This window comes from Eulemur rufifrons, chromosome 3 (genome assembly GCF_041146395.1).
Source record: "Eulemur rufifrons isolate Redbay chromosome 3, OSU_ERuf_1, whole genome shotgun sequence".
Classification (NCBI taxonomy): Eukaryota; Metazoa; Chordata; class Mammalia; order Primates; family Lemuridae; genus Eulemur; species Eulemur rufifrons.
In genome coordinates, this window is record NC_090985.1 from 31,829,981 (window position 1) to 32,118,338 (window position 288,358).

At 45.2% G+C, this 288,358-nt stretch overlaps 1 protein-coding gene across 2 annotated transcripts; it reads left to right on the plus strand.

The window, feature by feature from the left end:
• The first annotated feature begins 31,488 nt into the window (after nucleotides 1-31,488).
• ZFAT (zinc finger and AT-hook domain containing) lies at nucleotides 31,489-219,137 on the plus strand. 2 transcript variants are annotated; one of them, XM_069465392.1, is made up of 16 exons: nucleotides 31,489-31,706; nucleotides 63,286-63,462; nucleotides 73,400-73,651; nucleotides 97,531-97,719; nucleotides 99,360-99,510; nucleotides 104,841-106,294; nucleotides 107,115-107,347; nucleotides 119,831-119,918; nucleotides 121,543-121,692; nucleotides 124,224-124,397; nucleotides 141,519-141,607; nucleotides 169,285-169,423; nucleotides 179,932-180,050; nucleotides 187,587-187,713; nucleotides 190,458-190,588; nucleotides 218,267-219,137. In XM_069465392.1, exons 1-16 carry the CDS (start codon nucleotides 31,688-31,690, stop codon nucleotides 218,504-218,506), a joined length of 3,732 nt encoding a protein of 1,243 aa, XP_069321493.1. In that variant the 5' UTR covers nucleotides 31,489-31,687; the 3' UTR covers nucleotides 218,507-219,137. The 2 variants fall into 2 exon arrangements, with proteins under 2 accessions (XP_069321493.1, XP_069321492.1); XM_069465391.1 differs by lacking the exon at nucleotides 97,531-97,719.
• Nucleotides 219,138-288,358: the final 69,221 nt, after the last annotated feature.

The following is a 288,358-nucleotide window of genomic DNA, read 5'->3' on the forward strand; positions in this document are numbered from 1 at the left end:
ATCGCTTGAGCCCAGGAGTTTGAGGCTGTGGTGAGCTATGATCATGCCACTGTACTCTAGCCCTGACAACAGAGCGAGAACCTGTCTTAGGAAAAAAAAAAGTTCTCCCCCCAAACTGATCTATAGATTCAGCACAGCCCCAATCAAAATCCTAATAGATTTTATTTTGTGAAATTTGACAAGCTACTTTTTGAAGAAAAAAGAAAAATGTAGGAGGATTTGTTTTATTGGGTATCAAGATATATTATGGTATTTTAGTTATCAAGATAATGTGGTATTTATGCAAAGAGTTAAAAAAAATAGACCAATGAAACAGAATAGAGAGATTAGAAAGAGACCTCGCATACGTGGACTTGAGTTATGACGGAAGTGGTGGTAGGTAAAGGACAATGTTTTCAATAAATGATATTTTCCTATCAGAAAAATTGAGATATATCCTTTCCTCACACTATATGTAAAATCAGTTCCAGGTGGATTAAGCACAGCTGTGGTCTGAATGTTGGTGTCTCCCCAAATTCAGATTGGAATCGGATACCCAATGTGACGGGATTGAGAGGTGGGGCCATTGGGAGGGCCCCACCCTCATGGGTGGGATTAATGTCCTTGTGGTATAAAAGAGGCTCGAGCTCCTTAAGTAATGCTGAAGGTGCTGGCCACGAGGAATAAGCCCTCACCAGACACCAAATCTGCTGGCATGTGGATCTTGGCTTCCCCAGTGTTCAGAACTGTGAACAATAAATTTCAGTTGTTTATAAATTACTCAGGCTAAGGTATTTTGTTATAGCAGCTGAATGAACCAGGACAAAGACCTAGTGTGTAAGGATAAATACTAAGCTTTTAGAAGACTCTATAAGAGAATACCTTGATGACTTTGGAGTAAATACCTTAAATAGAATAGAAAAAACACTAAACATAAAGGAAAAGTAATAAATTGGGGTATATTAAAAATTTAAATTTCCATTCAGGAAAAGGTGCTATAAAAGGAATTAAATAAAGTCCAAGCCACAGAGTGGGAGAACGTATTTCTAACATATATAATTTTTTAAAAGGGATAGCATCCAGAATATATAGGAATATTAAAAATAAATGAGAAAAGTCAGAAAACCTAATAGGAAAAAAAAGGACAAAGACTTGAACATGTACCTCACAGGAAGAGATATTCAAATGGCCCATGGACATGAAAAGTGCTCAATCTCATTGTTAATCAAAGGAATACAAATTAAAATCATAATGAGATACAACTACACACTCACGTGATTGGTAAAAATTAAAATTACTAGTAATAACATATGTTGGCTAGGAGGCAGAGATTTAGAAAATCATAATCCTGATGGTAAGTGTTGCATTATCTAGTGAAGTTGAATGTCCCATGTTCTTTAGAGACATGCATATTCATGTGCACTAAGATAAATGTAAAAGAATATCCAAAGCAACATTTAGATTATGATACAGCGGGAAAATGGATATTTCGGTTCTATGCAGCAATGTGATGAATCTTATAATGTTGAGCAAAAAAGAAAAAGCAAGTCACAAAGAATAATACAATATAATTCCATTTTAAATAGTTTAGAAACATTAAAACTACTATATGGTTTAGGGATGCATCCACAGACAACTACAATGAAAAGCAAGGAAATTATTATTAATACTATAAAAAGGAAAGTGGGTTACTTCTGGAGGGCACAGGGGGTTGTTACTGGTAAGGAGTACAGAGGGGACTTCTGTAGTGTTCTCAATGTTCCGTTTCTTGGCCTGGGGTGGGGGCTGATTGCATGGGTGTTCACTTGACAACCATACGTTAAACTATATATATACATCTTATGCACTTGTCTGCATTAAATTAAAAAAATACTTTTAAAACTACCAAAACTTCCCATATTTCTTAGACCCAATGAATATTTGATATTATGATGAAATGGGCAAATCTATCTGAACAAACTATGCACATTTATTATCAGAAATAAGCTTTGATTCTTGTTACCCACATTTCATTAATTCTGGACTTCATCAGGACCAAAGCCCAGGTGGCTATCAACCAGCACCAGAGACCAGGGATGCTTCAGATTAATCTACATCTCCTTTGGTCTCCTCAGACCTTAATATGATGATGATGTCTTCATTATAATAAAAAAGGAATTAGAAACACAAAATTATGGGGCCTCAGAAAAAGTGAGAAAAGATTATCTAAAAATAAGAACAAAGAAAAACAAGTGGCCTAGATTCCGTCACAGCTGACCTGAAGGTCGTGATATACCTAAATTTGTTCTTCACAGTTACAAGTTCCATAAATGTGTTTCACAAGCTTGGTATATATGTATTTTGGAAGTATGTGAGTTATATATAATACTAGTTAGAAACATCGTTAGGACCTTGCCAATTTGGTGTTTTGAATTAAAAGAATAGTGTTAAATTTTTAAAACAATCTATTAGAAAAAATATTCTTATAAGCCAGTTATTAATATATATAATATATCATAGATGATGCTTAAACAAGGTCTCCAAGTGTTCTAAAGATCTTTAGAAAGAAGATATATTCCAGGAACAAATTATAATAGCATCAATTCCTGACAAAACATTAGGCTATGACTTTTAGCAGGTAGTTTATGATCGTTAGTAATGACTAAGAATCAGCATGGCTTTTCTAGGGAAAGGTTATTTATCATTAATCTCCTTTCCATTTTAAGAGAATTGCTAGGTTTATGAATAAAGGGAATGTCAGAGATATATCTCAATTTTCACAAAGCATGGATACTACTTCATTTTAAGGGATTAATAATTGTTTTTAAGATGTCAGGTTACTGAACCTGTCATATCAACCTCAAAGAACTCTATTCTTCGGCTTGTCCATAATAACATTTGACTGATATCTGTATGAAGAGCTAGAAAACTTACTTATCAACTGTACAGGTGACCCTGGACTGGAAGAAGAGCTAATACATTGTATTGCACACTCACACTTACAAGAATTTGAACGTGTTCCAAAAGAGGGCTGAAACAAGATGAAAAAGAGTAGGTTAAAAAAAGTTCAGCCGCACAAGTTCAGGATTGAGAGGCTCTGACTCGACATTGGGTAAGTTGAGAAAGATCCAAAGTTTTAGCCAAGTGCAGTGTGAGTCAGCAATGTGATATGGCCATTTAAAAAGCTAACGTGATTTTAGGGTGCACTCATACAAGCATGGCGTCCATATCAAGTGGATGATGGTCTCACAGTGTTCTATACCAGGTAGGGCAGAAACACTCTTCAATTTGGGGTAGCTCATTTTGAGCATAGATGATAAATCAAAGATTGACCAGAGGGCAAGCAGGATTACAAATGGTCTGGAAATCACGTAATGTGAGGAATGGTATGAAGACCTGGGAAAATCTAGTCTTAGAGGGAACATGAGAAAGCTGTCTTTAAATATGTGAACGGCTACCAGAATAAGGAAGCTCTTTTCGTTCATTGATTGGTTGCTTATTTTCCAATGTGCTGCAAACAACAGAATTAGGTTGCAATGCATAGAACGGTAGATTTCAAATTGAGAAAGAATTGTTTACAATCAAGACCAATGAAACCTGGAAGGGGCTGCCTTGTAAAGTACTAGGCAGGGTCCCAAAGAGAAGGAAGAGCACACGCACAGAGGCTGAGGTGAGAAAGTAAGCAAAGCCCCATGCATGGTAACCACCAGATGCGTCGGAGCCAGACCGACTGCAACTGATCCTTCCTTTTATACGAAATGGCTCTGTGACGGAGCAAGTCCCTCAAACTCCCGGAGCTTCAGTTTCCTTTATAAAACGGGAATAATAAGCGTAATATACTCACCTCACAGGACCTTTCTGGTAATTAAATAAAGGAATGCTATTATTGGTAATCCTTGAGGAAATCCCTTCAGTGGGACCTTAGATCCCAAACCTGCGAGGCAGCAAGGGACGGGAACCTTGGCTTTTTATCTCCTGATAAAAGCTCCTTTGCCTAGGAATCGTATTTGCCTATGTGGAATCCTACTGTGGAAATTGAGGAGTACATGGCACTTTTTGCCAACCAAAACAGGCTAAAGAAGGTGGCGATTTCATGTCATCACTCGCCCCCATTTCCCCCTTTTCTGCCATGGAGAATGTAATAAAGTCCTAATCCAGCTCTCAGCTTTGCCTTTCCCCTCTCCTTACTAGAATGTCACCCAGCTGTAGTCTCAGGGCAGAACCTTTCTACATTCATAGCCAAGCAAGCTAGAACAGCTTTAGGGTCTAGGACTACCCTAACGATTGCAGAATCCCACCCAGCAGACGGCAAGTGCAGTGCAAGCGATACCTACACGCGCTGCTTGGCATTGCACGTTGTAAGGAGTTAAAAGACAGAAATGGTGGTGGGCAGAATTCCCAGATTCTCAGCCCCTGGTGTGCGTGCCCTGTAAAATTCCCTTCCCTTGAGTGTGGGTAGGGCTATGAATACGGTGGGTTTCATTCCCACCTTTAGGTAAAAGGATGATGTGATTTTGCAGATAGAATTAAGGTGCCAAATCAGGTGACTCTGAGTTAATTGAGAGGGAGATGATCCTGGGTGCACCTGAACAAATCAGGTGAGCCCTTAAAAGGGATAGGCCCTTCCTGAAGGAAGAGATTTGAAGTGCAAAAGATTTTCCTACTGGCTTTGCAGAAGTAAACTGCTATGTTGGGAGGGGGGTCTGAAGGGAGTGGCAAGGGACACTCGGCCTCCAGGAGTTGGGAAAGGTTCCGGCCAACAGCCAGAAAAAGTGAGGACCTCAGTCGTATGATGGCAAGGAAGTGAATTCTGCCAAGCACCAGTGAGCGTGGAAGAAGACCTTGAGCCTTAGATGGAAATGAGCCCGTCTAACCCCATCTTAGCCTGATAGGACCATGACCAGAAAATCCAGTTAACTCAAGCCCAGACAGCTGCCCTGTGGGAAGTGTGAGATAATAGTTTGTGTTGCTTCCAGTCACTGAGTTTGTGGTGGTATGTTGTGTAGAAATAGAAAACAAATACAAGAGTGAGAAACCTGTTTTGCCTGTTCCCATGACTGTGTCATGATTGGCTGCATTTTCTATCCCATTGCAATAAGAAACCAACATGCCCCTTTGCCCAGAAAGGAAAGGCAGTTTTAACTCTGGCAGGCCTGCGTGCAGATACCCCTCCCCCAGGAGTTGGGCAAGTAGAAAGTGGCGGATAAAGTGGGTTCTACTCTCGTCATCTGCCCTGGACAGGCTGGCACAGACAGAGCGCTTCCATGGTGCCGTGGGACCAGGCACACCGAACACCGGCCCTCCCGAAAAGACCCTGTGAAGCTATGAAAAGCGTTATTTTAAAAACAGCCAACCAACGGGCTGATTACAAAGAATCCTTATCTGTTCTCCTAAGTGACTTTTCCAAGAAACACTTTGCTCTAATTACGTATGTCACTGATGACAATAAATTATATACTTTTAAAATGTATAATCACATTTTCACTCATTTAGATTGGCCTTTGCCACAATTAATCCAAACTAGTGAGACTTCACAGTGGATCACTAGGGACAGTGTCAGGTGACAAGAACTTCAGGGGCATAGAAATGGTGGTGTCAATGTGTGTGTGAGTCATGGTTCTGTCACTTACTGCCTGTAATCCCAGCACTTAGGGAGGCTGAAGCCAGGGGGTTGGGAGAGTCACTTGAGGCCAGGAGTTTGAGACCAGCCTGGGCAACATAGCAAGACCTCATCTATAAAAAAAATTTTTCAAAAAAATTAGCTGGGTGTGGTAGCATGTGCCTGACGTCCTAGCTACTTGGCAGGCTGAGGCCAGAGGATGGATTGAACCCAGGAGTTCAAGGTCACAGTGAGCTACGATCATGCCACTGCACTCTAGCGTGGGCAACAGAATGAGCCTTTGTCTCTATTAAAAAAAAAAAATATATCACTCTGCCCACCTGCCAAGTAGGGTGAAGCAATTGTGAGGGTCCAGTGGGACTTCCTGAAGGAGCAAGTCTAGAGTCTAGAGTGAGACAGAGGCACACTTGGTGGCGTGTGCACACAACCAGGACTGAGTGTGCCAGACTTCAGGGTGAGGCAGTGGCCAGAGGCTCCCGCTCTCAGAGCTTGCTGGAGGGGAGCTCAGCCCCTTACCTAGGCCTGGGATGTCCTAGGCAATGTCCATGGGGTGGGGGGGGATAAGTAGTAAGCACAGTGTACTATGAGATCCCCTAACCCAGCCCCAGAGGGTCCTGGACATTCATACAGGGATGCGGCATTTGAGCTGAGACCTGAAGGACTAGAGTGGGCATGAGCCAGACGGGCACAGGAGCATGACGTGTCCACAGGGCTGCAATGCCGGAGTGCTGAGCCCAGGAATGCAAATAATCTGGTGGCAGCCAGAAGCTGCAGAGCCAGGTCTAGAGGACGAGAGTCTGAAAAGAGTCAGAGCCCGGTCTTGGGAAGTATCGCCACCGTGCTCAGGAATCTGATCCGAGTGCCACAGGTGACTTGGGGCATTTCAAAAAGGAGAATGATGTAACCAGATTGAACCCCGAGAATCGCAGTTTTCAAACAGTTCCCGAGAGCCTGAATATTCCTCTGGGTCAGGGAGAGGCGGGGCAGGGGCTGCAGACCAGCTGGGCCTCCCAGAGCATCGCTGCTCTCACCTGCTTGACACAGGGGCCTCTGGGAAGGTTTAATCTGGCAAGACGGTTCTTCAAAAATAAAGTTTAAAGAACCCTCTTTAGAGAAACTACTCTGGTTGCAGAGAGGAGACTGGATTGCAAGTAGCAAGACTGGAGCGCGGAGCCCAGTTAGGAAGCTTTTCCAGTGGCCCAGGAGAAAACTGCCGGTGTCCTGGTCCTCAGAGCAGGGCTGGGAGAAGTCGGTGGGCAGAGAGGTGTGTAGGAGGAGAGCTCTAAAGGACTTACTGCTTGGATGAGAGAGGGCGGTGGTGAGGCAGAGAAAAAGCGAAGATGCTGCCCTTGCGTTTTGTTTTGTTTTTTTGGGGTAACTGGTGGAAAGGTGTTCCCAGTCTGCTGGCATCGGGGTCCAGCGTGAGAAGACTGGAGCAGATGCTGAGCTAGGTTTGGGTGTGTTCATTTCGGGTGTCTGTGGAGCAAGTGAGCAGGCAGGGAATACCGGTCTGGAGCTGAGAAGAGAGGTCTGGACTGGGTTGTGGCTTAGGAGGCCTCCGCGTCCAGGTGGTACATGTTTCCATCACCCAGGAAGGCTGCGTACCGTGAGAACAGAAACACAGGAGAAAATCCCAGGAAACACCTACATTTTAAAAACAGCCAGAAAAGAAGATCCTGGCAAAGCCAACAGGGGTGGAGCAGTTCAGGGGGCAGAGAGGAAGTGAGAACACTGTGATGTTAGGAGTGCCAGGGGACAGAGTAAAGAATAAAGGAGTGTTGGTAAGAGACCAGCCCTGAGGAGAAGGCAAGAACCATTTGGACTTTGAGAAGACTTACATGACTTAAGGACAAAAAGGTTGTTGGAGACCTTGGCCAGGACAGTTTCAGAAAAGTACTGGGGCAGAAGCCAGAGGAGGGGATTCGAGGGGTCACTTCGAGATGAAATAATGATTGAGAATCATTCTTTCCAGAATGTTGTGTGTGAAGGGGAGGGGAGGACAGGGAGTAGGAAGAGGAGGAGCGGGAGGTTGTGTTTTCTGAGGGGTGAGCACTTGGGCGTGTTTGAATTCTGATGGGAAGGAGTCAATGTAGGTGGAGAGGCTCTAGGTTCAAAACTAAACCACAATATAATGTTCATGTATTCATTTAAACACTTTTCTCACTGGGGTTTCTTCACATAATCCCACATTTCTTGAAGACTCTGCCATTTGATCCAGCAATCCCATTATTGGGCATATACCCAAAGGAAAAAAGGTCATTCTGTAACAAAGACACATGTACCCGAATGTTTATAGCAGCACAATTCACAATAGCAAAGATGTGGAAACAACCCAAATGGCCATCAATACACGATTGGATTAGTAAGCTGTGGTATATGTATACCATGGAATATTACTCAGCTATAAGAAATAATGAAGATACGACATCTCTATGGTTCTCCTGGAGAGAGTTGGAACCCATTATATTAAGTGAAGTATCCCAAGAATGGAAAAACAAGCATCACATGTACTCACCAGAAAATTGGTTTCCCTGATCATCACCTAAATACACATCTGGGAACGACACCAATAGGATATCAGACTGAGGTGGGGGGTGGGGGAGGGGATGGGTGTATGCCTACACAATGAGTGCATTGTGCACCGTTTGGGGAGTGGTAACGCTTGAAGGTGCTGACTCGGGAAGGGGGGGTGGGGAAGGGAGGGATATATACCTACATGATGGGTACAACGCGCACTATCTGGGGAACAGACACGCCTGGAGCTCTGACTTGGGGGGAAAGGCGGTACATGGGCAACGTATGTAACCTGCAATTCTGTATCCCCCATAACAATAAGATGAAATAAAAACACTTTTCTGAGCACTGACCACTTGGAGAAGGGAGGGAGAAAGGTTGCACATCAAGTTTAATGACTTTCCAGCCTATTCTTAGAAACATATTCAAGGCTGTGTTAACAAGTTGGATCTGGTAGATAAAATACCATAGCCCCTTCCCTCTGATGTTATGTTACTCAGTCTTCTAGACATTGTCTTTCTAATTGGCTTCCCAGAGCTTGCTGGTTGGCTGTCTCCGGTAATTAGCAGGCTGTGCCAACTGACTCCCCGCCCTCCTGAAGAGCAGGCACCTGGCCTCTGAGTCTTTGGAAAGCTGGAGGCCAGAGGTCCTTCCAAAGGCCAGAACATTCCACGGTTCTGAAGGCCTGAGGCTCAATTCTATGTGAGGGGCCATTGCGCTTTGTTTTTCCTCTAGGTTGACCTATCCTGGAAAAGGCTTGGAACAAAGCAGCGCTTATTTAGCCTGAGGACACAACAAACAGAGAAAACATGGTCAAGAAGGGAAAGAGGTGTTCTAAACTAGTGCTTCTCAAACTATCTGTAATAAAACATTATTTGTTTTGTTTAATTTCTAATCTGTCGTAGACTAATGTTTACTCGCACTTCGTGTCATTAAACCAGGAGGGGATTGTTCAGGGACCTGCACCAGTTCCAGGACCACGCTGTGAGTAGCAGGGGTTCATTCCCCTTTTAATGATAATGGTAATTCCAACTCCTCACGTGTCTAGCACTTAGGATGTCAGGTGTGTTCGCCTTCAGGCTACCAGTTCAGATGCATCGCTTCCCAGAGACTCTCTCACCCACTCTTCTTCTGAGGGAAGGGGTGCCTACTGGCTTATAGCGGATTTCTTCCAGACAAGGATTTGAGTACTATGAGTTTATTGGGAAATCATCCCAGAAAGGGTTGGCAAGGAAACGGAGAGGTGAATCGAGAAGGGAAGGAGTCAGGAGAGGGAGTGACTAAGCAAGTCGTCCCAGGGGCACTGGCGCTCCGTCCTGTGGGGGGAACTCTGAGAAATAGGGTTAGCCCACCCAAGGCATGGGGAAGCTGGGTATTGATGCCCCACGGTCATTCATAGCTTGACAGCTGCTCAGGAGGACATTCACTCCTCCTCTACCAGCCTGCAGGGCAAAGCGGTCTTCCGCGGCCAGAGAAAGGTGAGGAAATGCAGGTACCTTCTGCTGGAACAGCGAGGAGTCCTCAGCCTCTGCTACATACACTCTGCCTCCATCTGCAGTCCCCGCAGACCCTATGTTTTCTTTTTGTTCCATGCACATCACATTGCTTTGTAATTGTCTATTTCCCTCTGTGTCTCTTCCTAGAACCTAGACTGGGAGCTCCTTAAGGACAGAGGCTGTATCCTTTATCTCTGCATCTCATTGTGAAGTGTGGTATTTGGTACACAGGGATGAAAGAACGCATGAATCTGACTCCTCCCACCCCAACACCCCAGGGTGCAATTGCTCTTATCCTCATTTTACAAATCAGGAAACCAAGGCTCAGAGAAGGGTTACGACCTGCCCTCGGTTATGTAGCTAACAAGTAGCAGGCTCAGATCTCCTAATTCCAAATCCTGGTTCTTCTCATGTGAATACAGCTGCCTGCAATTTTCCTCTCCATTTCTTACCCCAACATCCTAGTTCAAGACCAGGCACAAGGACATGCACGTGCACATACACACACTAGGTACACACTAGGTACACACTAGGTACACACACCATTGACTGCTCATCTGTAGCCGCTTGATACTTTTTTTTGACTGATGGCAAGGTGAGATGATGAAAAGATGAGAGTGTTCTTCTAATAGATACTTTCCGGTCGCAAGCCCAGCCAGGATGTCTGGTGGTGATTCAGAACAGCCCCAGATGGACTCCACAGTAGAAATGAAAGGGAGTGGCTTCAGCTCTCTCCGCTCGAGGTCACTGTGAACTCGGCCACCCAGAGCCATCCACTGTCCTGTGTATCCTGAAGGTGTTGCTGGTCTGGGGGGACTCTCAGAGGCCGCAGCTGTGTTTTCCCCTTGGCAGTGTTTGTGGAGGGACTGTGGAAGCTTCTGAGCACAGGCCCTGTGCCTGGTCTTACCTCCCCACGATTCTCTGCTCTACAGCCACTTTGGAGCTCTGTTTTTCCTCAGCCAGGCCTGGCTCTCCCCAGGGCCTTGGCACATGCTGTTGCCTCTGCCTCAAATGCAGCCCTTCTGCCTCCTCATTCGTTAGCTCTGATGACCCTTTCCAACGGCACGCCCCTCTCTGCACCCCTCCCCTCCTCCGCCCCCCACCCCTACCCACTCACATGGAGCTGTTACCGCCCTCATGGTATTTACTCCAGTTTGAAAGTGGACACATTTATTGGAGTCAGGTTTTCTCAGGACAACCTCCTCTTTTAGATTCTAAATTCTCTGAGAGGGAGGAGCTGTGTCTGGTTTTGCTTAGCACTTCAGGACATAGTTGGTGCTCAAATATTTTGAATGCACAAATGGATTAATGATCAAATGTCATGCTAATCCTCACCAGCCCCTCCCAAGATAACCACGACTAATCTCAAAGATCTGGGCTGGCCCAAGGCCCGCCAGCTCCTGAGTGGGGCAGCTTCAGCCTTCTGCCCAGGGCGGCCTGGTTCCAACACCCCGGCTCAGGACAGGAGGCTCGGTGGAGTCATGTAGGGGACATTTGAGTTCTGTGATATTTGTTTTCTTTGCTGATTCTCGTAACATGATTTAGTTCTCTAAACATGTTGAGAAGAAACTGGGCTAAAAGTGACTGGAAGAACAGAGATAATGACAAGGTGAATTTCAGCCTTGGTACCCAGTCCTCAAAAGGTCATGGAAATGAGTGAAGTGGGAAACCCCGTATTTACAACAACAATTAAGAGGCCTTAATAGTAACATGATGCAGGGTGATCTCCTGGGACAAAAATGGGCTTTTTGTCCCTATCTTGAGGAAATCAAGTTTATTGCTTGAATAATTGATGGGATATAAATTAAGCAGGATTAAAAACCCACCCATCTCATAGGCAATTACTAGGATAGGAGTTGAGAGGTGGAGGTTCTAGTTGTAGCTGTATCCGACCCTTCCTTATGTAATAGCTACCACCATGATCCTAGGCTCATCAGCTGCCCGATTCCCGGACCCATTCTGACCGGAACCTCAAGGCAGAATTGATTAGTGTCCACTCCTCCCTATCCCACTCAAGTTATTCCTGACCACTCCCCTGAGCTGGCTGGGCTGTCCTGACTTGTACATGTAATAACACCCTGAAGACGTGTCCTCAAAATCGAATGTTAGAAAGAAAGGACGCTGTATAACTGAATTACTCTTCCTTTTGTAGACACGATCTCTGACCCTTCCAGCTTTCTGTATCCTTGGAACTTCATCCTCCCACCCTCATGACTGAACACACACGGCCCTGGCTTACTTCGGAAGAGCATCCCTGTAGGCCTTAAGAAGCTGCCACTGTGACCAGCGTCTTGCTATTCGTGCCAGCGTTTTCATTCTCCCACTCCATTTAATTTCAAAAAATAATAATTATGGAAAGTACAACAGAACTATGTTTGTAAACTTTAAATAAAAGTTGGTCTAACAGCAGAACCTTTTTTCCAAATGAAATCCTACACGGAATCTCAGTAAAAGGGCCAATAAGAGAAGAACAACTCAGGCTGAAGGGCTTTGGGGGACGTGGCCACACGAAATAGTGGCCATGAGGGACAGCCAATAACTCATGAAGAAACAGCCTGTCAGCAGTGGGGAGAATAAACAAGGAAGGCCACCTGCAGAAGGGTGCTGGGGGGTCATTTTGATTTCCTCTCCACCCCATCCCTTCTTCCCTCCCTACCTATGATGTCCCCCACCCCCATCACCCTGTTAATGGACTTCAGTCCTCACATTTGGGCCCACCCACCTCGGCGCCTGCTCCTCAGTCATCTTGCAGGGCAGCCTGAGATCCCAGTTCCTTCCAGGACAGGTGGCTGGGCCTTCGCCTCACCTGCTCGACTCTCTGGAGCTGATGTCCTACATCTTGTCATGATTATATGGCACGTGTATCATGGCTGGGCTTACAGGCAACATTCCATAATGTTAGATACTATTTTTTTTCTTATTTTTAATTTTTAAAAATCCCATATTGTGCTTTATTTCTCATAACCCTAGAATTAGTGAAAAGCATATTTTATTAATAACCTCTTGGGATCATGGGGTCAGCTTTACTTGGATGGAAATGACATGATAACATCACAGTGAAATATAAGCTCATCAAATGCAGTTAAACTCTTTTATTTTTTTTTCAGCATATTACGGGGGTACAAATGTTTAGGATACATATATTGTGTTGGCCCCCCCAAGTCAGAGCTTCAAGCGTGTCCATCCCCCAGACGGCGCACACTGCACCCATTAGATGTGAATATACCCAGTTAAACTCTATTAGAGGCCTCATGAGTGATTTATTGATTTCATTTTATAACAAACAAACAAATCCTATCCTTCAGGTTACACTAGTTCCTCAGTATTTCATTTCCAGATTCAGGCATCGGAGGAAACCCACTGGTAAATAACAAGGAAATACGATTTGAAAACACACACACAATACTTAGGAAGAAGCCACTTAGAACTGCTGTTATAATGGATGAACAAGATAGTCAAATACTGTCAAAGATGACCATTTTTGTTTCATTTTGAATTTTGGTAAATAAAGTGTTTATTTAAAAGTAAATCTTCATTTGACTGCACACAGGATCAGCTGTGCCCCACCCTCCAATTCCAGTGCCCCCGACGGGCTCTCGGGGAAAAGGCTTCAGGACTCATGGGAGGGTCTGCTTGGCTGTCACTGCAATGTAAAGGGTCACACGATCCTTCCAGGCTCTGGTGAAACCTTGAGAGCCTTTCGATAGGAAAAATGCCCGTATCAACAAAATTCTGTGTATCAGTTGTAGGATGTTCATATATCACCCAAAGCCATGGACCCAGATTAAAAAAAAAAAACAACCCTGTTGTAAAATCTTTCTGGCACTGACATGGGAAGATCATACAGGCTCAACTCGCAACAACGTCGGTCTGTGAAAGAGCACGAATCGGAAAGCCTACCTTCATAAATCATAGAGTAGCAACAGGTGACAAGCAGACACTTGTACCCATGTGACCTCACTTTTCCCAGCATACCCTGAGCACAGGACACATGGTGGGTGCGGTTCCAGCCCTGGGTGCTGAGCTGTTAAGGAAGGAGCAGGAGGAAGTGGAGGCAGGCCGGCTGCGCTGATCTGATAAGAGGATTAGGTTGCGGCGCCCTCCTGCCATCCCTCGTGCCCTCTGGCTGAGCAGCTGCACAAGCTCGCGCTTTCCCAGCTGGACTGTCTCTCTGTGCAGGCGATCGCTGTGTGCCAGCACCCCTGAGCCGCCAGCCTTTCCCGGAACACACGGTGTTCTTTCACACTTTCACCCATGCTGTGCCCTCGGTGGGGACTGCCCGCCTGGGCAAGTACCTACGTGCTCTGCACAACGTTCAGGTTTCAACTCCTCGGAGCTGCCGGCCTAATTCTGGGGGTGGGTTTAGCTGCTCCTCCTGTGCTCGCCTGGCACCACGCCCCACCCCCCTTACTGTGCTCACCGCACTGTCTCACAAGTGTTTGTTCACGAATCCTCCTCTCCACTAAGAGGACCAGGACTCACTCCCTGCACAGTGTCTGGCACACAGCGGTCACTTTGTGAATGTCCGTGAGATACTCACGACTGTGCGATGTACGGTCAACCCACTGAAAGACAGTGGCTGATATGATCCAGGACACAGACACTCTGGGGAGGCACCGAGATTCATGAGAGCTTCTTTCCTAAAACTTTAGACTGGTCACAGGGTGGTGGAGCAGCCTGAGGCGGTGGAGCAGCCTGCAGTGGCAGGAGCAGCCCAAAGCAGGGCACAGACAGTGCTCCGAGCAGGCCGGAATGCCCTGAGCATGGAGTTGAACGCGGAAAGCAACTTCATGGCAAAACCCCTGAATGGCAGTTTTAGGATTCCAAAAAATTTAGGGTAAAGTCCAGAGAGTTACCATATATTTCCTGTTTTCTGTACCAAAGTTTCCCCTATTATTAACATCTTACATTAGTGTGGTACATTTGTTATAATTGATGAGCCAATATTGATACCTTATTACTAATGTAACCGTAGTTCCCATTTGAGTTCACTCTGCTCTTTGGGTTGTGTATTCTATAGATTGTGACAAATGCATAATGATACGTATCTACCGTTACAGTATCCTACAGAATATATTCACTGCTTAAAAACCCTGTGCTCTGCCTGTTCATTCCTCTCCCCACCTCCCACCTCCCCCTCACCCCTGGCAACCACTGATCTTTTTATTGTTGCTATAGTTTTGCCTTTTCCAGAATGTATTAATGATATAGTTGGAACCATACAGTATGTAGCCTTTTTAGATCGGCTTCTTTTCCTTAGCAATAGGCATTCCTTCATGTAACTCTCCTAATTTTCAGCTACTGACAACTAATCAAAATTGTCACAAAACACTAAGAGGCAGAACTTCACCCTACACCAGTCTCTGAGGTACCCTTCTTTTTATGACCAGTATTGGGAGCAGGGGGTGGGGGCGAGGGAGAGAATCGCAGAAGTAGGGTCCAACGTGAGGGCCAAATCGCTCCAAAGGGGGCCTGGTTTCCGATTTCCCTTCTGGACTGGCCCCACATGATAAGCCCCTTGGCTGTCAGTGTGCTGCCTTCTGGCCTTCTGCTGGCTGTGGAACCTGCATCGCCCAGCATCTTGCCTGTCCTCACCCTGCCTCTCCCCTCAGCAGCCCCATGCGTGCTTCAGAGAGAAAAGCCTGCAGGGGGGGGCCTGTGTCCCATCTGGGCCTGCGGCCAGTGCTAGCCCAGAAGCAGCCGGCACAGCCGACGAAGCTTTAGCAGCCCTGACTGCCGGCAGCAGAAGCCAGTGCTAACTGGATAATATTTCTTAGCGTGAGGCTCACGGTTTATTTTTATACACATGCAATGCTCATATACGAAATGCCATGCTTGCATTTCAAGTCTGTGGAGGCAGCTTCAGAGCCTGGAGTCAGAATCAGACGGACCTGGGCTCAAACGATGCAGCTGCGGCGTGGCGGAGCAGCGTGTGAGCCTCGCTGAGTTTGTACCTCTCTGGGCCCCAATTTTCTCATCTACACAAATGAGCATAATAATTCCTTCTCTGTGAGTTACTATGAGGACTGACAGTTACAAGTGCCTTGCACACAGGAAATGCTCACTACGTATGAATTGCCTTTCCTTACTGGGAGCCGGAGGCCTGGGTTTCAGTTCCCGTTCTGCTGTCATCTAACTAGGTGATCTGAATCATAGATTCACAGGCCTATAGCTGCCCTGCCCCTATTTATTTACTTATTATTTTTTTAGAGATGGGGTCTCGCTCGGTCAGCCAGGCTGGAGTGCAGTGGCGAGATCATAGCTCACCATAGCTTCATACTCCTGGGTTCAAGCAATCCTCCTGCCTCAGCCTGCCATGTAGCTGGAACTATACCACCATGTGTGTAATTTTTCTTATTTTTTGTAGATATGGGGGTCTCACTGTGTTGTTCAGGCTGGTCTTGAACTTCTGGCCTCTAGTGGTCCTCCTGTCTTGGCCTCCCCAAATGTTGGCATTACAGGCCTCCAAGCCCTGCCTATTTTTAAACTTTCTATTGAAACCCTATTTTTTTGAAAAAAAAAATTGAAAACCTTTTTATAGACACATATCGTAGCTGTGCACCTTAACGAATTTTCAGAAACTGAACACACTGTGTACTCCATCTGTTTTTGTAAATTAAGTTGTTTTTGAAACACAGCCATGCCGTTTATTTCTGTGTATGTCTATGTCTATGGCTGCTTCCGCACTACAATGACAGAATCGAGTAGCTGAGATGGAGACCATATGGTCTGCAATGCTGAAAATACTATCTGGCCCTTTGCAAAAAAAAGTCTCCTGACTCCTGTATAGTATTCCATGGTGTGACTATACTGACATGTATTTATTTATTCATTCTATTATTGGCAAGCAGTTGGGTAGTTTCCAATGTGAGGCCATTATGAGTAACCTGCTAGGAAGATCTCGTATATGTCTTCGGTGAAACATGTATATGCATTTCTGTTGAGTCTATTCCTAGAAGTAGAATTGTTAGAACATAGGGAAGATGTAAGTTTAAACTGATTAAAAACTGCCAGTTTTCCAAAGTGGTGTACCATTACCTCTCCCACAAGCAGTGTCTGAGAGTTCCATTTGTTCCATATCCTTTCAACATTTGGTATTTTCTGTATTTATCATTTTAGTCATTTTCCCAGCCCCCATCTTGATGTTTCTAAGTTGTTTCTGTTTGTCTTGGACACCTCCAGTGACAGAGCACTCACTGCTTCAAGGGGCAACTGGTTCATCTTTGGACAATACTCATTTCTTAGGAAGCTCTTCTTCATATAGTAGCTTTTCAGATATATAAAAATCAATGCTCATATTCCACTGAATGCTATCATCCCCAGGAAAAGAAACCAAATTATTTCCAGCTTTTTTAAAAAGTTGTTCGAAAGACCTGAATTTGCAGGCCGTCCTCATCCTGGGTGCCTGAGGAACCTGTTCAGCTTCTCTGGGCTTCAGGTGCCTCATCAGTAAAATGAGGGGTTCAGTGACAAGATCTTTAAGTCATTTTAACTCTAATGCTCTGTGTTAAACATTATCATGGGGACTCTTGAAGAGATGTCCACATACATTTCTAAACAGGGGATCCCCCACCCCAAAATGTTCCTCTTAACCTCCACTTGCCACCTGCTGACAGTGGAGAATGGAGACATTTGTTTATTCATTTTCTCTTTCTTCTAGCAGACAGTTCCTGCGAACCAAGCAGGTTCCAGCTTCTGCTTTGCAGGTTCCAGCTTCTGCTTTCTGGAGTTCAGGATGATAAAATATAGGTCTCTCTTGTGACAAAGGCAGTTCCAGCGGGTGGCAGGGGGCAGTAGATTTTGTGCCTAGGGGACCCTGTAGCATCCATGGGAGGTTGTAACTGTGTCAGATGAGTCTTAAAAAGGCAAGAGTCACGGGAAATGTCGAGGCTGATGAAAGTCACTGGCGGCTGCAGGGTGACTGGCTAGCTGGGGGAAGGGAGGAGAGGGCTCTGCCTTTGTCTTGCTGCTGGGGGAGTTTGGCCTGGGACACTGTTTTCTCAGGAGACGGGGAGAGTGCAGGCTTCACCCTCAGCATTCTCAGGACTTACTTCCTTTGTAGTAAATAATTCGCAGGCCAGAGGGCTCTTCCTGCTTTCTCCCTGAAACAAGTGTGAGTAGCCTGTGAGAACCAAAGGACAGGTCATCATATCCAGATGATAGGCTCCTCTAATACTTATATTTTGCAGAGACCAGCCTAATTTAACTAACTGACCCAAACACTGCCAAATTCTAAGGCAAGGTGGTGAAAATGAAAATACTGATTAGATTTTCAAGATGTCATACTCCACAGAGTCTAATAGGAGCACAGCTTTGAATATTTTAAAAGAAAAATCCAGCTACTTGTATTAATTTATGGAAGGCTCACAACCAACCCGTGCAGTGGACATTATAATCCTTGTTTTGCAAATGGGGAAACCCAGACACAGAAAGTTTTAGAACATGCCCAGGGCATCAGCTCGTGAGGGTGGAGCCAGGGTTACAAATGCAGGCAGGTGGTGACCACAGTGCTTCTGCAGGTGTTGCAGGGAACTCCATGCTGGGAAGGAAACCTTCACTGGCAGGTCGGAGGCACAGCCTGGCGGCTTGGCCAACTCTGGCATTGGAATGATGAGCTGGATGAAATCCTGGGGAGCTACCTAATCTAACCCTCCCCTGATCCTACAGAGTGGCCTGAGAATGAGTGTCCCTGGGTCACAGAGCTTACTGAAGTCAGTAATAGTGATGTAAAAAATTATTCCACAAGGACAGAGAAGTTCCCTGAAAGCAGGATTCTGTCACCAGGAGAAGGAAGGGATGCCAGGGAGGCCAGAAGAATGGACATTCATCGTGGAGTGAGTATAACTTGCCCAAGTCACACAGCCAACAAATGGCAGAGTCAAATTTGAATTCACATTTGGAGGAGGAGATATGGTGATGGTTCATTGGCTATCTCCTCCTCATAGCAAACCCCCATGTGTCAACTGTAGAACATGATGAGATTCTTCAATTTGGAAAGGAGAGCTTCATTTCCCATAAAGGGTTGCAGCCTGTGGGGTGGCCCCTCTGGCAGGCTGCACAGCACAGCCTGGGATAGAGGCTGAGAGCATGGACTTCCAGGGAGGGACAACAGGAACAGAAATTTATGCTGATCGGGGTGGCCAAATATACCTATTTAACAAGCTATAGGAGGCATTGTGAATATTTATGAGAGGAGAACCTTGTGCCTGGGCATTCGAGCTTTATGCCTCTCTGTAGGTTGCATGTACAAAAAATGGTGGTGTAGCATGATCTGAGGGTGGGGCTTTTGGGCTTCTGACGTCAAAAGGTAAAGTAGGGGACATGAAAACCCTCACTGCATATCCTCTACAGTCCGGTTAGAACCTCTCCACGGTTGGTGGCTTCTTATCAGGAAAGAATGCTGGTCAGTTGTGCCGAAATTGCAAAAAGAGAGGCAGAGCATTAGGTGGTTGATTGAAATCAGCGGTACAGTGAGTCTTTCCAAAGGGCTGGTTCTGTTTAGCCCTAAGGGAAGAGAACCTAATGGTTAAGGAGGCGTGTCTGACCTCCGATCCTGCCATGGCTGGAAACTCAGTTTTAATGATTCTCTGGGGTCCCCTTGGCCAAGAGGGGGTCTGTTCGGTTGATGGGGAGCTTAGGATTTTATTTTTGTTCACGGGTGAGAGAGTCTTCCCTCCAGTCTATTCAGCCACACACGGAGTCGGGCAGCTGTTGAGAAAGTAAATGATGGCACATTTGGTAGATTGCATGAATGGTCCCAAGTCTGCATCCTACTCTGTAGATACACCTGTTGCCATGGAACTTTTTACCTTCTTCCACCAAAAAGCAGAGTATATTTTCCTGCCCTGGACTCTGAGTTTGGCCAAGTACCTTGCTTTGGCCAATAGGATGTTAGGAGAGGCTTGAAAAGGCACTGGGTATTTCTGCTCGTCCTCTTTTGCTTGTGCTGTCACCATGCAAAGGGCATGCCTACGCTAACTCGCTGTCCTGGGGGAAGATGGAAACCACGTGAAGCAGGGCTGCTCCAGCCAAGGTGCCCCCCAGCCCGCATGTGTGTGAGCACGCTTGGCTGTGCCCAACCCAGACCAGCCCATCCAGCTGGACCCCAGGCATGGGAGCTGTCATAATGAGTGGTTGTTGTTCTAAGACACTGAGTGTTGGGATGTTTGCATGTAGCAAAAGCTAACTAAAATTGTTCTTTTGCACTTTTTTTTCAAAGTTAAAAAATAAATATAGGTCAAGTTAAATAATGTTACCATCTTGACCATTTTGGTTGGTAAAAATAAGTTGTCCACCTACTACTTTGTGAGCTGATCCACACAAATCCTTCACCAACATTGTTAAATGTATACTGAATGTTTATGCAAAAAAGTTTTGAAAAATGGCAAAATTTTCCTTTATTTTTTCTAATTTTTCAAATGCTTTACATTTTGCTTAAGCCCATGTCCTGAATTTGCTGCGATAGAAAGATTATAGGAGGTCGGTTCATCTCCTGCATTTGTGTTTCGACATGTCTGTAAATTGCAGGCCATCATTCTTTACAAAAGTATTAGTTTGAGATGGAACTATTAACTGGAATAGATGGGTTTTCTTTTCTTATTGTACAATTCTCCTAAAAAGACTATTTAAGGATCGTTTTAAACTTTGGAATATGACAATTAGTGTATGGTGTACCACCACAAATTCAAAATTGAAAATAACAACTCATATATTTTATTTCACCTTAAAAAAAAAATCCAGAACAAGTAATGGAAAAAATGGAATTAATTCCTGAACACATCACAAATTCAATAAAAGAGAGGTGTGTTATATTAAGTATAATTTAATTTTTTGTTTGTTTGAAGCAGAAGGAATCAGCAGAAATTTTACTTTAAAACATTTTAGCATAAACCCTGTCTGGTATGTGTGTGTGCAGATCGATTTTAATATTAACTCTACAATTTTAACATTTAAAAGCCTTGCGCAGGATCACAAACTTCAGAGTGCTGCTCTGAGCTAGCAAACCCTTTTATTAGATCATTGGCTAAGTTTTCACTGGTAAAAGGAGTGGTTCAGGATGTGGGCTTCGATGCCTCCTGTGCAGGTGCACCTGCTCTGGCATGGAGGGGGCAGAGGACCCTGCTGAGCCCAGTATCTTCACATGCTCCGGAGTGGTGCCCTGGACTTGGGCAGGGAATTCTGCTGCCAGTCCAACTAGAAGATTAGCTAAACCCTGCTGCTAGATTATTGGTGCATCTGCTTCACATAAACCTTTTGTTATTTATTAGCTAGTCTAAGGGGCACAAAACAGGATGTTGCAGACTTTTAGGAGGAGTTTGCATGTCTGTACTGGGATCACAAACATTTATTTTTAATAGAATTACACCTCTAGTAGTATATATAGGTGAGGCACATTTCAGGTGCTACCCTGTTCATTATGAATTACTGTCGCTGGTACAGCCTGTCTACTCAGTACCAGGGGACAGGAGCACCCAAAAGTGCCCTGTTTGCTTGGCCCATAGTTAGTGCTAAAATAACAAAAAAATGTACTTTTGATAATGATTCTTGTCATTATGATAAGTAGTTTGGGGATTGGCAAACTATATCCTGGGGGCCAAATGCCACTTGCTGCCTAGTTTTGTAAATAAAGTTTTATTGGAACATAGCCACACCCATTCATTTACATATGGCTGCTTTCACAGGGGCAAAGTGGAGTAATTTCAGCAGACACCCCATGGCTTGTAAAACCGAAAATATTGATTATCTGGTCCTTTACAGGAAAAGATTGCCTACCCCTGGCACAGTGTCTAGTCATGTAGGTTCTCAAAAAAACGAAAAAAAAAAAACAAAAAAACAAAAAAAAAGCCATTCATTTGAAGTCATAAAAGTGGCTTGACTTGTGTTTTTATAACTTAGAAAATAAGCACTTTAACAAGCATTTTTATTTGCAGTGTTTTTTATTTGGTTTTATATCTTCAGAGTCTGTAGAGATCCCAAGAGAGAACACTTTAATGAGAGGAGGGGAGGAAGGGTGTTCCAATGATTGCAGAGAGAGACAGGCAGAGGGAGGAGACAGGGAACACAGTAGCAATGGGGCCCTTTCCTCTGCCTCAGAAAGAACCTGCCCCAGGGCTGTTCTGCTTCTCAAACATAGAAGCTTTCTTTTGACCTCAGGACCTTTGCACTAGCCATTTCCTCTGCCTGTGTCACGTTTCCCTCAGGTATCCACCAGACTGGCTCCTTCTCATCACTCCGATTTCAGCCCAATGTCACCTCCTTGGAGAGACCTTTCCTGACCACCCACTCCAAAGACTCATTCTCCTCCTCCCATACACCCTGTAGACCTATAGTGATGGGGACCTATAGGTCCCCAACCTATAGTGAGCTGTATAATTATTTCATTATATATTACAATGTAATAATAATAGAAATAAAGTACAGAATAAATGTAATGCACTTGAATCATCCCCAAACCATCCCCTCCTATCCCTGGTCCATGGAAAAATTGTCTTCCATGAAAATGGTCCCTGGTCCCCAAAAAGGTTCAAGACCACTGCTCTAGACAACATCGCCACTTGTTTTTTTTTTTTTCCCCTTTATGTCACTTGTGCTTGCTCAGTGTCAGTCATCCCAGACTCCATGAGAGAAGGACTCTTGTCTGTCTCATTCATCACTGTACCCCCAATGCCTAGCAGTGCCTGGCACACCAAGGGTCCCAAAGGAAAAGAATGGATTAATGGAATAAGTTCATGGAGTGAATTAAATCCACCAATATATTCACTCATTTTATCACTGGATTACCTAATGGAATGGATTAATGAACAATGAATGGCCACACGATAATTACCAAGTCCTGGGTGTCTCCCTACCCGGCCTGGCCTCTCCATGAACTGAAGGCAGCAGGGCTTTCCTGTTTGTACAGAGAACAGGGACAGTAACTTAGCTTATGGAAAAGGGCTCCAACTCATCCATACTAGTTTCTCTAACTCCTATCTAGTCTTTTATTTATTCAATATTTATGGAATGCCTGATCTTTGCCAGTATTTGAACTTGTGCCCTGAGGCAGCTTACAGTTCTGGGGGAGAAGGTCATTAAAAGAGCCATAACAATGTGTGGGATGGGGCAGTACTGCCTGCTCAGGAAACAGGCAGGAAGGACGCTAGCCTCAACCTGCCAGGTTGGGGAAGCCTTGTCTGAGTCGGGGACTTCCAACCAGAGGCCTGGACGGGAGCCTGCAGGGGCAGATGAGGCCTGCTTTCTCAAGGCCCGGAGCAGGGCAGTACTTTGAAGAACTTGCAGAGGTGCAGCTGGAGCAGAGCTTGAGGTGGAGGGCACTAAGTGGAGAGGTGAGCCGGGTCACAAAGGACCTCCATGGGCACGAGGACAGGCTTGGACTTCACTCAGTCAGCAAAGGGAGGAGGGTTTACCTGGCAGTGTGGGTGACCCCCTCAGAGGCTCTGGTGATTCTGACTCTGCAAGGAGAAGGAGGGTGGGCTCCTCCTGGTGAGGGCTTCCAGCCTGTGTGGAGAAACTGACCAGCAGTTACTCAGCAATAACACACTGAGGGCAGGGGGCAGAGACTAAGCAGGTTCTGGGGACATGGGACTTTCAGTGCTAAAACCAGGAAAGTTCCAGACCAGCATCTGAGACCTCTTAGTCACCCTACCAGCAGGGCTGCCATTCAACCCATACACATGGGTTTGGTCATAGTGGTTATTCCAATAATTTAATATTTGCATATTTAGTGGCTTAGTAAATAGCAGCTTCCCTGTGCCCCTGTGCCAACACAGCCCAGTGGCCCAAACCTGCCAGGGCCCCCTTTCTCTGATCCTGAAATTAAAGGAGTAACCCCTGGCACAGCAGGGGCATTCTTCCTTAGTGTCCTTGCTATACCTACTGACAAATGTCATCCTGGCTACCCTTGTTTCATCGTCCTTCCTTCTGCTATGCCTTGACTGGCTTGGAGCTCTCTGCATCTCTCTGCCTCTCAGGATGCCCATGCAAGAATTTGCAGGGCAGCTGCCATCACCCCCTGGCTGTAGGACAGGGGTGTGGTAGCCAAAGATGGTGAGCTAAAGCACGGTCCTGGAGTTTTGTCACATGTTCTCTCTCTGGAGCTCTCACACAGATGGTGCTGGAGCCTATCTGTGGAAACTGGCCTAAGATCCTGTACCAAGAGATGCCCACCAAATGCTACCCCCGCCCCCCCAACTCCTAAGAATGGAAATAAACAAAGTCAGGCTGTAAAAGCAGCCCCATAGGTTTTTACCCACTTGGATAGCTTGATGGAGTGTGATGAAAAAACCAACGTCACCTATTTTATGTAAGACTCTGTTCTTACACAATTGGCAATATTTGAGATTTCCATGGCCACTTGTTATTCAAGGTTACCAGTTTTCTCTCAGCTGTTACAGCATTTCTCTCTGAGCCAGTTACTGCAGAGATTTCATAATTGTGCTTCTGATGAGGGGTTTTGGTTGTCCACCCTCTGTTACATGTTTAAGTCTGCGTTTGTAGAGCTGATCCTTGCGCATGAGGTTAGGGAGGTGCCTGATCCCAGAGGCCCGGCCCCTATGGCCCATGGCCCTTCACAGTACAGCGAAAGGGCCATCAAGGGATGTCTTCATGTTGGGTTTAGCCAAGGAGAGACTGGCAGGAGACAGGAGGGCGAGAGCAGAGTAAGGTCTGGGTATTTATTCCTTAGTTTCCTTCTCTAGGTCATAGAGAGTTAGTGGTACATCCTGCTGAAGGTGGACTTTTCTAAATAGACGCTCTCCTGTTCTAGGTTCCAGTGTTCATTCCCTCCCTCATCTGTCCCTGCAGGCCTGGGATTGGGGGTGCGGGGTGCTGAAGTGCTGCATTATCTTTTTGACTTCCCTAAAACCTGTCCACACCTTTGTAAAGAGCCCCTTTATTTTTATTTTATTTTTTTATTTCAGAATTTTACAGGGGTACACATGTTTTGGTTACATAATTTTCTTTTGTACAGTTTGAGTCAAAGTTGCAAGTGAACCCTTCACCCAGTTAGTGTGCACTATACTCACTAGGTGTGAATTTACCCATCCCCTCATTCCCCTTCCCACCTACTTGATTTCCCTTGAGTTTTACTTCTGTATGTGCACATAAGTGTTGATCGATTAGTTCTAATTTAGTATTGAGTACATGTGGTGTTTGTTTTTCCATTCTTGCAATACTTCACTTAGAAGAATGGCCTCCAGTTCCATCCAGGTAGTTACAAAAGATACACCATTTTTTATGGCTGAGTAGTACTCCATGGTATACATATACCACATTTTACTAATCCACTCATGTATTGATGGGCATTTGGGTTGATTACACATCTTTGCAATTTTGAATTGTGCTGCTATAAACATTTTAATGTAAGTTTCTTTTTTATAAAATGTCTTTTTTTCCTTTGGGAAATACCTAGTAATGGGATTGGTGGATCAAATGGTAGGTCTACTTTTTGTACTTTATCTCCATATTAGTTTCCATAGAGGTTGTACCAGTTTGCAGTCCCACCAATAGTGTATAAGTGTACCTTTATCTCTGCATCCTCACCAGCATCTCTTATTTTGGGACTTCTTGATAAAAGCCATTCTCACTGGAGTTAGATGATATCACATTGTGGTTTTGATTTGCATTTCCTTGATGATTAGAGATGTTGATTCATGTGTTTTTTGGCCATTAGTCTATCTTCTTTTGGTAAGTTTCTCCTCATGTCTTTTGCCCAGTTTTTAATTAGGTCGTTTCATCTTTTTCTTGCTGATTTGCTTGAGTTCTTTGTAGATCCTGCTTATCAGCCCTTTATTGGATATATAGCATGCAAATATTTTCTCCCATTCTGTAGGTTGTCTATTTGCTCTATTGGTTGTGTCCTTGGCTGTGCAGAAGGTTTTATTTATTTTTGTTGTTGATGTGATTGCTTTTGGGGTCTTCTTCATACATTCTTTGCCTAGGCCAATATCTATAAGAGTTTTTCCAAAATTTTCTTCTAGAATTCTTATAGTTTCATGCTTTAGGTTTAAGTCTGTTATTCACCATGAATTAACTTTCGTGAGATGTAAGAGGTGCTGATCCTGTTTCAGCCTTATACATGTGGCTATATGATTTTCACAGCATTATTTATTGAATAGGGATTCTTTACCACAGTGTATGTTTTTGTCTGCTTTGTCAAAGATCAAATGGCAATATGAGGATGGATTCATATCTATGTTCTCTAGTTTGATCCATAAATCTATGTCTCTGTTCTTGTGGCAGTACCATGCTGTTTTAGTTACTATAGCCTTATAGTATAGCTTGAAGGCTGATAAAGTGATGCCTCCCAATTTGTTATTATTACATAAAATTGCATTAGCTATTCAGAGTCTTTTCAACCTTCCAGTGAAAAAGTCCTAGACCAGAGGGTTTCATACCCGAATTTTACCAAACCTACAAAGAACTGGTACCTATACTGCAAAAATTATTCCACAACATTAAGAAGGAATGAATCCTTCACAACTCATTTTCTGAAGCCAGTATCACTTTGATACCAAAGTCAGGAAAGGACACAACAAAAAAGGAAAACTACAGACCAATATACCTTTGAATATAGATGCAAAAATTCTCAATAAAATCTTAGCAAACACAATTCAACTGCACATTCACCATAACCAAGTGGGCTTCACCCCAGAGAGGCAAGGGTGGTTTAACATATGCAAATCTATAAATGTAATTCACTACATAAATAGCAAAAACAAAGACCATATGATCCTCTCAATAGATGCAGAAAAAGCATTTGACAATATTCAGTAATCTTTTATAATAAGAACTCTTAACAAAATAGGCATAGATGGGACATACCTCAAAACTGTTAAAGCCATACACAACAAACCCATCATACTGAATGGGAAAAATTGAAAGCATTCCTGCTTAGAACTGGAACCAGACAAGATTGCCCACTATCACCACTTCTATTTAACATAGTTCTGGAAGTCCTAGCCAGAGGAATCAGATAAAACAAGGAAATTAAGGGTGTCCAAATGGGGAAAGAAGAGGTCAAACTTAGCTGATGATATGATCTTATATCTAGAAAACCCCAGAAATTCAATGAAGAGACTCCTAGAATTGATAAATGAATTCCGCAAAGTCTGACGCTACACAATCAATGCACACAAATCAGTAGCTTTCATATACAGCAATAACAGTCAATCTAAGAATCAAATAAAAAATGTGATAACTTTCACAATAGCAACAAAGAAAATAAAATACTTGGAAATATATTTAACTAAGGAGGTGAAAGACTTCTATAGGGAGAACTATGAAACACTGAGGAAAGCAATTGCAGAAGTGATTTTCTCTATCATGAATTTCAAAACAGTGCTGTTTACATGACAGCTACAAATAAATGCTTATGTGTTGTTCCTCTTCCTCAATACCCCCCCAGCCCCCTGCCCACCTTTGACTCCCTTCATCCCTTCTCCTCCTTCAGCAACAACTGTTTGTCAGATCCCAGCTATGGACCTGACACTCTGCTAGGCTGTGGCAGCTCTCCTGTTTTGTTCTCCTTGTTGCTGGGATTTGAGGGACCCCGTCCCCTTTTTCATGGCCCAGGTACTCCAACTTGTAGTTGCTTTTAAGAAAATTTGTTACACTTGTTACAGTTACAGATCTAGTCACCTTTTTTTCTTAAATTATTTGAACACAACTGATACATCAAAACTTAAAACCTTAAAAAAAATTGCCTAGATATTTACATACTTAAATTATTCTGTTTCACTGAGTCTAATGCAGTTTCTAAATGCTTCAAAGACCTTAAAAACCCCAAAGTTTTTACTGCATCTATACCTAAGCCTACTTGTAAAAATCATTAAGTTGACCAATTTTTTGTTATCTTTACAAAACTTATTTTTGTACTTTTCCAGGATTGACCTTATCAGAAACAAAAGAGAAAGATTATCTCCTCTTCAGGTGCATTGAAGTGACAGCCTCTGGGCCACTGACTGATGGATTCTTGGTGGCAACAGGCATTTGCTGGTTGGGGTTCCCTCAGACCAGGCTCAACTGTTATGTCAGCAGGACCTATAAGCAAGTTCTCGTAATCTTCACTCCCATGTACACCAAGTCTTGGGTACATGTTGTTCTTCCACAGTCTACAATGTCCTTCATTATACTTTATTAGCATTTCATTATAATTAGCAGAGTCATATAGTGGTTTAATCTATCAGCTATTCTCCTAGGACATTTGGCTAATCCATTAACTTGCAACATAAATTATTGAACCTTCTTTCTATCTGGTTATTTATGAGACCACTGGTCCTGCCCTGCCCTGGCTGGTTTTGGCACAGTGTCTACTCTTTCTGGAAGTCTTTGACTTACTCATAGTAAACTTATCTGCCCCTTGCAACTTACATGAATATGCCACTTCATTAACAGACACAAAGAACATCAAGTAAGAAACAGAACCCCATATATACCAAACTTACCCACTTACTAAAATATCCTGTTTTACAGTTTCTTTGAATTATAACTAGCTTCATAATAACAGTTATACATAGACATATTAACTTTTTTTAATCATTGAGGACTCATAGCTTTTCATAGAGTCAACTTGTAGGTCAACAACTATAGATTTTCAGTTGTTCTTTGTGATATGCAAATGTGTCACAGCTGACTCCTTTGTCCTTTTAGCAGTAGCCCAGCACTTTTTGAAGCATCCTGGTTTTCTGGCAATAGCAAGATGTTCTGGGCCATTCTGATATTCCCTTAGTCCCACACACGGAATCAGCTTCTTTGCAGGGGCTCTGGCCACTGTTAATGAAAAATACTACTGAGATTAATATTTGTGTGCTGAGGACTAGTGATGAGATGGCACTCTACGGCCATTAAAAGACAGGTGGGAAAGATATTGCTTCCTCAGGTCATAATTATGTTCATAGTGAGATTGCTCATATAGTTCTAATATTACTATATCCTTTTATTCAATTTTTAAACAGATTTTTTTCTACAATGTGCCTATTTAGATTTTTAACCCTTAACTCAAACTGTGAATATCTCCACCTCTGATTTTATCATTGTATGCCTTAAGGCTTATTAATTTGAGGTCACCTGTATGTATCCTTTTTAAAACCTGCTTTCAAGAAAGCATCTTACAAAATTAGGTATCTATTGTTTTCATGTAAATGCAAATTTGTCATAAACCTGTTAGCTATAATTATAAAATTATTATTCAGTTATGCAAATTGTTGCAATTCTTATACACCTAAATGCCATTTCGTGGCAATAAATTTATTGACACAAATTCATTCACATGCTAGCCTTGAGAGCTGACTGCAACCAGTGGCCCAGCTGGGAGGCTGCACTCCTCTAGGAGCCATCATTGAAGCAGGATGCTATCATTTAACACATTTATGAGTGATTTACATTTAATTCCACAAATGCTTCTTCATTAATTGAAGGCATTTTGAAGTACTACTGGCAAATGGAAAGAATAAAGATGTTCGCTGATTGAAAATGGGCAAACCACAGAAAAGCCAGCTGTGGACTCCTCTCTTTAGTTACAAACCTGCATTCCCCACAGAAAAGGACTATCTCCTAAAGTCATTCCTATCTGCCTATGGCTAGGACACTTTTCAGTAACAGTAGGTGTTAAGGAACTCTTCTTTGAATGATAAATGGGTAGCAGGAAAAAAGTCATTGAGAATAATGGAGAAGATCATAGCTTTCCAAATAATTAACCCAGAATCATCAACCCTAGTCCACAATTTCTTCTTTTGACTGTAATATTCTGAGGTAATTGGGGTTTGAGACAAACTTTAAATTGCTTCATTTCCAAAATTCGTTTTGGTCACAATGTCCAGGAGCGATCCATCTGCTAATCAATAAATGACATTTAAATGCCGCTGCAAGAAAGGCAACCCAGCACAAAACCAATACTGTCAGCAACCCAGAACAACTTCAATTTCCTGACAGAAATCGATTCACAGCAAAATAGAGATTATTGTAAATATTTATAGTGCTAAAAGGAAAAGCTCATCAATGCAGCTTTTTGAACCGTTCGTGTCCAAATAAAAGATGGACCCCACCTAGCCATCTATCTCATGGGCAGGGGGCGGTGGCTGTGCAGCCACGACTCTATTGTCCTCTTGGAACTTGCTCTTTGAAGTGTAGTGGGTGGTCTGGGCACATCCCAGACAAGGAAGCCGTAAAGTGGGAAGAGCACCCCGCATGGGGAGCTGAGTTTCACACTTGGCTCTTCACTGGCTTGCTGTGTGATCTCAGAAAGCCGTTTAGTCTCTCTGAACATTTCTTTTTCCCATCTGGAAAAGAATAATCATCTTATCTGCCCAATTTAATCTCTCTCCCAGGTTGTGAGGATGAAATGAAGGGGGCAGGGGAGGAGATATTGCTATACATATATTTAGTTGACTGGGCAAACTTGGAGCCTTATAAACGGTTCCTTATTTCCCAAGCAAAGGATTAAGGAGCATGCAGAAGGGCTTCTGTGAAATCAGATTATTCATCCTAAAGCTCAATGCCCACGGGAGTTTTACTACTAAAAAATAAGTTACAACAGAAACATGTGTTTATTCAGTAATATGACTATGCAATAGGTGCTGGGAAAACAAAGATGAAAAAGACCTGTAAGGACTTTGTGCTCTAGAGGCTCATAGTCTAGTGGGGGACTGTACAGAGAAATGGGCATTGAGCAAGGCAAGTGACACCCATAAATAAAGCATGAGTTTCAGGATTACCCAAGGAGAATGTCATCATGTTGAGCAGCAATGAGTGTGGTTATTCCAGGAAAAGACTTATAACAGGCAAACACTAGCATTTCAGGGGAACCATAAAAATAAATCAGTGTTTCCCAAACTTTGGCCACTTAAGGTCTGCTTTTACATTTTTTTTTTTTTTTGACCATACCACTACCATTTTTTTTGACTAATTTTAAAAAATGCAAATAAGTTGTATTTAAAAAGAAAACTTCATATTACTTTCATAAATGAAAGTTATCACTTGTGGTAAATAGAAAGCAACCTTAAAACAAACAACACAAACTCTTTTATTCAATAAATAATCGTCAGGCTCAGTTCTAGTTTCTGGGGCTAAAGGAGTGACCACGACGGACAAAGGTAAGCGATCGAGATAAACTAACATCAGATAGTAAAATATAAACTAACTTAGGAGGGTTACTTTAGACGCGGTGGCGGTGGGGCTTGAAGATGTTATTTGAGCCCAGAGCTAAAGCTAGCACTGGCGATGACCACCTCAACATCAAACAAGGAAAACAAGGTCATTAAATTTCAACCAGATATGGTGGCCCGCTGGAGGCTGAGCCAGCAGCCGGAGAAGGAGCAAGTGTCAGAGAGACGTGCTCACACCCATCTGAGACTTTTATCGAGAGGAAAACAGAAGAAAGAGGCCAAAAGACAAGGAAGTCGCTTTCTCACGTGTGAGTCTAAGTTGTTCAATGCTCTGTACCAACTAAAATCCAGCCGGGTACCCCAGCGGAAAGCATCCCACGCTTGGGGAAATACTGCAACCTCCGAGTGGGATGCAGGTTGTAACCACTACGAATACCAAACTAGTAAACTGAGACCAAGGAAAGTTAATTCGGTGCCTCAAATAGGTTAGTACAAGGCAGAACAAGGAGACGAGCCCTGAACTCTCCGTGCAGCTCCAGCCCGGACGCCCCGTGTCCAGCGGGTCCAAGGGCGGCGTGCGGACGCGGGGCACAAGCGGGGAGGTCTCGAGGTCCGTATTCCCCAGCCTCGCGGGAGCCCCTCCCAGGGCGTGGCTCAAAACGCGGACCAGCAGAATCGGCGGAGCGGGATAAAAAGCACGGCCTCCGTGCGCAAGCATGCGCGTTAGGCCGGCCCCGCCGGGCCGCGCTCGGCGCTAGGGGAGGGTCACCCGAGGCGGGCGTGCGCTGCGCAGGCGTCTGCGCCCCGTGGGGAGGAGGGCGAAGACTCCATCCGCCATGTTGGATGCCGCAGATTCGCCATAACTTCGCCGGCTCTTTTCTTAAAAAAATAAAAATAAAAAGCGAAGCATCAGCGGGGCGCCCCGCCTTCTCGGTCGGCAAGGGAGGGGGCCCAGAAGAGCCCGAGGCTTTTTTTTCCTCCGCGGTGGGGGCGTTGCCATGGAGACGCGGGCGGCAGGTGAGCCGAGCTGGGGGTTGGGGTGAGGACGGGGTGGGGGTGGGGCGCGGCGCGCGGCGCGCGGGAAGCCGTTTCGAGCGTCGAGTAGGCAAAGCGGCGCGCAGGCCGGCGGCCGGCGGAGGGATCCGCGGCCTGGGGCGGAGAGCGAGCGTAGCAGCGTTCTGCGGCCACACGTTCAGTCGCTGGCAGTATCCCGCCGCCAAAAAAAAAGTAAGGAGAGAACTAGTAGGAAAGCAAGCGCGGGGCCGTTTCCAGGGCAACGGGTAGCGCCTGGGCGCGCTCCAGCGACGGAGCTCAGGCGGTCCAGTGGGCTCGAGGTTCGAATCTCGGTGCTGCCAACTCTTTGGTTCGGTTTACCTTGGCTGGGCCTCTTGCTTGCCTGGCCTCAGGATCCACCTCTGTGAAATGGGTACCTCCTCTGGGCCGCTGTCTCTGGCTTTACGCACCGAAGCAGCTTCTCAGCTGGCTGGACCATTTAATAGAGTGACAAGACTTTCCAGTTTACACCCAGTGCAAGTCATTTAACTTTGAGCTTGGGGTCCTTCACCTGTAATTAACTCTAGCTTCCACACTCGGGCACTGACTTAATACGTTTTGCTGCTCAGCATACCTGACAGCTCTAATTTGTAGGTTATTTATTTATGAGGAACAAAAGTTCAAAGAGGTCATTTTCATACGGTTTAAAAATGGCAGAGCTGGGACTTTAAATAACAGCTCCCTCCAACTTGGGATAAAATCCAAACTCCTGCGTGCATTCCTGGCTTGTACCTCCCTCCTCTAGAGTAGGGCTTGGCTTATGAGCGTTCAGTACATACTTAGTGAACGGAAGAATGAATGATCACGCCTGCCCCTGTCCATCTGGTTTCCGTGCTGGGGCCCAGGTGACCTTTGGGAGAAGCAAACATCATGTCACTCGGGCTTATGCTTCACAGCAGCCCCTCTCCAGCTTTATCTGTGAGCCTACAGCTCATCTGCTGAAGCATCTGTAGTAAGTGTCCCCATGGTGAAGGGTGAGAGGCAGGGTGCACTACTCCCAATTCCCAGGGGCACCTTTCCTGGCCTCTTTAGTTCAAACTAAGAGCTTTGCATGGAGCCCCCTGCACACTGTGCAGGAGTAAAGAGCAGTGTGAGCCTTGGCCCTGCCCTTACCTGCTGTTGTGCCAGATGGACCAGGTGTGGGAGTGTGTGGTGGAGTGATGAGTGGGCCCAGAGCCACAGTGGGGGGTCGGGAGACCTGAGCTGCACCAGGCATGCTTTCTTATATCACCCTAATAGGAGCACCAGAGACCGACTCTCCAAAGGAAATACAGGTTGAGCATCCCTAATCCGAAAATTCAAAATCTGAAATACCCCAAAATCTGAAACTTTGCTGATGTGACATCACAAGTGGAAAATTTCACACCTCACCTCATGAAGGGTCTCAGTCAAAAACGCAGGTGCAGGACAGTGACGATGGTGTTGTTAATACTGCAAAAATAAATGCAGCCTTAATGATTCATTGAAAACCTGTCCTTGTTTGTTGTTGTTATTTGACAGCTGACAGTTGTTTTGGTGAAGCCACTGTGCTGCGTAGTTACCCTGAACACATCGTTTTTTTACTGTGTTAATAGTATATCATATTTTTTACTATTAAGTACTTATGTGTGAATAAGTATACGAAAATGATTGCTTATTGGTAGCATTTAAGTTCAGACAGGATTGCTGGTGATGCCAAACAACCACAGATTGTTCATATGAGTGGCTGAAATAGTGACACCTTTGCTTTCTGATGGTTCAGTGTACACAAACTTTGTTTCATGTACAAAATTATTAGAAATACTTTATAAAATTAGCTTCAGGCTATGTCTAGAAGGTATATATGAAATATAAATGAATTTTGTGTTTAGACTTGGGTCCCCTACCCCAAGGTATCTCAATATGGATATGCAAGTATTCAGTGATCTGAAAAAAATCTGAAATTTGAAACAGTTCTGGTCCTAAGCATTTCAGATAAGAGATGCCTAACCTGAAATTTATTCGAGAATAGTAGGGGATTGCAGTCAGGGATACGTGTGCTATGGTGGATCATAGGCACATCCAAAGAGGTTGGGTCAAGGGGAGACTTTCAAAGACAAAAAGGAGAACTCCATGGAAGCTGTTTTGAAACAAAGACCATTGGCTTTAGGGGCTGATTGCAGAAGCTGGTATTAGTTCCTTGGTGGAGGTAGCCATGTCAGCAAGTGACCTTGTGCAAGAGGCTTATCTGGAATACTGTGGTTCTAAAGAATTCCTTGCCTAGTTCCTGTCTTAGGCATTACCTGTGCCTGAGGGCCCCTCCTTCACAGCCTCAGGCCCCACTTCGTTAAGGTTTGACTCCATTTTGATACACTTAAAATACTGACTTCTCTATTTAGTCCCTTCCTTCTCCCATATGGCTGCTTATACAGAGAATGAACTGCCCACCTCTTCTCTTTTGGAATTTACCTAACAGTTTCTAAAAAGAACCCTGGGCATATGTTGTAGTTTCCTTCAATTTTCCACTGTAACAAATGAGAAAAGATCATATTTTTAGAAATACCATGGCCAGATAATTTCTGAAAAGAGTTAAATTAGGAGAGACAGCACAGTGAATGATAAGGAGATGGAGTTGCTTATGGTCTGTAAGTCATGGCTTCCAGGTGGCAAACTAGCTGAGATGGCCATCGCTTTGAATTGGGGCTCTATTTTCACATTGGTCCTCTTTCAACCATGTGTCATTTGCCTCTGGTGTTTCTTTTCTCTCCTCACCTTAAAATTTACATGAAAACTTTTCAAAGGTAGCTGTCCCTAAGTAGAATTAAGTTGCTGCCTAGGGCAAGGGCAGTCAAGAATCAGATATATTAAAAAGATTCTCCTTAATTGCATTTCCTTTTATAGATAGTTTCATGCCTGCAGCCTCTGAAAACCTCTGCACTGAGATGGGCTGATTTAATTATATAGAAGGGAGTTAGCCTGGAGTTAAGTTTTCTCTCTCTTCTCAGCTGTTTACCCTGTTAAACTTTCACTGTCTTTGAACTTTCTCTAGGGCACGTGGCAACTGTAAGGGTTGGACCGGTTTAGGAGGGTAGAGAGAACACTTTGCTCTGGGTGCCGAGATCCACTTCTCACCAGATTCCAGACACAAGGGAAGTCATGTGGAACCCTAGTCCCTGAGAAAAGAGACACAATCCTGCCCCTGCCCTGTGGGTGCTGGTGGCACTCAGGAAATGGTATTTGTCCCTTCCCTGTGCAGAACCACCCTCTCCAGTGTGTATCATCCACTCAGTACATTGTCATCTACTTGCTTACGCATTTGTAGATGGAAGGGTGGGATAGAGTTTGAGTAACTTTTTAAAAGAGAAAAAGAAATAACCTGGGAGTGAAGCAAAATAGACATTTTAGGCACCTTTTACAGATTTGAAGTTGCCTCCTTTTTCTTCTTCAAGGAACATAAAATATACAGATAACTGAGATTGCTTTTGCTTGGCATATTAATATAAAAAAAGGGACTCAAATTTGGATAACAGAATTTTCTTTTTTCTGTTTTTAAATTTTTACTTTTTAAATTGTAACTTAAGAAATTATAGTTGTATCCATTTATGGGGTACAAAGTGATGTTATGATCCATGAATATAATGTAAAATAATTAAATCAAGTTAATTAACATCCATCAGCCCAAATATTTATCATTTTTTATGGTGAGAACATTTGAAATTTACTCTCAGCAATTTTGAAATGTACAATACATTATTATTTATTATATTCGCCATTCTATACAATATATCTCAAAGAAAAAAACTTACTCTTCCCATCTAATTGAAGCTTTAACTATTACCTCCCCGTTCCCCACCCCCCCCCGCCTCTGATAATTATTAATACCATTCTAATCTCCGCTTCTTTGAGTTCCATTGTTTCAGATTCCACATATAAGAGAGAACATGAAGTACTTGTACTTCTATGCCTGGCTTATTTCATTTAGAATCACATTCTCTAGTTCCATTCATGTTGTTGCAAATGACAGAATTTCATTTTTAAGGCTAGTGTTCTGTTGTGTATGTATACCACAGTTTTTTTTATCCATTGATCTGTTATGGACACTTAGGTTGATTCCATAACTTTACTATCGTGAATAGTGCTGCAGTGAGCATGGGCGTGCATACATCTCTTTGCTATACTGATTTCAAATCTTGTGGGTTCTTTTAAATCATGTAATAAATGAAGTTGCAAAGTGTTGAACTTTGGAATCTGGTACCTTTGTGTTCCAAGCAGAGTCTGGGCCGAGGCAGGAGGGGCGGAGTAGGCACCTGGCCTCAGAGGACGTTGGTGAGAGTTGCAGGCTGTCCAGATAGGAAGGGGGCAGCGTCCCACAGTGGGCAGTGAGGCATGAGAGGACCAGTGCAGATGCAGACCTGGAGCCAAGGAGCAGGGAGAGCTTGGGATATTTTAACATCTCTGGAGGGTGTTTGACCTCAGCCCCAAGGCTCCTTGTGGGGCCTTAACTGTCTTCCTTCTTAGTGTTGGATATTCTCCTTGTGTCTCTGCCAGCGGCCTCTTCTTCAGGAGCTGTCCCTAGGGGTATCAGTATTAGTATTTTTACTACCAAGTTTGCTCCTAGCTCACCCAAATGTTTGTGCCAAACTTTGTGTCGTTTGCTAGGGATGCACAGTCTAATATGACACATTCTTTCCTCTTGAGGATTTCATGTCACTAATAGGGAGTTAGTGTTTAATGGGGACAGAGTTGCAGTTTGGGAAGAGGAAAGAGTTCTGGAGCTGGATGTGTGATGGTTGCACAGCGATGTGAATGCACCTAATGCCACTGAACTGTGTATACCTAAAAATGGTTAAGATGGTAAGTTTTGTTACATGTATTTTATCACAGTGAAAAGGAAAGACTATGTGCTTTGTAATTGCATTTATAAGAATTTCTAGAAAAGGCAGAATTATAGGGACAGAGAACCACTGGCTGGCTGGGGCTGGCAAGGACAGAGGGGTTGACTACAGAGGTACTGGGAAATTTGTGGGGTGCTGGGAGTGTTCTGTGTCTTGACTTTGGTGATGGTGACATGACCCTGTCCCTGTGTTTAAACTCTTTCAGTTGTACAGGGTCCCTGGGCAGTGCTGGAAGTTTTCACGAGGTAAAGTGGCGAGGGGCATGGTCACTGCTGGTCACTGCTATCTGGGCTGGGCCAGGGGCTCAGGAAACCCTCGAGGGTGATGTTTGAGCAGAGTGACCAGGCCAGGAGAGCACACAGGAGGAAAGCTGGGGGTCGTGAAGGAGACCCACAGGGTGAGCAGCCTGTGCCTACCTACTGGGCTGGCCTGAGCTCCTCTGGGGTGAGGCAGTCACAGCCCAGAGTTAACAGTGAACCTCCAGGTCCTTGTGCTTTCTTTGTACAGGGGTCAGGCCTGAGCCGCTGAGCCCTGGGGTTGGGGGTGGGGTAAGTGTGCTCAGCCTGCCTCAGCCGTCCCTTCAGCGGCCAGTCCCCTGGCAGAGCTTGGAGCAGCTTCTGGCCTGCTAGGCCCTGCGTAAGGCCTGGGTCTCCACCTCCATCAGCAGGGCCCACTCTCTATCTACTAAGGCTGCCCTGGCTCATCTCCTTGGCCTTGCTTCTTGCTGGGTTGGGTATCTGTGGGGACCCCTAACCCCCGAAATGTAGGCTCTGGGAAATGGCACTGGCTTTGGAGTCCCAGAGACCTAGCTTTGCATTCTGGCCCCACCATGTGACAGTTCTCTTGACTTCTTTGAGCCATTTCCATTTCTGTAAAATTAGAGCTAAACATACCTTTGTCTCAGGATTTTATTCTCTGAAGAATTGAATCAGGTGAGGTGCACACTGAAGTGGCTGGTGCTCAAGGCAGTGTTTTTGAGGTGGCCTTGAGGGTTCTTGCTGAGCAAGCCTGTGTTTAACTCAAGTGCCCACGACTCTATGGGAGCAGCCTGTGGCTTTTCAAAGTCTGTCATGGAATATCACTGCCGGAGAATGCACAGCATGTGCCACTGTCCTCGGTCCCACTGTATCTGGCCGTGGAGTCCTGGAGTAGCCCCTGTGCCACTTAGCTCTCCATGGGTGCGTGCCAGCTTTCTGCCTGCGCCGAAGCTCCTGCCCTGGGCCGCCACAGCCCCTGCCCTGCCCTGCCCTGGTGGCACACCCTATTCATCCCAACAGCGTGAACCGCCCAGTGCTCACATTCTTAACCAGAAAGGTTATCTACAATTATAGCTTCCTTTGTGTCCCAGCTCTGTGTCAGGTGTTCTTGGCCATTGTTCTCTGCCAGTGTAACTACAGTTTTCTGACGTTATTAACTTTGATATTATCATATTCTATCTTTGATACTATTGGAATATTATCTTTGATTTGTAGACAAAGAAACTGAGGGTCAGAGAGATTCGGTCACATGCTGGTAGGTGGTTAAGCCAAGATTTGAGCTTTGTGCTGTTTGATCCCAAACCAAACTGTGCCTCTTTTCAGGCTACTGAGTGGGCCCCGCCACATTTCTTGAGTACCTGGAGTGTCAACACCTCCTACCTCATTTAATTCTCAGATGACCCAGGGAGGCAGGTGCTGTCATTGCCATTGTACAGATTAGGAACTGGGGCTCAGAGAGGCGGGGTCCTGGATCAGAGTCCTGCTGCTGTTAGTTGTGTGATTCTTTCCGTGTGTTCCTGACCAGCCCTGGTGGCTGACTTCTCTCAGCGTTTCCTGAACTGCTCTCTGTGTGCAGTCGGAGCAGGTAAGAGGGGTCAGAGGACATAAGGGCCTTGCTCAACACAGATGTGTTAAATATTACTGGACGAGTGTCCTGCCTGAGGCCATCTCAGAATCTCTAACGTGCCCAAGATAGACATATGACATTCAAGTTTTCCCAAACTCACAGGGTCATGGGGCCTTCTTGGGGCTTTCTGGGACCCAGGGCCGGCTTGGGGAGATCTTGGGGGGCCCTGATGGGCGGGGCTTGTCACCTCAGGCCACACCTCTTGGCTTGCTGGTTGGCCACAGGAGCGCGGCTGTGGGTTACATGCTCACCCTGGGCCAATCAGGGCCTCCTGCTGCTCTGGGACCACCCTGTCCTCCTTGGGCGGGGCTGGGGAGCAGTTTCCTGGGCAGGATGGGTGGGGCCTGCCCAGGGCTGTCTGGGTGGTGGGCGTCCTGAGGGAGCGAGGGGGCGTCTGGAGGAGTGAGGGGATCTCGGAAGGAAGATAGAGACAGGGAGGAGGTGGCCTTCGTTTGCAGGGTGGGAAAGGGGGTGCCCCGCCTATCCCTTTGACTGCCTTGATAGAGGAGCCCTAGTGGCTGGGTTAGCAGTCCTGCTAACTCTTTGTTTAAAATTTAAAAGTATAGTTTAGAAAATAATTTTCCCTTCGGACTTGAATTTTCACTTGGCCCTCTCTGGGGTCTGTTGGTTCCTGGGTTGCTGGGCAGGTGTCAGGGTCAGGGTCGCCCCTACTCTCCCCTGGCAGCGCTGCCCTCCTGACCTCCAGCCACAGCAGGGCGGTGGGCCCGTGAGAAGTGGTTCTGCTTGCTTGGCTAGCTCTGGGGCTGAGGAGCCTTAGAGGGACACTCGAAGAGGAGCTCTTGCTTTTCAGAGACAGACCTGAGAGGTTAAGGGACTTGCCCAAGACCATGCAGCCAGGGACCCAGCTGGGAACAGAAGTCCAGTCTCCTAAGTGCTGGGTGCGGGCACCCTGTGGGGAGGGACAGGGACATGATGCCTTCCCTGGACCTCACGTGGGTCGGTCATGGGATGATCTCCCAGTGCTGCCAGCTGGGGCTGCACTGGGAGGGAAGCCTGGGTCAGTCCAGCCTTCTCTGCCCCAGCACTTTCTCCCAGCCCAGGTTCCTCCCCTGAAACCAGGAAGCCTGTTAGTTTGTAGCGTGGTTATAATGCTGATACTGTTTCTTGTGGGGCGCTGTTGGCATGAAAATCCTCTCTTTTCCAGGTGACTTCATTCTCATGCTTTTTCAATGTGGACAAGTTTTTTGAGAACTTATTTTTCAACTTTCTTTCTTTTTTTAAACCTTAGATTTGTAATGGGGGGACATTTAGGGACTTTTAGTTATAGTAATAACTATAGTAACAGACTCCCCCCCCCCCCCCCCATTTAATACTCCAAATGTCTTCCAAGGACAGAGGCTTTGGTTACATGGAAACCTTTTATTCTTTGAGCAACTTGTTGTTTTGAGTATTCAAGTGGGTAGGAGATGCAGGAGCTCAGTAGAGCTGAAGTTTCTGTAAATAAAAGAGCATGGAGCTTCTGCAGCCTTTTGAGATGGAGGGGAGAACCAGTGATGGGAAGGAGAGGAGAATGAGCGAATGCAGCATGTTCTGTGTTGACCCCTTTGAGATGCTCAAATACTGAAACAAAGCATATTGGACCCACAGAATTTGTTCTCGTTTGACCCGTTATTTGGACATAATTTTTTACTTATAGAGAACTAGAAAGAGTACTACAAAAATTCCCATATGCCCTTCACTCCGAGTCTCTGGGTATTATAATAGTATTGACATTTTACTGCACATTGTGCTTGCTCTCCCAAGCCCACTCTCTCTCTGCCCCTTTCTCCCCTCCACCTTCTATCTTTTTTGAGCCACGTGAGATAAAGTTGCAGACATAATGCCCCTTTACCTCCTCCTGAGTATTTTCAGTATTTATTTCCTAAAACAAGGACATTTCCTATATAACCACATTTCAATTGTTAAAATGAGAAAACAGCGATGCAATGCTACTATTCAGGTTTCACGGATTGTCCCAGTGACGTCCTGTCCTTTATAACAAAAGGAAACCCTGGGCTATGCACTGCACTCAGTGGTCATGTCTCTTTGTTCCCTTAATCTGGAGCAGTTCCTCTTTGTGTTTCATGACATTGATATTTTTGAAGAGCACGGGCCATTTATTAATATTTTTTTGTAGACCCTCTCTCCCTTTGGCTTTTTGAAATATTTCCTTACGATGGGCTTCAGATTCTGTAGTTTTGGGCAGGAGTACCACAGAAATGATGCTGAATTCTCAGCACATCATGTCAGGAGGCATGTGATCTTCGTTTGTCCCCTTACTGGTGATGCTACACATTTAAGGAGGTCAGGTTTCTTCACTATGAAGTTACTATTTTTCCCCTTTGTAATTAAATGTCTTATGGTGAGATATTTTGAGACTTGTTTGTATTTATCCTGCTACTCCTCACTCCACCAGCTTTCTTCATTCAGTAGTTTTAGCATGCATTGATGAGTTTTGCTGGAATCAGTCATCATCATGACGGTTGCTAAATGATAGGTTTCTAATTCCATCAGTTCGTCTGCATTTACTATTAATAGTTATCTTTTTTCCCCCTCAGTTTTATTATGAGGTATAATTGGTGAATAAAAATTGTATATGTCCAAGGTATACAATGGTTTTGATATATGTATACATTGTGTACAAAGGTTTTGATGTATGTATACATTGTATACAGCAGTTTTGATATATATTGTGAAATAACTATCACAATCAAGCTAATTAACATATCTGTCACCTCACGTAGTTACCATTTTGTTTTACTAGTTGTCTTTCTGTGTAAGCAAGAACTAACTTTCTCTTTTCCTTTATCTATTTATATTACTGTGGATTCATGAATTTTTATTTTAGTCAGTGGTTTATAATCCTTTTTTATTTAATTTGATATTCAAATTGCCCTATATTTGGCCAGTTGAAGACCTTTAAATTGGGCTTCTGTGTCCCCTCTTTTGTGAGGACTTCCTTACTTTCTGGTACAATAAGATAGTCCAGGATCATTTTGTGCTTTCCCTGTTCCAGCTCTGGAATCTGCCATTTCTACAGGGAGACCTGGTTTCTTTTAGTGGAGAATGGTATTTAGAAACTGACATCTGGGAACCAGGTGAGCTCATTGGTACTGAGATGTCATTGCTTCTCAGCCCTCTTGGTAATACAGCTAGGAAATGGGTGGGTGGATACACATCCACAGTACATACGTGTGTTGGAATTCGTATGGGCATAGCAATCTATATCTATTTTAATCTTAAAGATCCTGAGTTCAGATAGGTTTTGCCAGTTGCAGTCCAACACCACTGTGTTTATTCTGTTCTTCACCTTTTCCACATTTATAACTCCCTTCTCTGACAGAGAAAACTGGCTCTTGGTATCCACAGCATAGTTACTTATTTGCTCAATCCTGGACGATACTAAAAATAGTTTCAGAATCACGAAAGTGTGTCTCTGAAAAAGAAGCCTACTAACTAGAGTAGTTCAGTATTTAATTAGAGTTCTTTCTCTCTTTAGCCTCAGGCATGTATTATAGTACAAACACCAACTTCCAGAGTTTCTCTGGTTTGTCCTCCTCTCTCCCGTTTCAATGTCGTTATCATGATCCATTTAAAATACTGGTTGGTTCATTTGTTTCTGTTTGTATTTTATTTTAGCGTTCCCCCCACGCTTTTTTATTTTATTTACTTTCTTTGAGTGTGTGAATTTTTGAGGTGAATGTTTCTTTTACTTTAGCGAGAAGACTGAATTTTGCTTCCTTTTTGTGTGGGGCACAAACACAGGGAATGGGACAGCTGAGGGTTTTCAGGAAGGAGGAGTCCTGGGGAGGCGTGGAATTGAAGAGTGACTTACCCCATTGAAGGGGGCTGTGGTCCCCTTGCTGACACCTGATTTGGCTACCCTCCGCTGAGCATCTTTCTTCCAGGCACTTTGCCTTGGTTCTGATTTTTCTTCCTTCAAACCACCATTCCAATGTAGCATTTATTTCTATTTTATAGATGAGGAGTCAGAGGGTCAGAGAAGTTAAATGCTTTTCCCTCTGCTGGGCTTTGGACTGGGGGCTTTCCAGCCCTGAGCACAATCTTTCTTCCCCAGCACACTGTCATCTCTGTTTCCTAGAAGTATGAGTTAGGAGTGACTTAGTTCCTTCCCAGTATCCTCAGGGATTCTTAGGTGAGCACTCTGGACATGTTCTAGTCTTCCTGACAAAGGAAATGCAGAATTTCTCTGTTTATAGGTAAATATCTTTTATATCCTTTAACATTGATATTTTTAAGCATTTAATTGTATTTTGAGTTAAACCGTATTGATGTTTTTCGTGCTTACAATCTACTGTAAGACAGGCGGAGAAAGGTTAAACAAACACACCATCACATACATGATTATAAATTGTGCCACTCTACAAGGCATATATGTGGGGAGAGGGAAGAGTACTGGAAACCTAAATTATATTGAAGGGGGTTTAAGAAAAGTCTCTTTGAGAAAGCAAGGTTTGAGCTGAGGCTTGAATAATGAGGTTCTTGAATTAATGAAAAAAGTTTGCTAAACATCGAGCAGGTGCTTGCCGGTTTTCGCCTTGCAAGAACTAGTTCTCGGGCAGCTGTTCTCCTTTGCCCTTTGTCGCCTCCTAGGGGACATACATGTGAATGGACCTGTTACGGGTTGCCTGGGAAACACTCCTCCGGGCCACCACCACAGTGTGACCTCACCGGAGCCCAGGACAAGTCAGGAATGACTGAAGGGCCAGCATGCCAAGCCTGCAGGAGAGAAGACCGGGGCCCCCGGATAGCTTGTTCAGATACTTATAGTGCTTGGCTGCGGGAGGGGCTGGACTTTCCAGGGACCTCCTGAGATTGCACCAGTTGGAGCCCGGTCGGGGAGACGGGGGTGGGTAGCCTGACTTTCTGAGGTTCCCAGTGGTATAGACACAGGTGGCAGCTGCCCAGCACGGTGGTATCTCTGCATGGGAGGGTCAGGCAGGGTTGTCTGATCCTGCTTAGATACTGGCCCAGAGCCTGGACTTGAACACTTCTCTGTCCCTTCCAGTGGCAAAAGTCTACCAAATTAGGCCACAAATAACACCACAGTCATGTAAAATTATTCTCATGAACAAAATGGAGTTACTTGTTTATGTTCCTGGAGGGATGATCTGTCTTCCTCATTCCTAATTGTGCCCAGCATAGTATGTGACACGTGTTAGGCATTCATTCAATGTTGAATTATGAGGCTATTGTGCATAAATTAAACATAATTGTACTTTTTCCCCTAATAAAAACTGAAGAACCCAGGTATTTTGAGTTACCAGGAAAAATGGGCCAGATCATTTTGGTAGGCTGGAGACAGGTGGGCGGTGGGGTTTGGAGAATTTGTCTTTTCCCAGTGGTTTTTCTTCTTTAAATTTAAAGCTTTATTCTGAAATTTGAAAAGACTTTATCCTAATATTAAAGGGTGGTTCTTTCTTCTAGAATTAATTTTCAAATTCAGAGCACTTTAAAACTGAGACCAATCTCAGGGTTTCATAATAAATAAAGTGAACGCGTGGAGTTGAATTTACATGTTTCCCACATCGCCCAGCCTGTTATTTTATTTTATCTCTTTTGATTATGAACTCAGGAACCCAGAGCACACAGCCAGCTTTTAAACTTGTGACAGTAATAAATGAAAATGTTCCTCTGTCATCTGCCTCTCCCAGAATAGTGCAGACAGGGACTCTGGTCTGTAAGTTTTAAGTTTGCTAATTCTTTGTCTTGATTTTCCTAACTCAGTAAGTCCCCAAGAGCCTGGGGTTGTGGAATCCCTCTCCCACCCCTCTGGAGGTCAGGGAGTGGAACCTGAAGACCACATTTCTCTGATCAGCAGTGAAAACGTTGCCTGGTATCCTGGAAATAATGTGAACACTGGATCTGTGCCTAGTCCAAACTCCGATGTGCTCTAAGTGGAAAAGAAAACACTGGATTTTGAAGACTTAGTTAAACAAAAAATGAGGCCGGGCGGAGTGAGTCACACCTGTAATTCCAGCACTTTGGGGGACCGAAGTGGGAGGATCACTTGAGGCCAGGAGTTTGAGACCAGGCTGGGCAACATAGTGAGACCCCATTTCTACAAAAAATAATAAAAAAATAGTCGGGTGTGGTGGCACATGCCAGTAGTCCTAGCTACTTGGGAGGCTGAAGCAGGAGGATCACTTGAGCTGGGGAGTTCATCTGGGCGACAGAGCAAGATCCTTTCTCTAAAAAAAAAATAAAAATGAAATTTTTCATTGATCTTTTAGAAATAGATTATAAGTTAAATGAGTTTATTTTGGATATACTAGGTTAAATAAACATTGTTAAAATTAATTTTACTTGTGTTTTTTTATTCTAATGTGGCTTCTAGAAAATTTCCACTGCCATCAGTGGCCATGTCATATTTCTGTTGGACTGCGCAGGCCTGGACAAAGAGTCACGCCTCTTGAGCTGCGGTTTGGAGTGCCCGGCTGTGGGGATGTCTTTCCTCCGGCTTTTGCAGAGCTATACATTGTCTGTGTTCTTCACTCTAGGAAGTGTCGTCAGGCAGGGGCCATCTCCAGGAACAGTGCCTGGCACATTTTAAGAACAGACTGTTTGTTGAATGAATCTACTTGGCCCTACATGTTGTTTTCAAGCTTGTTTTACCCAGTAAGTTGTCCACCTTGACAGTAGGAAATATTACTCATCTGTCCTCTCTCCTGCCTCCTCCTGCTCGATGCTACCCATAGTAAATGTGCTCATTCATTACACCTTTGTTGAATTAAAGCATCACTCAAGTAGGAGAAGCGGGTGAGTAGAGTCAGCATCTCTACGAACTTTAGTTGGCTGGAACCCTCACCTAAGTGGTGTGATGTTAGAAGAGTGAAGAGAAGGGGAGAGAGGCAGGCAGCATCTTCAGCTACTCGTGTGCCGGGCCCTGAGCTCGGTGCTTTACTGGGATAAGCTGCCTTGATCTTGAAAATAACCCGAGGAAGCAGAGTGAGGAAACGCTGTCTGGACAGGTCTAACTCACAAACCGCTCTAATCCAGAAAGGTTGGCTGCGGTCCCACCTCCTGCATCTCTAGGTTCCCTGAGGCTGCATCAAGCTTTTATTCAGTCTTTTCCTCCTCCTGATGGCTTGAGGGTGCAATGGGATAGAAAATGGGGGTAGAATTTGAGGCCCCTGATGGAGAGGGAAGAGATTAGAGGAGGACTGATGGGACCCTGAGCGAGTTGTCTTTCCAGAGCTGGGTCCCAACTCCTCCTCCCAGGGCTCCTGACAGCTCCCTGTGGCTGGTTTTCTTTCTTCCCTTTGTTTCCACACCTTCTTTCTCTGGTTGCTAGTGGCTCTTTCTTTTTCCAGTTCCTTGGAGTTCCGAGTCCTGATTTCTATTCGCTGTCACTATTTTCTTTTTCTTTCTTTCTTTCCTTTTTTTTTTTTTTTTTTGAGACAGAGTCTCACTCTGTTGCCCTGGGTAGAGTGAGTGCCATGGCATTAGCCTAACTCACAGCAACCTCAAACTCCTGGGCTCAAGCAATCCTCCTGCCTCAGCCTCCTGAGTAGCTGGGACTACAGGCATGCACCACCAAGCCCGGCTAATTTTTTTATATATATTTTTAGCTGTCCATATAATATCTTTCTATTTTTAGTAGAGACGGGGTCTCGCTCTTGCTCAGGCTGGTCTTTAACTCCTGACCTCGAGAGACCCTCCCGCTTCAGCCTCCCAGAGTGCTAGGATTACAGGCATGAGCCACTGTGCCTGGCCTTGCTGTCATTATTGATGCTGTGTTGTTTATATTGTCCTTCTAAAAGCTTCTGAATTGCCTACAGAAAGCGTGTTTATATACGTGTATGCATGTGTGTGTTGTGTGTGTATGTATGCACACATGCATGTTTTCTGTGTGTGCATGTGCATGCACACATGCATGTATGTTTTCTCTGTGTGCATGTGTTTGTATATATGTGTCTGTATCAGACAGTAGCAGAAGCAACTAAGGACATGGCAGCAGCTTTAGCTATCCAGCTGGACTTTTTTGGATTTAGAAAATTCCCTGTTCTCTTTAGCATTGGCACCCTATTTAGCAGTCTCCAAAGCCCTTTTCCTGGTGTTCACCCACACAAGCTGCCCTCCCAACTCAAGCCTCCCACCCCTTTGACCTTATGAGGTCAGCTGTGGTTATCTCTGTTTTTGGGCTTAGTCACTGCAGGTCCTGGAAGGGAAAGGTGGCTTCAGTCGTGCCAAAGTGGCGGATGACATGGGGTTTGAATCTAGGGTTTCTGACGTGAGCCCAGTGAGGAAGCTGGTTTTAAGGCAGCCTTTTAAGTTCAGATGTGCAATGAGAGGTGTGCCTGCCACACAAGGGAACCAAAATACACAAGAGCAACAAAATTGAACAACTGGAAACTTGGGGATATGGTGGGGGTGGGTATGGTAGCTACGGGCATTGCTGCTTCCCTCTCAAATACACTATAAAGTGGGAGGATTTTGCTCGCTTTACTTTTGACATGGAAACGATCACAGAGGCTTGGTTACTGTAGAGGCATCGATGAGAGTTATGGGCAGGAGCCTCTTCAGGGAGCCCTTGTCAGTTTGCAAATGGGTAGCTGTGATGTCGGAGGTCTGCACTGGGTCCCATGCGCTTCCTGCATGTTTGCTCTGGGGGTGAGGGGCTGTTCCCGTTTATATAAAATTATTTGTGGTGCTTCATAAGGGCCACATTTTCCAGCTATGATTATTGTGTTAAATATGAATATACTTCATTGCCCAGGGCTCTCATTTTGAGAGTGCTTAAAAATAACTTAAAAAAAATTTATGCCAAGTTTCAACATGGAAGAAATGTGTATGCATAAAATTATAATGCAACTGTTGGCCCAGCCTTAATTATAGCTGATACTGAGCATTTCTCATTTTATTTTGTTAATCCAGCTTCAGCAAAGAAACACCCATGGGATTTCTCCCCTTGCGTTTAATAAACACGTTAACTTTGTGAGCGATAGAAGTTGGCGTGTTCATCAGCATTTTATGAGATGCATTATAATAATTCCACAAGTTAGGGGTGTGCATTTATGGGAACTTCAACTCACAGAACATCAGAGCTGGGAAGGCACCTTGGAGATTATTTATGGGGGGAGGCAGGAGATGGGGAGTTGGGTCATGGCACCTCTCCAGGCTGTAGGGGAGGTGCGTGCTGGTGGGTCTGCCCCACACCCTTGCCTTGGTCCAGGTGCTGCTGTTTCTGTTACTACCCGTTAGCCTCTGGACAAGGCTTGAAGACCAGGTTCCACTTTGAAACATTACAAGGCCAGTTATAATTTGGGCTGTTCACCTTTCAGATGAGAAAAGGAGGCATAAAGAGATTCAAAGACTTAGGCAGAATCTATCCATTGGAGGTGTGAGAGCCACTTGGGGGCTGGGAGGCCCAGGCTTCTGATTCCGACAGGAACCTTCCTGCTGCGTCACAGAGGAGAGCACCTATTAGGGCTGGGTGCTGAGCTATACGCGTCGTCTTGGTGATGTCTGGAGTCCTCCCCACAGCCCCGTGCATCGAAACTCAGAGAGGCTTAGTACGTGGGCCCAGGGCCACACAGCTACTAGAGCCAAAGTTGGGTTCCGATCTGTGTTGTTTTAAATAAGAGGTTCAATTGTAAATCAGAATATCTTTTCCTTTAAAAATTGTTTACATTTTTTAGAGTGATGTATAACATACATGTGGAGAAGTGTGCATCAGACAGATGAACGGCTCAGTGAATCTTCACAAACTGAATTCACTGCAGAACCAGTACCAGATCAGGAAACACATTTCCTCTGCACCCCAGAAGACCCTGGCCCCAGCCCCGCCAGGGTGACTCATCGTGCCTCAGCACAGAGTAGTTAGTTGTGCCTTCCCTGTACTGTGTGCCAGTGGAAGCACGCCGCCTGGACTCGGTCAGGCTTCTCCCGCTCCCCGTCATTCGCGTTGCACAGAAATGTGGATGTAAATGGGCCCCGTGAGATTTAAAAATAGTTTTTATGCAGGTTGAGAATTGGCCAAGCAGTGGCTGATTGAGACTAGGAAAATCTGTGGTCTGAGTTGGATCTGATTCACCTGCGGGGTTGGCCAGGTGCACCTGGGCTGCCAGGACGACTCCACCCTCACGTGACCATCAGCATCATTAAGCGGTGCCTCCACCTAACGAGGGCGGCTGGGGCTTGGGCTTTAGAGTCGTATGTTTGGGTTTTGTTCCTGCCGTGCGCCTACCTGCTGTATAACCTTGTAATCCCCTCCCTGGCTCAGTTAATTCATCTTAAAATGCATACTGCAGCCCCTCCCTCACTGGGGTAACGTGAAGGTTAAATGGGGTAGTGGGCAAAGAGTTAGAAAATGTTACTCTTTTTTTGGCCTAATCAGGTGTAGTGCCCGATCGGCCACCAGAGGGTGCTGTTGGAACGTGTATGGCGCCTGCCCATCAATGCAGGTCGGTGCTTTCTGCCTGTTGGGAACTCCCACCGTTGTTTCACTGAAAAGGTCTGCCTCTCACATGGTGGCCCACTGTTCCTTGATTCTGGACTTGTTGCCAAGCTGTGCAGTGACTATGCTTATTAAGTGTGTGGTTTGGGTGAGCTGGTATTACCCACATCTGGCATGCTCTCCTTTCCAACATATTGCTCCCTGAGATGAATTGCTGTAGTAAATTATACCAAACACAGAGAGCAAAGTCCCAGTCTTAGCACAGCTACTCTTCTTTGTTGTAATTAGTCATTTGAAATGTCCCTCTAACCATGATGCTGGCTACAGGTCGGGGACCCCAAGACTTGCATTTGTCCAAGTGATGGCTCCCTATATTACAGGAAATAACAGATGATCTCCCAGCACAGGGCTGGGCACAAGGTGGGTGGGCACGAGGTGGGTGGGCACGAGGTGGGTGGGCAGATGTGCTGGTCGACTTGGAAGGTCTTGGTTAAGTTTTGGCTTTGTGATTTTTCTGGGTGGGGCTCTTTGGCAATTTACTGCTTTCTCTGAGCCCCAGGCTTCTCCTCTGTAAAATGGGGATGATGGTGGGCGTAGGGATGGCACCATCCACTTGGCCACTGTAGGGGACAGTGGGGAGGATCAGCGTGGTCATGCTTTGGGCCATGAAGTCTTGAGGCCTTTCCTTCCCGTGGCTGTCGTGTGCAGACTTTCCTGGGACACCAGCTCCAGGAGCTCTTGTGCCTTTCCCTGCCTGGCCTCCCCCAACCCTGAGTCTGCTGTTTGCTCACCTGGGACTGCCATTGCTCGCCTGGCCCACATATTTGCAGTTCTGGAATCTGGCACTTTGAGGATAGGCTGTCCGCACCCACCAGTTATCTCCTTGCAATGCATATTAACTTTTGTGCCAAGAATTCCTTTTCCCCATCAAATCTGATTTCCTCTTTTCTTTTTTTGGTTATTGTATCAATTTTATTATTAGGACAGAAAGGCCGGAAGAGGCATTAGTGATATCCTCAGCTGCTCCCACCCGGTGAAATTTCTCATCAACATCAAAGAGAAATACCAAGAACTCAGCCGCCGTGGGATGTGTTTTGCCTCATGTCCAGAGCTGGCACGTCCTGCAGTGTGGGCAGCTCTGGCCTTGATCTCTGCCTCAGTCAGTGTTGGGCCCAGAGCTGGTTGACTTGCCTGAGGCCAGAACTGTCCGGGGATCAGTAAGGCTTCCTCCCCCAAGAGGGAGATCTTACTATTTTGTCCCTTTATTTCTAACATCAACTTAAGTGGCTTTTAAATTTTTTCTTTGGCTACACATGTAATCCCCATTGTGAAAGATCGTAAAAACTCGGAGAAAGCCTTTAAGCTAGGAAATAATTCTATTCATGATTCATGTGCTCAGAGCCAATCACTGGCACTGGGTGCTGGGAGCTGGGTGGATGGGCAGAGGGTGCTGGGTCCTCTTTCCCTTTCTCTCTCGCTCCCTCCCCTGCCCCCCCTTTTCTCTGTTTTTTCAGACCAATTTCCTTGGCTTTTCCCCTGCCAGTGAACAGTTTTCCCCTAGTCACCCAGGTGGAAAACCTTTTATCAGAAATTGCAAATTGGCTGCCCTCAGGCCAGATCTAACCTTGCTTTGTTTGGTATACACAGTTTTTTTGTTTGTTTTTGCAGAAAAATCTCAGTTGCCAGTGCTTCAAAATCAAGAGACTCCACATACAAATTCAGCATTTGGGCCCCCATTGACTAGACCTGGCCGGCAGCCAGGGGACAAGGCAGGCTGCTGTGGGCCCTGCCCTCTGTCTCCAGACCTCCCGGGGTGGGCCCCCTGCCGTTCCTGGCCAAGTGTTGGACTGTAGGGCTCTTCCTTGGTCGCTGCCTGCTTGGAGGCACCCCGCTGTCTGGCCTGCCTTAAATCCCTCCTCCCCCTGGACATCCACGGCTCTTCCAGGAGGTAAGGCTCCCTGCCTAGGTCCCTCCTCCACTGGCTGGGCTGCTTCCTTTCCCTTCTTCCTTTCCTCCAGCTGTCTTGCCACCTCTTGGGCCAGTTCAACTCCCCCGCCCCCCCACAATCTTTCCCCAGGTGCCTCACCGCAGAGATTTCTGCCTTCTCCACAGGCTTTCCTATGGCATATGGTCAATATGGTTTTGTGTAGATGTGCACACATAGCCTGCTTTCCTACCTAATTTGTAAGCTCCTGGTGAGCTGATCAAGGTAGCTTTGGAATCATATAGGCCTGTATTTGATCCTCCTAGGCAAGTTATGACTTCCTCATCTGTAACGTAGGATAATATTATCTTTGTGTCTGACCTGTTAGGCAGGTCTACTGTGTACAGCTTTGCAGGTTGTACACTGAACAAGGGTGTCACTTCTGAGGGGGGCTCATCGCACATAATAGATTTGTATGTTTATTATGAAAGTTTTCCAGCAATGGCAGTAAAGTGTCTTGTTCCAACAAACTCAATGTGTTACGTCACTTTCTGACAGGGGGTGCTAGTGTCTTAAGGAAGAAGTGCATTTGCCCAGTTCTCACAGAGGTGCCTTACGGGCTGGCAGCAGAATTAAATGTGAAGGAGTGTGAAAGCACCCGGTACTGAGGATATGTTTATCTCCTCTCTCTTGAAAGCAGGGCTTGAGTCCAGAAGCAGTGCTGGCAGGCTGTGGGGGGGGGGGGGGGAGGGGGGGTGCAGAGTGGGGACGTGGGACCTTACAGGAGAGAGCTGGGGTTAGGAGTCAGGCTTTCCCAAGCTCACGTCCAGCTGCCTAGCACTTAGACTGTGCGGAACCTGCGTTGCCTCATCGCCTCCGTCAGATATGGAGATATTCAGGTATTACTGAATGTCATCGATTCAAACACTAATGCTTTGACATCTCTAAAATTGGGAGGTGTCTTACAATTGGTGTGATAAGAAACCATTGTGTCTTAGTTTATTTGGCAGTGTTTTTATCATTTTTTTTTAGTGGTATGTAAAATATTAGTGCTTCTCAAAATAGGCGTTTTCTTAGATTTGAGGAAATTCAATAATAAAACCTATTTCATAGGATTGCTGTGAAGATTAGATATGCCTGGCATGAGCCTCTGGTGGTGCCCTCATGGTGAAGGTTTAATTAATTTAAGCTTCCTTCTCCTCTATAGCCTCCTCTTTCAATCCCATTGTTTTGGTTACAGCAAGTTTTCACTAAGTGTGATGATGATAACGATGTTGATGACACGGCTGGTTGAAAGTTCTGCAAGATAACCTAAAGGGAAGGAAAATATTTTGTCCTAACCTGAGTCTGTTTTCCTAAACATAAAGGGAAAAGTTATTTTAAATTCTGCACAATATGAGAATTTATTCATTATACTGGCTGTGACATCAGTCCATCTTGATGTTGTTAAAAATATTTCCACTCCTATTGGAAGCTGCTGGCCCTTATGAATTTAATAACCTGTGGGTAAGTGAAAAACGAGAAAACAAAAATATAACTCAGAAAGAATTTTCCACCCTACTCCTCTTCTCATAAGTTAGATTATTTAATGGGATCTTAGCTTTGGCTGTTGAACTCTCTTTAAAGTTAATCAATCCAAGTAAATATAGTTACAAAGCAGAGAGGATGATTTATGCTAATCAAGGAGAAGAAATAAGAGATTTGTGAGCCATAGCTTTTAAATAGAGTAATTTAATAGTCTAGTCATGTAGCGTTTTGTCTTCTTGTGGTTATTGACAAATGTTTAATCATTTTGTAATCATCCGTTTGTCTAACACTTATTGAGTGGCTGCTGTGTTCCTGGCAGCATCGTTGCCAGAGGGATGGTGGCGCTAGGCTGGTGGGGCTCTCGCCACAGGTAATGAGTGCAGGTAGTATGGAAGGTACCGGGCAAGGGGGTGGGGACCACAGCCAGCCCTTCAGACCCCGAATCTCCCACCATCACCTGGAGACGTGTATACCAACTGGACTGTGTCCTGGCTGTGTCTCTGCGAGCCGTCTCACTCCACCTTTCTGAGCTTTACGTGCTGCACAGGGTGGCTGGGATTGAATGGGGTGATGGGTCAGCCACCTAGCAGCATACACAATCTTCTCAAATTTAGTGTCCTTTCCGGAGGATCCAGACTAGTTTTGTTTGCCATGGTATTTTTTTTAATTGTGTATTTTGACATAATTATAGATTCACAGGAAGCTGTAAAAGTAATACACAAGTCTCGTGTACCCTTTACCCAGTGTACCCAATGGTTACCTTTTTAAAATTTTGGTAAAGTATACATAACATAAAATTTATCATTTTAGCCATTTTTAGGTATAGAGTTCAGTGGCATTAGGTACATCCACATTGTTATGCAGCCATCACCTCCGTCCATGCCCAGAACTTTTTTATCTTCCCAACTCGATGGTTACATCTGATATCACTAACTGTTAACCAACATCAAAGTCAAGAAGTCCATGCTGGTACAATGTCTGTGTGTATAGTTTGAATCTGTTTTTATCATGTGTGTAGATTTGTGTAATTACTCCTGCAGTTAAGATGTAGCACTGTTTGTTGACATTTTACCAGTTTGAGCGAAGTGTAGAAACCTTCCCACCCTTTTCATCCCTCTACCGTCTCTCATTTGTAGTATGATTTTCATAAATGTTTCTTCTGTATACATTGGAACCACATCACACAGAGGTGTACTTTGTGCTTCAACCATCAAACATAATTTAGAGAACTCAAGAGTGCCACTTCTTGGCCTTTTGGCTAAGATCATGTGAAAACTCAGGAAAGTCTGTTTTATTAACCCGTATTTTTATGCTTTCTTTTGCTGTTCCAAGATTTCTTTTCTCATTTTCTTTCTGTTTAGAGAACTTCCTTTAGCCTTTCTTTTAGGTTAAGTTTGCTGACAACAAATTCTTAGTTTCCCTTCTTCTGAGAATGTTCTGATTTCCCCTTCGTTTCTGAAGGCTGTCATCACTGGATATGGGATTCTAGGTGGACGTTCTTTTCTTTTAGCGTTTGACAATGTCGTGCCACTTCCTCCTGGCTCCCATTGTGTCTGATGAGAAATCTGTTCTCAGTCACATAATTTTCCTGTAAAGCATATTGTTTTTTCTTCCTACTTGCAAATTTTTTCTTTATCTTTAGTTTCCAGAAGTTATGATGTGCCTTGGCATGGATATCTTCCGGTTTGTCCTGCTTGCGATTTGCTTAGCTTTTTCAATTTGTGGGTTTTTTATCTTTTGCCAAATTTTGGAAATTTTTAGCAGTTATTTTTTTGAGTGCTTTTCCAGTCCCACTCTCTTTCTCCTCTTCTGGGACTCTGATGACACACATGTTAGATCTCTTGTTATAGTCCCACAGGTCCCTGAGGCTCTGTTTATTTTTTTCTATATTCTGTTATTCAGATTATGTGCTTTCTATTCTTCTGTCTTCAAGATCACTGATTCTTTTGTCTTTCTCATTTTGCCTCGAGCCCATTTATTAAAGGTGTTTTTGTTGTTGTGTTTTTCTGTTCTAAAATTTCCATTTTGGTTTTCTTTATGTCTTCTGTTTCTTTGCTGAGACATTCTGTTTTTTTTTTTTTTTTCATTTGTTATAGGCAGGTTTATTCTTGTTCATTAGAGCACTTTCATGATGTCTACTTCAGTCCTTGCCAGATCATGCTGATGTCTGTGTTGATTGTCCTTTGTCATTACAGTTGAGATTTTCCTGGTTCTTGGAAAATCATGAGAAATGTTTTTTTATTGAACCCTGGGCATTTTAGGTATTATGTTATGATCGTGGATCTTATTTAAATCTTCTGTTTTAGCAGGCTCCATCTGATACTGCTCTGGCAGGAAAAGGTTGGTACCACCTTGTTACTGCTGGTGGGGGTAGAAATCCGGGTTCCCCACTCGGCTCTGTGGACACCTGGGGGAAGGTGGGGGAAGGTGTGCCTCATGACTGCTGGGTGGGGTGGGAACTCAGGCTCCCCACTGGGCTTCTGCTGCTGATACCAAACCTGGCTAGGAAGGGTGGGGTGGCTCATTACTACCTCCACATGGCCTTCAGTGACACTTCAGTGGGGAGGTCATAGCTTCACCATTTCGGGATGCTGGTGAGTGTTGGCTCTGCACTAGGCCTTCTCTGACACCAGCCCAGCTGGGGGTGGGAGGGCTGCTCTGTTAACTGCTGGGTGGGGTGCCAGTCCTGGCTTTTACTCACCTTTGCTGGTGGGATGGGGCTGCAGTGCTTTCTGAGGTGTTTGGCTGTTGCAGGGTGGATGTTGTCTAGAGATTTCTGTCTTGCTAGGCTGCCCCTTTCCTGGTCCTCTGGCGAGAGACAGGCTTTCCCTGGAGCCATTTTTGCCTGTGCCTGTTGGTGCTTCCAGATTGCTGATGTTTCAGCTCTCCATCTGGGTGCTAGGAGGCAAAAAGACAACCCAGGCACGTTGCCACTGTGTTGTTCTCTGGGTCCTGAGGTTGTCTGTCTTCTTCTCTCCAACTTTCAGTCTTCTTATGTTTGTGTTATCTATAACATCCAGATTTTCTTAAGCTGTATTTAGCAGGAGGAATAGAGAAAAGTTCATCCACTCCATCTTTCTGGAACTTGCTCCCTGCCTCCCCGCTGCCATCCTCTGTGGCCGTCTGGTTCTGCTCACAGCTGCCCACCAAAAGCTGTGGCGTTTATGAGCCGTGCCTTGGGCTGCGCTTCCTGCCCTGCCTTTTCTTACCTCCAGCCGGCCCTTAACTTTTGGTTTTCATTGTAGTCAGCTTTCCTTTGGATAAAAAATGTTTTAAGGTGTGGCTGGGAGTCTGTGCCTCTGAGTAGGTGCTGACAGCTGTGTCCCTCTGCATCCTGGTCTCGGGTGGCTGATCTGGTCTCCTGTAGACAGGTGGGCTCTAAGCTAGGAAAACGTCATCCTCTCAGTGCTTGGAAGGAGAGAGTTTGGGATGTAGAAATCAGGTCACGCTTGGCATTTCCCCGTCCTCAGACCCTAAAGTGCCTCCCGGGGAGTCTGAGCCGCTTGTTCAGGTCACTGCAGTTGTTTGGACCTAGGCCGGGAGGGCCACAGGTGCTGTTGTGCTAGGCTGCCGCCGCCAGCTCTCTATGTTGTGTGTCTGACAGATTCAGTGACGGGCCACAGGTACGCCGCCAGTCGGAGGCTGAGGCCAGAGATCCTGACTCTCGGACCCAGACAGTTTCCACAAGATCTTTAGACACTGATGCTGTTTCTAACATCGTAAGAATGTAGAAGGAAACATAGTTTAAGTTTTTACTTGGGGCCCCTGAGACTGGCCATGTCAGTGACACCACGTACTTCCTCTGCCGCCCTCTGTGCTGGGCTCAGCCCGCAGGAAGTGGAGGGCGCTGGGGGACCCCCGAGGGGAGGGGTTTGCCCAGGGTTTGCATGCTATCAAGGTGGTATTTCTCCCGTCTCTCCCGTCATCTGTGATGCACAGCAAAAGGTCTAGAAGGTTCACACACACCAAGCTGCTCAGCAAGGCTCTCTTTCTCGGAGGGGTGATGGGGGCTGTCTGTAGTCAATACGCTTCTATATTATATGACTGTTTTACCATAAGCACTGTTTTACAATATGTACTCATGTGTAACTTTTGTAGTAAATAGCAATGGTAATATTAACCGGGAGACCCCAAGGTGCTTAAACCCTGTCTTGTTCCGGCCTCCCGCCCCCGAGACTCACGGCGGTGGACGTGAGAGGACAACAGCAGAAGGAAGGGGATGCTCTGGATTGTGTGCGGGGTGCCGGGGCGTCCCGTGAGCTGGCTGAGCCTCTGACTCCAGCTCGAGGCTGGACTGACCCTCCTCGTCCCTTTACTCAAGGGATCGAGACTAGGGGAGGGTCCCTCAGAGGGGCCAGCTCTAGCTGACCACGTCTGCTGCCCATGTCTGTGCCCTGTCAATTCCCAGGGACCCTCCCAGAGTCCAGGGGGCCCAGTCACCCTCCTGGGGACCTACGGACCCATATTCTAGGCTAGTTCATGGCCACCTTTTGGGAGGAGTGGGGTCAGAAGACCTAGTTTGCCCTGAGGCCCCCAGAGCAGGCGGGGAGGTCAGAGGTCACAGACGGACCTGGCTGTTCCTGGCTGGGAATGTTTGCAAATCAGGGGTCAGAACCGAGGTCTTCCTTACACAGTTATTTTAAGGCTTTCCTTTTTTACTAGTACAGAGAAGCTGGTTAAAAACTGGCAACTATTTCGTAGGAGTTGAATGCTCAAACCCTAAACTTCTGTGATTTTCCTTGTGCTGAATACGTCATTTTCCCTTTGAATTCCTCTGATAAGAACGAGTACACAGTAATTGGGCCTAAAAATGCATCCAAATTATAGCATCTTCATCAGAATTAGCTGACAACATAATTATGATTTTATTTCAGGGTATAAGATACATTTTTTCATATTAGCCCACTATAAAAAATGAAAGAGCCTCCTTTATTATTATTTTGGCAGATAATATTCTTACTGTCTGGGGGATGCAGCCTGATCTGGCACTGTCTCTGTGTGCTTTGCCACTTTGCCGTTTGTTCCTGCTTTATGGACATCTCCAGACTGTGCACAGTCACCCCCACATCCGAGGCCTGGGAGGCACCCACAGATCATGTTGAAGAGGGTGCATCTTGCACTCTGCTCTGGGCTTCTGGACTAGACTGTTTTTAAATACAGGATTGCAACGTTAGTAGCAAAACAGAGCCCACCCACTCACATGGCTTTTTTGTGGTCCTGTTGGCTTTATGTGGCTGTGTGCTCCTTACCAGCGCTGACCCCGGGTCTGGGTCAGGGAAATGTGGGTTCTGCCTGGACACGGCACTTCCCTGGCGGTGAGGCAGAGAGAGGTGAGCCTTTCTGAACCTCAGTCCTGCACCTGTAGACTGGGGTGCACGGAGCCTGCTGGCGGAGAGGTGGGAGGATTGAATAAGGTAATGGCGGTCGTGGTGGGGGCTGGAGCCTATGCCTGGTGCACTCTGGAGTCTGAGAGCCCTTCCTGTGACCACCTGTCCAGGACCTGGCTGCCTTTTAAGATCCATTCAAGTGCTTCTTCCCAGAACCTTCCAACCTTAGCCAAGGCTCTCTCTGTTCCTCCAGTCCTCGTCTTTATTGTTTGCAGCATGTGTTTTGGCTCACACATTTGTTAAACACCTTTCATGTGCCAGGTCGGGGGATGTGGCCTTGAATAAGACACTGTCCTTGCCTGAACAGCTTGCAGCTGAGCCTCCAGAACTGTGTTGTGTTTGCTGTGCTCTCCTTTTCCTTGCTTTTTATTTTTCCTTTGAGATGGGGTCTTGCAATGTTGCCCGGGCTGGCCTTGAATTCCTGGCTAAGCTATCCTCCCTCCTCAGCCTCACGAGTACGCGCCTAGCTTCTATTACTTTGCTTGTTAGAAGGTCTAGCAGTCTTTCTGATTTTTTAAAAGTTATTTAAACTCATTGTAGAAAATACAAGTGATTAAAATAAAAAGTTTCACAGTCAAGATTTTGGTGTGTTTCCTTTCAGCCTGGCTGGCTCTTCTTCCTTCCATCCATTCATGAATAATGTCTGTTCATTAATAACAAAATAGTGTTCACACCAAGTAGCTGTGTCTTCCATTCTCTACTGTGTACTGTTCATTGTGAGCATTTCCCTGTGCAATTCACAATTCTTCGAGCGCATGATTTTCAGCGGCTGTGTTCTGATTTGTTTCGTGGGTGTGTCTTGAGCTGTCCACTGCTGAGCACTTAGGTTGTTTCCGGGAACTTGCTGTCACAAATACTTCTGCGTTGAGTATCTTAGTGCACAATCTTTGTTCTCATTTTGGAGGATCATGAAGGCAGGATCTCAAGAAGTGGAACCGCTGGTCCACAGTTGTGACAGGGCACCTTCGAGGTTGTTGGCGCTTTGCTGACGGCAGTATTGGTTCATGAGCGCCACGACCCACCACACTCGAGTGTGTCTGTGTTGCAGGACAACTTTGTGGGGAGAAGGGTTCTTGGGCGCAGGGCTTGTCCTGGAAGCCAGGCCTCCTGGAAACCCTGAGCAGGCCCTGAGGGGGGCTGCCCTGCGGGCTGAGAGTTGTGGAGGCTCAGAGACACTTGGCTGCCTCCTCCTGGGCCTTTTTACATGCTCTGAATGCACCTGCCTCCCTGCTGTTCTCTTGCTAGAAGGCCTGGAAACCCTTTTAACCAGTAAAAGTCATTTGTTCCAGCATAGCAAGTGCTTGGAGGTGGTGTCTGTTATCTAGTGGCCACAGGACCCTTTTTCTTTTTTGAGACAGGGTCTCCATTTGGCGCTAGGCTGGGGTGCAGTGTTGTCATCAGAGCTCACTGTAACCTCAAACTCCTGGGCTCAAGCAATCCTCCCACCTCAACCTCCTGAGTAGCTGGGACTATAGGCGCACACCACCATGCCCAGCTGATTTTTAAATTTTTTGTAGAGATGGGGTCTTACTGTGTTGCCCAGGCTGGTCTTGAACTCCTGCCCTCAAATGATAATCCTGCTCTGGCCTCCCAGAGTGCTGAATTACAGGTGTGAGCCCCCGAGCCCGGCAGGACCCTTCCTTTGGATAGTGCAGACCTGAGGAGGCTGCCTGCTTTCTTAAAATCGCCACCTTGATCTAAGCCCCTTTGTGTGACTCTCAGGCCACTTTGTGTATCTCTCATCCCTGAGGTTCCCAGTCTCTCCCTCGTTGCTGTACTCTGTGCTTTGCCTCTCATGCTTGCTATGTTTTTTGGGTGCAGCCTCTCTTTCCCATCCCCTCAGAGGGCTGTCTCTGCCACTTAGGATTGGGTCCTTCATTTGCTGCCTGCTGTGGTCTGAATGTTCCCCCCACCAAATTCCTATGTTGAAACCTGCCCCCAATGAGATGGTGTGAGGAGGTCATCAGGTCATGGGGGTGGAGCCCTGGTGAATGGGATTAGTGCCCTTATAGCTGAGGCCCCCAGAGAGCCGTCTTCCCCTTCCACCAAGTGAGCACAGCGAGGAGGCACCGTCTGTGAAGCAGGAACCAACCCCCGCCAGAGAATGAATCTCCCAGTGCCTTGATCTTAGGCTTCTCAGCCTCCAGAACCGTGAGAAATAAAGTTCTGTTGTTTATACCCCCCTAGTTATAGTATTTTGTTTTAGCAGCCCAGACGGACTAAGACAGTGCCCTGTAAGTGGATTCAGGTTCTTGATGCTTTTCAGCTTCAGCCTGGTACACCCTCTGGGAAGCCAGCCCCATTTCTCTGCCCCAGCATGCCCCGAGCCCCATCCTGTGTTGCCTGCTGCTGGTAGGCACCTCCGCTCAGATGCCTTGCCCGGACCGCTGGGTCCAGACCAGTCCTTGCTCCCACCAGCGGACACCTGCCTCCCTCTCTCTCTGTTGCCCTCATTCGGGCCTGACTCCTACTCTGCAGATCTGTGTCTGGGGCCTCCTCTCCGCTCTCGTGCCTGGGCAGGCACTTTAATTTCAGTCTCACCCCCCATACCAGTGCAATCCTTTGCCCTTCGTCCCCTCACTCAGCCCTGGCCACTTGCTGACTTCCAGGTGCACCAAGGTGACCGAGGCTGGCCGGCTGCCACGTCTGTGGACCTCACGTTGTAGGGGGAACCGTGTGTTACGGGGCTCTGCAGGGTCCGGGGGCAGGCACGCAGGGAGCTGACGCAGCTCGGTTGTGCGGGGCCTCCCCCACTAGACCAGCCCTTCCAAACACGGCTTCCCCAAGCCTTTGCTCTGCTTGCAGACGTCTGGCTCTCCCAGGAACTGCCAGTTCCCGCTCAGATGCCTGTGCTGGGCCTTCAGAGCTGTCCCTGTGGGCACAGGTCCCTGTGCTGTCAGCAGATCCGCTGATTCACCTCGCTCTTGCCTCCTCGTTTCCTTCCTCTCTGCATCTGCCCTCCCATCTTCTTGGAGCATCCCTGTCCTGTGGCACTGAGCTCTGGTCATCCCTTGGCTGAGAAGCCTCTCCTGCCTATGGCAGGCTTTCCGGGTCAGGGTCCCTGCCGCTGTGCCCTGCCTCTTGGTCTGCATTGCACAGCTGAGCCCTCAGTTATGTGTGAGTCATCCTAGGCCCATGCGTGTGACTCTGCCTCCACCCTGAGAACCCCAGGCCCAGTCCGCCTGCCTAAGAGAGCTGCACATGCAGAGGCGTGCTGATAGCAGATGGCCAAGGCCAGGTGCCGCCCTGGGGTGCTCCAGCCTTCAGGCTGTGTGGAGCAGCTGGGAGGCAGTTTATTTCCAGCCGTCTCCAACACTTTATCACACACAGGTGCAGAAGTAATTTTATTTAATCTCTAGATGATGCTTGGTGTGCCTTTGAACTAGGAGACCCCTCATAATAACTCTGGTCCTCAGAAGTTCTGCTCTGTTAAATGTCACAGAATTCCCTTTTTTCTGGGAGCATCCTAGGAACCAAGAATACTTACAGGTCAGCTGAGAAATAATTTTATTAAAAATTGTAAGCTGAGATTGTTCTGTGATGTGTCTGTCCAGTGAGACGGTGGCCTCCTCTGTGGCCAGGCCTGGGCCTTGTGCCCCATTCTTCTCTGTCCCCAGTGCCCGGAGTGGGCCCACCTGTGGTCACTGCTCAAGTGATGCTGAAATGAACAGGTGTGAAGTTGATACATGGTTTGGGGATTATCCTCTTCTTCATAATGAGTGTCATTTCAGATGTGACCAGGTGTAGAGTCCTAAGTATTTCAGCTGTAACCTGGTGTAACTCAGCTCATGGTCTGCAGCCAAACAGACCTGTGTCAGACGCAGGTATTAACAGTAGAGGCTCCGGCCCTGCTTCCGCCCTGACGCGAGCAAGGTGCACATCCTCTCTCAGCCGCAGTTTCCTCACTTGTGGACTGGGAAAATTACAGACTTCTTGCCTAAGTCATTGGGTTGCTGTAGGATCAGCAGGAAGCATGTTGAAAATGACACAGCTTCATATAAAGAAAACAGTCTTACTGAAACCTCTTCTTGGTTTGGAAGCATTTTGGGTTCCTTAGGAATAAAACATTTCTTAAAACAAATATCGACTGGCAGTATTCATGAGACATTTTCATTGACGAAGCAGTGTTCTGCTTTGTTAAATTTCGATTTCCTGTGTTGTTTGGTAGGAAAGAATTCTCTTAGGTCATTACCTTCCCTGCTTGTTCATGGCGAAAGCCTTTCTGTAGCTCCAGAGGGGCTCACTCCTGTGGCTGCAGTGCCTTGCGGGGCTTCCGCCCTCTCCCTGAGATGCTGTGCTGGCCTGGCGCCTTTCTTCCTCATTTCCCCTTCCTGCTAGGGGAGTTTTGCTGTAAGAGAAGGAGAGAAATGGGGTGGGGAGAAGAGAGGTTTTTGTTTTAAGATGGGAGATTAGGAGTGTGTTTGCAGGCCGATGGGAGAGATCCAGTAGGGAGGGAAAAAGCCAAAATGACTGGAACAATGTTGTTGAGGGGGTGGGTGGGGGTGGCTTCTGCACACACAAGCCTTTGTGTGCCCTTTGTCCAGTAACCTTCCCAGGGAGGGGTGTGGGATCAGTCTTCCCAGGCAATAAGGGGTGCATCCTCCCCCCGCCTTTTTTTAGATACAAGGTCTAGTTCTGTTGCCTAGGTTGGAATGCAGTGGCGTGATCATAGCTCACTGCAGCCTGGGATCAAGGGGTCCCACCACCTCAGCCTCCTGAATATTTGCCCCTACAAGTGTGCACCATCATGCCAGGCTAATGTTTTAAAAATTTTTTTGTAGAGGTGAGGTGTCACTGTGTTGCCCAGGCTGGTCTCAAACTCCTGGCCTCAAGTGATTCTCCTGCCTCAGCCTTCCAAAGTGCTGGGATTACAGGCATGGGCCACCATGCCTGGCCTAGATCCTAAATTTAATATTTTGTATAATTGTTTTATTAGATTGAAAACTGAGTGTTCTTTTTCTCTCATTATGTCTTCTTGCCTAGTATGGGATGAACATAATGAACTGTTAGTAAATGTTTGTGAATGATGATAATGCATTAAATAGGAATTAAGTGGCTTAAAAAAAAGCAACAGATTCCCATCCTTTCATTGAAAGGTGTCTTGGCTCTTGAGAAACGCTATTTTGGTCAATTTTTCCTTGTACCTAATTTGAGAGCATCTAGCAAGCATACTTAATTGCTGTCAGTGCAGTTCATTCATTTGAGGAGTAGGATTTAATTTTTTAAGTTGCATATTCATTTTTTTCATGGCTGTACCTATATTGGAATCTGGGCTGTTGAGTAGATTTGGGTAACTGAAGAGTCTGTATTAGATACTATCCAGAAGGACAGAGGTTTTGAAATACTGAAGAAAGAACTTTCTGGCAACTGGAGCCCCCTGAAGATGGAAGTACGCTGTCTGGCATGGAGGTGTCCACCAGAGAGATACAGTCTGGGAGAGCCTGGTGATTGCTCAAAGGGGTGGCCTTCAGTGTGTTCTTTGCAATTAGAAGTAATAACTGTTTGTGTGGAGATGAAATTAACATATTTTTCTTTTTATTTCTTGCAGAAAACACGCCCATCTTCATGTGTAAATGTTGTAACCTTTTCTCACCAAACCAGTCGGAACTCCTCTCCCACGTTTCTGAGAAACACATGGAAGAAGGGGTTAATGTTGATGAGATCATTATTCCCCTTAGGCCTCTGAGCACTCCTGAACCCCCCAACCCAAGCAAAACCGGAGATGGTAAGGGGGAGGGGCGGGGCAGGGTGCCTGTTGATGTCGATTTGCTCTCAGATACTTTCATGCCAGCTCTGTTTCGTGAGCATAGCAGAAACCTAGAAATTCCACATCTCTGACCCAGACGTGACAATAATTGTCCAACTGTAGATCTGCTCAAATAAAATGTGTCTCTGAATTCCCCATACTTGGCCCCTGTAGGGTACCTTTCCAGTGCCTGGTTGATAGATCAGTGAATGAATGAATGAACGGAGGTGGCAGTATCCAACGGTGTGAAAAGCATGAGCTTGTTGTCAGGCAAGTGTGAGTTTAATCTTGCTCCAGTACCTCCTAGCTGCATTACCTGAAGCAAACCATGTTACTTCTCCAAACCTCACTTTGCTTATCTAAAAAATGAAGACTAATATGCCAGTTCCAAGAAGGTCTGTGAGGATTAAGTCAAAAAATATACCTGCAGCACCTAGGATGATGCCTGGCACACAGACAACAATAAAGGAAAGGTGTTGTTCTAACATACATGATTAATAAATAAGTGTATATAATCTGAGAAACATTTCTCAACTGGGTGTTTAAACCTGGAATAAGGATTCAAATTGCAAAGCCTTGATTCACACGGAATCCTTCAGGTTCACAGTCTGGGTGCAAAGTAAGATACATCTTGTCTGCAGCATCCAGACATCTCCCACTGATTGGTGTCAGATGCAGCAGGTGCACGGATTAGAGAAACCATCCAGGTACTGTAATTAGGTCCCCAAAGACAAAGAAAATATTATATATAGTACAGGAGGAACAGTTGCAAAAATCCCCCACAAAACTATTTTTATATGATGAGGGACAGCAGCCAGTATCCTGTGCAGAAGCCCAGTATATGGCAGTAAATGTCCCATTGTAGGATTCATTAGCCACACTAATAATCCAGTTGTCCTTTCCTGGGAATATTCAGACTGGCATTTCTAAACAGGCTGGCTATTGATCATCTGTCGGACACCGTTAACAAGGAGAGATTCCAGACAAAAACTGTTTCGGTTAACAAGTCCCTCTGGCCATTCCCAGGGTGCTTGGAGAAATATACCTGACAGAGAATTAAGTTGTTGGAAAGTCAGGAAGTTCTCCTAGTTACTGTTCATGACATAAAGTGAAAAACTAAGAAAATCCAGCACCTGAAGCTAGTACTGGCCAGTAAGGAAGAGCGATTAGTGTTTGTATCATTGTCACCATCACCTAATACTCGACCAGCCCCTCCATACACACGTCCTCCCTCTTTTCACCAATCTGCAACCTGACCAAATTTGAAGGCCACCCCTCTGCCTGGGAATCCCCTGTAGGTGTCTCTGCCTGGCTTACTCCTCTGTGGTCCTGGGACTCCTTTAGCTTGGGGTCACCTTGAGCTATTCTTCCCTGGCCCCAGGAATTGTTTTCTTAATTTCATTTTCAGGTGTTGATTACTAGTTTATAAATATGACTGTTATTTATATACTGATCTTATATCAACCTTGCTGGAGTTGTTTATTAGATCTGATAGTGTTTTAGTGGATCCTTAGGTGTCTGTGTAAGTAGCCTTGTCATCTGTGAATAGAGATGATTTTACTTCTTCCTTTGAAATCTGGGTGCCTTGAATTTAATTTTCTTGCCTAATGGCCCTGGCTAGAAACTCCAGTATGATGTTGATAGAAAAGGGTAAGAACAGACACTCTTGTTTTGTTCCTGTTCTTAGGGAGAAAGCCTCCCTCTTTTTTTTCTGGTTAGTCTAGCTAAGCCTCTCTTTTTCTTGACTAGTCTAGCTGAGAGTTTGCCAGTTGTGTTTATCTTTTCAAAAAACCAACTGTTAGTTTTGTTGATCTTTTCTCTTGTTTTTCTATTTCATTTATTTCTGTTCTAATCTTTATTATTTCCTTCCTTCTACGAACTTTAGGCTTTGTTTCTTCTTCTTTTTTAGTTCCTTGAGTTGTAAAGTTAGATGTTTGAGTTTTTTTTTCTTTTTTTTCTAAAGTATGTGTTTATAGGTATAAACTTTCCCCTTAGGACTCCTTTTGCTGCATCCCATAAGTTTTAGTATATTATGTTCTTGTTTTGTTCATCTCAAAGTATTTCTAATTTCTCTCATGATTTCTTTTTGGCCCATTGGTTATTTATGAATGCCATTTAATTTCCATAAATTTTTGAATTTCCCGAATTTCTTCCTATTTATTTCTAATTTCATTCCACATATTTTGTATGATTTCAGTTCTTTTAAATTTATTGAGACATGATTTATGGCCTAACATGTGGTCTATCCTGGAGAGTATTCCATTTGCACTCCAGAAGAATTTGTATTCTGCTATTGTTGAGTGACGTGTTCTATATATGTCTTAGGTTTTGTTGGATTATCAATTTTTTCAAGTCTTTTATTTCCTGGCTATTGCCCAGATTATATAATTGAGCAATATGTGGCTTAGAGACTCAGAGGAGTTAAAACAACATATACAAGGTTACCTATTTAGCAAGTGAGAGAGTGGGATTTAGGCCCAGCTGGTCTGATGGTATTTGTGTGTTCTTTTCATAGTCTTGGTATAATCAAACTCTTACTTTTTTTTTTTTTCTTCAAAGCGATGGCGTCTTGCTGTGTTGCCTAGGCTGGAGTGTGGTGGTGTGATCATAGCTCACGATAACCTCCAACTCCTGGGCTCCAACAACACTTCTGCCTTAGCCTCTGGAGTAGCTGGGACTTTTGGCACATGCCACCATGCCTGGCTAATTATTTTATTTTTTTGTCGAGGTGGGGTCTTGATACGTTGCCCAGACTGGTCTTGAACTCCTGGCCTCAAGTGATTCTCCCTCTTTGGCCTCCAAGGTGCTGTGATTATAGATGTGAGCCACCATGCATGGCCAAGCTACTTTTATAAATTATTTTCCTTTATTAAATAATTTACCTTTGACTTAAATTCTTCTTGAATACATTTTCTTTTTGTGTTTGTATATATACTGAAAGATTAGTTGCCTGTACAATTTAATTTTAAAAAGTATTTCTTAATTCCTTAAACTCAGCCTTTTAATATGAGAAAATTTCTTCAAAAGTCTTTCACTAAGAACTCCAAGCCTTTCTTTTTCTCTTTGTGAAAGTTCATAAAATTTGAGGCTTGTAGAGGCTTAGTTTCTCTCTAATGATTTCCATTCAGGTTTAACCTTCACAATTCATTTTAAGTTGAGAGATACTTGAAATGGTTTAATTACACCTTTAACTCAGTAGTAATTGATTTATTATTTTGGTCTCCCTTTATAACATGAAGGCTTCTAAATCCTCTGTTTTATTTTATAGCCTTTTAATCTTTTTGCTCCTGTAGGAAGTGGTCTGCAGAAGGACCTTTCATTCTCCTCCTCTCTCCCTAATCAAACCTCTGGCTGTGATCCAAGAAGAAATTACCTTATGGGCCAGACTCATTCTCGTGTGTGTGTGTGTGTGTGTGTGTGTGTATGTGTAAGAGAATGTGTGCATATGAATGTATGATCATATTTGTGGGTATGCGTGCTCGTGTATGTGGGCATGTTTGTGTGAGAGTATGTGTGAGAGCGTGTGCATGGCGTTCATGCACCCTGATGGGGCTGGGGACCTGTGCTGGCTGGAGGAAGGATTCGTGTGGGTCTCCTGAGGACCTTGTTTTAGTCCTTGCGTCTTCCCTTTCCTTTCAGACCCTCAGTAGAAACTTTTCCCTCTCTTTTTTATCGTTTCCTTTCCTCCCCCTTCCCTCCTTCCACTTCTTTATTCATTAGCCATTTATTGTGTGCCTGCTGTATGCCTGGGTGCTGCGCTAGGGCTGAGGCCGTAGGGTCCCAGACACTGTTCCCGTTGGTTCTGCCGCCCCAGGCTGGTGGATGGCAGGTAGGCAGAGAGGCAGTTTCAGTGCAGCTGGTGAGTGCTTCTCTGGGGTTCAGGCCGGGCTGCTCACGGTAAAAGGACGCTTCCCTGGAAGGTTGATGTGTATATTTAAATCTACGTGTTGTCTCTTCTGGACATTTATCGCAGATAAAGTGTACGTAGGGATGTTGTGAGCCCTTTAATCTCTGGTTGGCATGTGCAGTGGAAAGGGCATACGTCTTGGAATCAGGTAGACTTAGGCTCCAATCCTGGAGCTTTCACACGATTGCTGGGTGTGTACGGTGCCTTTGTATGGATTACAAAACGCGCCCCTCTTCTGGGGAGACGAGTTAGTAACAGTCCCTCTTTCTGGATGAACAAACAAACATGTGCTGAGGGCTGACGCAGCCAGTGTCCAAGCACACAGCTGGGCTGGTGGAGCTGGCCCTGGAGAGTTCCCACTCGCCCCGCAGGCCACAGCCTGCACCACAGCCTCCAGGCCCTGCCGGGGGCTAAGGCGAGTGGCTTGGTCCCTCCAGGCTGTCACTTTTGTCATCTGTCAAAGGGAGATAAGAAACCGGCCTTTTTTGTAGGTTCTCGGACAAGTGAATTTCATATGTGATGCCTTAGTCCGTGGTGGGTGCCCAATGCTTGCTTATATCCGTGTGCTCTCCAGCCCAGGGCGTGGGATCACACTGAAGCTTGTAGCTGCAAGAGACTATCATCGTTTTCCTGCAGAACTTAGAGGTCAGAGTGGGTTATTTCTGTGCTCTGATAGTAACTGAACCAGCCAAAGGACTTGCTATGACACGCGTGTGAAGTGCACTGACTCCAGGGAAAACAGTTCTGGGTTCAAATCCTGCCTCTGCCACTTATTAGTGTTGTGACCTTGGGGCTAATTTATTAACCTTCTTAAGCCTCAATGTCTTCAACTATATAATGGGGATAATACTAATGCCTCTCTTGGGGATTAAATGAGAAAATGCACGGTGCCTGAGATATATGTGCTTAGTAATTATTAGTTATTGCTGTCATTTACATGGCGTTTCCATGGTACAGCTGGTAAAACCACAGGAGCAGGCTTGGGATACCTTCAGCCTCCCCAGTGCCTGGCATTGTAGAACAGGATGCAGTCTGTCCCCGCACAGGGGATCTGCTTTCCTCATAAACCTAAAAGGCTCATGCTTCCTCGTTTCTGATAAATAATTCATTGTCTCCCCTATTGTTTCCTGGGCTTTGGAAATAAATGTCAGGGAGATTGACTGTCAGGGCCCTAAAATGTTAGTCTTTCAGGGTTTTCTGAAATTCTCGAGTTGATGTGACTAGAGATTGAGCTGCCCCGTGTGAGCGCTGGGAGGCTGGCAGTATCCAGGGTTTTAGGCATAATAAAATTTGTGTGCCCCTAATTCTGTATTGGATTTCCTGGCGTGTGAGCTATTTTAAAATGAAGAAATCAAAGAAAAAAATGCATATTGAGCTAGAATGAACAAGAATGCTTGTACATCAAGGAATCACATTATCTAACAGTGGACAGGCTGGGAAGGTAATAGGTTCTTAAAAGGGATATTCGAAGTTAGAATCTTAATGGCTGAAGCCACAATATTAAACAGTTGCCATTTATCAGTCACCTTCTGAGTACTGTGCTCAGCATTGTAATGGATTGCTTTTATCAGTAGTGACTCTATAAAATAGAGGCAATTTAGTGTTTATTTTGTACATTGGAAACTGAGGCTCAGGGGGGATTTGAACCCAGATCTGCCTTAGTCTAAGCCAGTGTTCTCTGTACCACACATATTGGCTCTGTTAAAATGTCTAGAACTGACCTTTGTTACCCATGCCTCAGGGGCATATGATTCTGCAGAAAGATTTTTGATTGGGAATAAGGAAACCCAAATCCTTATTCGAATTCTGCGTTCTCAGCAGCTAGTTCTGGAAAATGTGCCAAGTCACTTGAACCTTTGGGTCTCTTGTTTCTTTTCTTATTGAGGAAATTATGTTTGCTACAGACATCTCTTAAGGTTTTTATGAGGATGAAATGAAACAATAGCTGGGAAAGTGTCTTGCAAACTTGAGTGATGTACAAATAAAGGGCTTACGTTATTAAATTTTTGATAATGTTGGACTATTTTTTTCAATACTTCTCATGTATTTTGATTGCATTTAAAAACTTTTGGCTGATTCTTGCTGTCCCTTGCCAGTTTTTGGCCTTAGATCTGCAAGGGCAGTTTTCTGACTAAGAGGAAGTTTTCCCAAACTATGGATTTAGAGCAGGATTAAGGTGACCCTTTCTTCCTGTTGGAAACTTGAGACGCAAGAAAGGCCTTATTATCCAAATGTTTCTTTTCCTGTCATCAAACAGCTGTCCAATGTGCGCTTATTTATTAAGTGGCTACTCCATATCCAGCTCTGTTCAAGAACGAGTGGGACCTGGGAATTAAAAGCCTGCTCAAACCTCGGGGTTTATAATAAAAAGTGGGGAAAAAGAGAAATAATCAGGAAACAATGTGGGCGAGTACACACCCCGTGTGTGTGGTTCACATTATAATGCAAGTCAGGTTGAGGAGGTGGCTGTCCTGCTTGCATGGCTAGGGACAGCCTCCTGGAGGAGGCACTGAGGTTTGAACTGGACCTGAAATGTTAGGGTTGGAATTAGGGTCTGGGGTCTGATCGGGAGTGCAGGATGTGGTCACAGGCAGGCAGGGGGAATAGTGCAGGTAAGAAGAGATAGGAGTTATCTGTGCATATTTAGGGAAGTCTAGAAAATTGCACTGAGTAGTAAAGGGGGAAGGTAGGGGAGCTCTGTGTGTGTGTACGCGTGCATATGTGTACATGCACATGAGTGTGTATGTGCGTGTGCATGTGTGTAGTGTGCTCAAGGACCTAGACCACCAGGCCTGGGGCAAAGTCATCCAGAGCACTGACGGCCCTAGAGCAAGGAATGGTGGTGAGACAAGGGATGGAGGCAGAGAAAGCCTGGAGCAGAGGCTTGGCATCGGGAGACCCCGAGCAGGTGTCAGGGTGGCAGAATTGCTGTGAGAGTGGATAGATTGACTGGACAGACGTGTTTAGGCACAATCCACAGAATTCAGTGACAGACTGAATAAAGGAATTCAGAAGGAAGAAGAGGAATTAATGCTAACTCTGCTGAAGTGTATTGATTTAGAGGTTACATGGTTTTCCTTGCCCAGTTCCAAGATTCTCAGCTCTTCCATAAAATGCGGGTAGTTGACAGTAGGAACTCATTTTCAGTGCTTAAATTATCCCAAGTTCATTTATGAATATTTCATTTTTAGCTAACTAATTGGTCTTGAGAATCTGAATTATGGATGCAGCAAGTTGGAAGATTAGCTTTGTCACTATCCTGTTTGAGGCTTTCCAGAGCTTTCAGGGCTGATTTTATTTCTGCCTTGCCATCGGATTGTGTGCTGTTCGTCAGTTTTAATTCACCCAGGGTGACTGGGTGCCTGCTGTGCAGGGCACTGGGTTAGGTGCCGAGGTGGGTAAAAAATAGTTGGGCCAAGGACTCTGCCTCCGAGGAGTCTCCAGCCTGTGGGAGGAGACTTGCAGATAACACAGTGCTGTGCTCCTGTACGCGGCAAGTACACAGTAGGCGCTGCAGCTGCTGGCTGTGTGCTCTGGCGAGTCTGTGTGGAGGAAACACGGGGGGCCCTGCTACACTGAGTTTGTCAAATTCAAGGCCAAGGGCACAGTTCTCTGAAAGACTGCCAAGTGTGCCCAAACTCCTGCCACAAATTCGGGGGTCCTCGAGCCACCCTCGCTTCTGACCGGATAACTACAAATTTGGGGGTCCCTGTGGCCTTTCTCCGGCTTGATAATTTGCTAGAACAACTCACAGAACTCAGGAAAGCACTATACTTATGATTATAACTTTATTGGACCAAAAGGATACAAATCAGAAGCAGCCACGGGGAGAGATGTGTAGGACAGGAAAGGTTCCTAACGTGAAGCTTTTGGTCCCCCTGTGGAGTCCTGGACAAAGTTACCTCCTCCTGGCTACAATATGTGACAATACTCAAGAGTACTTCTAATCAGAGAAGCCCATTCAAGTTTTTACTGGGGCTTGATGACCTACTGGCCACATGGCTGACGTTTAGTCCCTGTCTCTCCTGGAGGTTTGTACTAATACCTTTATTCTTCTGTCCCTCCGGAGGTTGGGACTGATGTACCCTGTTCTAAAGTCCCCATCATAAATTCCATTGTTTGTCTGGTGGCTAAAGTTTCCAGGCAAGCAAAGGTACTCCTACCGGGAGGGACATCCAGGGGTCTACGGGTCACCTCCCGATAGCCTAGGGCAAAGGCCATACCTCTCTTTGGGTAACGTTAATTCTTCCCTGCACAGCTGCATCTTCGTAGAGCATTTCACAGGGGTGGCTTGTATCTGCACAGGCAGGATGTCAGAGTCTGTCATCCGGGGTTAGACCTGGGCCGCAAACTTCAACAAACTGTTATGTACCATGTTTCTGCAGCTCAGCTGATGTGACACGAGGCGGGTGTTTTATAGCCTCACCGCTAATTCTGCTTCTCTGATATTAATTGCTGCTTCAGTAGGTTGTACAAGTACACGTTGTTGTGAAGAAGAATAAGAAAAGTTTTAACGACTTTTAAGAAAACGGTTTTTCCTTACTCTGTACCTTCCTTTCTTCCTTCCCCCTCCCTCCTCCTAGACACGTGGGTGGGTTCTCCTATAAACACAGTCTTTGTTCTCCTCTGGGACATCCTGGGAGGGTTCCAGGGTCTTGTGTCCATTGTTTGCTTCATTTGCTTTCCTGTCATTAAGTACCGTCTCCTCCCTTGAGCTCCCCCCAGGAGAAGGGGTGGGGGAAGGCAGTAATCGTCCAGGTACAAGAGGCTCTGGTTTGAGTCTCTCAGCTGAGACTGGTGATTCATCCTTGGCATCGCAGCTCAGCAGAAGCTCTGTCGCAACAAGGCCCCCCTTTCTCAGGAAATCTCCTGCCCCATTCTGGGGCCTGGTCTCCCTGAGGTCTTGAGGACCCCAGGTCAAAGTCCCTGCAGTCTCTGCCCGTCTCTGTTCCTTCCATTCTGATTTATGAGCACGAGTGACTGACTGAAAGGATCCTCATGGTGGTAGCAGTGGATAAAGTGGCTGGCGTTTGCTGTGCAGAACCACAGCTCTAGAGAGAGCAGGAAGGGACCTGAAAGATACCCTGAGTCTACGGATGAACATACGCCCAAGATGGTGCCAGAACCTAGGACTGCTTCCTAGACGTTAAAAGGGGATTGCTGAAATGCCATGCCTCGGCCAGACAGATGACTCTAGCACTGGAGATGTCAGCCAGGCTGGTGGCAGCTCCCTGCTTGGCTTCTCTCAGAGTTACCTCTCAAGTCGCATCACCTAAGGCCACACCCCTGCTCCCTGACCTGTTCTCCCTCTTAATCCCCACCTCCGTTTTGGAGGCCAGTGCCTTAAAAATGAATGCTAATTAAGAAATGCAGGTTGTAAAATGACTTGGAACTTGCTCTACAGCAGGCTCTGATCATGCCATTTAAAATCATTAGGTCGCCAGGAAACTTGAAAAATATTGTTATTGTCTTTAGTCCTATAATTTGTGGCTTTAGATTGTAATTATTTTTTTCCTTTCTCACCAGGGCAGCTTGACTCTAATAATTACGACTCTTTGAAATTATCGAAATAGTTGTGTAACTCATTAAGAGCATGACAAGCTCGGCATCTTTTGAGAACCCTTTGCAAAGATGTCCCTAAGCAGTTTCTGAGAACTGGATTTCAGTGGAAATGGTGGCTAACAAGGGGCAGGATTTGTGACATGGGGGCTGACAGCCCAAACTGAAAATCCTTCCAGCTTTGCAGAAGCAGGAAGTGCAAAGGTGCTGATACACTGCTAGTCTTGAGTAGGACTATTACAAAATTGATTACCTATCAGTATACAGATGCAGTGAAGATGATTAGCACTGAAGATGATTTTTTGCAGCTGTTAATTTCTAGAATAGCTTCAGATTTTTCTTTCATAACAAAATGTGAAACCTGAACATATCCTCACACTTGGAAGTTGAGTGCAAGCCCTGCACTGTCATCTCATGTGACTCCATTGTGCCCTCTCGTTTCCTTTACAGAGTTTTTGGTCATGAAGAGGAAGAGAGGCAGGCCTAAGGGGTCCACGAAGAAGCCCAGTGCCGAAGAGGAGCTGGCGGAAAACATCGTGAGTCCAACCGAGGACAGTCCTCCGGCAGCAGAGGAAGGGAGCAGCCTGGCTCCAAGCAGCTTGGAGTGTAGCAAGTGCTGTCGGAAGTTTTCCAACACGCGCCAGCTACGGAAGCACATCTGCATCATCGTGTTGAATTTGGGTGAGGAAGAAGGAGAAGCAGGTACATGCTGCCCAAAGGGCTGAACATGTCACTTTCTTATTGAGAGGTGTAGCTACCGATACCGGTTTTTTACTGGTTTGGTTATTGCTTGGGGAAATAGCATGTATTTATACAGGTCTCATCCATCTGGAAAAGTGCTTATTTTCCTAGTGATTGTTGTCACTGTGAGTCATCTTTGAAATGAACGTGTTATCTGGTAGTCGATGCCCAGGGTGTGTAGGTCAGGGGGATGAGTTAGTAGATGCTTTGGGGGTTGCAGAGATGGTAAAACACCATTTCTACCCTTGCTGAGCTTGTGTTTTAGGAGAGAAGATCAGGTTTTCAACTGCAGAATGTTGAAGGATAGTAAATTGCTAGTGGGGGAAGACATGTGGTAGGAAGTCAGGAGGGAGCCTGGTGTCACAGTTTGGGTGGCATCTGGATGTCTTAGTCCTCCTCCTTTAATCCAAATGCCACCCAAACTGTCCTTACTGTGAGGGACCATGATTGACTAAATAGTGACTGAGAACTGGAATATTGGGTGCTTCCTCCAGATAAGCTTCAGCTCTGAAGCAACTTCTGAAGGAGGCTGAAAGGGGGATGAACATGAGCAGGGAATGAAGTCGCCGTGGGGCAGCATGTCTGTAGGAGGAAAGAAATAGCAAGGCCGCACTGGAGAGGCAAGGGCCGCTGGGGTGGGTTCTGCTGCTGCTGTTTGGTCCTTGTACCATGTTTGAAGTGTTCAGATTGTACCCTGTGTTTAAGAAGTTCTTTCTGTTTTGTGCTATGCTAAGCATGTTATGTAGGAGGTAATTCTGGTTAAGAACAGACTCTGGAATATGGCTATCAGTGTTTGAATCCCAGCGCTTACTAACTTCTTTCTGCCTCAATTTCCTCATCTGTAGAATGGGAATAAAAAACAGTACCATCTCATATGGTGTTTTGAGGATTGAATGAGACAGGACTATCTTAGGATAGTACCTGCCATATCAAAAGCACCCAGTAAATGTTAGCTCTTACTGTTAGCTGTTTGTAGCTATTGTCATCCTTCCTGTTTTACAGATAAGGGCATTTAGACTCTGAGAGATTAAGTAATGTGTCCAAGGTCCTTTAGTTAGTAAGTAGACCTGGCCTTTCAACCCAGGCTGCCCTACTGTGAACCCCTATTTTTGAATTCTTTACTATAAATGCCTCTCTGCAATGAATAGGACTTTTGGTTTGTAAAACCCTATTACCAGATTAGGTGAGTTATTGAGAAACTCATCAACTAATATTTATGAAACATCTAGGTTCGTGGCCAGGGCTCATTGTCAACATCTGTGCAAGTTATAGAAAATACAGGATGTTGTTCCTTCCCTTAAAGAACTCGCAGGGTGCCATGTGAAATCTCACTAGCCGCATGGGCTAATGCAAATAATGCATGAGGATTCAAGCAAGACAGTGGGGCGGCAGCTGTCCCAAGATGGAGCGTGAGTAATTGCCATGTGACAGGTGTAGGCAGGGAGTGCTGTGATTTCAGAGGAATCAGCATCTTGTTTCAGAACCTAAAGTCCTTTTGGCAAATAAAAATAATTTTAGAAATGAGGTGGTTGAGGGAGGGAGGATTAGGACGTACCTCCCCTGACCCGGAAGCTCTGATGTGCAGTGGAGTTGTTAATCACTGGATTTGGGTTACGGGGTCTCTCCCCGCTTTCTCTTGCACGTGCTTGTGCTCTCTCTGTCTCTTCCTCTCTCTGTGTGTCTCACACGCACACCCCCTACTCTCTCTTTCTGGCACCGTTAGTAACGGGGTAGCGTTTTAATCAGAGGCGCCAGCTCCAGCCTTCAAGGCAGCTCTGCTGTTTGTAGTTTCTGCCTGAGTTCTTCTGAGAATCCAGCCCTCTCAGATCGTTTGGTGCTGTCTTCTTAAGGAGCTGTCTTGTTTGTGTGCCCTCACAGGGTTTGTTTTTCCTATCAGGCTCTGTTTTAGATGCTCCTGGACCTTGTGCACAGGTATAGCTAGAAATCGGGATTTCACCCTTTTGCAACACCAAACATTCCTGCTTCCTCTTTCTCCAGACCTCAGGCCTAAATCTGACTTTGAGGCTCACAATCAAAAGCACAGACTCAGGTCAGTGGGCTCTGAGGCCGTCCCGAGTCTGCACTGCCCTCAGGGCCATGTCTCTAGAACAGTCCCTCAGCCTCTCCCCTTTGCGAGAGCAGAGCCTTCCCTGCATGTGCCAGGCCCTCACCAGGCCGATCTTTCCTTGTGGCTCTGTGGCACACGGTGTTCTGTTATTTGTACCAACCATGGTGCAACTGATGAAAGCCTAGGCTTTTATCAGTTTTTTGGCAGTTATTACTTTAATAAATATTCCTGCAGGGGCATGTATGTGTACATGTGTGTATTTGTGTGTGTATGTATACCTCTTTGTAGACCTTTGTTCTTATTTTTGTAGGAGAAATTCCTAGAAGCAGACTGTTGCATCAGAAAGTATATTGCCACATTTTTCGCCAGAAAGTTCACACCAACTTAGATTCCAAATGTGTCTGAGAGTGCCTCTTGGATATTATTAATTTTGTTTGTTTTTGTTTTTAATACCTGTAACGATACCGAAAAAAAGTAGGCAGATGAAAGTGAAGATAATCCAAAATTTCACTATTTAGGCATAATGACTGTTACAATGTCTGAAAAAAAGAAGACCTCCTCTATTCTGTGTATACCCACATGCATTTTTCAAAAATGGGATCATACATAATATTCTGTGATTTTTTTTCTCGCACTAATGTGGAAGGTAAATTTTTCATGACAATATTTTTTATTTAACAAGCTTGTTTTCTAGCACTTTTTGTGTTACAGATACTGTTCTCAGTGTTTTACAACAATAGATCTTTTAATTCTCGTAGTAACTTTAAGAGGTGTGCACTATTCCCATTTTGTGAAGTGGAAACTGAGGCAACAGATAGGCTCAGCAGCTTGCTTAGATCACCCCACCCGTAAGAGCTGGAGATGGTGGTGAACCAGGCAGGCTGACTCCAGGCTGTGTGCCTTTGACTGCTTTGCTATGTGCCCTGATCCAAAACAATCAGTAAATGTCAGTTGTTGTTTTTAAAGGCTGGACAGCATTTCATCATATACGTGGGCCGTAAATTTTACTTCATCAGTCTCCAGCTGATGGACATTTAGAATTGTTTTAAATTTTTTTCCTTGATTGAAAAACACTACTCTCATGAATAGTCCTGAGCATGCATTTTTATTTTATTAATTTTTTTTTTGTACTTGTGCCATTATCTTAAGCAAATGACTAGTAATGTAATTGCTGCATTAATAGGGCACATTTTACATTTTGGCACATTTACATATTGTCAAACCACTCTGCAGAAAGCACGTATCAGTTATTTTTCCATCATGGACTATGTCCTCGTATCACCTTCATCCTCTTTATCCTTGGTTGTGTCAGTCTCTGTCCTTGCCAATCCTTAATGTGAATGATTTTAACTGTTTTAATTTGCACCTCTTTGATGACTAGTGGACTATCTCTGTACATAGTTATTAGCTATTTGTGTTTTGTGTGTGCTTGAGGGTATCCCTTGTTTCATGCTCTTACATTTTTGGATTATCTTATGCTGAAATATTTCCTGCAGTTTGCCATTTGTCTTTTAATTTCCTTTGTATTATAGCATTGGTTTTTTTTTTTTTGCTTTTGCATTTTGCTGGAGTTTTAAATTTCTATATTGTGCCTACTGTCAAATGTTTCTCTTAAATTTCTTGCTTTTTAAAAAAAAATTATAGCTTAGAAAACTTACCCTACACCCCCAAATTATAAAATATATATATTCCCCTGTCATTTGTATGGTTTTATTTTACCTATATCTTGATCCATCTGGAAATTATATTTTAGTATAAGTTGTGAAGTAAGACAGTTATTTAATTGATCTTTGAATAACATAGGAGTTAGGGGCACTGACACCCCTCCCCTCCATGTAGTTGAAAGTCCACATATAACTTTTGACTCCCCCGAACCAAACTACTAAAAGCCTACTGTTGACAGGAAGCCTTACCGATAACATAAACAGTCTATTAACACATATTTTATATGTTATATGTATTATATATTGTATTCTTATAATAAACTAAGCTAGGGAAAATAAAATATTAGGAAAATGATAAAGAAAAGAAAATATATTTACTAGTCATTAAGTGGAAGTGGATCATGATAAAGGTCTTTATCCTCATCTTCTCATTGAGTAGGTTGAGGAAGAGGAGGGATTGGTCTTGCTGTCTTGGGGTGGCAGAGGCAGAAGGAAATCTGTCTGTAAGTGGACTCGCACAGTTTAAACCCATATTGTTCAAGGATCAGATGTTTATATTTGATCAGTAAATACAAGCCAAGGAATTATCATAATAAATGCAATTTATTAGGTAAAATATTTCAAATCATTAAGTCTATGGAGAAAATAAGGGCCTGGCAGTTCAAAGTCTAATAACACCTTTAAAAGATAAAGTTTTGTATTTCAAAGTAATTACGGATTCACAGGAAATTGCAAAGATAGTACAGAAGGGTCCCATATGCCCCTCACGCAGTTTCCCCGGGTGGTTACACCTCATACAACTAAAGCCAGTATCAAAATGGGGACATTGGCTGATGCATGTGGCTTGATGCCAGCTTGCCGCTGTCGCGTGTAAACTGCGTGCAGCCAGCACCACTGTCAGGAGACTCCATCACTGTAGAGCTGTAAGGCTGCCTTGTGCTACCTACCTCCCACCTGGCAACCCCCATCTGCCGTCTGGCTCTGTAATGTTGTCATTTCAAGAATGCTGTATAAATTGCATCACATAGTATGTGACCTTTTGAGATTGGCTTAAAGAGCCCCCTTCTTAAATCCAAGTTCTAATTTTATGATTGAGGAATTTGAGGTGCGGAAATGATGATTATCCAGAGTCACATGGCTCATTTGGGGTAGGCTGGGGTAGGAGCCGTGTCCCCCCCCACTCCTACCCTGTTGCTGGTCTGCAGGACCACATTTATGTCTCAAAAATAGTCTCATTTCTACCTCATGTGTGGAGATTTTATTCATTTCAATATACCTCTGTTAGATTTTTCTCTAACCTTATTATCAGAAATGAAAGTTCCACCCTGTGTATTTCCCGATGTTTATTTTCCACTCCGTGATAATTAGGCAGTCTCTTCAGCAATGACAGACAGGCACGTTCCCTCTAATAAGATTATCAGCTTCCTGCAGTAATAGGCTGTGTAGAAAATGGCCTCGCATTCCATTGATTTGAATGACCTAAATGGACTTTAACAAATACCAAATGGAAAGGTAGAAGCTCTGGGTGTTTATCCCTTTCTGGCCACTGTTGAAGCCTCTGAAATATCAGAAATGACCTTATGCCCAGCTGCCTTGTGGCTGACATCCATGTGATTGCACCACATTCCCTAGTTTGCCAAGCACAATATTATAATTTGGAAAATGTTCGCATAATTGTTTTAATACATGCTCTGTCAAGAGCAGTCTAGTGACATTTCAAACAATTGACCTTGGCTCCGTAGCTTGTTAAAACAATTAGAAGAAAACAAAATAAGCTTTTCCTGTATCTTCAACCATGGCAAGTTAAAATAACACTTTTGATATGTATTCAACATTTATTTATTTTATTCTGCATTTGAATGGTGAAAGAAACCAGGAAAGATTTTTTTTTCTTGCCGCTATGTGGAACAGCTGGTGTTTTGAAAAACGTTTTACAGCCTACAGAAATCAATATGTCAAGTTTATAAAAGTGACTTCTGAACCTTTCTAAGCTTGTTATTTCTGGGGTCATTTTATGCAAGGAGAGTAGTGAAGATTTCCTCTTATTCTTGTGAAATCCTCCCAATAGAAGACAAGGCATTTATTTTATGGTCTTACCTAAGAGGCATCTATAATCTTCATGAAGATTATTTGCAATAGTGTTTTGAGTCTCTGTCTTCTAATCTATTTGCGTTAGCAAAGCAGCTGACTTGATAAATAGCTGTTACAATTGAAAATGGTTTTGAGTGAGTCGTGTTTGAAAATTTGCAGGTGAAAATGTCAGTCTCTGAATACCACACTTTTTTCTGTGGAAAGATGTATAATGGTAACGTCTGTTTCTTTCTGCTGCTCATAAAACCTTGTTTTTGTCTCTGCACTAATGAGGAGAGTAGGGGCCTGGAGGTGTCCAGCTGTGCCTGGTTGTGGGTGTGCCTGTGAGCGTGGGCATCTGGTGTGGCACAGTTCACGTTCCCTTTCTGTGACCCACTCTCCCACTGCTCCTGCCCCACTTCCTTTGTGAGCTGGTCCCCTTCTGCCTGTCACGTAACTGTCTCTGCCACTGCCACTGAGGGCAGACCAGGTGATGTCTTGACAGCAAAGCTCCCCAGAGGGCAGCGGCTTAGCATCACCGTGCTTGCTTTCTTGTGGGACTGCATGTCCACCGCAGGTCCTCAGGGGGATCTGCTCACCCAGGCACCTGGCTGGAGCAGGCCGCTACCGTCTTGAAAGTGGCAGGAGGGGTAGAGAGCCCTGGGTGATTTCACCGTGGCCCACACAGCTCATTTGTCATTTCTTCCCCACACAGCTCATTGGCCAGGAGGGATCACGTGGCCCCACCTGACTTCAGCGGGCCAACAAGTGCAGTCCTGCTGTGGGGGAGAACTGGAAATGCTTGGTGGCTGTCACTAGGGACTGCCATATGGTTCCCATCCATTTCCATGATTCTGCCACCAGCCGTGTTCTGGCGTCCTCCAAGGATCTTCCTTGCCCAGGTTTCAGTTTTGGTGTCCTCCCCAAGGCAGTTTAAGCTGTGCCGCATGTTCAATACTGAACTCATCTAGCTCCTTACAGGTGTTCCTCCTCGATTCCATCTCGGTGACTGGCCTCACTATCCATGTCTCCGCTAGAAATGTCCTTGTCACCTGTCACATCCCATCGCTTACCGTAGTCAATTGACTTTTCCTGCTGAATATTTCTCCAGTTCTTCTTCACATCCCTGCTGCTGTCTTTGTGGGCTAGGCACCATCACATCTTCTGTGCACTCTTGTGATAGCTGTGGTCGGCCCAGGCACTCCAATCCATGCTCTGCGTACACCAGTGGTTTGCAAATATTTAGAGGGATATATACCCAATATCCATTTATTTACTAATAAGTTACATTTTAAAAATTTAATAAGCATCTATAGAGTTCCTACTATGGACCTGCCACTTTTCTGAGGCTCTTACAAATATTAATTCATTTCCTTTTCATAAAATCCCTATGAGGTAGTTACTGTTTTTATTCCCAATTCATGGATTAGGAAACCAAGGTAAGTAGGCATTCTGTCCATTCCCATTTCATGGATTAGGAAACCAAGGTAAGCGTTCTGTCCAGCGTCACACAGTTTTGAGTGCTGGACCTGGGATGTGGACTCAGGTGTTTTGGCTCAAATACATAGACTGCTCTGTTAATATGTTACAGGCGTTATAAAACATACATAAAATACCAGTTCCAAAAGAATGAAGTAGAGAGTAGAAAGAGTAAAAGGAGTAGTAAAAGAGTAGAAAGAGTAGAAAGGTAAAGAGGAATTTTCCTATTTTCTTCCCAAATTTCGGTGGGTGTGTACCTTCCACTTTGGAGCCCATTGATCTCCCTGGTGGACTGATCCCATCCCTGTCCTGAAGGTGGCCTTGGCAATGCCCGCTTCCCCTTCTGCATCCTGACTTCCTCCCACTTGCCCATCTGTGAGTCTATGGGAACTTGCGAAGGTCCTAGTATGTTGTGCTCTCAAGATCTCTCATACAGGTTCTTTTTGCTTGGAATGCCCCTCTGTCCTTTCCCTTCCGAACAACTTCAGTCATGTGTAGTTTTTTCCTGAAGCACGTGCAGCTCCCAAACCAGCAGGGGCCCCTATCACATCATCAGCCCCTTCTCTATGGAATGCCGAAAGCCTCTCCTGTGCCAGAGATTTCTGCTCATCTTCAAACCACAGATCCATCCCTCCTTTCCAGCCTCCCGGCAGACCCGAGCTCCTCTCCTGTGCCATGAACGTGCTTCAGTGTGTTGGAGGTGCTTGCTGGTTTGTGTGTGTGTCTCCCCATGGGCTGACAGCTCGTAAGGGAGGACCTCACGCTTTCACCAGGGCCTGGTTCCCTGTAGATGGAATAGAATCATGCACATCTCTCTTTTTTTTTTCACTGAAGTCCAGGGCCAAACTCCAGTCCTTGGTGGATTTGCCATAAACAGGCCAAGTAATTTGTTTGTGAGGGTGTGTCATCTTATGGCTCTGTCTCCAGTGTTTAGAACAGTGCCAGGCACACAGCAGGTGTTCAGTAAATATCATCTGAGTGAATACACTGATCCTCATGGAGTGGGAACTCGGATTGTTCTATGTCTAATGGATGAGAAACTCAAAGTTAATGTGTTTTATAACTTCCATTTATATCTCTATGTGGAGTGGGTCCAGTGACTTGGATGGGGCCTCAGTTATATTGTGCCGACTGTCTGTGTGCCAGCCAAACCTCTCCAGCACATTTCTTGACTCTGCAGTTGCTTTAGTTCTTTTCTTCTTCTCCCTGCTTTTCACATTTTGGCTTCAGCCATCAGTTTTTTCACGTGTATTTAAGGGTTATGTATGCAAGTTACCTCTCATTTGCTGGTGCTACTTGGTCATCTGAACTAGAAACCTCGGAGTCACCCTTAATTCCTCCTTTTGTCTCACCTACAAACCTAACAGTCCCCTCGTCCTGCTGACTTTTCCTCCAGGCGGTCCTGGAGCCCTCCTTCCCCTCTCTCACACTCTTCCCACTGCCCCAGGTCTGCTTTCATCATCTCTCACATGGACTGTCTCGCAGTGGCCTTCAGCCTGGCCGCTCTGCTTCCAGACCTGCTCCCTGTTGGCGCATCCTCACAGAGCGGAGTAACACACAGAAGGGGCCATGTCACCTCCAGCTGATGGTCCTCCGTGGCCACCCGTCCCCTGCCACTGCTGGGCGTGGGCAGTTCTCTCCCTGTCCTGAGACTGACTACTTCATCTCAGGCCTCACTGTTTCCACATGCCCTTTGCCCCTGCTTGTCCCATGGATTCTTTTGTGCAGGCAGTGCTTTCTTCCTGGAAAGCCCCCTTCAACCCCCTAAGCCAGCTAACGAATTCTTTCTTCTTTCCACCCAGCTCAGGACCTGCAACTTAAGCAGCCCTGGTAAATGTCTGCAGGGTGAAAATACCTGTGTGTGACCTTTATTACTCCAGTAGCTTCTGATACTTTATAAATAAGGTTCAGATAAATGATAGCAAGAAACATGATCAGAGTTGTTTAGAGAGGGAAGAAAGTATGGGTCCTGGAGTCCTGGGAACTCCAGCAGGCCCTGGAGATGGGCTACTACGAGCAAACTGTGGGTATAACTCGAGCCGCTAAGTTTTACAGCTTGTGTTTACATACTTCCAAACTTCCCGGAGGCCGTGCACTCCAGAACTTCCCAGAGATTTATGGAGTTCCAGACTCTTGGGTCAGCCAGGTGGTAAAGCTTCCTCCCTCAGCAAGGTCCACAGTGACGCTGCTGCTGCTTCTGTGTGCCCGCCCACACCAGCTGCTCTGCTCCTACCACCGTGTGGTTTCTTCCTTAGGTGAAGAAACAGAAGCTTTGTAGGCAAAGGAAGCTCCTGAGCCCAGCTAGCAAGCAGCTGTTGGAGCGTGGATTCCAGTCTAGATCCTTTGGACTTCCCAGCTCAAGCTCTTGCCATGGACCTAGCAGTCTATTGGGATGCTGGTCTTGATTTGCTGATCCTCTGATTCTTGTCCCTGCCTTGCCCCAGAGTCATGTGAATTAAAACCTCCGATCCTGCTGGTAATTAAGTCTTCCAATGAGACATGTGAGATAATCAGATACAGAGGCTGGCACTGTGCTCCCACCTCTGTCTACTGCTGGCTAACTATGACTCTTAGTGACCAAATGACACACTGACAGAATCCCGTCCAAGCAGGACTTCATGCCAGGACTTCTGTAAGGTAGACTCTCTTCTTCAGCATCTTGGAGGCCAGCCTGGGGCTGTTGGCTTTCAGAGACTATGTGGTAGAGGGCTTTCCTTCCAGTGCTGAAGTTCGGTGGGCTTCCTGCCGCTTCCCAGAGTGGAGGGCCCAGGGCTTGCCTGGGTGCAGTGCAGCCTGTGACGCAGTGGGGCTTTACTCTAATCAGTGGTCCTTCCTGAGGACAAATGGCTGCTGTGCATGATAACCCCATTTTGAAAGCGTTCTCTCTCTCTCACTGTGACAATCCCTGGGACCTGAGAAGTACTGGAAAGGTAGCCCATGGCCTGTGGCCCAGCAGCCTTTGAAGCAAGATGTACTGCTAGGCCTGGCACACCAAGATCTCGAGCAGTTGGCTGAAGTTGAGGGCCCTATGAGATCCTTGAAAATACTCTTCTCCTCTTTTTTTCTACTGCTCCCTGAGCTTGTGCTATTGTTGGGCTCCAAACAGACTTTGAGGATCAAAGTTGAGTATGACAAGACTCTTCCCTTGAGCAGCTGAGTGACTGGGGAGGAGGACAAGGATGTCAATAAATAACAAAATATGATGGATGGGTGAACCGCATGTAGAGGGATCACGGCAGGACCACATGTCTGCTGGAGCACCTCCTGGAAGGCTTCCTGGAGGGAGGAGTCCATGAATTCCATCTCTAAGGATTACTTGACAATGGGGGAGGAGGTGGAATAGGCATTTTTCTCATGATAGTTTGTGCAAAAGTCTGCAGGTGTGGAGATGCGGGCACATTTGAGGAGGTTTGGGTAGTTCACTGCAGTTAGAATTTAGGGCAGCTGGGGGTGACATGCAAGACAAAGACTTGTGCCCTTCATAGGTTTATTTCCACAGCCACCTCTCTTTGTGGGAACACCATGCTGGAAGCAGTGCTCCCTGTCCTTCCCCACAGCAAGAGAGACAGGAAGATGTGAGAAGGCCTGAGGGAAGAGGGAAGGGAAGAGCGATGCGTATTCAGCAGGTTAGACAGAATTAGTGTGGGTCTAATAAGTGCCTTAAATTGCTGTATTAGCAGGGTGGAATGAATTGGTGGCAGAGTCCCAGAATATAATCCCTTATCAGTCTGCTGTTCTGACAACTGCTCTGGGCTTTTTATTAATGTGGCTGGTAACACTTTACTCTCTGGGGTGTTCCGAGATTTAATTAGTCCTTGGGCAATTTAGAATAGGTACTTTAGAATATTAGTGCAGTGTTAATTATATATAAATGCATATGAACTAATTTCTACAAATGTGTGATTGCATTTACACTTAACTCTTCACCTGCCTGTCACCAATTCAACATACTTTGTGTGAATAACATGTTACATGTAGATAGTTCTGCTCCGTGGGGAATTTAAGGGTAAAAAATGAGGACACAGATTCCCCCCACTGAGAGTACAGGGTTGGAAAATAAAGAAGGAGCCCTCGTAAAGGAACACTTCTAGAAGAGGAGGAGATGGTGAGCAAAGAGTAGGAAGATTTTGCTGCAAAAGGAACTCACTTCAGAGACTGTGTATCAGATGGGCTTTGTTTTTCTTAGTAAGGTGAGAGAAGCTCATCAGAGTTAAGGGAATGTGTGCGCACAGGCGTGCACGTTGAGGCTAAGAAGAACGGGAACTTTCCGAACCCTGCTGTGGGTCGTTCACGAGTGCATCAGGAGCATTGAGTGACCTGTTGGTGAGTCAGGCACGTAGAGGTGTGCTGACTGTGAACGGAGGTCCATGTAGTACAGCTGCTCAGAGCGTAGCCGGCTGGGCAGAAACGACTCCGACACTCTGGGGGAAGTGGGAGGAGAGGCTGGCAGAGGCTCCGCAGGGTCTTGAGGGAGCTCTGGCAAGGGGCTTCTGCAGCGGCCTGGAGAGCAGGTGGTGGCCTGTGCTCTGTGGGTGCACTGGGGCAGGGGGTTGAAGGCCATGTAGGTCTCATGTTCTGAAGAGTGAGGGTGAGGGTCAGGGCAGGGGGGCTTTCGCACTGCAAGAGGGAACAGTATGTGCCAAGGCACAGAGGAGCTGGCAGGCCACACAGGAAGCTGGTGCAGTGGTCAAGGGAGGGGTCTTTGGTATCTGAATTTAGCGGTGGGCGTTGAAGAAAGGGGATGTATTCTAGAGATGCTGAGGACCTGTGATTCACAGGACCTGGGCAGAGGTTGAAGAGGGAGGGAGCGGGGAGGCTGCCCAGGTTTGGGGGCCTGGCTGCATGGTGGCACCCCTGCCAATCTTGAGAGCCCAGGGGAGATGCAGGTTTGAGGGGAACAGGATGAGTTAGTTGTGGCCACATGTTGAGTTTGTGGACTACAGGATGTTCCCCCCTGAGCCCGCCTGGGATCCTCAGCGGGGGAGGGGCACGAGTGGACGGGTCTTCATGGAGACTGGGTGGAAGCAGAGGGAGGAAACACAGGATGGTGTCCAGAGGCATGGAGTGCGAGAGGGGTCGCCTTGGAGGAGGTGGGGGGCGGGATGGGTGATGGAAACAATGCAGGCAGCGTCAGGGAGATGAAGCCGGAATGAAGGAGCTGTTGGTTTGGGATGTGCCGCCTCCTTGTTGACTCAGAAGGAGTAGTATCAGCAGGGAGGGGGTCGGCAGGGGGTGCTTGAATGGGAGGGGGGAAGGTGGGTTGGGGACGGAAAGAGGAGTCATCAGAGGTGACCAAAAGGATTGCCTAGTGCAGTCGGCAGGAAGCAGATGGCACACTTGTGGGTGACTCAAGAGGTTAACAAAGAGATGGTTGTAAAGGCGCGAGCAGGTTTAGACAGTGTCATCACAGTGCGGTACTAGGGGACGCTGGGGACAGTGAGTAAAGTAGGCTGTGGCCAGCCTAGGTAAAGAGGCAAGAGAGGAGGACAATCACCATGTTGCTGAGAGAGAGTGCTCTGGCCCCTGGTAGAGAATGAAGTCAGCCTGTGATGACCTGGCAGAGAGCGAGTCTGGAGAACAAGCTCCCACCCCACGTTCCTCCTCCGTTTTCCTTCTGCTGATGCCTCCATTGGCCAAACCCAGCTGGAAGCCAGAGGGCAGCGGGGCCCATCGTGTGCTCATACAGGCCAGCCTCAGGGAGCTGGATGGAGACGGGCGGAGGGTAGACCTGAAGAGGCAAGTGGGACCTCTCCAGACCTCACCTAGGGACACTGGGTGTTTGCTCATCCTCCACCCCTGAAAGGGCCACATGCCAGTCTTGCTCCTTAAGTAACAGCCACCTCCAAGTTTCACAGCCAGCACCTCACTGCTGCGAGGGTGCCAGGCCCTGTCACAGGAGGAAGGGTTTCAGCACCGCAGGGCATGCGCAGCCACTCTGGAACATCTGCTTCACTGTTTCAGGTTTGCGTTCCATGTTGTGCAGTGTCATCGCTTTTTTTAAATGCTGTCGTTTCACAAGGAAATGAAATATAAAGAATTATGTTAATGTGCTAGGGTTGAAGAGCAATGTTGCACGGATGTCAAGAAATTAAAAGTTATAGTTCTCGGAACGTCTGCGTCTCAGGAAAACACACAAAGCTAGGTGGTAGGGTGAGGCAGGTGAGTACCCCTCCCCCGCTGAGGACCCCAGGTGGGCTCAGCTTTTTTAGGGTCAACTGCAGCTTTTTTATTAATACAAACCAAATGAAACCATCAGAAAGTAGTAATTCCAACCTCAGGCTTGAGTTGGACTTGCTTGTATATTTTCAGGCATGAAGTCAACAGACTGATGTGTAGCACATGTGTCCTGAGGGCCTACTGTGTGTGCTCCACCATGTGTGCGAGGGGTTCTGCATCTGTTCCCTCATGTGAATCTTATAGTGACTCATTCCGCAGATGCAGATCCTAAGTTTAGAGAGTTCCGAATTCATCAGATGCCCTTGACTCCAAATCCTGTGCTTTCTACCATGCCTTCTCAAAACAGTGGCTTTCAGTTAAAACAGTATTTGACATAGTACATTGTACATCTTGATTCGGTAGCTTTAACACTGTTTCTAGGGCCCTTCAAAGGGGCTCAGTGGCTGAAGCTGGAGGGATACCCAGGACAGGTGTATCGAGAGGGGGAGGCTGGCAGGAAGCCCTCCCACTATAATCAGAGAAGTCATGTCCTTTTATAGATTATTTATAGTGAAATTGCCTAAAGAATTCACTGGAAAAAGGTCCCACTACTAAAAAAACTTAGGAAACCACTGTCCAGTGCACTGAGAATCACAGTTGGATTTAGGCAATGATGCAACAGGATGTGAAATGTGATGGGCAAGGGGACTTCAGCTAGGGGCCTTGTCTTCTGGAAGAGCACGTTCATAAGCGCCTTGAAGGAACAACATGAAATGTAAAAAGGTTGGTTAAAAAGCTGTGCTGTGTGTGTAATAGAGTCACAGGTGCTGCTGTTTGTGAAAGTGCTTTGCAAACTGTCATGTACCTCTCTGAAGATAAGATATCATTACAGTACTGTAGTTTATCTCCGTTTTGTGATATTGATTAAAGGAAAAATACCAGACAGGCGTAGACCACTGTTAGATATTTCAGCTTGAAACCCACCGTTGCTGATGGGATCAATACTGGCCTCCCTTCCTGTGACCGGGCTCACGCAGGGCAGGGCCTTAAAGAAAGCATTGGGGTGTGACGTCATCTAGTCTGTTCTTCTGCCTTTTAAGCATCTCAGACAGATTTCAGGTATTGATCTCACTGAAATTGCATCCTGTTTTCTCTTGGATAAAGAATCCTTTCTAAAGCTCAGTGAAGATATTTTTAGACATTTAATACACTTTGAAAACAAAATACTACCTTAGAATTGTGTAATTAGCACTTGTCCATGAAGCAGGTTGTTTGGAAGGTGGTTCGTCTTGGAAACGGCCTCTAGGGGACTTGGAGTTTGACCTGGGTCCCCCCACACCTGCCCTGGTGCCCTTCAGTGTCTTTATTCTCCACATTTGGGTGTGATTATTAAAAGACATCCGCTTGCCAACTGTATTCTGCCAGGCACTCTGCCTAGGCCCAGGGGTTCAACCGGGCATTCTTTGAAACAAGCATAAATAAACTCCAAAATTTCCTGTTGGTATTAACCGGGGAGCCTGGATTTCACCTGGGAGTCTGACTCTGCCCCATATCCTGCCATCTTGGAAGAGCAACTTTTAGTGGCTGTGTTTATTGCCAGAGGGTTCAGTCTGTCTCAGTGCAGGGGCAATAGGCATTTATTGGTTTAAGAGAACTCTAGCTTGCTTTACTTCCCAAGAACTGCCTCTTCATAGTGAGGGGCTTTGCTGTAGAGCTGGAAGAGCTGGGCACACTGTCAACAGGCCGTGATGGGATTTTAAGTGCCTGGCCCTGGGTGCTGGGCCGGGTCGGCAGTCTGTTGTGCCAGGGAGCCAGCTGTGCAGTTGACTGTTCGGTGTGTCTTCATGGGCTGAAGTGAGGCCATTTATCTGCATAAAGTGATTTTGAGCAAATGGCCTCTTGCTGTTTGTGGACGCTCGGCTGAGAGTGCGCAGAGCAAATGCCAGCCTTTATTTCATCCACCTCAGCCTTCAGCACAGGTGGACCTGTCGCCCCCCCCCCCAACCTTCACCAGAGAGAGGTGGACTGGGAGGAAAGGGGCTGCTTAGAGGCAGTGTTCAGGGGCCGGTCCACTAGCCTGGCCCATCTGTTCTCTCCACCCCTGTAAGACAACATTAGGCTTTGCTGTTTGACCACCAGCTCATCCCGTCATGGCGCCAGCTGTTCACTTGGTTCCTCTCTGTGCACTTTGTCTAAACTTTTCTTATGCAGACAGCATCAGAGGCAGGAGAGGGGAGCGGGGAGTGCTTGCTTTGCACTGGACTTAGACGTGATGCTGGGTCTGCCACCGATGGATGGGGCAGAGTGTCTGGGCCACGTCACCTCTTCCCCTCACTGAGCCTTGGTCTCCTGGTCTTTATAAAGGGCTCAGGAGCAGTCCTGCTTCCTTAGGGCAGTGAGGACTGAAGGAGCTGATGGTGTGTGCAGCATGCTGAGTGGCTGGGACAGTGATTAGTGTTTGCGTGTGTGCCACCCAGGTGAGCCTCTGAGCTGCCCAAGGGCAGGCAGCAGGCCTGGCTCTTCTCTGGGTCTGCGGTGCCTGGCACAGGGCCAGACACATAAGAGGCCTTCCCTTGCTATTTGTTTGATGACTGGATGACTTTCCATTTTGTGAGGTTTGAGGCCCTTCCTCTCTTTCCCCACTTTACTGAATATCTATGAAGTGCTGGGCGCAGTGGAAATCTTCCGATGAAATCAGCTAAATCCTGCTTGGTCTTATTGAGTTTACATCCTATCAGGGGAGACAGATAAGAGACAAACAAATATATAAATAAGCCACTCACAGTAACTTCCTCAGCAGTAGAGAATGTTTGTGTGAGAGATGTTTGTTAGAATTTAGAGCACTGGACTACACTACAGATGGTCCCCAACTATGGTGGTTCAGCTTACAATTTTTCAACTTTACTATGGTGCAAAAGTAATGTGTATTCAATAGAACATTGAATTTTAGATTTTGATCTTTTATTTTTATCATAAAATTTATATTTTTATTATTATAAAACAGGCTTTGTGTTAGATGATTTTGCTTAACTATAGGCAGGGCATAAGATGTTCTGAACGTGTTTAAGGTAGGTGATGATGTTCAATATAGTAGGTATATTAAATGCATTTTTTTCCCCTGAGACAAGGTCTCTGTCACCCTGGCTAGAATGCAATGGTGTCATCATAGCTCACTGTAGCTTCAGACTCCCAGGCTCAAGCGATCCTCCTGCCACAGCCTCCTGAGTAGCTGGGACTCCAGGCATGCACCACCATGCTCAGCCAATTTTTCTGTTTTTTGTAGACATGGGGTCTGGCTGTTGCTTAGGCTTGTCTCGAACTCCTGACCTCAAGTGATCCTCCCACCTTGGCTTCCCAAAGTGCTAGGATTTATAGGCATGAGCCACTGCAGCGGCCTTAAATGCATTTTTGACTTGATAATATTTTCAACTTTATGTGGGTTTATCCGGACATAACCTCATCATTAAGTTGAGGAGCAGATTGTTGTATTTAACAACTCAAACTTTCTCTGCTTCCTGAAGACTTATGATGCCTTGTCTAGGCTCAGGTAAAATAATTACCTTCTAACATACTATGGAATTTACTTATTTATTATGTTTTTAAATCTATTTTTGTCTTTCCCGACTAGCATGTGAACTCCCAAGGGCAGGGATCTCTCTTTGTTTTGTGCACTAAAATATTGCAAATGCTAGACCAGTGCTGGTCACTGTATAAGTATCTGTTGAATGAACTGTGGCTAGAAAAGAACAAGTAAATTCTGTAATGCTTACATAATTTCCAAGTAAATATTTATTTATTTTGTGCAGAAATGACATTTTGTTTGAAACACTCAGGAAAATTTGGAAATAGAGAATGAAAATGAGAATAGAAAGTGAGCTCACAAAGAGAATGTTATATTAAGTAGTAGAGAATAATTGTTGAACTTGATACTGGAAACAGAAAGTCTGTTTTTAGAGGAGACATACTTGGTATGGATACCAAATTAAAGAGAGGGTAACTAGCAAGCAGGAATAGAAACAGAAGAGGCAGGCTTGAAATCAGACCCAAGGCTGACCTGGCCCTTCCTAGACACGACCAGGTACTGTTCTGCAAATAAGAGTGCACAGAGCCTGTTTAATCTGTCTCGGGTTCCAGCAGTGTCAGGAAAGGAGGGTGGGGCTTTAGGTCTGGAGGGGGTGTCCCCACAGTGCCCAAAGAACCGACATATCCTGGGATAGTGTGCGTGGGGAGTGTGGGTGAGAGCCAGGACATGGCTGGGGAGATTCTTTATGAGTTCTTGGGGCTCGCTCCTCTCCCAACTCCTAAAAGACCAGTGGTGCTGACAGTGGAACCCTTACTGATTAAATCACAGTCACCTATAGAGACTGGAAACCAGGGGTGTGACTCCTTGTTTCATTGAAAACACCAGAATAAGAGATTGGAGAGGCAGGAGACATAGAGGAAGAAGACAGTCTGGAGTAGGAAGCATGCAGAGACTCCGACTCCCCTAATATTGTACCCTTGTTCTGTTGCCACCTTTGCACAAGGTAACAAGTGGCTGGTCCGGTCACCCAGGAGTGTGGGTGTCTGCAAAATGTCCTCCTCTGTCTGTGTTTTCTATCAAGCTTGTGGCCATGGATCTGCTCATGGTAGCCATGGTTGAGGTGGTCTGCAATTTAGTTAATCAAGCCCATGGCTGATGGAAGCTCAGAGGGCTCTCATGCATGTCCAGTGCGAGTTGGGCAGGATTGCTTGTTTCTAAGCAGGTCACTATGCTGACTGATTTGTAGAAGTGGGGTCCCTTGTCCTGGAGTGGTTTACAGGTAGTATAGACAGCTTTTCTTTGAGACAGTTAGGTAATAACTGCCTGATGACTGGGAGTTGTACAAAATGACTCCCCAACATCCACCTGCCCCTAAATCCCTAGGGTCACTGAATCTGGATTAGAACCCAGACCTTTTGTTGTTATTGTTAGCCTGTTACTATATCACTGCCAAAGAAATTTCTAATCTTAATGGTTAATAATGCTAGCTGGTACATTATGTTATATATTTATTCAATTTGTATGGCAGAAATGGTAAAAATCTTAAAATTGAAGCTAAGTCTCAATATATTTTGAATTGAAAGAATTGAAAGGTTTTGTTCATTGGGAGAACGTGTGGGTGGGGCTTTCTCACATTTGTCTCCGGAGAGCGCTGTGGCTCCTGCTGCAGACAGAATCCACACTGCAAGGGTTTCACGGGAGCATGAGATGCTCTGGTGGTCACGCTAGAACCACCAGACGCTCAGGAGCAGAGGTGGGAGGCTCCGCCCCAAGATTATCTCTGACTGCTAGCCTAATTTCATCTGATCCTTATGATTTCTAAAATTGGTCCCCATCAGGGCTGACTGCTAAAACAGGAGGGTGAGAGTGGCTGTGAAGATGTGTGGCTGGAGCCTTTAGGGGTGGTGTTCCAGAAATGTTCCGTAAGGTGGAGAAGACGAACATTGATGGGATGTTTAATATGCACCAGGGACTTTCTCAGAAATTGTGTTCTTTCATTCTGATAACAATCCTTTGAGGTCCATTTCATGATTTTTATTTTTTATGAGCAGTTTTAAGGAGACTAATCAATTGTCCAAAGTCCCATTTTAAGTGGTCGAGTGGCGTCCAACCCTGGCTTCTTGGTCTCTGAAACACAGCATGTCACCGCCTCTCTGCTGTGGTTCCATTAACCGGCCCTTCGGCCGCACACACCAGCCCATTTGCAGCGTGCTCACAGCACGACTGCATCCAGCAACCATACACGAGAGGGAGAACCAAACCCATCATAGAGCGATTGAATTTTCAAAAGAAAAGGAAGCTAGAGGGAAGGTAGGCGTTAGCTGGGGGAAAAAGCAGAAAAGTTTAAAAAGTCAATAACTCAGAGGAAGCAGCAGACTATTAAAAACACCTTATTCAAAGGCCATGATACGTGCGAAGATGAGAAATGCCAAGCACTCAGAAAAGCTCCCATCAGCACGACTTCTGGGCCGAGTCCAGGAGGCATTTCAGTGGAGAAAAGGCAACTTTGAAAAGTACAATAATGGGTCAAGTGAGGATGCAGGACAACCAGGTCAAGTGGGAACAAGGACTTTGATGTCCAAATGGGAGTAAGCAGAAAATTACCAATAAGACATTAATAAAATGTCTTTCTCTTTTACCCTCCATCCTCCCTGTTTTCCACAAAGAACGATTGAGCACCTACTGTGTGCTAGACTCAATGATGGGAATGAAAAATACGTAGCTGTGTTTGAGGCTGTGAGGAGCACAGCACATGAGGGAGTGTGGTGGACAACATGATATTCCTTTGCGTGAAACAATTGTGTTTGTAGGCCACAGTCTCTGGGTGGCATCTGGGTCTACGTGCCAGCCCTTCTCCAGGCTCATGTCTCACCCCCATCTCCTGAGTGTTACCCGGAGTTAACTAGCTCCTTCCTAAGTGCACCGGCTACTTGCCTCTGAGCCGATAGGATGCTCTTCCTCTATGGGGGCCGTGTTCTCTCCACAGTGCTCCAGGCCTCAAGGGATTGGTTAAGATCATCTCCAAGAATCATGGTCAAGGCTGTTTAGTGCAGTGCCTGGCACGTGACGCCTGAATCAGTGGGAAAACTTAGTGCTGAAGCTTCTGAAGCTCTTGAGAATAGGATGAAGCTTGCATGGACTGGAGGTCCCTATCGCATGAAGCCACAGAGAATTGATGAGGGACATGGGGGCTTGGAGATGTGCATTTGGGGCAGTCTTGAGGAGGGGGAGTGTCTTAGCTTGGGATTCCATGGAAGCAGCCTTGGCTGCAGACAGTTTGTCTGGGTGGGGGTCCCAGGAAGCATGAGTTGGGGTGGGGAGAGAGAGACAGGGCAGGAGGAAAGCCAAGGTTTGTTATTGGGGTCCCTGCTGTGGGCAGTAGGGGTTTGACTCTCAAGACACTGTCACAGTGACTCCCAGAATTGCCTGCCCAGACAGTCCAGAGTGCTGGCTCCACCTTAGCTGCTGCCGGAGTTGTGTGTGGATTGTGGGGATACAATGAGAGCCTCACTGGCATTTGCCACAGGGAGGGCCAGGGCCTACACAGAACACACTTGAGGCTGGGGGCTATGCAGCGAGTTTAGGGCACATGGTATTCTGTCCCTACTATCTGCCTCTCCTGTTCCTCATCCCTGCCCCTGCTTCTCTCCTTGCCTCCTCCTCTTGCCTCCATCTTCCTTACGTAACAGTTCCATCTCTCTGTATGTGACGGCCTTAGAATTTAGAGATGCAGCAGTTGCTTAGTCAGACTTCCCACATGGCTCAGAGTCTTTTCCATAGCATCACAAACGGTGTCTGAGACTTCCTGGAAACCCTCCCCAGAAACACGTCTCTAAAAAACACCCCTCCCCTCGTTAGACAGATCTGTTGGAAATATCTTTCTCTGCGCTGAGATCTATCGCTGGGGACTGTTAGCAGTTGGTCCTAGCTTTATCTTTTTGAGCACAACAGAGCAGGTCTTCTTTATCATGTGGTTTAGGCCCTTTGTCTGCTATAGGCCTACGTTAGGCTTAATAAAACAACAACAGGACATGGACCCAACCTCCTCCATACCCAATCACAGTGTGGATGAGACATATAAACAGGTATTTGCAAGCAGCGTGGGAAGCCCGACCATCGAGATGGTGACGTGTGTGTGTCTATAGAGGAATGGAGGAAGTACAAAGGTGAAGGGTGCAGAGTATCGTAGAGGAGGGGAAATCCTTGCTGCCTTTTGGTTTGGCATCTGGACAAGCAGGGGTGTGTGGATTAGGGAGCTGTGCACTACATGGACCTGTGTGCAAAGGCCCGTGGGCTGTACACGGCATGGGGTGTTTGGTCAACTTGTGGTTTAATATTGTTGAAGCCCAAAGGAGTGAGGAGGCAAATATGCAAGGACATATGCTTGGAAGTCATGGCCTCGGTGGTGCAGGGATAGTGGGAGAGATGATTTATGGCAAATCTTGGAGGACTTTATCTAGCATTTTCTCCCAGTGGAGATAGGAGGGAAGCCATTGAAGGATTTTAAGCAGGAGAGTGACAGGATTAGATTTAGATTTTAAATTGACTCTCAAGTCAATGTAGAGGATGGTTTGGAGAGTGTCTTAGTCAAGATACTGTTAGTAGAGGCACCAGTTAAAAATGAACTTAACAATGAGAGAGAATGTGTGCCCTCTGGTGTAACGAGGTGCCAGCAGCAGCGGTTCCAGGGCTGGGTCATGGGTCCATCTGTGCCGTTAAAGCCCCGGATCCGTCTCTCCCTTGCTGGTTCTCAGGCACCGATGTGGTCTTTCACTCGGCCTCTCATACTCTTCGTAGTTGCTGGGGGGTTGCTCAGTTTCAGGCAGGGGACACAGCAATCCCCCGCTGAAGAAGAGAGGCAGTACCTTCTTCTTTAGGAAGGAAGCTGTTCCCAGAAGCCCCCAGCACCCTTCTCCCCAGACCCTTGTAGGCCAAGCCGTCCCGTAGCCCTAGCTGTCAGGATGGCTGGAGCAGCATTCTGAGTGTCTGTCGTAGGGACGTAGCGTTCCCCTTAAGGAGGGACGGGCGTTGGGAATGGGCGGGTAGGTACCAACAGTGTGCATCCCAGAGCAGCCAGAGGGAAGGACACCCAGGTGGGAGCTGTTGGGATGGTTAGGGTGAGAGAGGAGATTCTTATTTGGTCTTCTCCACTGGGGCCAACTCGGGCCTCTACAGGGTTTTCATCTGACGTGGCTGCAAACCTTCACCCACCCCATCCTCTTCCCCAGGCACCCAGTTCTTAACATGCGATGCCTAAAGCAGACTCTAGATGTAGCTTATCCAGCGTGGAGCGTGGCGATCTCTCCAGCTCCTTCTCATTAATGCAGGCGAGCACTGTGTGTGTGTGTGTGTCTCCTTGTTTGTTTTTAGTTGATTCCTGCTGTTAACCTGGGTTAAGCTTATGGCAATCTCTGATTCTCGAGTCTTTCTTTTTTTTATGTGAACGTACCTATTCCTGACATATCACCCACATATTGAATTGTATCCCATGGTGAATTCTGTTATAAAGTGAAACATCATTTTCAAAGCAAAAAAATTTTGTAGTATGTTGTTTCTACCTTTTTATTATAGCATCCAGTATATTCTGCTATAGTTATTTATGCGTGCGTATCACCCAACATGTAGGCTGCAAAAAAGAACTTCTGTGATTCAGGCAATTTGTAGGCCTTTTGAAATGTTTTTATTATAGGCACTAAAAAATAAAATACAACAAAAACTGCTGTTAGGCATGATGAAAATCAAGTCTGCAAAATGTAGGCATTGCCAATGACCTAGGAGATCACTTGTTTTGCCCATTCTTTGGCTTTGTAGGAATCACCTCATTCTTCAAGGGGTGGACATGTGTGATGGTCCTTCACTGTTTCCCTCTGGCCTTGGAGGGTGACGTGCAGTTCTGTCTGATTCATGATCTCATCCAATCATTGTTCTTTGCAGTTTGATATTAACATCCTTAATGCCGATACAAATTGTATGATTAAGGACCTTTCCCTATCAATTAAAAAACTTACATAAGACTGTTTCCACTAGGTCTAAAAATGATCCATGCACCTGGATTATGGGACAGGCACCCCAAAATTTTAGTTTATAGAATATAGGAAATTAGAATGTCTGTTTTGATCAATCTGCCTCCTTAGTCCCGGTTTTTCTTGCTGCTTCTTGAGAGAGCGTGCCTTCCTGAGAACCAGCACTTCTCCGTGTTATCTTCCCCCTCGGGCATCTCGTGCTACACTTCCGTGCAGGACTGGTGTTAGGCAGAGTCGAATCACGGGGAACAGACTGACTGAATTGCCTCTGGCTGTCTCCCCTTGGCTTCTCCCATTTCTGCCTTATTACTGCCCGGTTCCGATTTCACCTCCCTGATACCCCCACGTTCCAGCGCTTTCCAAACCCCTATCTGCTTGTCCTGCATCCCTTCACCCACCCCTGAGCTCTCATCTGGTGAAGGGTTACGTCCAGCTGGTCCCTGAGCACTTGCCATACGTTCTGTGGCTTTTTGTGGCTGTGACTCTAAGAGAAAACTCCTGTCCCTTCCTTCCCCAGGTTTCCTCCTCATTTAGGAATCTCAGATAGTGTGCCTTCGAGAGGTGGCTCCCTTGTTCTTCACTCTGATAGTAAAGCTTTTCTTACCCATCAGGCTCATGCCAAGTCTGGCCTGGGGGAGTGAGCTGTTGCTCTGTCTGTGGCCGACAGGCTCCATGAAACCGTGTTGAATCCAGAGAAGGAGAGAAGGGCCGAAACGGTGCCCACAGAGGGACAGCAGGTCTGTGCGGCGCTGTGGATGGAAGGGCTCTGTTTCCTTCCCTGTCCCGTAAGAGCTATGTTTCCAACTCTGTCACTGATATAAAAGGATATTTTATACATCGTGGTATTTGCTCCTTAGGTAATGACTCTGACCTTGAACTAGAAAAGAAGTACAAGGAAGATGATCGAGAAAAGGCCCCCAAAAGACCACGGACGCAGAAAACAGAGAAAGTCCAGAAGATCTCCCCAGGAAAGGAGGCTGGGCAGCTCTCTGGGGTGAAGAAACCCATCATAAGTGTGGTTTTAACTGCACACGAAGCTATTCCAGGTGACTGTAGTGGGAAATGACAAAACAAGACTCTTTTGGCAAGTCTGTGCCAAGGGTGGCCTGACGTAATGGTCTGAGTCAGAATACGGGTTTGAACCCTGTGGCTCGAGCAGTGATGGGCTCTCCACTTAATTACTCAGTAATCTGGGTCTGTGGCCGACCTGCTGCTGCCCAGGGCTGCTGCAGACCGTGGATAGAGGAAGGGTTGTGAGGGCCACTGCCCCTGCTGCTATGGCTCCAGCCTCGGCCTGCTGCTCTTGTTCCAGCAGCCCCCCAGGGACGGTTTCTGCTCTGGGACCACTTGTCTTCCAGCCCCCCTGCTGTCAGCGCTTGCCGTCCTGCTGTGAGGCTGGCGCATTCAGCCCAGACACCCATGCAGGCTGCTTGTCTAAAACCCACGCTCACTTCTCTTTTGTGTTTTTATTGGGGTTCCCCAACTGCTTTCCATCTCCGTTTTCTTTCACATGAAATAGCTGGTAGATATGTTATGCTATATCTTTTTTAAAAAGGTCTCTTCTGGGACACTTCAGACAAAAAGGAGTTTATGATACTAGATTTTAAAGTATAATTTTTTTTTCCCTATCCGTTTGAGGTGATAGCTGTCAAATAAAATTAAAAAATCAAGTTTGGGATTTTAATAAAAGCTACAGCCTTTTAAGTATCTGTTTTCAATGCTAACAGTAACTTATTATTTAAAATAAAAACTTTGAATAAATTCCCCTTCGGTATCTCACTGCAGAGCAAGGTGATCAGTAGGGACAGACCATATTAAATTATGTGACTAGAAGAACTTTCTGGAAAGTCACTTTGTCTGCCTCACTCACTTCAGAACAGTATTATTATGGAAAATAAAAATCCCAGAAGAGAGTTTCCTATTTGCAGTGGTCTCTGGAGAAAGTTTCTATAATTTTCTTAAAAATTAGTGGTAGTATTTTGAGATTTCTGTGAGGGTGAAAAATGTAATTAGTTCCCTTTGCTATTCCAGAAACAATGGGTAGGTTAGAACTCTTTCTTTAATGCACTTGATATACATGTACACATATATACATATGCAGTGTCTACTGCCATAAAAGCTCTTTTATCATTGATCTTTTATCTTTGATCATTTCCCATTATAGAATTGCAGAGGTAAAGGTGATTTTCTATTCCAAACCCTTAATTTTATAGGGTGGAACAGAGACCCAGAGATGTGAAAGTAATGTGATAGTTGGGACCAGACCCCAGGTGGCTTAAATTTCTGTTTACAGTCTATTCCACTATTCCATACTATCTTGATGCAGCTTTAAAGTTTAACACATGTGGTCTTACAGAAAACCTTGCAAGTAATATACATGTGTATGTATGTGTACATGTATGTCTGTATATATTTGATTTTTTAATAAGTAGATCAAGTGAAAATAAACCTCGAGAGGACACGTAGATTAGTAGAAAACTTGCCTCTCCCTGCCTCAAACACACATACACACAAACACATACACACAGAAAGCAGTTTAAATGTGTGAACTGAAGGAAAACTAGTATCTTACACAGGTGTCATATAGTAAAGAAATATACTTCCAGCACTGCTGCCTCTGCTAGGATGGGGTCGGTGCCCTGTTTTGGTGCCTCTCAATAAGCAATGCCTCGTATATCAATCTCAGGTGCTACTAAGATTGTTCCAGTGGAGGCTGGGCCCCCTGAAACAGGAGCTACAAATCCTGAGACCACTGCTGCAGACCTGGTGCCTCGGAGAGGGTACCAGGAGTATGCCATTCAGCAGACACCGTATGAGCAGCCCATGAAGTCAAGCAGGTAAGGTGTTGTGTTCTGTGTAACTAACGCCAGCCAGAGGCTGAACATGAGTGGATGCCACAGAGCACAAGAAGGATTCGCATGTTTATGTGGATTCTGTTTATAAGCTTATTTGTGAAGGATGTTGACTCCTTGCTTTAATGGAAGAATTAATCCCTCCCTTGCAGCCCTTCAGAATGCTTTTGGAACTGCGCACCAATTGGCTGAATGAAACTGGGGCATTTTACTTAAAGCAAACATATGCTTAACCTTAATAAAAAGAAGTGTGAACATGGCCTTAATAAATTTGGAGATTTTTATAGCTTCACATATTATAATAAAATCTTTATTTCTCCCCTACTTTTAAAAATAACCCAAGTATGTTGTAGAAAGTTTATACATCCTGTATGATGTAGAGTTAAAATAACCCATAGTTGCTCTTTCTAGAAGTTACTACTATTGATAGTTTGGTTCATGTGTCTCCCTAATTTTTTCATGATATACCAATATATATTCGTTTAATTTTGTTATTTTTTCCAAATATGAAATACTGAAAGTACTGTTTTCAATTTTTTTTAACTTATTACACCTCAGATAGCTTTTATTTTTAGCATATATTTAAAGAATTGTGTTTGCTATTATGAGGATCTGTTATAGTTTATATAGCCAGGTTTTGCTGTGATGGGCAATACAGTGATTAAGGTTTTGGTACATGTATCTTTCCATACTTCTTCCAGACTTCCAATGGGATAAATTGCTAGATTGGAAATTGCTGCATCAAAGATGTGAACACTTAAAGCTTTAAATTGGCATTAAAACTATTCTTCAGATACCTTGGCTCTGTTGACCAACTACAGTGAATGAGTGTGTTTCTGACATTCCTCCCCAGTTTATCTTTAGCTACTAAAGTCACTTAACAAACTCGGCTCACTAGAAGTCTGAAGACATTCTTGCTAGCTTAGAGGAAAGACAAAGGAAATGGTTTCCATGTGTTTCTGGAAGAGGGGAGATGACGTGTTCTCAAGTAGAGTGTAAGCTTTAGAATCAAACAGACCTGGGTTCACTCTGACTCTTTACGTGCCTTCAGGTCAACAAATTGAGCACCTATTATGTGCTGGACACTGGTGTGAGATGACAGAGTAAGATAGATACGGTCCTTGCCCTGATGAAGCTTATCCTCTGTTTAACTTGAAGCAAGTTACTTTGCCTCTGACATCTATTACACTATTGTAAGATTGTCTATTAGAATCTTAGTTTAGTGGTGAGAATAATTGACAAAATATGTGCAAAGTATCTGGCACATGTTACACTCTCATTAAATTATATTATTATATCATGTGGTATGCTTCATTAATTTGTAGCCTGAGTCCTCTATTCTTGTAAATGTGAACAACTGAATTTATTGATGAAGTTGTAAAATAACTAATTCCTTTGGCGAATCTGAAAGAGAATTAAATCTCAAGGGCACTCTGTGTCTCAACTCAGGTTGATTTGTAGATCTTAACTAATTATCTTCACAATAGTTAAAAATCTGTTGGGGAGAGGATCAGCTAAATGTTAATCTAGTTATAGGCAAATTATACTGAATATTTAAGCAATAGACCTAGGCTATATTCCTGTTGTCATGTATTCTATTAATATTTTACTGTGTAAATTATAAGGTAACTATGAAAGAGACATTTTTTACATGAGGATTTTGCTTTGTAAAATATAGATTAAAAACATTTAGGTAATATCATTTTTCCCTCATAAAAAATGATACACATTTATTATATAGAAAATTTTGGAAGTTCGGAAAACTAAGGAAAAAAATTATATTGTAATCTCATTATCTACGGATAACATTAAAATTTTTAATATATTTCCTTCCAGCCTTTTTTATAGCACATACATTTTATAAAATTGAGTTTATATTTTATATGTGAGTTTGTATCTTACTTTTAAAACTCAATCACATTATACTTGTATTCCTTTATTACTCAAATTAATCACACACCCTTTGCTCCGTAGCAATGTCCTACAATTTCATTAGGATATTACTCAACTCTCCATGTTGAAGCCAGTGAGATCTTTTTAAAATGCTCACCTTGTTCTTAGGAGAACAGAGGACTTCCAAGGCAGGACCTGCCCACTCTGGGCCTCGGGCCCCTGCCCTGGTCCCCCTGGTTTGCTTGCTTCTGCCTGCTGCTGCGGCCATCTGGGCCCTTTTCACCTCCTTGATCACTTCTTGCAGGTGTCCCTTATCTTCCTGGATGCCTCCCCTCCTCCTTTCTGCTCAGATGTCCTGTCCTGAGGGAGGTCTTCTCTGTCCCCTAGACCAGCTCAGTCTGCCCTGATGGGACTCTAAGAGCAACCTGCCCTTTTCCTTCTCTGCAGGGAGCCTGAAGGTCCTCAGCCACTTACTTTTATAGCTAGAAGGCTGGCCCAGCTCCCTCTAGAAGGTGAGCTCTAGAGAGCAGAGGTTGTGTTTGGCTCCTTTGATATCTCCAGTGTCTGGAACACTTTTTTTAATGAATGAATGAATGAATGAATGAAAAAAATGTGCAAACAAACTAGTTCCCTAAATTGGGACTTTTGAGCAGCTATTCTTAACTATTGTTAAAAAAGAGCCATGAGCACCTTCCTCTGAGTTTTGTATTCTTTCTTTCGGATAACTCTGCAGAAGTGGAATAAAACTGGATTAAGGTGTCCGACCTTTTAAAGTACTACCTAATTTTTTTTCTAAAATGCAGTGGTGAGAGTACCTCTCTTATTGAATGGGCAACACTGGAGTGAAGTAATTTAATAGGAATTGTATGGACATTGAGGCTCTGGGCATTGGTTCACAGTGATAGTGGCTCGTGCTTGAGAGTCAAGTGCAGGCTGCTTAGCACCTTCCCCGGATTCATTGCCATTAGTGGAAACAGGGCACTGCAGGCTTTATTGCATATTTGTCTGCTAATACAAAAAGTCAGAGCAAAAGATTCTCCCAAGACCATTTAGATTTTGCAGTAGAGGAGGAAATACTGTGATTTGTTTATTTAATTAATGTAATGAATCCAGGATTTCTTTCTTCGGTGTTCTTCATACCAGTAAAATGTATTACCTTCTGATATCTTTGTCATTTGAAAAAGATCCAAATTACTTCCCTTAAATCAGCCGTGAGCTTAGCATGCAGGCATACTAGTAACTTTCAAATTTGAATATTTTAATTACACACTGTGAATTGTACCCTCTGGTGTTTATGGATTGCAACCCATTTAAATATTAATTTAAAGACAAGGCAACCTGTGCTGATCAGACATAGTTGTTTGGAGAGTTTTGTAACTATGGACTTTACAGATGCAGTGGGCACAGTTGATGGTAACTGATTAATAATAGCACTACATGGTTGTTAGTAGTCTAAGGTCCTTCTTCCAAAGTCCATGTCCTTTAGACATGCAGTCTAAAGGGAGCACTTATGAACAGAGAGGACGGTCTCCCTGCCTCTTTGATCTCATCTGCCAATTCTTGTCCCTGGGACCTGTTGTTAGTACTTTGGTGACTGTCTTTTGCTCATTTCAGAAACGAGGCTGGACCATCTCAACAGTTGGAAGCCCCATACAGGGAGCTGTATGTGAACAGTCACGTTGGCGACAGGTTGCTGCACATCAGTGTTTTCAGGCCATGCAGAGGATGAGAGTGAATGTGCAGGCTCTAGAGTCAGTCTGCCTGGGTTGAAATCCTGGCTTCGCCACTTAGTAATTGTATGATGTTGGGCAAATACTCAGTTTTCTCACCTGTAAAATGGGTACCATTATAGCACTGGAATTAAATACTGAGCCTAGTTGTAGTCATATTCTAAGTACTCGATAATTGTTAGCTCTTATTACTATCTCATTCAGCATACACATTGCCATATTGAAAGACACAGGAGTCAGGAGGCAGACCATGATTTTATTCTTCCACCACATATACAAAATCTAACACAGTGCCTGAAACACACTGACAGGTGTTAACAAATTGCAATCATGTGAATAAGTGGTGTAGGAGGTTAATAAACGATGGTCCTATTTTCTCCCATCTGAGTTCTAAACCTACCTTGATAATAGGCAGAGGAAAATGGAGAGTCACACATCAGCTCTAGTACTGACAGCTGGGGAGAGAACAGTGTGGTGTAGGCCAACACCAAACCTTCCGTTACTGTGCTGCAGAATTAGCCTGCCTCCCCCCACCGCAGTCCTGGACCGCTCCTGGCCAGGCTCACAGATGCCCGCTTGGCAAGCATCTGCTCTGTCCCATACTCACTACAGGCAGCACATCCTCACCAGAAGGGAGAGGCAGAGCCCGGCTCGTGAATTATGGGTCCTGTTTCAAAGTCACTCTTTTCCTGGGAAGAAGTGAGGACATGGAGAGAGGCCAGGGGTCTTTCACTAATGGGAACTTGCAGAAAGGGGAAAAGGCTCATCCTAACAGTTGAATAAATAGGCAAGTCTGGATTATCCAAGCTGTTGGAAAGCTGGTTGTGTGTAGTTTCATGGAGTAGACCGAGTTCATTCCATTATGACTTGTCTCATTAAAACATCCCAGAATCCACACATGTCAGCTTGGACCACTGCTGGTTATTGTGCACATTGAGAACCACACACGCCTCTTCCTTCTCTTGCCTCCCTCTTTCTTGTTCCTCAAGCCTCAACCCAGACTTCTCTGTGATAACTTTTCCCAGCCACCTTAGTCCAGGTTAGAGGTCTCTTTCTTTCTTTCATTCATTCTTTTTCTTTTCTTTTTTTTTTTTTTTGAGACAGAGTCTTGCTCTGTTGCCCGGGCTAGAGTGCCGTGGCATCAGCCTAGCTCACAGCAACCTCAAACTCCTGGGCTCAAGCCATCCTCTTGCCTCAGCCTCCCGAGTAGCTGGGACTATAGGCATGTATCACCATTCCTGGCTAATTTTTTCTATAAATATTTTTAGTTGTCCATATAATTTCTTTCTATTTTTAGTAGAGACGGGGTCTCGCTCTTGCTCAGGCTGGTCTCGAACTCCTGACTTCGAGCGATCCTCCTGCCACAGCCTCCCAGAGTGCTAGGATTACAGGTGTGAGCCACCGCGCCCGACCCTCTTTCTCTTTCTTCCCTTGCCCATTCCTACCAACTCTTACCACACTGTCATGCAATCATCTGCTGACCTGTCTTCTCTCCCCCAGACTGTGTGCTCCTGGAGGACCATGACACACACTGGTCCTCTTGTCCTGTTTGTTGAGTGAATAGATGTATCCATCCATCCTCTGGATTTGGTTCACTGTTAAGCCTCTGGTGTTTGGTTCATAAAAAGGGTTTAGCATTCATGGGGAAGGTTCAAGGTCTCTGAACGTAACTGTGCTGTCATCTGTTTCTAGGCTAGGTCCCACTCAGCTCAAAATCTTCACTTGTGAATACTGCAACAAGGTCTTCAAGTTCAAGCACTCACTGCAGGCCCACCTGAGGATCCACACCAACGAGAAGCCATACAAGTGCCCCCAGTGCAGCTACGCCAGCGCCATCAAGGCCAACCTCAACGTGCACCTGCGCAAGCACACTGGCGAGAAGTTCGCCTGTGACTACTGCTCGTTCACCTGCCTGAGCAAGGGCCACCTCAAGGTGCACATCGAGCGGGTGCACAAGAAGATCAAGCAGCACTGCCGCTTCTGCAAGAAGAAGTACTCTGATGTCAAGAACCTCATCAAGCACATCCGAGACGCGCACGACCCGCAGGACAAGAAGGTCAAGGAGGCCTTGGATGAGCTCTGCCTGATGACCAGGGAGGGCAAGCGGCAGCTGCTCTATGACTGCCACATCTGTGAGCGCAAGTTTAAGAACGAGCTGGACCGAGACCGCCACATGCTGGTCCATGGTGATAAGTGGCCCTTCGCCTGTGAGCTCTGCGGCCATGGGGCCACCAAGTACCAGGCGTTGGAGCTGCACGTCAGGAAGCACCCCTTTGTGTATGTCTGTGCCGTGTGCCTCAAGAAGTTTGTCAGCTCCATCAGGCTGCGCTCCCACATCAAGGAGGTACATGGGGCTGCCCAAGAGACCTTGGTCTTCACCAGCTCCATCAACCAGAGCTTCTGCCTCCTGGAGCCTGGTGGCGACATCCAGCAGGAAGCCTTGGGGGGCCAGTTGCAGCAGGCGGAAGAGGAGTTTGCGTTGCAGAGGGTGAATGCACTTAAGGAGGAGTCCCGTCCTGGGGACGCTCGGCCCAAGGAGGGACAGAAGGAGCTGGAGACTCCTATAGAAATGCCTGCCCCGGCTGGGCACCTGGCCTCCCCTCAGGCCAAAAGTGCAGCCCTGCCACCCTGTGAGCTGGAAACCACCGTGGTTGCTTCAGACCTGTCTTCTCATGCAGTGGTTTCAGATGATTTTTTGTTGAAAAATGATAGCTCTTCTGCTGAGGGTGACACTGCTCCTGAGAAGCCCTCAGACACCCAGCACGGAGGTTCAGATCAGACTCAGGGTGAAGTAATCACACTACTACTCTCCAAGGACCAAAGTGCTGGGCCAAACCAGGGGACCCAGGGTGCCAAGAGCCCCCCAGGGGAAGGGCAGCCATCCTCTGCCCTTCCAGACGGCGACCCAGATCCCAGCAGGTGTCTCAGGTCAAATCCAGCTGAAACCTCAGAACGCCTTCCTCTAGTAGCTGGTGGTGGGGACAGTGTCACACGCCAACCTGACTCTTGCAAAGCTGCCCCTGAGCACCGGTCTGGCATGACCGCGTTCATGAAGGTCCTGGACAGTTTACAGAAGAAGCAAATGAACACCGGCTTGTGTGAGAGGATCCGGAAGGTTTATGGAGACCTGGAGTGTGAATACTGTGGTAAGGAACGGCAGCACGGCTGTGCAGCTGATGGAGCTGTCCTTCCCAGCAGCCCCGTCCGCCCCCGACACGCTGTGGTCACCTCGTGTTTGGTTTGAGCCCGTGGCTCTTTGCAAAGAACACCTTCTAAATGAGCCACATCCTCCATTGTAGATAGGAGTGGGTGACCACCGTGTTGCAGTTAGCACTTGGAGTCTTTGTGGAGGCAGCCGGGATGACTGCACAGTTGGCTTGGTCAGGTGTGTGTGCTTAGGGTTACCCCAAGGCCTCTACCAGAACTGTAACCATGAAGAATCTTTCTTCTGGCACATGACAAGTTTAAAGTCGGGCTTTCAGTTGTGGCCATGTACTAGATGAGCTGAGAAAGGTTACAAAAGTGGCAGCATCTCTCTGTAGGGAGGCCCCGCATAGCACCCTTCAGCTCACACTGAAAGCACGGCTCCTGGTTCTGCCGGGAGCTGGTCGTGCAGGAAGTAGGAAGTCCAGCTCTGGACCCGGTGTTCCAGGAATGCCAGTAGAGTTTAGAGACTCTTCAATATATGCGTGTCCATCATAGTATTTGGCACCATAATTGGTCCTCAGTAAACATTCATTTCCTCCTCTCCTAGTCCTGACATCATGCAAAAAATAGTAGCACCCTTATATTTGCAACCTCTCACCTTTGTAATTTCCAGGCAGAGATGTGGTGGAAAGTGTGAAAGGTGACCCGGACAAGCACAAGAGGGAGATAAATATTAGAGTTAGAAATAACAATAATTTAAAAAAATCAAATTCAGTATAAAAGAAACTTCCTTGTTCTCATGTGAAAATATTTTTTTAGGCAAACTTTTTTGGTACCAAGTGCATTTTGATATGCATGTCCGCACCCACACCCGGGAACATCTGTATTATTGCTCCCAGTGTCATTATTCTTCCATCACCAAAAACTGCCTTAAACGTCATGTAATTCAGAAACACAGTAACATCTTGCTGAAGTGTCCCACTGACGGCTGTGACTACTCGACTCCAGATAAATATAAGCTACAGGCACATCTTAAAGTTCATACAGCGCTGGTAAGTAGCAAGCCCGAGCGGCAGCCCCGTCTCCCTTGGGTGCTCATTGCTTTCTCAAATTTATGCATATGTGGGTGTCCCTGCTGCAGGCCATCCCTGTGCAAATGTCCAGCCCTGAAAACATAGGGCTTTCTCCTGAAACAGCTTTTCCCTTTACAGAAGGCTTCACCCTGGGTTCCTTTCACAGCAAGAGTCTCTAATATGTTGAAAAAAGGGAGCAGATTGAACAAATTGTTTTCTCTGCAAATTTTTTAGCATCAGAGAATGTGTACAGAAGAAAGATCTATAGAGTAGAAATAAAGCTAGGATTCCTTAAATGACATGTTAAAGAATTATTAATAACAGAGATAGCACTAATAGCTGCTACTGAAGGTTGTTGAGCAGTTGAATTAGATAATGCCTGCAAAGTGCTAGGAACAGCATTTGGTTTACAGTAAGAGCAGAATAAATGTTGACGACCAATGTTGTAATATTATTGGGTTATATATTGGGTAAACTCTCTGTGAGAACATGCCTGTGAAACAGTTTTGTTTTTTAAAAGAATTATGTGTTAATTCAAGGTGCTGTTAATATTCACGATGGTAAATTTATTTAGTTCTTTGGTGGGAGATCATGTAACACAATGAATGAATGTTTATTTTGCAAATTCTAATCTAACTCAAGAGGCTGACACCTGAGAGTGATTTGAGACTCTTAAAGTTGTAAAGGAGACACATTTGGCCCCAGGTGTGGTTGTTTTCAATGCATGCCTTTTTATGCTACAGAGAGCATAAAATGAGGCTTCAGAAATTTGATGTGCTACTGTGGTTTTCTGGCATAAAAATCACTAACACCCTAGCAGTTTGTCACTAGGGGGAAAGTCAAGGTGTTTGGGTACAGTGGGTAAGTCAGAGCACAGGCTTTGGGGTTATATAGCAGGATTCAAATCATGTCTCCAGCACGCTCACAGGCTCTGTGGCCTTGGGCAAGCCACTTGTCCCTTCTGAGACCTGTGTAAAATAGTGTTCTGTATAAAATATATATTTAAAGAAATATCCATTTTATATATATATATACACACATATACATATACACATTCATATATACACAGATACATAAAAGCATGTATGTACATATGCATGTATACAAGCCTACACACATACATACACTTATGTGCATATGTGTATACATATATGTGTGCGCATATATATTTGTATATACATCCAAATCGATGGTTATTGGGAAATAAAAATGGAATGCTCTAAAAAACCTGGCACAGTGCTTGTCATATAGTTGCATAGCAGCTATAGCATGTCACCTGGTACTTCATACACGTTCTCGCTCCGTCTGTCTGTCTGTCTCTCTCTCTCTCTCGGGCATGAAGGCATGTGGTCTGTAATTCATGATGGAACTGCTGCTAGTTTGGTACTGCTTCCAGTACTCTCTTAGGGCAGGGAAAACTGTGGTGGCAGAATTCATTAATGTTACTTTGCTAGAATCTCGTGTGAAGTCAAGAGGGAGTGAAGCCAACATGACCACAGGCTCCTGGGAGAAGTCTTGGAGTGTAGCGGTTAAGACCAGAGAGCAGACTGCTGGGTTTTAACCCTGGCTCCCCCGTTTACCATGTGTCTAGCCTTGGGATGAGTCATGTAACCACTCTGTGCCTCGGTTTACCCATCAGATGAGGGTGAAGTGAGGGAACATATGTGTCTCAGAACAGTGCCTGGCATGGGGCAAGCACTATGCCATTGATTATTGTTATTATTTATTCTTCTTACCATTTTGAAATTTGCTGCTCTGGATTCAGATTTTGAAACACAGGCTAAAAGAACAACAGGAACAATGAAGTGGTACATGAGATTTACAATCTGGGACCGCCTATATTTTTCCATACTCAAGTTCTGTCTACCCACTGTGTGTGTCAGAGGGATCCGTGGTCAGCACCCTGGATGGGGAGGCTCAGCCTCCTGGGCACGTCCCTGGGCCTGGTGGTCAACGAGGCAGTATCAGGAATGTCCGTTGAGATCCTTGATGCTGATTTCATATGCTTTCTTTCTTCTTAATAAACTGGCATTTAAAGAAGTTTCTCTTTTCAGCTTTCTATGGTTGTGATAAGCCTTCAGAGAGGCTTATCTCTTCAATATCAACACTTCAGAAGGCATCTGGGCAGTGTGTGTTGGGAGAAGGAGAGGTGACAGCTGCTGTTTTCAGGCCCTGTGCTGTCTTAATTCTCATATCACTTCTAGGAGTTAGGGATTATTTCCTCTGCTGGGCAGATTAGGAGCCTGGTGTTGCAGAGTCCTTCAGTAACTTGCCCATGGTCACACTGGCAGTGAGGGCCAGAGACGGAATCGAAGCCATGCTCTCATCACTGCCCCGGTCTGCCCACTTTGTGGCAGTTGGTCATTAATACCAGCCACACCATTCTTGGACACTTGAACATCATCTCAAGAAATGTGGTCCAGGTAGACTTTGTCCCATGAGGGCAGGGACTGCACTGATACTTCCTGTGCTGATAAGTGGCAATTGTGCCTCATGCTGCAGTAATAAAATGCCTCTGCAAGTTACTGCAGGAGAAGAGCAGTGTACCAAATAAGGGAGTGTGACTCCATTGACCTTATAAAAAAGGATGTTATCCTGCTTCTCATTAGCACTCACGTTTTCTTAGGAGTTGTTAAAGTTTAATTTCAATCTTTTCCTTCGCTGATATTTGCAGTTCTTCCAGTTGAGACACTTTTAAAGGTGAGCGTGCTGCCGCTGCTCCTGAAGCTGGCTGACACAGGCTGGAGACCTCGTTCTCTACGTGCCGGGCATGGGGATTTCAAATATGAGTGGGACCTGGTCCCTGCTTTCAAGGTGCTCTTGGTTTTGTGGGGGGTTAAACAAGTGAACAGTGATACAGCATGGCGATGTGGGGGCATGAGTGAGGTCAACATAGCCCCCGCCCCACCACCCAAAGAAAAAACAGCCCAGAGGAGGGTCTGGGAGGAGGGGTTCTGAAGTGGATGAGTAGATTTGGGCCAGGGAAGAGGGCAAGGAAAAAATTCCCAGTAGAGTTGACAGCACAAACCAAGGGGAAGCCTTTTGTATAGTATTTACTCCAGGATATTGAATCACTAAGCATCTTCCATGGAGCAGGTGGAACATATTGCTAGTGTAGTATGATCGCATAATTTATGAAAATAGGTTCCAGTATTTTGAGTTCAGACAACATTTGTCTTTTGAGCCTGTAAATTATTTTTGTAATGAAGCCAAGGGTACCGAGGAAATGTTGACACAGTCAAAAAATCTTCTGCTTCCTCTGAATGCAGACTCTTTTGATATGATAATAAAGAAGCTATCACCAAATCATTTTTTAATGGAATTCCATATTTGCAAAGAAAGTTAAGGTGGATTTTTTTGGTAACAGCTTTATTGAGATATAATTCACATACCATACAATTTGCTCATTTAAAGTATAAAATTCAGTGGTTTCTAGTCTATTCACAGAGTTGTACAACTATCCCACAATTAATTTTAGAACTTTTTTATCATCCTATGAAGGAACCCTGTACCCATCAGCTGTCATCTTTATTTCCCCTCCCTGCGCCCTAGGCTGCCACTAATCTACTTTCCATCTCTCTGGATTTGCCTATTTTGGGCATTTTGTATAAAAGGAATCATAAAATAGGTGTGTAATACAGTCTTTTGTGGCCAGTGTCTTTAATTTATTTCACCCATGGCATAGCATGTGTCAATACTTTATTCCTTTTTGTAGCTAAATAATATTCCATTGTATGGATATACTACATTTTGTTTTTTATCGGTTGATGGACCTTTGAAGGTGCATTTTTGTTGGTAATTTCACCAAGATGATATTTCCATCTATAGAGTGTTTTAAATCCACTGGATTCTATCTAATTCTTTGTGAAATTAGCAAAGTAAAGCATGGAGGTTCACTCTCGGAGGTTCAGTGTTGATCTTTCCTTAAGATTTCTAAAAATTATGAAACATCTATAAGAAAAATCACCCACATTTTTCATCATCACTCACTAGTATTTACCTGTGTCATCTTCGCTGTGCTTAATGCTAGTAGTGTCATCACTGCTGTGAAGTGGATAAAATTGGGGATTTGGAGGTACAGGACAGGGCTCTGGCCATAGCTCTGTGGCTTTGTCTAGACTGCTTGGTCTTTGAGCTTTATTTCTCTTTACCTGAAAGTGAAGTGAATAATACCACCCTGCTTCCTCTGGAAGCTGGTAAACGTCCAGCAAGATAATATGAATGTAATCTATGATGTCAAAATGCCTACAGATGTCCTTGTGGTTGAGCCAAGGACTCTGGTCATGGCCGGGTCTAGCTGGATCAGGAGAGTGGTCCTCTTCTGACTGGGAAGTGGATGGAGCATGAGGCAAAACCTTGCACCAGCATGAGGCTTGGGGTTCCCTTACCTGTGACCCTGGAGATGGAGTCAAGATGTTGTAGTTCTGGCTTGTCTTTTGCATTTGTTTCATTATTTTCTGCTTTCAGTGCAGATTCTCATGCAGAGCAAAAACTAAGGACATTTAAAGTAGTGATCCTCCTTCCCCCAAATGGGCCTATATCTAAGTCCATTCCAGTTGCATTAGGACTCTAGGATAATTTGGCTAAGTGCCTGTTTCTGTGACTCTTACAACTATTTCTTAGCTAAAGATACACCTAATGATGGGAAGGAGTATGTACATTTAATATGGTTTCTTCCCACCATCTCCTCCTCATTAGTAACGAGATGGTGTTGACTTATAGTAAAAAATGTATTGGCATTAAGGAACTATGGAGACCTAGCCAAAGTTCGTCAATGACATTTCTGGAGCAAATCCACATTTTACAGAACTGTGCCAACTTCATAAAGGGAAGACTTGAGCAAACATGATTTTTGTACAATGAGAAGAGGCTTCAGGTTCAGATGGACCCAAGTTGAGACTGCATAACTACTTATGTGATTTTGGGCAAACTAAACTGCCTCCTTGAGCCTCAGTTTTCTCATCTGTAAAACTGAAGATAAAGTACTTTCCCCTACCTCTCAGGGTTGTGCAGATTGCATTAGAAAATATGTACAGAACACCCAGTGAGCATTTTCTCTCTCTCAAAAAAAATCCATTAGAAAGTTGTGAAATAAGTTTAGTGAATCACAACTAACATATCTTAAAAATGAAATAGAATAAAAAAGAACTTACTAGCATTATTCACACATACCAAGGGTGAGTATTGTTTCTGGAGACCTTTGCTTCAGCGTTTAAATGTTTGTGTTGGGGGGGGTGTGTGTGTGTGTGCGTGTTTGTGTTGAGTGGTGCTGTGAGACCCTCTGTGGGTCTTGTGAATACGTCTGTAAGTCACTGACTTACATGCAGTAATTGATGACCTCGTGAACCAGAATCCCATGGGGTAATTGTTATGAATGAGATTCCTGGGTTCCCACCTCCACCATAATTTGAGGTGGGATCTGAGAATCTGTTATTTAAAGAGCTCCTCCTGACACAAAAGTGTGAAACAGCAGGAGTGGAGTATGCGGTAGATGTTTATGGTATACCAGTTTATTCCCATTATTTCTGGCCTGTGTTCCTTCTCAGAAGGCCTCAAAGGTACCTGATGCTAAGGGTATTGTAGGAGTTACAGCCCAAGCTTGGAAGTTGGCACACTTGGTGTTGTATTCTGACCCTAAGAAGTGGTGTGGCTCCACTACCTAACCTTTCTAATCTCCTTGCCTAGAAACAGGGACAGCAATCCCCACCTCCAGGGTTGCTGTGGGAATTTAGTGAGATAATATTTGTAAGAGACACAGCACAGTCCCAGGCACATACGCACAGGAGCAGCTCCTCCTCCTCCTCCTCTTCCTCCTCCTCCCTCGGAGGAGGAGAAAGAGAAATAGTAACAGTGGTTGGTTGTGGTGCATCTGTCCAGAGTTTGCTGATCTCTCACCAAATGTTTAGAATACTTGGTTTCTGTCTTTGAGAAGTGCATAGTCTCTTTTTGGCTATAGAGGTACATATATTAAAAAAATGATCTTACTTGTAGTTGCTGGAAATAAGCTGAAATAATATTAATATATTCTCAACAAAGCACAGAGAAATCAGACGAAGCTACCTCAAATACCTTTCTGGAAATAAGTAGAGGACCCAATAAATATGTATTTTTTTTAAGTAGAGGAAATGTTATTTAACTAAAATGATTGAACATAATGTTTTTCCTTTCTAAGAGCCACAAGAATATAGTCTTTTCTTACTTGATAACAAAACAAGTTTGTTTCTGTGTTGCTCTATTTGAGTGTTTTATCCACTGCACAGAAGGCCTCAGGCAACCAGAGCTTCTTGGGGATAGAATGTCTTCATTTTAGCAAGAACTGAGGTTCTGAATTAAAGGGGCATGGCATGGCAAAACAGAGCTGCTTTCAGTGGAAAGGAAAATTCTTGAATTCCTAAATTGAACACTTTCCTGGCTCTTTTCCAACTTTTTCAAATCAATCACAATTTAAGCGTTGCCGTTCCTGTGCTTTGCTGCACTTTCTGCATGCATCCTTGCTGATCACTGGGCTCTGTGCGTTGGCACATCTCTTTCTTGATGAGCTTGTGAGCCCCTGAGGGTCGCATACCTTCATCCTCAGTGCAGTGTCTGGCACGTAACAGGGGCCCTGTAATCTTTGAGGAATGAACGAGTGAATCCATATAGGAAAGCAGATGCCGTAACCATGGCCTTTATTCCTGACAACTGGTTCAGAGTGGAATCCTCCACCTTTATTTTCTTCATTTGATGTCAGATATTTCATAAGTGCACTTATGCACCCATTGCACACCCTTGGCAGTGGTGGGGATTGGATTTGGTCTTTTCTACCCAGTGCTAGTTTCAGACTTGAGAACTGTCCAGTTCCTTGGAGGGGCCGTGGCACCTGCCACTGACAGACCAGGTGAGGTTTGCCCAGAGTGGAGAGCTGGGCTCCGAGCTGCAGGCCTGGGGCTGGCCCTGCACCCATGCCGTGGCTGCAGCTGCATGCCAATGCCGGCCTTCTTTCAAAGGGTCCTGATTGCTTTGAAGGCTGTTTCCATCAGAGCAAACAGACTCTGGGGCTGGGCTCTTTTACTGTCATTGCGGCATGGGTCTCTCACACTGTCCATCTCTGCCGGGAACTCTTTTAACCGCCACTCTTTTTTAAGTTGCTGTGTCAGTTTGGGTTTTCATCTCCGGTACATAACTGAGGTTTTGAAAAGAAGTAAATGAGTCCTAAGAGTCTGCCGTTCTCCCGGTACCCTTTACCACCGTCTGTGTCCTTCCAGCAATCTTCAAAGGCATCAAAAATAAGGGGCCCTGATAAATTGCTTTCTGACTATCAGAGATTAAAGGAAAGAAAATCAAATAGCAGGGGCTCAGGAGAGATCACTATAAACTCCCTCACAGCCCTCTGAATGCCTCCGTCAGCTCTGATGATGAGGACCCTGTGAGGCAGCCGGGGGTGGTGGGGCCGCCTCCAGGATGCCCGCCAGGGCCAGGCGTCTTTCCTGAGGTCAAGGGCAGAGGATGACAATCCCAGGAGTGTGCTGAGAAGCCCTGATCCCGTGATGTGGCCAGGGGTGGGGGTCTGTGGCATTGGCTAGACAACAAGCTCAGGCCAGTTTCTTGAGAGCTGCCTTGAACCCGTGGACACATAAGCTTGGTAGGCATTGCTTGGTATCCATTGATGTCCAGACGCTTGGTGGGCCATGCGTCCGCATCCAGACTGTTGGCTTGTTCAGAGGGACTGTGCTTGTTTTGTTTTAGTTTTTTAATATAAAGTCCCCTATTTCTAAGTGTGCTCTGGGGAACACTGGCCTTGGGAGAGGTTCTATGACCCCAGCAATAACCAGTACACAAAGGAGTTTGGGGGATGGTCATTTAGGTCCCTCTTGGAGACTCCCAGGATGCGTTAGGCCATGAGATGGTCGGCTGCCTCAGGCTGAATTGCATTATGGCAACACTAAAGCCATAGTGGCAAAGTCTTCCAGGTTTATTGAGCACGCGCTGTAGGCCAGGCTCTGTTCTAAGCACTCTGTGTTTTTTATCTTCTTTATTCTTCTTGTGACCCTAAAGAAGGCACAGTTTTTATTGCCCTTTTATAGATGATGAAACTGACACACTGAGAGCTCACATTACTTGCCCACAGTTCCCCAGCTAATAAGTGGTGAACCAGGATTTGAACCCTGAACCGGTACTGCTAGTCATGATCTCACAAAAGCAAGAGCTCTGGAGTCCAGCTCTGCTCTCTGTGGTGGCGTAACCTTGGGCAAGTTCCTAAATGCCTTACAGCAGCAGTCCCCAACTTTTTGGTACCAGGGACCTGTTTCATGGGAGACAATTTTTCCATGGACTCGGGGTGGGTTGGGGGATGGTTTGGGGATGATTCTAGTGCATTACGTTTATTGTGCACTTTATTTCTATTATTATTATACTGTAATATATAATGAAATGATTATGCAGCTCACCATAATGCAGAATCAGTGGGAGCCCTGAGCTTGTTTTCCTGCAACTAGATGGTCTCATCGGGGGATGATGGGAGACAGTGACACCCGAAGTGTGTTACTTACGTCCAGTCTGCTCTGTAATCTCGTTTTAGTTGCTGTCACTGCAGAAAACCGTGCTTCACAAAGATAGATTGTTAGAAATGGAAGCAGACTTTTCAGTGCTTTTGTGGCAATCTCAGGATATTCTGCCTTAACTTTAATCTATAACATGCAGAGGTTTGAAGTTCTCTCTTAAATACTTTAAAGGCCACTGTCATTTGCGATCTCAAGCGGTTGGTCCTCTTCTAGCATGGACAAAGTCAGTTCACCAGCTTATTCACAAATGGGTCTCAGATCCATTCCTTCCCAGTTCGGGGGTCTTTTGTGGTTGGGAAGTAATGCTCAAACTCTTTTGAAAGCAGAAATAGGTGATCATGTACCAGGTGGGAGAAAGTGGGCCCTGGTTCAGCCTCTTTCAAAATCTCTGCTAATGTTTAAAACATGTCAAAAATCCCACTGTTCACTCTTTGCCCGCATAATTTCAGTTTGGCTTCGAATGCAGCCACTTTATCTGCTGACTTGAACATGGTTGTCATTCTACCCTGAAGTAACAGATAGAGTTTGCCGAGCAGGTTGAATATGTCACACAAGTAAGCAAGTTTTGTGACCCATTCTGTGTCACTGAAACATGCCACCAGTGGTGACTTTTTCTAAAAGAAATCTCTGGAGCGGCTCTCATAACTCAAAAACCCTGGCCAGTGATCTACCTTTAGAAAGCAATCTCACTGTTGTGTATAAGAGAGGATGTGTGTGCTCTGTGTCCCTCTCCTCACCGAGCTGCGTGAACAGATGTGAGTTAAGGGCATGTACTTTAATGTGGTTGATAATTTTAATCACATCCTGCAAAACGTTGTTTAGTTCAGGTGACATTTTTCGGCCAGCCAGCATTTCTCTATGGATGACACAGTGAGTAAACTCACATTCAGAAGTGACCTCCTTGACCTGAGTAGTGAAACCAGAAAGCCATCCAGTCATGGCAGCCGTTCCATCCATGCATATATTGACACAAAATGACCAATTCAGTTTTCCTGATATGTAATCATTCAGAGACTTGTATAGTTCTGCACCTGTGGTGTTGGTTGGCAACAATGGTGCACATAACATATCTTTAAGCACATTCTCCTGAAAAATATATCACACCAAAACAAGCATCGTTGCCTTGTTGTCAACATCAGTAGGCTCCTCAACCTGGATTGCATACCACAGTGACTCATTCACCCCCTCTAACAATTGTGCCTCAATATCCTCTGCTATCTCATCAATTTGTCTAGTTACGGTGGTAGCCAAAAGAGGAACACGTACCACCATTTGAACTGCAGCCTCTCCTAAAAGTAATGGCAAATGTCCTTAGCAGCAGGCAGGATCAACTCTTCCCCAATAGTAAGGGGCTTCTTAGCTTTAGCAATGTGATTAGCCACTAAGAATGATGCTCTCAGTGCGGACACATTTGAGGAAGTGGTGGCCTTAATCATTGCTTATGTTCTTTGTGTTCATGTTTTTTTTCCTTTTGAAAAACTCCAGAGGCTTGTCTTTTAATGCAGGGTGCTTGGTCTCCATGTGGTGAATCTGTTTTGAAGATTTCATGGCTTCATTGGATAGCCAGTTTCCACATATTATACAAAGTGGGCTTGAAGAATGTGAATCACCTCTTGCAATGAACCCATAATTTAAGTAGGACTCTTGGTATTTTCTTTTCAGTGTGGCTTTCATTTTGTTGGCAGTCTTAGAGTCTTCTGCTGTTTCATCATTGGGTCTTTCCTCCTTTTCAAAGAAGCTCTCCGGCGATGTTCTTTACTCATTTTTGCTAGGGTCACCTTGTGGGCTTACCAAAACCGTGACTGAGACAAGTGTGCAGTGTGCAGTGCAGGGAAAGAGGAGTGGACAGAAGTGGTAAATAAAATAATGGGCGGACACGTGTGGACTAAAATAAGTGTTGGATTCTGAATTAAAGCCTGCCACCAGATGCAGCCTAATTGTCACTTGCCACTCACTGATAGAATTTTGATATGAATCTGCAAGCAATTGATTTATTATGGTCTGTGTAGTCAAACCTCTTTGCTAATGATAATCTGTGTTTGCAGCTGCTCCCCAGCACTAGCATCACCGCCTCAGCTCCACCTCAGATCATCAGGCACTAGATTCTCATAAGGAGTGCGCAACCTAGACCCCTCACATGCGCAGTTTACAGTAGGGTTCTTGCTCCTGTGAGAATCTGATTCCACCGCTGATCTGACAGGAGGTGGAGCTCAGGCGGTTGATGTGTGTGAGGGGAGAGGCTGTAATACAGATGAAGCTTCACTCCTTCGTCTACTGCTCACCTTCTGCTGTGCAGCTTGGTCCTTAGTAGGCCACAGACTGATACCAGTCTGTGGCTCGGGGTTGGGGACAGCAGCCTTATAGGATGTGGTATGTAAAGCATCTCACATCCAGTACATTCTTAAGAAGTGGTAGCTATTGTGATTGGCATCATTCAGAGAAAAGAGTAGACTGGCTGTTGGGGGGGTGTGCTGTAAGGATTGTGTTCATTTATGTAAGGCATGGCTAGCACTTGGTGCCATGCTGAGCTCACGGTGGGTGACCATAGATGGGGAGAATTAGTCCTGCTGTAAATCCAGGTGAGCACAGGCTGCATTAACATTCTCCAAAACACACATGGCTCAGAACGTTTCCTTGCAGTACAACTCTTGCATATTTTGGTTTTGTTTTTTGTTCATCTGGATACACAGAGTTCTTCCCCCCAGATTTTGGCTCTTGTAAGATGTGGGCTTGAGAAGTTTGGTAATAAAATACCACACACTGGGTGGCTTAAACAGATATTTATTTTCTCATAGTTCTGGAGAGTAGAAGTCCTGGATCAAGGTGCCAGCAGGGGTGCTTCCTTCTGAGGGCAGTGTGGGAGAATCTGTCCCATGCCTCTCCTGGCTTCTGGTGGTTTGCTGCAGTCTTTGCCGTTCTTTGCATCACTGTGATCTCTGTCTTCATCTTCACATGGCGTTCTCCCTGTGTGTGTGTCTGTGTCCAAATGTCCCCTTTTTATAGAGATACCAGTCATATTAGGTTAAGGTCCAGCCTAATGACCTCATTTGAACTAGATTATTTCTGTAAAGACCCTATTTCCACATAAGGTCACATTCTGAGGAATTGGAGATTAGGACTCCAACATGAGATTTTTTTGAGGGACACAATTCAACCTGTAGCACTCACCCTGTGGCGAAAATTGTGATGTGAAGTAGCACTCAGGTGATCTCTGAGAGAAAAGGGAGATGAGCAAAAGCCTTGGCTTGGTAATTCACAAACACTTTCCCCCAGCTGAGAATGTAAGGCCGTGGTCACCCAGGTTGTCAAGCTAGCAGCAGTGCAGAATGAACTCCCTACCTGCAGCCTTGGTGGGACATGGGGCCTAGAGAGGTAGGAGGTCCTGGCTGGGCATCTGTACACTCCAGTTCCAGCGCTGGCTCTTCCTCGCAGACATTGAGCACATCATCCTGGGCCTCAGGTTCTTAATCTGTAATATGAGCATGAACAAAGCCTGTCTTTCGTGAGTGGTTGTGAGTCTTAATAGAATAACCTACATGAAACCCCGTGCAAACCATGCATTGAGTGCTGGAGGATGTAATGTGCTGTTGGGTCCTGGAGCAGCACTGGTCTTTGTGGCAAACCCGCAGCCTCGAGGTTGAGCCCCATCCTTCAGCACCTCCACAGGACTCTCCCCTCTAAGCCCCACCCCTCCGTCCTGGCCTGGAGCAGGTGCCTGTCTCTACCCTGGAGCTCCCAGGCAGTGCAGAGCCAGGTGGACACTAAATGTTATAGGCTTGGAACGATGCACTGTGTCTAGCTTTGTTCAGGCTGGTGGTGGAGGTGGTGATGATGATGATGGTGGTGGTGAGTGGTGGTGGTTTTTCCACAGATCCCAGATTTAAATGACACAGCTGATTGATTATGTTCTCTTTCTATTAAGGACAAAAGGAGTTATTCTTGTCCTGTGTGTGAAAAGTCTTTTTCAGAAGATCGATTGATAAAGTCACATATCAAGACCAACCATCCTGGTAAGGTTATACATGTTAGAATGGAAGATTAATGTTAAAATGCTTCTGTTTATTTTAAAATACAGCCTTATACATTAACTGCACATTATGTAGATATGAATAAATTCAAGGGAAACAGTCATCTTTATTTAAAGCTCGGAAGTTTACATAATTTTTTATTTCATTTTGTCCTTTTTTCTGGTCTTCAGACACATCTTCCCCCACGCCCTGCAGGCTTAGTGATACACACTCCCCACCCCCTTTTATGGGAACTTTGAGTGCTTGTAGGTGGGTCTCATACGGCACAGGTCTGACTTAAATTCTCGCCTTATGCCCTTTGTAAATCTGTGTTTTCCAGAGTGGTGGTTTATAAGGGTTGTTGACTGAGGATCCTTTGTGAGTTGGAGTGACTGTCACTGTGGGTCTTCCCACGTTCCACGCCTCTCAGGTGTGCAAAGCACCAGCTCCCTGGGTGTCTAGCCTCGCCACTTCTGTTTTTGCCACCCTGGACGTTTCCCCTCCTGTTCTGCCTGGTTGATTCCTGTTTTTTCTGTACGCTCTCCCTCAGAGCCTACCCTGGGTTGGGGGGCCATTGTGGCTTCCAGCCCTCCTGACATCATGGTGACTGACCACTGTGCTCCAGTCTCTGTGACTCTCTCGGCCGTCCTCATGGGGTCCCCAAGGCAGGGCTTATCCCTCAACCTGCAGTGCCACCTCACGCAGGACCAAGAGGGCACACACTTTGGGTAGATACCTAGTAGTGGGATTTCTGGATCAGATGGTAGTTCTATATTTAGTTCTTTGAGAAATTGCCATACTGTTTTCTATACAGGTTGTACTAATTTACATTCCCACCAACAGTGTATAAGCGTTGCCTTTTCTCCACATCCTTACCATAACTTTTTAGTGATAGCCATTCTGACTGGGGTAATATGATATCTTATTTGGTTTCAATTTGTATTTCTCTGATGATTAGTGATATTGAACATTTTTTTTCACATACCTCTTGGCTATTTGTATGTCTTCTTTTGAAAAATGTCTCCTTTTTATTTTTGGTTGTTGAGTTGTTTGAGTTCCTGGTATGTTCTGGGTATTAGTTTCCTGTGAAATGAATAGTTTGCAAATATTTTCTTCCATTCTACAGGTTGTCTTTTCACCCTGTTGATTATTTCTTTTGCTGTGCAGAAGCTTTTTAGTTTAAGTGCCATCTGTCTATTTTTGTTTTTGATGCCTGTGCTCTGGAGGTCTTAATCACAGTTGGTTTATCTGAACCACGATCCACGCATTTGAATTTATTGGCTATGTCCCTTACAGTTCCTGTGTTCTCTAGGACTCCCCTCCTGCTTTTATCCCATGACATCCATTTGTGGGAGAAACTGAGTCGCTTTTCCTGTGGACAGTTTTGCCTTCTGCATTTGTCTGATTATTGCCTTAGGATGTTGTTTCTCCATTCTTCATATTTTACGTTAACAGGTATTTAGATCTAAAACTTGATTTTAACTTTTTTGGCAAAAATCCTATCTCCAGCCACCCAGAAGCATGCCTTGATTCACCCCCTTGGTGATGCTTGGTGGCGAGTTTATTTACATCTGACCTGCACCGAGGTTCTTTGTCTCCTTCTGATTGTCATCCGCTTTTCTTCTAGAGGTCTCCATGAACACCATTTCTGAGGTTCTGGGGAGGAGGGTTCAGCTGAAAGGGCTAATTGGAAAGAGAGCCATGAAGTGCCCATATTGTGATTTCTATTTTATGAAGAATGGCTCAGACCTCCAGCGTCATATTTGGGCTCATGAAGGTGAGTATCCATCTTTCCAAATGGAGCACTCTCTTACCTTTGTGCTTCTCTGCTTCATTTTGGAAATATTAATACATTGGGAGGAAGCCAGACCTGCATGTCCCTGCAGTTAGAATTTGTTTAGTACACTGAGAGAGAAGTCCATCAGCCAGCTAAGATCAGTGATTGAAATCATTACTTAATTAGTTTCAGTTGCAATGAGTAAAGGTATGTGCTTCTTCATAGGTCACATTGCAATTGTAGTGAAATAAATCACCACGACTCCCCTGCTAGAAAGCAAGTGCCACGAGAACAGGCAAAAACTAGTGTTATATTCATGTATTCATGTTGTATTCAGGAACTTGGGTGCCCACCGTGGTGCTCTAGGCGGAGCAGGTGTTCCAGAAGTGAACATATGAGTGAATGAAGATGAGGAAGACAGCAAGGAGTCCTCTAAATCTGGCAGTGTGGAGTGTTATTGTTCATGTCATAGAAAAGGAATTCAGAAGGTGGAAGGGTTGAGTGGAAAGAAAGAATGTAGGCTATGCTTTTGGGGTGCTTGCCTGTGCAGAGAAAGTGTGGGAGAGCTACTCCGGTGGCCTTTGGGAAGTTGGAAGTCAAGATTTTGTTAGACAGTGTGCTGCCAACTTTGCTTTCTCCCCCCGGGAAAGGATATGGCCCTCTCAGGAATGAGGGTGGGAGCCAGGGGGCTAGGAAAAGCCCTTTCAGGCATCTGCATCAGGGCCTGGCTGCTCGTCAGGAACCAGGAATGCTGTAGGGAGGATTAAGACTGGATGGGATGGAGGATGAAGCATTTTCTACAACATGGGATACAAATGACCTCTTTAAAGGCCCCAGGGAAGGAACTGTTAGGAAGGGAGGGAGTATAATTGTTCAATAAAGAGGATGGTAACTGATAGAATGGGAACCTGGAAAAGGGAGAAGGAGTTGAGATCAAATGCCGAGGTTGGAAGATACTGTTATGTTTGCCAGCATTTACTGAACACTTGATGCCAGGCAGTGTGCGCAATGCTTTACCCAGCTTGTCTGATTCAGTACTCTCAGCAGCCTTAGAGGTAGGTGCTGTCATCCCCATTTTGCCACTGAGGAAAATGAGGCTCAGAGAGGTTAAGTAATTTGCCCAAGGTCTGCATTTTTGAGTTCTTTTAGTATTTTGGAAGAACACCTGTTCAAATGGTACCTGACTATACTTCAACCATTCACACAGTTATAAAGCATATAAAGATGGCATGGCTGGGCTGCGTTCCCCTTTGTGGGGTTTGTAAGGGCATCTCCTCTGCAGTCGTGGTAGTCCTGAGCCATCTGCAGCTTTGCTCTGGGTAGCACGTGATACAGAAAGACGCTGCTCGGCCCAAGCCAGCACCACAGCTGTAGCCTTGCTCTCATGAGAGAGTGTTATAAATGATCAGTCCAGGACAGGCGATGTGGTGTCCAGAATGTTCCTTGGGAGGTGACTGCTGGTCCCATCATTTCATAGAGCTGGGAACCATGATCTGGATGCTACTTTAAGGACACACAGCTTATTGGTGCTCATGGTTAGGTTGTCACTTCACTCTCCCAAAACACAGCTCCATGCTGGGCTTCACACGGGCCATAAAACGCACCAGGCCTGTGTGCATCTCAGCTCTGTGCCCATGGGCATAACCCTCAGTCTCTTTGAAGCCTCAATTTCCTTGACTGCAAAGTCATAGGTAGTATAAATAATGGGCAAAAATGCTTGGCTCACTAAAAATTGTCTGTGTTCTGGTTCAGGAATCTCCCCTCTTCCCTCCTCGCCTCCATAGCACATCACCCTGTGTTATAATGACCTTTTTACTTACCTCCACCTCTTACTGGACTGTGAAGGCAAGGACCAACTCTTCTCAGTTTCAAGATTAGCTCTCGGTGCTCAGTGTGAAAGTAGGTCCTCAGTACGTACCACTTGAATGAAGGAGGCATTGAATGCCAAGATGCCCCGACAGTCTGAGTCATCAGCCTGCCAACAAGCTCTGTTTTATGGAATAAAATATACTTCCACATCTGAACATGGGTACCTGATCCCACTGGTTTTTATAAAGGTCCTTGGTGCCTTTAATTTGTTCAGTTTAACTCAGTTCAGTTAAACTTAATGACTGTCTGCTCTGCACAGTTCTCAGTCTCTGTCCTCAAGGCGTTCCCAGACTGTGGGGAAAGGCAGATGTGAACATTCCAGCTAGTAAAGAGTTACAGGCATCGGGAACATTGCTAGGGAGGGAGGGAAGTCTACTGGGGAAGGTCAGAGAAAGCTGCAGGCTGGAGGCCCCTGGCAGACCCAGTCGGAAGGAACAGCTTGAGGAAGAGCCTGGGGTGAGGAAGTGTGTAGCTGTTAGGACCAGCAAATGCACTGCTTTATTCAAAATGGTGTTTTTATATGTATATATATATATATATTTTTTTTTTATATACACACACACACATATATATATATATATATTTATTTATTCATATTCCTTTGGATTCACACACACGTAAACATACACATGCATAGATATGTCCATTTTTCCCCCTGGCAGGTGTGAAACCCTTCAAGTGTTCTTTGTGTGAGTATGCCACTCGTAGCAAGAGTAACCTCAAGGCTCACATGAATCGTCACAGCACTGAGAAAACCCACTTATGTGATATGTGTGGCAAGAAATTCAAATCAAAAGGGACATTGAAAAGTCACAAGCTCCTTCACACTGCTGACGGTGAGTAAATGACTCCAAAGTGAGCTTTTCCCTCTCTAAATGGTGTGGTTTGAAGCTGCATTCCACGTCCAGCAGAAACTGTCACTACATCCAGGCAGGAAGGAGCACATGTCTTTTAGGATGAGTGTCCGGAAGGAGAGCAGTGAGGATCCCGTGCTGGGTGCTGGAGTGGTGCCCGACTTCCCACAGATGCTGGATAAACACTAAGCATGCGTGTGTGTGTGTGCACACGTGTAGTAGAGGGGCATGGAGAAGGAAGCTGCTTCAGGGAATGAGACACCCTCAAGGAGCCTTGGTCCTGGGTTCCAGGGGTTTCGATCCTCTTCATCCCTCCAACCCCACCTGGAGCCCAAGGATCTCGAGGGGCAACCTGGATCACACCTGACCTGATTTTTCAAGTGGATGTTTCATCATCCAAACTACCCCAGTGTGCCTGTGTTCAGTCCAAAATGGGGCTCAGTCTTGAAATACAAACAGCATTTGGACAGACTTGACCTAGATAAAGTATATATGTGTAAGTGGTTTTCTAGTTTTATTCATTCATTAAGAACCATTGATTGAGGTCTTACCTGTGCCAGCCATGAAGGGAGGTTAGGCTTTCAGGAGTTCGTACCCTAGAAGGGAAGACAGAGGAGCACGCAGGCCCTGGCAAAGGTGAGGGCCGCGATGGAGGAGGTTGGGAGCCCCAGCAGGAGGGTGTCTGTCCAGATGGGTGAGGAGAACAGTGGGCATAGTCACGTGGGTGGGCTGGGTAGAGGGAGGGAAAGACAATTTGTTTGAGGAAGATAGGCAGCTAAACTATAATAAACCTTTCAAAATTTTGATTGTACTTGGAAAGACCAATCACGTGAGAGACTTGTAAATACTCCATGTAACAAGATTAATAAACTGTATTTATAAATATATTGTTATTTTAGCACAATTGTATATAAAATTGGAGTTTACTATAAAAATCGAAGTTATTTCAGCAATGATTTTTAATTTTAGAAGTTAGTGGGTGATAAAGGTATTAAGTCTTATCTTTATTTTAGGAATGTTCTGGGAATCAGTCCTGTTGTGTGTGCGTTGGTCAGATCTTCGGCTAGAATTTGAGGTTGAATGACTCAGTGGAAAGGCTGAATGCCTGGCTGAGATTCATCAGAATCAAGGATCAAGGGCTTGCCTAAGGCTGAAAGACAGCCAGAGCCATAACTATCAAAACTTAAGCAATTCTCTCTTTAAAAAACCCATAATCAAAATTACAAATAAAATGACAATAAAGCAATCATACTTGAATAATGAAAACATTAGGGTCATGTCATTGTTCATGAATTTTATACCTCCACAGTCAGCCTTACTGATCTCTCAGCTGCCTGAACATTTAAGCAAGAATTGCATTTCTTGACATGGTAGCACATCACTCCATAAAGTCCTCCAGGAATGAAGAGCAGTTGTCCCCAGAGCCAGGAAAATCTAGAGTGGAAGGATGAGGACGGCATTCACAGGGACTGGAGAAGGTACTGTGGGCTCATGCCTGGTCCTGTGATCTGGGCTCTGTGCTTGAAAGCTTTGAGCAGATGGGACGCTGTCTGATCAGGCAGACCCTAGACCGACTGATACTGAACGTGGAGTATTGGGCTCAGTGTGGGTCGTATCATGGAACCGCAGTGACCCATTCAGCTTGTCCTGTCAATACACGTGATGCTCTGAGTTCTTCAGCAGGGAAGGGAATTCAGAAGAACAAAGTTGTCCTTGTGATCAAAGCAATAACACAGCCTTCCTAAAAGGGAATGGCCTCACAAACATTATGAAGTATTTTCTAACAAAATATTAGAAATTTTCTCTTCATTTTTTTCCTGATATTTTTGGGAGGATGAGGGATTTGTAAAGTCATGTCTTATATTTCAACACTCAGCTATCTGGGAAGAGGGGCTTCAGTTGTCAAGTGCAATGAGAAGACCACTGGAACATGTAGCCTGCCTTGGTGGGCCAGCTTCCTTTGCTACCTGGGCCCCAGTTTTGTCACAGTACAAAGTAAGGAGATGAGACCTTAACATTTCCTGGGTCTCTTTTGGCCTAATGCTCTGTGACTCCAGGAGGAAAGGGGAAAGGAGGGCTAGAGGGGTGGAAGTAAGAGGTGCCCACGTAGCTTTGTCCTTTCTAAATCAGAGATGGTCACTTTTCCCCCGAGGTTGCTATATTTCATTATGTGTGTTTCTCTTTCGACACTGATGGTCGTATCATGTTTTCTCGAAGGCTGGCTCGGTAAGTAGAGTGCTGAATTCTAGACCGGATGTACGGCTGCCACTGCTGATCTGTGCTGTAGCCTTACTCAAGCTACGGGCTTTTCCGTTCTTTTTTAGTTTTTTAAAATGCCTTTAATTTTCCCCTCAATAACTTATTTATTATAGAAACTTTGAAAAAAGTTTGTCTGTTATCCCTTTTTGTAGTGCTCATATTTTTTGTTGATTTCTTAGAGGTCTTTGCATGTTAATACTTTGTTATATTTTGTAAATATTTTCCCCCAACTTACCATTTACCTTCACATTTTGTTATGGTATCTTTTTATATACAGAATCTAAGTAACTGCTCATTTAAAGTTATCAATATATTCCTTTATGTTTTTTATCCTCCATGATTTCTCTTTGTTAAAAGAGACCGTTGTCATTTTAGGGGAAAATGCCTGTACTTTTTTCCAAGTTTTATTTTATGGTTTCATAATGTTTATGAAATTTAATATTCTCAGAATTTATTTTAGTTTATGGTGTGTGGTAGGAATCTTACTGTTTCCAAATGGTTATCACTTGACTCGACTTATTTATAGAGAAATCAGTCCTTTCAATTTTATTTTGCAGTACCAGAATTTCCCAAGGTATTGGGTCTAATTCTGAGATTTTGGTCTGTTTCAATGATTTCTGTTCTAGTACATTGTTTTTCAAGATATGTTTTAGGACCTATAATTTTGTTATATACACATATTATTTTATTTTCTTCTTTTTTTAATGAACATTACTTAGTTTTTCTCTTTTAATTATTGTTCCTTTGGATAAACTTCGGGATGTTCCAGTCAAGTTATGAAAAATATCTTCCCTTCCACCCCTGGGGATGACCTTGTGAGCCATTTGACAGCGGCCGTGACCTGCTTTGAGTTCGCTGGGGAACTGTGCTCGTGCTGATTGCTTGGTTGCCTTGATGAGGCTCTCAGCCTCTAACCAGAGAATTAGCTTTTTACTTAGAAGCAACATTGCTTTAAAGACTGCCTGGAATTATTTGGCAATAATTGTATTTACTGTATCGGTAATAATCCAATAGGTTGTCCTGTAGAGAGGCCACGTGGAATAAGTAGAGTTAGGGAAGCTTAGATATGAATCTGTCTGCCACTTCCTAGTAGGGGGACTTTGGTCAGATTACTTCTCTGAGCCTCGGTTTTCCTTATCAGTAAAATGGGGTTAAGTGTACTCCCTTGCTGAGTGGGCTTGAGGATCAAATGACAGGAAGTGTACCCTGTCACCTGGTCCCCACGCCCTCATGGCTGGTCCTCAGTCTCCTCTCCTGGTTCCTCCTTCTCTCTCCCGTCTCTGTGTCTCGGAGGCCACAGGGCTCAGCCTGTGGGTGCCTTTCTTTCTGTTCTCACACCCTAGGGATCTCTCCCGTCCTACAGCTTTAAACTCCATTTAGACCGAAGACTTCCAAACTCGTGTTTCCAGCCCAATCCTCTCCCCAAGCCCGGTACTGTGTCTGTAACTGCCCATTTGCCATTGCACTTGGATGTCTGCATGGCCCCTCATGGTGCATTCAACACTGACCTCCTGGTCTGCTTCCCCAGATCCTGTCTCCCATGGTTCAGGGGTCACCACACTGAAAAGAGACTGTAAATATGTTCAGCTTTGAGTGCCACATCTGTTTTCTTTTCTTTCCTTTTTTTTTTTTTTTTTTTTTGAGACAGAATCTCACTCTGTTGCCTGGGCTAGAGTGCCGTGGCATCAGCCTAGCTCACAGCAACCTCACACCTGGGCTCAAGCGATCCTCCTGCCTCAGCCTCCCAAGTAACTGGGACTACAGGCATGAGCCATTATACCTGGCTAATTTTTTCTATATATTTTTATTTGTCCAGCTAATTTCTTTCTATTTTTAGTAGAGACGAGATCTTTCTCTTGCTCAGACTGGTGTTGAACTCCTGAGCTCAAACAATCCTCCTGCCTTGGCCTCTCAGAGTGCTAGGATTACAGGCGTGAGCCAACCTCGCCCGGCCCGTTTTCTGACAAATATTCTTTTTTGTTTCGTTTTGACAAACCTTGAAAATATGTAAAAGCCATCCTTAATTCCAGGTTGTACAAAAACAAAAAGCAGGCTGGATCTGGGTCAGGTGCCAGCCCTGCCGTACCCCATCCTGGTAAACAGCAGCTCCTTTTCATTTGCTCGGGTTAGAAACCTTGGGTCTGTCTTGACTGTCTGGTTCATGCCCCACACATGGTCTGTTAGCAAACCCGGGTACTCTCAACATGCTGCAGAACCCTGCCATTTCCCAGCGCCCTCACAGCATCCGTTTTATACAAGACACTGTCATCTCTTGCCTCCGTTCATGCAGTGGCCTCACTGCTCTCTGTGCTCAACATGGCAGCCAGCGATCCTGCAGGAACAAAGGTCCCATGGCGCCTCTGTTCAGAACCTTCCTGTATATCTGGTGTCACTCCAAGTAAAAACCCAGTCCTCCCCCTTGGCTCATCTGAACCTCCCGCATTTGCCTGCTCATCTCCTGCTCCTCTCCTCTGCCCCTCGTCTCTCCAGACATGTCCTTGTTCTTGCTCCTCGTACCTGCCAGGTACGTGCTCCTCTCAGGGCTTTGACATCAGCCCTTGCCTCCACCTGGAATGGTCTTTCCCCTGTGTCTTAGTGGAAACCTCCTTCACATCCTTCAGGGCGTTACTGAAGAGTCACTTTCTGAATGAGTCCTCCCTAGCTACTCTGTGTGTGTAAAACCTCAACACCCCCACCAAATAATCCCTTGGGCTTTCTGATGTTTTTCTCCTTGGCTCATCTTTCTCTAGTGTGTTGTAGTTTCCTTATTTATCGTTTTTTTTGGTCTCTTTCACTAGAACTGTCCCCATCCGTTACTTCACAGTCTCTTCCATATTTTTACCTATTTCTCCTTAGACCAACATTTCTGCAATGTACCATATAACTTCCTTACTTAGGATTTCTGTGTCACTAGATTGTAACCTTCAGAAGCAGGGATTTTCGACTTGACTTACTACATTTATTTTGTATCCTTGGCACAGGGCCTGGCTTATCATACATACTCAATAAATTTTTGTTGATTGAATGAGTGAAAAAATGTAAAGTGTCTTACAAAAAGTGGTTGGGATATAGTAGTACTCAAAAACGTATCATTTTCCCCATTTCATCTCTCATGTAAGTGTGTTAACTCGTGTGCTCATGGATTAGATATTTTAGAATATCGTCAAGGAACTCACTATTCAATGACTCTTCTTGGGTATCTTTTTAATGAAGTAAAAGGGAATTAAGTAATTACCCTTTCTGCTACCTGCTCGTGAATCTAGTTTTTCGTATTTATTGGCTAATTTAAAGTGATGTGTCCCCGTTTATGGCATTCCGATTTCCCGAAGGAGCTCGTTACTGTACCTTAGAAAAGACAGGTCATTCTGGGTGACGGTTTCAGTCGCAGTCAATATGTACAAGGAGAAATGGATCTATACAGGGCCCAATTAAACCCTTGGTGTATATGCCAGCAGTATGTAAGAATTTAATGCAAAAATCATGCTGTAGCACATTTCCTCCTTTTTGACTTTAAAAAGGGCCTAGACATGTGCAGTCTGGAGATTTACACATAGTTCTACCCACCCGTAACAGATGGGTAAGGTTAAATTGTGCAGCGCCTTTGTTATGTAATCAAGAATTCTCAAATCATGAAATAAAAAGCTCTTTGAAGTTCAGTGCCAATTCCTTTGGGTCTCCTCTGGCCCCCTATCCTGCCCCCATGCGCTTTAGTTAAGAACTTTTCTGATAAAATTTACAAAAAGGAATTATCCAGGCTTCAAGTACTCTTGTGTAATAATTAGACAAGTGGAGAGTAGAGTGTGGAAATTAGATTTGAGTGGAGGAAGTACCTTTTTTCCCCCTCCCTTCTTCAATTTATAAGAGTTTCCCATGGCTACACGTTGAAATATTCTAGGAGATCTATGTATGGAGTTGCTGTGGTATTTTGTTTGTTTTTTTCTCCTTTGTCCTCTAAAAAGCAAAATCACTGTGGGGTAAAGTAGCTCTACCTATCTCACGGACTCTTGTTTCTAAAAACATAACACTGGAGAACCAAGATGTAAATAGAAAATAGTACCTGAGTAACCGGCTTGGTTGATCTTGCCAAGTTCACTTGTAAGGCTTCAGTGAGACTGGGCTCTCCACAGCATCCTTGTCCCTCTGTCCTTTCTCCATTCACACCTGAAGGTGAGGTTAAGGGGCAGGTGTGGGAGTAGGCGTACCTGGATAAACATGGAAGGTTTCTGTTGCTTGTCCTTATGGGCTGGAGTCTGGGTGATGATGGGAAAGGGGAGGGCTGATTTCAAGGCCCAGGAGTACCATTCAATAGGTGTACCCTGTTTCCGTCCACATGAGGCTCTTTTTTCTCAGGTTTCTATAAACCATAGGACCCACGGGGAATGACTGAGCCCATATTATAAAATGAACTATGCAGCCTACTGAACAATTAGCTTAGACTGATACACAGATTTAACTATTGAATGAGGCTTGGTTACCTAAAACCTTGCCAGGGTAGAGGGGCCCCAGCTGCAAATTCCTGACACGGTGACTATAAGTTTAACCTGCCTCCGGAGCTATGCTCTCTCCTGTCCTTTATCTGGCTTTGTGCCGCCTTCTGTTGCTTTCCACATCTCATGCTGATCCATCCCTCCTTGTATCAAAACTGATGTACTAATTACAGAGAATCATCAGTCTAAGTCTGCAGTTGCTTGCAGTTCAGCCTTGAAAGTACAGAGACTTCTTAAACTGTATTTTTATTGCTGTAGCTATTTCTGTTCTGATTTGCCATTGCACAAATTACCGCAGATGCTAGAACTGTGAAGATGTGTGCTCTGCAAAACACTTGCTGCAAAATACCCCTTATGCTTCTTGCAGGATACTTTTCTCACATGAGACAGCAAACCTCTGTGTGCTGGGCCACATGGAGGGGCAAGAAGGCAGGTGGGGAGAACCGTGGGCTCAGGAGGGCAGGCCCAGGCTGGAACCATTTCCTGTCTGAACAGCCTTGAACAGGGGCTTCGCCATCCCCATTTGTAACAGTGGATGTTTCAGGTCACATGCTCCCTATGGCTGCTGCAACAAATTACCACAAATTTAGTGACTTAGAACAATACATATTTATTATGTTATAGCTCTAGAGCTCAGCTGTCTGAAACCAAGGTGTCAGCAGGGTTGCATCCTTTCTGGAGACTAGGGGAGAACGTATCTCTGCCTTTTGTAGCTTCTAGAAGCTACCTTATTCTTTGGCTTATGAGCCACTGCTTTCATCTTCAGAGCTGCACTGTGGCATCTTGCAGTCTCTTCTGTCCCTGCTTGTCCTACCACGTCTCCTCTGACTTTAACCCTCCTGCTCCTCTCTGATAAGGACCCTTGTGATTTCGCTGGCCCTCCTGGATAATCCTGCATTGTCTTCCCGTGGCAAAATCTGTAGCTTGATCACTTGTGCAAAATCCCTTTTTCCCCCTATAAGGTAGCATTTATAGGTTTTGGGGATTAGGACCTGGATATCTTTGGGAGGGGGCATTATCAACCTACCACTGCGGGGTTGTGAGAAGATTAACTGGGTTCATGCTAAGCGTGTTGCTTCGCACACCCATTCCTCTGCTATAGGAGCCAACAGCTCTCAACAGCCCAGTGTAAGAATGGTTATTTCTAGCACTTTCTGTCACCTCAAAGATCAAATTACTCTTCTCTCAAATATTCTCTCATTAGGAAGGCACAGTGCAATAGGTAATATTTAAAGAGTATCACTGTTGCAAAGGGTAAAAGTCAACTTTCTGAAAAAAGGGTAAAGTCAATTTTCTGAAAACCACTGAAAATTTACTTATGCAAAATACTACCTTTTTCAGTAAGACTGGATAAACAGTCATAAGGAGGCATTTTCACTTTTTTGCCTCTGGATATTATTACTAATAACAGTTGAGATTTATGGAAATTCTTTCTTTGAGTACTTTAGTGCTCCTTCGACTTTGGAGTACATATGAAGTTTGATTTGGCAGAGATGATTTAATTTAACAGATATTTCAAACAGGTTGCCTTAAATCGGGAGAAATTTTCCATCGCCGTCTCTCCCTGTGTTCTGATGGAATCTAAATGCCAGAAGCCGGAGGTGATGGTTTAAGATTTTTCTACCATTCCATTCCTCCTTAGTTTTATATAGAACTCTATTTAAAGCAACCAAGCAGCTGGAATCATCCATCCTCAGGGAAACTCATCAAGCAGAGGAGGGTGTAGTAAGAAACAAAGGAAACAACAGGTGCCGTGCATGCTGAGAGCCTGTCACCAGGCTGGGGGCTTCATCGGTCCTGGAGTGGCCTGCCCACAGCTACTGGCAGGTTAGGGGTGATTGCCTTTATTTTCAAGGAGCAGAGAGTGAGGGCTCAGGATGTCGATCCCTGTAGGCTGAACTTTGGAGGTTCAGGGTGATGTGGGTGCTTCTGTGCTGCTGCGTCCACCTGGTGATAACTTCGTGATTTGAGCCCAGGGGCCTCAACACGGCAGGTGCCTTGCTGGCTCCCCCACTGGCCGCCTTGACATCTGCCTCTCCTTCCGCAACAGAGAGTCGACAGGAAGGGCAGTGCCAGCTCCTCTAGGTTTGGTACACTTCTCTTTATCTACCCGAAGGCAGGATAACCAGTATTCTTATTCCTTCCTACCCCCAGATCCTCCCATCACCCTCACAGGACAGGCTGAGTAACTTTGTACCTGAGTGAGGCCTGAGTAAAGGGCAGCACTCAGGACCATCTGGCTCTGGACCCTGAGCTTTCTTTTACTGTCTGGTGATACTTGAATTCAGCCAACGTCCACTTGCCAGGCCCAGGCAGTGCTCAAAGGGCTAGAGGTCAGATTGGCTCCATCAGCAGTCATCCACGGGGCAGTGGCCCGGGATCTCGTGTTTAGACAAAGAAACAGACTCGTTCCAAATGAATGCTTGAAAACTAAGACAGATTTTGCAAAGATGTACCACACCTTTTGAGAGATGAAGGGAAATAGTGGAGACGATGTTTTTGCCCCTGCACCCCCATCTTTGAAGGGGAGTTGTACCAGATCACACACTTAGGAGAGAAATTAGAGCTGGTGGTGACATATTGTGTTTCCAGAATAAGCCTCGGTATCTGCAATGGAAACCTCCAGCAAGCTTGGCACTCAGAAAACTGCCTAACTGAAAACCACAGGGGCAAATAATGCTGGTTGTGGTTTTTTTTTTTTTTTCCTTCCACCTGCAACAGCAGCCTGAATCACCTATAAACTGTCATGCAATCCTCAAACTTTGTCTTTGAACTCTATGACACCTCTTTTTTTCTTGAACAAATTTGATGCCAGTTCCCGAGCACCTTCTGGGGAAGGTGGCCTGTTTTGTTGTTGTGTTGTTATTTTTCTTTTTACCTTTTTAAAATTAAATTTTCCCATGTGCAAAAGTGCACAGCTCATAAGTGTATAGCTCAATGAATTATGACAAAGGAGGTGCACCTGTGTAGCCACAGCTTGGGGGAAGAAACAACATTGCCAACCCTTCAGAAATTGCCCCCCCTTCAGAAATTGCCCCCCCTCCCGCATTATTTCCCTTCTTTCCTCCCTGAAGGTCACCACTGCTCTGCCTTCTAGCTCCATAACTTGGTTTCCCCCATCTCTGAACTTTATGTAAATTTTCCTGCAATATGTGTTTGTTTGTATCTGACTTCTTCCTTTTAACATTATGTTTATGAGCTTCATCTAGGTTGTTGTGATTTTGACTTTCAATATCTGGGCCTCTGGGTCAGGTAAGAAGGATTTCATAAGTACCTGAGATTCTGAATTCCATAGTTTGTAACTGGGAAGGTTTTGCTCCCGTAATTAGCTTTTTTTCACTGTAGCAGTGTTTTTGCAGTAAGCTTGGAGTGCTTCCTACAGGAGTGTTTTTCCAAAAAGTAGGATGACTCAGCTTTGTTGCATCCTCCTTATTGACGAGACTTGGCTCAGAATGACTTTCGACCGTTTACAAAGTTAAATGCTGCCCCAGAGGACAAGAAATGACTGCCCCTGAGATTATTCACAGTATCAGGCCACTGTCTCTTCTTTGTGAAGAAGAGGGACACAGATGCTCATTCAGAGCACCTGTTAGGCAGTGCACGCCAGTCAAGGCTGGGGCAGTGCTTTAGAAGACAGTGAGCTCATTTGAACTTTCAAATTCAGTACCTGTTGGTGTCCTTTTACGGTTCTGTGTTGAAAGGTATGTTCTGGTCTGTGTACAGTAGCAGATGAAACATCCCAGCCTTTTGGAGATGAATGCTAATTACCTGAAATGCTTTTCTGTGAGAGTACAGACAACATGAAAACAACATTCACAAAAACCCAGCCCCTTCCTACAAGCATGCCTATAATTCTATCACCTAGCAAATAAATGATTCTTTTAAAATCTTTATCCGTGTTCATATGGAAAGATTATATAGTTGTGATGAGATTATATTATTCTTATAGACTTGAAATTAATATTTTAATTATTTTATGTTGCCGTACAGTCCATAAATGACAACTTTAGCAGTTGTGTGATGTTGCATTAAGGCAGTGGTCCGTGAGTTGCATAACCATTCCCTTATTTTGGGGCAACGTGTTATTTTCTTTTTTTCTCCCACTGTTATAACTTATGTGGCATGGGATTCTTTCTTGCATATAAAATTTTTCTTCTTTTGAATTAATTCCTTAGGACATATTTCCAAGAGCAGGATGGTTATTTTTTTTTTTTTTTGGTGGTTTTAATGGTGCATTGCACTGCCAATTACCTATTCAAAAAATTATACCAGAAATGTGAAAGTGCCCCAGTTTAACTCTTTCATTTTTAACATGCATGTTACTAAAAATGGGCATCTCACCATGTTATAATTTTTATTTATTTGACAACTCAAAAACAAACAGATCTTGTGAAGATTAAGAGTGTTCATAAAGCATTTGTGCCATGGGCTCCTGGTGTGTATATAAGTTCTTGCTGTCATTGGACTGCTTTTGATTAATAAATGTGATTTTATTCTCTCTTGAGTGAATTGTTTGGTCATGCCCTTTTTTTGTCTGTTTGCTTTTTGGGGTCTTGGTGTTTTATATTCATGCCTTCAGTGGTTCCTTCTACAGCTATTTTGCTGGGAGTCTTTTGGTAGCAGTCAGTGGAGGCTCATTTGTGGTTTCTGAGGCAGACAAGGGGCATTTACTGTAAAGGTACGAGGGGTCTGATGGAGACTCAGGGTCTCCATGTTTGCGTTACCTCTTCCCAGTACTCTTCACCTCCTCGTCATGAGGCTGGTCCTCCCCATCCTCCCATCTTAGCTCAACATCACTTCCTCACAGAGGCCTTCTCTGATGTCCCAGCCCATGGCCATACCCCATCCGGCCCCTCACCTGCCACCACACCTCCTGCCAGTGTCCTTCGTGGTCTGTTGTGATTGATATTTATTGGCACATGTGCCAGTTGTCCATTCAGGCCGTGACCTCCATGAAGCAGGGTTTCTGCCGTCTCGTTCATTCGTGTCTCCCAGGGTCAGATATGGTCCCTGGGGGCACACGGCACCCCAACCCCCCCCCAACAATGGATGTTCTTGAGTGGATGAGCACAGGCGGCTGGTGACCATCTTCATCTTTCACCTTTGGCCCCCTGTGCTTCCTTACTTCGTTCTGACATCCTGTCTCTGTCTCTCTTTCCTGTGCTCTCCCCCCACTCCCCTGCAGATTGGCTTGTTCACTTGTTTCCTCCACAGAGTGAAAACGTGACTGCTAAGAAGAGCTCCTGAGTTATGTGCTCCCTATCTGGGCAATTCAAATTCCTGGCTCCCTTGGACCACTTGTCAACTGTGGTCCAATCTCCTGTGTCCGGGAGTAGGGAGGGCAAGTTGGGCCATGTGGCCGGCTCTAGTGAGTCGACTACTTTATGAGAAGAGAAGGTGTAAGCAGTTGTAACGGCAACACTGGGTGACCGTGTTGACTGTGGGAGGGGAAGAAAGGGTGGCTTCCGACTGGGGCTCCTGTGCCTTATGTTGCCTTGTCTCCAGCACACTCTCGCTTCCAAGCACGTAGGCTGTGGAGTGAAAAGTGCATAGTCCTGTCCCCAAAGTACCCACAGCCTGCCAGGGTACCCATGGACCAACCAAAGATGAATAAATTAATGACTTTGGCGATTAGGCACTTTGGAGACAATAGTGGACGACACAAACAACCACCAAAGCAAAAAACAAAAACCTGCCCTGTCATGAGGCTAAAATTCTAGTGAGACAGATGATAAGCATGATAAATCAATAAAATATGTTACAGTGGAAAAATTGAAACATCTCAAATGTTGAGGAAATTGAGATATGAAAGTGAAAATATAAATATGAAATGATTCAATTTCAATATGAAAATATTATAAGCTGAATGAATGAATATTCATGCCAAAAATGAATCAGTAAAGGGGGATGAGTACTGCGATTTTAAATAGGATGGTCTGGAAGGATTCGGTGAGAAGGTGACATTTGAATGGAGACTTAAGAGAGAGGAGCCAGCAAGGCGCAGGGGTGTCTGGGACGGGCACTCCAGGTACTGGGAATAGCAGATACACAGGCCTGGAGGTGGGGAGGCTCCGTGTCCATGGAGTGGAGGAGGGAGGGTGGCACATGGGCTCTGAGAGGTGACAGTGGCCACACCCCAGAGGGTCCTCCAGCCACTGTGATTCTGGCTTTCGCTCTGGGTGGATTTGAGGCTAGAGAGGCTGCAGGGACTAGGAGCAGAAGGTCTTCTATAAACTCTGATATTAGAGCTGCTTATAATTCTTATAATACTTTTATAGATATTTTCTCCAAAAACATTATTTTTGTTTTAGGTGTATTGTTTTAGGCTGGCTTAATTAGAACTGAACCTTTGTATTGTCTCAGAGAGTGTCAGGGAGGTAAAAAGCAGTAGGACTGCAGGGCACTGCCTGCACCTGTCCTATGTGGCCACGGGGAAGAAGGGTGCGCTGCCAGGTCACCTGCATGCGCCCCCAGCAGTCTCTCAGGGAGCCACTTCTCAGGCCTAAGTCCATCCTTGCAGCAGGCAGGGGTTAGTTACCTCCCCATTTTTCTAGTGGGGCCTCTGAGTAGCAGAGAACAAAGAACACAGGGTGAGCTGGACAGAGCCAGAGAGGATGCATGTCCCCTGCACTGGCCCTTTTTGGTTGGCTCTTTCTTGTGGGCTGTCATCCCATGTGACACACCACCTTTATGTGTGAGTGGTACAGATATGCCCACTGCTGGTATAAATTCCTTGTTCGCTTTGGGGAAATTGTGTCACATCCTTATTAGCTGAAGGGATCCTTATGTGGCTGTGAACAGGGGCTTCAGGGTCAACAGACCAGATCCAAATCAGGGCTTTGCCACTTACCACTTCCTGACCTGGCAAGTTACTCTGGTTCTCGATCCCAGTTCCTCATCCATGAAAGAAGGGTAACTTCGCTGCCTCCCAGGCTTTTGGGTGCACAGTGAGATCGTACAGCTCACGATGTATGATCAAATGCATCTCAAGACCTAGCACAGCTCACTATGCCTAACAGTCCAGGAGGCAGAGCTGGCCAGGTATGTTGTGGGAAAAATGAATTGATTTTAGAAACCCAATCTCTTCTATTCGTTGAAATCTTCCCTCTCTTGCCCTGGGATGCTATGTGATTTGCATCCACACGCAATCATTTGATGTTCATTTACCAGCCCTTTGAGGTCAGTCTAACCTCAAGTAAATACTGTGTTTTCCAGTCGATTCTCCCTGTAATTCTCAGGCGTCTCTCGAGAGAAAACAATCTGATGGTCTCAGAGCATTGCTCTTTTATGATTAGTCATGAATCTGCATCCCATTATTTTAATTAGGCAGCAAAAGATTATGTCAAGTACTCTCCCAGGCCTGTTTGATAGGGCTGTCGGTGGTTGCTGAAAACATTGGTAATATTTATTGCCAGTGCTCTGATGCCTCAATAAGGGATGGCTTTTAGGAGCTTCCTCTTTGCTTGTCTCTTGCAGAGCCTTGAAAGTATACCCATAAATGGCTGACTCTTGATTTCAAATGAGGCAATTCCATTTATTCATTTCAGGCTTCCTTGCTAGCACTTAATCTTTTACTCTTTGATCCAAGTGCTTGATAATGAGTGACAAAATATTTATCAACTCGGAGAATGGTTCCATCAGCTTTCCTCCCCCCACTCTCATTGTGAAGAACCCAACACAATTCTGCTCAGGCTGCCCGGCACGATGATGATGTATTCATGTGAGTCACGTGTCAGTGGAGAATATGTATAGCTGAGATTATACCGAAGATGTGTAGAAACGTGTGGCTTTGTGTTCAGGAAGAGATGGTACTGTGTTTAGGAAAAAAAGTTTTAATTGCTCTCTAATTGTAACTTGTGTCTTACAAGTGAAAATAAATTCCCCACACTTTGGGCTTTCAGAATTAGTATAATCTAGAATTTGAAGTTCATTCACCTGGAATAATGGGTGCAATTGTAGTATTAAAATGCTTATACAACTTGTTTCCTTTTACTGTTCTTATCAAGAGTGTTGTTCATGTAAGATGTACAAAATTTTCTGCTTGTTTCTTGTTCAGTTCAGTGTAATGAAATGCAGGGAATATATTCAGTCTGTGTGCTCACTCAAGCACTGGAGTGTCAAGATGAGTAAGACATGGTCCCTTCCTGTGGGTGGGCTTCCTGAAGGCAGCCCCGGACTCGTGAGCAGTTAGTTGCAAGGCTGTAGAGTTGGCACTGGACTGAAGAGCGTGGACAGCATGTAGTGGGGCCAGTGAAGGGCTGGCTCTTAGCCTAGTAACCAGGGATGTTGTTCAACTTGCTTTGAGTTAAAGTGAAGAATGGCTGGATGCTGAGAGGCAGTGCATCCCAGGCATGAAAAATGTTAGCAAAGGCTTGGGGATATGAGATTGCAAAGGCCAGGCAGAAGGTTCTGAGAACTGAAGGAGTTCAGTGTTATGGAGCCTAAATCCAGAGGGAACAGGGACAGGAAGAAGTCAGAGGGGGAGGGGTGGGGCAGGGAGAGTTAGTTCTGATTCTGGAAGGCCTTCTGTGCTGTGCTCTGGAACCTCAACTTTGTTCTGTAGTTGGGATCATTGGTGGGTTATGCAGGAAGGACTGTGGGATGGTTCATGCTATAGATCGTCTGGAGGGAGGATAGGGCATCAGGATTGATACATGGATACATGATGTATGGATGGGTGGATGATGGATGAATGGGTGGGAGGGTTTCATGAGGGCAAGGAAACCAATTTAGGGGCTTTGTAGTTGCCCAAAAAAGAAATGAGGAGGACCTAGACCAGTGTGGAACTACTAGAAATAGAGGGAAATAGACAGACATAAGAAATATTTAGGAGATGAAATCAGGTGCTGATAAAGTGAGATGAAAGAAAGTTAGCAAGGCTTTGGGGTCTGACTTGGCTGGCCAGTTGGGTGATGAACTGGGAAGGCTGGAGGTAGAATCCATTTGACAGCTCAGGACTTTGGGACAGAAAGGTGGCTGATGGCTTCTCAAATCTCAGGTTCAGGGAAGAGATCAGAGTGGAAGAGGCAGATTTTGGTGTCAAAGGTTTACAAAAGCCTGTGGGGTACAGTTATGTGCAAGGATGCTTGCAGAATGAGAAGACTGGGAGCATGGGCTGGAACATTGTGGAACATCTGGACATAAGAAGTAGTGGATGGGAGAGAATGCTGCAGGAATACTCAGGATGAACAGTCAGAGAAGCCCAGAGAGGCAGTGGAGCTGTGGAGTCAGAGGAACAGAAGATTTCCAAAGCCCAGGCTACCAGCAGAGGCCCGTGCTTTGCAGTCATCCAGAAACACAAAACTGGAATCTGCTATGGGCATCGTGGAATTCGTGGGTTACCCTGGGGAAAACAGGTTTCCAGGTGAGCTGGTGGAGATCGGAGGGGAGAGGATCAGAGAGGCTGCTCTGTGGACAGCTCTTCCCCGCAGCTTGTCTGAGAGGGAGAGGTGCAGGAGTACTCCAGAAGAACTGTGTGTCTCTGGGCAGCGGGCCGCAGTGGCCGTGGGTGTGGTGCCCTGAGGAGGTGTACACACCAGTAGAAGCTGCTTGTTGAACAATCTACTGCTACAGGAAGTAGGTCATGTTTATATTTGGTTGCACATGCTTGTATTATTGTAATTTGAGGTTTTATTTACACTAATCAGGGCAAAAAATATAGTGAGCCCCGTGTAGCCATTAATTTGTTCTAATATATGGGCTCAATTACCCCATTATTGAATGTTTAAATATTGCTAAAACATTAATCTTCTTAAGAGAGCAGTGTTTTACATTTCTCCAGTTTTCTTTCCAGCATTCCCTCAAAAATGCCTTTTGTACTCCTACCAGAGTTGGAATTCTGCAGCCCAGATCTTGCTCCTTGCTGACTTCCATCCTGCAGATTCATCTGTCTCTCACAGTCACATCCGAGCTCCTTAGTGAGATGGTCCAGGATGTTACAGACCCACGACCTTTCCAGGTCAGCTCTTGTCCTTTTGCAGACCTCAGACTCCAGGTTCCAGAAGAAAGATCCAGCTGCTCCACTTTCCTGATCACCCTGCGGTCCATTCCTCTGTGCTCTCACCCTCGATGCCCTTCTCTCTAGGCAGCTGGGCAAGCCCTTACTCTTTCTTGGGGAGCCTGTTTCAGTGTCATTGCCCACGGGGCCTCTCTGGTCAGAGTCGGCCGTTCCGCTGCCACCTGTTGAAGACCAAGCATGCTGCATCACACCTGTGCACCTCCTTGCTGTTCATTCCTGAGATTCTGGACTCCCACATGCCAGGGGACGCCTTTGCGTACCTGGTGCCACGTCTGGTACTTCATTCACGGCGGGAGCTGTGGCTTGGCGACGCTCACCTTGTCCTCCGCTTCTTTCCAGGGAAGCAGTTTAAGTGCACGGTGTGTGACTACACAGCAGCCCAGAAGCCACAGCTGCTGCGGCACATGGAGCAGCACGTCTCCTTCAAGGTAAGAGAGCGCAGGAGGCAAAGGGTGGTTGAGACCGGAAGTGCACTGCCTTTCGCAATGGAGATGGAGAGCACAGCCTTTTAGTACTTTTTGGTGTTACCTGCAGTTTCGGTCCCCCTTAGCTGGTACATATGGAGGCGTAGATCGGTTTACTCTGTGCTCTCTTTCTAGAAGTGTAGCATTCCTGTGTGCTTTGGAAACCAAGTCAAGGATGTGTAAGAGGATGCAGATAGAAGAAAAGGGATGCTCTTACCATAAAAACACTGGAGTGATTGTCAGGGAACCATCCAGGCTTTGGGGACAGGTATTTGTGCTTTCAGATCCTGGATTAGCTCACGTGAATCACCTGATAAACCAGGTGTGATGAGGGTAAACTGATAAACTAGGAGTGAGAGCGTGTCCCACCTGGCAGGTGGTTGTGAGACTGGGGATCGTGCTCGGCAGTGCGTAGCAGGGCTGGGGCCTGGGGCTCTCCGTGTTCCTTTAATGCCTCTAATTGATGTTTCTTCAGTGTGCTGGTAATTCTCCCTGAGCCACTGCTTGTGATGCAGTTATTGACAACAAGAACTGTGGTCCAGTAATTTGTTCAGTGAAAAATTCTGCTCAGCACTTGGGGCAACTTGACCTTTAAAACTGATGCTGCTATTGTTGCTGGCATATATATATACACACACACACATGGAAATGGAATCAAGATCTGCAAATATGTTGCTCTAAAATGGTTTTGGAAATTTTGTCTGCTGCTAAATCCCAGAGAAGCGTAGAAGGTGGGAGGGACTACTGGCCGGCTGTTCTGTCCGCAGAACCTGTGACTAGAATCACCCCAAAGTAGCATTAATAGCAGGGGAGTTCCCACAAGGGAGTGCCCCAAACTGTCCTGAGATGGGGTTAGTTGGGATTCTAAAGAAAGATGCACTAGATACCAGGGTGATGCATCTGAAGCATTTATTAGGGAAGCTTACAGAGTGCTGTAGCAGTCAGTCCTTGCAATAGACAGCTAGAGAAAAGGGGTGTCCTACCTAAGTATGTCCACAGTGAGGGGGTCAGAGCATGGAGTTCTTATGAGTGTTTAAGGAATTTGGTTCAGGGTCTGGGCCAGTTTCTTCTGGACAACAACCTTGATACCTTTATCAGTGCCTGGGAATGTTCAAGGCCCCAAGTTGTGTTCAAGCCTGCCGGGAAAAACCTGCAGCTGGCTGGGTCACAGAGCACGCTCTGATTTCCCGTCAGGACACAGAAAGAAAGCAGGGGGAACTGGGAGACCCTACACCAGCACACGCCTAGAGTACATTTATTGAGCATCTATTGTGTGCTGGCACTGTGCCAGGAACTTCATGTCCATCCACTGCAGTCTCCCCCGCAGTGCTCACTATTGCCCCTCTTTGTCAAATGAAGAACCTGAACCTCAGAGAAGTTAACTGATTACCTATTAGTCTTTTCTGCCATGTCCATATCCACAGATTCCAGTTGCCGTGATTCTATTATCTGACCTGTGTTCACCACTTCTGAGATGGCAAAGACCTTCCCCATTGGCAAGTTAATCTTATGCTCGAAACAGCCTTGCGGGAGGTGAATTTTCCTCGTTTCTCCTCTTGTAGTTGGAGAAGCTGAGTTGCTCAGAGGGCTTAAGGGCATACATTCTTTCAATATCCAGGAAGTGAAGGTGCCGGAAATTGGACTTCATCCTCTCACTCCTAGTCCTGTGCTTTTCTTACTAATCTTCTCAGTTACTTGTGGGCAGAAAGAGAGAAATCGGAAAAACTAAGGATGTTGCAACCCATTGCTTATGTAGCTACTTTTCACGCCTGTGCAGAACATGAGTTTCGTATGTAGGACCCATGTGTCACCTGGTGGGAATGTGGCAGTTGAGGAGGGTCTTCAGTGTTATGCATATTTTGTACATAATTAAAATTCAGAGCTGTATTTCACATTTCACAGCACATAGGTGTGTTTCTTTGGGGACACGTACAATTATTGTGCTAGAGAATGGAAAACTAAGGCAACTCTCACTTTATAGATGAGAAACTTAGTGAGGTCAATTGTTTCCCTAGCTATTCCAGAATTGATATTAGCCTTTGCATTCCTGGCTTGGTTTTCAGTGTGGAACATTTTCCTTTCCTAACCAGACACAGCTGAAACAGTCTTTCTGCCCTGAAATCCTCTTTGTTTTCTTTCCAGGTTTATGGACTATCTGGTTTAGGTACAGAGGAAATGGACTGGGGCTTGGTTTTAGTTAAGGCACCACTCACGTACGTGGTTGTTAACTCTTCCTGCCATTGCAGAGTTGGCATCCAGTGCTGGGCCTCAGGGGCTGCTCGCTGAGCTGGACCTGGGGTCATGGCTGGTTTCCCTCGGGCTCCCTGTGGATTCCGGCTTCCTCCTTCCTGAGCAGTACTGGAGATGGGAATGAGACTCAGGCCTGAGTGAGGAACACTAAAGGCAACCTTGGTTTCTCTCATCCTACAAGTTAGGGCGCTCTCCTAATGCAAGTGCCTTTAGGTAGTGCTTCTCAGCTAATTGGGACTGACAGAGCAGCATGAAATTGCTTCATGCCCAGCACCCTCATCCAAACAGTAATTACTTTCTGCCTATCTCCCCCCCCCCCCATTAGTTTACTGTTGCTGCTGCAACCAATTAGTGGCTTAAAAATAACACAAAATTATCCTCTTACAGTTCTTAGTTTAGAAGTCTGTCCCACTAAGATGAAATCAAGGTGTTGGCAGGGCTGCTTTTTTGTCTTGAGGCTCCAGGAGAAATCCCCTTCCTTGTCTTCGCTGGCTCTGAAGGCTGCCTGCATTCCGTGGCTCGTGGCCACTTCCTCCATCTGCAAAGCCAGCAATGTAGCATCCCTCATCACATCTCCTTCTCTGACTCTCTTCTGCCCCCTCTTCCACCTGTAAGGACCCTGTGATTACACTGGGCCCACTCAGATAACCCAGGATAATGTCCTTATCTTAAGGTGAGATGAGTAGCAACCTTAATTCCACCAGCAGTCTTAATTCCTTTCTGCCATGTACGGTAAATGAATATTTACAGGTTCTGGGGATTAGGACATGGGTATCTTTAGGGGGTTGGTATTCTGCCAACCATGTTCCCCCTCTTTTTTTTCCATCTACATATACTCTGTAGTAGAACATTTTTATCAAGATCAGAAAATATGTAGTATGCATACATATTTCATACCAATGGCAAATATTACTAAGAAATCAAGTCTCTTTTATTAATCTTAGATTAGGCCTCAGCATCCTCATGCAAATGCTACTAATCTATTGCAATTGGCTTGCGAGATGAGATGAAACCAATTTGCTTTTCTAGAAGTAGATATATAACTTAACAATATATAATTTGTGCCAGGCAACACTGTAATAATGGCAAACTCCTTTATTGCCTTATAAAATTACACGGTTTTTATTTATATATTTATTTAAAAAAATTAATGTGTTCGCTTATTTGTGTCCAAATAAGATTTAGAAAATACTTATTGATCCCTTTCCTTGTGGAACTTGTTTGTTTTTCAGAATATTAAGTGGGTACAAATGTTTTTGTTACGTGGATGCCTTGTATTAGGTCATTAAATATGAAATGTACAATTTTGAATCAAAAGTTTAGTTCATTATATCTCAAACAAGAAGCAGTACAATTACTCAAAGTATGTGCCTAAACTATTGACACAGTTTTGCAATCTTAACTGTAGCTTGCTTGTGTCAGAGTTCTGCTTCCTCCGATTCAGGCTTGGGAAGTTGTATACTTCCAAGAATTGATCCATTTCCTCTACATTTTCTTGTTTGTGACAGGAGAGGTTTTCATAACGTTCATGGATGGTATTTTGTAATTCTGTGGTGTCAGTTGTAATGTCTCCGTTTTCATTTCTAATTGAGCTTATTTGAGTCCTTTCTCTCTATTTCTGGTTTACCTGGCTAGTGGTGTATCAGTTTTTGTTTGTCTTTTCAAAGAAACAACTTTTTGTTTTGTTGATCCTTTGCATTAGGTTTGTTGTTTCTTTTTTTGCTGGCTTTGGGTTTGGTTTGCTCTTGTTTTTCTAGTTCCTTGAGATGTGACATTAAGTTGTTAATTTATGATCTTTCTGTCTTTTTGATCTAGGCATTTCAGACTTGTGCACTTTCTCCTTAGGACTGCTTTTCCTGTTTTCCATAGATTTTGAAAGCTTATGTCCCCTTTGTTCAGTTCAGGAAATCTTTTGATTTCCATCTTAAATTAATCACTCATCCAAGGATCATTCAGCAACAGGTTGTTTAATTTCCATGACTTTGTGTAGATTAGAGTGTTTCTCTTGGAATTAATTTCTAGTTTTATCCCACTGTGGTCTAAGAAGATGCATGGTAGGATTTCAATTTTTTTAAATTTCCTAAGACTTGTTTTGTGGCCTAAGATATGATCTGTCTTGGAGAATGTCCCATGTGCCGATGAGAAGAAAGTATATTCATTAGTTTTGGGGTAGAATATTCTGTAAGTGTCCATTAGATTGATTTGTTCTAGAGTCTCATTCAAGTCCAGTGTTTCTTTATTGATTTTCTTTTCTCTTCTATTTTATTTTTTTATTTCAGCTCATTATGGGGGTACAAAAGTTCAGGTTATATATATTGCCCATGCCCCCCCATCCCCTGAATCTGAGCTTCAAGTGTGTCCATTCCCTAGACAGTGCACATCGCACTCATCGTGTAGGTATGCACCCATCCCCTCCCCGCCATCCCCCTTTGATTTTCTGATTCGATGATCTGTCCAGCCAGGGTGTTAAAGTCCTTGGCAATTATGATGCTGTTGTTTATTTCTTTGCTTAGATCTAATAGAATTTGCTTTATAAATTTGGGAGCTTTTGTGTTAGGTGCATATATATATTTAGGATTGTTATGTCTTCTTATTGAATTGATCCCTTTACCATTATATAATGACCATCTTTGTCTTTTTTTTTTTTTACCATTGTTGATTTAAAGTCTCTTTTATTTGATAAGAGAATGGCTACACCTGCTTGCTTATGGTTTTTATTTGTGTGGAATATTTTTTTCCATCCTTTTACTTTGAGTCTGTGCAAGTCCTGCAAGTCAGATTGGTTTCCTGGGGGCAGCATATACTTGGGGTGTGTTTTTTCATCCATTCAACCAGTTTATGTCTTATAAGTGGGACATTAAGACCGTTCATGTTCAGTGTTAGTATTGATATGTAGAATACTGTTCCATTCATCATGTTGGATGATACCTTGTTGATTTGTTTTACCTCTTGTGCTATCGTTTTATAGGAGCTTTAACTTTGTGGTGTTTTTATTTTTTATTTTTTGCACTGGTGGGTATCTCTTGTGCTGCTCCATGTAAAATGCATTTCTTAGTATTTTCCCTAGGGCAGGTCTAGTAGTAACAAATTTCCTTTCCCTGTGGAATTTTTTGAATGGTTTTTTTTTAGACATTGTTGAGGTCATAATATAAATGCAAGTTTTTTTGATGTTGATTTGAGCCTCAACTTACTGCTGATGAAACTCTATTGGAGAATCGTGGCTTAGATGAGTGGTCAGATGGTTTGGTGTTCGAGTACCCTCCCAGTCAAAGGCAAGGCTGGAGATGCAATTATAAATGTTGCCTTTTTTATCAGTATGTCATAGGCATTTTCCCATTTTATGAAACTATATTTATAAACTACCTTTAATGGCTGCTTTAGGATGATTATCATAGTTTTATTAACCATTCCTGTCATGCTTGGATAGTTTGTTCATTCCTGGTTTTTGCTCTCATAAGTAACCCTACAATGGACATGTTCATGGCAAAAGCATTTCCATGTCATCTAAAAGGGCTATAAAACACTGAGTGCAGCCCATCAAACCACGGATAATTCACAGATCGTGAATATGTTCTTCTTGCAGATGCAATTCAAATGCGTTCCCTAGAGAGGAATTGACACTTTCAGACTTTAAGGGGTGTCAGAGAAGATACTTGGACAAGATGAACAGCTGCTGAGCCAGGATTCTCTAAACTGAAATAGGCTTGATCCTTCCGTCTTGCTATTCAACTCTTTGCTTTCTAGCAAATACGTAAATCCACGTACCAGTATGTAAGGCCCTGTGATCAACAGCTGGGAATCACCATATGGAGCTCTTGCTCTCTCTCTGTTAGGCTCCCTCAAACCCATAACTCTGTTGATAGAAATGTTCTCCATGACAGGGCTGGTTGGTTCAGTGGCAGTCTCCTTGCACATGATCAAAGGCACTATATTTTTAAATAAAGTTTTATCTTTTCATTTAAAAGGGACACTCAGTAACTACTAGGTTGAATCCCAATTTCACTGGGATTCATACAACCTGTGAAATTGGATTTTAATTACTGATTCCCTAAAAACATATTAAATAGTTGTGCTGTTTTCTTTCCTGTCATGAGAAACATTAAGTTTGGGGTGGGTGGTGTCAATGAGAGAGCAGAAGAGAGGAGAGGAGAGGAGAGGAGAGGAGGGGAGGGGAGGGGAGGGGAGGGGAGAGGAGGGGAGGGGAGGGGAGGAGAGGAGAGACATAGATGAATGTCAGAGGATAGTCAAGTTGGGGCCTGCATCACAACCCCTTACAGTAGTGATTCTTCGTATCTGCTATTTTAGCTGATTTTGGATCACTCTGCCACCCTTCCCAGATTGCTTGCTAGCTTAATTGATTGGCCTATTCATTCATGGAAACTTTGCTAGATTTCTCTTAGTATATTTGTTAAATATCAAAGCCTGAGAATGGAATTTTAAGACAATACTTTTCAAAATCCAAGAAAAAATATTTTATTTACCAGCTGGAATTATTTTTATTTTCATGTAATATTGGCTCTCTAATATTTTTCTTATTTTTGTGAATCATTATCTCATATTAAAAATAAACTGCTACCAATAACCCAATTGAAAAATATGCAAAGGTTCTAAAAAGTAACATATCACAGAGAAGGACATAGCTCTTGGGTACATAATAAAATGCCCAACCTCACTGATAATTAAAAAAAATCAAGTAAAACGACACTAAGATACCATTTTTCACTATCAGATTGGTAAACATTCACAAGTTTGGTAGCGCGCTCCATGATGAGGCTGTGAGACACAGCCATTCCCGTATGTTGCTGGGGGCACTGTCAGTGTTCATGACCCCGTAGAGGTCAGTTTGGCAGAATCTGTCTGAATTGCAAATGCATATCTACTCTTTGACTCAGCATTGCCACTGGTAAGAATTTATCCTACAGATATACACTTGTAGATGTATGAAATAGTGACTGTGCAGGGTTACTCATTAAAATAACCATGAATAAGGGTAAAGGTTAAATAGACTGTGGGCATCCAAACAACAGAATACTCTGTATCTATAAGAAAGAATATGGAAGCTCTCTGCTTACCGCTGTAGAAAGATATTTAAGATATATGCCAAAGGGAGAAAAGGAAGGTTAAAAAAGGGCAAATCTATATTTGTGTTTACTTACATTTGCTTTCAAGCCTCTGCAAGCAACATTACCTGTTGGGGGTGGGTGAGAGCTGCAACTAGGTAGATGGAGGGGGACATATATTAATTAAATGCTTTCCTTATTCAGTAATTTAAGTAAAAAGTAGCAACATTGTAGATAAAAATGATATTCTGGAAACTATCCAAAGTCAAAGCACAATGTGAACATGTTTCTCATCTATGATATCATCCTATGAAGATAGTGAACAGTTGCTTTTTGGAATTTCATTGAGATTCTGTTTGACATTTGAAAATATCTGAGATTTTCTCTGAGGTCTTGTAGCAAAGCACAGGATTTAAAACCAGACAAATGGAGGCTCAATTCCTGGCTGTGCCACTTGTAGCTGTTATTGGACTTCTTTATACAAATTTTATTGTCTGTAAAATGCTGGTAGTGGTATTTGTCTCTTGGTGTTGGAGATATTACAAACAATACCATTTTTATGAGCAGTGGGTATGGTTTATAGTACAAGGTAGGTGATCAAAATTTGTTGGCTCTTGTTTCCTCGCCTATCCCTTAAAAATGATTCCAGTTCCCAAAAGAACTAAAGCAGAGTAAAACCAGCCTGAGCATGGTTTATATTCTTTTTGGTGACATTAAGTTATATTTACAGATGACTCACTGTAAATTTTTTCCAGGTGTTATGTTTTCCTTTTTATATATTTTTAGATACCAATATTATTTTACTTTTTTGTTGTTATTGTTTAGAGTTGTTGGCTTCAGAGTTAGGCAGGTTACGGTCAAAATCTGGTTGCTGATACTCACTAACTAGTTGACCTCTGGGGAGCCCTTTGCCTTTTTGAGCCATTGTTTCCTTGTTTGAAAAATATGAACTATGATACAATTATTTCAAAGGCTCTGAAGGAGGAGTTGCTTTGAGGGACCAGACCAGAAGGACTGTCTGCTCACAGCTTAGGGCAGACTTGGCCTATCAGCCCTGCCCAGGCCATTCTTGGGGAGGAGGTACTGGGGAGGACCTCAGGTTTGCTCTTTCGTAAAGAGAGTTGGGGAGGTGGTGCTTTCTTCTAGGGAGAAGCTCTGGCCTCTTGCCACCCTTTCCACCAGATTAGTTTTCTGTAACTTTAGTCAACATCGTAATTACTTGATAAGTGTGCATGGAATAGGTTTTCTAAACCCAGGATAGGCTTTCAGTAAGCCTGGAACCCAGCCTGACTTCCTTGACTCAAACACTTTCTTGTGTGGTTCTGATGCAGGGGCTCCACAGGCATAATCTGTTAGACATTGCACTAGGTTTGAACTCTGTGGAGAAAGGCCCTATTTGAATATTTATATTTAATGTATATTCCTGTAAATAGCATATAGCTGAACTTTGTTTGTATCTGTGTGTGTGCCTGCATGCATGTATGTGCATTATGTACCTGTGGGAGCCCAGTCTGACAATCACTGCCCTTTTATTGGAGTGCTTAGTCCATTTACATTTAATGTAATTACCAACACGTTTGAATTTAAGATTACCATACTGGTATTTATTTTCTGTCATATAAGTTCTTTGCTCTCATTTTCTTCTTTTTTGGCTTCTTTTGAGTGAACCAAGTATTTTTTAGTATTCCATTTTATCTCCTCTATTGACTTCTTAATTTAGAACAGTTATTTATTTACAGAAAAATTGTGACAATAATACAGAGAATTAATTTATATAGAATCCACATCCAGTTTTCCCTATTGTTAACATCTAATATTAACATGGTACATTTATTACAACTAGTGAATCAATATTAATACATTATTATTAACTAAGTCCATATTTTATTTAATTTCCTTAGTTTTTACCTAATTTCCTTTTCCTGTGTCAGAATCCCATTAGGATACCACATTATGCTAGTTGTCTTATCTTTTTATGATGTGTTTGGATTTGATAGTTTTTCAAACTTCCCTTATTTTTGATGACCTTGGAAGTTTTGAAGAGTTCTGGTCAGATATTTTATAGAACAACTGTCACTTTGGATTTGTTAACCGTTTAACTGTACTTTTTTGTGGTGCTATAGACATTACATTATTTTAACACAGTCTAGTTTCAAATGTTATACTATTTAATGAACAATATAAGAACCATAAAACACTATAATTTCTATTACTCCCCTCCTACACTTTGTGCTCTTATTGTCGTATATATTACTTCTATTTATGTTATAAACTCCTCAATAAATACAGTGCATTGTTTTTTGCTTTAATCAATCAATATTTTAAAATATCAGATATTAAAAGTTATTTATTAATATTTAATAAAATATTAAGTATTTTAAAATATAATATGGGAAACTATAATTGTTTAAAAAGTCTTAATTAAAAAAATAAATTTAAAACATTTAATTAAAAATTTTTTTAAAATTTTGCAATGGTAAATATAAATTTACCTACATATTTAACCTTCCTGGTGTTCTTTGTTTTTCTCCTAAACATCTGGTTTTCTATTTGATACATTTTCCTGTAGATTGGAGAACTTCTTTTAGTGTTTCTTATATGCTGGTTTGCTGGAGTTGAAGTCTCTCAGTTTTTGTCTGTCTGCAAATGTCTGCACTTGGTCTTCATTTGTGAAGAATATTTTGATGTCTATAGATTTCTGGGGTGGGGGGTATCACTTTAAATATGTTGTCCCATTACTTTTTTTTCTCTATCGTTTTTAACCTTTATCATTATTCCCTTATATGTAATGGGTCTTTTTCATCTGGTTGATTTTAAGAATTTTTTTTTAATTTTCGTAATATTAATATCGTAAGTCTAGGTGTAATTTTCTTTGTGTTTACCTTACCTAGGCTTTGCTGAGGTTTTCAGTCTGTGGATTAATATCTTTCATTAGTTTTGGACCATTCTCAGCCATTATCTTTTTAAATATTCCTTCTGCTTCATTTGCTTTCTCCTCTCTCTTTAAGACTATGATACCATGTATGTTATTAACACATAGATTAAACTAACATTACCTCACACCATTCAGATGGTCTTTCCCTCTCTCTCTAGTTTTTCTTTTGCTTTGTGTTTCAGTTTGTATGATTTCTACTGACCTTTCTTCAAGTTCATTTATCCTTTCTCATGATATATCAAATCTGCTATGAAGACCATCAAATGAATTACTCATTTTTGAGGTTTTTTAAAAATTTCTAGCATCTTCATTTTTTTTTTTAAGAGATAGGATCTCCTATGTTGCCCAGGCTGACCTCAAACTCCTGGCCTCAAGCAGTCCTCCTGCTTCAGCCTCCCATATAACATTTGGTTCTTTTTTTATAGTTTTTATTCTTCTGCAACATTTTATCATCTGTTCATACATGTTTTCCACCTTTTCTCGTAGATACATTTATCTTTAATGTGTTTATCATGGTTAGTTTACTTTTTTGTCTAATAATTTCAACATCTGGGCCATCTGTGCATCAGAGCAATTGACTTTTTTTCTTGATGCGAGGTCACATTTTCTTGCTCCTTTGCATGTCTCATAGTTTTTAATTGAACGCCAGATACTGTATGTGAAAAAATAGTAGAGATTGAGGTAAATAATAGTTGACCTTGGGAAAGTAAATGTTTTTAGAGTGGGGGATTGTATAGAAAAGGGTTAACATAGCAGGCTCGACTGCTGTCCTTTGGAAACCTGCTTACAAGCTTGGGCCTTGGCTGGCGTCTGGCAGTGTGGACCTCAGGAGAGTTCCCAGCCCCTAACAGATAAGAGGAGCTTACTCTGTCTAAACTATTTATACAAACAGTATGATTTACGCTGAATACCTGCCTGCCTTCTGGGGAGTCTGGAATTTTGGTACATGCTGGACAGAGAGTACCTACGTGATCAGCCCTCAGTAAAAACCCTGCACACTGAGCCTCCAATGAGCTTCTCTAGTTGGCAGCATTTCATGTGTTGTCACAATTTGCTGCTGACGAGTTAAGCGTGTCCTGTGTGACTCCGCTGGGAGAGGAGTCTTAGAAGCTTGCACCTGGTTTCCCCTAGACTTTGTCTCATGTACCTCTTCCCTGATTTTGCTTTGTATTCTTTTGCTGTAATAAGTTATAGCCATGAGTACAACTGCATGCTAAGTCCTGTGAGTCCTCTTACTGAGTCGTTGGACCTGAAGGTGGTCTTGGTGACCCTCAACACAGGAATGAATAAATCCAACCTGTAGTAGAGCCGGTTCTGGGCTCTGTGCAGCTCTGAAGTTGGTTCTCCACTGTCTTCAGAGGTTCTGAGACCAGGATCAGGACTTTCCTTTCAGCAAGGCTGAGCACCTGAGCACCAGGGAGACTTCAGAAATCACTTCATGCATTATGGCCCAGTGCGGGCTTTCTCAGTCATGTGGGCTCTCCATCAGCTTTATGGGCTGGCTGCCAGCATGTGGGGTTGCCGGGGAGTTTCTCTTTCTCCCCAGCCCCACCCCTGGCTCTCCGCTTCTTGGGACATCTCTCTCCCCTTTGCTGCCCAGCCCAGGATACTGTTTGGAGAGTCTGCGGTGCACTTGGTGAAGGCCTCATGTGCTTTGCAAGGGTGCTGGTGGACTTCCCCTCCCCTCTCCTCCCGGTCCCCAGCCTTCAGCCCCTGCCCCCTCGCACTTGCCAGAGCTCCCCGTTGCACAGGCAGAAAGAGGTTGATAGGTCTCTATGCCAGGGATGAAAGCAGCTGCCAGCTTTTTTCTCCCAGGCAGTGCTTGTCCCTCTCTGGACTTTGTTCACTTAGGTTTCTTTGTTGTCCTCAGCAATCTGATAGATTTAGAAAAAATGATCTGTCAAATTGTTAGTGTGGGAGCAATGGTCCCTTGTGATTTTCTGCATCCTAGGTGGTAGCAGAAATACCCCACCCCTGTGATTCTGAGAGTGCCTGACACAGTGCCTCACCTAGTGGGTGCCTATTAAATGTTCCCGTTGCCCCCTCCTACCCACCCTGGATACACACACAGTTCAGCTGAAAGTTTAGGAGCAAGGGGGGCGACTGAGGCAGGAGATTGCTGCTTCCGTGAGCAATCCAGTCAGGTGCAGAGTCACCAGGAGTGTTCTGCCTGCTCTCGAGGGAGGGTTTTGTCCACACAGCATTACCCACAGATAAGGCAGAAAAGACCTTGAGGACTCACCTTTGGGAGTGTGCCCGTGGGACGAATAGGAGTTGCAGGTTTGATAGAAGCCCTGTGTCTTTTGGCACAAGCCCTTCCTTTTTTGAGATTAGACGTGGTGGCTCTGCAGTCAGACTTAGATCCCGCCTTGCCGCTGACAGCCAGTATCTGTCTCCTCGGCTGCTCTGCCCTTACCACTGGGAACATGTGCTGTCCCCACAAAAGGGTCTCACTCTGCGCTTTCCCACGCCACTCCCTTCTCGTCACTACTTCCCACCCTTTTTTTTCTATTGCGCTGACACATGTCACAAGGCCCCAGTGCTGGAGGGAGTTGTTTGCACTTGCTTATTCCTCTGTGAGGCTCTAAATGCACCAAGACGTTCCTGTTTTCTGGAAAGCAAGTAAAAAATTTCGTGTGGAATGTGCAAGTCTGCAAAAAAAAAAAAAAAAAAAAAAAATTCTGAAATCAGCAGTTTTTGGACTCTATGTATTTTGGAAACTGTTCGCTGTGACTTAATGCTGGCCTTTCTTACTACAGACCCCTTCATTCCTGAAACAGAGTAACCTCTCAGCTGGTCCACACGTAGCTCTGATCATTCCTGTGCCCCTGGCTGCCAGAAGGTGAGGCCGGTCTTCTCTCCCGTGGCCATAGGCTTTTAGGTGTAGATGAGTATGTTCTTTCAAAAGGGACACCGGCCACACCATTATCTTGAAAATGACTTTTGACTTTATGTTTGATAGGTATCTAAATGCAGTTGAATCCTCAAAAATTTGTACCATGAAGTCTGAGGAATCTATTGCCTTTTGTCAATTTAGAATTTGTGTAACTAAAGTATTTTCACAAAACTAGTGAGAGGTAAGGGAGATTTCAGTCATTGATTTTATTATCATTGACAAACTTTTCCTAAGTATTCCGTACAGAATACGTGATACCACAATTTAACATTCAGGATTTTAAAGAGACAGCGAAATACAAATAAAGTACTCAGTTTTCATTTGTTTTTTTAATGTGAAGCATATGAAATGTTTACTCATGCATCCAACACCCCTTTTCTGGGTACCAGGCTTGTCAGGCACTATGGCAGGGGCCGGGGGTTTTAGGACAAAGCCAGGCCTCTTGTGTGCCAGGGTCACAGGTCTGGGAGAGCCAAATATGCATCCACAGTAACAGCAAATGTGGTAAGTGCCGCAAGAAAGTTATGTACACAGTGCTGTGGGAACCCAGAAAACCAGCAAAATAATACTGCAACTCTATCATTTTTAGAAGTCGTGTTTTGAGCTAATATATTATCCTGTTGTTTAAAACCCGTAGCTTTAAAAACTATAGCCACCAGAAAGTTCTGATTGACTGATATCCACAAAACAAAGGGAGTTTGTGTAATCTCTTGTTGCATTCCTAACAATGAATTGGGTCCCAAAGACCTTCGTAATGTGTCCATGCAAGGCTGAAATGAGTTGTATGTACAAACGACATGAGGTGTCTGAGCACATAGAACACGTAAGGGCAAATTTTTTAATTTGTGTCTGGCCCTTATTTTAAAACCGAGTTAGCTTTGTGCTTGTTAAATGATACCATGACCTGTTTTTTTCCTCCGGATCTTCACCCCAGGCTGGTTTTGTTCCTGTTATGACCAACCCTGGAAGGAACTAAGTCCCAACCCCATGCTCTTAGGTTTATAAATCCTGAAAAGATAGAGCAGAACAATAGATGCTCAACTAAACAGAGGTGGTGTTTGGATGAGGTCAGCCAAGGATGTGTCTGTATAAATAATTTGCTCCTAATTTCCAGTCTACACTTTGTGAGCAAGGCAGTGAAAGTAAGGAAATGATCTCAGATAAGCAGATTATTTGGAAGCTACACATTTATAAACTAAGTTAATAGCCTCAGATTCCCAGTGTCCTCAGAATGCAGAGTCATGTGGCATTGCTTATGTGGCATTGCAGTTTATTTATACTACAACTTCTCCTGTCATCCAGAAGATGGTTTCATCTTTCTGTCAGAAAGTTACAACACAAGGTTGAATGTTTAAATATCCAGCGTTAGAATAAGAAAGACAAGTGGGCCAGTTCATTTTAAAATAGCCATATCCTTGGCGTTACAGCAGATGTTTCATGTGCATTACCTTATTTTGACCTGAAAAACCCTACAAGGTAAGTATTGGTAACCCCATTGTACAGGTGAGGAAACTGACACCCAGAGTCTAGTTAAGTAACATGTGCAGGAGTAACGCAGTTCCTAAGTGGCAGAGCTGGAATTCTGATCCATGCCTCTTTGTAGTCAAAGCTACTGTCTTTTAGAACATTTTTACTCCTTCATCCTTTTTCCCCTCACTGCCTTGATTATATAAGCCTGCAGTTATATGTTTAGCTATCGAGACTCAAACAAAACCTTTAAGCAAAGTGCTGACTGAGTATAAAGTTAGCAGGCAGAACGTTTTCCAAGTTCAGTGGAAATTACTGAACCAAGGGGCAGAGGGTAAGAAGGAAAGTGTAGATTTTCTGTTGGTTGTGTTTGTTTTGCTTTTCAGATCCGAATTTGCAGGAAAGTGAAGAATCTGATATCACACATGTTTTTCTTGTTTCCTTTGAACGTGTGTGGGAGGAAGGGCCGTGGCAGGGCAGCGGTCTGAACGGGGCCATTTGTTAAATTGGTTTGAACTGAAAACCTTTGCAGAAAACCTCTTAGGGCCATCTTCAGCTTCACTGTATTCTAAAACTTTAAAGCACCCCTGGAAAAAAGAAGGAAATTGGATTGTTTTATGTTAAATGAAAATCCTGTCTAAGAGTGTGTAGTATATTATCTGGAAATATTGCATTTTTGACAGCACAAGCGATTACAAAAAATCAATAATCGGAGAACACTAAAGAGTCTTCTAAGCCCTTGCATGAAAAGCAATTAGTGTGAATTGATTTACTGTTATTTATTGTGATGAGATAATTGCCTCAACACAAGCCATTTTGAACTTGTGGTACGCCACGGTTTTAAAACGTTCTTTTAAATTGTTTAATTTGTCTCTGGCCTTATTTTAAAACCGAGATAGCTTTGTGTGTTAAATGATACCAAGACCTGGCTCTTTTCCTCCGGATCTTCACTCCAGGCTGGTTTTGTTCCTGTTTGTGGCCGTCCCTGGATGGAACTAAGTCTCGACCTCGTGTTCTCAGGTTTATAAATCGTGGAGAGACAGGGCAGAACAACTAGAAGATTTTTCTCTTCCAGCCTGGATGGTGCCAGGTAGACTTGGCCTTGAGCCTCCCGGCCTTCAGGAAGGCGCAGACTGTAGACGGAGTGTGGCACACAAAATCTGCCTGAACTGTACTTGGCCCTGAGACAAGGAGAAGGGACCGATGTTCTCATTCACATCAATATCCCGTAAACATCAGCATTACTTTGGAATCTTTAGTACAAACCGCTTGAAAGGCTAACCTTCAGGAACATGAGCCCGTGCAGACCTGCTGCCCCTCCTGGGCACCTCGGTCTGTAGGCCTTTTCCTTGGTCTCTCTGTGTTTGTTTGCTTCTGCCTCAGTATCTCCCTTTGTCTCCTGTGTCTGCTGACTCCAGAAACTCCTGCCAGTCAAAGGTTGTGAGCAGCGTCCCCACCACATGGCAAATGGTGGGGAACACGTTCTGGTTGTTTTGTTCCAGAAATAAAATCCAGGTAAGACCTCACTTTGAGGAAGCTGTCACTTCCTCCTTTTCTTTCCAGGCTCCGATTAGATGAAATTGCCTCCTGCGTCTCAGAAGTGACTGAGTTAAGTTTTCTGGGAGGTAGATGAGCTCTGAGTGCAAAGTTCCAAGGAATTTGGGATGCTACCCTCCCTCCAGCCCAGTGGCATACTTCTCAGGGCGACTTGGTGCTAGTTTGCATTTTAGGGGAGTGATGGCCACCTCAGATGTTAATGAAGAAAAAACTCCGCCTTCCTGTGGAGTTTTCTCAGCCGCAGAAGCGCTGTTGTAAATCTCACAGGCATCCTATCACCAAAGCCCTCGGGAAGCGCTTGCGTGATCTGAGACCGTCTCTCCACCTGTGTAACTTGATTTAAGTTTGGCAACGCCACGGTTATAGTTAACATTTTCTCTAGGCCTGTCACTGGAATTCTTCATTAGAAAGGAAGTCCTACTGTAGTCTCTTTTCCGGGCATTTGGATTATGGTGGATATGTTACAACATAGTTACAGTATCAAATGCAGTTTTTATCACATGGATGAAAGAAAATAAACCTAAAAATCACTTTGCATGTGTCAGGATAAATGTTGTTCTTGTCAGTGTTATTAATAATAGCTCCCACTTGGGTGCTGTATGTCATTCTCGGGATTCTGTGTAAGTTCTGTATAATCCTCATAAAAACCTTGTTAAGGGAATCTCTGTCACATATTTACCCATTTGGTCTTCCATTTATTTTTGCTGTTTCATTCTTTTCTTACGTTTCTTATTGTGAAATAGAATGTGTTTTCAGAATATCGCATATAACATGAATGTGCAGTGTGATGAATAATTACGAAGTGAACACTTGCACTCAGTGTGAAGCAGCACTGCCCAGAAATGGACCCCTGCTGTGGCACCTTCCTGAGCCCACCCCCTTCTCTGTTCCAGGAGTGACCCCTCTCCTGACTTCCCTGAGAATTTTTAATTTTCTTTAAGTTTTGCTATCCGTGTATGCATCTATAAATAAAGTAATTTAGTGTTGCATGTTTTTGAACCTCATGTTAATTATATATATGGATTTATGTGTGGATTTTATTTTATTTTGTATATTTGTTTTGATCTTTGCTTCCTAACACTGATCAGTGTTCTTGAAGGTAGTTATAGTTCATTCATTTCTTTGCAATACAGTAATCTGTTGTGTGAAATAACACTCCACGGTGTGGACCTAGCATGATGCATTTATCCATTTGCACACAGATGATTGGGTACTTCCTGTTTTGTTGCTGTCATGAGCTCTGCTGCTATGCATTGTCTACCTATGTCCCTGTGCTCTTGTCCACCGATTTCTCCAAGATAAGCGCACCCACAAGGGACTTGCAGGCTGTGGGACACGCACGTCTTCAGCATTACTAAGTGATGCCCGACTGTTGTCCGCCGTGGCTGTGCCAGTTTGCAGCAGCAGTGTACAGGAGCCTCTGTAGGTCCACATCCGGTATTGCCAGACCGGGGGACATGCTGTGGCCTTGCTATTTGGTTTGATTTTCACCTTCAGGATTGTTAATGGGGCTGAGCCCTTTTTCATGTTTTTTGGCTGTTTCGATTTCTTTCTTTTTTTCTCCCTCCCTGCCTCCCATATTCCCTTCTTTCCTTCAAGTAAAGTGTCTGTTCAACTATTTTCCCATCTTTCTATTGGGTGATTTTGTTATTTTCTTATTTATTTTCAGGAATTCTTTATGTATTTTGAGTATGGGTCATTTTTGGGTTATATATTACGAATGCAATCTGTCCTCTGTGGTATTTCTTTGCTCTCTTTATAATGTCTTTTAAAGTCCTTAAATTTAATGTGTGTGTTGTTTTTCTTTTAATTTTATCTAGGTTTTTAGATGTTTGCTTTTGTTGTTGTTGTTATTGTTAGGAGGGTTTGCTGGACTGACCACAGAGCCATTATTAACAGAAAGAAGCAGGTGATTTTGTCTTTTTTATTTAGCCACGTAACTGCATTGGGGTGTCCACCTGTGCGGGGCATGGCATTGGCTGCCAGGGAGGCATAGGTGAGTGTGTTCTGGTGTGGACTCTGCTCTCAGAGGGCTGGCAGCCCGGGGGTGGGTGGAGGACATGGGAATGCAGATGACAGTTGCCCCTTGGCATGGTTAGTGGGGCAGCTTCACCAGGTGGTGAGCGGCAGAGGGAAAAGAGCTCTTATATCCTCCTGGGGAGTTAGGGAGGGTTTCAGGGTGAAGGCGGGTGAGTAGCATGTGAGCTAAGACTCTTGAAGAATGAATAGGAGCTTGTCTGGTGAGCATTTCCACTTTTGGGAACTACAGACGGTATAGAGAAATTTTTAGTAACTTGGGGATAAAGAAAATGTTGAAATCATCAAGTTTGGATCAAATCTGTGAAGCATAATAGTGTCGTCTTTTTTCAAAGCATAAGAGGAGGCGTTGTTTTAAGTGAGGAGGGTATATATTTATACGGTATAATCCCATAATTTCTGCTTCGGAGATCTAAGGCTTGACGCTTTGCTTGGAATGAATGGGTCAGCATTGAATCCAACTTGATCAGCTTCTTCGTACAAAGTTTGGCTGATTTTTCACAGTCACATGACATGTTTCACTAAAATAACCATATCCCCTTCTTGCTTTGGTGTCATGTAGTATTAGAATCAATAAATTCTTTCTTGAGGATATTGAGAGGAAAAGACACAGAGCCTGAGCCAGGAACTAAGTAGAAAGGAGCAATGGCAAAAGGGCAGAAATGGATGCTTGCATGACACACCATGCAAGACCCACAGAGAGGCAGGAACAGCCTCGTGTGTTCCAGAGTTGTCCTAGAAGTTAGCCAAATAGAGAGTGAAGTGGGGAGTGTTCTTAATGAAAATGGAGGAGTGAGATGATAATAGAGTGAGCTCCTGTGCAGCACCTAGCATGCACTTGCCTGGTATCACAGAGAGGTGTGGGCAGGTCAGCTGGGCCTTTGTACGTGCTCTCTCTCTCTCTGCAGTACCTAGCATGCACCTGGCTGGTGTCACACGGAGATGCAAGCAGGTCAGCTGGGCCTTTGCATGTGCTCCCTTTCTCTGTTCAGTACCTAGAATGCACCTGGCTGGTGTCACAGAGAGGTGTAGGCAGGTCAGCTGGGCCTCTCTGTAGGCTCTAGGCAGACTTGAAAGTTCTGAACAGGGGGCTGATACAGACACTAGTTGTGGAGAGAATGGCAGGGTCAAGACTGAGTGAGAAGGGAAGTTAGGGGACTCAACTTTGGTCCAGGACACAGCTGCCTCATGGAAATCTGATGAGTGTTCTGGACAGAGGGAGAGTGAGGATGAGGAAGGATCCATTGTGGTTAGGGCCTAGTGAGTGAGCATGACCGTGGAGAGGGTTGTGGTCAGAGAGCTGGGCAGGCCCAGACCAGGCAGGCCTTCCAGGAACAAAGCTACTAAGTGGCCCAGCCTTCAAGGACCTGGTGTCAGGAGGAAGGAGGTGAGATGTTAATGCTGCCCCCAGGCGCCCAGGCGGGAGGCAGTGAATGTGAGCTGAGGGTCTGGTGGAAATTCCCGTGAGTGAGGGGCCCACCCTGGTTTCAACTCCAGTTCCTGGCATAGTACTTGGCACCTAGTAGATACTCAAGAAATATTTGATGAGTAAAGATAAGAGATTTAGTAAGAAAGATATGGCAGCATGATTTGGCATTTAATTTTTACATGAGGTGATTTTATATCTTGCATATGTTTTTGTTTGTTATACATTTCCAGCGGATCTTGCCCCTGTGGGTGATCCGCCCCAAAGTCAAGCATTGGCATTAATTTCTCCACTCCCTGCCCTTCTCTCTGTTCCTCCTTCCTTTCCTTTTTCTTTCTTCTTTTCCTTCTTTCCTTGTTTTTTTTTTTTTTCTTTCTCTTTACTTGTGGTGAGGTAGAGAAGACTAACTGACAATTGGCTTGTGTTCATTTTCTGTTGCTTATACCTGAAACTGGGTAATTTATAAAGAAAAGGAATTTATTTCTTACAGTTCGGGAGGCTGACAAGTCCCAGGTCGAGGGTGCTGCATCTGGTGAGGCCTCCTTGCTGCTGGGGACTCACATGGCCGGGGGCTCAGTAAGCTCATGTGCTAACTTGAGTCTCTCTTCCTCTTCTTGTAAAGCCACCAGTGCCCCTCCCATGATAACCCATTAAGCCACCAGTCCCTGAAGGGATTAATCCATTCATGGGGGCAGAGCCCTCCTGATTCAGTCGTCTCCCAAAGGCCCACCTCTCAATACTGCCACAAGGGGAATTAAATTTCAGCATGAGTTCTGGAGGCACAGATATTCAAGCCATAGCGTGGCTGTATCCAAATATGAAGTCTGAGATTTTTCTGCCTTCAGGCTATGTGAGGCAGTCCTAACAGTCTCTGCCAGAGTCCCTGCTGGGCCTGCGAGAACTGGCCCCTCTGTCCTCTGGTGCCGGCAGGCAGACCACTGGGGCCACAGAACACTGAGCACATTTTAATGAGCCTGAAAAAATGACTCTAAAACTACAGGAAAACTACAAAATCAAGATGAAAAAGTGCTTAATCAAATGCCTACAGAACAGTGTTTAACTTGATGTTTAAATATAACATAAGCATGGCATGACATTTGAAAACAATGTTTTAGATTAGATTTTCTCACCTTTTTGGAATTTTCCAGTCTGCATGATGGCTGTTGAGAAATTACAGTATGTGAGAGTGATGGTTAGTGTTGCTAAATAGCTTAAAATCTCACACTATAAAAATCTTGTTAGTTACAGGAGTGAGTCCCAGTCAATGTGTGGTCGTGGTGGTGTGGGTGGAACTTTCCAGAGCCTTCGAAGTGGGGGAAGGACCCTGCTGCCGGGTGGTGGGGATGGGCCTCAAGCTGCAGGCAGGCTCCTCAAGAGGGTCCCAGGCTGCATGAAGAGAAGAGCTTCGTTAGAAGGGAAGGGAATGTTCTCGTTATGGGGACATTGGGAGGCCGCCCAGCAGGTTGTTTCCTGGAGCCTCAGATGATGACATTAACCAATGCAGATATACTCATGAACTGATTAAGGACCGCAATGAGGCTCGTGTTTATACTTCTCAAAGCACAGTCATACTCTGTGTTTTTGGCGCCCCATTTAAGCCCTATCCGGGTGGGCAGGGAAGGTTTGTTTTCCCATTTCATAGTTATGGAACCAAAGCAATGGAGTTTAATGACGCGGCCAGGGTGACCCAGATCCTGACCATGACCTGCTCCTGGTTCACTCATGCTGCTTTCCCCACACTTCGTGCTCCATGTGGGATGCGGTCCTGTCGTGGGGAAGCTCCCTCTGTGCTGTGAAGGTGTCTACTTTCTCATGACACTACTCCGTGAGCAGTGCCTGCGTCGTCTTGTACCATCCAGTCCCCATCAGTGGGTTGTAACATTTATGTGACCTTTTTCTGCATTTGGATCCAGATTCACCTGGATATCAGTTAGTCGTGTGGTTAATTTCCCTCTGTGTCATTCTGTCTCTGGATCTCTATCTTTGCATCAGCCAGGTGGTTAAACTCAGGTTAAAATCACGATATGTGGCCTTGATACCACTGGTATCATCTGGCTCCCACTCCTTTGCTGTTTTCCTCCTCCATCCTCTGCAGAGAGCAGAGGCTCATCAACAAAGGGGCAGGTCCACGTTTTTGATCTCTGAGCCTTTTGATGTAGTTCTATAACCGTAATGCTGTGGTTGGGTGCACAGAGTAGGCTGCGAAATCTTACCTGGTGAGAGCTTTCCTTCTGCTGTGAATGGGAAAAGCAACCTCTTCTTTTACCCAGAAGCCATCCAGTGCATTGTAATTGGTTGCCAATGTCATGACCTTGAACATTACCTCATCACGAGCTTCTCATCTGTTTTAAAACATTCCTCTAAGTCCCTTCCTTGATGCTGATGGGAAGTGAGATTGCTTTAATGTAGTTAGATGTCTTTTAATCAAGTTTTTCAGAACCCAATTTCATGTGTGTGACAGGACTCCCTGTCCGCTTCTGTTTTCTTTCTTTCTGTTTAAAGAACCAGAACAGTAAATTCTAAAATTGTAATAAAGTATATTTTACAAGAACTTAAAGAATTTCAGCCTCAACAAATTCAGTCTCACTTTTTCTTTCTATTTGAATCATGAATCTTCAGTGTAACTTTTGTGAAAGATCCTTTGGTGTCATATTTTGAAAAAATGAACATGACCCAAAGCCCATCTAGTGCCACTTGTCTTCTTGATGTGCTGAAGCCTGGCTTTTGTTTCTCTCATGCTGCTGAACCTCTTCTCGGTGGGCTCGCCAGTGCTACCCTGCTAATCTCTAGGTCCCGAGGACACTGGGGAGGCCTTTTCATGTTGGATTTCTTAGTGCACTCAGCTCTGTTACCCCTCCCTCCCTGGAGGTCATTCTTCCTTGGGTCCTCTGACTCCAGACCCCCAATCGACCTGCTTTCCTTCTCTCTGGTCCTTTGAGCTCATCTCCCTTCTCCTGCCTGCCCCTGTGGTCAAGGGTGCTGTTCCAATCCTGGCTCTCTTCTCACTTTACATACTCTTTCCATGGCCGCATTCAGTCTTAGGGCATGGGCTAGTTGTCAGTGCTCAGATCTATATCTGCAGCCCAGAACTTTCCTCTGAGTTTTAGACTCATGTCTCCAGCCACTTTCTAGAGCCATCCTCCCCGATGTCCAGAGTTCTAGAATACACCCTCTTCCTCTATGCTGGTGGTCTTCCTCCTCTGCCATCCGTGCTGGAAACTTGGGAGTTGTCCTAGAAGCTCTCCATCACCTCCCTCTCACACGTCATCCCAGCCAGCAGGCCTGGCTGATCTTTCTCCCTTCATCTCACTTAAATGCTCTCTTCCATGTTCTTCTTCCCCTGTCTCGTTGTAGACTCTCAATATCCGTCATCTGTACCACTGCAACAACTGTGTAATTGGTTCCCTTCCTCCAGTCTCGTCCTTTGAAGTTCACCCTCCTTCAACTTTCAGAGTTCTAAAAGTGAAGTTGGCCGTGCCATTCTCCTGCCTGACACCTGCCAGTGGCTCCCATTGCCTGATGTCACTTTCCTGACCCAGCGCACAGCACCCTGTGACCTGGCTGGTGTGAACTCTCATCTGCTGCTCCTCCACAGCCCTTGCCTCATAGCGACAGTCCAGTAGCTGCCTCCATTTCTCCCAGTCCACCATGGTGCTCCTCATTCTAGAATGTGATAGTTAGATCTGAGCTGCCTTGTGTCTGGGAGATCCAAGAATACCAAACCATACTCCTTCCAGTGGGTCTTCAGGGGAAATTGATACTCAGCAAATAATGGCCAATGGGAAACCAAATCATCTCTTTATTGTCGGCTGAGCCTGGAGCCCAAATTTTAATACAAACCAAGTAGCCAGGCTAGGAGACTGTGAAACTTTGGGCAACTTTCTTAACCATTCTGTGTCTCAGTTTCCTTATCTGTGAAACAGGGATGATAACTGTACCTACCGTATGAGGTTATTATGACACTTATGAGAATTAATTCATGCAAAACACTTAGAACTATCTGGCATATGGCAGCTATTAGTAAAACTTAGGTAAAATAGTAATACATGTGATGTTAGATCTTACTACTTTGGCTAAGAACTCTAGTGCAACATTGAATAATAGCTGTGACAGTGGGCTCCTGCTCTTGTTTTTTGATTCACTTTCTTTCTGGACTAAAATAAGAACTTCGATGTTTTGTTCCAGATGAGCTATGATGATATAGCCTGTTTATATCTTCCTCCTACCTCTTGGCCAGATTCTGTCCTGAAAGCTCTGAATAAATATCTTCCCTTTTGAGATCTAGTGTCATCTGCTGTTTGTGAGTGTCTGACTTAGAAACCAAGTTTTGTGATTTAGTTTGCCCAGGTAGCCTTGAATCTTCGGAGTTGATATTTAAGTTTTAGAGACTCACACATCTGCCTTGTTTTGTCATTGTGTCCCCAGGGTCGGAGGACAATGTCTGACTCATAGTAAGAGGTCAATAAATGTGTGCTTCATCAGTGAAATCTCAAGACTTGCAGTATCAATAATGGAGTCAGACTCAGGTCTAGCAATGGCTTAGGGATGCCATTCACTCTCCCCTTGGCCTGCATCTGCCCCTGCAACAGCCCCAGTGGAATTCCCTGCTGGCCTGTGGCAGTGCTCCCCAGGTCAGAACTTGTTTGGCCTGAAGGGCCCCGAAGTGGCTCAGTTACCCCAGTTCAGGAGAGAAGGTCCCAAGTAGGAGATGGGTGGTAACTGATGTCATGTAAAGGTTCTAATGGGCCTAAGAAGTAGAAGCAAAGCTGATGAAAGAAAGAAGGAATTTATCTTGCTAACCCCCCGCACTGTTCCCCACTGAAAAGACTGTTGGGGCGAGTCTTGACCTTCCGACATCAAAGCAAAGGCTCGGTGGACTGTGGTCAGATTGCCAGAGATGCTACAGAAGGAAGTCTTCTATGGAGGGAAGATTCTTCTGAGTCAAGTATCCCCTTCCATCTTTAAGGTTTTGATAGAAATCGGTAGCTCAGAGATTGAGTTCTCATTTGGGCTCACCTATACATTTTTTGCCAATATGTTCACATTTTGGCATTTTTTCCCCCTATCATTAGCAATTCTGCCAAGGAGTGGGCATAGGGAAGAAGAGGAGTTGAAATTCAGGCGGCGATTTATCTGCTTTGCTCTTGGATACCCTTGGCTCTCGAGTCTGAAGCAGGGTCTACAGGACCGTTTCTTATTTTCATCACCGCTTCTCCTCCTGCCTCTTTGCCCACGGACTGCCCAGTGCTGGCAGTATAGCATTTTTGGCTTTTCTTTTTGATTTCTGTGTAAATGCTAACATTCCAAAAATAGTATCATCATGATATTTGCTTATTTAGAGATGAAAGCACCTGGAAATGGTTTACCTTTTATTTTAACTTACAATAATCATATATTGGAATTTTAGACCTTTTGTTCTCTGCTCAGTAGATGATAAAGCCTGACTAATTCTGCCTTTGTTCCAGGCCCGTTTTTTAAATAAACCCTTGGGGACCAAACCACAAGGATTCTCTTATGTGAAGGACTGAATGTAGGAATATAGAACATACTATGTAGCACAAAGCATCCTGTAACCAAAGCATGGCCTTGGTGTAGGGCGAAGTCCCTGGGGAATGTTTCAAAGCGGGTTGGCTAACCGGATTAACTGCCCTGTGACTTTCTCTCCAAGAATGGCCCTCCTGCGGGCAACAGCACTCCCTTTTTTTGGCTGGGAGAGCACATTCTCTGTGCTGGAGAGCTAGTAGATGTCGAGGGCCGGGGCATCTGGAGAGGTTTCCCAGGAAGACTGGACAAGATGCAGTAATCAGCTGAACAGTAAGAGAGGAGGAAAAGCTGAGGATGACTGTTGGGCGTCTGTATTTGAGGCCCAGCTGATTTTGCAGAAAGATGTGAGCCTGAAATTGCATGTGTTTATTTGAGGTGCCTACAGAGCATCCCTGCAAGGACACCTGGAAGGCAGTTGAAAATTCCTGTTTGTGACTCAGGAGAGAGGTCACAGTTGGACATAGAGACCCAGCAACCAACAGTGCAAAAATGATCATTGGAACCAGGATGGAAGAACAAAACAGGCCCAAGGACAGCACCTTGGAGAGAGCCAGCATTTTAACAGCAGGCCTGGGAAGCAGATCTAGTAAATAAACCCAGAAAGTTGAGCCATGGCAGAAGGAGAACCTGGTGATGGCAATGTGACAGTGTCACAGATGTCACCGTGGGAAGGGACAGGCAGCCAAAGGAGATGGTGGGGAGGCATAAGGTCTAAGAAGGGAGACCTCTGGGAGTCATTTGCAGGGAGATCTCAGAGGCCTGAAGAAGTGCAGTGACAGTGTGAAGAACATAGGCAGAAACTGCTCTTCAGGGGTGCAGGTGGACTAGGGGCCTACGAGAAAGTGACCAAAGGCAGGGGGCAAGGTGGAGGGTTTCCCTTTTCATTTTCATTCCTTCCTTCCTCCTCCTCTCTCTGTCTCTATCTGTCTTTGAAGACTTCAGAGCATTTGTAGACTTGAAAGGAAGAAACCGTTGAAAGAAGAACTGATTAAAGCTTCAAAGATGAGAGGGCATTTTCCCGTTACTGGTACACTTCACATTCAGACATCGCCATCACTGGTTTAGCTCTTCTGGGCAACAGTGGTGAAAGGATTGAGAAATTAGCAGTTGAGGAATCCAGGTAGTGTCTGGTCTTAATAGACGCAGTGGTATATCCGCTCCCAGACACACAGCAGGAATTATGGCAAAATTGCTGCTAAAAACAATAAGAAACGTTTTGTATGGCATCTTAGGTATCAACTACATGCTGTCATTTAATTCTCGCAACAGCGAGGTAGGTGTGTTATCCTCTCCTCCTGATGAGTAGATCAGTGCTAAGGGAAGTCTGAGGTTCCCTCATTGGTCAGGGCTAGAGGTGTGGTTGGATTTGTTCTGTCTGGATCCCCTCCCCCTTCCAGAGCATTGCTGCTGTCCTGGGCTGCTCCGTGACCTTCTGCTCCTGCTGGGCTAGGAGGCTGCTGGGTTACCAAACAGGCCTCAAATGCCCCTGGGGCACTGTCAGAATCGCAGGGCGTGTGGTCTAGGAGGCTGCTCTAATAGCTTCCTGACCAGGAGCACCAGTCCAGATATGACGGTGATCGGGACGCACATCCGTCGCCCAGCCAGTGGCCAGGTCTCACTGCGCTCCCCAGGAGGCCTGAGCAGGTGCTCCTTTCCACTTCCTGCTTTTTATGGGGCCCTTGAAGCAGGAGGACAGATAAGGTTGCGTGACCCATTTGTGGCCTTATCCTGAAAGTGCCTTGTGTTGTGCAGTGGGGGTGGGAAACAGATTTTACCAGGTGGACTTCCCTAATGGCTGACCCTTGTGTACACAGGTAAATACTATGGAGGAAGTCATTTAGCTAAAGAGCAAATACAGTCATGTGTCTCTTAATGATGGGGATGTGTCCTGAGAAACGCGTTGTTAGGTGATTTTGTCATTGTGCAAACATCATAGAGTGTGCTTACACAAACCCAGGTGGTACAGCCTATAGCCTACTGCACACCTGGGCTGCATGGACAGCCTGTTGCTCTAATCACTATCGTACATTGGGACCATTGTTGAACAAAATGTCGTTATGTAACGTGTGACTGTATCAGGGAATTAATTGTAATGGGAGCTACCTTTAATGGCATTCACTTAAAAAAGGGTAATAGATTACTATATTGCTGTTTTTGTTTTCTTCTTGAACAAGAGCTGTACATTCTGGGGTGAATGAAAGAAGAAAAGAAATCAGACAGTAAAAGCAAACTCACTTAGCAGAGACAGCTCCTACTCTGAGGACACCTTGTCCTGGTCATTTGGTTGGTCACTGCAGAGGCAGGACTCAGCGTTCCTGCCCCAGTGGTTTTCCCTAGAACATAATACCGCAGGTGATGGGCCCGTTCATCGCAGTCTCTAGGGGCGCCAGGTACTCAGCAGGTGGGGAAGCAGTGAAGGCAGACACTGGGGGCTCACACCTTTCTAACCCCTCCTCCTCATCCCTGCAGCCTTTCCGCTGTGCCCACTGCCCTTACTCCTGCAACATATCTGGCTCTCTGAAGCGGCACTACAACAGGAAGCACCCCGACGAGGAGTACGCCAACGCTGGCACCGGGGAGCTAGCGGCAGAAGTGCTCATTCAGCAAGGTAGGCCAGGTGCTGGCATGCGGGGTCCTGCCCGTGTCCTTCCAGCCCAAGTCCCCACCGAAGGGCTGCTGCATCCTGCAGTTCAGTTCTAACGTGAGAACGTTTTGGTTTTATTAGTTCCTCCTCTTCATCGTTGTCATCATCGTCATCCTCATTGTTATTTATCAGCATTTCTTACTGCCTGGTTAAGATTATAACAACTGTAATAGAAATCTAAAATGACAGAAGTAAAAATTTACCCACAAATTCTACTGTCCTCCCAACAAGGTTCACTTATCTGCAGTGCCTGCTGTTTTTCGTCCATGCATAAAGTTTGCATAGATGAAAGTGCAGGGTTTTCTTTCTTTGCTTAACGTTGATTAACAGGAACATTTTGTTTTCCTTTGATATACTGTCTTCCTAATTATAATTTATAAGGGCTTTTTATAAGGCAACAATGAATGGAAGTACTTTAACAATGTTATTGAACATTATGGAGTTTCTAGATTTTTCATCTCTTGCAGTTATAACTAATGCTATTGCAAGCGTACCTATAGGTGAACTTTTTTGGATTGTCTAAAAATATCTTTTGAATACTCAGATTGCTTATTCATCCTGAAAAGAAAAAACGTTGTAGGGCCTTTAAACTAATGAAAATTGATGAAAACCTCTAGTATCATTAAAAGTTTGGGTTTTGGGTTTTTTCTTTTTTTTGCTTTTTTCAATAAATAATCACATATTCCCTTTTGAGAGGGCTTAGCTCCTGTGCTGTTACCATACAGAGAAATGTGGTTGTATTTATATCCACTCCTTGATAATTCAACTAAAAAATGATTGCGGCATGCAGTGTGTTAGTTGCTACTCTTTCCGAAGCCCTGTGACTATTTGAAGCTGAAGACAGTTTTAGAAATCTGCCCCCAGTAAACAGCGATGTGAGACTGTCAGCTGCTGCAGCTGGGGGTGCTCAGAGTTTTTGATCCAGCGTGAAGCTCTGCTTGCTGTAATAGCCATGAAATGCATCTTAATGTAAAACAAATGAATTGACTATATCCTTCAGCACTTTCAGCGACAGGGCTGATGCACAGAAATAGATGAGCAGCACAGAAAACTCAGGATAATTTTAAATCCATCCATCTGGGATAATGGTGAGCATGTGCCTTTTGTTTTCTTAATGGCAGTTTTACGGAGCTGGGGAGCAGGATGGGGTAGTGGGGAGGGCTCTGGTGCGAATCTTCATTCTTCTTTAACTGTGCCATCTTGGGCAAATTATCTCACCTCTCCCCTGCAGGCCCTTCACCTGCAGGATGGGGTTGATGACAGCCATCATCATGGATGATGAGAGAATGTATGCATGCAATACATCTTCATTCCTTTCGTGTATATATATATATATATATATATGTACACACACTTTTTTTTCCCCCCTTAGGATATCTAAGGCTTCTGGAGCCATTGCATTATTTTTTACAACCCCTATGTCCCAGAATCACAGAGGGGAGAATGGATTGGCTTAGAGTCCCAGTGAATAACTGGAGTTGTAGGCTAGAGATTCGTTTGCACATCCTTCACACTCTTGGGTTGGATTGGCAGGAAATAGACGTTTACTGTGGCTGTTGGGACAGGCATGGGGATCTGATTGATGATGCTATCATTGTCCTGTGCTTCCAAACTTTCATCATTGCCTTGCAAAAAAATGTGCTGAGGTTGAACTGTTTCATGCCCTAAGTTTCAGTTAACTTTTTAAGACTCTCTGTAATCAATTGGCATCCCCTGACAAGGTCTGGGTTTTATATTTGATTTTTGCAGGGTGTTTTTGACCTTCTTTCAGATGCGCGGGGCACACACACACACAATCGTCCCTTGAGATCTACGGGTCATTGGATCCAGGATCCCGCAGATACCAAAACCTGCAGATGCTTACATTCCTGAAATTAAAATATTGGTGTAGTATTTGCATACAAACTATACACATCCTTTTGTATACTTTAAATCATCCCTGGATTACTTATAATAGCTAATACAATGTAAATTCTAGGTGAGTAATTGTTATACTTTGTTTTTTTAATTTGTATTATTTTTTATTGCCATTGTTATTTTTTTAATATTTTCAATCTGCAATTGCTTGAATCTATGGATATAATGAACTGATGGATACAGAGGGCTGACTGTGCCTGCATACATATATGTATGTATATGCGTATGTACATGTGTATTTGTGCATGTGTATGTATATGCATGTGTATGTGTGTTTAAGCCCCCCTCCCCTTCAAGAGACATGTTAAAGAAGGAGACAACTACATGTCTCTTGGCTCTTACAGAGACACTGTGCTATTGTAGTTTGGCAGGAGAACAGTTTCTGAAATCAGATAGCTGGTTAAGTACGAACACAGTTTAGAAATCTCAGAAACACAAAGTTGACACTGTTCTTGTGTCTGCAAGAGGGAAGGAGAATGTGAAACTGGATTAAAGTACTGTGTTTGGAAATGCTGCATTGTTTGGTAGTGCTGGAGTTTTTCATTTTCTTTAGATTAATTTCAGATAATTCTCTCCATCCCTACTTGGTTTTATTTTCTTCTTCTACTCCTCCAAAGATAATTTCATGAAACTTTATAATTTCTCATTTTGATGTGGAGAAAGATGTTTTAAAATAATAACATAGTAAAGAACCATGAATAAAATGTAGTTTTCTCAAAATGATGTTACAGTCTCCTGAAGCCGAGTGCAGGGACTCCTCGTCCACCAACTGTGTTTAAACTGTGTCTCACTGTTACATGTGCAAAGCCATCTACTGCTGGAGAAGATTCTCCTGGCTGTGATGCCACAGAGATTCTGGGGAGGGTGTCAGCTTACAATGCTGCAGAGGAGGTGGGGACAAGGCTAAAAAGGAGCTGAGACTTCCCAGGCCAGACAGTTCTGTTCTGTGTGGGTTTCTGGGGGATGATCCCATGGTATTTTCCACGGCGTTTGGGTGGTTTTCCATGGGTGCTAGAAGCTTGCTGGGAATGGTGGCTGCTTGGGCATCCACCAGTGGTGGGCTGGAGAGAGGGGAAACCTGATTTATAGCGTTTGCCAACTTCTGTGGTGTAAATTCTTCCACTATGGCCAATTTTAGGCTCCCAACATGATGTTGTTGGATGTGGAGTTGGGGAAAGGTGTGCACATTCCACGTATGAGCTTGTGTAAGCCGACTCCCGCGCATCTCTGCTCCTGAGGGCACAGGTGACGTTGCCAGGCCCCTGTCAGCTGGGCCCTCTGGATACACCAACCCCTCAGAACTCTGGTACTTTTTAGTAATCAGGCTTGTACTGAGCACTATGCAAATATTTTACTCCCAGCTTATATTTTTTATGCATCTGATCTTTGAAGGCAGATTCCTCTTAAACATCTCTTGTTCATTAATATGGATCGAGGCATTCTCCCACACAAATGCACATTTCATGCTCTTTAAGGAAGACATACTCGTATTGCTTCAGCGGGCCTGCCCCTTCCCTCCCCTTAAAATATGCCTGATTAAGCTCGCTCAAGAACGGTTCCGTAAATCACAGGCTGTGAGAGGCGTCAGATGCTTCGGCACTAAGCTTTACAAATCCTTCGTGCACTTCTACAGCAAGTAGCAGGATGAAGATGGGGCTTAACAGGCTGGTCATTGTTCAGTAGCCTTCAAGCCCTCCCTCAAGTCTCTTAGGTTATTGAAACGAACACAGGCTTGGGAGTCAAATGGACCTGGGGCCAGGATCTCTGATCACTGTGGCCCTTGGACTAGGCGCTTAACCTCTCTGAAACCTGTTTATACACCCCCAAAGAGCAGGGGTGACACCTGCATCAGCAATAGTTGCAGAGATTAGATATTATTCTCCAAGATTCCCAGACAGTGCCAACGTGTAGGAAGTGCTTTAGAAATAGCTCAGATATACTGTTATGTTTATCTATATATTTCTTCTTGCAGCACGTGCCTCTTGAGCTCCTACTGTGTGCCATGCTGGGCACTGGGATTTGGTGTCAGGCAAGGCAGTCATGTGGTGGCATTTATGGTACTTACTGCCCAGGCTGGGGATGAGGGCTAGACAGCTCCTACCAAGGCTCCATATTCTGGCCTCTAGCAGAAAGTATGCATTCCTCTCAGCTATACCCAGGGAGCTTAAAAGAAGAGAGCTGCTTCTCCCAAAGGCTGAGCTGCCTTCTCTGTGGCCCCGATTTTAAAGAGTCATTGAGGTAAGGGTGGGTCATTGGGACAAGAGAAGCTATGAGGAGTATTATCGGGGCGAAGGCTTCATTTGGGGCATCTGCTGAAATCTTTGTTATTTTGAAGTGCTATATTAGAAGAATGTCAATCTGTATGCATATGTGCCTTGGATGTATCTTCATATCTTAGTTTTTCATGCCAGATTTAGGGAAAATAGCGAAGCAGAAAATCCAGAAACTGTCAGTAACCCAAAAGTCTTGTGTTAGATTTTTGGACATTTTTATTTTAAAATTGTTTTGAAGCTGAGCACAGTAGCTCAGGCCTGTAATCCCAGCACTTTGAGAAGCTGAGGTGGGAAGGTCACTTGAAGCCAGGAATTCCAGGCTGCAGCCACTGCACGCTAGCCTGGGTGACAGAGCAAGACCTTGTCTCTAAAATAAAGAAAAAAATATAATTTTAAAAAGTTGTTTTTATTAGGGCCCAGATTCAATAAATTATTGGCAGATGTTTGCAGGGAGTGATGGAGTAATGTAATGCTGTGTTATTGATTGTTATTTTATATGCTAATTTCTCTCCCACAGCGGTCCTGTGAGGTTGGCATCATCATTCCTGTTGTAAAATTAAGAAACAAAGGGAGGGCAAGTGACTGACCCAGGTCACAGCAAGCAAGTGGCCAAGCCAAACCCAGTTTCCGGATTCAGCGTCTGGTGCCTTGCCGCTCACACATCTAACGTCCCCTAACATTTGTAGGAATTTGCACCAATTAAAGGGGAAGAAGCAGAGGCATAGTCCTACTCTAGGAATACTGATGGGGTCACGTTTGCTGGTGGCCATATAGTAATGTGTTCAAAGGTCGCATACATGAATGAGGTGCTGTTTACTTTCTCTTATTTCTTTGTCCCCAAGGTTAGTTGCTAATCTGACCCAAGGCCGACTCTGATCCTGTCTCTCTTGCCAGCCCTTCCTTGTGGTTATCCAAAGGGTCTCAGATCCCAAGATGTTGGGGAGCAGGGGGGGGATGGGAAGAGCTCACTTATTGTTTACTGAGTGTTTGTAATTGGGGTTCAAGACATCAGCCTGGCTGATAATGAAATGCATTTTGTTTCCTCCACTGTATTTTCTGTTATGTTCTTTTTCTCGAGAATCCTGTGGGAAGGGTGATCGCATTTGAGACAGGATTCAGGTATCCCTGGGTCCCATTGCCAGATAGGGTCTAACCTCACACCGTGTCACCAGGAACCCTCTACCCCAGTGCTTGCATATGATTTCCACTATCCCTAAGCATTGCCTAGTTCTGGGCTGGGGCTCTGTCTGGGCCCTGGGGCAGGCATTGAGTTAAGAGACAACAGGAGGCTGGGCACAGTGGTGCATGGCTGTAATCCCAGCACGTTGGGAGGCCAAGTTGGGAGGATCACTTGAGGCCAGAAGTTCAAGATTAGCCTGGGCAATATAGTGAGACTCCATCTGTACAAAAAAAAAAAGACAACAGGAAATGAGAATGTCAACAAAGTCCTATTCCATGTTTCACTTGTTAATCGTACAAAATGAAATTACTCTGTATCCACTTTCCTTTGATCATTAACCTTCTTTTGTTTTAGTTATCCTTTAGTTCCTGTGTTAGTTTCCAATGGCAGCTGAAACAAATCACCACAAACTTGGCAGTGACTTAAAACAACACAGATTTATTATCTTAGTTCTGAAGGTCCAAAGTGAATCTCACCAAGTTAAAGTCAAGGTGCTAAGGAGCCTGTGTTCCTTGTGCAGACTCCAGGGGAGGATCCACTTTTTCACCTTTTCTAGCTTCTCGAGGCTACCCACGTGGCCCCCTCGGCTTCCGGCCCCTCCCTCCATCATCCGAGCCAGCAGTGGCCAATAGAGTCTTTCTCACATTGCATCACTGTGGCCTTCTGCCTTCCTCTTATAACGGCCTGTGATTACATTCGGCCCACTCGGACAATCCAGAATAATCTCCCCACCTCAGGATCCTTAGCTGAGCCACATCTGTGAAGTGCCTTTTGCCATGGATGGTAACATAGTCACGTGCTCTGGGGATTGGGTTGTGGCTATCTTTGGGGGGCCATTATTCTGCAGTGCCTTTTTGAAGGTTATGAGCTTTAGCATTTTTACCTTAGTAGAAGAGACCACTAAGACCCAGGAGTTTAAGGAAGTCTTGGGTCGAGTGAGCACATGCCAGACTCATCTCCTCTCACTCCCCACCCAGCGTTCCACGTTGCCCCGGGAGTTATGTTATTGAAAATGAAATTGAATTTTCAATAATGTCAAGCACTACAAAGGAGCACAAATATTTTAATGCCTAAAACTCCGTAGAATATATTACATTCCAAAAAGAGCAAAGGATACCATGATTGATTTTTAAAATTGCTCCTGAAATTTTATATTTTTGCCTGGTTAATCAGCCCACTCGAGGAAACTGTGATCTGAGGGCTTGTAGCTTTTATGGTGTGCACTTAATGTCAACGCTGCGAGCAAATGCACAAGTCTCCCACTGACCTTTACTGTGCATTGCCTGAGAACTTAATGAATTGCAATAGAAATTAATTTCTCTCAGCTCTGATGTCAATTAACTGGCATAGTTACACATTCGGTCTAGATTACATATTTTCATTTGTTCTTTAATTAAAGTCACTGTGGCAAAGGTTGAAGTTTTAATTAACGTGGGGGCATTATCATATTAAGTTTAATTTAAACATAATATAAGAATGTTTTCTTCTCTAAATTAGTTTTTATTAAAGAAAACCCCAGAAGGAATCTTTAATTTCATTTTGAAGCCTAAGATGTAGTTTGGTTTTGTTCGCGGTCGCATATTAAGTCTTTATAGGAGAAGCATCGTCAGTTTAGCCAAAAAAAGTAGAAGTCTTCACACCTTGGAGGTTTTTAAAAGGTTATCATAGGAAAAGACACCATTTTAGGTGATTATAATGATAAGTGATAAAAAAAGGAGGTTAAAAACTAAGTTTAATTATCCTCTGGGCAAGAAAGAACAGGCCCATTTGGTTTTGCCTAACAAAAGGTGCAGTGTTTTTGAGTTTCAGAAAATAAACATCCATTCAAGCTGCCTTTTCTGTAGAATATTCTGAAACATAAGAGTTTGGTGTCTGTTGCCAGCCTTTTTACTGACGGCAGGAGCCACCTGCCTCTGCCCTCTGTCCCCATCAGGCCCGCTGTGCGCTCTCACACGCTCCCGGGGCAGGGACCCTAAAGCAGTGAGCGGGAGGTGCTGGGGATACGTGTGGGCCTGCAGGTTGGCTACCGTTTGCGCTGTTGGCTGGAGAATCGCCCACCACCTCAGCTGATAGACATGAAAATGCTCTGTCTAGATTCCACTGACATAGGATTGATTTAGGAGGTTGAGCACCCCACGACTGCATCTGGAGATGATTAAATTGTGTGATAGACCCCCGTGAGATTGACACGATCCTTCTGTAATTTGTCCAGACAACCTTGATGTCAATACAGAATTCCTCTACTTCTTCCTCCATGCCGCATGAGCAGTGCATAAATATGGCAGCCTGAGATACACTCAGTGGTCGGCTCAGCTCTTTTGCTGCCTAAGTATAAGCATCTTGGTCACTTGTTCACATGTGTGCTGGAGAAATGGGATACTTTTGGACATCACTGGATGTGCATGTCAGGGATACAGAAGGGACTGAGGGCTTTAGGACTCCAAACAGAGGATGAGGAGCCTGCACAGGAGCTTATCAGAGAGATGCTGGTAGCAGAACCAGGAACAAGTGATGTCTCCGAAGCCCAGAAAAAAATGCATTTTGGCTGGTGGCTGTAGTCACCGTTGCCTTATAACGCACAGGCGTCACACTGAGTAGCAGCACAGCTGGGGTTAGGGTGTGAACCCTGCAGTTAGATTCAGTTCTTAGTTTTACAACCTCGCAAAGTTTACTTTACCATCCAGCCTTTGTATGACACAAGGCAAGCATGCCTCTGTCCTCAGGATATTTGAGGAAAGCGAGACTTAATGTGTGAGGTGTCTGATACCTGAGAACTGCCCAGTCAGTGGAAGATGTGTGATGTTGCTGGTGGTGGTGGTGGTGGTACTGGTATTAAGATGAAGAGTGACAAGTGTTTGTTGGATTAACCAATGTGGAAGTCAGTTGATCCTGACATGTGCAGTGCCAGGAAAGGGTGGGGCACAGGAAGCGGGTGTGCCATGGCGTCAGGCGGGGCTTCTCAGCATCGGTGCTGCTGACAGTCAGGCCAGATCACCCTGCATTGTGCGGCTGTCTTTTGCATTGTAGGGTGTTCAGTGGCATCCCTGGGCTCTGCACACCAGACGCCAGGAGCACCCCTTGCTGTGACAACTGAAAGCTTCTCCAGACTTGCTTGACAGATCACCCCCAGTCGAGAACCACTGGCCTAAGTAATGAACAGAGGCAAAGAAGTGATGACCTCATAATATTTTTCTGGTTTAGATTTCTAATCTTAATTTCAGCAATTTTTTTTTTTGAATAGGGCACTCTCTCTCCCATGGAATAAACCTTAAAAGATACAGGAGGATGGTTAGTGGAAACGGGCCCTCTCCCCTTGCCCGTTGCCCACTCAGAAGTAGCTGATGACACTACTCTCTGGTGAGGTCTTGGAAGTGGAGACTCCACAGAATCCCAGCTGTGAAGGAAGGAGGAAGACAGGGCGGTACCTAGGCAGTGTAGTAGGCCTTCCTTTCTTCCTTCCTCCCTTCCTCCCTTCCTTCCTTCCTCCCTCCCTTCCTCCCTTCCTTCTTCCCTTCCTCCCCTCCTCGGAGAGGGAAGCAGAGTTAGAAAGGCAAGGGGCAAGTTGGGAGAAAATGGGAGAGGATGCAAACAAGAGAATCTTCCGAAGTCAAAGAATAACAGTAGCTCAAGTGAGAAAGAGCAAGAGGGCCGGCAGTCATTAGAGTGGGATGTTTGGATTTATCCCCATGCATGGTGCTAAATAATCATGGGAATGAAATTTCACACAGGTAGTGAAGTGCTAAGTAAGGTTCTTGGGTAACTGTGAGGTGGTGCATTAAAGTCACTTGACCCTGGGGTGGAGAGGGCAGGTGCCAAAGTTCCTGATGGGCATGACACTGTGGGCAGGAGGGACAAACCAGGAGATGCTCCTCCTCTGCAGGGGAGGGGGCACCGCTGCCCTGCCCTGCTCTGCCCTGCCCTGGCCTCCTCCTCGCTTGGGGCTTGTGAGCCTGAGCGGCCTCTGCTCGAGAGGCAGAGGAAGGAGCAAGCTCTCTCTGATGAGGCCCTGTTGGGAATTTTGTTGCCTAGGAGTTCTGAGTGTCTAGGATGCAGTGGGAGGACTGGTGTGGACAGGAGAAACCGTGGGGTCAAAGAGAGAAAGCAGAGTAGAAGTGGGTACATGGCGGGAGAGGACAGGGGGCAGGGACCTCTGGACTCAGGAGTGACCTGCTGGAATCGGTTAGCCTCAAAGTTCCAGACAGCTGAAGTCATGGGGACTTCATGAGGGCAGTCACTGCCCAGGCCCAGCTCAGCAGGGAGGCCTGATAGTGCCAGCAGTTGGCCTGGCTTGGGCCAGTGGCCTGGAGACCCAACACCAGGACCACAGTGACCATCTGAGGCTGGACTTTGCTTCTGAAGGCACAATCTGTTCAGAGAGACTTTTCTCCAGGCTCCAATTTAGTTGCTGCTTCTGATATAATTGTAAAAAGATAGTCTTTTGTGTGACTCTCCAATTTTGGTATTTTTTTTTTTAACCTAGAAACCTAGAGTTTTATATTCTCTTAATTAAAGCATCCAAATGCTTCCCAGAACATGTGCAAAATTTGATCAGTTCAATAAATAGTGACATTTCAGGATGTGACCAGCTTTTTAATTTATTCTTTACTGGGAAATTTATGTGGGAGTATATATGAATGACTTAGCTTCTGATGTGAAGGAGACTGAGAATCTGGCTCCTGCTCTTAGTGTTTTGGGACAAAAAAGGTTGAGAAAAGCAGCCATTGCCATTTTTATTTTCTAAATTATGTTTTATTTACAAATGAAAAAAAATGAAAGAACAATTTAAGCCCCTTATCCACATGGTCAGGAATTATGTTACTCATCCTAGTTCTCTCTGTCATTTAAACTGTCAAGCACATGATAGGTTCTCTGCAAATGCTTATTCAATAAATGAAAAAAGTACATTAATTTTTAAAATCTCTGCCCTGGAAAACATACACACTGCGTTGCTATTGTGTTCCAGTACTAAGGTAAGCTTAGATTGAATGTAAGTGCTGGAGACAAAATAATACACTTCTTGCATTTGAGGCATTTAGATAGGAGAAACCGTTGCATTTTTATGTGCTCTGCACACTTCTTCTTACCTCTGTCTTTGCTTTCAGGTGGCTTGAAGTGCCCTGTTTGCAGTTTTGTATATGGCACCAAATGGGAGTTCAACAGGCACTTGAAGAACAAACATGGCTTGAAGGTGGTGGAAATTGATGGAGACCCCAAATGGGAGGTAACTTTTTAAAGTGTAGTATTGATCTTGACATTTCTAAACACAAATGACAAACCAGGCAAGCCCAAATGCTGGGCACAGACAGCTATTCCTTAGAGCATTGGATTTTCTAGTTGAGAAACTTCTGAAACCTTTTCAAATTAAGTCTCGTGTCCGAGGGGTATAACCAAGTGAGATCTGGGGCATGCATGTGAATTCTTATTCTGAGTTGAATTTAGACTCTTTTGTGAAGGTTTGTATTGACCTCATTGACATTTTTACTTCTGTTATTTACAAATCCGGAGTTTCAGCTGTTGTACCTAAAAGAAGAATGGAAGGCAAGGAGTATCTTGCCATCCTTACCAAGGGAGTTGGGAGGGCTCCCTTTCTTCATTCAAGGCCCTACTCTCTGTCTGTGGGAGGCTTGCGCTGCTACCTGCCTTCTTTGTTTTCCCCTTAGGAGTTGGGACTAGTAGTCATCTGGCTGAAAACACATCTGTAGTGTAAGAGCCAGTAGCCATCTCTCTTTTCAAACACTGATGTCACTCTCATGGACTAACTGCAGCTACCTAAGGCAGGATTTCTCAGACTCAGTGCTATCGACGTTTTGGTCTGGATAATTCTTTGGTGTGGAGTGCTGTCCTGTGCCTTATTAGAAGTGTAGCTGTATTTCTGGCCTCTTCCCACTAGTTGCCAGTAGCATCATTCCCCTCCCCCACACCAGACCCGACCAAAAACGTCTCCAGGCATTGCCAGTGTTCGATATTGCCTGGGGTCAAAGTCACACCCAACTGATGTAAGATCTTTACAAAGCATCCAGTGGTTATCCACAACACCTGAAAAAAAAAATATTATTATGATATGTGGACTATTCTGGAATGCAAAGGAAGAGTGAGTTCAGTAGGAGTTAATGTGTTAATATAGTCTATCGTAATAATAGAACCAGAGAGAAAAATGAAATGATCATCATCATAGATGCAGGAAAGATGTTTGACAAAATTCAGTATTCACTGATTAAAAACAGTCAATAACATAGAATTTGATGGCTACATCCCTAAGATGAAAAAAATATACATGACTCAGCCCCAAACATTAGCATCTTACTTCATTGGGAAACACCAGGTGGTTTCCACTGAAGTCAGAAATAAGACAAGGATGCCCCCGTAGCTCCGAGACGCTTTAGCAGTGTGTCGGGGGCATCAGCCAGTGTGGTTAGACAGGCAGAGCAAACACAGACATAGAACTGAAGGGAAGACATAAAAGCATCTCTAATTGCATATGATAGGATTATATTAATATTTTTAGGAAATCCCAAAGAATGAATGAAAAACTAATACAAGCAATAAGCAGCAGATAAAAGATCAACATACACCAATCAGCAGCATATGTACACACATATATATAAAATAAATACGTCTATACCTGTATATACACACACACACACACACACACATATATATATAAAATAAGTTAGAATGGAAGCAAACACCCTATTTATTATAGGAAACAAAACCCAGATAAATCAAGGCATAAACCTAACAAGAAATGTCCAAGTGTAAATGTGGAAACTATAAAACTCTCCTGAAACAGACATAAATTTAGAGTTGAGCGCATGGATGGGAATATTTAATGTCATAAAGATGTTAATATTCCTGAAGGTCATTTTATACAATAATTTATCAATGTAATATGATCAAAATAAAAATACCATTAGATTTTTTTCTGGAGCTAATCAAGTTGATTTCTAAAGTTCATTTATGAATACATAGCTAGGAAAACCTTGTGAAAAACATCAGTGTGAGGAGAATCCTACCAGATGCTATAACATGATATGAAACCTTCGTACCTAAGACTGTATGTTATTTGTGCATGAATAGATGGTCTAATGAAACGGAGTAGAAAATTTAGAATAGACCCAGTGATATATGGAAATTTATTATATGATAAAGATGGTGTCTCAAGTTGGTAAGAGAATGGTCGGCTTTTTAATAAATGTTGTAGGATAACCAAATAGCCATATGGGAAAAGATAAAATTGGATCTGTTTTTCATAACTTATATAAGACAAATTTTAAAAGGATCAATGATTTAAATATAAAAATAGAAATATATTACAAATGCTAAAAGAAGAGTGAATTCATCTATAAACTGAGAGTGTGGAGAACTTTCCTAACTGTAATTCAAAATCCAGATTTAATAAGGGAAAAGATTGAAAAATATTGACTACATGAAAATATTTTTAAAGTCTGATGGAAAAGAACTCATATATAAGGAAAAAGATAAGTGATAAAAATATTTTTATCGTATCATAGAAGAGAAATTAGTATCTTTATTCTATAGAAGGCCTATAAAAATAGTGAAGAGGAAGATCAACAACTTAATAGAAAAATAGGCAAGAGATTAGAAAGGTTCAGAGAAAAAGAAATGTAAATAACCTCGAATATCTGCATACATGATCAGTCTCACACATAACAAAAGAAATGTTAATTAAAACTAGACTGGGATAGACTTTCTCACCTATTAGATTGACAATAATCCAAAAGTTTGGAATCATCTCTGCTGGAGAGACTATAGGGAAGGAAATCTGTTCTTATATGTTGCTTCTGCGAATGTAAAATGGTCCAACCCAATGAAGGGAATAACAATATGTAGCAAAATTACATATTCAATTCTTTATCCATTAACTAAACAATCCCACTGGTAGGAAACAATTTCAAAGTTACACTGGATAAAATGAGAAAAGGTGTTTGCACAAGGCATTCATTGCGCTGCTATGGATAGCGGTATGTGGCTGGAAACAACCTAGTGTCCATCAGCAAGAGGCTGGATGAATCCCTTATGTACAGCTATGGAGTATAGAACCATGCAGCTGTGGGAGGGAAGAAAGGATGTCCCTATGTAGTTCACCTGGTCTCCAGGGTATACTATTAAGTGAAAACAGTGAGGTGAAGAACAGTGTGTGCATGTGTATTGTATTTATATTTTTAGAAAAAGTTGAAAGATAAACAAAACTTGAAAAAAGAGCATGCGTGGCAAATGAATCTGTGTTACAAATGAATGACATAATCACACTGAAGGGAGTAGGGGGAAAAAGGAGCTGAATTTAGTAACTTTGGAAGATAGTTGACTGGATACTCTTAGGCCAAAGAAAAATTAACTGTAGACAAGTGCTGTGACCTAGTTAATTATTGTATTTCTCATAGCAGTGTGGGTTAGTAATTCTGAACCCACTTCGTGTGTGGATTATGACTGAACAAATAAGCAAATACATCATACATAATGGGAGCCCAGTTTCTCATTGTTGGAAAAGGAAGTTACAAATAAATGTTAGGGGCACAGTTAGCACGAACCCTTTAGCTATGAATCATACATTTAACTGTGATAGTCATCCATTTCACCATGAACTCACATTAAAAAGATCCCACATGCCACAGATGGTTAGTATACATACACAAATTTCCTAGCTTTTTGTTTCAGAGGGCTAGAAGCAGTGACACCCTGGTAGCAGTGCCCACATCTTGGTTGCTAATAACATTCTCCAATAAAAGGAACCAGGGTCCCTTGAAAAAATGGTTGATTCCAAGGATGAGGAAGAACATATACAAGATGATCCTGGAACATCTTGTGGTGCTAGAAAGTAATGACATGCTCAGTCTATCAACAGATAAAGATGAGAACACATATGTCAAAAGAACAGAGGAGACAGCCTGAAAGGGCTCCCAGTGACCAAAGCTACAAGAACTTGAATATCAAAATCAATATCCATGAGTCCATGCTGATATAAATAAATGATTGAATAAATAAATAAGAAGGAACTGCTCTTCCCCACAAATGAATTCTGATTGATAACTGTAGAAGGAATGAGAGAAATAGAAAGCCACCAGTAGAATAGCACAGGAACAACTGCAGCAGGCGAGATCCATTGATGAATGCTGAAATTATTAATAGTAGGCAAAAGTTTAAGGAGAAACAAGATGTTTGCATAAACTCAAAATATCTCCAAGTATTTATTAATTACAAAGGGAACAGTGGGAGCTCTTAACCAAGTGATCAAGGCTGGCGTCATCAGTGATAAAACGTTCTGACATCATGCATCACCTGATATGATACGATGAGAAGGGCATTTCACCTTGAGGTATTCTTCACAAAAATCCTCAACCCCACTCTAATTATGCAAACCCACCAGACAAATACAAATGATGCATGTGGTCAAATACTGGCCCATACTTCTCAAACATGTCAAGGTGATGAAAGACAGCGAAGGACTGAGGAACTATCACTGGTGGGAGGAGGCTGTGAGGCATGAGGACTAAGTGGTCGGTGGGAGCAGGATTGAATCCTGGACCTGAAAAAGGACACTAATGAAAAAACTGGAGGAATCTGGATAAATCCTGTGGTTTAGTTGATAGTGTTGTGCCTGTGTTAATTTCTTAGTTTTGATGATTTTACCATGATTACGTTAAGACGTTGAAGGGTAAAGGGTCTATAGGAAGTCTCTGTTGTATTGTCTTTGCAGTTCTTGTAAGTTATAAAAAATAAAAAGTGTGGCCATTGTATGCAGGGAAGGGAGGCAGAGAACAAGATGGAATGGATGAGGGCGGGGGGAGGTTAAACTTAACATACCCTGTGGTGTAGATTTGACTCTGATACCATGAAAATGTTTTATATAATAATAAAAACAAAATTAACTTTTTTAAAAAGCAAGTCTTAAACATTGAGAGTAAAATGAAATAAATGATCCTAACTGCGTATCAAATTGGTGGCATAACTATACAGAGAGGAACTATTTCAAGAGGCTTCAAAGCAGTTATTTGATTGCACCCCCCTAATGGGATATAACCTAAGGGCAAAAAGAACTTTAAAAACTGCACTGTTTTCAGTTATTCTGTTGGTGGTAGGGATGATATTATAATTCTGAGGCTGCTGTTAGTGTTTGTTAACTGCAGTAAAACACATAAAATGTGTTTAATTCCATGATCTTATACTGATATTCAGAAAAAAACAATTCGGTCACCTTTGTAGGATGCTAGTGAATCAACTCTTTATTTTGAAAACTGGTAAATTAAGGCCAAGAATCAAGCAATTATTCTACCTTTAAAAGAAAAAAAAAAACTAAGCATAACCAAACATTTGATGAGGGTAAGTTTTTCCTTTAGATGTTTTCAGCTAACACATGAAAAATTAGAATATTACCATTTTCAACTTTCTAATGATGTCAAAGATCTAGCAATGATCATTAGTTATAGCTAACATTGCAAAAAGACAACTGCACAATATGTATCTCCTGAAGGGATTATGCGATATAATCCGTGAAACATTCTTGTCAAAAAGGGTCCCTGAATCTGATTAAGCTTTTATATTTATATCTAACTACTAATTTACAGAAAATACCGTGGACAGAGGACCATGTTATTGATTTCATGGTGATGCAATCAGCAAAATTTAGGTTATTGAAAGCTCTGTAAGGCAAACAGCCTGCCTTCTTCAACAATTAAACTTCAAGGGAAGAAAATGCCAGAAATGGAGGAAGAGCATAGCGATTTTAGGTCTTAGAAGATGTATCAGTTCTAATGTGTGACCCTCATTTAGATGTGATTTGAACAAACTTGAAAATTAGATAATTGGAAAAATTTGAACATTGCCTATATACTTGATGATATTGAGGACTCATTAAGTTTTTGAGTGTGACAGTGGCATTGTAGTTATGTTTTGGAAGAGTTTTATTTTTTAGAGATTCTGAAATATTTATAGAGGAAACGATGATTTCTGGATTTGCTTCAAAATAATCCAAGAGCAGGGCATGGAGTGTGTGGGTGCCTAGGAGAGGAAAGACTGGCCGGGAGTTGATAATTGTTGAAATTGGGTGATGGGGAGGTTTGTTATACTTATCTCACTGCTTTTATGTGTTTGAAATTTTTTATAATTTTTTTTTTTAAAGTAGGAGCTTTGGAGTCTGACAGATTTAACTTTGAATCCTGTCTCTGTTACCTGTAAACTGCTTGACCTGGAGCCATGGTTTAAGCTCTGTGGCCTCGGTGTTCTTTTCCATGCAGGAGGCTGATAGTACTTGAGAGGCTGAAAGGATTGAGAGAAACCATGTGTAAGACGCTAACGTCTATGTCTAGCCCCCAGTAAGCCCTGAGAAAATGGCAGTTGCTGTGATTATTGCGGACGATGATGACATCATCAACTTCGCATCTTCATCTATGCTAAAACAATAACCTGGTGTTTCAAGTTCATACTGCAAGAATTTACTCTTTATTAACAAAAATAGATGTTGGAATGTCAATTCCTGATGTAAAACGTGGATAGTTGGTGCTTTTATAAATGCATGTAATAACATCCCTCTCTCCCAAAGGCCTCATTTCCAGCAGATTCCAGCACCTTAAACAGAGCTGCGAACACACCAGAAGTAGTTGACATGAAGCCATGTGCTTGATGCCGTAGCGAGATAACAGAGCAGGCAGTGAGCTGGGCATAAGATAGTCACCAGTGCAATAACTAGCTGCCTAGTACAGCAGTGTGTGCTGTCACCTGACTCCCAGGAATGCCTTGCAAAGAGCACCATGCTTCTTGAAAGTGCTTATTGTGCAGAATTTTCCCAGAATGAGGAGAAACCGTTTAGTGTGCATCCTGTCCTTTCATAGGCTAAGGCATTATTTGGATCCAGTGTTGACTAATATGTCAGATAATAGTACTTAAAAGAAAATATTCTTTTTTTTTTTGGTCATTTATGCATTCATGAAATATTTATTGGGTATCTATACTATATGTCAGGCTGGAAACACCTAAATGAACTCGGCCAGTTGGCTGTAAAAGAATAATTATATGCTATTCTGAACCTCTGTGTCATTACTGACAAGTGCTTATAGATTATATATAACTTGGCTCCTATAAATTTTGTCTCAAGTCCTCTTTTCTGTTCTTCTTGATTGGTGTCATTCATGTGTCCTGCCTGATAGTTTTGCTTGTGCTTCCCTTCCTTTCCAGAAAGAGAATGTTATTAATGTCTAGTTCTGTGAAAATTGTGTTACACCTTTTCTCTCCTTGAGCTACAAGGTACCTCTGAATGTCACTTTTACTCCTCCTACTCTCACAAATATTGATTTTGCACAAATATATTTCTTGTAGTCAGTTTTGTTTCTCATACCTTCATATAAAAATAAGAGTGGCATGACTAGCCAAGATTTACTGAATTCTCAGTGCGTGGCAGGACCCGTGCTTTCCCCGTGTGCTGGAATCACCCATCCTCTCCTTTCCACCATTAGCTGCCCAGGTGCTGTGCCCCTCCCTCTGCTGGCCACGTGGCCCCAGCCCCCACATAAGGGGCAGAGTAGATGCAGTGTTGGGAGCTGAGCTCTTCAAATATCTAGTTAGGAACAGCATGCTCTGTTCCCAACCACAAGAATGTGCGCCAAGGAGCTTTCCTCCAAAGCTGGTTTGGTTTTAAAAAGGCTTGGTACTTGTAAAGAGAAGTTTTCTCTTTGGGAATTATATTTATTGGAGCCACTGGTTTCTCAGGGATGACAGGTCACTTAGGTATTATGTTTTTATTTAGACAGCAACAGAAGCTCCTGAGGAGCCCTCCACCCAGTATCTCCACATCGCAGAGGCTGAAGAAGATGTTCAGGGGACGCAGGCAGCGGTGGCCGCGCTCCAGGACCTGAGATACACCTCCGAAAGTGGTGAGGGGGCATGCCCTGGCTTCCTTTGACACCTCAGAACTGGTCTCCACTAGACGTGCTGAATGAATGCATTTGCAAATGAATGACGTCCATGGGGTCGATCTACTTTAAAGCCCCTGAGCCAGCATTCAGACTGCGGAAGCAGTCCCATTGTCAGGCACCAGAGATGTTCTAGCAATTAGACATGTTCTAGAATTAGAGCAGAAGCGGGGCTTTATAACAGGGTTGCAAGATTTTCCCAAGTCTTAACATGTTTAATTCTCAGAACAACCTTGTGAGAGAAGCAGCTCTTACTCTTCTCACTTCACAGATACACAAAGTCAGGTCACTTTTCATTGTTAATGGGTGGCAGAGGGTCACCCACTTTCGGGAGTTGGGGCTAGTGCTGGGATCCAGGTCTCCTGACATTTTGCCGGGGTATTGTCCTGTTCCATGCTTCCTCGTGGTCACCTACTTGAGGGGGCTTATTCCAGGGTCCACAGGGGCCGGGCGGGCAGTGGCAGTGGGTGGCCTGGGCTCAGTGGGACGTGGAGAGTGGCCAAGACTGTGGCGCAGTGGGGGTGTCACCTCGCAGACCTGCGGGCCCAGGATTGCTCACTCCCCCAGTTCTTCTCAAAAGGCCCAATCAAGATTTTTACATCAAATGTTATAATTTTCTCAACGTTAGATCAATTTAAAAACCAAATAAACCACTCTGCCAGCCTAGTGGCAATTGGGTCATTATGCTTAGAAAATAGTTTTTCTTTATGCTCTTTTTAAAATGCACAAAACACAAGTTAATGTTACACACCACAGTCCTGCATGTATTAGGGGCAGAGGCCAAGCAGGTGGGACCAGAAAGGAGCACCAGGCGCGGTGAAATGGGGTGGGAAATCGAAGAGTTAGGAAAGCACCATTTTGCCCAGTTCTGAAATCCCTCAATCCCAGATTGTGAGAAGGCTGCGCAGAAAACTCTGAGGGCCCTTCAGTTTAGGGAAGATGAATTGGCGGGGCTGTGTTCACTGCCTGCTCTGCTGGAGGGGGTTTGGGAGGCAGCGACTGCACTTATGCAGACGGGAGAGTTGAGGCCCAGGCTGTTAAATGTGGCTCCCAGCGCTGAGGCCCTGTCAGAACTTGAGTTTCCCTCAATGTTCAGCGACGTCAGTGATTACTCAAGAAAGACCTGCAAAATGCAGCCTGTCTGTCTTTATCCCTTCACAAGCACACATGCACGTGTGCATGTACACACATATGTACAGACACACACACGCACTCCCTGTCACTCCTTCTAAAGGCCCTTCGATGTCTCTCCTTGCAGCTTAACAAGCCGGGCCCACCTGCTGTGGCTCCTGGCTGCCCGCGCTGCCCCGTCCCTGTCTCTCACCACCCCACCCTGGGCTGTGCCGCCTTTGGTCAGATGCTGCGGTTCTCAGCATGGGCGTACGCTCCAGTGCTCCCTGGGATGTGGCCTGGTCCCTTGCCCCTCACGGCATGTTTTCTGCCCAACTCATCCTCATCTTCAGTACTTGGATCGTATGCACCTACTGAGAACGCACCTAACTGTTCCGCACCGTTCCCCAAATTGTCCTCCTGACGCAGGGCCTACCGTGTGCTATAACGATCTGCTTGTGAGTCTGCTCAGGAGCCTGCGGGCACGGGAAGCAGAAGGGGGAGTGTGAGGTCTTTGTCGGTATTCCCACTGCGAACAGCAGTTCCCGGCTGACAGGGCTTGATAAATGGTTGCTGAGGCAGTAAATGGATGAGGAATTAGAACCTTGCCTCAGTGAGATGTGCAGGTAAACGTTTTAGTGCTTGGGTGTTTGGAGTGGTTGGCCACAGGACACGTGCGCATCATCTCCCCTGAGGCGTATGTGCTGGGGAATGCGTTGTGAATGTATGTAGGTACCTCCACACTCACACGCTGGACCCCGCCCTCCACGTGGAACATGTTGAATCCCCCTTCTCCGATCTCTTACCGATTGACCTATATTGGAATGTAGCCCACAAAAAGCTGCCCATGAGGGTGCACACGTTGGCAGAGACTTCATAATGTTGTGCTAGCGTGGAGATCAAGCAGTAATTTCCCTTTTAGTAAATTAATGATCAGGGTCAGGGGGGTGTTCTGGAGGGTTGCAGATGGCCAGACAGATGGTGAGAGCAGGCGGGGAACACTAAATAGCTGCCCTGGTGACATGGATTCCAGGCTTTTGAGATGATTAAAATAGAACCCAGAGCTTAAATTGGTTTGGAATTCTAAAGCCCGCTGGTTGGATAATTGAGACACCCTCAGACGTTTTGCCCATAACTTGTGGAATTTACTTGGCACACTTTCACTGACCACAGCCCACATGCCCAAGGGAGACTGACTCTGCAGTTGAACGTGTCACTGGTGCTCCATGGAGGTTCCACTTGGAGGGACTATCTTTGAGCCTTCAAGTTAGGATTCAGAACATGTGGGCTTAAGTTCTGGCTTTGTGATATAATTGACCCAATGCCCCAAGTGACAGATGTATGAAATGGGGGTAATATCACAGTGTCATCTCCTCACAGTGCTGCTTGGGGTTTTGAGATGTTCTTACAGAAAATGCTTTGTAAGCTATAAAGTACCACACAGATTATCTCTGTTGTCAAAATGAGTGATCACAGAGGACCTGTGTGTCCTCTGGGGAAGGCATCGCCCGTGAGAATGGAGGGGCCAGTTTTGCATTCTCTGTCCTTCAATGCCAGTGGCCTGAATGGTGTCCGGTTTGCTTCCTCCTCATCAGGTGACCGATTTGACCCCACAGCCGTAAACATCCTGCAGCAGATCATCGAGCTGGGCACCGAGACCCACGACGCTACTGCCCTTGCTTCGGTGGTTGCCATGGCGCCGGGGACAGTGACTCTGGTCAAACAGGTGAGCGCCCCCCACCCCCACCCCGTAGGTGCTCATCCCTCATGTGCCCCACACCTCGTTTTCTCCTGCCCCCATGTGTCTCTAACTCACCCAAGGTGGAATTTGGAATGAAGTTGGTCTGGTCTTATGCATCTTCTTGTTCTGCCTCTGATCATTATGGGATTATGTCTTCAATATCTCTATACGTGGGGCTGTGTTTGGAGAGAGGTATAGCATAGTTCAGAAAAGTTCTGGAAACCATTCGTCTCCTTTCAAAGAATTCCAGAGTGACAGGGAGCATGGTGTGGACGATTTAGACACATCCATGGCAAAAGGTAGCCCCTGGTGCCCGAGGCCCCACCAGTGAGTGGATGGTGAGATGTGTGGGAGTGGCCAGAGAAGCCAGGAGGGTCTCCCTGTGGGCCGCCCTCCTTAGTGGTCGTGACGCCCAACCACGTCAGCACGGGATGCTGCACTGACGGGAGGAGAATGCCCAGGTGTGGAATAAAGGTTACTCTGCTTAATTCATAGTTGTACCGTTTGGCTCGTTTCCTCTTCTATCCTCAGTGGAGACTTTACCATCTGTTAAAATGCAGCATGTTTGATAATTAGATCATCCTTTGTATCTGTTTATGCCTATCTCTCTATCTGCCATCTTCGGCTTCATTTTACAAAAGATTTAAGCTAGCTTTCACAAATACTTTAAAAAGAGAAAACAAAAACAGTGCACGCATCAGAACCGGGAAAATGTTTAATTTAAAATCAAACTTCAAGTTCATGGAGAAAGTTGAAAAGGAGACCATAGAGTTTTACACAGTTGGCCAATCTTTTCCAGCAAGCATGAAATTCGGGCCCAGAAACTCTCTGGGGGAAGTCGTACTGGTTCACTCGCTAAGTGTACTGAGTGCCCACTGTTGTCGGGCAGTGTTCCAGTGGCCAGGTTCCAGGAGAGAACCAGCGTCTGCCATTACTGTGGTTACTTGCTAGTGGGGAAAAGGTAAAACCCAAACAAACTAGTACCATCTAAAGGATCTCAAATGCTGAACAAGTGCTGTGGAGAAAAGTAAAATAAGGAAAGGGGAGTGAGAGGGGGGCCAAGGAGTGTGGCTAGGGGGGCTATTTTATAAAGGGCTGTTGGGAAGATCTCTCTGACATTTTGAGGAGAGACCTGGAAGAAGTGTGTGTGACTAGAGTCATCTGAATTTGACTGTAAATTTGTTACTGAATTTTGTAACAGAAAACAAGAAGGAAGCTTTAAACAGCTAACTTAGGAAAGGGGTAAGCTTTTCTTGGCACTAATAGATGAAGATATTTCTTAAGGAGGCTGTCATGTAGGGACCCCTGAGTAATGTGTCCCTGTTGACACATAAGTCAGGAGGGGACACCCCAATGCTGTTTCCATGACTGTCCCATAAGTGTGCCCAGGGCACAATGCAAAGTATGAAATCCAGGCCAAGTAATTCTCTGGGGGAATTAGTACATTCTAGTTTAACTCTGAATTTCTTGATCAATAGACTAGACTTAGCATGTCTAGATGAATGTTTGGGTTGCATATCCTAAAAACCCTCCTCCATGGTGTGTTTTCCCTGTCTTGGACAGAGTGGTAGGCAATCAATGTTTCAGTGTGTGGTGACCTGGTATTCTGCACAAGCTGAGAACAGACTAAAACACTTCCAGGCTAAATACCTTTTAACTTTTGTTGGTATTTACTAGGTTGTAATCTAGATTGTTTTACAAATCTCTTCTGAAAGTCCTCGATTGCCTCTTAGCATGTAGAGTCCTGAGCTGAACCTAACACTTCAGGAAGGGTCTAATTGGGACAGTGTCAGGAATACTTTGGGTGTTTCATATATGCTAAAACCTTTGGAGAATGCAGGAAGGTGCTACTGATTGTGATTTGTGTCTTTCTAAGAACTGGATTGATTTGCTGCTACCCAGGGACATGATTTATTGAGCATAGCAGACAACGCAGTGATACAACGCAGTGATACACGAGGTCACAGGGTTTGGGATACAGCTTAGATATGCTTCCAGGCATTAGACTGACAGCAGGACAAAGGAGGAGGCAGATAAGCATCCGGTACAAGCAGTGTAAACAAGTGAACTGTGTTCACAGGAGGAGAAAACAGAGGCACCCTTCACAGGATCTTCTTATTGCAAACACAGGGCTAAGAGTGGTGCTGTTGAACACAGTTGTGAGTAACTGCATTTGGAAATGTCCCCTAAGAAGGTGTGTGTCAAAGTCATTATCTTGTCTGCCTGGCCCCGCACCTAGCTCACAGCAGCTGTAGATAAATGATGGATAGCAGAGTGGATGGATGGACTGATGGGCAGGTAGATGTCAAGTACCTGCTCCTATAGCAAAGAGATTGCAATGTTTCAGGCTCTCCCAGGTGAAAGAATGCCCTCTCTTTCAATTGTCCTATCATTTAAATTGAAGTATAGCTATTTTTATTAAATTGGTTTCAATTTTTTTCTTTTAATTGAACTCTGGTTTAGGATTTTTCAGTTGTGAAATTATATCTGCTTAATGAGTGTGCTGAAGCCACTGGAATGTGAACTCTGGTGCACCTGTTGGAAAGCAGTGAAGCTCTCCACTGGGTGGGGAACACCTTGACGTTAGGGATTTCCTCTGGCTTCAACACTAGACATCACACAGCGTAGTTCAGTCAATGTTTGTGAAATGCAATTGGCTGTGCTGTGGGTTTCATGTTTTGCTTCTCCAATTATATCCTGTAAATCAGTACTGGAGAGAAAAAAGCTAGAATGCTTCATCATAAAGTATTAATATATGATGTATATAGCAGAACAAATGTTTAAAATTACTATTGGGTAGCATATTTGAGATCTTTTCAGTTTCCTGTTGTATGTACATCTTCCACAAGCCCAAAAATGAATTCTAGGTTGCACGTGAGTTGGTTCTGGATTTCAAGATTTTTAAAAATTTATGGATTTCTGGTTCTGGATTTCAAAATTTTTAAAAATTTCAAGATTTCTTTCCCATGTAAACAGATACATGCTCTATTTATAATTTTACGTTTTCCTGATTTACTAATGTTAATTGAAAAGAATCTTTTGTATCAAAATTCATCAGTAATAATTGAAAGTGATTAAACCCAAACCTTTTTGGGTTTTTGGTTTCTGGGATAAAAGTAGTGGAGTTCTGGCAGGTGGGCTGACAGTGTTGGAAAGCAGAGATCTGGGAAAAAACTGGTTTATTCTTGCTCTTTAAAGAGACATGGAAAAGATTTGTCCCGTAATTTAGACCGTTTAAATTCTCTGTTGAATGCAGAAGTGTGTCCTCAGTGACTCCTCATCACTTCTCTCTTTTCTCAAGTGTCAGCGTTAAAAACATTCATAAAGATCAAGCATTTCAAAATGCTCAGAAAGAACCCTTCCATACCCCTCTCCAGCCTGGCAGAGGACCCAGATGAGAACTTAAATGAAATTAAGTGTGTGGGGGTGTGTTAAGACCGGTTTTCATCAAATAAATTGGTTTCTTTTTTATTTTTATTAAATCTTGCTTTATGGTTTTATGTAGAAGAAATTTATATTTGATTAATAAAACTGCCTACATAGGTAGATGTAAGGCCTATCAGCAAAGGAAATGCTATCACAAGCATCTCTGAGTCAAAATTAGTTTTTTAAAGGAAAAGAAAAACCTAAGAAAATAATAACAGCAACAGTCATCACCTTTGGCTCATGGCTTCAGTCACTCGTGGCTATGCTTATGGATTAAATTTTATTTAAGAGGCTAAAAGTAACATTTATGATTTACAGTCACTCATTCCGCAGGCATTTACTGAGCAGCTGCGGCGTGTTCGATCCCTGGACGTATCAGTTTCCCACTGCCACTGTCACAAATTACCACAAACTTAGTGTCTTAAAACAGCACAGACTTATTACCCTGCAATTCTGGAGGCCAAAAGTCTAAAGTTGGTCTCCCTGTGCTGAAATTGAGGTTTCAAGAGAGCTACCTTTCTTCTGGGAAGAATTCCTTTCTGGCCTGTCCCAGCAGCTAGAGGCCACCTGCATTCCTCCACCCAGGCCCCCCTTCCTCCATCTTCGGAGCCGGCAGTGGCAGGTCTTCTCACGTCCTGTCACTCTGACCTCTGCTCCTGGCCCTCCGACCTCCCTTTTATAAGGACCTTTCTGATTATATTGGGCCTGCCTAGATAATCCAGGATTCTCCACCTGGGATAACCCCCACATTGCCAGATCCTTAGTGTAATCACACCTGCAAAGCCCCTTTTGCCATGAGAGGTGACATATTCCCAGGCTCCAGGATTAGGACATGGATGTCTTCAGCAGGGGAGCATTGTTTTGCCTACCGTGCTGGGCTACAGAGTCAAGACAGTTCCTGCTCTCAAGAGGCAAATAGTGATGGGAATGATTTATTCTTTCACTCAACAAATACTCCCTGAGCTGCTTCTATCAGCCAAGTGCTGTTCTCAGCACTTGGGATATTTCAGTAAACAAATTAGGTAAACGATATGGTTCGGAGCTTAAATTTTAATCGAGGGAGATAGCTAATGCACATATGTGTAATAAATAAGTAAATTATAATAGTATGTTAGAAGTGAAAAGTACAATGGGAAAAAGAGCAAGCAGAGCTGGCCAAAAGGTCTGGAAGATGCAGACCTGAAACAGGCAGTTCCAATCAAGAGTGACAAATGCTTCGGGGAGGTAGCCCAGGGTCCCCAGAGCACTCTGAGGGAACCAGGGGTGGCCCAGCGTGAGCCTGGGTCTGGGGTGGGGCAGATGCTGAGCAGGGAGGGATCAGTGGACGCCGTGGTATCTGAATAGAGCCTTGGAGGGTAGACAGGTGTTGGTGGGGCAGGAGCTGGTGGTCGGCGTAGGCTGGGTTACTGGAGGTAGAAGAGGCCCCGGTTGGGGCAATGACTTGCCTTGTACCACGGACCAGGGATTCTGAGTCCCGGAAGCACTTCAGTCTGGTTTCTACCTTCAGCCTGCTCCAAGTCCAAACAGCCTGTGGCTTTATGACACTTCTGAGGGCACAATGTCCTTTTGCTGTGGGCTTCCTGACCTATAGTACCCCTCTTGAAGTCATATTGGCATTTTCAACAAATCACAATTTCTAAGTTCTTCCAAACAGTGAATCTACACTGAGCATTCCTGGCATTTAACAGAACAATTGGTACCTCTCTCCAGCTGTTACTGACATTCGTCATAGCCCCTGGTTTCTGGGTCCACCACGCCAGCAGCTGCACCCTGCCCCTTCTCCTCTTCCTCAGGATGTTGATCACGAGTAATAATGACACCTCATGATGACACAGTATCTTCCTTTTAAGAAGGTCGGGATGATTTAACATGATGATTTTATAATAATCCAGGTCTTTTTGAGTTTAAAAAAAAGTTTGCTTGGTTTTTATTGCTGAGGGTTTACCCCTAAATAGCAGATGGGAGAGCTGGGTGCATGTGGTGTCAGCCTGTGAGGGTGACGGAGGGTCCTTTTGGGAGAAGATCCCTGGGCTGCAAGCAAGGTGGTGTGGATCATTTATTCATGATGTTGCTTTTAGAAAACAAAATAGCCTTTTAGTCCGTGTGCCACGAGTGAATTGGCCAGGACAGTCCATGTGTACAAGGGCTCCCCTGTTGCCTCGGCTGATGGTGTGATTCCAGTGTGAAGGCTGGCAGGCTTGAGACTGAAGAAGAACCAGTGTTTTAGCTTTACGTCAAAGGCAGGAAGAAAGCCTGTGTCCCATCTCAAAGGCCATAAGGGAGGAAGAAGTTTTTCTTATTTAGGGGGAGGGTCAGCTCTTTCATTCTATTCAGGCCTTCACCTGATTGGATAAGGCCCACCCGCACAAGGGGGCACAATCTGCTTCCCAGTCTACCAATTTAAGTGTTAATCTCACCCAAAAAAAACACCCCCACAGCCATACCTGAAATAACCTGTAACCAGATACCTGGGCACCCCAGAGCCTAGACAAGTTGACATATAGATAAAACTATTAATATCGCACACTTGTACGTGTGTGTTGGAGTATGAGGGTCTCTTTGTCAATGGAAGGGTATTAGTTACTCCAGCGGTAAAATTCTTAGTTGTCACAGAGAGGACTTTGATTTACAGATTTCATGGTGATTTAGTATCTTCCAGAAAGCAGACGTACATTAGTAGATTCATATTTCTATCAAAATTGATATTTTGGTTCAAGGTTCAGGAATCAGCTCCATCTGATTCCTTGAGAGAGTCACAATTGAGGAGATGCCGGCACAGCCCATCAACCCCCTGGGTCCTCCACTGAGCACCATCACTCCACTCTAACCCCCTGTCATAGCAAGTGAATCGCTATTGTCACTGCCTCCCATGGGAGGAGATATATCAGTAGCAGCTATTAGTGGTGCTCCGTGTTGGCAGGCCCGTGTCTGTCCACATGGGGCCTCTCGCCTGCAGCCCAGGGGTTGGCTGCCTCTGGCTTGTGTGCCTGGGGGAGGGGGAGTCTTGCCCACTGCCTGTTTCTGGTTCTCTTCCGTGTCCCCTGGGGTGGTCTTGCCACTACTCTCTTATGTTCATTGTTTCCCTCGAGGTGCTAGATGCTTCCAAGCTGTCTGCGGTGCCTCCGTGGCAGGAAACCCCAGGAAGGAGCGATTAAGACCGCCTCAGACCTGCAGGCACTGGCCCACTTCCCCCTGGCAGACCCTGAGTCTGGCACTGCGCAGAAGAATTATGCTGACATAATCTGGTTCTGAATCCTAAGAGCTCCTCTCACATGCTTTAATTGCCGATTAAGCAAAAAAAAAAAAAAAAAAAAAACAAAAAAAACAGGAATCCCAGCTTTGCCCAAATCAACCCACCTTCTCCTAGCTGCTTCCACATGACCTTTGTCATCTTCGGGTGGTCCCCGTGGAGGCTGGCAGTCGAGGCTGAGGTTGAGGAAGTGTCGGTCTGGAGGAGAGGCGAGGGCAGAGCTTCTGCCCTGGCAGCGCGTAGTCTGAGAGGCAGTTTCAGCAGCAGTTCTTGCTGGGAGACATGAGTTGGTTGCGAGCTGGCGTTAGAATTGCTGTTTGTATTTGAAGTTCATTATTTTTTAACGAAAATGTCATCTACTTTTCTATGGAGACCACATATACCGGTTGCCTGTTTGCAAGGAACTGCATGTCCAGTCAATTTAAAGTCCTGAGTGATGTGGTCCCTGACCCCTTCCTCACTGTCCATGTGTACAAGGCCACTGGTGGGGACAAGCTGCCGCAGAAGGGACTTCTCAAGTGCAGCCTGGCACCCTGGGGGCCGCCTGAAAGGGAGCCCAGACTGGCCCCTCCCTTCCGGGGACACATGTTGAACATTTCTTAAGACTCGTGGCAAAATAATGGGGAGAGGAATCTGGAAAGTGACTTATGAGGCTTCAAAACCTATCGTTATTATTTTTACAAATAATCAGTCTGTTCTATTAATTTGATGGTAGCTACGTAGCAAGCGAGCTGACAGAAGAACCCTGTTGGCGCGAGACAGTCTTCTGTTTTCAGATCGTGGCATAGGAGGAGGTAGTGGCCATTTGAGTTATCTTGAAAGGAGACCGAGTCCATCTCTCTCCTTTTATCCTGTCCAGGAAAGGGATTGAGTGAAGTCCTTCCTTTTTTCATTATCCCTCTGAGTTCAAGTACCTGGCGAGTTAATGGAATTTTCCTTTTCTTTTTCCCAGAGGTCCTTTTTTGACTCATACTGTAAACAAATCTCTCCCTGACTTCAGCGCCCTCCACGTGGTGCAGGTAAAAGGGGAGTCGCTGGTGCACTTGTCTCCTACGTCTCTGTGCTCTCACCTTTCCCCTCAGAGCCTCCTCCGACCTCGTCTCGTGCCGCCTGTGCCTGTGTGATGCATCGCGGTGGCAGATTTTTGTTCTCTCAACAGTGAAACCCTGGCATCATTTCCTCCCTTTCTCATTATGTTTTTTTTTTTTTTTTGTCAGGGTTCATCTAAGGAATCCTTCCTGGAGGATTAAGCCTATATGTAATTTTAAAAGAACTGATAGTAACTGCAGTTTCTGTCCGCTGTAACTGCTTGTATTTCCTGTTATTCCTCATTGTGTGATGGGATGTCACGCCCGTTCCATGCTTGCTGACTCTGTAGTGTAATTACAGTCATGATGGATTCGAATGCCTTTGGAAGACTCACGCGAGGGAATCACGTGTGTCCTCAAGAGGCAGTCAGACCCATCTCGTATTGCAGGAACCGACAGCATGTGCGTCCACCGTGCTCCCCAAGCCCCCAGATGATCTAATACTAGGTGCTCAGGCATTCAGTCAGGATTCATAATGGATGCTTATAATCCAGGCTTGACTTTTATCTTTTAATTCCCAGTCCTTTTGATCTTTGTAAAATACTGAAGTCTCACTGATGACTTTCTTGGTTTTTCCCCCCCTTATCATAACCCTTGCTGTGATAACCACCTTTGAGCTGCACATTTTGGTTGGTCAGTGAGGTTAGGCTCCTGCCTAATGAACTTTGCAGTGTAATTTATTTGATCCTGGGGCTCTGCCAACTTTAATTATATCAAGCTCCTAATTATACATACAGGTAGCCTCTTAAAGTATTTTCATACTTCACGTTCCTGATAGAACATTTATTCTGCTGTCACTGAACAGTGAACTTCAGCATGTAGATGCGGAGACAAAAAATTCATTCAGAGCCTTGGCAATGGTTGCTCTCCCTTGTCACTTAATGCCAAGTCTTGTCCTTTGTAGGCCCACTTCAATTCTCTTAACCATTGAATCTTTTCTTTTTCTTTGTCTTAAAGTTCTTCCAGAGATTTCTGTTTCTGGTGTGGCTTCGGATGGCCGATATTCCATATCGCATCCCCCTTCAAAGCTCTTTTGTTACTTGCTGAGGCCTCTTATGCCATGGTAGTTACTGAAAATTCCATTTCTTTGTGAAATTTTTAAAGCAAAAATAAAGCCCCATGTTATATCTGTAGCTGTATGAGAAATGGTCTGAAAAAATAAAGGTTTTTCTCTATTCCATATGGTGCCTTTTTTCCATAGAACCCATCCTTAGCTAACCAGAGGGTGAACTTTCTTCTCTCTTCCTTTTCCTAAGCCCTTGTTTTTTCTGCTGTTATGCCCCACGAAGCTGCAGCTGTGATTGGTGCTATTTGCAGAATCCTACTTCTTGAGTTTTCATACTGCTGAGTTTGTGACTGTTTGCTTGGGGCCTGGTTTCTGACCCGTGTCCTCACCCAGGGCAGGTGGGTTGTAATCGATTCCTCCCCTCTCTGCAGCTTCACCCTGGGGTCACTCAGTCTGTGTCAGATTTGGGGCCACGGCCAGGGCTGTAATAGCCCTGACAGGTGGGAGCCGGAGCTGTCATTCCCATCAGGAGGAGACGTGACGTGACGTGACGTGGGTCCTCCTTGGCTTTGTCCTCAGCCAGAGCTGCTTCAGACTGGCCTTTACTTCTCATTCCCCCTGGAGGGGAGGAGTTCCCCGCAACAGTTCTGGGTGCCTCGCTCCTTCAGCCAGAGTCCCTGTCTGGCAGATGGCCCGCGGCCACGCCAGCATTCAGGTGGGAACCTGGGCGTCACTCCTGCCTCTTTGTTTCTCCTGTCCCCACATCTGACCTATCTGCACATTCTGTGGGCTCTGGCTCCACAACACGCCTCACACAGTCCCTCTGTCTCCTGACTGCCACCTTCATCTAAGCCCCGCGGCATCAGCATCCGGGAGCGTGTTGGAAATGCAGAGTCTGTCTCCACCCCGGCCCTCGGCATCGGACTCTGTGTGTTACCCGCTCCCCAGGGCATCCTGTGCACAGCAGTGTGAGAAGCCGTGCTCAGCTGTCAGCCCTCCCCTCGTGCACAGTGCTCTCCTCCGGCCTTCCCTCCTGCTGCTCTAAGATCCAGTTCTCACACAGAGAGATCCACGTCCTAGCGTTCCTCACTCAATACCCTCCAATCACTTAGGAAGGCTCCAGTAAATTTAGAGTAGAACCCCCCATGGCCTGCCAGGCCTGCAGCAGTCTGCCCTCCTCTCTCGCTCTACTCCACTCTTGTGCACCCGTCCACTGGGCTTCTTTCTGTCCCCTTGTTCTCCTAAGCTTGTTCCTCCCTCAACCCTTGAACCAACTGTGCCCTCTCCCCAGAATCTCACCCCTGTCTCTGCACAGCTGACTCCTTGTCAGGGCCAAGCTCTGGGCGAGCCCTCTCATGACCTGTCAGGTCCACCTGGGGCCTGTTCTCCGGAACTTAGAAATGTGCTAAGTATCGCTCCCTGCATTGCATTGGTAGATGGCACAGTTGGCCCTAAAATGGACAGATTGGCCAGGGGGGCCTAAGCTAATCCCGTAAGCCCTAAAAAGGGAGAATTTCCCCACCTGGTGGTAGATGTCAGAGCAAGTAGAAGCAGGAGAAGGATTTGGGTGGTTTTAAGCCACTGCCTTTGCAGTAATTTGTTACACAGTAATAGAAAATGAATACAGTCACTGAATAAATAGATGCGAAACAGTACCTTTCTGTTACTATCTGGCATGTCTGTAATACCCTGCAATGCAGGACTCTGGCCATAGGAAGCCCTGGAGGCATTTGGACTTCCTGTTTCCCCCAAACCAGGAGTTCAGGCCCCAGGAGCAGCCCTGAGTTCCCTGTCCTCCCCTGTCCTCCCCTGTCCCCTGCCAAATATAAAGAGAGACAAGTGGATGCTTTGAGAAGACCCGCCCTGCCTGTGCTCCTGTGGGAAGTAGAAGATCCAAGAGAAGCTGCTTCTACATGAAAGCAAACACTCAAAGAAGGAGCACTACCTGTAGGTCCCCGCTGGTCAGGACAGCCCCTTGGCCATGAGGAGAAACCGGCCAGACCCTGTGGCTAGCTTCGGCTGTGGGATTTTGGTTCTTCCTGCCCTGATGGGCAATTAGGAAGGGAATGTTGACAGAGGAGCTGCTCCAGGCAATGGTGAAAACAGTGGGGGCAGGATATCCTCCCCCAACCCCATCAAAGTTCTTAGGAACTTTATCACAAACCGTATGGTTGTTTGAACACATGGCTTTTCTCCCCATCAAAGTGGAAGGTCTCTGAGAATGGGGCGACAATTTGGCCTCATCCATCTCTGGGATCCCTAGCACCTGGCGCAGGACCTGGCACATTTAGAGGTTTCAAAAGTGTTCAGAACCATGAATGCAAGATCAGATGTCAGGAAGCTGAGCTGGTGGGGCCGGGATGCCTTCAGTGTGACTTGCGCTGGGCAGCCTTGTGATCCCCAGGCTGGCTGCAGGTACACTGCTAGGGGACACAGAGGCCCTGCCCTGGAGAGACAGTGCAAGGGGGTGTCTCCAGAGAAGCCCGTTTCATGGGAGTCATGACAGCCCATGTTGCAGTGGACGGAGCCTGAGTCCTGGCACCGTTGCTCATGTAGCAAGTGCCTAAAGGGGAGCCAGGCTGCCTGGGTTGGAACCCTGGATTTGTCCCTTAATAGTGTGTGACCTAGCACAAATTATTTCTTCCCCTTAAACTTCTGTTTCCTTGTCTGTAAAATGGGAAGATTATAGAACGGATCCCATGGGGCTGTTATACGGATTATACCTGATTATGCAAATGAAGTGGCTGGCGCTGTGCCTGGCATGTGGCTAAGTCTTCAATAAATCTTAGCTTCTGTGATTATAGAAACAACATAGCTCCTTAATCCTCTACTGTGCAGCTAGAATTCAGCCACAGCTGTTTCCAATTCTAGTTATTTCCATTTAGCAAGCAGATACTGATGCTGGCATTGTCTAGGCTCTGCGTTTGGCCTTAGGAGTCTCAGGTTGGTTAAGACACTACCTCCTTCATAGCAGAGCTCATTGCTTGGTCCAGGTAGGTAAACACATAGTTACATTATGCAAATTAACATGGTTGTGGCTCAGAAGCATTTGACCCCTTACTTCCTGCAGTTGTTGAGTCCTTCTGAGTAATTCCCTTAGAGGAGGCCCTGGGGGAGCCATTATGGACTGACTGTGTCCCCCCCCAAATTCATATGCTGAAATCTAATCCCAGAGACGGCGGTATTTGGAGGTGTGGTCTTTGGAAGGTGATTAGGATGTGATGACAGAGCCCTGAGAAGAAGCCAGAGGGCTCACTCTTTCTGCCACGTGAGGGTGCAAGGCGAAGGCAGCAGCCTGCCACCCAAAAAGGGCACTGGAACCCAACCGTGCTGGCACCCTGATCTCAGACTTCCAGCCTCCAGGACGTGAGAAATACATTTCTGTTGTTGATAAGCCACCCATTCTGTGGCACTTTGTGACCGCAGCCTAAGCTAAGGCAGAGGCTGCTTTGGAATTGCCGACACTGAGGGACATTGCCCACAGTGAGGGGAGTCCTGGGACTGGTTCTGAGTGAGACGGACACGCGGATTTAAGATCAGGCCAAAAGAGTCAAGCAGATCTGCTGCTCTGGGAGAGAAGCATTGCACAACTAGCAAAGAAACAGGGGCCTGTGGATTTGCCGGACAGGAGGTGGTGTCGCCCTGGGGTTTTAACACTGGGTCTTGGATTGTCCACGTCTCGCCAGCAGGGTGAACGTCACAGCTTGGTCGGTGCTCAGAATAAGGATTGCCGGTGTCTTTGCTGTTCTCAGATCTGCTTGCTGCTAATGAACTTACCTCAGTAAATTTGATGAGTGATTTGAATGGTTTATGTTTTGTTATAAACATATTTTAAACAAAAAGTACAAATACTCTATGTCTGGGAGTTTGGTTTTTTACCTTGGGTGAAGGCTGTGGCTCTGTGGCTGTCAGTGTGGCTCCGGCCAGCTCCGTTTTGCTTTTCCACTCAGTTGTCCAGCAAGGCCCCTGGGGTTTTGTGGAGGCTTCGGGCCATTCACGTCAAAGGACAGGGAGAGAAACTGCCAGAGGAAGCAGATTATTGAATTGGGGGGAGAAGAGTCTGTATCAGCTGAGGAAAGAAGCCAGGCACTGCGCCCACCGGCACAGAGAGGGTGTCCTCAGGGTGGCAGAGGAAAGGCAGGGACCGATCCTGTCCCTGCAGCTCTGCTGAGCACCTGCCTGTCAGGCGGACCAAGAGGTCGGCAGTGAGAAAGGCGAGGCCTGTGAGGGTGGTGACTCGGGCGATCTTGGAAACCCAGGCTTTCCTCGGGGGGAGCGTACAAAGGAAACTGTGGCTAGACTGCAGCAGAGAGGATTCTGGTGAGAATAGGAAGGGCCTGCATGACTCCGACGGTTGCCCGTGCACGCAGGGATGATGTTTGTAAGGAGAACGCCCGCCTGTGTGAGGTGCCTGACAATGATGTAGAGCCACCCGTGTGTGGCCTGGCACTAAATAAAGTAGAAATTCAGTGTACATGTACTTAAAGGCCAACAAAGTAAAGTTTTATGCATAATGAACTTGTCCAAATATCAAAAGATGTGCACAGACAGTGAGAAGCTACTGCCTGCCTCCTGCCTTGCACAGTGAACATGCTCTCACCTGTCTCAGCACAGTTTTAAAATATCTCCTGGGGTCCACTTTAGGATAATTCATTTCTGTTATTTATTGAGCACCTACTGTAAGCTAGGTGTCGTGTGGACATGGTGCGGCTGTGCTAAGCACATGAGGAAGGCTTGAGCGTGTGGGAGCCTGGCCCCATCGGGAGAGGGGGACAGGGTGGCAGACGCCTCCTCCAGGAAGTGCTGGCGTCCAGCAGTGATCATGAGTACCGCCTTGCGCACCCGCCCTGCACCCACCAGGCGCTGCCCCCGCGTGTCTCTTACTTCCCACACACTCTGTGAGAGACCACGTTGCTCTCTCCAGTTTTCCACAATTTATAAGAGAAGGGTTGCTTTTTTTCCCTAGTCAGATGAGTATTCAGACCAAACTAAACTGTGCTTAGGCTCCTGAACTGTACTAGAAAAACAGTACATCTTGTAGAAATACAAGGTGTTCTAGCTGTGGGCGTTGTCACTTTGCTGCCAGATGAGTTGGTTTGGCCAGTAAGGAAACCATATCCTCTTCCTTTCAGGAGGAGGCCTGCGTGCTCCTTTCTGCCTGTTTCCAGGCCCTTCTCTCATGGCAAAGAGAGCAGGCCCTTCCCGTCCTCCTCAGGCCAGGGGACCTGGTAGGCAGTCCAGGTTGCAGGTGGCACTCCTGTGTGCAGCAGAGTTCTCCTGTGCCCTGTGTGGCAGCTGTGTTGGCCGACTGTGAGTCTCAGTATTGCAGAGACCAGGGGACGCACGGGGCGCTGGCAGTGACAGCCATCAGCAAACAAGCCTTACAGCTTGGGCTTCAGACTGTGTATGGGATCTGCATTTTCAGAAAAGAAAAAGTATCTGCTCTCAACCAAGAGAAAAATAGGTTGGGGGAAGGCACAGTGCCATTGTCCTCTGTAAAAGATGTCTTGCCCGATGCTGGGATGAATCACGGCCGTCCTCACTTCCCGTGCATTCTTTCCTTCTTAAAAGGCTTTAAATCTGCGTTGATGGATGGAATGGTTTCTTCCTGCCTGTGAATATCTTTTGGTATTTCCACAAGTTTCTTGTCAGAAATAACTCCCCTTTTTTTGGTCCCATATAGACACATATATGTGTCTAGAGTTAGGAATTTATGATGTTTTTATGCAAACCACATTCATTTATATCTTTTCTTTCCTCTATAAATTCAGGGTGGAATTTACCATTTCCCTTTGTTTCCGGCTTATATGACACTCTTAACCTGGGGTTGTGAAAGCAAATGTGCTTGTTTATTAACCTTGTAAAATGGATCTTCCATTCCCCCTATTGAGAATGCTAAAGGAAGCTATTGCTTGGCTCTAACATAAGCAGCAAGTGAAACCCTAATCGTTGGGAAGAATAAGGCCCTTCCCCGGCACTTACACGTACACAGGGGAATATTTCATCTAAAACAATCGACTGCAGTGTTCTTTTTTTATTCTCGTTGTTGGGTTGTATTTGGATTTTTGTCTGCAAGCCTGTAATTCTTACCCTATCATGGAGTCTGAGAATTCCTGAGTGGAAGGGGCCTTAGAAGTTGTCGGCCATTTGGGAGGAAATTATGAATTGCACCCTTCCCTTTGATCTCGAGGTATGGAAGCAACTAAGAAATAAGGCATGAGCGAATCAGAGGGTGATGAGAGCAGTGGTGCTGCAGGAGATGAAGAGGAACTGGAGACCAGCGTAGCCATCTAGTGACAGGCAGGGCGGGACAGCAGCAGGGCATGTCTGCCCACGGTGGGGGTTGCTTGGCCTCGCACACAGGGTCTCCGCCCAGCAGACCTGGCACTCCCATTGAATGATGAATTTTTATAAACACCTTTTACTGTCCTGAAATGAAATTCATAGATTCCTATATATGCATGGTCTAGAAAAAAAAAAATCACTCTAGTTCCTAACTGGAATAACAAGAAGTAAACAGAAAATTATTTGTAATAAAATAATGAGAAGTTGGGTCTTTTGGTACTCAGCCATGACTGTGCTCAGGTTCAGCTGCAGGCAGGACAATGGCCCCCCAGAGGCATCCACGCCCTCATCCCAGACCTGCAGATGTGGTAGGTTTTGCATGACAAGGGCCAGAAAGGTTGCTAATGAGCTGAATGTAAGATAGGGAGGGGAGCCTGGATTACTCAGGTGGGCTCAACGTAATCAAAAGTGTCCTTAAATGAGGAAGAGGAAGGCAGAAGAGTCAGAATCAGTGAGATGGCATCATGAGGAGGAGGACTCCGCTAGCCATTGCTGGCTCTGAAGATAGAGGGAGGCCATAAGCCGAGGGATGCAGGCAGCCTCTGGAACCTGGAAACACCAGGCAGATGCCTTCTCTCCCAGAGGCTCCAGCCAGGGGTCCGGCCCTGCTGGCATGTTTTTAGCTCAGCGAGACCCATTTCAGACTTCTGGACTCCAGAACTGAAATTTGATAAATTTGTGTTGCCTTAAGCTTCTAGGTTTGTGGTGATTTATTACAGTAGCAATAGGAGAGTAAAACAGATACATAATGATGCAATCACACACGTGCTCCTGAGCACAGAATCCACTGTGGGGGCAGCAGCTACAAGTACAGGCTGAGAGAAGATTGTGTCACAGGGCGACTCAAATTCCATGAGCAGCATTGCTAATGCTGGAGGGCTTTCCTGAACCAAATGAAGTGCAGTCTTCCCTCACTGTAAACAGTGCTTGTATTTTTAGAAAAACCCAGCGCCCAAAGTATTCTCTGTTTATATGTAAAACAGATTTAGGTTCTAGGTTCAGATCTTCATAAATAGGGTTGTTGTTGATTTTTAATTCTTGTGACTGTTTGGTGGGAAATTTGGAAGTCGTGTGAGATGCTGAACAGTTTTGTTGGTTGTGTGGGACATTCCTTTACATCGTCACCCACCCCTGCAACTCTCCAAAGCGTCACTGCAGAGGGCGGAGGGTTCTGCCTCTGAGATCCTCTGGCTTCGTGCATGGCGGAGGAGGAGAGCTCTAGACAGGGAGGGCACCAGGACCGAGGAGGCTGAGCTGTGGGCCGTTTCTTCTCCAGACCCCAGTCAGAGCAGCCTTGAGGGAGTAAGTGAGAAATCAGGCAGGAGTTGCCTTCTCATACTTCTGAGAGGGTAGAATTTCCTGCTTTATGGACTTTGGGATGCAGGGAGGGGTAAATAACGGCCCTCTCCATTTGAGGGCATCAGAGCCCACCTCCTTCCTCTGTAGGAACTCCACATGATGCTCTTGGAGCAGCTATTTGAGTAGCTCAAGCTGTTTATTTGAGTAGCTTAAGCGCAATTTATTTCACTTCTGGACAGCAGGGCACTGTGCTCTGTAGCCCTTTCTGCCAGCCCCAGTCCCCCAAGAACCATCAGAACCTCTAATTGCCCCCCTCATATGACAGCCCTCTGTGCATTTGAAGACACAGGCATCTTTTGGGCCCTACCTCTTCTCTGCTGTAGACCAGACATTCTCAAGTACACTGACCATTTTTTCTAAAACTGGTCAGCTTTCTTGGAATGTTGTCTGATGAGCCTTTAGTCTTCCTCAAGGTTGAACTCCAGGGGAGGTCTGGAGCCAAGGGCACTTGAGAAAAGGCAGAGATGGGGCCTTATCCCTCGTTTAATGGAATCTAAGTGGCCATGTTCACCGTTTGCTCACGTGAATCTCAGTGTCTCTGTCGGGTGCGCTGCTTTCAGACCGGGCGGTGCATTTGTATTTGTGGTGTCAGGTGAAGAACTGAGGTACAGGCTTTTACACAGATCCGCATACATAGAAGTCACTTAAGAACTCTGATCAGGCACAGAGTGGCCTGGGTTGGTCCTGGGTCGGGAGGTGGCTGGAGAGCTCTGACCTGCATTGCACGCTGGAGCCGACTGGTCCTGCAAAGCTTTGGATGTGGAGTGTGTGCAAGAGAAGAAATGGGGATGAAGCTTCTGCCTCTGGTTTGAGAAGGTGGGAGAAGGGTCGTGCCCTTAGTGAGAAAGGATGCAGGACGGGGGAGAGGGTTGGGTGGCGGGAAGTGACCAGTTCTGTTTTGGCTCCATTAACTTGGAGATGACTATTTGATACCGAGTGGGTATGTCTAGCAGGGAATACACTGCCCATATTTGAATTTCAGGGGAAAGGTCTGGGCTAGCCATAGATCTGAGAGTCATCAGCATGGGACAATATTTGAAGTCATGAGACTGGCTCAGGTGGTAGAAGGAGGGGATGTTGATAAAAGAGGCCCGGGGCTGTGCACTGTGCCATCCAGAGGTCCAGGAGAGGAAGAGGACGCGGCAGAGATGGAGAGCGATCAGCCGGGGCTGAGCGCTGTGCGGCAGGAGCAAGTGAAGAACGTGGCCAAGGGCAGGAAGCATGCGAAGGCCGGATGCCGCTGGGAGGCTGAGCTGTGTTGTTCTCTCTGCCCGACTCACTTTCCCCATCTCTTCACGCCTCTTCCCATTCCTCTGACCCTGCGAATCCTGTCATGTTGAAGACCAGGGTCGTCACCTTCAGGACACCATCCCTGGCCACTGACTGCGCCCCAGCCCACCTGGGCAATCCAGGATGAGACCCCTGTCTATTCTCTCCCCTAGACTGCATGCCTGTTGGGGCCAGTGACTGTGCCTGCCTCACAGTTTTATTCCCAACTCCACCAGCGCATCTGACATGTGCTAAATTCTTCGCGGAACAGGAGAGTGAGCCTGGAAGTCATCTGAAGCACATATGCAAATTTAGCACATGAGAAATGTGACATTTGAAAGCAGAGAGTGTGTGGCTTGTCAGAGATGGCTTATTCAGTAAATGGCTCACCATTTAGACGTATGCACACAGAGGCCACTTTCTATTTGTCTTGCAGCCAAGTGTGGATGTTTTGAGGGGAGTGGAAGCTGTCCCATGTAGCAACCCAAAGCAAGCACTGGCCCTTCAGACCTGTTCCCAGTGTTAAAGCTTACTTTCTGTCCGTCTTCTGGTTTCTCAGTCATTCCTGTCCCCAGCAAATTTTTACTAGCCTGCCCATCTGCCAGCCTCATTAGGATGAGGAAATGCTCAACTGAGCCTGCAAGGACCCCACCAAGCAGCATTTCATGCTGGGAGGGTCCTTCAGAAATCTGACTTCCACTCATCCTTAGAAATGCACCTGGAACAACAGTGTCTGAACTCTCCATGGAATCTGCTGCGTGCACTCTGGAATGCAACTGTCTTGTTCCTGAGGGTGCTCCACACAGAAGCAAAGTCCTGGCCGGACTTCTTCCCTCCTCTCCTCCAGGCAGCTGGGCCCTGTTTGGTGGTGGTTTAGTGCATTTCCTAGGAGCCTTCCACTCTGCATTCTTGATGCCAGTGACTCATTTAAGAAGCACAGATTCACTGTTTACTAGTTGCCAGGTGTGGCCAGGAAGGCAGGGGAGAGGAAGACACAGCTGCACCTTCTCAGTAAAATGGTGTGTAAAAGGGTGGTTGGGATCCATTGGGGCTGGTGTCTGCTGGGGGTCAGCACAGGGCTGTGGGAGCGCGGGCTCAGGGAGCCAGCAGGGGCAGGGCTTCCTGAAGGAGGGCACCCACCAGAGTTCTTAAGGGCAAGATGGACTCTTTGGGAAAGGGATGGGATGGGAACTTCGGGCAGGTGGAGCAACAAGGGTGGAAGTTCAGAGGCGAAAGAGAGTGCTGTGTTCAGGAGCCAAGGTTGAGTGTAGGGGAGGGGCAGGCAGGGGCCTGGGCAGGGAGGGCCTTGCCCATCCACCTGGGCAGCTTGGGCTCCATCCTGAGGGCACAGAAAGTGGTGAATGTTAAAGAGAATCAGTTAGGAAGACTTTGCGCCTTGGAGACTCTTTACTTGGCTTCAAATTTCAAAATCACCTGTTACTAACTAAGGGATCTTTTAAACTCTCTGAGCCACCCCTTCTGAAAGGGATATGATGGGAACCCCCTCACCCTGCCTCCCTTTCAGGGCTGCATGAGGATAAATGGACGAGGGATCCTCGGGTGCTCTATACACTGTGCAAAGCCTACCTGTCAAGGGCACTGAGAGAGTGACTGCAATGCAGAGAGCAAGCAGGGCCGTAAGACCCTGAAAGAGAAGGTGGGAAGGGCAAGTGAGCAAGGAGAGATTTCTCCTACCTGCAGGCCTTTGTTGAGAGTCAGAGGTGGAGATAGAAGTACAGCCACAAGTAGAGACAGACACAAAGTCATAGCCACATACATGTACACACATGCAAATACACACAGGGTACATATACAGACATACATCACAAACTTGCATATATACATGCCCTTCTGTGTATGCATATATCTGCACACATGCATAACCATACCCATATACATGTATGTATACATATATACACATGGACATGCCTATACACACACACATGCCCATATACCCATACATATACATATGCACAACCATACATACATGTGTACATATGCATATATACACATGGACACATATATACATGTGCCCATATGCATGCATATACACATGCATGTTCATATACCTGCACATATACTTACCCATACCCATGTACATGCATGTGTACATATATACACATGGATACACATACACACATGCATGCACATATACATATGCATACCCATGTACATGCATATGTACATATATACACATGGACACATATTTGCATGCCCAATACATACTGGTACTCATATATGTGCACATATATACATGGACACATGCACATACACATGTCCATAAATATGCACATGTACGTATATACACATGGACACACATATGCCCACATACCTGCACATATGCATACCAATACCCACACATATATTCTCACATATGTATATATACTGTCTATGTCTAGCCTATCTCCTCATGAAAGTTTGGCTCTTATCTTGGATTTTTTGTGTCTCCCATGCCTGGTCTCGTTATGTCCTGCCCATCATGGGTGCTCATTACATTCTGTGTGTTGATGATCTTGACAAGGGCTGTGTTCTGCTGGTGGCCTTCTGAGTCCTGTCCGCTTCCCTTAAAGCACAGAAGGCTGGATCTGGAGCTGACTCCCAGCAGGTGGTGAGAACTAATCCTGGGAACAGTCGGAGTGCCAACAGGAAGAGAATAAAGAGTGGCTTCTCTGTTCCTTTCCTGGGCCCCAACCCCAGGTGCCTTCCCTTTCAAGGACATTAATGACATCTGAGAGAGGGCTGCTCCCCAAGACACGGTTTAATAAATAGGAACCTGGTTCAATTTATTTAAAAATGGATTTGAAATGTAAGGGATGTCTGAAGCAAAACAACCAACCTCCTGTTGGTGCTGGCAATGGTGGCAGAGGTGATAGTACAGTTTCTTTCCCCTAAAAAGCATAAAGGATGATTCCTGTCCTAAAGAGACCCTCCTCCTCGAATTCCCAAAGTGAAAGTAGTTCCTCTTCTTCCCAGTACCTGACAAGGCTCATAGGCTTGCAGGAGGGCACTGGGGATGTGGGCAGCATCTGAATGGCGGTGCCTTGGTGGCAGCTTCATTCCAAAGGGTTATAAACCGAATGTGCTGTATACACTTACAAGCCGATGCCATCCCACTATGTATCATTCCATTTTCTTTTCATCATAGGGCCAACAGAGGTTTGATTTCTCTTCCTTTATTCATCGTTTATGTATGCGCTGAAAGCCAAGTTAAAATAATTTGCTAGATTCGACTTGGCCTGCCTAAAGCCTGGAAATTCTAGTGCTCCGCCAGAACTGAACTCATAAACAGGAGCGTGGCCGCCAGGCCCTCTGGCACAGGCATGTGGGGAGCTCGGGCACCAGGAAGCTCTGTGCATGATGTTTGAAAGCTGCAATGCAAATGTGTGCTGTTTGTTATATTTCACCAGCAGTTTTCAAAAATGTTACTTTAAATACCCAGCTAGTAAGAACATTTCCCCATTTCTCATTGCTGCCTCTGTGGGATTCAGCCGTGAGATTCAGCTCTTTCTTCTCTTAATTAGTCTTTGTTTGTCATGTTTGGATGTCCTTGAATGTGTCTCAGGGCTGTTTCAGTGTCCCAGGGAGGGGTCATCGTTAGTGCAGTCTCTGAAACAGAAGGACCTGCATTAGGGGATTGGGTTCAGAGGGTGTGGGGCAGGCTGTGCACTAAAGGTCAAGTGCTAGCTCCACAGGCCACCACTTTCCCCATGGCCTTCCTATCTGACAAGTCACCCCTCCCAGTGTTAGGGATTCCTGAGGGTGGGTACCAGGGTACCACCCAGTCGAGTGGGCTGTGCTTTTGGAGGAGGGGTTATCCTCCCTGTCTTGGCCAGCCTCTGGGTATTTTGGGGAGCATCTGTTTCTGAAGCCATCAGTGCATTCTTATTAAAGAGGTTATTAAATAGAAATATGAAAAAAGATTGTGCCAAGGTCAAACGCAAGAGACCGGTGAGGGAATCAAGGAGACGTGTGGCTCCCACACTGCAGCCGCCTGTTTGGCCGAGCCCTGTGCTGTGTGTGGACAGCGACCTGGGTTCTGTATGTATCAGAGGTGGCACAGCCTGCACTGAACTCCCCAGGGCCCGGCAAATGGGCAGAGTGCCTTGGGGCAGCTTCTTGTCCTCCCCTGAACCCCACCCTCCTTTGAAGCTGGGATGCTAAGACCTCTTAGGGTGTTGTGAAAACTAAATACGGTAACATACTTAGTAAACTGCTTAACACAGCATCTGACACACAGCAAGTATTTATTATCGTTGTTGTTGTTGTTATTACTATTACTACAGATTGGAATCTCTGAGCCTCAGAACTGTCCTTGACGGGTCTTGGTCGTCATCGTATGTTTACTGCTTTCTTTGTTCATTCAGTAATTCCAGGGAAAATCCACCTAGTGTTCACCGGGGGCCGGGCGGCACACTGGGCATTCTGGCTGTGTTCTTCTTTGTTCTCCTAGAAACCAAACTGCTTTGTGACTTGGTGTGAAGTCACCTTATGCATGGTGGGGAGTTCTGTAGACCAAAAGTGAGAAAATGGGGGCTCTGCTTCACGCAGTGTGGCCCTGGGCAGCTTATTTCCTCTGAGCCTTGGCCCCTCTCCCATAAAATAAGGGGATTGGACCTTTGGGACTTTTGGAGCCAGAAGGGGCTCTCCTCCCTAGACAGCTTGCTGTTTTCCCCACTCTCATGTCCTCTGGGTGGGCTCTTGTCAAGCAGAGTTTGAAACAAGGGCAGGAGGCGGCTGGACTGGCGTCTGTGGCAGCTCTAGACAGTTCTTGTTATCACTGCCAGGCTCTACCTGTGTGGGTGGTTCTAGAAATGTTGCTGACACCCACTGTGTACCTGCCGAGAGTGTGGCACTGGGCAGGGCACGGGGGAAGCCGGGGATGTTGGTGTCACAGGGAGCTCTGTGCAGAGATGGATCATCTTACAAAGCCCACATGGAACGCTCTGCAGGGCACGGAGCACGCTGGGAGCGATGTAGGACCCATCTTCCTTCAGGAGGGTTTCCGGAGCGAGGGGACTTCTGGGATTTTCTTGAATGTTGGGAGGGAGAAATCTTAACCTTCTGGGAATGGTTTTTATAAAGAAAGTGGGGAGGGGAGCTGGAGGAGAAGGAGAAAGCAGGACAGGCAGGGAGTAGGAAAAAAATCCAGACAGCGAGGCAGTCAGAGTCGTAGTTGGCTGCCTGGCACACAGCGGTCTCCATGGACATTTGCCGGATGAGAGGATGAGGAAGGGTTAAAGCCAAGGAATAGACACGGTCTCAAGGAGAAGCTGCTCTTGAGCATGAATAGAGCCCTGCAAAGTGCCTGGGTCCTGACAGTGATCTAGTCTGGATTCCAGAAGAACACTTGAGGCAGGCAGAACTGCAGAACTCAGTGCCTGATTTAGTGAATAATCTGTAGAATCCCATGGGTTAAGAGTTTCTATTAAGCTATCTGTGCTGCTAATAATTCAGCTAAAAGATGTGTTAGATACAGCATTTGGGGAAAATGGAGTACCCATCTCAGGGGATAATGACACTGTGAAAGCCATATTATTTCTACTACAGAGAACAATTTTAAGCCTGTGCTAATAGATTAAGCTACTAGAATGATCATTTTGAACAAAGAGAGCATTTGAGAATTATATAGCCAGCCTCAGACTGATCGAGATGGGTGAAGAGCGATAATTTAATCCTATCAATCAATCCAGGACATGGACTACCTTTAATCACTGTCACACTACACCAGCTGAGGAAGGTCTCTGGGCTTGAACTAAGGTCCAGCTTTTGCTACATTACAGCTGTTTGATCTTTGATGAATCACCAGTGCTAGGAGCTTCACTGCCTTCATTTGTAAAAAGGGAACAGAGATGCCCAAACCACAAGACATTGTATGTAAATAAATAATTGGCATGAGGTGTGGGAGAATGTTCAATAAACTGCCAAGGGCTGGGTGGACATTGGGTTCCCTGGGAGCAAGGAAAGCAGTGCATGGTTTGTAGAAACTGCATAAAAGCAGACAGAGTGTGATCCTGTAACCCTCAAAATGCACAAAGGGGGTGCACTCTTTGCAGAAAGCCTCAAAAGCTCCGTCCATGCAGCCCACTCTCTCTCCTGCATCATCTGTATGCAGGGTCCACGTGTTAGCTTTGAAGTGGGGCTTCTGTGCAGGTGTGGAGGCTCGGGAGAGCGTGCACGAGACCTGCAGCAGGTGAGCTTCAGGAACCAGGCTGGTGGTTAGAAGTGTTTTTGATGCTCGGATGATAGAGCAGCAGCACACAGCCCCGAACGCCTGCACTGACTTAGAGGCCTGCTCTGCAGGACTGTGTGAATACTCATTGCCCACTGCCGCCATCAGTCTTTCTGGTGAATTAAGCCCAAAGGATCGTGTTTGGAAACTTTATTGTACTCTGATAATTAGCAGCAGATAAATTTAGTGGTGATTCTGTTGGACAAACTCTGGAGACTGAAAATGGAAAAAACAAAACAAATGGAGAAAGGGTTATCTTTCAGTAGGCTCAATACTTAGAAAAGGTAATATGGGCAACTACATGTGAAACAGGGATGGGGAAGGAAGCATAGTGCTCAGCAAGTCTTCTCATGTTAGGCAAGTTTGGATTCAAGTGCCACAGATTGGATGACATAGGGCCCTTCTTTGAAAACCTTCAGCGTTCCTTTGTAAAATAAAGGCTCCATCTCTCAGCTGATGATCAAGGCTCTTCAGGATCTGATTGCAAACTTCGTTTCAGGCGTCATCTGCCACTTCTCCCCCGACACGCCCTCTGTCTGTGACTTCTGCACAGCCTGTTCATGCATCATTTCACAAACATCCCTGAGCACCTCCCGGGCAGAGGGTGGCACGGTCTGGAGTCGGGCCAGGAGTCTCTGGCTCAGCCGGGGTGGGAAGTGCCCGAGGGGCCTGGGGAAGGAGTCGAGGAGGGAGACCCAGGAATCCTCCAGGCTTTGGGATGGGCAGAAGGAGAAGAGCAGCGAACAACCCTGGAATTTGGGAAAGGGCTTGGAACAGACCCCACAGGGGGTTTTGAGGGGGGAAGCAGCCAAGAGGGTGTCTCAGGCACAAAGCTGAGTCAGGGTCAGCAGAGCAGATGGTAGAGTGTTCTGGAAAGGTGAAGATGGAACTCTGCCCAGTGGGTTTGGTGACTGGGAATTGGTAGGTGACCTCGACAGGGCTGCAGGGCATACGCCTGCTCTTTGCTCGGGCCTTCTCTCTGCCTGTGATGCCTTTTCCCACCATGGACCCTGTGTGGCCAATGCCACCTTCCATGAAGCGGCCCCCTGGCCCTGATGCTACAGAGTTATATAGCACATTGTCAACCTTCAGTTCCAGCCTGTTGGCCTCTTGGTTTCCACCACATTTGTGGGCGGTGGCCATGTCCTGGTCATCTAGGGACCTCCCACTTCCTGCTCGGGCTGGCGCTAAGAACTCGGTGTGTGCCCACGGCACTGCCATGGGACAGGAGGCTGCAGCCTCTGCTCCTAAAGGGCCCAGCCAGGGCCCGGTTCTACTTGTCCTTGGCAGTAATTTCTGCCCGTCAGTACTCCAGTACTGTGGTGTTAGAGTTGTTAAAAGGACAGGAGTTTTTGACCAGTGGAATATTTCTGTCAGTGAATGCTTCCTCTTCAGCTTTAATGACAATCACTATGTCCTAATAATGGTGTCACATGCCAGAGTCTGTCATAAAGCTCGTGTATTGGTTGGTCTCAGTGTATTTATCACGTCTTCTGTTTACCTGCAGCGTGGTGGGCTTGTTTGCGCACGTGAGGCCCTGGCCAAAAATCACCCCCTGTCCCCTCACCCTTTCCTTTGTGTAGAATTCACTGACGATTGAGAGGAGAAACCCCCTCCCCTTTCCCAGCCTCTGTCGGGTACTTTCTTTCAAAGTGAAATAAATCAATATTTACTTCTAAAGTCCTGGTTCGTGGTAGTTCTCCCAGTTAAATTAAATTGAAACAAACAGTGAAAGGAGAAAAAAAGTTCTCAGTTCACTCTAAAAAAACAAATCAGGCTAACTGTATGGATAGTTTCCACTCAGAACAGCTCTCCATCTCCTGGTGAATTCTATCAGTCCAAATTAAAAGTTCCTTCCAATCCGTAGCAGTGGAACCTCTGGAGCCCACCCTGGAAGAGCCTTTTCCATTTTTCTCTCTGAATTAAACGTGACCCACCTGTTAACACTGCCCTTCCCGCTCACAGTGACTTGAATAATCACAGGGTTGGAATAAGACCCTCTAAGCCAGCTGGGTCCTCCCCAGAGAGAGGGCGGTCTCACGGCATGTCACAGATACGTGGGACACGGAGTAGGAAACCGCCCAATGCCAGATGCAGGCGGGAAGAGCAGTCAGAAGTGTGGGGAATGGGGCTTTGTGGAGGCCACCTAGGCATACCTGCCGCTCTCCTGGGAGTCAGCTCCCCTGTCCTCCTGGAACGCCTCCCCATGCCGCCTCCTGACCAACGACATCCCTGGCTACTCACCTGCCCTCCACTGGCCACCTCTGCTGGAGACTCTGAGCTCCTTGGGGGACTGTGGTTTTCCACCGTGTAGCTGCCTTAGCACCTGATGTGCTATCTGTCACCGGTGGATCATCAATCAGCAAATATTGAGTATTTTGTGTGTACCAGGCGTTGAGCTTGGCCCTAAGGAAACAGCTGTGACAAGACAGACATGGTCCCTGTCCTCGTGGAGCTCGCAGTCTGGTAGTAGCCGATAAAATGACGGTTCTGTTAAATGAATGAATAATTGCCCTGCCACAATGCCTGCCAGGTAGCAGGTGATGAGGAAGCTGTCGTTAAGTGAATGAGTGAAGGGATGGAAAGGGCAGTGATGCTATTAAGCTCCCACTTTGCACATAGAATCTCCCTTTAATTCTCCGCTCATTCTCTAAAGTAGACATTTTAATCCCTGTCTTACAGATGACAAAACTGAGGGTTAGAGAAAAGTGTCTCACAGCTGCTAAATGGTGGAGGCAGTGTCAGTGCTGGGTTAGTGCAGGACAAAGCACCTGCCATTTGCACCCACCTGGAAATGAACGGGTTTCTCTTACATCCTTCTGTATATCTGAGTGCCCTCTCGTCCTCCAGCTACACAATTCCAGGCCCTTTGGCTTTCCCCTTGGATTTGTTTCTAACCCTTCACTCATTTTTACATCTCTGAGGTCTCAACGCTTTCTGAATCTTCCCCATGTCTTGTGTTTCTCTTCTCAAGATCAAAGACAGTTGTTATGAAAAACAGCCCTGAGCTGACAGAGTCAGGGATGTGGGGCGTTAACACCAGCTGGAATTGGGCCTTGTCTGGAGTCTGCCGGCTCAGAGCTACAGAGAAAGGCCTGGCCTTCCAAGTCATCCGGCCCTGACAGTGCTGCGCGGGGCAGTGGGTTTCCACAGCAGCCCCCTCCCCAGTAGGTACAGCACTAATGCTGAGGGACAGAGGATGCCTGGGGAGCGTCTGCCCTTCCTCGCAGGACACAGACCTTCCTACAGAGTTGAGCTCCCAGGGAGCCCAGGGTAGACCTAGTCCCTTTATCTCTGCCAAACGGACCGGCTGTATATTTCCAGGAGCCCCACGCCCCACCCCAGCACTGTTGCAGTAAATGACTCCCATGGTGCCTTCATCCCTCATTCTTTAGGTAACCCTGTTTTTTAGGAAGCACCAGGAGGCAGCTTGGTGTCAGGAAATGACCTTGGACTTTGGGTTTGAACTTAGGTTCCACATGCTACAGCTGGGGAACCCTGACCAGGTTGCTTTGCATCACTGAGCCTTACTCTTTTCATCTATAAAATGGGCATGAGAGCAAGCACTGAGCATTGTAGAGGGTTGTATGCAGTGTGGACAAGCTCCTGAAGCGTACTAGTTGCTCCGTGAGCTGTAGTTACACTGACCTGGAAGTAGGGCTCGTGTGACCTCTTTCTTGCCCTCTCACAGGTCACCGATGAGGAGCCCAGCTCCAACCACACGGTCATGATCCAGGAGACCCTCCAGCAAGCCTCCGTGGAACTGGCCGAGCAGCACCACCTGGTGGTGTCCTCCGATGACGTGGAGGGCATCGAGACAGTGACCGTCTACACGCAGGGCGGGGAAGCCTCCGAGTTCATCGTCTACGTGCAGGAGGCCATGCAGCCCGTGGAGGGGCAGGCTGTGGAGCAGCCGGCCCCGGAGCTCTAGAGGACACGCAGCAACGGACGGCCACCGTGCAGGGCTGCTGGGCTCTGCAGGCACCCAGGGCAGGGGGCTGCCCAGCCCGCCTGGCCCCTGGAATGGCGCTCTCCTCTCCCTCCTTGTCTGGCAGCCCAATGGGACATTCCTCGTCCTACTCTGCGGGGCAAGGCAGTGGCATCACCAGCAACACCCCCGTCCTCAGCACAGGCACACACCCCGACCCTGTGCCATCTGCTTCTGGAAAGACTTCTGCACCAGCTCCCCGCATACCCTACACTGCGCCCCCGAGACTCCCTGTCCCCACAGCATCTTCCTTGAGTTACCCCAGCCCCTGGACGCCCACCTACCTAGGTGCTGAATCTCCATCTGGGACCGCTGGGCGGTCTGATGAGAGGAGACAGCCATCACTTGGAAAGTGACCTTACTGTTTTGAATCACTGCCGGGGGTGTGTGGGGGATTGTCCTGGCTTTATCTATAAAGCACCTGGGATCAAGGGAGGTAACCATGGCTCACCCCCATCACAGGGTCTCATCTTGCCATCATGGAACTTTTTGCCGTTAGAAAGAATGCACTTTTCACTCTTCACCTCCCGTTCTAAGGGGTTGAGTGGATGGAATAAAAGCGTTTCCTGCCTGAGCACTTCGGCTCCTCTGTGAGGTGGATGGCTTACGTTTCCCCTTCCCAAGTGGAAATCTTGGACTCGGGCCCCACCCAGAACCTCCCCATCCAGACCCAGGCCCTTAAAACTCAGACCAGGTTGCTCTTTCCCCACTAAAGCATTTGGATTTGCGTTGGAAACTTTTCAAGGTTAATGATCTTACGTTCCGTTTCCTGGCACCCAGCACTTGATTTGCTGCCAGCTGGGAAGTGGCAGTGCCCTCTTCTCCACTTTGTGTTTGGGAGGAGCAGTGACCTGACAGTCAGAAGCCTTCACGACGTGGTGCTGTTGGGCTAGGATTTCTGGTGTGCGTGCTCGCCATACGTTCGGTGCATTTTAAACCCTTGCTGTGCACACAGTGTTGTGAGGCATCAAGTTGAGCCCTGCTATGCTCTGCCCAGCCCTGGGGTCTCTTACCCGTCGCCCGAGGGGTAAGATTTGTTTCCTTAGAGAACCCTCTGTCAGTGAGGTCTTACGCAGGCAGATAAGCAAGTTGAATGGTGGCTGCTCCGCTGGAGAGGGCAGAGGCTGTACCAGTCCTCTCACCTCACCCCAGCAGGGCCTGAGGACACCTCCTGGGAGAGGCTTAAAAGCTGCTACTCTGATACAAGTGCAAAAGTGACTTCTTGCCCTAGGCAAGGAAGGGAAGACCCTTCCCGCTTGGGACGAATTAGGAAGAGCATCACAGCAGAGAGGGCCTCTGATCAGGGCCTTGGAAACTAGGCGGACTTTGCACTTGCAGGGATTGGCGGGGGTGCAAGGATGGACATGAGCCATGAGCTGCTTCATCTGGGTGGGGGTAGCTCTAAAGGGAAGGGCAGAAAGACCCGCCGGAAGCCAGAGCCTAGAAGGGCAGGCGTGTGAGACGGTGGGTATTGATGTATGAACCATGGGGAGGCAGTGGGGTCTGAGGGACCCGGGGTGAGGACCCAGGGCGAGGAGGTGAGGTCGGTTCTGCCCTGAACATCCTGCCCAGCCTGGGTGTACAGACGCTGTGCATTTTATTCCCTCCGCCCACCAAGTGGAAATGTGGAAACAGGAAGCTGAGGAATTGGTGTTCTCGGCTGCCCCTGCCCTTGTGGGTATTTGGGAGGCCAGGGCAGCTGGGCTCGTTCTCTGCTGCTCTTTCCTGGCGCTCAGGGGAAGCTTCTCTAAGCCACACGGTGCATCCAAGTGACTATAAGGTGCAGCTTCTCACAGCCCCTCCCCAGAGTCTCCCTCCTTGGCTGTTACTGATGGATACTTTTGGTCCCTACTTGTTTTTGCGTCAGGCAAGGTGGGAGTTTGTGCTAAAAGGCTGAATGGACTCTACCTGTCTGTTTTATAATGTGTGTTAAGTACCTACTGTGTGCCAGATACCATGGTAGGTGCTTTTACTGGCTTCGCCGTGTTCAATCTTCCCATCCACCTGTGTCTTTCATAAGATTGAACCACTGGCACTTCCATAGAGCTTACCCTATGCCAGGGTATGGGTGTTCTCATCATCACAGCACCCCAGTGAGTTAGATGCTATCATTAGAATTCTATTAATGGGGAATGTCAGCACAGAGAGGTTAAGTAATTTGCTGAAGCTCACAGAGGAAGTGGCAGAACCAGGAATTGAGCCCAAGCAAGATCTGCACTCATAACCAACGTGCCTTCTGCCAACTCTTCTCTCCCTATTACAGCTGAGAAGATGGTGGCTCTGTAAGTACCCTGCCTTGGGGGACACCTGAGGCTGGAAAGGTATACATCTGGGACTTGAATGCAGGTATGAGGTTCCCGCTCCCTCGGGTGCTTTTGTGTCCCCTGTGCCTTGCTTCCTCCTTGTCTGTCGGCCCCGACTCCAGGCAGGCAGAGCAGGCACAGGGGTAGGGGTCACTCCAGGGAGCTGAAGCCGAGGGACCACGTTGCTGAGAGACAAGACAAGTGTGGGCAGAAGCCAGCACAAGGACAGGAGACCCAGGGCCGGGCCAGGGTCAGAGACAGTCGGGGTGGGAGATGGGGTTCGCCCCAGGGTGCCCCACAATGCCTGGGGCTGGGGAGGAAGCGGAGGGCAGCATGCAGCCAGCCTAGCCCTGGAAGGCCCCTGGCACCTCCCACAGGTACCTCTTGAGCTTATCTGGCAGCAGACCTGACACCCACCTTGCATCTGGGTAGGCTTCACCTCTGTCGTGTGGACTGGCCTCCTGGGTGCTCATCTGCTAGCAAAGGGGAAATGGCTTCACTTTGCATTAGGAGATGAAGCCCAGGCAAGACAGACCTGGCCTGACTCCACTGCCAGCAGGTGTGTCACTTTGGGCGAGCTAGGTCACCTCCCCTCATTAGTGCAATGGGGATGGTAAAATAATAATTGCCACAAGGCATGTGCAGTTTCCTGTGCATGGGGGCTCTGTGAGGAGCTTTCTATCCATTCTGCGTTGGGTCCTCAGGACCGCACCGGGAGGTATGGGTGTTCTCACCTAGTGCATAGATGAAGAAGTTTGTCAAATAACCCTAGAGTGAGGAAGGATCCCCAGGATATGTTTGTGACGTGCAGTGTCTGGGGTGGAGAAGCAACTCTGGCCTCTGCTGACAGCATTGAAACTATTGGATGCGACCTTCCACCTTGGCCTTGCAAGAGCAAGTCTGAGCTGTGGTCCTTGCTCTGAGTTTTGCATTTTTAAGGAGACAGTGACTCATTCTGTAACCTGTGTCTACAGGGCTAAGTTAGCAAATTAAGTTTTCTTGTAATAAGTACTTAAAATTCATTAGCTGTTGTCACTGATGATTTTTTCCTTATTCTTCAGTTCTGTCTTTCAAGGCTGGAGAAAGATGGATTTGATGCCAAATCCATCTCCCCACTCCACCCCTTTTAAAATTTCAAAAGGAACTGTCCATCCTGCCCTTGATTGAAATCCAGGTTTACATCAGCGTCCCCCCAGTGGCAGTAGTTTCGAGTGGTGATGGGAAGTCTTTGGGACGCAATTAAATAGGCTAATACTTTGCTGGAGGGAAAAAGAATGTGTGCCAAGAGGGAGACTTAATTTACCATGCATCACAGAATTTTCTAAGTAAATTATTTTCAAGTCAACTCAGCCCTTCTCTTAGCCATGACGGGGACACATTTGAGTTTGATTTAAAAAATTCTAATCTATCACTGTCACTATTCCTGCCGCAATTTAAGGCTTCGGTGGTTTGTGGTAGATAACAGTTGTTACACTTCCTGCAGGCTAAGAAGGCAGTGGTGGTTTGTGTATTAACTATCACAAGGCAGACAAAAGGGGAGAGAAAGGGCCGCGTAGACAGAAGAAGGCTGTGTGGAGCCAGAGGCCCCTGGGGGACCAGACTGGGGCGAGGGGCGCCGGCAGCCTTCCCCACTCTGTCCTTCCATTTGGCACCTCTTCCCGGAGCATCCAGAACTGGACCTTGGAGTCGCAGAGAGATGTCCCAGCCAGCAGCCCTGCCTTCGGGGGGGCTTGTGATGGGCCAGGAGAAACTGACAAGGGAACCAGTGGTGACAGAACTGCTGGTGATCGATACTCAGGTCACACGCGGGCCACTCAGGTATTGAGGGGCAATTGGCCTGGAGGGAGGCTGCTCGCCTGGCTTCTGTCCCTTGTAGGCCACAGTGTATCGACAGCAATAATTGGTAGAGTCCTCCCAGCCCAGGGCCCTCTAGAAACCCATCAGCTGTCACTCTAAACAAGTGTGGGTGTGTGACGAGCGACCGGACCTTTGCTACGTCTGAGGTCAGAATCCCAGGTTGGAGCCATGGGTTCACCTGCACGAGCTGGAAAGATCGCATGTCCTCTCTGCACCTCAGACTTTTCATCTGTGAAATGGAGTTCGCCTTCCTCATTGAATTGCTGTGAGACAGAGGTGAGATGATGCGTGTCCATCTCCTGTCACAGCACAAGCATCCAGCCACGGTTGATTATTGCGATCCGTACGATCACTGTCACCATTTTTATTCTGTAATAACCCTGTCGGATGCATGGATGGTAGAACAGCTGGAGGGTGGTTACCGTCCTGGAGCCCCAGAGGCTGGGAGAGCCTAGAAGGGACTCTCCAGTGTGACCAGGAAGGATGGAGAGCGCGTGACACGAATGCAGAGCAGAGACAACAATGCAAGGCCAGGACATCAGGGCCAGAGGGACTTGAGGGCAACAGTGACGCTGCCTCTTCTCACAGGTGAGCAAACTGAGGCTCAGAGAGGGAAAGGGAGTGGCTGACTGTGCAGAGCAAGCAAGTCTGCGAGACACTCCTGCTCTGCCCCTTGGCGAGGCGTGTGTCCTTAGGAGGCTGAGATTCCCGCCATCGTTCTGGGGAAGGCTCGTCCCTGTCCCCCATCCTCTGGTGGCAGCCTTCCTCCCTGGCTGCTGCTGCCCTTACCGCCCAGACCTTTTGTCAGGAGCGAGCAGGAGAGACACCCGGGGAGGAGTCATTGCAAATCCACCCCCACTTGGAGGAGGGCAGAGTGGGCAGAGCCATCAGTGAGAAGGGAGCAGTGGTGACATGTGCGTCCTGTTGCCCACTCTGTCATCCTTTCAGCGTTGTTTAGAGAGACATCAGGTGCCCCCAGTGTTGGGAGTCCCAGCAGCCTGCAGAGAAAAGAGACCTTAACCTTGGGCACTGCAGGGCCAAGTCTGTTCCTGGCCCACCTGAGACCTTGAAACCCGTCCCAAAGTATCTTGTTTCTTTGCACTAAGCAAAGCTTTTCCTGGAATATCTGCAAACCTAAAGCCATTTGTTCCCTCAATTCTTCCCCTTGCCCATCCTGTCCTTTGTAAGTCTCTAAAGTGGAGAGGTCAGTACCGACCTCCTAGCGGGGAGGGGAGGACTGACTGAGAAATACACATGACCACACCTGTAGAGGATGGCACCCCGGGCAGCCACCAGTGTCCTGCTCCTGGTACAAGAGCCATCTCTCAAATGGGGGCTGATGACGTGAAGGGCTGAAGCACCTGCCGTCCTCATGAGGCGTCCCCACTCCAAACTGCTCGGCTCCCTAGGCAACACGATGTGTTCAGACCTCTAGAATTGAACATACCTGCTGTAACTAGTTTCACGTGGCTGAAACCGTGCGGGTTGAGTGCAGTGTGACTGGGGCAGTTTCCATGACGGAAGCCCTGCAAACCGTGGATGCCTCGAGTGTGTGAAGGGTGATTCCCTCCGGCTGCAGCTGCTTCGTCAGGTACCGAGTGTGCTGCAGGCCAGATGGAAAGACGCACAGGCTCAGCTTTCCAGGTTCCATTCAGGTCAGTTAATGATGCTTATTCTGCCCTTATGAAGCGTGGATTCTAGAGGAGCAAAAGATAAAGCCTGTGGTGGCCACAGACCTCCAGCAAATCCCAGATGTAGGGAGGGGACTCGAGGACCCTGGTTGGGGGAATGTTATGGGTGAGAGGAGAAGGGAGGAGAGACCCACAGAAGGTGGAAGCCAGTGTGCTGGGCACAGCTGCCCAGACCTGAGCAGTGGCCCTTCACTTTGTAGGGCCACAAAGGCCTTTGGGTGTTCCCATAAAATCCACACACCTACTCCCTAGGAAAATAGGCACACACACAAAACTTTAGCACAGTTGGGATGGGCTCCAAGTTAAGGATTTGTGATCCAATGTGAATTACTTGTGCAGCTTTGGGAAAGTCATTTGAGCTGTTGATGGCTCAGTTTCCTCAGTGAAGGATGACAATGACAGTGTTTGCTGAGTGCTGACTACGACAGACCCAGGAGGGAAGCTAGGAGCCCCCTGGTCTACCCAAGCCAAATGACCCCAGCTGGGTGCTGGCAGGCAGTGGGCCTAGAGGTCTTGTGGGCTGTCCTGAAGAGCAGAGGGGTGCAGCCCTTCTCTGCTTCTCTGATGGCCCCACTTCACCCTGCACCCTGGGAGGTGGGAGGAAAACAGGCTTCAGATTGAGGGGAACATGTACTTTTGCCTTAGCTCTACTAGCTGTGTGTCCTGGGACATGTCCCCTTCAACTTCTGAGCCTCAGTGTCTTCTCAAAAGTGGGGGTACTAATGCATTCATGGCTGTTGAATAAGATGCCTAGCACCTCACCTGATTCAGGGCAGGTGCTCACCTGTGTGTACCTGAATGCCACCCAGGTAGGATGGATTGGGCATTGCGTGGGGAGCCAGGAGCCATGGGTCCTTTCCCCATCTCTGCCATGGACTCCCTGAGTGATGTTGGAGGTCTCTTGTATTGTCTGGGCCTCAGTTTCCCTGGCATACAGTAGGGGGGGGTTGGGGTTGTAGGGTCTCTGAGGTCCCACTCAGGTCTCATGCACTCAGTGTTGGCGTCATCTCTGGACAGTGCCTGGGGAAGGAGGGCATCAGCTGGGTGTGGAGGAGCCTGGCTGGGCTGGTCGGTGTAGGGTGAGGCCCCGTTGCACAGCTCACCGGCTCTGCGGCCTCAGACACATTCCTTAGCCTTGTTGGGCTTCAGTGAGCTAATCCATGAGTGGAGATGTTCTTATCAGTCTGGAGGGTTGATGTAATATTCTACACCTTGTCATTTAGGATATGTGGCACACAGTGTATATTCAATATTTAATGGCTGTTATTACCCTGTTTGCTCTAAGACAGTATTTTGGTTCTTCTAGCCCTTGGAGGATTCTTGATGAATCCCCACAGGGTTTGGCAAACATCTTTTGTAAAGAGCCAGATAGATATTTTATGTTTTGTTGGCTGTGTGGGCTTTGCCACAACTATTCAACTCTGGCATTGTAACATAAAAGCAGCCAGAGATCATGTGGAAATGAATAAGTGTGTTTGTGTTTCAATAAAACTTTATTTACAAAAATAGGTGATGGGCAAGATTTGGCCCACAGACCATAGTTTACTTGACCCACTGTCCTAAATGCTTGGGTCTCTGGGGCCAGAGTCATAGAAACTGCAAACGTATTTATGTTTTACTTTATTTCCAGCAACTAAGTACTTTTACACTGATAGTTGAATTTAATTTTCACAAATAGCATGCCACTTTAACGAGGAATAATCTCGGGGCACTGGTTGAAGATTATATCTCTTTCTGCTGTGATGGAGAAGACATAGAAGGAGATAGAGTTGGCCACCATCTGATGCTGCCCCAATTCCTCGTGTGACCCTGAGGGCACCCCTCTTCTCTGTGGGCCTCAAATTCCTGCTGTGGAAATAAAGGGACTTGGGGTGTGGAGTCCTCTGCTTGGGGGTGTGGAGTCCTCTGCTAGCTCCTTTCTGTTCTGATATTCTAGACGAGTCTCAGGAAAACAACTACCATCGGATCAGCTTTAGTGGCTTCTAATTCTTTTAAAGCTGCTCTGAGGAAATGAGACATCATTATAAGGGGGGAGATCCTTTAATTAAATTGCTGGGAAATTAGAAGGATTGAGTGATTGAAACAGAGGGTGAGGCTGGGCCGAGGCACTCTCTGTGGATTAATTAAGACACTGCTCTGCTCCCTGCCCTCCGTGACTGCAGATACCGGATACCGGGAGTCTGTCCCCAGGAGCATTAGCGAACCCTGCCGTGGGGGTGGGAGACTCTTGCCTCCATGCAGCAGCCACTCCCCGTGGGGTCGCATTCCTTGCCCCTCACTCTGAGCCGCCCTCCTGTTCCTGCTGCGCCAAGAGCTGATGGATGTTCCCATGAAGGGCCGATCTTAATTAAGTTGTGTGCTCTTTCTCAAGCTTGCAAAAGCAATTAATAACTTCCCGCCCCAGCCAAGGGGTGGGGGTTCCATTTGGTTCAGCTGCCCCCTGGAGAGGCTGTGGAAATGTCCTCCTAAAATTGAGGCTCCATGTTGCTAATTCTAAGCTCCACAAACCCCATACCCCCATACCCCAGTAGATCCACTCAACCCCAGCTCCCACGAGAGTGGAATGTGAACTTTGACCCAGGCTTTGGGATTCAATTAAAACTAGAAGTGTGCTTTCCCCATGCGCTGTATCTTCCCCATTCTCTATGGCCTTTCTCCTCCTGGAAGCTCTTCCTCACTCTGGTCTCAGGATGGCTCTCTTGTCCCGGTCTGTGGCATCACAGCCTCCACACAGAGCACCTGGATTTTGTCCTCTCCTGGCTGTGCAGTGATTGCTTCCAGCAGGTGAGACATGCTGTCAGCCTCTCCAGATGTGGACGGAATATTCTACCTATTGTGTTCCCCAGTGAGTCTAGTATATTCAGTCCATTTTTTTTTTTTTATTAACATACCCAGTGTTTCTAGAGAACTCACTCTGTCCTGGGACCTGGGCTTCTAGAGGTGAACATGACTCTACCCGTATCCTCACCCGGCCTCCCTGTCTGGCAAGGCAGACAGATCACTGGGAATTGACAAAACCAACCGATAAATAAAGGTGCTTCCGAGGGCTGTGGGCATGCTGAGGGGGGAGCCCCACTCAGCCTGCAGGGGCAGGTAAGGCTTCCTTGGGGTGCTGGGCATTCCAACGCCAGGTGTGCCAAGTCGTCCAGGATTTAGCAGATGAAGTGCATGGCATGTGCAGGGGCCTAGAGGCCAGCAAGGGCGTGCCACAGCGGGGACGGGGAGAAGAAGGAAACACGTGCCTGAGGAAGCAAGAAAGAAGTCAGATCAGGTAAGGCACGTTGACAAAGAGGAAAAGGGAGAGCATGGGGAGCGTCTTTGAAGGTCTAGGGTGACTGCAGGGCTTGGGGTCCCCCAGCTGGCGTGGCCCTGAACAAAGCACAACCCAAGTCTCCACCTCTTCCCTGCATTTGGCCCCCTAAACACCCACTCACACAGCCCCCCTCTCTGTGCTGTGACTAGAGATGGACTCAGGCAGAGCCGTAAGGCAGAGCTGCTCAGGGTTCCTGGGGCGAGGCCCGGTTCACAAACCACTTGCTGGGAGGAAGAGCTTGCTCCGGGCTGGCATGTAAATTGCCTTCACCATCCTGCACGCTGTGGGGCCCCAAAATAGAATTTCTGTGGGTTTGTTTTACATTAAGGTTTTCTCAATGAAGGAAGCAGGGAAGCAGTGTACTAACGTGTTGTTTATTTGTTGTCACCAGGTCCTTGTGTCTTCACAGCTGGTGCTTCATTTGGCATTGCCATGGCGGCAAGTCAGTGACTTTCAGCCTGGCGGTGCCTCAGTCCCCTCAGGCAGGGTCGGCGGGTGGGCTCACACCTCTGGGCCTCACTCACACTGTCCCCTCCACCCAGGACACTCCCACAACCCTCCTCTTTCCTGCCTCATCTGCGGTTCCCAGTGATCCCAGCGTGGACTCCTGTGAGTTCCCAGAGAAGCGCCACCATAGGACTCTACCTTGAATTATCAAGTATAGTGGCCTTTTTTCAGTGTTTGTTAATGTTTCATTTCACAAGCAATCCCGGAAAACCTTGCCACTGTAACCTTGGAGGTAAAGCTGGGCTTTCCCTTGACCGCCTTCCAGAACGATCCTGGGCTCCTCCCACGAGGCACCTGCTAGATTTGGTTTACTCTATTCATTCATTCATTTAGTAAGTATTTATGGAGGACCTACTGTGTGCCAGCATCGGTCTGTGTCCTGGGCATATGGCATTGTATACAACTCAGAGCGCTCACAGACTGAACCTGCACGCGCACCTGCAAATGAGAGTCAAACTCCTTAGCTGCTGTTCGTGTTCTTTTGAAAAGTAAAGCCAGTGAGAGAGAGAAGCCACTGGGGAAGAAGCGTTGTTATTTCAGACAGAGCAGGCAGAGCACTGCCCAGGAGGCCTTCAGCAGAGCCTGCCCTGCCTGAGGCTGTGGGCAGGCGCCAAGGCAGGCAGGGCCCCAGCCTGTTTGGGGCTGCGGGAGGCAGAGTGGCTGCGCGCGCTGAGATGCGGGAGGGAGTAGCTGGCGAGTGGATGGAAGCGGCCGTGTGTGCAGGCCATGGGGACACTGTTTGGTTCTCAGTGAGCTGGGAAACCCTTGGGTTGAGAATGAGGAAAGGCCTGAGCTGACTTATGTTTTGAAAGGATCGCTTGGCAGCTGTGTGGAAAATGGGCCTCTTTTCAATGCATTTTTATGCCTATATGTTTTATATGTACATATATAAATATGAATACACACATAATCTTTGTGTCTTCTTTTTCAAGCATAAACATTGTCACTCTGTGTTGCTCGGCAACCTGCTTTCGCACAGCCCTACATTTAGGAGAACATTTTGCATTGCACATTGGGATCTACCTAATTTTTTTTATTTTATACACACACACCCATAGTGAGTTGGGGTCTCACTCTGTTGCCCTGGCTGGAGTGCAATGGTGCAGTTTCAGTTCACTACAGCCTCAAACTCCTGGGCTCAAGTCATCCTTCCACCTCAGGCTTCCGAGTAGCTGGAACTCCAGGCACACAGCACCATGCCTGGCTTTTTTTTTTCTTTTCTGTAGAGATGGGGGTCTTGCTATGTTGGCCTGGCTGTTCTCAAAATCCTGGCCTCAAGCGATCCTCTTGCCTCATTCTTTTTAACCTGTTGCATAGTCTTCCACAGTAAGACTCCTTGGAGTTTAGTTAAGCATTCCCCTGCTGCTGGATATATATTGGGTTGTTCCTTTTTTAAAAAACGCCTATAAACGATGGAGTTTCTCCCCCCAACAGGGCCTTGCCTGTGGAGGGAAGTGGCCAACAGGCATTGAGTCAGCTTGTTGCTTCAAATCCATTGTGCAGTGGAGCTCTAGGGCCAGTGATGACGTCTGTGTGCTGATGCAGAGAGCCCAGGCAGCTCTGTGCACGCAGCCCAGCTCTTCTCCACCAAACCGGGCCTGACTTCAAACCCGATCTAAGAATAGACCGTTGCTCTATGTTGATGACTTGAAGAATATCACAGTGGATGGGAAGGGGCTTTGAAGTCTCCCAGACCAAACCCACATTTCCCAGGGAGGTGGTGTCCTGCCCAGGGCCACCGATGAGTTAGTGGCAAAGCCAGATCAGGAAACTGGCCATGGCGGTGCTGGCTACTCCACCCGAGTCACCACACAAAGCAGGTCCCTTCAGGTGGTCCCTTCCCACCCTTGGGTGGTTTTCTCAAGCTCATGCTGATCAGTGCTCTGCAGAGTACCCGAGGGACGTGGGTTACTTTTCTCTTGCTGCCATTAACAAATTACCACAAACGATGGCGTATGCAACACAAACGTACCATCTTGCGGTTCTGGAGGCAGGGAGTCCAACACAGGTCTCCCTGGGCCAAAATCGGGGAGTCAGCAGGCTGTGCCGCCTTCCGGAGGCTCTGGGGAGGAGTCTATTTCCCGCTCACCCAGGTTCTTGGCAGAATTCAGTCCCTGTGCCATCCTCATCTCCGGGCTGGCTGTGAGCTGCAGTCTCTTCCCAGCTCCTGCAGGTGGCGCAGTCCTGCCCAGGCCCCTCCCTGCACGTTCTCAGCCAGCAGTGGCGGGAGGAGCCCCCTCACCCTTCGGTCTCCCCTTGCTCTCAGCCGGCTGAGGTCAGATGAACCAGGACCCTCTCCCTATTTTAAGGTCAGCTGATTAGAAACCTTAATTCCACCTGCAACTTTAATATTCTTTTGCCATGTGAAGTTACCTATTCGTAGGTTTCGGGGACGAGGACATGGCCATCTCTGGGGGCCACCTTCCATGTCCCACGAGGGCTCTCTGCAGATCAATGGGCTTCTCTAGCTGTGCAGCCTCCTCTTCTCTGGAGCTCTATCCTGCGAACGCTTTTGTGTGCTCAGCCCACCTCCTCCACGCAGCCTGCCGGGTCTGCCTGAGCTCCCGCTCTCCTCTGCGGCCTGGAAACACACATGCACACACAAAACACCACCGCCACACGCACAATGCATGCACTCCACACACATATACCACATGCAACATACCACACATATTACAAACCCCGACATGCACCACACACCACAAACACCATATACATACACTCCACAAAACACCCCACCCCTCCCATACCACGCATACCACAAACACCACGCATACATCGCCCACAAAACATTCCAACCCGCACATACCACAACACCACAAAAACCACACACACAAAATGTACCATACATACCAAAAAACCCCACCACACACACACACGCCACCACATGCCACAAACACCACACCCCATACACCCCCAACCCTACATATAATAGACCGCACATGCATGCACACGCGCACACAGGCACACACTGGAGCAAGGGAGAACCCTGCCTAGTCCCCGAGGGCAGCCCACACCCAGGGCCAGTTAATTACCTCTCTCCTGCCGGCCTGTTTATCATCTTCCCCCAGTGCTTGGGCCCCAAATGAAGAAGATTCCAGGAAGCTTTGAAATGTTCCAAACACAGAAGCCTCAGATTCACATGCTTTGAAGATTAGAACAAGTTTTAATTCTCCTCCTCCCAACTCTGGCTTTTGAATTATTTTTTAATTATTCCTTTAAAAATGCTCTGCACTTCGTGATTTTTAAGAGCAGCACAGGCTCATTGTGAGAGCTGCCATTCATTCAGCTCCCGCTCTGTGCCGGGTTGTGATAAGCAGTTTACCTGAACTTCCTCACGGTCCCGATGACAGCCCAGGAGGGAGGCGTGATCGCAGTCCCATTTTATACAAGGGGGTTGGGGCCCAGGCAGGCCAGGGGATGGCATAGATCAGTATAGATTGGGGGGATGGTGCAGATCAGTGTAGATTGTGGGGCCGGGGTGAGTCCAGGCTGTCCAACCCTGAGTCCATGTTTGTAAGCCTCAGGCAGTAATGCTTCCTATACATTGTGAATAATTTGGAAAATACAGGAAAGAACAAAGAAAATACAAACTTCTAGGGAATTCTACTTTTTTCATTTTTGGTGCATTTATTTTTCAATATATTGATATAAGAATATGAATATATTTTATTTTATAGAGTGGGTTTACATTATCTATAGGATTTTTGTATGCGGCTCTTTTTCATGAAGCGGCTCCTTTTCAAAGATTTAAAATCTAGGGAGAAGGAGGACAGATGCAGTGGCTCACACCTGTAATCCTAGTGCTTTGGGAGGCTGGGGCAGAAGGATCACTGGAGGACAGGAGTTTGAGGCTACAGCGAGCTGTGATTACACCACTGCTCTCCAGCCTGGGCAACAGAGTAAGACTCTGTCTCAGGAATACTAATAACAATAATAATAATAAAATAAATAAATTTTTAAAAACCCAGGGAGGAGGAAAGAGGAAATGAGGAAGGAGCCACAGAGGAGTCTGTCTGTAAGTCAGGGAAGCAGTTGAGCTGAGAGAGGCTTGCAGGCTAGTGGTGCAGTAGCCTTTCTGCACCAGGACTGAGAATGAACCAGAAATGTTTTAGGGGGAAAAGGAAGTGGTTTGTTCTCTGAGGGCAGGGCAGGCTGAGGACAATGGGAGGAGGATAAATCACCACATTGTGGCCCATTTGATTTTGGGTGGGTGGAAGGAAAAACCTGACGGGAGATGTCAGCATTTGTCACGAGCATGTCAGGCGCTGCATGATGTGGCAGGCAGGCGCCTCCGGTCCCAGGCAGAGAGAGGGACGGGCGGTCCCCCAAAGGGCAGGGAGCAGGTGGTGGAGGCTGGGGGCGGGTGCTGAAGACGGCTCTGACTCTCTCGTCATTTAGCTACTGCATGAATTATTAATGGGTGGCTATAAAACACACACACAGAGCCGAGCATCATTTTGCCATCATTCAGCTCCGTACTCTTTTCTGTGCTGTGATGATAGAAGGTCCATTTGATCAGGGGTAGGAGTGGCACCAAGATGACTGCCACTTCACCTTAATAATCTCCAAAGATGACACAATGCTGTCTGTGTCGGGCTCTTAGTAGTCCTCAGTGCTCTGATGTAAAAAGTTGGTCTCTTCCCCCGCCACTCATTCCTTTTCCAGATTTTCCTCTTTTTCCCCAGCCATTCTCTCTGTCTGAACATAAGGTCTTGCCCCGTCACTGTCTGGGGTGCCTTCCCCCTGCAGCTGTTCCCACCCGCCTCGGGCTGATGCTGATATGTCCCGGTGTCCTGGGAAGCCGCACCTGGACCCACAGCCTCTGCAACTGGGATTAGATTTACAACTTTAATCTCTTTTGCTGCATTATTGGGGAAAGAGAAAAAAGAGAAACAGATTTTTTTTTCCAACACTGCCAGAAAGAAAAAAGGTGGGGCACAGACATAGGCAAATATTCCAGAAAGTTCTCAAGCATTTAGGACTGATTCTGTGAATGGAAGATCAGAAGCTGAAAGTTTCCCTTTTAAAGTCTCAGTCTCCTAAGCACCTGCCAGAGGGATGAAGTTTAGGTGAAACGGTGATTTGGTGCATGGAACAATGTGCATTTCTCCATGGGGCTTTCCCTGGTTCTGTGGGACGTGACTCCATCCCATGGCCCAGAGTGTGTCCAGGTGCTGCACCCGGCTTCGGAACACTCCTCCCAGAGGCAGGTGGCTACACGGGCGTCTGACGACAATGCCTGCAACTGTGGGGTGGCCGGCTTGGTTTCCTCATGGGGAGCCGTGACTGGGAAGCACGGCTGCTTGGGTCTCTCTGTTGGCATTTAGGATTGGCCAAGTTCTCCAAAATGTAGCTTGTATCCATCCACTTCCTGCCACCTCCTCTGCCTCCCTGACCTCTTCCCAGATGACCACCACAGACCCCAACTGCTCTCCCTCCTCCATGCTTGACCCCTGCAATCCAGTCTCCAAGAGGACCCTGCACCGTTTTTACAAACTCTAATGGAAGGATGTCACTTAACATCATTTGTGGCTTCCTGTCATGTTTATGATAAGACCTAAACTTTATTGGCTTAGGGCAGGGGTCCCCAACCTTTTGGCACCAGGCACCGATTTCATAGAAGACAATTTTTCCATCCACCAGGGTGGGAGGTAGAGGGGTGGTTTTTGGGGTGATTCAAGCACATTAGATTTATTGTGCGGTCAAACCTGTTTGCTAATGATAATCTGTATTTGCAGCCTCTCCCCAGCGCTACCATCACCCCCTCAGCTCCACCTCAGACCATCAGGCATTAGACTCTCATAAGGAGAGCTCAACCTAGATACCTTGCATGCGCACTTTACAGTTGGATTCAAGCTCCCATGGACCCTAATGCCACCGCTGGTCTGACAGGAGGCGGAGCTCAGGCGGTGATGTGAGCGATTACAGATGAAGCTTTGCTCCCTCGCCTGCCACTCACCTCCTGCTGTGCGGCCCGGTTCCTAACGGGCCACGGACCAGTACAGGTCTGCAGCATGGGGTCTGCAGACCACAGGCTTAATGGATCCGGCTCTTCTCCATACTCTCATCTCATTTCTTACCTCTTTCCCATTTGCTCACTGACCTCCAGCCACTCTAGCCTTCTTTCTGTTTCTGGAATATTCCAAGCTCTCCCCTGCTTCTGTCATTCTCTCTGCCTGGAGTGTCCTCCCTCCTTGTCCTCTTTGCAAGACCCCCTCATTCTCATCCTCAGTGTCACCCTCAGAGAGGCTTTTCCTGGCCACCCATCTGAGCAGCCTCCACCCAGGCTGGGTGACACCTTTCACGCAATCAGTTTACCTTCTTCGTTACATGTATCACACCTGATAGCATCCGGTTTATTCATTATCTGTATCCTCCACTGGCGTGTGAGCTCCATGAGGGCAGGAACTTTGTCTAGGTCACCTCTGCATCTGTCTGCAGTCCTTGGCCCTGAGACAAGCATAATAGACCTTCGGTTGATACTTGATGCAAGAGCAAGTGAGTGAGTGAATCCTTCAGATTTGGGACTGACAGCACACCCCTTCCTTACAGGAGGGCAGATGGGGGATGACAGTGTGGCTTCATGTTCTGGAAGCTCCAGGGCTGGTGCCTTGCAGGCATTCTTGGCCGTTTCCACGTGCCACCCAGGGCTGATCCCAGGGTTTCTGCAAGGGTTCCCTAAAGCTTCTCCCACGGAACATCCTTAGCACATTAACACTCTTAGTTTAAAAAAAAAAAGGGAAAAGGTATTTATGTGCAAAGCCACTTATCTCTGTAGCAGTCGCAGATAAATCTTCTAATTTATGGGTAAGCTGACACCTTCCAAGAGCCAAAATCAATGTGTGTCACCATAAATCCACTGGGCTTCAGCATCCGCTCACACCAGCCAATTGATGGACTTTTCTTTTGCTCTGGGCCTGGCTGGTGGACAGCTGGGGGCAATCCTGGTGACTCATGGAAGCCTCCTGCTGGCCAGGTCCTGTGTCCCCACCTCAGTTCTTCCCACCTCCCAGGCGCCATGTTGGCTCCAGGGGCCACTTGGCAGATCCCCTCCTGCCTGCCTGTCAGTCCTCAACTCATTCTTCCAAGCCCAGCTCAGATGCCACCAGCTCTTGACACCTTCTTGGAGTTGCCCACTTGGAATTAACCTCTCCTTTGTGTTGCTCTGGGCTGTGTCTGGAAAATGCCACCAGGACAACCAACTTCAAACGGTAATGAGGCATGGACTTGCCACTTCCAAAAGATGGGAGCGCTGTGAGCAGGGCTTTCCAACCCTCCTGCACGGGACCTGCTTGTGTACCATTCATTCATTCACTGAGCACCTACGGTGTGCCACTCACTGTGCTTTGGGTCCCACGATGGATAGGACACAGATCCAGTCCTGGAGGTACTCACAGTCTAACAGATCTAATCAGGAAGACTAATAAGAAATTAGATGTCACAGGTGCTCTGGGGTGAGGTGGGGTGGGGGCTGTGGGGACTCAGGAGCAGTGTACCTGGATCAGACTAAGAGGTCAGGTGAGTGTCCCCGAGAGGCTGTGGTTGTCCTGAGCTCCAAAGATGACTGGGAGTTGGTCACCTGAACAGGTGGCGAGAGAGGGCAGCCTCAGGCTGGTTTGAAGGGACAGAGAGTCATTCAGGCCACCTTCAGGAAAGGTGGGATAAGAGAAGGATGTATGAGGCCTGGGGTAGGACAGGAAGCTCAGGTGGCTGTCTCTGCCTCCCTTTTCCTTGCAGGCCATGTGGTCTTGCTCCAATAGCCTGTCTGCTTCCTTCTTCTGACCCTGCATGCCTGACCGGTCTGAACTCCTCTAGTCAGCACCTCTTGTCTGGAATTCCAGGCTTCTGTTTACTTTTTATTCTCTGCTTCCTCATAACCTCAGTGTATGCAGGGCTTAGCACGGCCCCTCCAATCTTGAGCTTTGAGCTGGGCATTGTCAGAGATGAGTATCTTGTCCTTGTTCACAGAGCAAGTCAATGGTCACAAAGCCCAGCTAAGAACCCTGGGTTCCAACTGCTCTCTGACCCACACGTTAGCTTCCTTTAGGTCCTGAAGCCCTTTTTCTTTCCAACAGTCCTCATGAAAATGCAATTGCTTCTGAGGCATGGGATGGCTGGTTTGTTCAAATCATCTAATACCTTAGGACAGGATCAGTAGTCAGGAGCTGAGAGCCCCATGGGCCCCTGGGACTACTTCCTTTCACCCTGTCTCAGGTTGCGTTCCCTAGAAGCAGAGCCTGAGGCAGGGGTTCAGGTATATGGGACTTACTGAGGGTATCTTTTCAGGAAAAACCTGTGCTGGGTAAAGAAGGTGGGGTAGTGTTCTAGTTACTTTTGTGTCTTTGCTGGGTTCTGGTGCCCATTTATTTGATGACACACTAATCTGGGTTTCGCTGTGAAGGTATTTTGTAGATGTGGTTAACACTGACCATCAGTTGACTATAAATAAGGATTATTCCTGATAATCTGGATGGGATGTCATCCAATCAGTGAAAGACCTTAAGAGCAAAACTGAGGTTTCCCTGAGGAGGAAGAGATACCACTATGAGTGGCGGCATCACCTCCTTCCTGAGCATCTGCAGATGTGGACTCTCCAGCCTCCACAAACACGTAAGCCACTGTTTGGAAAACCCTGGAAACCCCAACTACTATGGGTAAGGTGGGGCAAGGAGGGGAGAGTTGAAAGTCTGGTTGGGGCCTGATCCACAGAGGATCTCTAGGGGACAAATCGCTGCACAGAGTCATCCTCTGTCGAGACAAGGGGCGGCTTTTATGTGCCCATCTCAGCCAGTCTCTAGCTGCCTGGGGCAGGTGTGTGCACTCTCAGGCATCCCAGGCTAGACAGCTCCTGCGGGGTGGAATTCTCTACAGCCCTTGAAGCGGCTGGGGGTTGGGTGCACCTGTGGCAAGAGGGAGCCAGCTGGGCCCTAATCTGTCCCCTCTTGTTACCCCAGAGGTTCTGGGCGGGTGGAAATTGTCACTGTCACTTCACCAATGAGGAGCCTGAGGGATGCAGGAAGAATCTAAACTCAGGTCTGATACTAGAGCCAGGCATCTCTTCATGAAGCCTGAATGAGACAGAACTCAGCCCACCAAGCTCACCCAGCCACCTTCCTGCCCTACCCTCGTTCTTAGTGACATTCATCCTCGCAGGTGGCCAGCTTTGTAAATGACATCTCTCTGCCCACACAGTTGTCATTAATGTCAAAGGGCACTTGTGGATGTGAAACACGGCTCTACACATCACCAGGTCGCAACCCGGAGGCCTGGCTTTAGTTTACTGCTGTTCCTGGGCTCAGGTGCTGTCAGTGAGGGGACAGACGTAGCCCAGCCCTTTCTAAAAGCAGCCTGGAACTTGCTCGCCCTCTCCCCCACCTGTCTGTGCAGGAGGCTGTGGCCCGCGTCATCCTCCATGTGCCTCTCTAGGGCACAGGGAGAGTCCTCATTTGCTTACACTCAGAACATAAGTAAGTAAAGCCCCAGCTCTGTGCTACCACTTGGCTGTTATCATGAAGTATGCAAGATTGGAAGGAAAGAAAGCCCTCAGGGGGTGTGCTTGTTTTGATTCTGGCCCTTTCTTCAACCATGGTAAGTGGTTTAACACCCCAGACTCCTAACTTTCTGTCTCTGTAATAGAGATAATGTCCTCTATCTTACATGGTGTTGAAAGGATTAGTCAATATCGTATGTAATGAGGTAAATTGAATCTGGCCCCAGTCATCACCCCTCCAGAACCACTGTCACGCAACTTTGCATTCCTCCCACAAGAAAGCAGAGGAACTTCCCCACTATTTGACCTTGGATTCAGCCATGTGGCTTATTTGGGCCAGTGGAATGTCAGTGGATGTGACACAATGTGCCTGCACAGTGGAGCTTGCTGTCTTACAGCTCTTCTGTGGCCAGGAGAACATGGCCTGGCCGGCCCGTCTGCCCAAGAGAGTGAGAGACTTGGGGCAGATCAAGTGGCACATCTGCCGACATGCAGCTCGAGGAAGAACCTCCAGGCCAAGCCCACCTGGCCCCAAGGTATTCCAAAGGTGTGTGAGAAATAAATGCTTTATTATATGTCACTGAGATTTTTGTGCTTGTTTGTTACACAGCAATAGCTGACCAATATATGTATAAAAACACCTCACCCTGGCACATAGTAGGCACTCAAAAAAATGTTGACTGACATGAGAAGGTACAGAATACATACAGTGCAAACTTCTCAATGACCACGAATAAAGCATGAAAGGATTAATGGTGATGATTCAAAGGCATTTGGAAATGTTACTCTAGAGAAGAATCACTTTCCCCAAGTAGAGCACCTCTTCTTTGTTTGGAAAGAAAATAAGAGAAGTGGCATTGGACTCTTTCAACATAGCCTAGGCCACTTGTCATCTCCCCACCTCTATCATAGCTCTTAGACCATTTGATTACAATTATCTGTCTCCTCCACCAGCCCATGAGCTCCTGAGGGCCGAGACTGAGACTTTATGTATCCTTGGAATTCCCAGACCTAACAATGGAGCGCAGGAGAGAGCTGGCTACTTATTTTTTCAGTTTTTTTCTTTTTTGTTTTCTTCTTTTTTTAGTTTTTTTTTTTTTTTTTTTTTTTATCAGACAGAATGCTCCAAGATGAGAGAGTTGGACCTTTATATGTCTGTCAGATGGTACTGAATTGAATAGTTCAATGAAAGCATTTTGTTTTAAAACTTTGCTGTGGTCTTGTACTTCAGGAAGTTAGCCAGCAGTCCCAAAAGGCTAGATAAGACCAGCTAATTCCAACGTCTTTGAGGACCAGCGATGCCAGATTGAGCCAGGCAGCCCTGGGTCTATCTCAGACGGGGCTGGCCCCCAGCAGGAGGGAGGAGAAGGTGCGGCTGGTGTTTGGCTGTGCCTCAGTACCATCAGTGCTCTTCTCCTGCTCCCACCCTCTTCCCTCTTCCTCAGTCGCAGACGTGCCTTGGCCTCCTTGAGAGCCCAGCCTCTCGGAGGCAGCTGCCTAACGGCTTCCCTAGTCCTGCTGTGTGTCAGCCTCGGGCTCAACACATCCATCCTCAGCCAGTCTTGACCTGACTGGTGGACTATTATCCTCCACAGGCCAGTGGCAGGGGGCTGGGAGTCCCCAGGGCACGTTGGCCCAGCATCAGGTGTGCTAAGAGTGAGCCTGGTGCTCACAAGCACACCAACTGTGAGTTCTTCCCTTTGTCCCAAGGTGCGTGCTGTTTTGTAACCCTGGCATTTGCCTCAGTTCCTGTTTGTTTGCCAGTTTCCTGTTTAACCTGCTGCCCAGGGCTGAGCCTTGGCAATCGTGGCACAGTCCTGACCACCTGACTGGCCTTGAAGCCTCATTTCCTGAGGGCAGACCTTGCCCCCTACAAACTGGGGTGCCTCTAAGCTGCCATTGTAACCTCATTCCCTAGTCTAGAGCTCTGCCTCAATACATGTTTGTTGAATGAATGAATGAAACTAGTGAGAAGGCCATGGATTCTAGAATTGCCACAGCATGGGGTGCTGCTTGCCATGTCAACCCTTCCGGTATATCAGCTTCTGTGTGACGCAGCCCAAGTTTTCCAGGCTCCTTGGACACTATAACTTGCATATCTGGCTCTCTTTAGGGCCTGGCTTTAAACTAGAGCCAGTGAATTCAGTTCCAGCCTCTTGCCTTCCCAGACACTCACTGCTGAAGTTCCAACCTGCCCCAGGGCCATCTGAGGGAGCTACGCGGTGGGTATTCAGGAGGGCTGGGGACAGCTGGGTTGACCATGATTTCATTGCTCATAGGGCATCAGGAATATGTTCTCTTCCAATATGCCAATGAGACGCAGCCCATACCCAACACCACTCACAGTCCTATACATATCAGTTTGTCTGGGACAGTATCACTTCAGGTCTGTTTCCCCAGTATAATTATGTGACAGTCCCCTTCATTCTCATAAGTGCCCTGTGTCAGATGATAAATTACACAGTCTTCTATTTAAATCCCAACATACTAAGACACCTTCTTTTGAAAACATACCTTCTATTTCTCAGAGGCTCCAAACTACAACATTCCTTCATTGCATCTCCCAACCTTGCTCAAAGTCTGTGAACTTTCCCAGATGTCATAAAGACATTAGAATTATGGCAACTTCTTATGGGTGGGGAGATGATTTCCCAGCCTGCCATACAATTCTCCCAGGTCTTTTGATCTCTGGCTTTCATGACCAGCCTCCACAGATACTTCCTCGAGCACCAGACCCAACAACAGTCAATAAGCCATTGATTAGAGCCATGTTACAGCTGTACAAATCAGCCCCGGAGATCCTAACATTTGTTGTTTAATTTAATTCAGCAAACATTGATTGAGTGCCTGGCTTAAGCAAACACTAGATGACTCCCGTGGTCCTTTTCCAACTTTGAGATCTTTTGCTTATATGAATTTAAGCTACCATAAGAGAAAGAGCTTTGGCTCTATTAACCCATTCATCAGTTATCTATCAATGAAAGTTTGCTTCTAGTAATTATGAAGTCATTTACACTGTACCAACTCTGCTACCAATAACAATTACAACTGACCCTTAAACAACACAGGGGTTAGGTGTGCTGGCTCCTGCACAGGCAAAAATCTGAAAATAACTTTGACGCTCCAAAAACTTAAGTACTAATAGCCTACTGCTGACCAGAAGCCCTACTGATAACATAAACAATAGATTATCTCATATTTTGTATGTCATATGTGTTATATGCTGTATTCTTACAATAAGTAATCCAGAGAAAAGACAATGTTATTAAAGAAATCATAAGGAAGATAAAATATATTTATGGTTTATTAGGTGGAAGAGGATCATTATAAAAGTCTTCATCCTGGTCTTCTTCACGTTGAGTAGCTGAGGAGGAGGAGGAGGAGGAGGAGGAAGGGGGGGCTTGTTCTTGCTGTCTCAGGTGTGGCAGGGGTACAAGAGGTGGAAGGAGAGGCAGGACCAAAATGTTTGTATCCCCATAATATCCCGAAATAAAAAAAAAAAAAAACACATGCAGTAAAAATACATGAGAACTGTTGAGACATCATTTTTTACTGTGATATGCAAGTTACTGGAGAGACAAACAGATCATTATCATCACATAGTAACCCTTGAGCTAACCAAAATAACAACAGAGGTGGCTACAAAATTATTACAGTAATACAGTATGAACGAGGGTTAATTTATACAATTTTTATTTAATATTGTATCGTTACATTTGTTTACATTTCTTACATTTTTCTCAAATGGTGCCATGTACAGTCTATAAATGTGTGTAAATTTTGATAAATTTTAACTTTTTATAATATATTTGTGTACATTTTATGGTAGCAAATGATAAGTAAACTAGTATCTACATATATTTTATGCATTCATGAAATACCTAACTTTTTCTTAATTTTTTTTATATTTCTAGGCTCTTGCAGTATGTGAGTTTTTTTCAAATTGTCAAAACTCTCCAAAATTTTTTCCAACTATCTCTTGTTCACCGTGAAGGACCGTATGGTGGAGGCGTCTGCTGCTCGCAGGGGCTGCTGCTTCCCACAGGGCCCAGCTCACACGGCCCTCACCTGGGCAGCAGGCGACAGGTGCACCCAGGGCCTGGTCGGGCTCTAGAGAGTAGCCTGTTCTCTCTGTCCTTGTCCTCAGGTGGCCCTCAGCTGCCCTGGGCAGCCCAGCCCTCTGGCCAGTCCAGACGTGCCCTGTGGCTTGATAGGCAGTTGAAAGCTAGACCGGAGTCCTCGGATCGTGGCCTGCGAGCTCTCTCCAGCTCTGCTCCACGCTGTACCTTTCCCACCGGCCTCATTTTAAAACAAAGCAATAAAAAACAAACAAAAAAAAAAGGTGAAAGAAATCTGTGCCCCAGCCAGCCAGCCAGAAGGAAGCTGGTGTTGCTCGTGACAACTGGGATGAGGACATCAGAGAGAACTTGCATGTTTCCTCTGCCCCTTCCTCCTCCTGCTGACATCCCAGCTCTGTCCTGGGCAGTCATTCCTGACCCCCTGAGACGGAGGAATCACAGCCTTGACAGCACCTCTTGGGGCAGTTTCCAGACTTCAGGGGACTGTTGGGTTTGCCAAGGAGGAGGTGCAGGGACGTGGGGGCAGACACGGAGATGGGGCCCACACCTGCAAGCTACCGGAGGGCTCTCCACCCCAGCTGCCCAGGAGAATTGCTCAGGGAGGTTTTAACTCTCCGAGCTTCAGCCTCACCCCAAATCATTTATGTCAGAATCTTTGAGGGGCTGGCCTGGGTCACTGGAATTTTGTAGAGTCCTGCAGGTGACTGTAGTGTGCGGCCAGGGCCTGCTGTGAAAATGCAGTGCCAAGGCTTTTGCCATAGGCGGGATGTTCTGGTGCTTTCCACATGCCAAAATGACACCACCTGCCTCCCAGAGCCACAGTGTACCTGGGTGGTCATTCTGGGCGGGGCTGGCGCTTTCATGCATCCACAATTAGCTGGTGGGCGGTGGCTGGGGCTAATGACATGACATGTGTCATCCTGTTTAATTCTCACATTTCACAACCACCACACAAGGTAGATATTTTTATCATCTCTCTTTTACAGATAAGGAAACTAAGGCTCAGAGAAGTTCCATAACTTGCCCATATGCCTGTCTTGGTCAATAACTGAGCTAGGATTCTAGTCTAGTTCTCTCCAACTTTTAGGCTTCTGGGCTTAACTTGTATCACATTCACTAGTTTAGCCAAATAAATTCAACCTTTTCCGATGACCCCATAGTTGTCTCAGTGCAAGGTGCTCATGCTTGCATGGAACATTCTAGAGTGACTGCCTGGCCCTTGAGCATGGGCTTCTCAGAGCAGTCCTGGGAATCAGGTCTGCACTATATCCCCGACTCCCGGCTGCACCTTCAGACGGCAGATGGCAGACGGGCTCTGTCCACGCATCCTCAGTTGGAAGGCAGCGAATTGCTCTTGTGCATCGAGGACGTGATCTTGCTTGAGTCCACTTTATTGAAACACTGATACCAGGGCCGGTACCCGACAGTCACAGCCTGTGATCTGAGGTTGGGGCAGAGAAATCCTCAGGCGATTCTGAGTTTGCAACAGATGTGTCAGCGCAGAATCTGGGCTTGTTCTGTACATAGTGCCTTTCAGCTGCTTCCTGTTTCCGCTTCTCTGGGGAAAGATTAAACTGATGCAGCCTCTGAGCTCTTCAGCTCTTGCCTTTCTCAACACGACCAGGGGAACATTTAAATCTGGTCTTTGAAAGTTTACCTCCAGGCTGGGAGGAATCCATTTTTCTTTGTCTATTGATTAATTTATTCATTAAATAATGCAGCAAATAGGTATCGGGGGCCCTGCACTTGCTGTGATAGGTGAGACAAAGATGAATTAAGCATTAATATTGTCCTTTTCTTGGCTGTATTTATGGATTATTTTATTTTTAAAATTATCTATGAGGGGCTTCATTCCAGCTCTGTCTGCCTTTGAGAGTCTGAGGAGTGGGAGTGTTGTCACACAGACAGCAAGTGACACAACTGGGACCTGGATCCTGGTCTTCTCAATCACAATTCCAAGATTCCCCTACCCCAAGTCTGAGTATGTTTTCCTACTGTGTCAGACTCATTTTCTAAAATCTCTTTTTTTTTTTAGGGAAAAAAAGAGAAGTGGTGATCCTTCCATTTGAAGAAAGGCAGTGAGTGTTATTACTAATTTGCCACCCACTCATCATCCATCCAGCATTTGCTGATTGGGTGAGCACTGGTGATGGCCAGGCCAGGGCCGGGCACCTGGGCTGTGGGGATGAGCAGGAGGTCTGTGCCCCCGAGGGGCTTGTGCAGTCTCAATGCCAGAGGTGGGAAGGAGCAGCGTTTTGGGAGCTGAGCTGGAGGACGCCCGTGTCTCGGGAGCTCAGAGGAGGGGGTCTTCCCTAGCCTGGGGGACTTGGGGGGACTTGGGCAGGATCAGGGGTGGGCAAAGCACATCAACTAAGCTTGGAAGGGAGACAGGCTGGTTAGGAGGGTCTGAGTGAGGGGAAGGATCAACACATACAAGGACGTGGAAATGTGAGAGAACTTGCTAGAATCAGGAACGAATGACAATGACCTTGATCTGACTCCAGCAAAGCCCCCTGGTTGGGGAATGGTAAGAGAATCAGGAAGTGCAAAGGATCTTATATGCCGTGAGGGGGAATTTGAGCTTGAACCTAGAAGAAATTTTCAAGGACTTTAATCACGACTGGATATATGTTTTAGAGAAGTCGTACTGGGTGGTAAGGAGAATGGATTGGAGATGAAGGGGGAAGAGCGATGGATTAAGAGGCTCCAAGATACTTGGAGCACCTTCTGTGTGGCACTTCTGAGTTCATTACTGCTTTCCCCTTATCCTCTAACAAGTTGGACTTGGAGAGCATCACCTTAAGCCCCCGTAGACACCCCTTGCACAAGTTTTCCTGCGAGGGAGACAGTCTCATCATTTCAACACCAGGTTCCAAATGCTGCCTGGAGGTTTACTCACAATGCACTGGGAAGGCAGGAGGCAAGTGTGGAACTGGAAGTTGGGGTACTCCCATAGGGCATTTGGGGTGAGCTTTAAAGGATGAGTAGGGTTTGGGACAGTGGGCCATGAACTGGGAAGGGAACCGTGGGAAAAATCTTGCAGGCAGGGGGATCACTTTGTGTACAACATGAGGGGAATAAGCCAGGGCATGGCTCATGTGAAATTTATATACTTTTTTCTTTCAAGTGGATCTGCATCAATTAATCCGTTCTTGATTAATGGAAGTCATTAGTGATTGATGCAAGTTCATATTTATTAAGCGCTAAATTTTGTGTAAGTGCCAGAAAGCCCTGTTCCTCCAAGGCTTTTCCCTGGAGCATAAGTTCTACAAGACATTAATGAGTATCACATATTAAAAGGTTCCTGCTCAAATATATTGGGGGAATGTTAGCATTTCCAACATTCCCAACAGGACTATTTGACAGTGAAACTCATGTTCTGAACCACTGGACCAAAGAGGTTTGAACAGGTGAGAGGAAGCCTTTGCCAGATATGAGGCCCTGCTCCCAAGACCGTATTCCCTCACCCACCCCCTGCGGAGGTAACTACTCTATGCTTTGTGTCCCCACTGTACCTGCAGAGACTGGCATCATGGCACCAGAACCACTGCAAAGCATGCATTTGCTCTCTCCAACCCAGATTGGTGACTAGCTGAGGGCAGAGACAGGCCCATACCCCTCTCTGCTCCTCAGTGTATAGCTGGTGGCCTGGTGCTGCTCCTCTGCCCATCGCTGGCCATTTCCAATGTCTGGAGTGTCCCTGCCCATGGCATGGTCCTAGGCCATATCTATCACCCATTCACTGAGATCCCTTAGACACTCTATATGGCCCTTGCTAATGATCATTCCATCCTGGGCCCATCCCACGCTGGCACAGTCTCCCCCAACCTGTTCCTGCCAACTCCCTGTTCTCTCCTAACTCTCTGTGGACACAGGCTCCAAGGGCCCAGAATGCCTCAGGCTCCAGCCCACTTTAGTTTTGGAGTTTATAATAGAAGCTAAGGTCAGAATGAGGTCTGTGGGATGCAGAGGGAAAGAGAACCCAATCCTTTGACTGCTGGCCAGAGCCCTTTGTGGGAAGCACAAAAGAAGGGGTATGTGAGCAAGATTCTAGGTTGAATCTTGTATCCCTCAAATAGCTGCTATAATAGCATTGTGCTGTGATTATTGAAAGCTTGAGTTAGCAATTGATTTCAGGTTGAGGGATCAATGTGAAAGAGATTGCAATGCAGGATTATGAAGAAGCCATCTGTGACCCCCGTGATCATGAAGCAGCCACGTCTAACTCTACCACAGCCCTCGTCACCTTATTGTCATTGCACGTCTGCTGTCTGTTGTGCCACTGCGACCTCCCAGAGGCGAGGGGCCATGGCTGGCTTATCTTCAGCAGTGACTGGTGCATGGTAAGTGCTTGATTTATGGTGCTCACAATGTGCCTTACTTTGTAGTGAAGAAACAAAGCAGTTACGTGTCTTGGCTACAAAATTAGTAAGACGGTAGAGAGATCCAAGTCAGTCTCACTGAAGTCTGGGACAGTTAGAAAAAGTCCATCTGTGCATGTGGGGCTCCAGCTGTGTCAATACGTTATCATCACTCTGAGGATCAGCTTTGCCCCAGGCTCCAGGCAGTGCTGGTGTCCCCTGATACTGGGGACGTTCTCTGTTCTGACCTAGATGCTATGAGATATCATCATCCCAGCTCAAGATTCTTAACAGGCCCCTCCTAGTGTCTGAACCGTATTCTCATATATCTCATTCCGTTGGCCATTGACTTCCTTTGCAGAATTCTTGCTACAACAAGCTGTTAGTGCTTTCCGAGTGTTACCAAGTCTAAGAGAGCATGAAAAAGCAACATGAAGGCATGGATGGGGACAGTTGGCTTGCTTCATCCACACCCACAGCGATTGCATCCATATGCAAACCAGTGTAATTGAAATTAAGTTTTGGAAAGGTAAATATTGTCTGAGGGTTATAAGCAGTGAGAATATTTGCAAATTGTTGACACAGACCACTCGTGTTGCCTGTGCTGATCATGAGCTTTTCGGGTTTGGACACCCTGACTCTGTTAACTATCTTAGAAATAATGCAGAAGGAAGGAGAATAAATCTGAGTGGCCATCCAGTGTTACAGAAAGGATCCCAGACCTGAATTGCAGCTATACTCTTTACCCATCTTGCTGCTAAGTCTCCTGGAGTCTCAGTTTCTTCATTGGATACTTCATGGATACTTCTTTTTCTACAATTTCCCTTGAAAATGCTCTCCCTTTGTTGACAGAAATACTCTTCTTACTCCACAATATAACTAAGGGTGGATAAGCCATGCTCATTTAATTTAACTAACACTTTTTAGTGTGTTACATGCATAAGCTGATTTAATCCCCACATTCTATGAAGTAGGTACTATTATTATATCTATTTTACTTAAAAGAGACACAATGGTTAGATAACTTGCCTAAGATTATAAAACAAGAAAAGGAGTGGAGTCAGGATTTGAATCTGAACCAGACATGAGCCATGTTGCAGCAGATGGTAAACTCTGTTTACTCCTTCTCTGTTGTTGATGGCTTGAGGGGTGGACATCTAACCCAAGCTGACCATTCGGAGTTCTTTCCTTGGGTTTGCAATTGGGATTTAAGCAATTATTGCTTTTCCTTCACCTCCACCTCATATCATTCTATTTCTATACCTTTATACCAACTGCAACAATTTCTCAACTCCACTAGGACTTTTAATCTATTGATAATATTAGTCTTACCAAGTTTCCCATGTGAAAGTTGATTGGGAAATAAGTAAATCCTGAAATTTAGGATGGGGACATCTGGTTGGACCCACATGAAACTGACCATTCTGAAATCCAAGTTGACCTGATCTTGTCTTGCCAGTAGAAGTAGCTTGCCCTTGGCTATCTGTGGAGCTTAATCTTCCTTTGATTGAAAATCCTGTGATAACCTCACCTGAGGCAGATGCTAGTTCTCCCAACCCCCCCCCAGCAGTAGCCATTCCTTATTTCTAGTTGACCCAAATAAGATTAAATTATGATGGGATGGGAGCAGCTACACACAATGACACAGGATAAAGTAGCTTAAACACAAAATGAATTGTAAGACATAGCTAATATTTATTTGAAATCTGGGGAACATGAGTAAAGTAGATTCTAAGGATATTAGAACAAGGAGAACAGAATCTAACACTATATCAAGATGAGCTAATAGATATGGGTACAGTTTCTAAAGAGTCAGAATTTAATATATTATTTCATACAATTGGAGGTGGCTCTAACAGCTTACTAGTTGGTTGTCTGGAATTTAGACTTAATGGTGGACTATGTTTAATAAGATTGAGATGTCAGTTTCCCTGGCATGATATGGAGGAAAAAATCCAAAGGATTGGAGAAAAATAAATGTTGGAGTAGATGTATCATGTTTGACCTACATACTCACCTCTAATTATGTTCCACAACATAATTGTGCCACCAAGACTCTCCCTTAACTGAGGTGTTGAGGAATACAGTAGTGAGGGGGCACAGGCATCCCTGAAAAGCTCTGATTGTTCCTCTTAGTAGGCCAAGTATGACAAGAGGTGAATCCTATTGAGATGGGCTCTTCGATTTCATTGGAGATTATAGGAAGCTGGAGTAGGAGGTCAAAAGGCAGCACTTCTTCCTGGAAAAGGAAAAGATGGGTGCATTTACCAAAAAAGATAGCAAGGATGTATTGATATTCATATAGCCTTGGCCTGCAGGCATCTTTGGCCATGGCTAATTGATCACAGTGTTTCTAGGAATTAAATAGATGCCCCGGATATTAGAGTACTTAGTGATCTATACAAAAGAAAGAAAGAAAGAAAAAAAAAACCCCCAATAATCTAATTTGAATTGCCACAGTGGAAAGTTATGGCCTCTCGCCAGGTTCTAGACTAAGTCAGTTCACAAACTGAAAGCATCTCCACTAAAGAGTAGACCAGGTCCCTCTGAGGAAGGATCATGCAACATTGTTGTAAGTACATATATTTGTAAATATTTTTCCAAGCCTTTTCCAAAGAAACGTATGGCCATTTATTTACAGGGTAACTATACACTGGGGAAACATGCTCAAACCTTTTGAAGATTACTAGACATTGGCCCTGAATTTACCTAATTTCTGAGAACCAAAAATGTTACTTTTGCCCACTGGCCAAAGTGAGGATTATAATAGGTAATAAATGCATTCTTGACTCATGCCCAACTCAGAGTGGGCCCAGCTGTTCCATGAACTTACCTGTGCTTATTTCCCAATTTCTTCAGTATAATTGGAATAAAAGTACATGGCAATTGGAAGAATCTCTGTTTTGGGCCTATGCCCCAAGGTATGAGAGCCTTTCTGGTAGGAAGGGTTAAGCAGAGATCCTTGGAACTTTCAACCCCCATCCTACCAAGATTGTAAACCAGAGCAACACTTTACCCTGGGAGGAATTTCAGTTTAGTGTCACCATCAAAGTCTTGAAAGGCACAGAGGTGGTGACATCTATCGCTGTTCCACTTAACTCTCCGGTTTGGTCTGTTTAAAAATCAGATAGGTATTGGAGAATGTCTGTGGAATATCATAAACTTAATCAGTTTGGGCTCTAATGGCATCTGTTGTTCCAGATATAGTATCTTTACTGGAACAAATCAACACGACCTCTTGCACTCAGTATATAGCTACTGACTTAGCCCCTTTTTTCCCAACCAGTTTACAAGACCACCGGAGGAAGTTTGCTTAGACCCGGCAAGGCCAACGATACCCCATTACAGGTTTGTCATGGGCTACACCAATTCTCTTGCTCTCTGTCATTATATGATACATAGAACTCTTGGTGATTTTGACATTCTACAAAATATATTAACACTGGCTTGCTATGGTGATGACATTATGCTGACTATATTTGGTGAGCTAGAAGAAGCAGCAAGCGTTTTTGATGCCTTAGAAAGATATAAGTGAATTAGAGAGTAGAGGCCAAACACTACAAAAATTGAGGTCTTTCTACCTCATATAAGGTAGAAAGGTGGGTGTTCAATGGTCTTGAGAATGTTGAGATATCATCTCGAAGGTGAAAGATACAATACATTTCACACTACCTACCTTGAAAAACACGTAAAGCAATATAATGCATGGTAGGTCTTTTTGGATTTTGGAGGTAACATATAGCACATGTGAAAATTGCCAGTTTCAACTGGAGACCAGAGCAAGAGAAGGCTCTGTGGCAGGTTCAGGCTGTAGTACAAGTTTTTCTACCACTTGGGTCTCATAATTCAGCAGATGTGATGATACTTAAAGTATCCATGGAAATAGGAGGCTGCATGAAGCCTCTGGACTGCAGCAATAGAAGAGTCACAGTGCAGACCTCTGAGACTTTATAATAAGTGTATTTTCTCTTCTCCAAGTAACTATTTTTCTCTTAAGAAACGTGTTCTATCTTGCTTCTGGGCCTTGTGAATGCCCAACTATGAGACATCTGGGAACCACATGGGCTGAGCTTCCCATGATGTATTGAGTGTTTCTGACACACCTTGGCGGTACACAGCAGTAATCTATCATCTAGTGGAAACAGTACATGGGAGTCCGAGCTTAGGCTGATTTGGAAGGTACAGATAAGCTGCATGAACAGATGGCTCAGGCTGCTTTAACACTGTAGCTTTGCCTCCTTGCCCTCAATCTGTGGGCTCAGCAACGTGGACCTGCCATTACCAAGACTGACATGGCTACCATTACTGCTAAGTGCCCAATTTTCCACATGTAGAAAGCAGCAATAAACCCCTGATATTGCACCATTCCCTGGGGGATCGGCCAGCCACCAGGTACTATGTTTATTATGTTGGACCTCTTCCACCATGAAGGGGATGGAGGGCCATCCTCACTGGAATAAACACATATTGTAGGTACATATTTGCCTTTCTTGCTCACAGTGTTTATGCTAGCACCACTGTCTTCACACTCATGGAATGTCTTATCCACCATCAAGCCATTCCGCACAGCTCTGTTTCTGACCAAGGAACACATTCCCAGCAAAGGATGAGCAACAGTAGGTCATGTTCATGGGATGATCAGGTGTTATGACACCTCTCCTTACCCAGAAGTCTCTGACCTATTGAAATGTGAATGGGTTACTGAAGATGTGTTTATTATTAGGAGACAACACCCTGAAGATTTGGGGTTCTGTATTACAGGATGCAATACAGGTTTTGCAGTATATGTTTTGAATCAGAGACAACTATACGGCCCTGTCTTTTCCATTGCCAGAATATATGGGTCCAGAAATGAAGAAATGGACTTGAGAGCAGTACCTCTGTTAATAATCCTCTTGCAGAGTTTTTGCTTTCCGTTCCAACAACTTAGACTTCTGAGGGCCTGAAAATCATAGTCCCCAAGGAGAGAGATGACGTTAGTAGAGAACACAGCAATTGGACACAGCAAATGGTGATGATAAATAAAATTCCCTAATGCAAAACACACTGAAATTGTGTGCTTCTCTGTTACAGTGGGTAATGTCACCAAATCTAATACCCCCTTTCTATGAGCAGCAGAGACTGGTGTCTGATACTCTCCAGGGGAAAATAATGTCACAGAAAAAACTAACCACACAACTGACGCACACAGTCACTATAAAAGAAAGACAAGAATATGAAAGTCAGCTATAGTATAAAAATAAAAATTAATGGTCTGGACAGGTCATAAATTCAAAATAAGCATAATAAATTTTCCCATGGAGATAAGAGAGGATGTTGGTAATAGGAAGAGGAGGAAGAAGTTAATAAAAACAGAATCAAATGGAAATGCGTGGTGGGAAAGATATGATGTTAAACTAAAGGACACAATAGATGGCTTCTGTGGCTGAATGCCTATAGTCAAAGAACAACTTAGCTGAAAGGCCAGCATGAGGAACTTTCCCAGAGGACATCAGGAGGGAATAACAACTTGAAGAAACGTCCATAATCTTATACTAGAGGTTCCAGAAGGAAAGGCAAAAATAAATAGAAAGGAGAGAGTAGTTGAAGAAATAATGACTTTGAAGTTTTTGGCATGAAAGAATGATCAAAACTCTTGATTGTAGCTGGGCATGGTGGTGTGTGCCTATAGTCCCAGCTACTCAGGAGGCTGAGGGGGGAGGATTGCTTGAGCTCAGGAGTTCAAGGCCAGCCTGGGCAACATAGTGAGAACCTGTCTCTAAAAGAAATTAAGAAAAAGTTTAAAAAATAAAACCTCTTGTTTGAAAGTCCTCATTGAGTGTAAGACAGAGTGGACAAGGAAAAACAGACACTTTTTACACTTAGAGCAAAATTTAAGGTCTATCAGAGAAAGATAACAGATAATGTTTCTCCCATGCTGTTATCTGGTAGGCACTGTCCTGTTCACTTCACACACAGGAGCTCATTTAGCCCTCAGAGCAACCCTAAGGTGTGGGAACTCCTATGATCCACACTTGCACACGAGGGCACTGGAGGACAGGGAGTTCAAGTGCCTTGCCCCAGGTCTCATAGGCAGGATGTGTGGGAGCTGGGACTGGAAGCCAGTGGTATCTTACTCCAGAGCCTGGGATCTTAAGTACCAGGCTCTCTTGCTTCTTGAAAAACTTCCAGAGAGAGAGAGAGGGAGAGAAAGAGAGAGGATAGATCTAAAAACTAAAGAATGAAATTCATCTTGGCATTAGACATCACAACAATAACAGTGAGATCAAAAAGACAGTGGAGAAATAATTTCAAAATGCTACAAGAAAAAATAACTTGTTACGTAGCATTAGCTAAACCAGATTTAAAGAGGTTAAGTAAATTTCATGAAGAAATACATATAGCAAGGGACAAAGCAGTCTTGGCTGTGGTCCATTAATCTTTCTTTCTTTCTTTTTTTTTTTATTTCAGCTCATTATGGGGGTACAAAAGTTCAGGTTACATATGTTGCCCATGTACCGCCTATCCCCCTGAGTCAGAGCTCCAAGCATGCCCATTCCCCAGACAGTGTGCATTGCACTCATCACGTAGGTATACACCCATCCCCTCCTCCCACCCCCCCACCTCCCCGAGTCAGCACCTTCAAGCGTGACCATTCCCCAGATGGTACGCAATGCACTCATCATGTAGGCATTAATCTTTCTTTATACTGCTGCCACTAAATGCTGGGGAGAATTGTGACTTTGACAGCATTTTTCTCTGAAAATCCAACTGACTGCTTGGGATAAAGGGTGGAGGATAAATGATGGTTCAGTTTGGCTCAAACTTCTATCCTCCCTGCCTCCGAGAGCTGCTGAGCCAGGGCCACAGGACCAAGAGCTGAGGCTGTCATTAATGTTAGATAAACCCAGATGCCTCCTCGCCACTCAGGCTGGCAGGTAGAGAGAAATGCAAGAGATGATCATCTGTGCACGTGAATTTTATGATGCAATTTACGTGCTATAAAAATGGACAGGATGAATATTCTAGAGATCTCCTGAGATGATTATAAAGTGAATGATTAGGTTCCATTTCTACTCAAGCTAAACATACTCAACTGGGCTCATGCTGATCAACCTTGGCATCAGACATGTGCTTTGGTGTTTGCATTAAGGATTTGTCATTAAAAAGTTATTCAATGGCAATTTCCCCTCATTCTAATATCCACTTTAGTTCCACCATTCTGGAACCATGCCATTTTGAGTTAGATGAGGTTTTTACTAGAGTTCTTAATTTATAGATGAGGAAATTGAGACTCAGAGAAAATGAGTGATTTTTCCTGAGGTCATCCAAATAATAGAAGACATCCAACACTTGAACTCCTATTTATCCAATGATTCCACATATATTTATTTATCGAGAGCCTACTATATTTTTAAGAAACTATTCTAGGTACTTGGGTACAGCAGTGAACAAGATAGACATGATCTCTGCCATCAAAAAGTTTACATTCTAGAAAGGAGAGAATAGAAAATGAGTACAGGTGCAAACCAACAAATACTCAAAATAATTAAGATGACAATAGGTGTGAAAACAATAGAAGAGAGTGATGATGTAGGGGGTGGTGGGGAGGGAGTCAAGCTACTCTAGATTGAGGGGACAGGGAGGACTCCATGAGAGATGTTATTTGAAATAACGTTTAGCCATCTGAAAATGTGGGAGCTGATTGTTCCAGTTGAGAGAAAAGCAAGACAATGGTTCCAAGGCAGGAGTAAGCTTGGCAGGTTGGAATAGAAGATCAGTAAATGTTTCTGAAATAAAATGAGTGAGAAGAAATGGCCCAGGATGAGGTGAGAGAGATGCACTTGGGCTGGCTTATGCAGGACCTTATAGATTATGGCAGAATGTTTGAATATTATTCTGGATGCAATGGAAAGTTATTGACGGGTTTTAAACTAAGTAATGTCATAATCTTATTTGCATTTTCCAGCAACATCACTCTGGTGACTGTGCAGAGAGATAGCTGTAACAGGGAAAAAGGCAGACCAGTTAGGGGTAAATTTACTCAGCAACAAAGACAATGTTTCTAGATAACCCCTGAAGTTCTTCCCGATCCTATTATCCGATGATTATATGAGATTTATCCAAAGTAAACAAGTCAGTGTTTTTTCCTTGCACCGAGTTTCAACCACTTTTCATGGTATAGGAAGAAATGTATAAAGCAAAAAATGTTAAAATTGTTTATTCACACAACAAATATTGCTTGTGTCCCTGCTAGGCACTATGCCAGACAGTGGATACAAAAAGAGAAAAGACGTGGTCCCAGCTGCAGAGTGTGGTGGGGGAGACTGGCGAGTTAGTGCTGTTTGTGCAGAGTGGACACCTAGCTTGGCAGCAGCCTGGCATTGTGGAAAAGCCAGGTGTACTGGCATAAGGACCTCTCTGGGAGACAAAAGACCCATATTTGAGCCTTGGAAATGCTTTTTATGAGTCTTGTGTGATAAGCATGAGAGTACCAGACCAAGAAGGAAAGGAACCTTTATCTAGGAAGAGAGATCAGCCTTTGCAATGGACTGTGGGGAGCATTCAAATAATTGCCAGTCATTCGGTATGGCTGGAGTACAGAGTAATGGTGTGCAGGGAAATTGTCATAGGAGGGAGTGAAAGAAGTTAAAATGTGTGGTAGATAAGAGCCCAGGCTTTCTTCTGTCTAAGAGATTATGCCTTGAATTCTGGCTCACAATCTAGGTGTCCGTGAGTGAGGCATTAGTTAGGACTCTTGCCTGCAAAAAGAAAAAAAAAAGAAAGAAAAGACTTACCTAAGTTACTTAACCAAATAGGAACATTTGTCATTATATTTCAGAGCTATGTCAAAGGAGAGATATAGCTGGGCCTCTGGTATGAACCAAAACCACAGTTTATAGAACAGTAAAAAATCCAAAAGGTTTTCCATCCTTCCTTCATCTCTTGTTTCTTTCTTTGTGTCTGTTGAATAATTTTCACTGCAAGCTGATTTACCTGCTTCTCAGCCCTTAAGGCCACAAATGACTACCTAGTTTATATCTTCTCTCTTCAAAAGACAGGATGTGGCAAGAACAACAGATTCCAATCCAATTTCCAAGGTAAAGCATTATTATTAGATCAATTTGGATAGAGTACTCACTCCTGTTAAGGAGGGCTGGGCCAACTTTATGACAAGTTCTGGGCCACTCTTGTGCTCATGTGGCTCATGAACTAAATTATATAATACTCTCAGCAACATGCCTGGCATGTGGTGATTGTTGCATAAAGGCTAATTTAAATGAAGTTAGAGATGTAGGCAGGGGACAATATATGAAGGGTCATGTTAAGGTCTATTTATATTCTATAGTGAAAAACAATGCCTAGCACACTGTTTAACACAGAATATAGGATCAATAAATGGTATCTGTTATTATTGTGTCAAAATGGCCTGCTTATGTTTTTGTTTTCCCATTTTCCTATTAGTTTCTTGGCTGCTGAGACTGAGTTTGATACATGTCTGTAATCTCAGCACCTTGGACAGCTCTTAACTGAGCTGAACTGTAACCAACGCTTCCAACCAACCACTGGCTGGGGCCCTCTTCTCAAATGTCCTGCCCATTGCCTCCCATTCCCTTCCCCTACAAGCTTGGACTTTTTTAAAGCATTATAGCCAGGTCCAACTAAGACTTAGTCCACATTCCCCTGAACACTTCATTTTTGATGGCTGGAACTCACTTCCATGAGAATCTCAAACCCTTCATCCCTCATCCCTTGTCCCTCATCCCTCAGTTTTAGGTTTACCCCTCCTCCCACCAATCCATGTTAACAAGACTCCAGCCTGCCTTGAAGCCGATGGTGCCTGACTTATCTCACTGCACAGGCACTTTTGCTAGTTAGCACATTTGCTGCTTTAATTAGACTAGTTTTGACAAGCTCTGAAACTTTGTTTTTGATTTTGCTCTTTGGGATGATTTAAAGCACTATAAAGCTGTGTAATTGTTGTGGGCAGGTCACATATCCACCAACATCCATCTGCTTTCTCAGAAAACTGACTATCCTAAGCTTGGAATAGAGCGTGGAAAGCACACAGTAAAAAGAGATTGCCATCGGTTAATGCCTTTTCTCATGGCAGGCCGTTTTCTTTTTCTATCTCTTGTGTTCTTGGCAGTATACTGAAGTCACCATTTTGACCTTCTTTTCATTTTCAACCAGTAAAAAGCAATTGACATGCTGATACTTTTGGGTTGTTGCTTTCTGAGATGGTGAATATATTTGCATGGTGCCTGAGAGTTTACCAAAAAAAAAAAACTCATGTGTTAACAAATTGTCTCATTTAACACAATCTTGTGAAGCAAGACATGGTGGCAGTTATTGGTACCACTTTACAGGTAAGAAACCTGGAGCCTACAAAGGTTAAATGCTTAGAGCAACATAAAGTTAGCTTAATGAAATAAGTATTTATTGAACATCCACTTTATTGCAATGGTCAGTGAGGAGATAATGAGTATGATAAAAAAAGTACTTGGAATTTCTCTAGTGTATGATTTTTCTTGCAACGAGGGCTTCACCTCTCTGCACTCATGTTTATTGAGTTTTGCTCACTGATATTTTGCCTTGATAGAGCATTTCGTTATATGTATTTCGGCCACATGGAGGTTTCCGCTCTCAGGAGGTAAAGTATGGAGTCTGTGCCGTTGCTTCTCCTCTTGGTCATTTTGTTGTTGAACTCTACAGCAGGCACTCAGGAGATAGCCCTATCCTTTCTATGGTTTCTCTTTTCCAAGATTTATTTAACTTAAATAGCCCCAGGGATCTACCTTTCCTTACTTATATGATAAAGAAAAATATTTACCTGTCAAGGAATGTTCATTTGAACTATTAATATTTAACAAGGAAGAAATAAGCTTTGGGAGTTGATTGGCAAAGGCTTAGACCCCCTGGCTGATACATTGGCCAAGGGCAATGCCACTTCACTCTGGTCCTCAGCTTCTAGATAACATTCTCCAAAGACTGTCATGAGTAATAAATAAGATTACTCACAGCAATGATCCCAAACATTATCAGGCCCCTTCCCTGTTAATTTGCCTGCTTTTTATTGTGTCCCTCATGTCTCTTATCCCATTACAAGCTTTTGCTCTTCGATTCCCCTTTTGAAAATTAGCGTCTGAAATTCCTTCTCCCTAAGAATATTGCAGTGACTACAAATACATCAGAAGGATTATTTTTCCTTTCTCTCTCTGTTGAGTATAAAACTTGCCATCTTTCCCCAGCCCATACATTCAATCTAGCACCGATTCACATGTTCCCCTAGCTGGGCCTTCTGGATCCCAGCCGTGAGCACCATGGGAAGAAAATTGTCACTGTGATTGAGCTTGAAATTTATGACCAGCCATGATACTACAGAAGGGCATTTATTGAAGGTAAAGCACAGAAACAATGAAAATTAGGTATTTTCCTCTTAGCTTCCCATCCTTTCTTGTCTACTCAATGTTCCTGCTACATTGATCTGCCTCTGGGCCTCTCGTCACCCAGTCCTTTTGCAATGTCTCACCTTCTCCTCACCTCCACCTGTAAAATCCTGCCCACACATCAATATCTACATTAAATGACAGCTCTCCTGTGAAGTGCAATGTGACTTCTCCTTGCTCTCTGTGATCACAACATAATAAATGCTGTTCGATCAGTGTCTTCCCAGGTTTCCTAGAAGCTGAGTCTGAGAAGTTCTCATGCAAGTGACTGATAGAGGGATTGCTCCGAAGAGAGGCCCATAAAGTAGTAAGGGAAGCAGGCTAGGTGAAGGCAGGAAGGTGGGAAAGAGAGCTGGGCTTCGGGGAAGCCGGCCTCGGCTGGATCCCACTGGGAGCAAGGAGTGTGGATTGCAAACAGCAGTTGTCTTACTTGAAAAAAAAAAAAAATTACTGTGTGACCCAGAAATCCCTCTTCTGGGTATACACCCAAAGGAAATGAAATCACCACCTTGTAAAGATGTCTGCACTCCCATGTTCATTGCAGCATTCTTTTATTCACAATAGCCAATAAGATATGAAAACAACCTAGGTGTCTGTTGGTAGACAAATGGGTAAAGAAACTAAGAGATTGTGTGTGTGTGTGTGTGTCTGTGTGTGCACGTATAATTCAGCCTTATAAAAGAAGGAGATGCTACCATTTGCCACAACATAGACGGACCTGGAAGACATTATGCTAGGTGAAATAAGCCAGACACAGAAAGAAAAATATTGCATGATCTCACTCATATGTGGAAAACATAACAAAGAGAAAGATCAGATATACAGAGATAGAGAGTAAAACAGCCATGACAGGGGCAGGGCTGGGGAGGAAATGGAGAGATGCTGGTCAAAGGATACGAAATGGTAGATATGTGGGATGAACAAGTCTAAAGCTCTAATGTACAACACAAGGACAATAGCTGATAATAGTGGATTGTATGCAGGATTTTTGCTAAATGAGTAGGTCATAGCTGCTCTTGCCACAAGGGAAAGAAAGTGGGTAACTATGGGAGATGATGGATATGTTGCTTTGTTTCACTATAGCAACTGTTTTACTATATACACTAACTCATAACATCATACTGTACACCTTAAATATACACAATAAAATTAATTTTATAAAAGGAAAAGAAAAGGTGGCTGCCAGACAGCCACTGCGTGTGAGCTGCCCCATGCTGCTGGGGAAGCACAACCTCCAGCCATCTCCAGGGGAGACACTGCCATGGCTAAGCCAAGGACAATCCCTCAGAGAAGGCACAGGACTGAGCCACCAGCAGGTGACGCCGACAGCTGGGAATAAAGGCAGAGCTGGATAAAGGGGCTTTGGGCAGGAACCAACATCATCTGCTACAAATAATCAGATAGTTACATTTATTGAACATCTACTAGATCTCTATTACATCTTAGGCACTTTCTAGGCAATTTGGAATCAAATATGGCTGAGATGTGTCTGTGGGGAAGTTTCCTGAAGGCAAATATTCAAGCACAGGGGACTGAGACAGGATGCCAGGCCCTGCAAATGGGGAGTGGGTGTTTATAAGAATGAGGCAGAATTCCAGTTATTGAAATCGGGGTCCAGAGTGGGATTAGTGTTATGTAAAGTGAAGTCATCATAGCATTTCAATCATCGCTTCCTAACTGCCTTGCGAGCCTGAGTTGGAACAGGCTGGCTCCTAGGCCACGTCGAGAATGAGCCTGAAGATTTGAGTCAATGGAGAGAAGTGCCCATCAGAGGGCAGGGAGTGTAGCATGGACATTAGGCAGTATGCTAATCAAACCAGCTTTCAAAAAAGGGAGAATTTACTGGATGATGGCAGAGAACCAGGGGTGGATCTAACTTCAGTTAGGGCAGGATCAGGGAATCTGCCCTCTGTTTTCTGTCACTCCACCTCTCAGATTTGCCTCCCTTTGTGTTCTTTATTCTTACACAACTTCTTTTCTCAGGTTATATTCTATCAGTTTAGAAATCCAGAGATAAGAGAGAGCCCCTTTCTCAGTAGTTCCAGCAAAAGTCTTGGGATTGACTTAACTGGGTGGATTTGCATCCCATCCTGGGATCAAAACCACAGCAATTACTGTTGCTGGGGGGATGGAGCTTAGGGATTGGATGGGCTGGGCTCCATGCCCACTCACAGAGCGCCAAGTGAACCACAGGAGCTGAGCAGGGCAGAGTGAAAGGAAACCTTCTTTCACCAGCAGAGATATGCAAGGAAACAAAAGCTATTAAACATGTTCTGCAGCTGTCTACGACTGGGTTTTCACATTTCTGTCTTGCAGCCTTATTCAGCATCCACATGGCAAACTATGGGGCCGCAAGTTCATTGCCATTGGCAAGCTCAGGACACCGCTGATTTGACAAGCCATATTTAATACTGGGCTTGTAAAGAAGTTTCTCATTTTCATCTGACAGTTTTTATGATGGAAGTCAAGCTCACTAGTTTATAATTGACAGGATTTTTATGCATTTTGGAGAAGTTAACAGTATCCAGTGGACTGAAGTTTGCAATCTATACAGACATTTCTGTTAACCTTGCAAAGCTTGAGAACTTGGCTTCAATATTTTGTCACTGGTCTTGTCAATTTCTAGACAGGTGACTTCACTCCAATCTCTTCAGGCTGTTTCCCTCCTAAAAATTCAAGAGTTATTTCCTTGGACAAGGCCAGTTCCAGAGGCTTGAATATTGTTTGTTGACTTGTGTAACTTCTTGGAAAATGATTTTCTTTCTGTGATGTGAAATTGACTTTTCATCTTTGATGACCAAACACTCAAGCTTACGTTTCCTGTATTTGGAGGCACACAAGTCTATTAAGGGGACAGGTATGAGCTTTGAAAACCAGATTGCTTACTTGCACAGAACTGGAAAATAATGATTGATCGCTGAGATAGCTTTGAAAGAATCATTCTAAAAGTTGCTCTTAATACTTTATAATTTTAAGAAATGAATTGTAATTTAAAGACTCTAGGTTTTTGATTCACAGTAGTTGGGGGAAAATCTACTTTTTGCTCCTAAATATCCCATTATATTTCCCTGTCATAGCACCCTACACATCATCCTGGTGGTAGTCACATGTCATACTTTCATGCTAGTCTAGATTATGGACTTCTATGGATTGAGCGAGCGTGGTCAGTTTAAACTTAGGTAAAATCCACGTGGATGGTGGAATGGTTTCAGGTGATCTTTTGGGTATGGAGTAAGGGGGTGTGTTAGACTCTGAGTTCATTCATGCATTTCCTTCAACAAATAGTGATCATTACCATGATTGAGGCATTGTTCTAGGCACTTAGGATACAGTAGAGAACAAAAGAGTCAAAGTCCCTGCCTTCAAGGAGCTCATGCTCTACCTGGAGAAACCAACAATAGGCACCTGGGTGAATGTGGGGTGGTACAGTGGTGACAGATGCTCCAGGAGACAGCACCCAGGTCAGGGGAAGGGAGGCTGGAGGAGAGCATGGGGTTGTTTATATGGGTTCTTCAGAGAAACCTCCAATCAGGAGGAAATGAGGAAAGAGGCTAGAGAAGTGTCTGAAGAAAGAGCATCCTGTGCCTCATGAACTTGAGGAAGAGCAGGAGCAACCATGCTGGGGAGGAGCAGGTAGTGTCGGGGATGACACCAGCAAGTGGCAAGAGGGCAGAATGTGCAGTGCCCTGGAGGCTGTTGTTAGAGCTGTGGCTTTTACCTGAGTTAAATGGGAAGCCACTGGAGGATATTGAACACAGGAATGAGCTGCACAGGCTTGTTTTGAAGGGATTGTGTGTCAGCTGTTGCTAGTGGCTTGGGACAGAAGTGATTTATTGTTTCTCCCTGGCTTGTGGGTTGACTGGGCAGTTGTCTGCCCATTTCACCTGACCTGACTTGTGTGGCCACATCAGCTGAAGGGCTGGCTCGGGGCTGGGCTCTGTTGGAATTGCTGGGACATCTGGCCATCTCTCGCCACATGGTCTTTCCTCCTCAAGAAGGCTACACCAGGCTGGGCTTTCTTCTGGGATGATGGCAGCATTTCTGGAGAACACTCATTTCTTAAGCTTCCATTTGTCTCCTATGTGCTAAGTCACATTGCCAAGCCAAGAGCCCGCATGGTACAACATGCAGGTGTGGTCACCAGAAGGCATGGCCCATCAAGGGCAATTGGTATCACAAGCTACCACTCTGGCTGCTCTCTTAGGGGCAGACTTGGGGGAGGAGGAACAGCAGATAAAGGGGCCAGTTAGGAGGCTATTGCATTATAGTCATCCACGTGGTTCCTTGGTACAGGGTGAAAGTAATAGAGTGGTAAGAAATGATCCAATTATTATTATAATTTGAAGGTGGAGCCTAAAGTATTTATTAATGGATGGTGCATGGGATATGAAAGAAAGAGGGGAGTTAAACATGCTTTCAAGGTGTTTGTCTCCAGTAACTCCAAGGATGGAGTTGCTATATACTGAGAGGGAAAGATCTTGGGGGAAGGATTTTTTTTGTGAGTTGTATAGTAGGAGTTCTGCTGTGAACCTGTCAAATCTGAGATAACTAGTCAACATCAGTTGGCTACACTATTAAGAATTTTCGAGAATAAGTCTTGGATGGAGAAACAAATTTGGGAATTGTCAGCCTACAGAGGGTGTTTAAAACTCTGTGCATGGATGAGATGGCCAAGGGAGTGAGTGAGATAGAACAGGAAGGAGGTGAGACCCAGGGGACTCCAACATTCAAAGTCACAGAGGTGAGGAGGAACCTGCAAAGAAGGCTGAGCAGGGCCAGCTAATGACTAAGAAAAGAATCAAGAATGATGGGAGACCATTAAAGAAAGCATTTTAAGAAGGGAAAAGTGATCAAGTGTATGAAAATCTGCTAATAGGAGAACTGAGCATGCACTACACAGGAGACTGAGCTGTGTGGCCGTCCTTGGCCCTTTGGCAAGAGAAGTTTCAATTAAGCAGGGGCTGAGAGACACGGACTGTGGTGGGTTCAGGAGAGAACAGAGGGAGAGTGATTCCAGCTCTGCCAGTTATGTACGTACCTTGGGTGTATGCCCAGTTTTATACGTCTCAGTTTCCTCACCTGTAAAATGTTGATTAATAATGGTAGCTACTTCATGTGTGATAAATGAGTGAGATAACCCATACAAAATGACTAGCACATGCCTGGCATACAGTTAGCATTCAATAGAGTTAGCTATTATTATCAGTGTTATATGCTTGGAAAAATTTTATTTGATCGATTCATTCTTGACTGGGATGGGCATTATTGCAGGATTGGGCTAAGAAGGAGAGATTCTGTGTTTCAGAGACTTTTGAGAAGGAAATGGACAACTAACCCACTGCAGGGTCTTATAAATGCCCTTGATTAATGGCAGAAGATCCAGTGACTAGGGTTCTTGGTGGTCTTGCCTTAGAAAGATGGTGGTGGAATCTCAAGTCTATTGCAAAGTTGATACTTAATCTAAGTCTAGGTTTTACCATCTGTAAAGTGGGTGTATAATAGTGCTCATTCTCTGTGAAATCACTCTTGTACCTAGCATAAAATCAGTCCTAACTAAATATCAACTGGGGTGATGATGGTGGTGATGATGATAATGATATCGATGAGGGTCTTGTTGCCATTTACATCTTTCCTTTGCATCAATAAATATGGAAAGAAAGACACTGCTGATCATTCATTAAGGTAATTGAAAAGTATTGAATCTTTCTCTTACTCAAGGCCATGTCTTGGACTTCTGTAATGGGGATGTCTACGATGACGATGATGAACAAATCTTTTCCTTGGCCTAGAAGGATAGTTTTGAAGCTTCTATAATAAAAATGAAACTATGCCTCTGAACCCCAGTTAAAATTTTATGCTTTTGAGTGAATCTTCCAGGACAAGTTTGAGGCAAGTTGGCAGCCCAGCCTCAGAAAACCTGCTTTGCTATCCACTTGGTTAAATTTATTTTCTGCTAAATAGAAATCTTCAATTTTTATACGTTTTAGCCTAGCAGTAATAAATTCAGTATCAAAAAGAACATTTATTTGCAAGAGTGCCCCTGGCTTGCTGACTTTGCAGAATGGCAAAAAATGGAACATTGTTACTCTGTTTCTATTTGCCACGCTGTTGTTTTTCATTTCCAAATGTGAATAAAGACCCCACCTGCTTTTCACTGTTTGTTCCCTCACTTTTGTACATTTCCCACTTTCTCTTTTCTGTGCTCCATCCCTCGGATTTAACAGGGCTTCATTAGCCATACATAATGTGTATTTCACATCCTCTCAATCTGTTAAGACATTTTATGCGTGTATTTCACAGCAGATCCTAATTGTAAATTGGTTGTAGAAACTTCATTGACTTCCTGTCTGTGACATTTCTGATGGATGGTCCCTATTTATACAGAACAGCACAGCGTGTGCAAAGTTACACGGCTCCACACCATGCTTAATGGATTGGAAGGAGAGAGCCGGCAGTCTCACTGTGAAGAGAATCATCCGCTTCCTTTTTGGGCAGCAGTCAGAAAAGTCCAGTGTACAACACAGGCTGTGAAAGTCTTACTAAGCTGACTCAAGTCCTGGCACTTCTACAAAACCTTCCTGGGTTCCAGAAGAACAACTCAGCCCTGAAAATAACAATGGGGATTGCAGCGTTTAGGGCATAGCCACTGGGGTAGACCAGCAGACCCCACCTGGGTTACTTTGTGGTGTGTGTCTGTCCATCCTTCCTCATCCGAAAAGATGGAGATAACTTATTTTGTCGGGGTGGGGGCTCTTAGTCCCTTTGGGCTACTATAATAAAATACCATAGATCGGGTAGCTTATAAACAACAGAAAATTATTTCTCATAGTTCTGGAGGCTAGGAAGTCCAAGATCAAGGTGCCAGCAGATTCAGTGTCTGGTGAGGGTCCACTTTCTTGTTTATAGATGGCACCTTCTTACTGTGTCCTCACGTGGTGAAGGGGACAAGGCAGACCTCTGGGGATTCTTTTATAAAGGCACTAATCCTATTCGCCAGGTGATTAGATCTCATGACCTAATCACCTTCCAGTGGCTCCACCTCCTAATGCCATCACATAGGTTTCAACACATAAATTTTGTGGAGGATACAAACATTCAGACCATAACAGATTTTTTTTTTTGGTGTGTGTGTGTGTGTGTGTGTGTGTGTGTGATTTTTGGCAGGACTGCTCACCTGTTCCACCACAATCCAGTTGACTAGATTCATGTCACCTGATTTCCTACCCTCTCACTCTCTTGAATCGATCCCATCAAGTCTTTGAGTTTGTAAACACTCAGAACTTTGTTGGAGTTGAGTGTGTATGTGTTTGCTTCTGTGCATTTGGAAGAAGGAGGGACTTATTAATAATAATAAGGAACTGCATCCCTCTCTCCTTCCCCAGCTCCTATTATTGTCAAGGAATGGAATCCCTTCATCTCTCATTATGGGGCAAGAGGAGAACACAGCTATCTAACTTTACTCTAGGGAAAGAGTAGAGAGGACCCTCCTGAGTCTCCTTCCCTAGAAGTAAACAAACTATGCACAGACAAAGAAAGAGACTATCACACAACCTCCATTTGATTTTGAGCTGTCTTGGCCAGGTGGAACTGAGGTGAGAGGAGCTACACAATAAAAGGTAGTGTGGCGCTCAATCACGGTCTCTCTTATTTCTGAGTCACAAGCGATCCTCAGCTTTCATGCTTTCTTTCTTTCTTTCTTCTTTCCAAAAATTCACAATTTGCATATTACATTTTGACATCCCCAAATAGTTTTCCATGTGTTGAAATTGGCCTTTCAGTCACTACCTCCTAATAATGATTTTGAGCCATTTCAGGGTGTGGGGGGACTTGGGGTGCTGCTTGCCAGAGATCATGTGATGGAGAAAGAGTCAGGTCTCTATTGATTCAGTGGCAATTGGTGGTGGGTACCCTTCTCCCACCTTAGACATGGAAACAATAATGGTCCCCAGTTCTCCTCCACCAGGTGCCAAGGGGCACCAGTAAGTCTCCAGACCACTGAGATCCTGGACTCTGTTCTCCTGGACCACTCCCCTCCCCAACCTCCTTGCCCATCAGACCACACTGACCTCACTCTCACTCCTTCTGTGGAGGGATGGTGGATGGTGCTGTGTGCGGATGGGGAAATTTCCCAGTCCATAGTAAGGATTTGTTCTGCAGTGACAGAAGAAACCTTATTCCCCACCACTGTGCATTGCCAAGGGTAGGTCCCTGAAAGTTCATCCAGTGACCTTGGATATCACTTGTTTTTAAATAAGCTTTTTATGAAAGCACAATATACATGCAGGAAAGTGCACCAATCGTAAGTGTACAGCTTTGATGAATTTTCACAAAGTGAATGCCCCTGTGTGACCAAAACAGCATCCTAATCACTATCACCAAAAAATTAACCACTATTTTCATTCATCGTAAAATATCTTCACCTATTGTTGATATTATATAAATGAAATCATATAGTATCTACTCTTTTATGTTTAACTTCTTTGGCTCAATAGTATAGTTACTAGGTTTATTCAGGTTTTTCTATGTAGCAAATGTACAATTTCATTGTTGCATCATTTACTACTATATGAGTGTGTCACAATTTATTTATTTGGCTGTTTTTGGACTTTTCCCCCAATATTGGGATATTATGAATAATGTTGCTTTGAACATTCTGTTACATGTCTTTTGGTGCATACATGTGTTTTTTCTTTTGGATATATACCTAAGCATGGAATTTCTCAGGGTCTTAGGGTACTTTTGCTTTTGTAAGCACTCCCAAAGAGTTTTCCAAAGTGACTGCTAATTTAAGCTCACATCAACAGCAGTATAAGAGTTTCAGTTGCTCCACATCCTCATCAGTCTTTTTAAATTTTAACTATTCTGGTAGGTGTGCAGTGGTATCTTATTGTGGTTTTAATTTGCATCACTGTGTGACCAATGGTGTGTAGAATCTGTGTGATCAATGGTGTATAGAATCTGTTCATGTGTTTGTTGACTATTTTGATATCCTTTTCGTGAAGTGCTCATTTGAATCGTTTAGTCACATTCTATTGGGTTATCTGTGTCTTTCTTATTGATTAGGAGTTCTCTCCATATGCTGGATATGACCCCATTTTATTCAGTGGTGATTTCTGATTTTAAAAAAGTTTTAGATCTTAGAAAAGTTCAGTTTATCAATCTTTTACTTGCTTGTTACTGCTTTTGTGTTCTGTTTAAGAAAACATGGCTTCCTCCAGGGCTGTGCTTATATTGTCATCTGGAAGCTTTATTATTTTACCTTTTACATTTAGATCTAGAATTAATCTGGAATTGATGTTTGTTCACAGTGTGAGGTAGGGGCCAAGATTTTTGATTTTTCTTCACGTGGATATTCTCCAATCCCAATATCATTTATTAAATAGAACAAAACACCTTATGCTTATGGGTTTGCAGTGTCACCTTTGGCTTATATCAGGTGACTTTGTAATACAGTGTGTGTTCTATGTTTGGACTTCCTATTCTGTTCCATTGGTCTCTCTTCTACCCTTTCACCAATATCATGCCATCTTAATTACTGTAAATTTGGTAATCTGTAGTCTAAGATCTTCCATTTTGTTCTCATTCAAGTTTTCTTGTTTATCTTGGTTTCGTCCATTTCCATATAAATGATATAATAGAATCAACTGTCAATTTCTATTGCAAAACCTACTGGGATTTGGGGTTGCTTTAAATCTTTAGATCAATTTGGGGATAATTTACAGCATTACAATACTGAATCTTCTGGTCAATGCTTTCACCTATATTCCACTGGCTTTCTAGCCACTGGCCTGTGTCTTTGTAAATATACACAATTATTATTTGTCAATTAAAAATAAAAGAAAAGAGAGAGGGAGGCTGCTGGGTCTTATGGGGTTGAGAACCACACTGGCTTGCTGTGAGTTGTATTTCCCCCTTTAGGGCTTACTTGTTTGAAGTAAAAAAAAAAAAAAAAAAAAAAAATTAGCAAAAGACTTTAGAGGAGAACCATTTTCTTCAGGGATTCTCAAGCCTCAATGTTGACTCAAATTTTTTATCTCTGTAGCCTGTGAGATGACAAAAGCTCTTTTTAGAGCTTCTCTGTTTTTTAGATTTCACCTTCTCAGCCATGCTAAGAATCTGCAAATTCCCCCATGAAAAAAGTAGTGTGCCAATGCTGAACTCTTCACAAGCACTTTTCTCTGCAGTGTCTTGGCCACTTGATATCCTACTTGCCATGGAAGCTTTCTGATGCCTTCAAAAAAATTTATTTTTTTTAAATTTTATGCAGTGTTTCTAGTTTTCTTGGACTTCAACAAGCAAATTCATCAGAGCTAGAAGCAAAACTATCCTAGTTATCTCACTTATTTATATCTTTTTTGGTCTGAGGGAAGAGAAATACTTAGATAAACAATATATAAGGATTTTATAAAATATCTTAGCATTCCAAGGAAGGAAGTGCTGTCCTTAAAGCTTGTATGTTTACTGTTCAATATTCAGAGACTGGACTTTCAAAGATGTAAATTGTTGGGTTGGAGGTAGAGAGTTGCTTTTATGTAAATCCATGTTTGTCCTGGTCATGGAAACAGCTTATAGCTTCCCTTTGTATCTTAAAAGGAGATGTTCAGCAATCACTCATTGAATTGAATTGAACTAGAAACAGGAAGCTTTGCAGAGGGAGGGAGGAGTTCTGCCAGCACAATCAGAAAGGGTGGTTGAATCTAAGACTGCCAGTGAAGGTCAGTTGGGTAGCAAGAGGGCTGTGGCCTTGGGCCCAGGCAGACCTAGATGTGAGTTCTGGCTCTGTCACTCACCTCCTCTGTTACTCTGGGTAGGTTTGAGGAGTCTGAGGCTTGTTTGAATTGGTATGTCCCATTGGCAGTCAGTTATACGAGTCTTAGGATGAGAGCTGATAACTGTGATTCATGAGAATGAGATGTTTTTCCATTTGTTTGTGTTGTCTGTGATTTCTTTCATCAGTGTTTTGTAGTTCTCCTTGTAGAGAGCTTTCACCTCCTTGGTTAAATATATTCCTAGGTATTTTATTTTCTTTGTCGCTATTGTGAATGGTATTGAGTCCTTGATTTGACTTTCAGCTTGACCTTTATTAGTCTATAGAAATGCTACTGATTTGTGATTTTGTAACCTAAGACTTGCTAAATTTATTTATTAATCTTAGGAGTCTTTTGGTGAAGTCTTTAGGGTTTTTTAGAAACAAGATCTTATCATTAGCACACAGGGATAGTTTGACCTCCTCTTTCCCAATTTGGATACTCTTTTTATCTTTTTATTGCCTAATTGCTCTGATTAAGACTCCTAATCCTATGTTGAATAGAAGCGGTGACAGCAGGCACCCTTGTCTCCTTCCAGTTCTTAGGGGGAATGCTTTCAACTCTTCCCCATTCAGTATGATGTTGGTGAGTGGGTTTGTCTTATGTGGCTTTTATAATTTTAAGGTATGTTCCTTCTGTGCCTAGTTTATTGAGAGCTTTTGTCATGAAAGGGTGCTGGATTTTATCAAATGCTTTTTATGCATCTATTTAGATGATCATATGGTTTTTGTTTTTGCTTCTGTTTATATGGTGAATCACGTTTATTGATTTGCATATGTTGAACCATCTTTGCATCCCTGGGATGAAATACACATGATCAGGTGAATTATCTTTTTGATGTTGTCAAATTCAGTTTGCTAGTATTTTATTGAGGATTTTTGCATATGTGTTTATAAGGGGTATTTGTCTATAGTTTTCTTTTTTGTTGTTGTTTTCTTTCCTGGCTTTGGTATGAAGATGATACTGGTTTTATAGAATGAGTTAGGGAGGATTTCTGTAGGATAGCTACTAGTTCTTCTTTGTAGGTCTGGTAGAATTCAGCTGTGAATCCATCCTGTCTGGGGATTTTTGAGGGGAGATTTTTTATTACTGCTTCAATCTCTCTGCTTGTCATTGGTCTATTCAGGATTTCTATTTCTTCTGATTCAGGCTTGGGAGGGTGTGTGTTTCCAGGAATTTATCCATTTCCCATTTCCTCTAGGTTTTCTGGTTTGTTTGCGGAGATGTTTTGTAGTATTCATGGATGATATTTTGTATTTTCACAGTATCAATTGTAATGTCTCCTTTTGCATTTCTGATTGAGCTTATTTTTTTCATCAATCTTTTGTATTTTTTTTGTTTGTTTTCCATTTCATTTAGTTCTGCTCTGAATTTTTTTTTTTTTTTCCTACTGCTGGCTTTGGATTTGGTATGTTGTTCTTTTTCTTTTTCCTTGAGATATGACATTAAGTTGTTAATTTGTGATCTTTCTGTCTCTTTGATGAAGGCATTTAAGGCTATGAATTTTCCTGTTAGGACTATTTTTGCTGCATCCCATAGATTTCAAGAGTTTGTGTCCCGTTTGTCATTCACTTCAAGGAATCTTTTGATTTCTGAGGCCCAGGAGATGAGAATAAAGCTTTTTGGCTGGCCTGAGGATGTATCTGCATGGGTGGTCCATGAAGCTGTTTCTTATGCCCTGATTGTGGGATTGGGGCCTTTGGGCTGGCCAGAGGTGTGTCTCTTGGCTAGGAGGGCACTGTGGGGCTATTTCTCAGGTTCTGAGTGTGGGCTTATAGCCACTCTGCCAGCCTGGGGCCATATAGGCTGCTCTGTGGCTCAGGGACCTCTCCCACTCAGGGGAGGGCACACAGTGGTCTGGCCAGCTCCAGGGTGGGTTTGCACTGGGTGAGATTGCCAGACTATTCCTCCAGCTGTAAGTACAGGTGGCAGGGATTGGTTTCACTGCTCTGCAGGACCAGAGTCACAGCTGATCCTGGGCCCAGACTCCATGCAGCTGGGGTCCTGGCCTTTAGTCACCCATGTGGACTTCGCTTGATGAAGATGGATCCCCAGTGCTGGAGAAGTACAATGGTTACTGGCCCCCAGGGCAGGGTGCACTCCAGAGGTGGCCCTGGTCTCAAGATGGCACTGTGCTGTAGCAGCCTGACTCACAGGGGATAGGTAGGGGAAGGGGAATACACACCTTGCACTCCTAAGTTGAAGTGATGCAGCGGCTTTGCTTCAAATTAGGAGCAAATTAGAGTTACTCTCCAAACTAGGCTCACAGCATTTGAGGACTGTGGGATTCTCCTGTGTTAAGGACTATAGGTATTTGCAGTGGCATTGGGACCTGGTGGATTCTTCTACTTACCTTTTCCCCACAAGGGGAAGTCTCTCCTCACTGCAGGCCTATCCAATCATGGTGGGGGAGATGGAGCTGCAAAGGTCAGTGCCTCCATGCTGCCCTCCTGGGCTTCCAATCACTGCAGGTGCCTCTGCACTCCAGCACTCCCCCTTATAAGCTCCACTCAAATCTTACTGTTTATTCATTGCCTTGGTCATTTCTTGTGTGGGGGTGGGTGAGCACCAGGAGTCTCTAGTCAGTCATCTTGGTGATAACACTCTCTCTATCTCTCCATTTTATGACTGGAGAGACTGAGGCAGAGAGGCAGTACCTATGCAAAATAAACCACACAGCCACAGAAGAAAAGAGCTCCCAGATTAAGGGCATTTCTAGGAAGGGAATATGGAGGGTTGGTGGTGGAGGGGAACTGGAGTGGGGAGAAGAACATGGCAAAAGAAGTGGGAAAATGCATACTTTTTTTTACAATTTTGCCATGGATTAGCCTTGGCTGGTTCTTTCATTTGGGACTGTGGGTTAACTAAGAGGAAGGAGCTACATTTGAGTCTCAGTCCTGTTGTGAACTAATTATGCAGACTCTGGAAATTCAGAGTACTTCTCTGAGTCTTGATTTCTTTTTCTATAAAGTAGAAAAGATGGCACATCCCTTGTGGGTTGTCATAAAGATCAAATGCAATAGTGAATTTCCAAGTTCTCTGTAAATAAAAAGATTATGTATTTTCAGGTTTTATTATGCAGGCTATCATATGACGTTGTCTCTCAGTTATTACTTGCGTTTTTATCTTTTGCAGTGTATTCTGTTTACTATCCTCTGGGTTCTTTCATTTGTCACACAGAAAGTGTTGGTCATACTCAGCTGTGATCCAGGGACCTGTGATTTGTGGTTTCATGCTATTTCTCTTATATCAAATGGCTTTTCCTACAATTCTGTCACTTTCAGAAAATGAAATGAAAACACAAAGCAATCCTTTCCACCTGGATTTTGACACTTCTCCAATGTTCCTATCTCCTTTAGTGAAAATGAGTTTTCTGAATCCTGAACCCAGATTTACCCTGGGGCTCATGGGGCTGCTCACACTACATGGTGCTTGTGGGCCTGGAGATATTAAGCAGAGCGCATTGGTACTGGCGCAGGGCCAGGACCAGGACATGTGGAGGAAATTTGTCTTTAGCTCCTTCAACCTCTCTGTGTCCTCCCCTGACCTCCTACAGTATTCTTGTTGTAAATGTCACTCACTCCTTGAATATTATCACCCTCTGAGAGGCCAGGGTCATTTATATCTTTAAGAAGTGCCTTAGCTGCATTTTCAATATCTAGGGCAATGTTTCTCAAAGTGAATTCTACAGAGCAGAGCTCTGTGATATGTTTCTTGGTACAAAGGTTCTAGGGTCAAATGTATTTGGCAGACTCTGCTTAGGTTGCTCTTTTGAATATTTTATAGATCCTTAAGGTATATCTTATTACAGGCTCTGAAAATTCCTTCTTTTTATTTATTGGCCCATTTTTTCTTGAAATGTTTTTTTCCAGCCTTGTTTTTACTTTCTTCTCCTTCTGGGACTCTTAGTACACATGTGATGTTGTCCCATATGTTCCCATATGCACTGCCCCACCAATCTTTTTTTCTCTGCTCCTCAGATTGGATAATTTCTGTTGATCCATTGTCAGGTTCACTGAATCCTTCTTTTACATTTTCAATTTGCTACTAAGCCCATTTAACTACTTTATCTCAGTTTCCAATTCTAGAGGTTCCATTTAGCTCTTTAATCTGGTTTTCTTTCTTTTTCTTTTTAATTTTTTTGCTGTGTTACACTATCTGTTCATTCATTTGTATTACATTTTCCTTTAATTCAATGAGCATATTTATATTAGTGGCTTTAAAGTTTTAATCTGCTAAAAAATAAATTTATGTTAGTTCAGGTTTGGTTTTCAATTGACTTTTCCCTCCCCTAAAGGTCATATTTCCATATTTTCTGTTTCCTTGCGTGTCTAGTACTTTTGAACTTTTGTTGAACAAAATGAATGAAATGGATTGATTTTTTTTGGAAGTGGCTCAATTAATATTTGGTCACCTTGAACTTGTGTTGATCTGGTTTTGTGTTTTGTAAGATTAATCTGGGGAAAAAAAAGCCTAACATGTTTCTCAGGCTCTAGATTTTGGGGGATTTAATCTCTAAACTCTGTCTCTGTTTATAGATCTTATCATATATGGATTTTGGGATCTGTTAGAGTGTGTCTAGTGTAGGCCTTACTATGGCTTTTGGTCTTTAAACCTGAATCAGGGCCCTTCTGTTTTCTCAGCTTGATGCCCAGAGAGGGTATTAACAAGGTGTTACTGAGGTCTTGCTACCCTCTCCCTGGGCCAGAATTTCAACTTCCTGGACACCATCCAACCTCTAATATCTCTATTCTACCCTCTGTGGCAAGCCTCAGTAACCTCACCTTTTGCTTGTACAGCCCAGCCCTCTACAATCGCTATAGTTTTCTCCACTCCAGTGCCTGCTCCACACATTCCAGCCCCTCCACCCATTCATCTCAGTGAGGCTACTCTGTTATGCTTGGATTCCTGTCCATAGTCAGGAATTACTTCCCTCACAATCATGAGGCTCATCTCAAATGGTAGTCACATTGTCCTTGCCTTCAAACCCACTAAGCTCAGATAACAAATCTCAAGTTCCCATCTTTAAGCCTTTGTTTGTTTCCAAATTCCAAACAAGTAACAGTTGAATGCAGGAAATAGAAATCAATTTATGTATTTAAAGCAAAAAAGCATTTAGTATAAGGAATTCTGTGCTAGCAAAATCATTGGAAGGGATTACTCCCAGATCAGCATAGAATTGATTCACAGGGATGCTTCCATTTCTGAGGCTGCCAGGGAGCTTTCTGGATTCAAGGACCTTTGCTCCCATTTCAAATGCAAGAACAGAAAGCTGGAAATTAGACCCTGCAATGCGACTAAGAACTTTCTTCCCAACAGAAGCAATATAAAAGAGAGCAGATAGATTGGCTTAGCTTATTTTTGCCTTTCAAATCCCACTCAAATACATATAATTGTTGGAATCTAATTTGTATTCAGACCTTAGCTGCAAGGGAGTCTGCACAATGTGAATTCTAGATTTCCAGTTTTCCCTAGAAGAACCAGGGGAAGAAGTTTGAATGAGCCAATCCACACAGCTTTCGTGTTCTCTGCTTAGAATTCCATTTTCCTTCAGGACATACCTCCAATGCCTCCTCCTCCTTGGACCTCGTTTCTTAATCTCCTGTCATGTAGCATCAATACTCATTACAATGTTTTTATAATTTTGGTGGTTATTTTTCCTTATTATGGAAAAATAAAGCTCTATGGGTTAGGGACTGTGGCTTATTCATTCTTCAACCCTAATATCTAGTCCAATAGCTATCACATATGGCTCAATACATGTCTATTGAATGAATGAATGAATGAATCATAAGGAATAGTGGCAATTTTACATCTTCAAATTATATAACATAGAAAGATGCCCCTAAAGGTGGAATGGCCTTGAAGACAGGCTGACTTTTGCCTCCTTATTCAGATTCTTTCTATGTCAATTGACCAGTAAAGATTGAAAAATTTCCCCCAACTGATTATCTGGAGCTGGGAAGAGGAGATAGATGGTGCTTTGACTGAATTCCACAAGATCTTTTAAAACAAATTCAGTCACAGTGGTTTGGGTGTGTAACTGCAATTTTGGGCCCAGGGAGACCATTCTGAGCCCTGGATCCAGGCTTTCAGAGATGCGTAATAAGTCATTCACCACCTGAACGTTTCTTACCTATTGAGTTGGAAGAGGAAATACTCCTTTGGGAGGTAACACATGCATGTGCCAAGCAAGGGGCTTTCCCTGCAGTGGCCGAGATGGATGGTTTGTCTCCTGCAGGCAAACACTCCTCTCCCCAGTAGAGTCCTTCCTGGCCCTGGCCCATCTCTAAATCCAGCCCATTAATAACACTGGCCCAAATTCTGCCCCCTAGAACTCAGCAATTGTGCTAGAGCTTGTTTCAGGCCTGGTCCATCTCATTGGAATTTGTGACTGGTCCCGTATACAATGGGGAGAACCTGGGAGAACCTGGGGTTATTAGGAGGGTACTGGGCTTAGCACCAGAGAACCCGGCCCCCGTTTTCCAGCTTTTCCACTGATGAGACCCATTGATATCCAGGATGGAACAGCCATCAAACCTACTTGCAGCTGACCTGGTGTATGAAAGCAATAAATGCCTAGGGTGTGTCACTGAGGCTTTTGCAGAGCTTGCTTTGCAGCATTATTGTGGCAATAGATAACTGATACCCTGACAATCTTCTCATTAATAATAACGACACTATTCACTCAACACATATTTACTGAGCACTTATTTCATGCCAGGCACCATCCAAGTTTTCCAGCCAGTGAGGGAGGCCCTGGTTGTGATACACTGTCATACCTGCATGTTACTAAAGGTAAGCCTATCATTTACAACTCGAAAGAATGTGCTAGAATTTAGGATTATTTATAATCATGCATTTGTTTCTATGTGTGTGTGTGGCAGGGAGGATATTGGTGTCAGTCCCTGAGGGACTGCTCAGTTCTGGGAATGAATTCCAAATAAAGTCCCTAGACCTGCAGAGGGGAACCTGGATTAGGTGACTCCACCCTGCACTTCACGCCCACCCCTCATTTCCAGCACAGAAGGTATGACCTGAGTGAGCCACATTTGTTTCTAACTGTAACCAAAACCATTAGAGAAAATATCTGGGGGAGTATAGCTAAGTTCCAAATATGCAATATGGAGATGATGTTCTGTGGATGTATAGGAAAAGGTAAGATCAAAAAGTGATAGAGATTTGACTTGGCAAATAATCTTGATGATCTTGACTGTATTTACATATTATAGTGATTTTATAGTTTACATTATCTTAGGGACATTAATACAGGTATTGCTACTGCTTCTATAATTTCTTGGGCTCCTACTACGTGCCAGTTATGAACTAAACACTTTATATATTAATACATTTTCTTATTTAATTCTCACAACAGCCTTTGCAGTGATAGGTAGGTACTTTTTGTATTCCCATTAATAGATGAGAACACTGAAGCCCAGAGAGGATAAGTGACTTGTCCATGGTCACACAGTTAATTAGTGGTAGAACCAAGATTCAACCCAAGTCTGCTTGCCTCTAAACCATGACCCTGTACTGCTTCTGGGTGCACTTGGTCCTTGATATAATCCTGTGGGAAAGACAATTCATATAAAATCTTTTAATCCTCGCTTTGTAAATTAAGAAGCCAACTTTCAGGAAAGCTATAGGATCTGTCCAAGGCCAATTAACTAGTTAGTAGCACAGCAAGTTCAGTCCAGTATTTTGAATATATCTCATTTTAGTTCACTTTTTAAGGGCCAGAACATAAATTCAGTGAATTCATTCGGATTCTTTGGGTAGCTACTAGGCTAGGAGCAGAGGCTGCTGAAGGTGAGAAACATGTCCATTCTGTGGTCAGGATTTCATCTCTTAAATCTGGGAGTGGAGACAGCTGGGTCCAATATTTGTTTTCAATTGAGTGCATCAAAACAAAGCTGGGAAGCTTTTTTTGTTTTCTGCTGTGGGTGAGTTAAGCAAATGGCAAGAGCAGTTTTGTGTGTTGGGGCTTCAACTTTCGAGAGAACCCATCTGGACGCCTCCTCTGCAGCTGCGGGGCATTTAGGAGCCCATTTGCTCTTGGCTCGGTCCAAAGGCTCCGCCTCCGACTGGTCTGTTTCTCCCTCCATTGAAAGAAGCACCTTTCCATGTCTTTATCTCCCACTTCCCGAGACGTGAGCCAAGACACGCCCTCCACAGATGGCACAATTAAACCTGGAGGACCCCGCGACCCCCTGCTCGACAGCCGAGATAAGGAAAGCTGATTTTTCTGCAGAGGACTTTTTCTACATGAATAGAAGGTGAGGTTTCCCTCTTGTCTAAAAAGTTGTTCTTACTGTATTCTAAAAGCAAAAGGAATTTTCAAGGTTATCTAACTCAAAACAATTTTAAAATTAATCTTGTTTTCCATTTGTTTATTCAATACATGTGCGTATATGTGTGTACAAATAGGTAAGTAGATGCCTGGCAGGCCCAATACCAGGCACAAGGCAGCCGTGATGAAGGAAGTAGGTACAGACTCCATTTATACAATGTAGCCAATATAGGGGGGGAACCAGACATTAAATGAATTAAATAAATTATAGCAAAAGTAAATATATAACCACAACATATGCTGTATGCTATCAAGCACATAAAGGAGCTTCGAGATTGTGAAATGGGTAGACCTCACCTGTTTAGGGCCAGGAGCACCTTGGGAGGACGTGTTCTTTAGGATGAGATGAGCACTAGGCTAGGAAGTCCAAGGTACTGGCGCTAGGACTATCTATTGTTCACTGCCCATGTGAGTTTGGGCAAGTTCGCTCCTTCTTGTCCTAGATTCTCTTACCTCTGTCAGTGCAAAGAATAACACCTGCCCTACCTGCCGCAGGGGAAGAAATGTGCACCCCCCTGTGGCTGAGCTCTGGGGAGACACGGGCCCCGGTGAGCGCAAAGTAGGAGTAGGATGTGGTCGTGCTGTGGCAGAGGACACCTAATGCCACGGGAGCTGAGCGAAAGGAGATGTCACCTCTAGATGGGGGCGGCAGGGGCGTGGCATTTGAGCTGGACATTGTAAGTAGAGAGGGTTTGAGTGGGAGAGGTGGGGTTTGGAGGTGTCCGGGGTGAATGAATAGCCCAGGCCAAGGGGAAGAGGTAGCGTTGCACAGGGACGCAGGCAGGTCAGACTGACGCTGCTGGGGGAACATGTTTCTGGCAGGAGCTTACAGGGCTTTGTGTGCAGCCTAGACTTGGATTGCCTCTGCCCTTCTGTAACTGGGTTCCTGTTTGTTCCTCTCCGGGTACTGGAGAAGCGAGCATCGTGCTGTCTGAAGGATGGTTAATGAAAACAAGCACAAGTGCTCACTCTTTTAATTAAAAAGCAAAATCCCTTCATAAATGAAGGCCAACCGTTGCTGCAGCTGCTCTTCTTGGAGCCTGGGGGGATCCGGCTGGTGCACAGTGAGCAGAGAGGGGCTGAGGAAGCCGTGCGGTGGTGGGGAGTGGGGTGACGTGCTTCCATTTGGACTAAACCCACCCCCACCCCGTACTGGCTCTGCCTGGCCCTGACCTGCTGAGAAGCAACACTGCTGGCTCTAGCGATGGGCTTTCATCCTGTTCTGCTCCATTTCAGCCTAAAACACAACCACTCAGCCCCCAAGGAACTCTGACCCACTTCCCTGCTTGTGCTGTTGAGAGAGGCAGCGTGAGAGCGGAGAGCCTGTAGCACGTGGGGTTCCGATTGATTTTTCTCCTTCTACTGAGATCTTTCTGTTTGTCTGCACTTTTTCTAAGAGATGACATTGTGCAGCTGTTAAGAGTCTGGGTCCTGGAGATGGGCTGCCTGGATTTGAATCCTGACTTTGTCACATGCTTGCTGTTTAACCTTGGGGCAACTGTTCACCCTCTCTGTGTCTCAGTTTCCTCCTCTGCAAATAGAGATGAGAATACTATCTTTCTCATTAGGCTGTTGTAAAGATTAAAATATTTAATTTATGCAAAGCCCTTCGACCAAAGCCTAGCACATAGTAAGCACTTTATATATTGTAGTAGCCAGCTGGTACTTTCTGCCAAACATGACCCCTTCTATTTGGGAAAAAGTTTTTTTTCCCCCTTGGTTAGCTCATCAAGTTCAAAAAGTCCTCTTTACAAAATCATGCTCCCTTCTGTATTAAGCAACACAGTAAAAAGCAGCACACAGATAAAACCCCACAACTAGCCAAGGCTTGGTACTTAAAAAAATCAGTCCCCCGGGCCAGCGTGGCCACCGCCTACTGTGCCTCAGGAGGGCTCTGCTTCCCATTTAAGTCTCGGGCACATCCTTGATCTCCACTCCTCTTGTTGGGCCTGAGCACAGTTGAATCAGGACATGCTTTTGAGATAAAAATCAATAGAAACTAGGGGAGCACAGTGGCAACATGAGTAGATAAAGAACCAAAGACAAGGCTGATTCACCCCAGGTCGTCGATTATCTGCTCTAAGATTCTTCTCTCCCTTCCCAACCCTCTTACGATGTTCAAACTCTTTCCCTAAGCCACTGACACAACTTCCAGGGCATCTTTTCTTGGCTTCTGATTCCTCCTTGCAGATCTGGGTGGCGAACCAGCTGCTTAAAGGAGACTTTCTGTGCTGCACACAGGTCAGGACGTCCAACCCTAACACAGTGCAATAGTGCAAAACCTCAGCCACATAACAACCAGAAAATACACATCATGAGGGTGACATAAGTACAGAAACAGGCGGAATTGTGCCCAAATACTGCAGTCTTTTCAATTTACAAAGAAAAAGAAAAAAGGTGGGTGAAGTACTTAAAAGTACTTCCCAAAGCACAAGGCTGTAGGATTGCCCTGGAAGGGCCCTCACCCAGCATCTCTGACTGTGTTGGGGCTTATGGTCTTTCTGATGAGAGATTTGGTGCCTCCATTGTAGGCAAAGGCTGCTTGATCCCTCATGGAAGAATCACAATTAATATATAATTCTTTATTTTGATTATTTGAATGCGATAGATTCCACTTACTGAGCACATACTGTGTTACAGTCATGGGGCTGAATGCTTTACTTGCCTTATCTCATTTAATCTTCACAACGACCATACAAGGTGGGTATTTTTATCTCCATTTTATAGATAAAGAAGGAGAAATTCATAGACATTAAATAACACAGAGAGATTAAAGTCATACAGACAAGAGGTAGCAGAGCTCGAGCTTAAACTAAGACTTCCTGAATCCCAGCCAGGCCTCTCCCCAGCTGTCTGCAGCCAGTCCCAAGCAGGGTGACGTTTGCAGTTCAGTGACAGCGGCATACGCTGAAAGGACCTGCGTCCTGATCATTGTGCTGTCAAGACGCCTGGGGAGGGATAGCCGCCGTCTTGCTGAGTCCCCACACGGCCTTTCCTCTGAGCAGGCACTCCTGTGTCTCTTCCTCTTCTTGTGAGGGCACCAGCCTTATGGGACCTCATTGAACTTAATTACCTCCTTTGAGGTCCTGTCTCCAAATACGGTCACATTGGAGGTTGGAGCTTCAACATATGAATTTTGGTAAGTGGTGTATCCTCTGGGCCGTCCTGTTGAACAGAGTCCTTTAGTGCGATCTACAGCCTTATATGGTGTACCCACTTGAGCGTGTCCACTTCTAGAGTCTATTATTCCCTTCTTCCACTGCGTCCCACAACAATCTGGCATTTCTTCCGCTTAGTAGGAGACATCTTTTTTTGCTTGCTTCTAGGAGCCATCCTAACAAGCTTTGCAGCAGTTCATGGGACCTTGCCTGGGATTACTCCGGTATCCCGTAAGAATAATTCAGAATTATTACACTCACCCTTGTCCAGCTATATGTTCTGCCCCTCTGTCGGGCACCTAGGAGTTCAGTCCCACATATGTTCTCCCAGCTGTCGTGGGAACATGCTGACTAGGTCAAGTAGAGCCCTTCCCTCCCTTTCCAGCCCGGGTACTTCTTTAGGTGGGTTATGTTGTGACTGAGCCTTAGCCTAAACATAAACCCACTGGCCAGGAGGGTAGATGGGGCCAGACCCTGAAGGGTGTGCTGTTTGCTTTTAGGCCGGAGGACTTTGCATTGTCTTTTAAATGTTGGGGCAGGTGCTAGCTCTTATAAGGGACCAGTGGCTCATTTCTGAATGTTTGGAGTGTTGCTCTTTTATCAAGGTAGCACACATGCCATGCATCAGGTGCTTATTATTTTGTAATCAGGACTGTCCTTGGCATAGAAGCCTTGCCTGGGTTGGAATCTTAACCATGTTTGGAGTTTAGCCACTCTGATAATTCAGCCCTGGACCTGCTTCTTAGTTTTCTCTGCCTTTTTCCTACGGGAGAGGGAAGTCTCTTTACATGCTACCAAGGAAGCCCTCTGGCTTTCACACTTTCCTTTTAATTGCTGTTTAATTACTTTTAGCTGTTCATTTTTTTTTCCCAGTGCGTCCATCAAAACTTAGCAAAGGCACTCAGTTTGACTGTTCTTATGGTAACTATTCCCCCATATTTCTCAAATATGTGATGCATCACACTAGCTAATGTATACTTTTTCCTTCATTATCCTGTCCCAGTTCACAGTTGGTGAAAGTTTTTATAAATGCATTGCTACTCTTCCAGAGGCTACATGTCACCTCCCAGCAGTAATTGGACCCTATTTCCAGCTGGGTAGATCAAGCTCCAAATTCCCATTGTATTAATAATATCTACTTTCTTGGACTACTCCAAGGACCAAATGCAATAGGTTGGATTTCCTGGGACCCAGACTCTGACCGAGAGATTAGCATGCAGGATTTATATTAGGGGATGCTCTTAGGATCAATGCTTATGGAAGGGAAGAGAAGGGGGGAAAGAGAAGGGATGGTCAGAGGGACAATTTGAGCTGCAAAGCAGCTCCAGTGGAGCCCTGGCAATGCAATGGGGAGCTCTGCAGCTGAAATGGCTTCTCTGAGTTGTCCTGAGTTGGGACCCTTTTGTGACCCATTGATGTGGGTCACCCTGGGAAATAGGCCAGATCTTGGGTGAGGTTGCTCCTTCAGCTTAATCCCCATGTGGCTATTTAAAGTGAAATTTAGAATAATTATAATTAAAATTAAATAAAATTAGAAATTCAGCTCCTAATTTGCATAGCCACATTTCAAGTGCTCAGTAGCTGCATGTAGCTCACAGTTACCATATTGGACAGCACAGGTGCAGGACATTTGCATCACTGCAGGAAGCTCTACTCAGGTTATCAAAGACGGGCTTCAGTGTTAGAGAAGGACTCTTTCAGGTGTCCCCCAACTCTTAGGGTTCTTTCCTTCAGGGGTCCCAACTGAAAACCTGGGGTGCTTACCAAGGAAACTTATCTTTATTAGCCCTAAACTCCAGTTTTTGTTCCCCCAGCCTCACAAGCCTGTTGGAGGCTCTGCCAAGCATGTCAGGCCCTCAGACCCCAAGTTCAAATCAACAAATGAAATAAAGAAAAAAGTGATATATAATGTGGGGCTCACATTTCTGTGCTTTCCTTCTCCTTAGAAACTTAGTCCCTGTGCTCTCACTGACTGAGTAGTTTCCAAAGCCTTTAGTTATTTTTTAAAAAACATTTTTCCCAATTTTGCTTTTGATTTGCTTTGTTCTTGGCAGGAGTATCGATTGGCAATAAACTAGCCTGCCACTGCCTGGATTTGCTATCTATTGCCTACTTTAAAAATTTATATCCCAATTTGGCTGCCATGATGTTTTAGTCTGTTTGGGTTGCTATAACAGAATGCCATAGACTGGGTAGCTTATAAACAACAGAAATTTATCCGCTCATGGCTCTGGAGGCTGGGAAGTCCAAGATCAGGGTGCTGGCAGATTTGGGGTCTGGTGTGGCCCTGTTCTTCATGCACAGCCTTCTTGCTGTGTCCTCACGTTGGGGAAGGGCAAGCCAGTTCTCTGGAGTCTCTTTCATAAGGGCACTAATCCCATTCATGAGGGCTCTCCCCTTATGATGTAATCACCTCCCAAAGGCTGTATCTCCTAATACCATTACCCTGGGGGTTAAGATTTCAACATATGAATTTTGGGAGCACACAACAGTCAGACCCTAGCACATGACATTCTTCAACTGGCTTTTTTCTGCCTTGTTTGGCACCATCTCAGTCTGCCATGCTGGCTCCCATTACTTGAAGTTCTCTCTTGGCCTCTTATTTTTGTCCTTCAAATTTCCTCATGTTAAAATCTCTTAATCCCATTACTTTACTGCCTATAAGCTGAAAACTCTCCCCTTATTTATATATAGACCACAGCAGGTTTGGTCCCCTGCTGTATGTTTCCATGGCATCCCATAATCTTCCAATTATAACATTCATCACATATTAGCTACAAATAATCAGTAAATGACTTGATGCTACAACACAGAATTTTGGGTTAGACTTACTTAAAATAGGTCAGGATTTAACTAGGGACTCAGGCATGACTAGCACTATTGAGGTTCAAGAAGCTCTAGATGGGAGGGTAGGAACCTAGGAGAGCTGACCCTCTGAGAGCACTGGATTATTTATAAACACTTTGGAGAAACAACTGGAGTGGTTCTGCGATGAAGTACAGTGTCTTCAGTGATGAAATGTTATTACTTGTAATCCCACATGCACCAGCTGTGAAAGGCTATTTATACCTTTGCCTCTATGACTGCCTTTGCACAGCTTATGGCCTGGCTGACGTACTTCACTCCTGGGGATATCACAAGGCCAAGCTTAGAAATATTGCCCTGGCAGAATGTGGCTCAAGTTCTTTGTGAATGCTCAAGGTTGGGATTGGTCGATAATGGTCTGAAAGGCATTGTGGTGTTCTGGGAAGAGAAGTGAATGAAGGGGTAGGAGACTAGGGTTCAAGTCTGTGCTACACCACTGAAAGCCTGGGCAAGCTGCTGCTTGCATTTCCATGTATGTGTCATTAATTTATCTCTCAGCTCCTTTCCCAGTGACCATGTCAGTATAAAGTAAAGAGTGAAAGCGTGGCCTTTGCAAAAACCAGCATATTACTGACTATGGAAATGAGAGAAGCCTACCTTCTTGATGAGAGGAGCTTCAGAGTCACATCACAAGAGGAACAGGTGCAGGGAGGGAACTGAAGCTGTTTTTATAATTCATCTGGGAGGGTGGGGATGTGTGCTCAGGTAAGACCTCGCTGGGAAGGTTACATTTGGGTGTATGAAGGGAGTGATGGAGAAGTTACTCCTTTGAACCTGCAAAGGTAAGGCAGTAGCATGTGTAGTGTGCTTGATAAATAGCAAGAAGGTCTTGGGGAGGGAGTAGAGGGAACAGAAGACAGAGGTGGGAGAAAAGATCACAGGGGTGGTGTCTCCTACTAGAGGACTTGTAGGATGTGGTAAAGACCTGGATTAAGATGCGAAGTCACTGGAGAGTTTTGAACAGAGGTGTAAGGTGATTTGACTTCCTTTTAATTTACCTAGCCACTGAGTTAATAGTAGGTTTTAGGGCAGCACGAGTAGAAGTAGAGAGATCTCTTAGGAGATTGTTGCAATTATCTAAGGTGGTAGCTACTGAGGTTGTGGTAGCTACTGAGAAGTGGTGGGTTTCTGTGTGTGTGTTGTGGCAGCAGTTCCCAACCTTTTTGGCACCAAGGACTGGTTTCATGGAAGACAATTTTTCCATGGATGGGGGTTGGGGGAAAGGGGGCGGAGCTCAGATGAGCCATGGGGAGGGGAGCAGCTGTAAATACAGAGGAAGGTTTGCTGTATATTGCTCTATCTCTATTGGATAGCCTGCTGCTCACTTCCTGCTGTGCACCCCCACTTCCTAACTTTCATGGAAGACAATTTTTCCATGGATGGGGGGGGTGGAGCGTGGGTGAGGAGGAGGAGCTCTGTGGCCAGGTCACTAATAGACCATGAACTGGTACCGGTCCATGGCCTGGGGGTTGGGGACCACAGTGTTGAGGAGATGGACATCTGCTGACATAGTGGACATGGGTAAAAGAACGAGAAGTGTCAGGGAAGCTGGAGCCTTTTTGTCTTGAGCAGCTGGAGGGATAGTCACCGTTCACAGGGATGGGGAAGACTGTAACAGGCACAGACTGGGCCCTGGTGGTGAAGATCAGGAACGTGGTTTTGGACATGCTAAATCTGAAACGTCAATGCCTGTCTGTAGGGGAAAATTCATTTGTATAGGCAATAGGTTTCTCAGGCCAAACTAAGATAACTGCCGGAGTGTTTTTTCCGGCCCGGTCCCGCAATAAGCTGGCCTTCCGGTGAGGCATGAGTCCGCACACTTATGTAACAAAGGTGTTATCTCCTATATGAACCCATGTGATGACGCTTTCGCTTGGCACGTTCCCACTGTTGTTCTGAGCCGTATATAAGTGCTCGCCATGTTCTCGCTGCGCACTGCACCCCCCAACAATAAAGAGCATGTCTCATCTGCCCGATGCCGCTCGCCTCTTCTTTCAATTCCCAAAACCTGCGCCGGTGCACTCGCTGGCCACAAGGTCCCCTCCCTACACTGTCCACTGTCAACACAAATAGGATCTTACTCTATATATTCTTCTGTAATCTGACTTTAAAGCACAAAGGAATGGAATTTCTGTCCTAACTCTGCTGTGTGCATATCGAAAATATTGCATGATTTTTACTATGTCATGTATTTTGTGTCTTCATTTCCTCATGAGAAAAATGGCAATAATATGGCAAACATGTTCTCTATTACTCCAGTAGCGTTTTAGGGAATCGATGAAATGTGTGTAAAAGGATATTTTTACTAACTCATTAAAATGTTGGGGTTGTGGCTTTGACATTTGACCCCAAGGCTTCACTAGATAAGATGATTGGCACCTTTGTTTGCTAAAGTAGGAATTGAATCACAGGAGCGGCTGGATTGGGGGTGCAGGAGGGAATCACTGAACAAGGAGCCCTTGGCTTTGTACTTGCATCGCAAACCACCATTATTCTTTACTATTACAGTAATATTTTCTAATTAAAAGATTTGCAAAGGTCTCAGGAAAAACCTTTTGAATGGCCAAGGTTTTTGTAAAAACTCATTGAATCTGGGCAAACAGGAGGCTTTGAATCAAATTAACTGAGCCCAGTTCTGAGCCAGGTGTTGCTGAAGATGCAGAAGCAACACCAGGCAGTTATCAAGCATAGATTGCCAATAACTCTTAAAATTAGGGGAAAAAAAAGGTTCATGTGCACCTTGCAATCATGGCAAGATACACTCCCCTCAAGATAATACCATATTTGAGAAAGTAAATGTTTTTATTTATTTATTTTTCAAATTAAAAATCATGAAACATTCCAAACATAGAAAAATTAGAGATTTATATTATAGACACTTATATATTAATTTTCTATACTTAATACAGGTTGGCATTTTTCCATAGTCTATGTTTTAGTCATCTTGGGCTGCTATAAAAATTACTATAGACTCAGTGGCTCAAATAACGGTTACTCCTTGGAGTTCTGAAGACTGGAAGCCTGACATCAGGGTGTCAGCGTGGTTGGATTATGGTTTGGATTCTCTTCCTGGTCACAGACCACCATATCCTGGTATCTTTATGTGGTGGAAAGAGAAGGAGAGCTCTCTGGAGTGTCTTTTATAAGGGCACGAATCTCATTCATGAGGGCTCCATCCTTGCAACCTAATTCCCTACCTTCCTCCTCAGACCATCATGTTGGAGGTTAGGATTTCAACATACGAATTTTGTGGAGGAGGCACAAACATTCAGTCCATGACACTCTATTATTTTGTTTTATTCTTCTTTAGCAGATTTATTGAGTTATATTTTACATAACATTTTCAGTATACAATTCAATCATTTTTAGTGACTTTACCAAGTGGTGCAGCTGTGTTCATTTATAGTTAATCCACATTCCCATCTCCAGCCCCAGGAAACTGCTAATCTACTTTTTGTCTCTACAAATTTGTCTGTTCTAGACATTTAATAGTGTAAATGTTTTGGTTTAGAGGTAAAGCATTTGGTTAATAGTCTTGCCATTAACTCATTTATTATTCCTTTCCTTTATCTATTTTCACTTTTCATTTTTCCATTTGCATGTCATTTTAGCCTTTGTGTTTCTATATTGTCCTTGATCGTCTTGTATATGTTGAATGTTACAAGGAAGTGCTTTGTAAGTTACAGGTGGCGGGAGGTTTCAGTTCACTGAGCCTCTGGTCCAAGCCCGCCCCGCTGACTAACGATTATAGCTCCATTAGACCCATGACTAAGGGCAACAGGTTCATTAAATTAGTGACCAATTCAAGCAGAAACAATTGGTTGACGTTTGCCTTGACTACCTCACTAAAACCTTCGTAAGGAAGCTTCCTGTGTGGTCAAATTGTAATATAAAATTAATGCGGTTCCTTCTTAGACTCTGTTTAGTTGAGACCATTTCTTAGTCCTATTTAGTTGGGAAACACCATTCATAGGCACATAACATTTGACCAGTTGCACTGGCTTCATTTTCTGTTTGTCATTGACTCAACTCTATCACAACCAAAGCCCTCTCCTGGCAGAACCCCTTCTTCCTAAACACTCTCTTACTACGATCCTAATCCTTATACCTCTCTTGGTAGAGAGCAACGTTTCCATGAGGATGATTTAGAATCCAGTGACAATCATGACAGACTTTCACCATGTTAAAAAACTGTAGACTTAAGGGTAACTCCACAAGAGAGAGAAATACCAACCATCCGATGGCTGACTTTCTTTGATTGATATTCTGAGACCTTGGAATGAAATACTGACTCCCAAATAATCTCTCTTCAGGACTTGATAACAAAACTCCAAAACATGACTACTTTCCTGGAATTTTCTGAAACCTACTTCCTCTCTCTTTCTTCCATCAGCTGTGTTATCATCACCCATTTACCTCTCTTATTTGTCCTCTTCTCTTTCCTCTGACCTTGTTAACAAACACCCTCTCCTCAGGGTTTCCCCCTACTCAGGTAAAGAAAAAACAGTGTACAGTGTACCCTGAAAATTGCTATATCAGGGTCCAGAAAGGACTGTAATTAGAAATATTCCTAAATCTCGGGAAAACAGAAATTGGTCAGAATGCAAGATTTTGTTAGGTATTTATTGTCCCAGACTTTGACTTATGTTTTAACTACTTTACTTATTTTATTAGCACCTTGGATGGGGAAACGCTTCAAAGCCAAGGATGGGAAAGTTCCTAAGAGCCTCGCTGTGCATGATTACCTGGGGATAAAAGAAAGAAAGAAAGAAAGAAAGAAAGAGACATAAATTATAGGAAATTATAGGAAATGTTTTTCATTTCCTCTAAAATGTTGCTTAGACAGGGATTCAAAATTGTAAGCAAAATGAAAACCAAGAAAAACCTTAAAAACAGACACTATGGCATTTTAAAATAATATTGTGTGTTAACGTAACAGCTTAGGTAAAGGGAGCCTTGTCTTTTCTTTCTGTAAGATATTGTGTCTGGCCTCAGACATGAAACAGGGGGCTTAGGGGGTAAAAATAATCCAGACATCGCTGGCTCCAGGGTGGTGGTGAAGTCTCAGTCTAGCCGCAGTGTCCCTCTCTGCTGCCTCTCCACAGGCCTTCTCTAGGCAGAGGGCCAGCCTGAGCGGGGTCCCTGGCGTGAGACAGGGCTTGTTTCAGGACCTGTAGGAGCGTTGGGGTGGCAGGTGCCCTGAAGGATGTTTGCCGGAGGAGCTGAGACTGGAGGGAGGCGATGGTGCGGGTTGGTTGGACTGTGTTCAGTCATTGCTTATTTGCTCTTGTTCCATGTTCTGGAACCATGAAGGCAAGTCCTCCCGAACCTCGCTTTGTCTACAGACCTCTGGATATATGGGAATAAAGGGAGGGGGGAAAATAAGAGGAAGGAGAGAGAGAAGAACAGGAAGAGGGAGGAGGAGAGGAGAGAGAGAAAGAATTAAGAGGAGGAAGAGGAAGAGGAGGAGAGGTAGGGAGGGAGGAAGGAAGGAAAGAAGGGAGGGAGGGAGGAAGAATACCACCAAATGGCATCAGGCTCCAGACAGATAGAAAAGTTAAATCTACATTTAGAAGATTGA

What these genes read in the sequence shown, in the direction of transcription:
- ZFAT (XM_069465392.1), top strand. An exon ending in TGCACACGAAGCTATTCCAG is followed by an intron (nt 97,720 to 99,359) that starts GTGACTGTAGTG and finishes TATCAATCTCAG; the next exon opens with GTGCTACTAAGATTGTTCCA. An exon ending in TTAAAGTTCATACAGCGCTG is followed by an intron (nt 107,348 to 119,830) that starts GTAAGTAGCAAG and finishes CTTTCTATTAAG; the next exon opens with GACAAAAGGAGTTATTCTTG.